Source organism: Serinus canaria, chromosome 1A, assembly GCF_022539315.1.
Source record: "Serinus canaria isolate serCan28SL12 chromosome 1A, serCan2020, whole genome shotgun sequence".
Taxonomy (NCBI): Eukaryota; Metazoa; Chordata; class Aves; order Passeriformes; family Fringillidae; genus Serinus; species Serinus canaria.
The window spans coordinates 31,379,094-31,618,363 of NC_066314.1; the positions used below are offsets into that span (position 1 = coordinate 31,379,094).

General features: G+C 37.9%; 2 protein-coding genes across 7 annotated transcripts; both read left to right on the forward strand.

The window, feature by feature from the left end:
• Positions 1-66,903: 66,903 nt before the first annotated feature.
• USP15 (ubiquitin specific peptidase 15) lies at positions 66,904-128,366 on the forward strand. Of its 4 annotated transcripts, XM_009095047.4 has the most exons (22): positions 66,904-67,053; positions 77,877-78,004; positions 81,023-81,153; positions 83,820-83,946; positions 88,994-89,139; positions 91,673-91,734; positions 101,834-101,917; positions 108,286-108,430; positions 117,070-117,243; positions 117,589-117,747; positions 118,418-118,642; positions 120,226-120,309; positions 120,400-120,494; positions 120,670-120,858; positions 121,659-121,774; positions 121,905-122,180; positions 122,479-122,549; positions 122,908-123,023; positions 124,891-125,040; positions 125,429-125,532; positions 126,092-126,180; positions 126,484-128,366. In XM_009095047.4, exons 1-22 carry the CDS (start codon positions 66,965-66,967, stop codon positions 126,667-126,669), a joined length of 2,946 nt encoding a protein of 981 aa, XP_009093295.1. In that variant the 5' UTR covers positions 66,904-66,964; the 3' UTR covers positions 126,670-128,366. The 4 variants fall into 4 exon arrangements, 3 of the variants coding, with proteins under 3 accessions (XP_009093295.1, XP_009093296.1, XP_050843995.1); XM_009095048.4 differs by lacking the exon at positions 101,834-101,917; XR_007780841.1 differs by lacking the exons at positions 125,429-125,532; positions 126,092-126,180; positions 126,484-128,366 and having other exon boundaries at positions 122,892-123,023; positions 124,891-124,923.
• Positions 128,367-138,625: 10,259 nt separating this feature from the next.
• Positions 138,626-205,191, forward strand: MON2 (MON2 homolog, regulator of endosome-to-Golgi trafficking). Of its 3 annotated transcripts, XM_009095050.4 has the most exons (35): positions 138,627-138,892; positions 151,767-151,830; positions 155,794-155,921; positions 156,691-156,822; positions 158,310-158,439; positions 159,000-159,097; positions 160,296-160,421; positions 161,176-161,370; positions 162,073-162,197; positions 162,602-162,741; positions 165,400-165,553; positions 168,043-168,272; positions 169,338-169,419; positions 170,135-170,316; positions 171,554-171,666; positions 172,814-172,918; positions 173,175-173,255; positions 173,342-173,415; positions 173,494-173,584; positions 174,791-174,892; positions 177,111-177,221; positions 177,888-178,063; positions 181,218-181,380; positions 181,878-182,171; positions 182,917-183,115; positions 184,441-185,069; positions 187,968-188,111; positions 188,635-188,652; positions 188,920-189,048; positions 190,972-191,162; positions 197,926-197,986; positions 199,236-199,359; positions 200,127-200,334; positions 201,591-201,673; positions 203,544-205,191. In XM_009095050.4, the coding sequence occupies exons 1-35, from the start codon at positions 138,782-138,784 to the stop codon at positions 203,705-203,707; spliced, it is 5,157 nt and encodes a 1,718-aa protein (XP_009093298.2). In that variant the 5' UTR covers positions 138,627-138,781; the 3' UTR covers positions 203,708-205,191. The 3 variants fall into 3 exon arrangements, with proteins under 3 accessions (XP_050843993.1, XP_009093298.2, XP_018775216.2); XM_050988036.1 differs by lacking the exon at positions 201,591-201,673 and having other exon boundaries at positions 138,626-138,892; positions 203,544-203,759; XM_018919671.3 differs by lacking the exon at positions 188,635-188,652.
• Positions 205,192-239,270: the final 34,079 nt, after the last annotated feature.

The following is a 239,270-nucleotide window of genomic DNA, read 5'->3' on the forward strand; positions in this document are numbered from 1 at the left end:
TGATGTGTCTGTGCCCGTGGCTGTGTCTGTGCCACAGCACAGTCCTCTGAAGGGGCTGTGGTCCAAGAGCGAGTCCATGTTGGAGAACATACGCCTTGAAGCACCTGCGGCTGTGCATGATGACATGCTGGAGCACCTCAAAGTGTGGGGCCGTAGATAAGCCCATGACAGAGCAGGCACACCCCCTGGAGGGACTCCAGCTATGACTCAGTCATGTTGGAGCAGATTTATTTCTGAAGGGATTGTAGCCCTCAAACAAGGCCACACTGGAACAAGATGCACCTCAAAGTGGTTGTGGATAAGTCTGTGTAACAACAGGTATACCCCTGTGTCGACCCTGGCTCACAGACAGACTCTGGCTGATAATGGGGAAAATACTTTTACCTGTGTACTACACATGCACACACTGAGAGTTCAAATTACTTCATGAACCTCCTAGCCAGCTTCAATTTAAAATGTTCACCTAAAAACTTCATTTAGCCTCTGCAACTGCTTCAATCACTGAGAGTCTTTCACTGGCTTGGAGCTGGTCAAGCGAGAAAGCAAAGCAAGCAAGGAGTTTGCAAAAGCTTCTTTTCTTTTTTTTAAAGCCTTTTAATTTTGTGTGAGTAAAGGCAGTTGCATTTATATTCCTTGAAATAAATCTTATTTGACACAGTTATTCTGTCTGACTCTGCAAGGCAGACTGGGTTTTGGAGGGATAACAGCTGTGATCATTATAAAACTGTGAGAAAAATCAATGTTATATAAAAGGAATGGTTATTTTATATATGCATACAAACACTGCACACACACATATTATGAGACCTTATCCTCTGTTCACACAAACAAGGAAACAAACTGGTTACATTTGCTGAGGATGCCTTCTAACACCACTACTAGATTATTTTCTGGAGGTGGGGCTGAGAGAAAGCACCAACAGTTTAATCAGAGCTTGCCATTTTTTCTTATTAACATCAAGCCTGATAATGCAGTTTATGGAAGCCTATGGATAATTTAAAAGATCACTGTAATGCCAGTTATGCTAATGATTTTCCCTTTCTGATTTCAATAGATCGGGATATTTAATCTCGGTGTTTTGTTGAGTAATTCTGCCTTGCACAATACTGATTTTAGCTTAACATTATTTTCTCTTTTGCACTTTAAAAAACAAATTCTTCTAGGGAAATAATATCTGCCTCTGGTAGTATTGTACTAGATTTTCTTACTAAAATACCAAACCCCTCTACTTTAAATGTTTTTTAGTTTTCTTACAAAATTCCACTTTAAGTTGACTATGTATTACCTTCTGTCACAGCAGTTCTATGCAGAGAATATGAAATAAACATAAAGTAATGCCATAATTTTCAAGTCACTTGAGAAACAAAGTATGTCTACTCTTACACAGTCCTACTTTAGACTGAAAATATTTCAAAATCTCAGATTTTTACTTAGTACATTACAACGCATTTCAAAATCTCGGGTTGCATTTGACATTGCAGATTGACTTCATTATGTACAAACATCCTTCCTTGTTTGAAGATTTTCCAGTCAAACAGTTCTGGCTGCTTTTTGCATTTCATCTGTATTATTTCAAGCACTGAGGAAAGCTCTCTGTTGCACTGTGGCTTGCCATAGTTCTTAAGCATCTTGTTTTTACTCAGCCCTTGTGCACCAGCGGAACGGCTGCACGCTTTAAGAAATCACTTCTACAATTGCCAGTTTGCAGAAACTCCCTGCACAGCCTCATGCTGTCAGTGAGAAGGAACCACACACTGCTCTTTGGTGACCAGGGAATGTCACAATGTCATATTAACATTTTGCTCTGCCTGCCTCCCCAGCAGCCCCTGATGCTGCCCCCAGTCCAGGCAGGATGGTGGAGGGGGAGGGTGCCACCACATGTGCCAAGGAACATGTCAAGCGCCCTAATGGCTGGGTGGGCTTTTCTCTTTTAGCTGTTTTCTGGGGGGGTGAAAAAAAAAAAAAATCTAGTAAGGAGCTGGTAGTTAAAATGTTTCTCTCTCTTAACTGACACATTAGTTCTGTACATTGCCAAACAAAGGGAATTCTGACTAAATATTTGTCTCCCACTCTCTCCCTCTATGAAAAATTAACACGTACAGAATTTCTCTGATGAAGAACAGCATGTAAGGGGCTAGCGATGAAGGAGTAGTATGAAGTGACAAAACATTCATTAAGGATTTTAAAAAGAAGGATTTAAACACACTGCCAAAAGTTTTATTTAAACAGGCTTTTCCATCATGCCCCCACTATACAGAACAAAACAAGGCTGACACCAGAATAAATCTCAACTCTATAAAAAATTTACTGACAACAGAGACTACAAGAGAAGAGCTTGTTTACCCTCATCGTCCAGCTCCTGCCTTCCTGAAATATTCAACAACTTACAGCAGCATAAATCTGTGTAACACTTCCTGGAACTTCCCCATCCAGCTAACAGCTTTGGAGACACGGACACTACTGGCACTTCAAGGAAAGGTGGGCAATCCCTCGCTTGCTGCGCTAGAGAAACAACCCCCTCCCCCCATTCCACAGACCACCTAGAGAAGCAGAGCAGACAGAGGGGCAAGAGGAAGGCAGTATAACACAGATATATCATTTTAATTTTCTAGAACTGAGGCTAGTGGAAAAGAAGGGCAGGTCCACAGAGAAAGAGCAAGATCCACAGCACCACCTGAATGGGTGGGAGTGGTAGCAGTGCCATGTTACCTCAGGGACCACACTGAGGTGTTTCATTCCCAATGTGCCTTGCAGAGCCATGGCATGCAGGAGCCAGGGGAATCCCACTGCTTTTCTAACTGCTACAACCCAGATACTCTCGTGCTGATTCAACTACAGCCACAACCAAGGCTCCTCTGGGCTTCTATTCATAATAAAAGGATTTTTTCAATCAAGCAAGTAACTCAGTATTAATCTCATGCCTGAAAGTTTCAGATTCCAGTCTAAACTACCCAATGCCACCCTGCTGTTTGCCTTCCCCTTTTTGTTGGCATGAGGAACATTCTCTATAATAAAAGCTAGTGAAACTCTAAGAAAGATGCCCAACCCAAATACTGCAAGTTTCTGTGAACAAAGAGGCTGTACAAACACAGTCCAGGATTCTTTAGGCTCAATTAATCATATCCCAGGCCAGGATAGGTAACATGACTCAAGAGACCTTGAGAAAACATTTTAGCAAACAAGAGAATCAGGTAGAGAGGTTATCAACTGCCTTCTCCCCTTGCCTTTCCACCATAGAACACAGTATCTTCAAATCTAGTTTAAAAATTAATTTTATGCTCAGAAAATGCAAGAGAGAGTTGAAGCAGGCATCTTTTTATGACAAAGGAAAGTCATCCAGTGGAAAATATGCTATTGCTGAGCTACTGTTGACATGAGCCAAAAAAACCCAGAATTCATCATAGATTTGCTGGCATGTCTACCTCCACAATCCCTGGAGTCCTGTCCATGTGGTCCTATGACACCGGAGAGTGACACACAGGAGATTAAAATGGGCAGTGGAACAATAAACAGAATGGACAGTGTCTATCTGATGCCCAGCACAAAGTGGAAATATTGAATTACAGTAATGTGGCAGTGGGCACTGCCCACGCTCTGCTCAGCACTCTCACAGAGGACTGATGAAAGCAGCTCTCCCCAAGGGGTGATCTGCCAGATGATCTGAAGTGAACAGTGAAGTCCATGGTGGGAGAATATAAACATGGCAAAGGGGCCCAGCCTGAGACTGGCCTTCCATGCTGGAAACATGAGATGCAATTTGCAGACAGATCCCTTCAATGTCCTTGCCATCTCCCTGGGAAGGGATGCAAAGGATTCCCTATCCTTGAGTCAGGTGAGAGGCTACAGGGGTGGATTCTGTGAGAAGTTACCAGAAGTTTCTTCCATGTCCAGCAGAGGCAATCTTGGGCAGCTCCAAGATGGATGTGCCGCCAGCCAAGGCTGGGCCATTTAGAAATAGAGGCAATGCCTCTGTGACTATAGATTTAAGAGTTTTGAAAACAGGTTATTGAGCACACCCTTGTAGCCAGAGAAGAGTGGGATGAGAATACTTGGGATGAACAGCTCTGAGGACACCAAGGTCAGTGGAGAAGGAGGGGCAGGAGGTGTTCCGGGTGCTGGAGCTGAGATTTCTGTGCAGCCCACAGTGATGCATCCCCTGGAGGTCCATAGGGATGCAGAGATCCACCTGCAGCCTGTGGAGGACACCCACACCAGAGCAAGTGGATGCCTGAGAAGAAGCTGTGACCCCATGGGAGGCTGGAGCAGACTCCTGGCAGGGACTTGCAGATCTATGGAGAGAAGAGCCCACTCTAGAGCAGATTTCCTGGTAGGACTTTTGACTCCCTAGGTGGCCCATGCTGGAGCAGGCTGTGCTTGCAGGACTGATCCCCATGAAAAAGGGACCCTTACTGGAGCAGTTTAGGGAGGAGTGTAGCCCATTGCATGGACTCACATTGCAGCAGTTCATGGAGAGACCCCACAGTGAGGCAGGGGAACAATTCCTTTCCCTGGGCAATAGGAGAAACAACATGTAACAAACTGAACATAAACCCCATTCTCTGTCTCCCTATGCTGCTTGACCTAAGAAGGGAAGGGTGGGGAAAAGGTGTGTTTAAGGTTTTATTTTACTTCTCACTATCCTGCTCTGATATCGTTAGTAATAAATTCAATTGATATCTCCAATTTGAGCCTGTTTTGCCTGTGACTATATTTGGTGAGTGATCTCTCTGTGTCCTTATTTTGACTCGTGAGCCCTTTGTTATATTTTCTCTCCCCAGTCCAGCTGCAGAGGGGGGTGATAGAGAGGCTTTAGTCTTTGCTCTGGCATCCAGCCAGGGTGAACTCACTGCATCCCTCCACGTGTCTGCCTAGAAAAGGATGTTCTAGGCCACGCCAAAAATACCAGCATGGCATGTTTCCACACCACTGGCTTGATGGTTTGATCACTGCTCTGACTGTTCTGACAGGGTGAAAAAAAGAGGCTGAGAAAAAAAATGCCAGTTACATTTTATCTGGAGAATCATTTGACAAAAGTTTGATGGAACAGTGTGAAGCTTTCCCTGGTACTGGACTAGGAGATGCACTGAACTAGAAGGAGGCCAAAGGGCAGAAATCAGAAGGGCTGTAAGAGATTCAAGTGGAAATATCTTTTAGCAAGAGACCTTTCATAGTTTCTACCCATTCTTGTTCTTGAGTGTTTAAAGTACCTACCCAGAAACTAGGGTTAATTATTATCTCACCCTTAGTGTTGGACATGTCATTCCACAAACTTTTTTAAGCTTATGTTAAGAAAGATAACACTTCCAAACAGTGAGAAATTAACCTTCATTTTTTGCATTTCTGTTGAGCCTGGCTCTGACAGTAAGAACTGCATCCACAATGCAAGATTTAGAGAACCCTAGCAAGCACTGATATCTCCTCAGGCAATCAGAGGTGTTCAGCTCCCCAATCTATTGGCTTCTGCCTCCCACTTTGCTATAATGCCCCCAAAACCTCACTGTTTGACAGAGGAGGAGTGGTGCCAAGGCTGGTGGAGTCCAAGTCTTCTGCCCCAGGTGTCCCCACAAGTGGGAGAGAGCCAGGGCACAGCACAGGGACATGAGTGCTATCCTTGAGAGGATTTTGCAAGGACCAGAGAATCGAGTGCCTCACAGCTGGAGCAGTCACAGCATCTCTCTGCCAGGAAATGAAACACATTTTAAATGATGCATCAAAAGATCCCCTGGCAAATGCTCAGTTTTTTAACCAAGTTCATTCACTCCTCAGAATTGAAGAAATGTTAAACATTTTCCAGGATTTTAGTCCTTTAGGAAGGGACTAGCACCTTATGTTGAATTAGGACCAAAGACTTACACCTGAGATGTACTTTTCTCAAGACAAGACTTGGATAATCTACTGGACAAAGTGCACATTTGCATCCAGAAGGCTCTATTAGTTTTAATGGGTTTGGTCAAATTTTGGACATAAACAGGTTAACAAGAATATAGGAAAAAGATGCTGCAAAATTCAGAGACGTGTCCTTGAATGCCTTATTCTCTCCTGCCTTTAATTTTTTTTTTTTGCCTTTTTCTCCTGCTAAGAGACCCAAACCAGAGTGTTAAAGGGGAAGATTTCAAAGTCTGTAAGTGTTATTAGATGAGGAGCCAAAACATATCATATGGAAACTGCAATTGAAGAGGAAAAGATTTCTATCATTAAAGACCCCGGTCTTGCCAAAAGCAAATGTAGATGAATGCAGACTGACAAGCCCTGAAACAAAGAACCAAACTGGCAGACTATCAGCTAAAAGAAAGATTCTGCAGCATAAAAAGAGATTGGAAGTTATTACAGAAAAATCCTTTAAAGCCTTTAGCCAAGTATCCCATTGTAGTAAAGAAAGTAAACAAGAAGTTAGGTGGTATTGCTAAAGGAATATAAATCAAGGCTGTTGAGATTACTATAAAGATACAGTAGCTAAACTTGCAGAGGAAATACATAGTACACTTTCAGTGTACATGCACTAGAGGAAAATACAACCTCCTTTTTGACAGGTTGAGCAAAAGAGCTATGAAACGCTAGCAGTAAATGCAAGGCTTGAATCAAGCTAGTACTCAGAGGAAGTATCTGTGGTCCTTCCATCAGTCAATCTCATTTTTTAAATGAAGGATTATTTCAATCATTATTAATAGTTTTAATTTAAATTCAGGAGATGCAAACCTTACCACCACCATCAGAGAGTGATAAAGCAGAAATCTGATATTGAGGATACCCAAGAACTCTGCACGAGTGTGTTACTGCTTCTGTAGGACAGACTGGCTACAAGTGAGGTTTCCCTTCCACAAAATGGCATATTCTGTAACAATTGCTGTCCTTCTTGACATTTTTCTCCATCATTTGCCAACAAGTACTGAAAAATAAAAGATGATTTCCTTCTCTTCAGTTACAATGTGCTTTCCAGCCTTATCTAATGAGAGCATCCAGAAAGTCACTAAAATTGCTGGATTTTCTCTTCTTGCCTTTGTTAGACTCCCTACAGGTCACTGAAGGTCTAATTAACTATTACCAGAACTGGGATATATGACTGGGATATATCTCCTAAAAATAATATTGCTGATATGCAAGTTACCCTGTTGCCTATTTTACTGGAAACAGCAATGGAACCCCCTTCTCTCATAAGGGAGAGAGTCCCTTTCCCCTACCCCTGGCAATGATGTGAGTGGGATGGTATTGAATAACAATATGGTCCCAGCCATGCCCACATGGCTTCAAAAAATTAACCCTGTCTTTGGCCAAAACAAGAACACTGACTTAATTTAGAAGGGGAAAAGAAAGAGATAATTGTCCAAGTGGGTTTTTTAATTGTGTTTTGTTTGGGGTCTTTTGGCAATACAATGAAAGTAACTGTAGTCCTGAAAGCCTTTCCACAGAACTGGGTAGGAGCATTTTTATGACAAATGAGACTATATACTATATTATATTAGCTGTTATTTTGATTAAAATTTACCTGTTTATGTTTCTTATCAGAGATGCAAAATTAAAGAATAAAAAAAATCAATCCAAAAGTCATTCAGTTAAAGAAATTTAAACAAATACATATTCATAGCTACGGGCTTCGATGAAGCACTCCTCCCCAAACACAATCTACTTCTGATACCACTGGTAGAAGAAAATCTCTACTAGTGGATTCCCTCACTGAAAAAGAAACTTCTTCACCAGTTTCCAAATGCTCATACAAGAAAACTGTAACAGAACACACACAGCAGCTAATTTCAGAAGTTGGCAAAACACAGAAGAAAAAAATAATCTAGTTTTCATTTTTCCTCTCAAATGTTTTTAAACAGCATCATGAAGCTAACTGAAACAAAAAGGAAAATGAAATCCAAGGGAAAAAGAAGGAGCAGCATCCATTCAATGGAAGACTGTACATGAAAGAAAATGCAAGAAGAAATATAAGAAATTATGATGATGACAGTTTAAAAGCCCAGTAGTTTTCATGTTCTTTTTAAAATATTTATGACATGAAATACATTTCTTTGTTAAAGGTTGGTTGGCAACCTTGCCTGATGCAACATCTCTGTTTTGGACTTTGCTATCTGCAGGCCATCTTAGCCTGGTAATCACTCCGAGTTCGATATCAAATTTCTTCTGCCAGGCCTTCCAGTGGGATAAGAGCTGGAGTGGTGCCTACCTGCTGGGAACCCAGTCATTTAAATCACTGTTTGCTTTGCTTGTAACACATGAGGTGATGTTGCCTCCCTGAGCATCCTGGGGGCCGTTCTGCAGAGCAGAGCTGGCTGTGGAGCAGGGGAAGGCGGCAGTGTCCCCTCAGCAGAGCTGGCGTGACACAGCCAAGCGCCAGGGGCTTGCCTGCCTGCCCTGGTGGCAGATGCTCACTGCAGAGAGCATCTTCAAGGCAGCACCATGTGCCAGAAAGGGAGAAAGACCAACTGCCTACTGCGGATGGCTGCTCCCCAGCCTGCTGCCAGGCACCCGGGACAGCCAGGCTTAGGTTTTGTCAACATGCTACACCTTCAAGTCTAATAAGAACAGAATCAGTGAGAAACCAGCACCAGGAGGTCCCCCTTATCCATACAGCACTGAATTCTGTGCTTGAGTCTCCCCGAGGATTAGTGTGAACTGCTGGGAACTGGGGAGGACTCTGGGAAAGCTCAGCATGACTGAAAAATATGCACTTCACTGCCACTTTTCTGTATAGAAAGCTTCTAAATACATGAACTAATATGAACTCTGGGGCAGGTACCTGATTTTGTTGCGGATTCATACAATTCTGAAGAAAACAGGGGTTGATCTAAGACTGCAGCAGCTTAGCACTGCCACAGCAACAACACAAGAACAGTGTAAATGTCAGTCACAGCACCGAGATCCTGCAATACATCTGCCTGTGATTCAAACAGGAAATCAGCAGATTCTCAAACAAAATCTGCCATGAAAATGCAATTTAAACTCCAAATCAGCTGAAGTATTAAATACTTTCCCTCAAAAAAAATTTAAGAAAAAAAGGCTGTAAGGAAGTGTCAAAGCCATTATAAAAAAAAAACACAAAATATTTCTCCATTTTTATTTTATGTCGAGTTTTCAAATGAAAGGAGCAGCCTGCTTTGCTGTGTTCAGAGCTGCTTCCTTATCCAGAGTTAGGTGAGTAGCACCTTTCACACCACAGCAAGATAAAAGAGCTCATGCAGGCTTTCTTGGTACTTCACAGAACAAAGCATCCTAAGAACACAAACAATTAGCAGCTGCTAATTCTTGTTATCTTTTTCTTTAAGAAATAAGATGCATAATAATTGGCTAAACGATTGAATGTATCTCACATTACTCCCTCCCTGGATTTTTAAGAAGAAGATGTGTAAGCACATGAGTATCACTGCCTCACTCAGGCTAAAATTCGTGTCTTCTCATGTTCCTGATCATACAGGTATCTTCCCCTTCCTTCTCAGTATTTCCCGAAAAAACACTCTTTTGTCAAGCAGATACATATTTAATGAAAATCAAATCCTTAACGGAGAAAAGACGTAAAATACCACGGAAAACTATGAAAGAAACTGAAGACATTCCCCAATTTCCCATGTGCTGTCAGCACACTCATTGAGGTTACTCACTTACAAAGACTTGCATTATTTAAACAAGCCTACAAGCTATAGGGTGGGAAAAAAATCCTAAATGATGGTTAACCCCTAAACGGTATTCCTGGGGCCATCTGCCCTTCACTCAGAAGCCACCACTGGCACCCTCCCACATGACTAACAGCCATTAAAAGTCCTTTTGCCTTCAGCATCCCCTGGCACAAAGCAAATACTTAATCTCATATAACAATACCATCTAGTGGTAAAATATATTCATTGCACTGGGAATCTCGTATTTTCCTACAGCACCCTGGACAGACACAAAAGCAGAAAACGTCTCTGTACACAAATAACTGTGCCCAGCACCAAAACAAATTAATAACTATTCATTTTATCTAAACATATTCTTAGCTTTAAGCACATTGCTCTGTGTAGAGCAGATGAGGTTGTACTCCTCCAAAGGATATTAATTTATCTACACCATAAACCATCACCTAAGGAGCAAAGACACCAAACCAGGCCAGCAGTCATTGCTAGGCACAGCACTACCTGTCACAAGTGTGCTGGCCACATGTGTGGAACAACACACGTCTGTCCACAGCTCCTCTATCACATGTAACCATACAAGAAATAGAAATTTCTCCTGTTCTGAGCAGAGTAAATAGAGAAAAGAAGTGCTTGCTCCTTTCTACATAAAGACAGAAATTGTATTCAGCTGTCATCCTGAACCAGCTTCCCCTGTATGACTCCACTTATCCGTGATAAGAGAGTGAAAACTGAACATAAAGGCAAATTGTTACATTCAGTTGAAAATCTTTAGGAGAATGTCAATGGTTTGAGAGAGCAGAAAAAAAGCTGGAGTGAGTCAGCAAGGCAGAAAGATGACTAATGGGAAACAGCAACAACTTGTTTTGCAAAACAATAAACACTAGTTATATTGATGCTGTAGAGCTAAAAAGCTATTGGACACGAAACAAAATTATTCAAAGACAGAATCCTGGACTAATTCAATGGGACAATTTGCTCTACTTCAGAGGGCTTTGTGGGAACATTAGCACATTGTAAACAGCACATTAACAAAGAGGGCATATTTGTGAAGGGCAGATTTAGTCAATATTCAACCTGCAGGAATAATTTAGCTCATAAAGCAGTGTCATGCACAAGTCTGGTGGTGTCATCGTATTGCAAAAGTTCCACACGTTCTTGGTGATGTCTCATGGGCAGCTCCCTGCAGCACTGACTCCTTCCTCACAGCACACCCAACAAACCCCATCTCTCTGCTCGACCAGCTAACCCACTCTTCTGTAGCACTCTTCTTCTTGTTGGACACAGCTGTGGCCTATTAATGGCAGGCCTGTTCCTAATCTTTGGTGATCAGTACAGCTGCAACTCCTCAGGTGTGAGACTACCTTCTGCACCATCTTTATGTTCTTACATTCTATCCCTCCACACTCTGCTTGTTAGCAGCTTGACTTCTTGAATGTTTCTCTGTCAAAAAGGAGCAAAAGCCCAAAAGCCAAAGCACCCTCATACCCAGGGAAAAAAAACAAACATTAAACTTGCACCCTATCAACTTACATAGAGATTCATTTGTGGGAAGCTACAAAGTTCTGCTTTTACTGAAGCAGAAGACATTACAAAAACCACTTTATTGTTTGAAATACGTTCTTATAAAATCAAGTCAATTGCTTTCACAAAATGTGATGGTCTAGAAATCTTCTACAGCCTTTAACTGCAGCTGTTGTTTTCCTGCAATATATTCAGCCAAGAATCTTGAAAACTATTTAAATGCTTGTCCCCTTAATTATCTAATTCAGCAAGACTAATAATGTAACTATCACCCCATGAAAAACTGATGCTCTTCAGAACCTCCTTTAAGCAGCCTTTCACTTAATGAAAAGATCAGCAGAAAAAGCAGATTTCCAAACATGAAACATTTATTAGCCAGCAATAACAACTTCCTATTAAAATTAGCAAGAACAGTGAAACCAACAGCTACTCAGAATGTTATTAAGAGTTAGGATGTTAACAAGAGAATATAGTGACAAGCTCTTACAAACAACAAATGATGGCTAATACTATGTTTTAAGAGATTCTGAACAGGAATGTCATTGGGATCATACTATTTCTTCCAATGTATGTTACTGCCACCCTCAAATTTACAATTACATTATCACAAGCTTCAACTGATAATTTTAGATGTTAGTTATCAGCTCTAATACGTTTTGGATTTTTAAATCCTTTCATAAAGCTCTTCTTATGGACAACTAAAATTAATTTGAAATTCATTCTTTGCAGAATCAATATTTGGTTGGTATCTGTAATTTATTAAGACTGTTTACATAGGGCAAACATTAGTTTCACTGCTAAATTTGAGGCAGGAATTTGCACTCTATGCATTCTATTCTCCAAGGTTTCAAAAATGGAGTGAATTAGGATCTCAAGCTAGGATACTTGCTGGAACAAGATTTCTGAAGCTGCATACCTGCTCTGCTCAGTCCACCTGCACTCTGCTTGTCATACCAAAAATCCATAGCCAGGTCTCTACAGACCTTTAATCTGTCAGTAATGACTTTGGACTAACATAATTTCATTCAATGAAATAAAAATCTAAAAGCAGTGCTTCAGAACTAAATTATACCACTGAATAAAATTAGTTTTCATTTTTCACTTTCATAGAAAAGTTTTGTTTATAAATTATTTTTTATAACTTGCTGTTACTTGCATTTAAATGAATCACTTATGAAATAAATTTTTTTACACAGAACATCAGACTGTCATAATTGTTATAATCATATTATAAAAAAACTTCTTGCATATTGTAGAACCACTAATAGTAGCAGTTATGGAAAGCAGTTTTCCATCATTTCCACCTTCATGATTCTTAAGACAAAAAATTTCAAGGCGTTGATTATCAAACAGCATACAAAAACAAATATTGAACAGGAAAATATTAATATCTTTGCAGATTTATTACAGAATTATAAATAAAATTTCATTTAATTCCTTAATATCTTCCTGTCTTAAAAACTGATTAACTTCCTAAAATGTTTTAGTAGTTCAAGAGATATGATTGAAAATACTCATTATACAATTGCCAAGGTTCCCTGGTGTCTGCTGAAAGGGCAGCATGGCAGGACAGAAGCAGTGAAGTTCAGTGAAAATGTCAGGAAGAACTTGGTGCTAGAGGTGGCCCTGTGCGTGGGCCAGGCAGGGTGATGCTTGCCAGCATCTGCTGTTCACTGACAGGGCAGAGCTTCCTGGGGTGGGATAATGGCTGTGCTCACCATGCAACAGTGAGGTGCAAGACTCTGGCAAGTAAGAAACAGAGAACTGCAGAGTTCTAGCCTGGGACCTGTCCTGCTCAATGCTTTCATCTCTAGCTCAGAGGAGTGCACGCTCATCTAGTTTTCAGATTACCAGCTCAGAGAGAGGGGCCAGCTGATATGCTAGAAGGCAGAGCTGTCTTCCAGAGGGGTGAAGACAGGCTAGAGAAATGTGCTGAAAAGAACTGTGAGCAATTCAGCAAGGAGAAAAGCCAAGTCCTGCCCTGAAAGAGGAAGCCCTCCCTGCTGCAGCCCGGGATGGGGAGGGATAAACTGGGAAGAAGTTCTGCAGGAACTGCCCTGGTGGGCAGCTGAGCATGGGCCAGATCTGTGCCCTAGCCAGAGGCTAGGAGCGTCTTGGGCTGTATTAGCAGGGCCACAGCCAGAAGATCAAGAGAAGAAGTCATCCTCCCTTAACCCCCTGCTCAGCATTCACTAGACTTCATCTAACTGTGCCCAGTACTTGAAAGGCATGAACAAACTGGAGGGAGTTCAGCAGAGAGCGCCCATGATGCCTGAGGCTAAAGCACTCTCCCTACAATGAGACTGAGAGAGCCAGGGCTTGCTTAACCTAAAAAAATTTGGGTATATTTAACAGCAGCCTGCCAGTGCCTACAGGGTGATTAACAGGAAGATGGAGCCAAGATCTTCATGGGATGAAGACAGAAGACAATGGATGTAACCTGAAACAAAAGGTTCAGAATGGATTTAAGGATAAAAATTTCCCCCTTAAGGGCAGTTGGGCAGGGGAGCAGGCTGCTCAGAGAGCCTGGGCAGCACTTTCTCTTGGATGTTTTCAAGACAATACTAGATAAGCCTCTGTACAATTCAGTCTGACTTCAGATCTGACCACATTTTGAGCAGAAGTGGACTTCGAGGTCCTTTCTCCTGAATTACCCCGTGATCTTATGGCCCTCACACTAAGTGATAACCTATCTCTTTCTTATCTTTCTATAGGATGCAGCATACATGCTGGTAAATTAACCAGAAGCAAATAGCTTCCATGAGTTTGAAAGCAGAGTGATGTCTACCCATTTTAAAATTAGCACTAATAAATACAAATAAGGTTTTACTGTCAATGTTCACATACTTCCATTTTAGTAATTTATGCATTGCCAAATATTCCTTACGAAGTTTTGCTGCTGTTTTGAAAACAATCTTGCAGGTAATGGACTATTCTCTTTTCAGCTCTACAGTAATAATAACCCTCAAAACCATCTGGATATTTCAGAGTTGGAGGATTCATTGACCACAAAGAAACTGATGTCCTTTTCTGCTGACATTAGTTATTTTCTCAGCTAAGAGAAGAGGAAAAATGTGCATGGAAATTTGCACTACCAAGGTGCACATCTGTTCCACTCCAAGATCAGACCAAAACTACTCTTTAATTATTTACACAAAGATTAGTCACTGCAGATTTTACTTCATTAATCATCTTGGGCTTTTCCTTATAATGACATTTATTGGCAACCAAAAATTTCAAGAATTCTTGGAACACATGTTAGCATTACATGCCCCACTACACATCTTATATATGAGCAATTAAGAAATTGCTTCTACATAAACTGCAGTAAGCTTTATGGCAATCTTCACTAATTCCTGGAGAAAAAAATTCACTCATCCTGGAAAACTCAAATCTTATTCTCACTCTCTGGAGCACTCTGACATTTTAACACAGGCCACAATCACCATCAGAATCACAACCTGGAAATAAATTTAACCAAGTAAATGTTATAATGTTCAACTCAACATTCAGCATACTTGCTCTGTTACCTTTGAAATCTGGTGTCTAAGCCTATAGACTGAAGATAGTTTTCTGTGCAACATTTATCCCCATAACAAATGCAATGAATAGAATTATGTTTGGACACAAAATATGTAAGTACAAATATAATCCAGCTAAAAGTACTTTTATGTGAACCATATGTATTCTGGGAACACAGTTCAAACCTCATCTTCTTCCATTTCTCTCATCATGGTACACTGTTTAAATGTGAGGTCCTCTCACATTCCTGAACAGGTTATATGTACAAGAGAGCCATTGATGCTTCAGTTCAAGTACACAGGACTGCTCTGATGCTGCCATGAGGAGGTCCCATATGAGAAAGTGATTTTTTATAATATTTCTCTCAGTCTTTCTTAAGTTGCTAGCGAGGTCCATTAACCTAATCATAGGATCTGAGAGATCGTCTACTTCAATTCTCTTTTTGCTGAAATTCTCACCCAATCCTTGTCCTTAGTGAAAGAGTATCCAATCTCTCTCCCTTGTTCTACCCTGTGCCCTTGAAGCATCCCTGTAACAGTCATTTCAGCAGTTCAGAGCACAAGATAGACACTGCCGTGGAGATGAACAGGGAATGAGGTCAGCTTCTTTTTATGGGTTGCAGAAATCAAATGGAAACACCAGTGGCTCTGTTAAGACCATCAAATATGAATTTCCATGTCCCATCAGAAGAAGATGGCCTGCTGTATTTCATCCTGTACAAAAGATCCACACAATACTTGAAATAAAGCTTACAAACTGCTACATGTGACAAACCTTTTCTTTTTACAGAATTAAAAGAAATACTTGCTAGGTAGAAAGTGTAAAAAAAATAAATAAAACCAAAACCAAAGTAAAACAAAAAGTAAAACAAAAACAAGCCCCAAACGCCTGGTGAAATATCAAGTTCTAACAAGAAAGATCTGAAATACAAAGCTGCAACCATAACTTCTATTCTCTGCTTGCAACTTGTACATCTTATAAGGATACAAAGAGATGTTTCAATTGGACGAAAGCTCAAAAAATACAGAGTTTATTTTATGATTTAATACAAAATTAGGTTGATTCCAAAATAGAATTACAGAAAAACACTGAATCCACAGTTATATTGTTTGGAGTTCTTCTGCAGAAGTTTGGCTATTTGGTTCAGATTTCCTCTTATATGTGCAAAAGAAAAATGAAAGACAGAGCATACCCTTAGAGAGAGAGAAGTGATCTTTATGGTAGAGTGGCACAAACCTGACACAAAAAATCCTCTTCAAATCTTAAGACATTCTCGGCATAACCCTTTAAGGGAAAGATTTGTTTTTGAAGACTAACAAGGATAAGGTACAGCTCATCTGCAGGATGTCTCAAAGCACCTAAGGTGGATGCTCTGAACTGCACATGTTCTGGATGTGTCTGATGGTGCTTATTGACATAGGAAAAGCCATGGGAGGACTATGATAACTGTCCAGAGCAAAAGAATAGTATTAATTTTTTTTTAAGACAAGAGTGATTTTGGATTTCTGAAGCAGTCTGTAACAATTCATTGTCTGCTGCACTGACATTCTCACTATGGTTCTGAGTAACTTCAATACACCACTGAAGTTTTGTTCCTCTCAAGGAGCATTTTAGAAGCACAACATATTTAGAGGTGTTTCAGCACACAGCAGCTTAGATCTGCCACACCCTTCTCTGTGGAAAGCTCACTCAGACCCAGCTTTATTATTAGACACTGCCTTAGAAAAATGAGCAGCTTTTCTGGGAAACAGGCACAGGACCAAATCACAAAATCACTAAAGTTACTAAATGTTATTAGGATTATATTTCAGAGTAAGGATTTGTTTTCCTCATGTGCTTAGCTACCCTCTATCTCTCCTTTCCCTAGCTTAGCTGAAATTAAAATGGGGTTTCTTGTTCAAGATGAGAGCTGCTCATGGAGGAGGAAAGGAACCAAGGACCAGAGGAAAGGAACCAAGGACCAAGACTCTCCTCTGCAGCCTTGCAGGGCTCAGCACTGCCTAATCCTTTTGCACTTGGACATGATACTATGTGTGAGGATTATTTAGGGAGAATTTGCCGTCAGGAGAAATATTAAATACACAAACTGCTTATTTCCTTCAAAGATATTCTTTTGCTATGAATACCACACAAAGACTGCTCACAGTATTATTAGAAGCCTTAAAATTTGGAGTGAGATAGTTCAACACAGCAGTGCCTCTTTTCTGCCTGCTTTTGGTGCTTCAGGGTGCACTGAGGGACACTGTCACCCAGGTTCCTCTGAACCTACAATAAACAAACACCAGCAGAAGCATGCCCATCACATCAGCTTGGGCTTCCTGAGTCTGCACACAAGCTGAAACCATGACTCAGTGACAGGGACAATCTCACTGCTCCCTCTGAAGTGTCACACAGGCACAGCCTGTAATACTTTCACAAGTTAACCCAGAAAAAGGGTGTAGAAACATCACCAAAGGTGAGCAAAATGGGAGTCTTAGCACAGAGGAAAGCAAGCAAAAGCCAGGAAGGCTGGCAAGATGCAGAGAGTCCAAGTGGCAATACATACAAATGAATTTAGGGACAAATTCTTTATTCTCCCCATGACCTCCACATAAGTCCCCCTGACACTACAGAAAACTGTGGAGGCTGGCCTCAGCCTGTACTCCATCTGACAGATTATCAAATAAATGCAAAATCTTGCCTTTTCCTCTTCATGAATTTGCCATGCCAGATCAAAGAAGGGGGAATTTGGGACCAGTGCAGGACTGATGCAGCTGGCAGAATTGTTTATTTGAGAGGCTAAATTCAACCTTCGCTTGGTCGAATAACTTAATTGTGCTTACTGGGAGTCTGCTTTTTAAAAGGTTCAATTCTTTCTGCTGCCAAGAATCAGAGTTTGCTTTCAGCATGAAATTATCTCAGGGGAAGGCTTTTCTGAGCCAAACCAGTCCAAAAATATTCTTAATTGCTTTCCATGCTCTTGTGAAACATGAGATTATGCAGGAAATCCACATTCTAAACCAGAAAAAATTAGGAGAGAGAAAGGTGAAAAAAACAACCTGACAGAGAAAAATAAATATCTTAACCACATACCCTAAATAACAAAATGCCACTTCAGATGTTAAGGGTTTTTAACAATCACTGTATCCACCATGGAAAACTACAGTCAGTTACATTAACAATGGAACACAGACTATGCAGACCTATTTTAAATAAGAATACTATTTGAAAGCTCTTTGACTGGTCTATACAGACGTGTACTGTATTTTATTTGTAAGCTGTCTCATAAATTTAACTGAACTCATAAGAAAGAGAGAGCCTTTTGGAATAAATAAATTTTCCTTTGTCTTGATTTGCTTTTACTAATATGTGAGAAGTTTCAGGAAAGATGAGGTTATCTTTCATGCTAGAATAGCAATGCTGACACAACAATATCATAACTATCTTTGGAAAACATTAGTCTACAGATAGTTTTCATCTATTGTACTGAACACAAACATATTTCTTCAGGGCTTGGCAGTAATGCCTCAATATGAAGGTAGACAAAAGGAGCAGTGGAATACAGCTTCTGTAATCAACAGCTTTATACTCTTCAAAATGTCTAGGATTATGTCAGGAAAATTCAGAGAATTTCTCAAGTTTAGATAACAAGGAACTAGAAAGCTTTGAAGACAGATTAGTTAGAAACAGAATGCCTATAAGTATTATGAATCATTTACTATAGATATGGGTGCAGATGGGTCAAATAGATATCACTCTAAATCATATAGGATGTGACAAGTTTTGTCTCTTCTGTGATCCTTCTGTCAGCTCGAATAATTTGCAGAGGAATATATCTGGTTTCCTCTCTCATCTACAGAGGAATCTCATTCTGTCATTCAGTAAATATAAGTATCCAAGTGGAAGCCTTTTCTAAATCTATTCACAAATACACTCATGAGTATGTCTGAAAATAATTGTACAGGAATCTCTAAGCACTGAGGTGACTTAAACACTTAAAAAAAGGTATAATTTAGAAGAGTTCCCTGATCATCTTCTCTGTAAACAGAACACAAGAGCAATCCATAATTAGCGGCAGCTCATCTTAAAGCCAGAGAATGTCAATATACTAAGAAAATTAGGAGTCTGACATAAAATTTTTCAGACTCAAAGCAGACTTAGGTGAGACACTTGCTAAAACAGGCAGATGACAGGAACGTGCAACACAGGTTGGCCAATGCACACCATATGAAATACTCCGCCTACAGCCGTGTTTAAAATTAGCATGCCACTCACCAAAAATAATAACAGTTTTTCAGTACATTGTGCCATTTCATATTAAGTTGGAATAAGCTGGGCTGAAGCAATGCACATAGAAAAGTAAAAGATCTGTCAATTCTGCATAAAATACATGACATCTACAGGACTCATAAGCTTCCATGGTAAGGTGTGTCTGCTTGGAAGTGATTTAGAGATATTTGACCAAATCTTCAATCTCATTAAATAACTTATTATTAAATTTCTTCTAGATTAGACATATCTTCTCAGCAGCTGCATATTTTCAAATTCAGATGATGCAACACCCTATAAGAAAGTTACATATCCAACATCTATCAGCACTGGGCCTGTCTGACTTCAGTAAGTGTTTCCACAATGGTCTCAGGCACATGGTGGGATTCTTGGGGTGTCCTTCACAAAGCCAGGAGTTGGGCTTGATCATCCTGATGGGGTCCTTCCAACTCAACATGATCTGTGAGGACTGTCAGCCTGATGCAGGCTGACAGATGCAGCACTGTCTGAAACACTAACGAAAATACATTACACAAAGTCATTTTAGCACATCTGAAATTATTTTAAAAATAATTCTTCCCCAATGGTGCTGTTTCTAATGGAATCACAGATACTACTGATCACAGATAAAAATAATACTACTACTTTCATAAGATTTTCAGAACACTTCTTAACCCAAAACAATGTTAACAAAAATCTAGATTATACAAAGTGATTTGATTTGCTAAATCTGGCTTATTTGAATTAGGGGTACTTTTAATAGAACTCCAAATATCACAGCTGAACTATTCACATTACTCTTACTGTATGAGTAACTTCAAAGAATTTAGAAGGTAACACTGATTGGTTGATAGGTGTGCAGCATGGGACAGTGTCATGACATATATTCACATTCAGTAACTGTTGAATGGAACATTGATGGAAATGCTGCAGTGTGCACTGTAAGGTACTGCATATTACAAATCCATCTGCAGAGTGAATGAAAAAGAACAAGGAGAGCAGTTCCCCAAACCTCTTTTTTCACCCCTCAGTTCTTTGGGAAGACAACTCATATAGAAAGTAGCACCAGGGTATACAAGCTAGATCCCAAGCAACTGCATCACTATCAGCAAGTACAAAAAAATTATTTTTTCAAGATTTTCACATATGTGGGAAAAGAACCCCACTGTATTCACTTAAGTTAGTATAAAAAGTCCAGGCCCCACCTAATTTACCTTCAGCAGATCTGTACAAACATTGGAGTTTGCAGCTGAGGCAATAAAGAGGGGGGGAAATAGAATAAAACAGAAAATTGGTTTCTCTTCAGCAAACAAGAACTACAAAAATTCTATTTAAAAATTTTAAGTTTTGTCTGACTCAAAACGGCATTTTTACGGTTTTGGTGTCACACTTTTCCATCATTTTATAATTCAGGTTACTTCAAAATAAAAATGTCATTTTAAAGTAAAATTCAAGTAATTTCATTTCTATAACATTGTGTAGGCTTGAATACATGGATGTTTTCCTTAAAACCTATAAACATTTTTATGTTTTCAAAAATCCCTTTTTATCCCCAACCAAATCTGCTTCCCAGAGTGCAACCCATTTCACATTTCAGCCTCTCCTTACCACATCACTGAACCTGTATATCATGTAAAAATATATCTCAGAATATGCAAAATAAAAAGGTTACCCTTTGTAAATGACAATCTCCAATTGTTGATGCTATATTATTTCATACTGTTGTTCAGTGATCTTTTCTATCATTCCCTTTCCAAAGGACTGTGTGTAAAGGCTGTGGAAGAAGAGATGTAAACAATACACAACAGTATTTTTCTCTTTTGCAATAATTATACAGAGAGGAAGTCAAAACAAGTTTAGTGATTAATGAAAAATTAGCAAAATGCTCAGATGTGAGAACTCTTGTGATGACATCTATAGAGGAAACTCAGTGGTAATCTTGCATTTGACAAACCAAAACCTGGGAGAAAACTGGACAAAACTCTCAGCCTAATGCAGCTCTGAAGGGAACTCACAGTTGGCAGATTGAGATGGGAACAAGTTGTTTCACCCCAGTAAGACTGTCATAGTAGGCATAAATAAAAAATGCATATAGGCACACTTTGATCCTCTGGTCACTGCTGAGGTATCAATTTCCAAAGTCCCTTGGAAGATTTCCATAAGAGCTGTATGGCTAATCCCAGAGACAACAATAAAAATCTCATGCATCCATTTAAAGTATTTAAAGACTGCTTACTTTTGAGTCTCATTAGGCATAATGAAATCTTAGATCTGTACTTAGATAAACTATATGCAATGCAAAAGTAAGAGCTCTTGACACAATGAAAAAAAGAAAAAAAAAAACAAAACTTACCCCAAAGTTTAAAACCCTACTCACTAAAAGTAAACATTTTGAAAAGTTGGTGCCACCCATGTTTGACTGAGCAGAACAGAAGCTTAAGTGTAAACTTGTAAGGCCTTTTTTTTGAGACTGATAACCTTTTATTATCTAAATTCTCTGTTAAAATTAGGATTCTTCCTTGTATTTTCAAGTGAGACTTCTATCTTTTTTTTTTCCCCACCATTGTCACTGATTTCTAGTTTCAGCTGGTTTTCATCTCAATTACAGAACCATGAAAAATACATAAGTGCAAAGTCTTGAAAATATTGTAAATAAAATTAATCACATTTACAGTTAAGAAACAGCAAGGTTTTGTTAGTCTAAATGAGCATCTTAAATTGTGATTAAAATTCACCATTTTATATAAACATTTGCTATGATTATTTTAAAATAATTCAAAATTAACTTCTAGTAGAAGAGAAAATCATCAACTGAAAAGCCAGTACAGTGGTATAATGCTTTTTATTTTAGTATTTTCCCAAATGGCAAGCTTACAACCCCTTTAATAAGAGTTCCTACAGAATTCAAATATTTTCTGAGGACTTTTACCTTACTTCATGATTCACAGACATAAGAGAGTCCTTTCCCCTACCAGAGGGCAGTCTACTCTTCACAGGTGTGTCTCACTCTGAAAATACGGTCTGCTTGCTCATGAGAACAGTTGTACAGGATGAGACTGAAAGTACATCTCCTCCCAGAAACAGTTTCTAACAGTCATCAAAAGCAGGAGCCTTGGAAGACGTTTATACAGAGCTTGTAAGAGGGTAAATATGAAGTGATCATTTCCCCATGCTCACTTCTAGCAATTTGCATCTCAGTTAATTCTTAAGCCAGAGATGGCATTTTTTTCTTTTTTGTAAGAACTTTGTGGAATTTTCTTCATGGAAGTGACCATTCCTGGAGTCAAGTACACTTTTAGAGCCCACAACAATCTGCAGCAAGCAGTTCTGCACCTCCACCACAAAGCATGCCAAGAACACCCTCTGCCTCTCTCCAAGACCCATCATTGTTCTCCTCTTTCTCCTCCATCCATACATACTTCAGTATTTCTTTCACACTCTTCCATCACTCTGTGCAACCTAGGGCACTTCAAAATTTCCCAATCCCTAGCTGATCACTCCTGCATTTACAACAGCTGACCTACTACAAAGCTTGACCCCTCCAAACATTATGAATTACATATGTCCCTTGCTTGTCACACTCATCTTGAGACCAAGAAAATTGCAGGGCTCTTCCCAAGAGGGGCCTCCATCTTTTTAATTAATATTCTTGTTTTTTAGTTTTGATATGTGAGGAAACAGCAGGTCACAGTACCACCTTATTTGGGTTGAATATTGACAGCCTGGTGCACCTCTTGTCTTACTGGTTTCCTAGATAGTTAAGACCCAAGCTCAGATAAAAAGCGATCAATAGCACCACCTTGAATTAAAATCTGTTATCAATTACACTCACAAAAATCTAAAGAATCCTGGAAGCATATTCCCTTTGTTGTAACATATTCCCTTTAACCCACATTGCTAAGCATACGAGAAAAAACACTTAGGAGTCGTGACATTATTTTCAATTATCAGAGTGTGAGTGAGATCCCCAGCTAAGAGAACATGCTCTGCCAAGTGCCTGAAGAAAACCATAACCTCCACACAGCATCACCTTGGAAGGCACAGGATCTGTTGAGAGCCTGAAGGAATAATTAACTAGAGATGGTCACAACACTGCAGACAGATGGCAAGGAACTAGCCAGGGATGATACAAGTTCTCCTACAATCCCTTTTGACAATACTATGCAGCCTCCCATTCCAGAGTAACTGCTCACACTGAACCCAAAACTAAGTACTTTCCACAACCAGAAGTCCACCTTAGTCACCATACTGTTCTCTCAAAACTCTAGATTGAATTCCAAAACAAATTTCTGACTTTGGACAAAAACTCAAAGGAAAATGTTTCTATTCAGTTCCCTATCAGAATAATTTTCCAAAAGCATGAAAATTAAGTAGAGTTGATACTCCGTGGTAGCAGTTAATTTCTTTTTCCACTTTCAACTTTCATTGGAAATCTCAATTTATATCACAGAGGAATCTGTATCCTACCAGAGAAGGTAGGAGAAAAAAGACAAATGGACAATTTGTCTTTTATTGTTTGAAAAATACTCTCAAGAATGTGTCCCTACACAATGGAAACAAGATTGCATTAGAAGTCCTGACTACAGGTAATTCCTTCACCCAGATATCTTCTGGTATGCACTGAATGAGATACACAAAATGCCCATCCAAATCATATGCTCATCCAAGAAAAATAGCTTTGTTTACTGTCCATTTACAAAGACTTTTTTTTTTTTCAGAATAATGCAAGTATACAGAGAAAGCTGTTTATATGAGGTTTTGTCAAGATCCCTGCTAACTCTAAAAATATTAAGGAAAATTTTTATTTGAAAATAAAAACAGGTATAAACAACATTGGCCCAGCTTTGTATCTGTACAAAGATCTCCAAGTTTTGTCACTTCTGCAAGCAGCACATTCAGAAATACTTTTACTGAGGTTTTGAACCCTGAGTATTCAAACATAGGTCGGAGGTCTTTTAGACTATCCCAAGTTTCCAGAAAGCAGTTTTTAAATCTGAGCTGTAAAAAGCATAAATCTCTGCAGAGATTACTGTTTTCCCTGAGACATTCCAGGATGTTTCCTAGCCTTTTTCAGCAGCTTAACAGCCATATGTATTTCTGCTCATTCACTGACACAAGCCACTGTCCTAAAAGAGGTCTCAGCACCCGGTTTGGTGCAAATTGAGCCCACCTTCTGCTGGAGCATCAAGAATTCTCATGCAATAACAAGTGTAGCAAGTATACATTCTCAAACATTTTTACCAAAGCTGGTAGAGATAGAGACATTGTTTGCTGGGCTCCTTTGACAATGCTATTATTTGACTTCTCAGCAGGTCTTGTGGGTGATAACATCTCAAACCTGACTTCAGTCTCCCTTACACATTAAACAAACATTAGCCTTCTCACAGTTATAATCTTGTTATAAACTGTGTGAAAACTTCTATAAAGTTATGCTGCTAGAAAGCAGCCTAACTTATCTGCAGTTTCCAGGAGAAAACCTTCTTGTATAACGCACCAGGACAGATCCTGGTTCAAAAATAAAAGGATACAATGTCTTACGTAAATCTGGGGGTTGAGTGAGGAAAGGCCAGTGACCTGGAGGTCATAAATATTCTGGCTATGCTCACTCCATATGATCTGAAGTTCAACTATAAATAGCCTTCAAATTGCTACACACTTCAAGAATGTTGAGTAACCCAGCTTTCGCTTTGTAATGCGAGGGCAAAAGTCTAATAAAGCCACAGAAGGGCAGAGGAGAAGAGCTGCAGAAGCCATGTAGACATCTGCTGAAAGGGTCCTGGCTGTGAATTTCCATAGAGAGAACCAGCTGGCTTTAACACAGACAAAGAAATGAGAAAGTACAAGGCCAGCCAGAACAAGGTCAGCTCTGTGTGGGGAGCAAGCAAAGCAGGTAACACTGACGTGAGTGATCTATGGGAGGGAGAAAGGAACAGCCACACACACCTCTGCCTCCACACATCTAATTCCCAACAAGTTCTACAGCCAGTTATGACTTCAGACTTTTCTTTTTACATATCAGTAAAAGTTTTGCTTATTTATATGCTTGGGACCATGAGTACTGAAAACAGAAGCTGGGTCATCTGCCACCCCTTTCCAGCCAATTTATTATAAATTTTATTGTCTTCGGAATACATTTCCAAGCAAAAACTACTGATGTGCTGGACTCTACCTGTAGCCTTCTGGTTCCCTCTTTTGAAAATTTTTGTGTTCCTTCCAGCTGCTGGCACTGCCTACACAAACCATCAGTCCTGGGCATCCCAGGTAGCAGCAGCTGAATTTGGACACAACCAGCAGCCCTTGCTGTGCCCATGACAGAGCTGCTTCTGTCGTGCTGCCCTTGCAACAGCTCTCGCTGAATTCTCAACGTGGCAGTGAAAAGGACTTTGAAATCTGTTTGGTTTCATGCACAAATACCATCCATCACTTTGGAAATCACTTTTCCCACACCTTAAAATTACAGTTTTGGATAGAGACTGAATTGTAAATAAATATCCTAAGAACACTCAAGAGAGAAGCTGTCTTTTCCCCCTTCCATGACATTAGAGAGATGAGCCACAGTAATAAGCAAGAAAAAAATCTAATCAACATTAGCTTCTTATTGATCATTCGTATTAGCATGCTACTTTTCTTCTGACAGTAACATTTAGGAGTCCTCAAAACAGCCAAAACAAAAAAAAGCCCAAAAAACACGCAAAAAACCCCCACCCCACTGTATCTTACTTCTCCTTCAAGAACATTATGTAAAAAAAAATCTCAATTTCAATAATCTCCCTAGTAATCACAGTCCATTTATTTTGAAAATAAAACTTTTTTTTTAAGGAACATTCTTCAATGACAATCAAAGAAAATCAGATTATGAAATCTGTATTTGATCCATTTTGCACAGGCATGGTTCAGAAAACATCTGTGCTTAGGCCACAGATCCTTACATATACCACTTCCTCTCAGAAGTCCAGATGAGGAAAATTCATTGATCTAAGATTTTGTGGATTTAAAGTTTTTGAAGGGCAGCCAAAATTTTCACATTATTTTTCTGCTCTTTCCAGAAGTTGAGGTCTTGCTTCTTTTTCCTAAAATACTTAAATGTATTTACATTGTAAACAACATTATGCTGACAAGTGAGAAAGGTCAAAAGAAGAAAGGCATCCTTAACATTTTCACAGAATCACAGAATCACAAGGTTTGGAGAAACCTTCAAGGTCATCAAGTCCAACCCAGCCCTAACACTTCAACTAAACCATGGCATTGAGTGCCACATCCAGTCTTTTTTTAAACACATCCAAGGATGGTGACTCCACCTCCCCAGACAGAAAATTCCAGTACTTTATCATTCTTTCCATAAAACACTTTTCCTAATATCCAACCTGTATTTCCCTCCACGCATCTTGAGACTGTGTCCTCTGGTTCTGTCACTTGCTGTCTGGAGAAAGAGACCAACCCCCAGCTGACTACAGCCACCATCAGGGAGTTGTAGAGAATGATAAGGTCACCTGAGTCTCATTTTCTCCAGGCTGAACACCCCCAGCTCCCTCAGCCATTCCTCACAGGGTTTGTGTTCCCAGCCCCTCTCCAGCCTTGTTGCCTCCTCTGGATGTGCTCAAGCATCTCAATGTCCTTCCCAAACTGAGGGGCCAGAACTGAGCACAGCATTCAAGGTGTGACCTCACCAGTGCTGAGTACAGGGGAAGGATGACCTCCCTGCTCCTGCTGGCCACACTATCCCTGATACAGGCCAGCATGCCCTTGGCCTTCTCAGCCACCAGGGCACACTGCTGGCTCATGTTCAGCTGGCTGTCAACCAGCACCCCCAGGTCCCTCTCTGCCCGGGCACTCTCACCATCCCAGCCCATAGCATTGCAGGGGGGTATTGTGGCCAAAATGCAGGACTCAGCACTTGGATTTATTAAACTGCACCTTACTGGACTCTGCCCATCCATCCAACCATTCCAGGTCTCTCTGCAGAGCCCTCCTACCTTCCAACAGATCAACACACAATCCCAGCTTAGTGTCATCTGCAAATTTACTAATGAAAGACTCCACACCCTCATCCATGTCATCAATAAAGATATTGAGCAGAACTGGTCCCAGCACAGACCTCTGGGACACCACTGGTGAGTGGCCACCTGCCGCACTGCTGCGTCGAGTGCACTTTACTCCCCTGAGGGCGGGGGGGGAAGGCGGCCGCGGCTAGCTGGGAGCACAGCAGCAGCTAGCAGCGGGGGGCACTACCCGGATGCATCAGGGACGTCTGGGCAGCGCCTTCGACAGGGCAGAAATATCGAGAGGAGCGGCAAAAGCGGAGAAGCTTGAGAGAAAAGAGGGTCTTAACTCGCCTGGTGCAATCCAGAGATTTACTGTCTCATTGTCTCCAGGGGATCCAGGTGGGAAAAGGTAGAGGACAATGAGTAACGGCAGTATATAAAGGTGGTGTAACACAGGTACAAGAACCAATGGGGGAAACTGAGGAGGGGAATTGAATATAACTGACATGGACAAGAACTAATGATATAAAAGTCAGGGAGGGGCTCGGAGCACCGGCCCAATCACCCTCCGAGGAAGAGAGAAGTTTCTGGAAGGATGGAGGGGGTTTCAGGAGATGAACAGGGCTCTGGAGGAGGGGAAAATGTAACAAGTGGGGTGGCTGCTAAGGGAACGGGGGTGGAGACAAGGGCTTGGCAGCCTTCCCAGAACAGGGGGGAACGAACTCAGGGAAAGGGGGAAACCAGGGCTGAACCATCAACATAGGCTTAGGGATGGAAAAGGGGGAGAACATTATAAGATGGGGAGAACAACAGCAACAGGGAAAACAATACAAATGGAAACTGAACCCACACCACAACAGCCACCAGCTGTATGCAGCACCATTTACCAGCACTCTCTGGGCCCGGCCATCCAGCCCGTTCCTAGCCCAGCAAAGAGTGCTCCCGTCCAAGCCAGGGGCTGCCAGCTTTTCCAGGAGTGTGCTTTGGGAGACAGTGTCAAAGGCCTTGCTGAAATCCAGGTACACAACATTCACAGCCTTGCCTGCATCCACCAGACGGGTGACCTGGTCGTTAAAGAAGACCAGGCTGGTTAAACACGACCTACCCCTCCTTCTGGCTGACACACAATATAAACTGTTTCATTGCCCTACCTAGTATTACAGTCAGGCTAACTGGCCTATAATTACCAGGATTTTGTTTTGTATTTCAAGTTAACCACAGAGAGCAGATTTTTTTCTAAAAATAAATCTTGAGATTTGTACTGAAAAACAATGTGGGTTCATTATGTTTGCTGGGTTTTTTAAATGTAGTCACATTCCTCTATTTGGCCCTCTTTGAAGATGCACTAGTTCAATTGCTTGGCCCATATCTTACTATAAAACAGTTTCTGATAATATGAGGATGACCTTTCTCCACAGAACTGCCATGTCACAAACACCGTCCCTCCCTAAGCCCTTTGAGGGACATATTATTGGCTACATAAAGGTTCTGAAAGCAGTTATTCTGCTTCAGGCAGAGCACAAGAATTGCACGTCATGCTGGTCCACTCATCAGTGTTAGGTGTTTACTAAGACTTCAAAGCCTTTTTCCAAGAGTTGGCTACCTCCAAGCAGATTCCAAATGTTGTCTCCCATGGAGTATGTTTTTCTTCAACTTTAATTAGTACCATGTCAAAGAACACATTTCATACCCAACTTCTTGGTTTCCAGAGAAATTTCAGTCCTCCAACCAACTGAAGGGTTGAAAATCAATACCTTCAGTACAGACCTATAAAAAATACAAAGCCTGATTTGTAAATCATCTTCCTACAGGATGAGGGGTTCCAATTTGCACAGGTCATCACTGGCACTCAATAATGCTCTACTGCACCTTCTTTGAGAACCACAGTATATACCCCCAAAAGAAGACAGTAAATTTCCAATATACAGAGGCAGCAAAAACACAGCAAGGTGATAAGATCAAACAGAATGTGTAAAAGGTACAGATTCAGGTAAAGAAAACATTTCTAAAGGGAGATACTTTTTCCTTTAAAATTAAAGCAGGTCAATACAAATTGTCCAGGTCACCATAGATAACTGCGTGACTTTGCAAGTTCTCATTTTCCGTAACTTTGAAAATTGCTCTCCAAACTATAATGTCAAAATACAGCATTTTCAATAATTACAAGCAAGGTCACAAAAGCATTCCTCTGTAGAATTTTTAAAAATTCAACACATATGAAGGATGGATCAAAATCTGTCAGACCTGAACCACAGAAAAATCCCAAAGTTTGATGATCTGGTTCCAAGACTGGGCAAATTTTTGCTATATCCAGGAAGGGGCATGGCTAGAACCCAGAAATTACTTCATACCACCTCACATAATTTTTGGGAGGGAGTGGGGGAACGGGCAGGGAAGTGCTACCTTCAGGGTTGGCACAAAGGGAGCAGCCAGGTGTTGCTTATTGTCAGGGGATTTCTGTGTGAATTGTTCATTGCTTGTACAACTCAACCCCACCTTCCCCCACCCTGCTTCCATTAGCATTGCTGCTGTTGCTGCTTGTTTTCTTATCTCACTGCTGTTTCCAGTAAATATTCTTCTCTAAACCCATAATCTTCCCATTTTGTGCCCCCAGTTCTCCTCTCCATCCCATTACTGGAGCAGGAGAGAGAAGCAAATGAGCAGCACATGGTTTGGAGAGTCCTAGTGGGAACTAAACTGGGGAGTACCATTCCTAAAGTAAGACATTTGATCAGCTGAGTTTTTTTCTGTTTGCAGGCCAAGTTCAGAAACATTCATGAACCAATAAAAAACACCTGCAGAAAACTCAGATTTGGTCCTCAGGGTAACATGCAGTTATCCTGATAGCCTTGTCTCCCATGAGCAGGAAAAGTGATTCAGACTCTGCTTGGATTAGCAAAGGTGAATATTGTTTCAAGGTTGTTTCACTAGGGATTGAAACAGTGAATGTCACAACTCAAAATGCATTGAATTTCAGTCCTTGCACTTAAGAGCCACATCTCTTAATCTCAAAGCTGTAGCAGCCCTCTCAAGCATCAGAAGTCCACAGCAATTCTAACCTTGTAGCTGACACAACAGCATCCCCCGGCTAACTAAGCTTTCTAACTAATGCACAAAGGCAAAGGACCTTCTTGTCACCTGTGCTGCATAATAGCTACTGTCACTGAACTAAATAAGCTGAACTAGAAATGCTGAGCCATCCTCTGTGCAATCAGGATGCAGTTCTTACAACAATTTGTTTAGTGGTCAAGACCTAAAAATGTTTTAAAGCACATTTGGTTAGAAGCCAAAAACTTCAATTGAATGAAATGGGAAACAAAGTAATTATACACATTACTAGCAATCAGCAAATTTCTCTCTCTTGGGAATGTTTTGCACAAGTCTTTGGGAAAAAAAAAATCACTGCAGGTATCCTTACAGTAAAGGGGTACAAAAATATTATTTAGGCAAAGATTGTTTAAAGATGGCTATTAGCTTCTCTGAGTAGACTGCTTGATTACAAACCTTATTAATGTTCATCTCTTTCCAGGATTTCATGACAGTCTTTAAAGCAAGCTGTATGTCCATAAAATTTTCAAATTTTGACCTGCTCAGTGTAGAGAAGAATTTCCTACTCATCTGAGACAGGACCCTCCTCGGCAGATAGATTAGCAAGTAATTTAAATTTGATTTAACTAAGGAACTTGATTATAATACAGTATTGTTTTTTCAGCATATGGCCTGAATTGTATGCACATAATCATTTTACATGTGCAAATGACAGTAAGTTATGCAGGCTGTCTCACAATTTGCACATGCAATCTTTATTTGTGCTCACAGAAAGTTCCCACATGGAGCTGCAGAACTGCAAATTATAACTGAGGTCAATGGAAGCTCTAAGAACTTCATGTCCCTAACATAAAGTACCATGGGCAGGCATCAGCTGAAACTGCTGGACCTGCTGTCCAAAAAGTGCTTTGACTGGGGATAATTTGGTTTATTGGCTCTGAGAAAGACACCTGCATCACCCAAAGTAAAATCTGAGTAAAGTCTCTTCATGTTGAAGTTTTATTCCCATGAACTCTAAGCAGTGCTGCTGAGGTAGCCCAGCAGGTCGGATGGACACTACAAAAAAACAAGTGAGCTTTCCAGAAAGCAGACTTCCTGGTCTACATTTAGAGTAAAAGTAGGATGAAAGTCAAGATTTTAGTGAGTTTTTCTGATGGTCTCTTCTGTGCTGCTGTGAAAAGGAAATAAAATTGTATGTAGAATTAAGTAATGGTAGAAAAAATTCTTCTGGGAAATGATGCTGATGTACTTATTTGGGGAAACTTGTAAGGAAATGAAAGGTGAAAGTATTCAGAAGAACTTGCAAGGTTCTGTTATCTCCCACCTATTTTATTATAGGAATGGAGACTGATTTTAAGTACATGTACATAGCGAGCAAAATAAAACCTGCCCAAAACCAACCATGGTAAAGATGATAATTTAATGTAAATAGTGACCCAAACTTAATAATGCAATCTGCTTATTATGGAGAAAGAACTTACTGACTCTTGACATGTATTCATTATAAACACAATATATACATATCCTCATTAATGTGGGTCCTACAAAAGCCACCATGCAAATAGCCTAAAAATAGGCCAACCCTCAGATATTTTGTTTTAAAGCTGTTCTCACAGAGCTCATGGGAATTATAGCCATATGCAGGCTCATGACTCAGTCAAAACCTGGTCCAATGTGTAATGGTGCTTTGAACCAGGGCTGAACAAAGTTCATCCCTCATTCATTTTTACCTAAATAACACTCACCATCAGTTCAGCTGCACAAAATGCTGATGCTAATTCTTTCTATTATAGACAGGCCCTGGGGTTTTAAACTGCTTCTATGTGTATCTATCCACTCTAACATTTTAAGACAGATTAGGTCCTTGGTGTTGAAGCTTGCAATTACAGTTGTCATACAATACCACAGATAATGTATCACAATTTTTTCATTTGTATAAGCATTCTAAAGGAAAATTTTAAAAAACTTTTTTTCGAAGGGATGGCTGCTGAGTACATAAGAAAGATAATGTTTATTCACTGAGAGAATTCTAATCCTCAAATTCCTTCAGGAGCTTAAAACTTTACCTACCATAAAACATTTTATGACTGTATTACAAGTAGCATGAGAAACATTTTTTTTCCAAATGTTACATATTTGGTTATTTGCATAATTTCTTGCAATTAAATGGTAAAAAATGGCAAAATGGTATTTAGGATATTTCCAGCCATAATTAACATTTTCTCCTGTTTGCAATTAATTAGAAAGTCAGAAAACTGCATTACTAAATACTGCTTGGACATTTCATCTCTAATTAGTCAGATATTGATGTTTTGTTAATAGAAGTGTCCTGCAAAAAAATACTTCAAAAATACAGCTATTGGAGGAATCAAGGGAGGTTCTTTATAAGAGCCGTGAAGACTCTCAGCAAATAAAAATTCAGTCAAAAATTACTTTGCATTTACTGAGAAAAAAGTAATTCTGGGGAAGACAAAAAAAGGGCAACATGGGGAGAGAGGGTACATGGCCTAATCATGTCATTATTGGGGCCCAAGCATTTTATTTACTAAGTGAATTCAAATATTGCTGTCTGCAGAAGAATCACTTTACCACAAAAATGATTAGCAAAAGTATTCTGTATAAAATTCTCTGTAATTCTGTAGTGTAGAGTTTAAGAATTTAATAAGTAGCAAAGCAGGTGTGTTTCTTAAATTACTCACTCCCATTAGACAAAGGAAGGAGAGTTGCTTTGTTTTATGATGGTTGTTTTTTCCAGTTCCATAGATTGCTGCTGGCCACTGCCAATGAGCAGAGTGGGAGTTTGGGGACTGATGCCAGTAGACCTATATTCTACAAAGAGCCAAAACTAGAGGAGCTTAATTAATCATTGTCAAGTTGCTCATTAGAGAACCAAAACCCCAGAAGAAACCCTTACAACATCCTCAGGATTTTGATAAAACACTAGTAGATGTCAGAAATTATATACTTCCCACTCCTTGAAGGCCAGGACACAAGGACCACTGCCTCAGCTACGACAATGTTACAACTTAGAGCTGCACACTTAATGGCAGGCAGATGCAGTGAGGACTAAGGATTGAAAGATGCTCTTGCAAGCATCAGTCTTGCAATTGAACCAAAGCAAAGGACAGAAAAATGGGGGGTTTTATCATTGTTCAGCACCACAGTCCTGAAACTTCACGCTAAGTCACAAAAACAAAAACAAACACACAAAAACAAGCAAGCAAGAGCACTGTCACAAAAACACTTCACACAGAGTATGCCTCTTTCAGGACTTTGCATTTGGTTTATTGCTCTGAAACTCAGTAAGTACATTTCTACACACATTCAGTTCATCCTTGTGGAAAGTTCTTCTCTCATTTCCCTGTTGCATCACAGTCCAATAAATGCTTGTTCTGAAATTAACTATCCTTCTGGGTGATGGTCTCAGCAACAAAACCTGATCTGAGAAATAAAATTTAGTTAATGTCATGCTCCTTATAAACTAGAAGGAAAGCTGGAAGCACCCTTTCCAGACCTATGTTTAAAAGCTGATTATTTCTTTCTTATTAACACATATATTATATGTAGATGTGTAACATATTATATATTATTTTTTATTATTAAAAATCTCTGATTATTTATTTCTCTTATAGTTATCAGAAACATTAAATCTAGCTTAAAGAGTTTGATTAACAGGCTCATAACTTGTTATATATTTCAGACTTCAGATTAATATTTCAAGGGGGAGCAGAGGATTTTTTTATACATTAGGATTTTGTATTAGACTACATCATTAAATGACAGACAAAAAAAAAAGAAAAGTTTTAACAGAAATTGCCTCCAACATTAATTAGTTTTGTTATTATTGTATATGATGCTACTATTCTTTCTGTTATCTATCAGTAACAGAGGTACTGATATGATCAGGATTATGGCACCTACATTTAGGCATTGAAATGTAAGTACTCAGTTCAGTTAACTAAATCATAGCTTTGAAAAGACCTCCCAGAGCAAGTCCAACCTTTTCCTGATCACCCCCTTGTCCACTAAACCACAGCACTAAGTGGCATGTCCAGTCATTTCTTGAACACCTCCAGAGGTGGTGATTTCACCACCTTACTGGGCAGCCTGTTCAAATGCTTAACCATCCTTTCCATGAACAAATTTTTCCTGATGTCCAACCTCCCCTGGCACAGCTTAAGGCTCTGTCCTCTTGTCCTGTCACAAGTTGCCTGTAAGAAGCAGCTGGCCCCCACCAAAGTACAGACTCCTGTCAGGTTGTTGTAAAGAGTGATAAGGTCTCCCCTGAACCTCCTCATCTCCAGCTGAAACACCCCCAGTTCCCTCAGCTATTCCTCATACAACTTGTGCTCCAGACCTTCACCACTTTCACTGCCCATCACACCAACATACTTCTTGTTATGAGAGGCCCAGAACTGAGCACAGTCCTCAAAGTGCAGCTCCACCAGTGATGAGTACAGAGGTAAATATAATGTTTGACATGTCATTGATGTGGTACACTGCTATAGAGTCCATTGAAATATCTTAAATATTTTGCCACATTTAAAATGTTCACTACAAACAGTTTAAATGCTACCTTTAAGGCAAGTTATTCAACTTAACCAACTTGCTGTGATTTGAAGTACTATTTAGTTGATCCACAGTAGATAGGCATTTTAAAACAAGCAGAATCACTTTCCAGGTGTATTGATAAGCAACAGGATTTGAGTGCCCGAACATAACCCTCTAGAGCCACCTGAGATGTCCAAGAGAAGGGATCAGCAGATGTGATGCAAGCCATTTTGCAGCTGATTCACATAGGGTTCTGCAACCATCTGAAGCAGCACTTGGAGGCCAGACAAGATGATTTAGAGAGTTTTAAATTATATTATATACCTGATCTGACCTGGATCTCCCTTGACTAGGGAGATAAAGCACCCACCTCCCATTGAAATTGGAGGCCTATTTTAGGTGCCAGTCTCAAACTGAATCCTGCCTTTAATGCCCTTTTTGGTAGGTTGTGACCAAATTTCCAACACCTAAAGCCAAGCAGCACTGGACTCTTCTTTAAACTTCACAAAGCAGTAACAAGGCGGCATACATAGTGTTTTACTTTTTTTGCAGAACATTGAAGTCTCTAAAGAAGGTGTTTCTTTTACCATTAATATAAGATACTGTCATTTCAAATGTAGCTTTGCAAAGGTTCATTATCTGACAACTAAATAAATCACAATTAAAGGTTTATTTACTTTTAATCTTGTGTAGCTTGTGGGTTTTGGGGGTCTTTGAAAAAGAAAGGGAGATGTCTAAAAGGTGTTCTTTTCAGGTCATGTATGCTGGCTCAGGAATTTTATTTGATGATGCACCATTATTACTCTTCTCCAAATACCAGGAGGTTTAATACATTTTTGAGCAGAGGCTTCAAGATTAAAAAGAATAACTTCAAAAAATAAAATTACTACCATATGTTTGAACAGGCAAAGAAACATAATACTATGAGACCTGTGAGATTGCTACATCTAGCTGTATCATTCCAAGTCACAAAATTTAATTGCTGGGAAAAGATATTCAAGCCAATCTAGTAACACAAAGGGGTGGTAAAACACAGTTGTAGCTGTTAGTTCCAGCTTCTGGACATAATAATATCAGTGAAAAGGTAAATTCCAACCACAACTTTTATTAGTGCTGAAAATGCAGAGAGGTGGCTTCACCTTCACCCTTTCAGTCAAAATCAGCCACCCAAAGAGCTTTTGTTATATGAGATTCTCAGAGTGAATTTCAGAGTATCTGCAATGGTTATGTGAAGGGCTTGACTCTCTTTTCTCTGACAGATCTAGGCCATCTGAGCAGGTTTTAAACCTCCTTCGTCACCTCTGAGACTGAAATTAAAAAGGAGGTATGCAGTACTCAGTCTGAAATCTTTATAGTATTGTAGGCTAGCAGAGAAGCTGAACACATGAAGCTAACCATGAAGGGATATGATGCTATTTTAAAAACCAGTTTTAATGATTGCAGTGTCTGCTGCTGAAGTCCTTTAGCCTTTTCTGAAAGAGCTACTGTGTTACACAGATCCCTGAGCAACTGCAGAAGTCAAACCAACTCAGGGTACCAAATGGAAGAGGTAATCTGAAGCATAAAATAGAAAGAACAGACTGTATTTTGAAATCCACTTTATATTTGCTATATTTGACTTTGGATTTAAAATGTTTCTGCCTGTTTTATTGAACCCTGACCACAAATCAGTTAGACTCACCAAGGAAGCCTGGTGTTGAAAGTCAGTGGAATGGCAAAATGTTAGCTATGCTTAGAGACAGATAAAGGACTAGAGGCTTGAAAGCTCTCAAAGGTATGAGGAAGTGCCCTCAAATGGCAAAGAAACTGAAAAAATTAGACCTAGTTCAGGAACCATTACAAGTTCACTGCATATTATACTGGAAAATTAAAACTCTCACAGAAAATTACTACTATAACTTATTACTCTGATAAAAACAAAACCAAGGAGTTGTGCTCCTTTATTTCATCACTACTTAATGTAATTAGCATTCATTCACTGGAGTGAGGGGTATTTAACTTAGAGATCAAATTTTTGTAGAAGAATGTATTTATAGGTAAATAAAAGTTTCTAATTGTTAGATATTGCTACTAATCAAATACACTATTTTATTCAATAACAATTCTTTAAAAAAAGAAAAAAATTTTAAAAAGTAGTAGAACAATAAATTCAGGTTATTTTTTCAAAGGAAGGGTTTCTTGGGCAGAAGCCTAAGTTAAAAAGTGTTTAAATTAAAAAAAGAAAGGACATGGACATTCTCCTGTTCCCCAATTATGGTTTTGTTTTCTTCAATGCTAGAAAGCATTTACAATAGTTAAAAATGAAAAGGCCTTACAAGCCAGGCTTCCATAGAAAGTCATAGGCAGACATTCTTTTCTGCAATGCATGGTTAGACATTTCTGGGAAACTCTAATGAAATGTCTTCCAAAAAGATGAAAAGAGCATAAAACAAAAATAGAACAGAAGGCAGAGGTCAGGTACAGTTTCTTTCCTCCAAAGTGGAAACAACTACTCAGTGCCTGGACAAATTTGCATTTGTCCTGTAACCGTGCTGTGTGAAACACTGCCTGCCACTAACCAGCAGAAAGAATTTGACAAAGTATTCATCAAAGCACAAAAAAGTACTTCTCTTACATTCTCAGTTCCTTCTTTTGTTAGACTGTAGTCCCACTTGTTCTCTGACTCTGGCCATTACTGAAATACCTTAACAGAGAAACTTTTCTTCTCCTTCACAAAAGAGATCTAATGGATAAAATCTGAAAGTCTTTGCTAAGATCAGACTCACTGAAGAACCTCAGCAACAGCTGATAAAAACAAAACAGATAAATTGTTTGTCCACTATTCTATTTTCCTTTCCAGTAGGCTCCAATCACTCATTTCATGACAATGAAATGTTAAAGGATTCTCCTGATCTGAGGGGAAAGGAGAAACTAAAGTAAATGATGATTTTCAAACACTACTATGATTTTCAATAATTTCTACCACAAACAATCATATTGTGGAATCCAACTTATCATTATATAGACAGTTTCATCATCCATTTCCCTCTGCCTCCAAAACTACCTGTAGTCCAATACCTAAAAACATTAGAGTAGGTCTGATTCACTCTTTGGCAAAGCCGAATGTAAAAAATGTTAATTAGCCAACAAAGAACAACCCCAAAAGTGGAAGAACAGAGAAATATGTACCTTTAAATCTTTCCTCCAATGTCACTTTGCTATTATGATCATCACTGTGGGTCTGAACTCCACAGCCCACTCCTGATCTAGGAATACATTGTATATACAGCAAAACCATGTATGTTTTATGGTTTTAGTTGATAATGTAGACTGTCACAATAGCTACTGACCATCATATTGGGTCAATACATAATGTTTTAAGGATTGTTATGCTTACAGGGTTGTAAATGTATTTTACATCCAAAGGCAAGTACCAGCTGAAAATAAAAAGAAGAAGAATTATATCTATGGAGGGACAATAATTTAAAGCCATAATGGCTTGGCCAGTAAATAGATAAATATTTTATTTTCAGGTGTTAAATAAAAGTTATACAGATCTTCTGGTCAAGACCAGAATACATACAGAAATTAGAAGAACCAGACAGCTATACATTTTCTCTCCAGGAAGGCCCTGAATTACCAACAATTGCTTAGGACACTAAAGAGACACAGAGACTGAAATCTGCTGCTCATAGAATAGCTGTGGACAAAGCAGGAAATCATAGCTTCTTACTTTTTCCCATAAAACAGTAAAGCTTAGGAAGGATTTGGTACATGCAGACTATTTTATCTCTTTGTTTAATGGGTAGGAAGTTTGGGAGACTAAAAAATCTTTTGCTTTAAAAATCTGGCTTTGAATCACCTGAATCATTCACTAGTGAGAAATATTTTATCATTTCAGCTGACAGAACTAGGCCTGTCGTGATACCATGATAAGAAACCAGAAAAGATTGCAACTGAACTGAAGCACTGCTAAACCAAAAAGTTCCAGAGAAATGAGGGGAACAAAAGCTATCTGCTTGACTAATTACTCACCTGTACATTTAGCTATTTTCTTAAACAGGGGTGCAGAGGTGCATAAGGCACAGGTAAATTGTGACCTTACAGTATCCAAGACAGAAGGGAATACACAATTTATCTTGCAGCTACAAAGGTTACAAGGATTCTACAAATTACCAGAACTTCTCAGCATATTTTCAACTGTATGTATCTTGTATTCATTTTGAATCTGCATTTAACATGTACAGATTCAGAGAAAGGAAGTTTTCTCACAGGAACATTTTCACTATTATTCCCACAAAGTAACTGTGGGAATGATGTATGAGCTCTGATATGCCACCATGAAGGGAGTCTATCAGAGACTGTTTTACAACAGCTGGGACATTTCTACCAACTTCCATGGCAGAGTCATGGATAAGTTTTCCTTCCATTAATCATTTTCATATTTTGTTTAAGTGGAACCCAAAGCAGTAAAAAACAAAAAAAAAAATAGCATTTGTGGAAAGATTATTAGGATTTACCACAAGTTGATCCTTTGGCAGGCCGCATATACATTTAGTTTGTGTCTATTAACTAGGTAAAATCAACCACAATGGCAAAGCCAGGATGTTATAGCCTGCATTAGTACATATTATTAGATTTAATAAACACACAGATGTAAGGGAACCTTACATGTGAGTCATAAGTGTTGAACTCATTCCTTCATTGTAACTGAATCAGCTGCAATTTTTGCCAGCTTGTTATTAGACAACAACTTAATTTGAAGAATTGTCCTAACAGAATATTATCCTTACCAAAAGAATATATGAGAACAACACACCAGTTCAAAAATTTCCAAATCTTTGCAATACATAAGGAATATTATTTGTGTTTGTGCTCAGGTTTACTCAAAGCATTCTCATGGGTTAACAAAGTGTATAAACTATTTTTTTTTCATTTAGACAAAGCAAAAACCAACTACTCAGCCAGCCATGTATCCACCTTCATTTTATGTTTTATTAAAATAGCATATGCTGTAGCCTTGTCTATGTTATTGATGACACCATGGTGGCTATTGGACTGATATAGTGGTCTCCAGGAGTTTCCAAATATAAATGAATCCTAATGAGATAATCCCTAGTGCATGTAGATGGAGGAATGCTATCTAAATAATGCCACTTCTGTTGCAGAATTGGTTTCAAATTAATTGTTTCTTTCGAAAGCTATAATTATCAGGAGGAAAGCAGTTAGTCAGAAAAAATGAAGTTAAAAAGTGCATAATGTCTAATAGCTCATTAAATAGAAAATACATTGTAAATCTGGGAATCAGAATGACTTGCAGTTAACTGTGAGATGATGGGTCATGCACATGAAAAGAGACTTTTCTGGCAGGAAAGCAATTTGGTAATGCTGACTGCAGTCTGCATTTACTTGACATTCGGAAAGATCATATGACACCAATGCAGATGAGGTGAACAGTGAAGAGAAAAGGAAGGGCAAGGAGAACCAGAGGAGAAAAAGTTAGGTTATGAGCAGCTGAGACATGATGAGGAAGGAGAGAATATGAGTGTCATTATTGAGTGTTCAATTTTTCAAGTTGAAAATGTTGGAAATGGGAACAAGGCGTCATATTAAAGAGATCTGGATTATTCAAGCAGCTATAGCAATAGCTGAGTCAACATTTTTCTTACAGAGAGGTTTTATGAAGAGTTTATTTGATGAATAATTAGCAATTTTTAACTTTTTCTTCCAATGAAAGAACATACGGAGTGTGTATTTACTCAGTGTCTAATATATCTTCATAATGATGCAACAAAACAAAGCAAGTCCAAAGACTATATGAAATACTTAAGAATAATTAAGGCGGTAAAAAAATCCTCAAACCTAAAGAATTATACCACAGCCTCAAAAGGGAGAGAAGCTCAGGACAGCTGATTTAGGCTTAAACTTCCTCCTAGTACATTTTCCATAAGCAGTCACCCCAACAATTACACAAGGGGATGCAGACATGAGCAGAATGGGAGAAGGCAGCTATGCACTTGTATGTGCACAAACAGGTCTATGCCACGCCAGCCTGCACAAACAGGAGGGCTAAAGCTGCCTAAAACCTCACAGAGTCATCTAAAGGCCCAAGGTCATGGACAAAGAGCTGCAAGCTGTGGGCTCAGAATCACATCTGATGCAAAAGCAGTGTACCAGGGGAAGAAAGTTACCCAGAGTTACATTCTTTTATCAGTTGTTAGGCTTTGGTCACAAGCTGATCTATGTGGTAAAACAAAATCTGGAATAGAATCACCAAAAGTACTTCTATCAGTGCACTGGTTTTAGCTGTGGTAGAGTTACCTTTCTTAGTAGCAGCTCATTATCTTTCAGATTTGTGACCTGGCCATGGATAAGGCCACAACCCAGCAGGTACACCCCTGAAGGGGCTGTGCTCCAAGGATAAGGCCACACCAGAGCAGTGGAGCACACCTGAGAGTGACCACAGCTGTGGATGAGTCCCCACTGCAGCAGATGTACCCCTGAACAGGCTGTGGTCCATGGACAGAGCCATGCTGCAGCAGTGGCAATCAGAGAAGTCCACTGCAATGTAAAACCCTATGGCCTGGTCCACTGCAATAGATTCACATTTAAATTGCCATAAGCCATTATTTGAGTTGCATGTGACAGTAAGTACTACAGCAAGGACCACCCAAACCAGTTGAGGACAAGCCTTAGAAAACCAGTGCAAGTGCAACCTGAGCTGGCTTTTGTGCCCAGCAACTCCACAAAACAACCACCTCTCCTCTCCTGAGTGACCTCCATAACAAACAGAATCCAAGTCAAGGACTAGATGAACTCAATTGGCATTTTATGGACATTATACACTGGTGGGCCACAGACTAAAAGAATAATACCTGCATATATTAGAGAGTGAGAAGGGAAAAGGAGCGGTTAATGAGAGGATATTGGACAACATGGGACTGAAGTGTGGTGCAAATTGTAAGAATAAGTGGTAGAGATTGTACTGGGTTTGGCTGGAATAGAGTTAATATTCTTATAGTAGCTTTTATGTTCCTGTGTTTTAGATTTGTGACCAAAACAGTGTTGATAAAATAGATGTGTTTAGTTACTGCTACACAGTGCTTAAACAGCATCGAGGCCTTTTTTCTCTTCCTCACATTGCTCCACCAGTGAAAAGATTGGAGGTGCAGGACTGCTGACCCCAAATAGCCAGAGTGATATTTCCTATCATATGAGGTCATGCTCAAAGCCTCAGGAAGGGAAGAAGCAGGAATTGGCATACATTGCACAAGTCACCGCTCCATGTGACAGAGCCCCGCTGTCCTGGAGATGGCTGCACCCCTGCCTGCTGAACTGATTCCTTGTTTTGCTTTGCTGGTGTGTGCAGCTTTTGCTTTACCTATTAAACTGTCTTAACCACAAGTTTTCTCACTGTTACTGTTCCAATTCTCTTCCCCATCTCACTGTGAGGGAGTGAGCAAGTGGCTGAGTGGGCTGAGCCGCCTACTGGGGCTAAACCAGAACAATCACAATGGCAATGTTTATAACCAGAATAATAAAATATCATTGCCATAAAGGAAAAATGAATCTGCATTAGGGAAAAAACTCCAACATTTCCTAAATCAGAAGCTCAACCAGGATTCACCACCTCTTCTTTATTTGAACATCTGTTGCACAAAAACCAGCATAGTGCCTTCCTTATGAAGGTTTGGACACTTTGGCAGTAATGCATTTTAAATATTACCTTAATTCCAATGCAAGGTTTATCCCTCGTGAATCTAGACTGAACAGAAAAGAAGCAGCATCATAATAATGAGAAATGTCAGCATACTGGCTGATAATACCATATCTAAATTTATGGTATGTTATGTTTGCATATAAATACAATATTTCTTGTGTCTTGATTCCAGTAGGCCCATAGAACTGAACTTATCTCTCTGTATTTGCTGCTGTTACCAGATCTTAAGGTGAAACTTCCCATCTTGTTTAATAATAGCTTATTTGTTGCAATGCATGGGTTGAGATTTGTTTTACCCTAAATTCACAGGTACAGGTAATGGAGTCTGAAGAGAGTATATACCCCAGTGAGGGTATTCTTCTCTTTTCATGGTGCTGAAACAGATCCTTTTTTCTGCAATTAGGCTCTAAACATGACCTAATTTCCTGCACAAATACCAGAGCCTGATATGCTTAGTCAGAAAGTGATATTTTACTTTGGTGCCACACCAGCAACACCACATTTGAAAATTTACATTATTGTAAAAGTAGCCTCTAACTTTATAATGCAGAGTACCCATACCCCTGTAGAATCTTTCTGAAATATACTTGCTGTTATATAGTCTCTCTTCTGAATATAATGGGATTGAAGCTTCATAAAAGGTGTAGGAGTGGTAAACCACTGAAATAAAGCTCAAGTCTTAAATTTATACCCATAATACAGACACAAACATAGTTATCAAAACATCACTCCACCTACACACCATCAGCACAGATCAGTCTAAGCAGATAGAAATATTTATTCTGGCTCACTTCAGAAAAGTCTTAAATCACATAATTAATCTGATTGATCCCATTGAAGCCACACCAGCTGAAATGTCTCACATGATCGGACCTCAAGTTTTGCCTCTCTGCACACAGCAGGAATAAATCCTAATTTTTCCCAGTGATGACTTCTGGGACTTGAACTAAGACTACTAATTCATCTTAGATAAACCATGAGACAAGCTTTACTTTCATGCCTTACTGGAAAAGATCCACATTTCGAACAGTTTACAACATACAAATAGCACAGAGAGGCATTAGCTTTCCTCAGAGCCATCAAGCTGTTCTGTGTGACTTTGCAGGGTCATTAAATGCAGTAACACAATACCCAGTGACAAAATAGCATTGAGCCTAGAACCTGAGAGGCCAAGCAGGTATCTTAAATGGGAACAAACACTGAAAGTCTCAACTTAGAGGGGATCTAGAGTACATGGTTTGGATGCAGTGCTCACAGCTCTCCCAAATGCACAGTCACGAGGCCAAAGGCAGCACCTATCCTAAGACTGCACCTCAGAGGCTTTGGTACAAGTTCTCTCATACACAGTTTCACATGGTGAGGGGTAAGGCAGGGACAACCTGTAACCAGGAAGATTGTTCTGTATAAAGATGCTCAGATGAGCATGAAAATCCACTGGGGGACCCAAGGGCTGAGCCACGCTCTCTACCCTGTCCATGACACAACCTGTCAGACAGAGATGAGGGAGAACACCCGCTACATAACTGACTGCTTTGTGGCAGGATGGATCAGAGGCCACAGCTCTGCCTTATCAATATGTGATGCAGAAAATGCAGTGAGGGAGTAGAAGAAATCCAATATGAGAGTATCACTGCAAATGTGAGAGACTAGTCAGGTCTGTGCTCCTGTCTCTAAAAGAGCTGGTGTGAGACTGCATGTTACTGACAGATTTATTTTAGAAATGTTTTATATCCTGCTTTTAAAAGTGAAAAAACCAAAAGCAGTACACTAAGCAATTGCAGTTTGGTTCTTGTAAGTAAAATAAATATGCAGTACTGCAATACTGCCTCCTTGCATTTCAAGAAGAAATTGCTTTATTGAATCAAGACGGTGGTCCATCTAGTCCAGTACCTCATCTTCAAATACTGGACATCAATATAGCCACAGAGGAGACAAGAAATATTCCACAGAGAGAGAGGCCAGCATACAACCAATACTAAAAATTTATCTATTTTAAAAGTGTTTGATATTTACTGACTCATTTATTAATATTTTGCTATTTATACAACCAGCTAGGTTTGTTGAACTGTGTTTATTATTTACTTGTGAATTTTGCCAATGTAAAGCACCTTCTGCCACATTAGCTTTGATTTGTAATATAGGCATAGAAGATTATCAAACACCCTGGAGTCAAAAAAAGCTATGTGTGCTTTCAGCTGAGTGCTACCCTGTACCATGGCTTTCCCCTTGGCATTGTTAAAGGGATGCTCACAGCTGAGGCGGCTGTACACAACGCTGTCCTGGTGCCAAGAGACCTGTGTTCAAGTTTCCTATTACAAGATCAGCAAGATGTGAAGAGAGGCAACTAGAAAATGCAAGCTATGAACATAGCACAGATTAGGAGGTTTGATAAACTTCAAAGATGAGGGGGAAAAGCATTTTCTAACTTTTTACACATGCAATTATAGAAATGATTCTTCCACTCCACAAAGCATATAGGAGCTTCCCCTATAAGCGTTTAGTTAAGGACTAAAGATCAAATCCATACAAAGCATTTTCCAGTGCTACTTCAAGCAACAGCTTGAAGTGCATTCTATAGATCACTGTACCAATGTATTCAGACAGAAGAAAAAGCTAAGAAAGCTTTTTTAAGTGATCTCATCCCATTTTATCTAACTATGTATTTTCATGCCATACCTGGTTATGTTAACTACTTTAACTAGTAAAGCATAAGGTCCTTGCTTTCTCTTTTCTATCTCCAAAGTGTTTTTCAAAACACACAACATGAAAGAAGCTATATGAAGATTTCTTGGATTTTTTATCTTAAAAACATAACTGTTCTGCCCTAGTAGTGTGAAAAGGTATATTAGTTGGCCATTATTATTTTGTTATCTCTTTTGATAAATAACTCACTACATATGGCAAACAAGAGTGGCTGGCTTGGGTACATAAAGGACAAAGCATAAGCCCCACTATCTTCCCAAGTTCTACAAGAGCAAAAGGAGATAGCTCTGTAGCTGTCACCAGGAAAAATGAACAACATTACTGCTGATGTTTCCACATTCATTCCACATTCATGCCTGGTGAATGTTATATATCTGAACTTAGTCATGAAGAGAATAGTTTAGAAGTAAATATTAACAGTTTATAAAACCAAATCAATGAGCCAAATTTCCTGTTGAAATAGCCCTAAGAGTGAACTTCTGTTTTTAAAATATATTTCAAATGTGAAAGTGTGAGCTTACAATGGACTCTGTTAAGCTGAGTATACTATGTAATTGTTTTATCATGCCAAAAAAAATAAGAAAACAAAACACAAGCCAAATCCTTCTCAGTAGTACACTCTTAAATTCAGTGATGTAAGGATAATGGAGCAAATACTCCAGCTGGTTTAAAATGTCAGAGCTGCAACTACTCCAAGGGAGCAATGAAAGCCTACATCAGTTGGGGATAACCCTCAACACAAAAATGGTCAAGAACAGGGACAGGTCAGTATTCAGTTCTGCTGGCATAGGACCCTTCTGTTGCACTCATCTTATACAAATTTTGCTTCAATGCCTTCAAAATTCAGCATTTCAAAAGGTAAATGAAAAATATATTTTCCAATAAAAAGCTTTTTCTACCTCAATTACTTGGACATGCAACAGAAAAATGATGAAAGACATTTAAATGAGATATTTAAATACAGACTGGAAATATGAAACTGAACATTAATTAATTAGATTGTAGGGTCTTCTGTTGCTTTAGCCTCTGTATTACCATGCAGTCTTTGTTTACTGCCATTTATCTTCTTTGTTTGATGACATTTGACTAATAAATACATTGATGAATTGCATCTGTAAATGCCATCCATACATCACAAAAATAGGATGTACTCAGTGCTTCTGGCACACTGAAGCTAAAGGATTTTATTTGAACTTTCAGTACTTAACGAAGGAAATATTACTGCTCTGCTGGATAAATTTCCTGATTTTTATTTTAATTTTCAGTGAGCAAACAGCTGCAGAATAATGTGACTTAATGAAGCATTTCTAATAAAATCCTGCAGAAGATAAAACAGAGGCATAGAACTGCTTGCTCACTGATAGTTGTATCATTCAGAATAATTTTTCAAGATGGTGATCACATTTCTGTGTAGATGAGTATTAGGTATTGTGATTTCCTGTCTTCCAAGTCAGTGATTTCCTTTAGTGAGATAACTAGTTAGCACTGTTGCATTACTTATTTATAGTAAACAAAACATACAACATAATAAATGTAACATCTTTCTAGTACATTATTTAGGCTTTACACTGGTTGGTAAGTAGCAACACGGACAGCAATAGAGTTTGGTGTGAAGATGCTCAGATCTCAAAAACATCATGCTTATATTTTGCTTACCAAAAACCTACTCCCTGCATTTGTAAAATGTCCTTTATCAAGTCTGTCATCACTTGTGATGAAATCATGAAACTTCTTGGCTGCTACATTTTTCTCTGCCCTAACAACTCAGTATAAAGTATTATTTGCTTTATGTAAATCTAGATAGGGCTCAATGAAACATCACTTTGCAACCTGCCAGTAAAACAGTCTCCAATATCCATCTGTACACACATCTATTTACTTTCATTCAGAACAAGTTTTTCAGGTATTCCCCACCAGAATAATCAAGTTCACCACAGGCAGCTACACATAAAGCTGAGATCCCTCAGATCATGAAACAGGTAAAAAAGTTACCTCGTGTGTCCAGTATAAAGGTACTGGCAGCTTAGTCATCATTCTCTGATTAAAACAGCAAGACAGAATCAAGATTTTATCTCAGTCACCCACTACCATCAGTGTATCTAAAGTTAATACCACATTTTTGAGGGACCTTCTATGTACAAAAAAAATATGCAGAACCCGTGAGTAGTCAATCTGACTTGCTCTGTAGTCAATCTGACTTGCTCTATCAACTGAGCAAATTTCCACTGAAATTATGGTTCTGAGGCAGTTTACATTTATAAGATTAACTACTGTAAATTGGGACTATGTGAAACAAAACCCGCATGGTTTTCAGTACTGCCTCAGCAGCCTCAGCTCCCTGAAATAAAATATTAACAGTGAAATGTATAAGAATTATTTTACTACTGTTAATTATACACTCACAAAACAATTTAGGCATCAGTATGAGATGACAGCCCAATTAATCTGAAAAAGTATAATGAAACTTGCAACCTTTGCCACCTCTGATAAAAATATCTTAGTATGCTCTTTTCCAACTTCAGCTAAGCTATCCTCTTAGCATCACTGATCTATGTTTCCATAGTGTGTACCCAACACTACAGGAAAGAATCTTAATTTCTCAATTTGACTTAAATTAGCCCACAAAGTAGCTTTAAAGTGTTAAACATATAGTAGGCTAAATGCTACAGTCTGAAACTAGTTGGTAAGACAGAGAAACCAGAAAACAATTATCATTTAGTCAATAGTAATTTAAATGTATCCACTGTGGTGCAAAGACCCTATGACCTGGAATCCTTTATGGGGTTTTCGGGGAAAGGAGTTGAGTATGTTTATTATTTAAATTGACAGTTCTACAGGAGTCAAAGCAAGGTTCTTTAAATACTGAGCCAGTGTCTACTGAGGGGGAGGGTGGTAGAACTGAAGTACTTAAAAAAAAAAAACAACCTGATAAGCTCCAAGCAAAAGCTGGAAAGAGAGAACTGTAGCTACACATATAATTTAAAATGCTTTAAACAATCATTTTAACTCCCGTAGGAATGAAACATACAGAAGAGCCATGCGTGGCAACCCCTAACAGGGCAGTGCAAGCTCTTGCTCTTATTCTTTGCATTGATAACCTGGTGTCCGATCCTACAGCTCCAGATGAATAAAGCAAGTTATTTTAAAACTTTCTCTGCAAAAGCAACGTGGATAGACACGGTATGTTTCATGCTGTATATGCACAACTTGAAGAACACTACACATAGAAAGAAACGGAGCCACGAACCTTCCCTTTATCACATTTTTTTGCTTGTTTGTTTTGTTTCTAAAGGACGCATAAAGCAACTACCCGCTCTTCCAGCCGTTCTCTCGAAGGCGGCTGATAAAGCGTCCGGGCACAGTAACCCCCAAGTGCCCGAAGGTCCTGCGAGTTAGGGACACCCGTTCCATAAAAGTTGAAAACCAGGTGGGTTCCCCTGCTCCCCCCCGCCTCCCTCTCGGCTCTATTGAACTGTTCTTTGAAGTAAAATCAAAGAAAATTAAAAGGGAAAACAAAAGCCTTGAGAATCGCCCGGCGAAAGGCTGTAGCCGGCTGCTCCAGGTGCCCAGCAGAAGGACGGCAAAGCAGCTCTTCTTCACATCAGGCTTCGTCCAACTTTAGGGCAGCGGGAGGGCGCAGCCCGCGGCAGCCGCCCCGCACACCTCACACCTGGCCCCGCCGCGGCTGCTTGCGCCCGCCGCCCACGGGGTCTCCGCCAGACGCGAAGGGTATCACCGGCGGCCCCACCAGCGTCCAGACAGACACACAGACAGACACACGACCCTGGAGCGCTCCGCTCACCTACCTGCAGTCCCGATTCTTGCTAGAAATGCCTAGCGATCGGCCGCCTCCCGTCCGGGGGGAGCTCCAGCCTTACCGCCCGGGCATCGCCGGCACACGCCCCGCGCCCCGCCAGCGCTCGGGGGCATGGAGCGGCGCCGTACCGCGCTCCGCTCGGCTCCCCTCGGCTCGGCCGGGCTGGGGCAGAAGCCGCCCGCCGGGCCCGGCTCTCTCACCCCGCCTCTCTGGGAATACACCAGGAATCCGGCTAAGAGATGCTAGAGGAAGGGTGAAGCAACTGGGAATGGAGAGAAGACTTGGAGTGTTTCTTGTGCACGATTTCAGAGTATTAAAAAAAGGAAAAAATAGAGAGGACGAAGTATGGTTGAGCTATTGGAAAAGCGGAGATGAGTAAGTCCTGCAGCCCAGTACGGGTCCGGCCCCTACGCCAGCTGCGCGTGGTCCCGATTCAGCTCTGTCGGCAGAGGAAGGAGGAGAAGCCGGCGCGTCCTGCAGCAGTCCCTCCGTTAGAGCATCTCTGATTGGTGTGCCTTCCACACACAGCACGACTTCCCCCTCCTGCTGCCTCCTTCTCTCTCTCTTGGGAAAAGTAATTGGAGAGCGAGAGCTTCACCTTCAGCAGCAGCAGCCTCCTGCGCCCAGCCTGCGCGCACCGCACCGCACCGCACCGCACCGCGGAAGGGCGCGGAGACGCCCCGGGCGCCCGGACAGACAGAGGCAGTTCCAAGCGCGCCCTCCCCGGCGGGGGGGGGAGGGAGGAGGTGGAGGGAGGTGGGGAGAGGGAGAGACGCCCTTCTCCTCCCCCGTATTTATCCGGCCACTCGCGGCTCTCCTCCCCAGCCCTTAGGAGAGAGCAGGTCCCGGTGGCCGCCGTTCTGTCTGACTGAGCAGCGGGGCTCAGCCGGCAGCGCCCGCCGCCCCCGCACACTGGGGCTTCGGCCGCCTCCCTCAGCCGCCCGCTCCGCCGCGCAGCTCTCCCTCTCTTCTCCTCTCCTCTCCTCTCCGCTCCGAGCGGCGGGGCGGGGGTGCGAAGTTTACGCCCAGGCGCGTGTGGCCGGGGAGATCCCCGCGGACCTTCGGCGGCCCCGCCGCGCTCTCCCGGGTCCCCTCTGCCCCTGCGGTGGGAGGCCGGGGCACCGGGCGGGGAGGGAGCAGCCGGGCCGGGCCGGGCAGGGCAGGGCAGGGCAGCTTCCCCGGGGAAGGGGGGCCGCGGCTGCCGGAGCAGGGGCAGGAGGGACGCCGCGGCGCCGGCAGCAGCCAAAAACTGGACTGTGTCTCCCTCCAGAGGGAGAAGGGAGACACGCACGGCAGCTCCGGCGGCGGGAGAGCCGAGGGCTTGGCCGGGCCCCTCTTCCCTGAGCGGTGGGGTGGCGAGCTTGCCCCGTGTACCTGCGCTCGAGAGGTAGTGAGTAAAGGTAGTACGGGTCAGGTGCTAAAGACCTTTTGATTCTCTTGAGACAACTTTAAAGACGGCTGGCGGGTCGTGGTCTTCTGCCACGACTATTGATTAATGAGGGGAAATGTTGCTGAGCAAGGATAATTAAAAGCAGAGTATTGTAGTTTATTTTGCTCTGTTCTGTGCCATTCAAAAGGTGGTGCAGAGAAGTGGAGAGGAGAGAGCTAAAAAAGGTGAGAAAGAAACCTTGTTTGTTACAGTGATATCAGAGTCAAGTTCTCCGTTTTGTCCTGTAATTCTGGTCCACTCCTAGATTGAATGAGGATGAATGCATGCAGCATTGAGAAGTACTGATACACCTGATCAGTACAAGCTAATTTAATGGCCAGTTTTCAGAAAAGAACCTTTTTCTCAGTCCTTAACTGTTACCACATCTTACCTGATGTTCATAATCAACTGTCAGAAACAGAGGAGGGAAGAAAAACAGATCTCTTCTTGTTATTGTCCATGCTAGAGTTCTTCCATGCAAGCAAGCATCTGTAGAATGTTTGAATTTTTTTTCCAAAGCACACCTAAAGATCCATACAGTCCAAAAAAAAAAAGAAAACAAAACCAAAAAGGGGGGGGGGGGGCAAAATGAAGACTTAATGTGGACTACTCTGCATGCAGTGATGCAGCTGTAGGATGGAATACAAAGAGGCTGGTATTGAAAGGGCAAGTTAAAAGTAGCCTGGTATGTGACTGTCACAAGCGCCGTTGCAGAAAGCACTGCAGTACACACACATGCCGGATGCTGACTGCGGCTGAATTAAAAGGCTGCTGGTTGTAAAGACAAATATGGTCTTGTCTCGTTCGTTGGAAGCTGATACAATAACTTCAGAATTTCATTTGGTAACCATGTTTCTAGATTTGCAGAAACAAAAATAAAAATAATAATAAAAAAATAATTTAGAGGGAACTGGAAAAAACCAAGATTGTGCTGCTATTGGCACCACAATTTCAGGGAAAGAGATAGATCCAGACTCAAGCTGATCCACAGGGGTTGGATGCTCCTGCCCCATCAATTCAGGGGTCCTGAATACATAGTGGAAAGGGTAATCTTTTCAGCTCCCAGCCTCAGTGTAGGACCATAGGTATTGCTACTCCATTAAAAGCAGTGAAAGCGCACCAAAAATACAACTAGAGCAATTAAATGCAACTGCAGCAGCTGTGCAGTGTAGATGTGACAAACACCCTGTTGCTATAGGAGCACATATGTCCATTTTACCTGCATGTACCATTACACTCAAGTTGACTGCATGTTTACAACCAGAGGATACTTGGTAGTTTCATGTTGGTGTCCTGCTGTTGCAGAGAACTGGTAAATACATCTGAAGACACAGAACTCTTATCACCATGTTGAAACAAACAAGTCCTAGGCAAACAACCAAAGAAAAAGTAGCAGACAAAGCAGCAAATAAGCTGACCTGAATTTTGTCAGTGAAAATATTGAAAAATGTAGTCTTTGTTTATGTTATGATGCTGCTGCACATGAGCAGTTCCCAATCTCTTCGTATAGCATCTGAAAATCTGAGCAAATCTGCAGTACTCACATGCAGCTTGTGTGACACCATGCATGTGAAAGCATGTCCTGAAAGACATGCTTTCAGAAAGCTTCTCTGCTTGCTTTCACAGTGTGGTCAACCCTCCTGGGAAGAACTGAAACGATCTGTTGCACCTATAGAGTGCAGCTGGTTTTACAGATGCTCACTTGGTAAGTCTGACTCATGTCCAAAGGAGCCTTTGTAGATGCTGCACATGCACGACATGATAACTTTACCATATTCTGGAAACACCAGATTGGCAGCCTTTGTCTTACACAGCCTGTATTTATATCTTTCTGATTGAAAAATCCCCAGCTGAATGCTGTGGCCTTAGAGAACAATGTAGTTATGAACAACAATTATTACATGAATGTTCTCTCTTTATTCCTTCAGCTAGTTTCATTTTTGAGTTAGTGTCACTGTTTCTTAGTTTTTATCAATTTAGCTATTTTCCACATGCTAAAAGACAAGCATAAAACACAAAAAGGGGCACTGGCATTTCCAACAGGTATAGTATTTGATACACCTTCAGCATTTCCATTTCAAGGTGAATAGCACAGCCTAAAAATCAGGAAAGTAAAAACTTGTTTCTGACTAGTCATGTGTGGATCTGGTGCGTTTATCTTTTAAACACTAATTTTACTCAGAAGCGTGCATGTTCTGAGCTGCTAAATAGAAAAAATGAAAAATTTATATTTTGATAGCCACATGTAGATTAGTCTCTAAGAATTGACACCAATTTCAGTACTGTCAGTACTGTTAATTATATAGTTTTGCTCCTTTATCTTTCTGAAGAGACTCCTCCCCTCCCACCACTCACCATGCTACTAATCTAAACTAGCTAAAAGTGCCAGTTTTGGCACTGCTTTTCATTTCAGCAGTTAGGTTCTTGGTTTCTCATTTTATACATAAAGATTAGGATCTTGGTTGGGTTTTCCAACTATATTAATATCGAGTTTCACACACTAAAATAAGCAGCAGCTCAGACCACAGCACTCACCAGGAATACCTCAGTGTAAGGAGATATCTAGTGATGTAGATCCTGATGTACAGCAGTATCCTACAGCATTCCTTTATTGACATCCCATAAAGCTGGGGAAGAGGAAGCAAAGATCTCAAATGTCAGCTGCTGTAAACTATTTGTGGTTATCATCCTGACACTGTGTGAGCTGAGGCGGTTCAACAGTGCCTACAAGTCCTCTTTACAATGTGTGTACAGATACACAAACACACAATCATGTTTTTATCACAGGTGAGAATCTGGTCCAGCAAATTTAAGTTCTTTATAAACTCTGCAACATTCCAGATGTTCACATACAAAAATAAAAGTAATTGACTCCTGAAAAGCTGATGGAAATGAAAAGGTGATGGAGCAAAGTTATTCTGGGGTTCCTTAATAAGTCTCCCACAGGCATTTACTAAAATCATGCTGGGTATTGCATTTTGAAGAAAAAGAGGTTTTTAACTAGCATGCTGGAATGACCATTGATCTTTCATAGCTTTCACATAAAATGGAAAAACTGACTGCAAAACAATAACAGAAAGTAACCCAGGTTTTTTTTACAACATTTAAGTTATACAGATAAACGTTATGGTTTGGGGTTTTTTTACCCTTTAAAACCATTTTTCTAAGATATAAATCACATGTATGCTTGTGCATGCTAACATCAATGCTGCTTACAGAGTAATGACATCTTCCAGGATGGGGAAAAACAAAAACAATAACAATAAAAACCAAAACAAAAAGGAAAGAAAAACAACCCACAGATACATGTATATTCAAGGTAATTTTAGGAGTGAGACTTCGTTGCTTTCGTTCAAGAGGAGAGAAGACTGGGAATCAGAGAGAAAATTGGTTGAAAGGGATTTCTGGAAGTCTGGTTTGGCTGAAGATCCCAATCTCAGTCATGCATGGGCTGACTTCAGAGTTAAATCAGGTTGCTAATGGCTGTGTCCAGTGGTTTCAGATACCTCCAAGGAGGAATTGTGCCTACCATTCTCTTTGTCCCTTTTCAAGCCTTTGACCTCCCTTACTGGAAACATTTTCCTCCCTTACATCCAAACAAATTTCTCTGATTTTTCTCTTTCTGCCTTTTGTGTCAGTTGCCTCAACCCTTTGCTATGTACTTCCAAGAAGCCTCTGGTTCCATTTTCCCTGTAACCATCCATATGCAGTTGAGTACAGCAGTTATTTCTCCCCTTTTCCTTCTTTAAAGGGCCTGAGCAAACACAGCTACCAGTCTTCTCATATGTCACTCCTTCACCACTGCTAGGACACCTGTTCATCTTGTTCACCAGCATTTCCAGCCATTTTTCTGCAAAAATGTCTGCTAGATAGTGCTAGAAGCTTGTACTGTTGGATGGGGTTATTCTGTCCCAGGTGCTGGACTTGCATTTGTCTTTCAACATCATGAGGTTTATTCTCCAGCCTGTTTTCAGCCTCCTGAGCAGCAGCCTTGCCCTCCAGTATATTGACAGCTCCCAGCATCTTGGTAACACCTGCTGGCAGAGTTTGCCAGCAGGTTGTTGGTGAGACTGTCAGCAGTTCAGCTCCAGTACTGAACTTGGGGAAATGCCATTATTGACCAGCTACTGCTCTTTCAGCCTGGCAGTTCCACCAATCTGCACCCATTTTTAAAACTACCCATCCAGCCTAGGTCTGCCCAGTTTGGCTATAAGGACGTTGTGGTACACCATGTCAAAAGCCTAACTAGTCAGGATAAACACCCACTGCTCTTCCCCAGACAGACAGCTATTTCATTGTAGAAGGCATGTTGGTCAGGCAGAATTTGCCTCTCCTAAATCCATACTGGCTATTCCTAATCACCTCCTTGCTCTTCCTGCATGTGGAAATTACTTCCAGGAGAATTTTCTCTATAAACTTCCTGCAAAGTAACCTGTAGTTCCCCACATCTTCCTTCTCGACTTATTGAAATTGGACATATTTACTATTTTTCCAATTATTTGGGATCTTCTCTTGTCACCATGATCATTTGCAGATGTTAGAGAGTGGTCTCATAATGACATCAGCCCGCTCCCTCAGGGCATTTGGACACACCTGGTCCCACAGTATGTCCACTTTGCTTAGATGGTCCCTACTGATTGTCTTCAATCAGGGGTGGCTTTACTCCCCCAAACTCACAAAGGAACCCTCAGATGAATGCTGTTTGTCTGATTTACCCCATGGAATATCATATGATCAGTTCTTATGCTATTTCATCAAAAAGAATAAAATCCCCCAGACTCTGAGAACTGTAGATATTTTGAAATATAAAGATACTTCTTCCTTATACTTTGTAAAGCACCTAAGCTCCCTAAAGGGGAAAGATTTGAAAACCTGCTCTCCTCATTTCTCATTTGTAACCTCCTGACAAGTCACTGCTGAGCTTTTTAGATCTTTTATCATCATAAGGCACCTTACTTTCTCTATGCATTTGAGACCCTATGCTGCCAGGCATAGCTTCTGAATCTTGCTCTTGGTGAAGCACGTTCAAAAATGTTAGGTGTTGCAGTATTTTGTGCCACCAGAAGAATTCAGATCAAAAGTAGAACAATATTTGGCCTCTTCAACTTTTGCATTTAGTCTTAAATTTTCTTTTTAGCCAATTATTGACTTGGCTATATTACATATTTCATAAGTAACAGGTCTGAGCTTTTTTACATCAAAACGAGGAGTCCATGGTCCAAATACTTGGGGGTGCCTATGGGGCTTTATGGCACAGCAAAGTTGCAAATGAAAAGAATATTAAGTGTTGTACCATCTTCTTATTTGAGACAGAGTAAGTATTATTTACACTCAAACTATTCCAGAGGGCAATATCAGCCATTTTCCCTTCTTTTTTCTTTAAGAAATACCCACAAGTTTTCTTCTAAAACATCCCTCCACCTGCATATGTGGGACTGGAAACAGGAAATAGAAACAATCACTAAATCAGGCATCCAGAGAAAGAAAAATAAACAGGCAAACAAATAAAACCAGGACCAAAAGTGTTCACATACATCTGGCCTAAATTTGGGTTACTATGTTACAGAGGTCATTAGCACATACATTTTTCTTAATCTGATACTATGTGAGAGTTCCTATTTTCCTGTGTATCAAAAAGCACCAACTCTTGCAGTTATGCTACAAAGATCTCCGAAATTAATCAGTGTTTTATCCTTGGTTATAAGTAGATTTTGTTACAATTTTACATTAAAGATTTCATTATAGACAAAATAGGAAACAAAGCAGACCTTCTTACCCAATGATTTTTAAAATTCAATTTTCAAATAAATATAATTATTTTCAAAAACATGTATTGAATATATTTTCATCAAGGAGAACTTGTGAAAACGAGAGGTAAGGCAGACCAATAGTAGTAAGTAGGTAAGTAAGATCAATGTGATTTAACAAAACAAATCATACTTATTTTTGTCTGAAACTTCTTTACCAAGGGCAACATGTGTTGGCAGACTTGTAAACTCATCTACAAAAGGATTAGGCTTCACTGTAAACATTCATGGTGCCATTTATTATCTCATGATGCAGAACTTTTTAATCTGGGCAGTGTTGTTTTAAAAACAGGCATCACACTTTCTAGTAGAAAAAGGTGTCAAAACTTACTAGCCCAGTAACTCAGTTCCTTCCAGGCTGGAGATAAACTAAGGCATTGTCAGATTGTTTGCTGAAAAACAAGGGTCACCCTGATTATTTTTCCCCTGTCTAATAGTTACAGTATCACCCATATTTCAGAAAGTAAGTTTAGTGAAAAGTAAAGTATGTTGAATAATTAAATAGGAATAAGTTGTAGTGTTCCCCAGTATTTCTTTCTGATTTTAAATCTTTCTTCCTCTAAGCTTTAATCATCTATATTTTAATAAAGGAAGGGGGGGGGAATCGCACTCAGGCTTGTGTATGTGCATTAAAAATCTTACAAGATGGCCTAAAGGTTGTTGAAGACTTTGCATTTTATGATGTTTTAATAGTAAGACAAAAAGATGTATTTTTATATCATCTTTCTGCATACTGAGTACAGGCAAAGTAGAGCTCTTCAAGAGTCAAGAGCAGAAGTAGTATTATTTAGAATATTACCATATTTATTCCAAAACAGCCTTGATCTGAGGGGGGGGGAAGTGGGCAGCGGAGAACAGGATGGGACCAAAATATGAATAGAATGCGATCACTGTTAAATGTTCAGAATTGCAGATTTCAATATATTTTCAAATGCATGAGCAAAAGGAAACACTTCCCTTTTTTTGAGAGAGAGAGAACTAAAGAGCATTTCTGCTTGGCTGAAGACAACTATCAATTCAGCATGAAAAAAAAAGCCTCTGATTAATACAGAATCAAATAAACCCAGTCCATATATATAAAAGATTACATTATCTGTTTAGAGTTGCTATACCTTTCAATCAGGTTACAAATGTGGAGTTAATGGATTATATAGTTAATAGTCTGAATATAAGTAATTTCTCTTGTGTAAATATGGCAGAAAATTATATATACCTAGAGAGAATTATGGCCCCTTAGATCTTAGGATGTGCAGGACTAGGAGGTCAGGCTGACTGAGCTTTGCCTTCTGTCTCAAGCCTTTCCTCCTTCATCACACACAAGGCAGGAAAAGCTAAAGGATGTGTGCCTTTGAATTTTCTGCTTTTATGGCTCTCATTGACAGATTCCTTTGAAGAAAGTAGTAGACAGCTGTTTCAGAGCTTGGACTGCATGAGGGCAGAGCACTGTGATGGCCGTGGTGGTGCTCAGAAGTCTTCCTGTGTGCCTCTCTCCAATGTTAAAATTCCACCTTCACCTGACCAAAGTGAAATTAGTTTCTTGTTACCCATGCTGAACAGTCCCTTGTGGATGGACATAAATGACACCACCTGACTCCTGTACATGCATGCCCTGCCTGGCATTCATCATCCTGCCAAAACATTTACCCTGAGGACTGAGTGCCTCTCTTCTGGCCAAGCTGCAGAACTCCACCACCTGCCAGATTGTCTCACATAGCAAGTCAGTTCAAATTTCCATTTCTTTCTCACCCACAGGACATGGTAAACATAGCATGAGTATCTTGGATTGATCTTGGATGTGTGTAATTCTCATTTTCCAAAACACAGCCCAAATATAATGTAAGGATGATAAGCAGTGAGGGAGTCCTAGATCCTTGGGCATATATATCTTGTATGGTCATGAGAATAATTTTGACATTTTCATTCTGACCAATGATTAATCATGTATAGTTTTCTTAAAAAACATGTTTTCAGACCAGTCATTTCTGTATGCACTGTGGTCCTGAAATTCAGTATTCACAATGAACATAATTAGCATTTTTACTTATGGTTGGGGGACACAGATCCATAGTAGCTGCAGTGTCAGGCAGATGTGCTGACACTTGGCATCTGGAAGCAAGCTCAGTGCTTAGAGCTTGGTGAGGAAACATTTGCTTATCCAAGCAGTTCAGAGGTACTCAGATGTCTGCTCTACACAGAAGGGATAGCCCAAGATGCAGAGATGCAGCTACTAGCATGATAAACCCACGATATAAATCTTCCTTGTTTTCCTCCCACTTTAAGCTTCATGGCATATCTGTTGCTCCTGACAGCCACCAGAGTTACCTCCTTATCCATAAGTGCCCTGGTTTTCACTGCCATCAAACGCCCACAAATGTCAGAGAAGCCCACAGAGTTCTGTGGGAGGGATTTCTGAAAAACTCAGAGCAATCATTGCAATGGAGAGGTTTTGCCAGCAGATGTCAGAAGGCAGAACGTAGATAACACACCACCTCACCAAATCCTCAAAGGGACACTTCAGTCCTTTTATGCTTCCCTTGCCTGCCTTCTCCGCTCCTTCTCTCCTGGCACATACATGCACAACCTTACAGAAAGAACACTGGCTTTTTTTGTTTTTTGTTTTTTTTTGTTTTCATTGGAGCCCTACACAGATACAGAAGATTCAATACCCTGTTAAGCTTCACGTCACATACGCAAGCAAAAAAGTTGTCTAAAATTTGAAGTTGCTAAACAAGCTGAATGATAACAAGCTCTGTGAGCTCTGGAACTAATGAAGTCTTGTTTTTTATGGATTTTATCTCACGGTTTATTGAAGCTTTTCCTATGCTAAACTTCAAATCTTTGCTTTTTTGTGTAATGGTGATCCCAAGGGGCAGATTTTCAGAGAGATGCTGAAACATCTTTCTGTGGCTTTTTTAGTTTCCTCCCAGGCATCCTTTCCTAATGGAATTGAATAAATTTAAGGCTACTACCCATCTCTCAAATTTTGTTGAAATCACATGGGGCTCCAAAATGCACAAGGCTTTCGTCTATAGGAAACCTAGCAAAAGGAAATGTAAGGACAGCTTAATCTATTAGAGACTCAGATTAATGAGGCCATTTATTTCATAGTATAACTCTGCTAGAATTACTTAAACACCTGAAATTTCACTGGCAATTTAAATGTTCTATTAAGTATTCTGATGATTCCTCATTTTCCTACCAGATTATGAATTTATGGAATATACATAAATGTGTCTGACTGACCATCAATCTTTGCTTTAAAACCCTGTTCCTGTGACCACACGTTAGTAGTGTGGTCACAGGTCTCCCTTGTTTCTCTCTTTTTTCCAGAACAGAGAGTAGGTAGCATGAAATGCCATCCTCTACATCATTCCCACATCCCTCCAGCACATCCAAGCAGGCATCATTGATAACAGTGAGGGAGCAGATTTGCCTTCTACTGGTGTCCTGTGACTTCCAGCTGAAGTTATTTTGAGTTTCTATAATGACCTCAGTGAAAATAAATGCTTGGCACTTTTCTCCTAATGCAGGTTTGTGCTTCTTCCAGCTCCTTTGATTATATGTGGCTTTACTATGCCAAATTAATGAGCTTTGTTTTATTAATCTATGATATTTTTCAGCTTTGATTAGTTTAGCTCTTAATATGCACGTAAAATTAGTTTGATATTATTAGCTATTGTTTAAATTAACACTCTCAAATTAATATATTTGTTTAGTGAAGCTGGTTTTTGTTGCATTATAATGGTTACTTCCTGACCTGAGATTATAGAGCATCATAAACTTATAGCATCAGATTTTTAAAATGAAATAGAATTTTTATGAAACACGAGTAGTCATGTGGACTCATCTATGTTCATCTATAATAATGATCCCTTTTGAGCTACTTTTACAGAAATGGGTGAGTTCTGTGAAAATTCAGGATGTAGCTAAACACACTTTGACAAGACTGAAAAGTTAAATTTTATCATTTTCATATTTAAAATATCATCCTCAGCAGACAGTTAAGAGCTGTTTCAGTGTCTGGTAGCACAACTGTACAATTACTAATGCAGTTGGGGTAGTCACAGCAAGTAAAATTTCTTAATGGTACATATGGAAATTGCACATATAGGAAAGTGCAAGCCAATTTACTCTTAGTGTAACCAAGTTTGAGAATGATGATGACAATTTCTCAAAACCAAAGTCCATACACCTTATTAATTTTCCAAAGTTAGTTTTTGGTGTGTTGGCAGTGCTTTTTGGTGACTTTAAAAGTCATGTAATATCAACACAGTACTAGCCTATACAAGCCTTCTCTTCACCCCTCTCCACGCTGTCACAGCTTATGCTTACTCAGCTCACCTCCACTCTGACATCCCTCTCCCAGTTCAAGTTCTGTCTGTGATGGTCAGCTTGTTCTTCATTTTTGTACTCCTCTTCTGTATTATCAAGGGCAACACATACTCTCATTACACCTTTTTAGGCCATTGAGTCCATTTATGAAGACATCTGAATCAACAGAACCACTGACAGAATATATGAAATTTTAATGTCATAGTTTTACCATGAGACAATATTTTTAAAGTACTTACACTAGTCTTCAAATGCACATCCTGCTTATTCTAAAGTAAACTCAAACCAGCTTACTTGAATTGTCTTTAGAGTGCAAAAGCAGCTTTCCCCCGTGCCCTCAAAGAGGCCCTCAAAGAGACAAAGAGATGGACAAGAAATGATGGAAAGAGGCTTTCCAGCACAAACCAAAACTAAAGACTCTTGGGCTGTCACAGATCAGGAGGGAAGAACAAATGCTCAATAAAAATGGTTTTGCTCCAAGGAGTGTAATAAGTTAGGCTATCTTGTCCAGTCCAAACTGAAAGTACACAAGTACAGTGGTTTTCTAGTGTATGGAAATCCAGAAATTCAGATGTTTTCTTGAATAAAAGCAACACTGAGTTATGCCAAACAAATTACTGTAATAGGCTGTTGGATCCAGCTGAGTCTAACTGAAGTTTGTGTGTGTGTCCTGGGCAGATCATGGAGGATCATATTCCAGTATTCCTGCTTAAATCAATAAAATGTGCAAATGGCTGTGGAGATGGAAATTTACCATTTTCTCAGAAAAAAATAATGTCATATAGGATCTGACCAAAAGAACCAGGATGAAGAAGTGTGGATGACAAAAGGTTGAACACACTGAGTTTAAAGAAACCACAACCTCATCCTCAGTTTACGTGCTCCTAGCCTCAAGCACCTCTTCACAGCAGATATTTTCCTGTATATTCACCCCAAATAGAAAGGGTGAGAAGAGTTTCTGTGAGGCCTACAAGGATAATGCACTGAAAATGACATCTCAAGAGGTAAAAATATATGCAGCAAAACTTTGCCATAGTGGTCTCTCTCCTATCACACTGGTGGGTCCTGTGGTCTGCGAGAACAGCACACCTTCCTTGTGCACAGCCAGCCCCTTCAGCAGCAACTCAAGAATTTTTCAATTTCTAAAACTTCTCTGTGTCTGAGATATTTTGATCAAAATATTTATTTCTAAGACAAAATGTTTTATTTTTTGTTTTACAAATGCACTGACACTCTACTTTGAAAATTGTTTGCTTTACAAGATTTTGTGAATATATTTTCAGGTTACAATAAGTCTAACCAGATTCCATAGTAACAGTAATGTTTTATATTAGAGGAGATTTAGGAAAGAAAAGCAGAAACCACATATCTAAAATGTACAGCATTAAAATATACCTCTATGTAATTTTGTGTGCCATGTATTTAAAAGATACACCTTTAATGAGATATTTCCTTAATGGCTGTCATTCCTACATGTACATGTTTGTGCATGTAAAATGTGAAGTTGTTCTAATGCATTTGGCATATTGCTGCATTTTCTTCTGGATTTCAGTGATACTTACTTATTTATTTATTCATAGTTTAGATAGCCAAACAGTAAAAATATGCTGAAACAATTTTACTTGTGCCAACAACATTTAGTTCTGCAACTTGTCTGTTGGCTGTATTAGGTCCTGCTACAAATCTCACCATTATCTCTTTCCACTTAAGCACCAATTATTTTCCTTCAATAGCAGTCTATTTTTAGCACACAATGTGCAAATCTCACAAAACCTAACTTCTACATTGTGTTTAGATTTCACGTACCTCCAACACCTAGTGCTTAAAGCCTATATTATGAATCATCCTTTTAAAACCATGGCTTTTGAATTACATTGTTGATATGCTTTGGGCACAATTAATGCACTTAATTTTATCTCTTGCCTTCAAAACCAAACAGCTCATTTTGGAATCACACAGGAGAAAATTTGGATTCATTCTGATCTACAAATCAAATACAGGAATTCATAACAGTTTTGACATATCAGACAACCATGGCTAAGACCATCATACCTTTGAAATTAGTTTCTATGTTTAAAATTCCTAAAGGAAGAACATTTTTGAAGACACATACAAATGCTAACTAATTCAGCAATCTAAAATAGGATAGGGTTTTGTGTAGAAAAAAAGCACTGAATTAAGGAAAAGGAAAGTAATTTTATCTTGTGGAATGTGGGTAATTACTGCTTACATTAATATCTGATCAGATCATTAAAAAGCTTATTTTCAGACATTCTTATTTCAAGTCCTAGGCCATTAGAATTTAAGATATACTTAAGTGTGTGTTAAACACATGATTAATCAATAGGAATAGAATTTATTAACTACATTTGTTAATGTAAAAAATAATTTAAATATTTCAATATAAATATTTGAGTATTTCTATATAAATATTCTAAATATGTTCTATTTAGAATATATTTCTTTTAATTCTTTCATATGTTATTCAAAGTCATTCCTCAGAAAATTAAAAACAAAAAGGAACGCTCTCCAATATTTAAAAAATTCAAAACTGGAGAAAATGGAAGACACTGGCTTTTCTTCCATTGTCATTAAATTAGGAATACACCTGGGACACCCTTTGTTAATCTCACTGAACTTTTTTTATCATCATTCCCCTATATTTAAATCTATCATCTTTCTGACTTAATCTGTCCAGGATGCCTGATCCTAGACTTATTATATGAAGGGGAGAAGGTAAAAAAAAACCTGTGCATTTATACACATTAAAAAACTATCCATTCCTTTTTCAAGAGCCTTTTTCTCTCATATGAAAGATAATTTTGGTAATACTAATTACTAAAATTGTAGAAAAAATGTAACAGTCTGATTAAATCGACTGAATAGAAAACCAACACATTTTTAAACGTTGGCTTTTTTTCTTATCCCAGCAAAAGTGTTTTATGGCAATAATAGCTAGTAAAGTCAATTCCATCTAGCTGAAACAAGAGTATAACATGGCTATGTTCAGCCTCTCTGGATGAGGTAGGTGAGGCACAGACTGGATTAGGAAGAGGATTCAAATCTACAGTGCAGCCATGGTTTTATGTCTGAGACAGAAATGGGTATCTTAATTACACATTATTTCTCTGTCTCTCAGTCTGTAAATTTTATCCTGCATTTTCCTTCTCTCTTTTAAAAAATGTTTATTCTTACCTGCTTCTGTCCATCATTCAACACATGCTTTCTTGGGTTCCCCCAATTTTGTTACCTACTGAATTTTTGTTCCTGTATCTTCCCCTCATGTTTACCTTACAGAAGCCCTTCTTTGTCTTGTTTAACTTTAGTCTACAGTTATTTCTGCTTTCTTGGGTGTCTTACTGAACTGTTTAAAAGAGACTTGAAACTCCATCACTGTTTAAAAATTACCAACTTCCATACAGTTAAAAAAAAAAAAAAAAAAAAAAGGGAACAAAACCAGCAGTGGTGGCACTAGTAATTGACTTTTTGCTCCACTTTGAATTCACAAAAAACATATTCAGCTAATTGAATCAGCTCTATGAGGGTTTCCATCAGATTTCTCAAACAAAAGTGAAATTATCTATGTTTTCCTAACAGTATGCGTAAAGACTACATAGAAAATGCACTCGTCATATCCATTCTAGCATGTCAAACTCTGTGTCTGATGGAACTTCAAACTGAAAAGGAAACTCATGCAGCCACCAGAGGCTGTAACCACAGACCACTGGGGCAGGGAATCTGAAGCCCTCTTTTCCCCCTCCACAAATTCCCAAATGTGTTGTAGGTGGTTGTCCCGGTTCCACCCAGGACAGGGTTCATTGCACGGCAGCTGGGAGAGGGCATGCCCAGGACCTGGGGCTTGTCCTGTGCCACCTCACGCCCTTGCCAGTGGTGGGGGAAGGGGAGCCTCCTCCTGGGACAAGGAGAACCTTCTGGCCAGCTCTGGGAGGCAGAGGGAGCAGTGGTGTGGCACGGATGCTGAGCTGGAGGGAGTGGTAGCGGTGGTGTGGCTGTGGCCAGTTGGAGCTCACGGGTGAGCAGTTTTGCATGTGAATCACTCTCTCTTTTGAACACTTTTGTTATTAACACTGTTGCTGTTACTGTCCATTTTCTTAGCTCATTGCTGTTTCCAGTAAATTGTTCTTATCTCGGCCATGATCTTCACCATTTGGGCTTCCAATTCTTCTCTCCAGCCATGCTGAAGGACAGACGGGGGCGTGGAAGGGACAGCAAGCAAGCAGCATGTGGTTTGGAGTCTCAGAGGGAGCACTAAATTTGGAAGTACCACTCTTAAACCATGGCAGCAGTCTTGAAAGAAAATAAAAAGTGGTGTAGTGAATAACTCTGTATTACCTGTGAGTGAGACTTGCAGCTGTCTGTTATTTTTACAGAACTTATTGTGTATAGAAATATTGAGATGCAGAGCTTCTCACATCCCCAAAAAGCAAGCCATATTTTAAGATTTGTTAGCCAAGTCCCCTAATTGGCTTGAAAACAAGAACTGAGAGCTTAAAGTTTATGTTGTACTGGGAATCAATAGAAACATCAGTTTACACAGTTTGTTATCTGCAGCCCACTTGCTGAATCTGTGCTGCTCTACACTGTATTAATTGCATCCTTTTTAAGATCAACAAAAAACATGTTTACAAAAATTATTCCATTAGCAATGAAGTCAGGCAAGGTGGAAGGCCCACAGATAGCTGAAAGGTGTGCCACTTCAGCTAGCTTTACAGTATCTTGCATTCACTTATTTCACTAGCAGTAAGATTTAAATCTGTATTATAAATGCCTGGGTTTTATTAGAGAAGGGAGGTCATTCATCACTACCTCCAGTGCTGTTTCTGTTTACAGATTTAAAATGTAAAGATTCTCAGGCACTGTCTAGAACTTGGGAATAATTCCTTGCCCACTGATAAAGCTTGGAAAAAAACCCCATATTTAACACTAACATGCATTTTCCAAGAATGTGAGTGAAGTTTCGGATACCATTCCATTATGAAATACAATTGTTTCATGTGAAGCACTGGTAGTCCTCAAAAGAGTCTTACTCTTGTCTATCCTTGGCAATTCTTAAAGTTCTGCTTCAAATGGCACATTGTATGCTTTGCTGTCTCTATTTGTAGCACCTAATACCTGTCTAGTACCCGTTTCTGTACCACAAATCATTGAACTCAGGAATAGGAGATCTTTCAGTGAGTGACTGCAGTTATGCAACACAAAGCACAGAGGCATGGGTGGCTCCAGGTGAACCTTCTGGCAAAGAAAGCTGTTGATGGTCCTGCTACAGCCTGATGAACAATGAATGCAGTTTTCCAGCACCGTGGATTGAGAAAGATTTTCCCCAAAATTTCCATGAAAATATAATTTCTGTATAGATTCAATTTTGGAACAGAGATAACTTTCAGCGTGTAAAACACTATTCTTATCTGTTAAGCCCTGGTTTGTGTGGGGTGGGAACTTGTCAAGGTTCTTTCTAAACTTGGAGATTCTAACCAAGAAATTTATTCCTGAGGTGGCTGAAAACCTTCTTCTTGTTGTTCAGTTAAGTTTTCTCTCATTAAATGTAGCCATTAGATCCATCTAGCTCTCCCTAACATTTATATTTTACTTCCTTACCCCTCCTCCTGGAATTTCACATTCCAGCTCCTAGAGAAGCCATGAATGTCATCACCAGTCACTCTGAGCTCCTGGAAGTTCTTACATATTCAATATGATTTTCATATTATAATTTTGCCTTTATTTCAATGTCATCATCCTCACTGATAATCCTGACAAAATACTTACTTAGCTTTGTACTACCATGTCTGCATAACAGCCTTCCTTCTATTTTTTTTTCTTTTTTGCAGCATATATATCTAAATAGCACTTTTTAGTGCTGTTTGAAACAGCTACATGCTAGTAGATTCTAAGTGCTAATTAGCTAATAATGCCTTATAATACTTAATTGGCAGCCTAAGATACACCGCTGGTGTTAGTCACACAGTGGGGCTGGGTGGAATGACTTGGGCACGGGAAGGGGCCAAGGTAAACAATTGCAGGCACTTCCCTTGCACCAGCTAGATTTACAACAAACTCTTGTTTTCAAGTGTTTGCAACCAGCACCCCAGCCCTAAATTCCCACACCATTTTGATTCTTTGAAATCTCTATACAAACGTGAAGACAGCGAGAAACCTGCTTATGTAATGTAATATGTGGCCCGGTTTTTTGGGGGATTTTTTGTCTGTGTGTGTGAAACGCCAAGCAACAGGTTGCACTGTTTGTACAAGGTTCAGGCAAGAGCGACTGAAACAAAGACAACAAATCACCCGCTCGTTTCTGCCAAGGTCTGGAAAAGCTAATGCGAGTCACACAGGCTATTGGAACCCGCAACAGTATTCGCACGGTATCATCATAGGAATTATGGTGATCCAAACCACCCATCGGGCAGCGAGGGCTCTAATTTCGCAGGCGCTCCAATCAAGGCAGGGGAAATGCCGCCGGCCCGTCCCCCCGGCTGGGGGAGGAACGGGACCGAGGACCGGACGGCAGACAAGACCTCCCGGCCGCAAGGGGGCGCTGCCCCGCCCGGGCCCGCTCCGGCCCCCGCCCCGCGGCTTCTGGGAAGGGCGGGGCCGCGGCCGCCCCCTGCAGGCGTCACTCCCAGCATGCAGCGCGGCGCGCTCCTGCCCCTGCTGCCGCTGCCGGGCGGAGAAGATGGCGGAGGGAGGCGCGGCGGATCTGGAGACCCAGCGCACGGACGTCGCGGCGCTGCTCAAAACCGCCCTCCGCAAGGGCGACACCTGGTGAGGAAGGAGCGGGGGGGCTCGGGCGGACCGGTGCGGGCGGCGTCCTCCGCTCCCAGGGCCGCTTGGCTGCCGGAGGGACCGACCTCCTTCCCCTCGCCCCCCCCCCCCACCCGCTCCCGGGGGCGGCTCGACGTCTCTCCCGCTGCCGCGAAAGTGGAGGCGGGTGACAAGGGCAGGGAGGCAGTGCTGTACCACGCGCTTCCCGCCGCTCGGTTCCCGCAGCTCCTGCCAGGCGGGGAGCGGCCGCCTGGGTGCGGCGGGGCCTCGGCCGGGCCCGGGCTGCGGGGAGGCACCGAGGTCAGCGCCCTGAGGGGAGGGCAGGGAGGGAGCGGCGCGGCTGCTGGGGCGCGCTGCCGGGTGGCAGCCCCGGATGGCGGGCCCGGGGCCCGCACGGGACTTGTTTTGGCTGCGCGACGAGTCTTGAGGTGGGGGAGAAGAGCTCTGCTAGCAGGCGTTTCTTCCATTATCCAGGCTGAAATGGCCCCGGCGTCACCTTCACGTTATCAGAAATGGTATCTGTACTCTGGCCTAGGTGCCCTGATACTCGTCCGTGGCTGTGACAAGCCTTGAGCTTAAATTTTATTCTGACTGTAAACGTGTTCGTTTCCTAAGAAAGAGTCCCTGAAAGTGTGAACGGACCTTTATGATACCTTTTCAAAGATGAACACTTGAAAAATATGTTTTTTCTGGTTAGTCGTAAAATATTCTGTAGTATGTCATACAAATTGTCAACAGAATAAAATTCCACGGTTAAATAAGCACCTCTTTTTGGCATGTATTTGGTAATTGAGCTTTTATAGTTGTAGTTCGGTGAGGCTAGGAAATGGGACCTTTTTTTAGGAGGGGAGAAAATAAGGAACAGGCACTTTTTCCACTACTCAACCTCTTCATCTCTTCCTGTGTGAAACTGTCACCCAAAGACAAAGGCTGAAGCATTAACTTACTGAAAATTAACTATGAATACACAGAAGTAGAACTAGCCCACCTCATTTCAGCTGTCATCACTCACTGTTCCAGTTCTATAAAAGACTATATTTAACAGTGTTGATACTGCAGCATGTGTCAGAAGCATACATTCTGATGCATTATTCAAATACTGCTGAGTATATGTTCGGTTTTGCCATACAAACAGACTGCTCTTGAAACTGGAAAAGTGTAAGAAACTAGAAAAAGGAAATGAATTCACATGGTAGTGTTGAAAATGACCAGCAGTAGTAAAGGCGTGCTCAGGCTTGATGTCTTTCACGATTTTTTTTTTATGGTGTTGGGTAATTCCGGGTTACTAAAACAATGTTTCAAGCAGTTAATATTGTTCAAAGTGATAGTACTTTTATGACTAGTTGACAGCATGACCGAAACAGTAAGTTTACTGTGCTGTTTACTTTTTTTAGTACGTTCGATATTTTAATACAGAAGAATCAGTTATGTGGGAAAGGCTTCTAAATGTTCTGTGAAAATATATCTAGCTGTGATTGACACTGATATAAGTCAAGTGTTTTAAAACTGAATAAGCTACAGCAAAGTCCCATTAAGTTTTACTTGTGAACTGTTAAATCGAGCTACATAAAGGTGTATGCTTGTGCATTCATAGGATTTATATTTTGACTGTGCAGCTATCTTCACAAATTAAACGGTACGTTTAGTCCAAATGCTTTTGTAGAGGTATTTTGTAAATGGCTTTTTGATCTTTTGGGACATCACTAAGTAAACAATGCTTAAGGTGCTGTAAGCCATGATTCAAAATTGCATTGATTCACTAGTAAATATGGCTGAAAAAAATTTCAGGAGGGCCACATCAGCCTGTTCTGTTTGAGCTTTAAAACACTCAAATGCAGTCTTTTTAAAAATACTGGCATGTACGTCGAAAGTCTTTTACATGCTCTTCAGAATTTAGGATGGAGAGATCGATAAGCTACATATGGAACGTATAAAGCTTTGGGGGTTTTCTCAAAAAGCAACTGAAGAATAGGGCAAAGAGAGGCAAATCTTAGCAGCATCTATGAAGTGGCTGATAAATTTCTTCATTAGTTCTTCATGTACACTGCAGAGAGAAACAAATAACATTGACTTGAAATGCAATATTTTTAGAGTTAGGTATTGGAAGAATAATTGCTAGAACTGGAAACCGGTTGAACAGGTGGTTTAGGAAGCTGTAGAGTTTGTTCCATTAGATGTTTTTGAGGGTAGTTTGGGAATAGTATGCATGAAGCTGTATTGCTTCAGTGGACAAACAAGGTTAGTGTCTTCTAACTGCTTCAGCTGCAGGGACAAGATTTTGGGCTAGTTTGTCCCAGTGGTCTTTTTTGCATTCTTTATGGCCAGTTAATAAATTATTAAACTCAGAGATTGAGGATTCTTTCATCTCTCCATTTATCCTGTTTTTCCAAACATATGTTAAAAATTAGATTTTTCCAAGAATGAACTTCCTTTGTTTATCAGTTCTTTTGAGTAATGTTGTTTACATTTGTTAGTAAAGTCAGTATAAAAACTACACTTATGTTCCACAGAACTTGAATTAATATAAGTTTTACTTGCAGTATTGTCCAAAGGATCTTCAGGTTCTGTGGTTCTTTTCTCTTTAGGAAAAGAAAAAATGCTGCATTTCATTGTATGTCTCACAGTTTTAGCATCTGATAGAATTACATCTCAGTATTTTGAAATTCTACTGGTGCTAGACAAGTGAGGAGAATTTATTTTATGAGGAGATTTTACCCCCTCATTTAGAATGACAAAAATTATTGGTTGTTACAGCTGCAGGCAAATCTGAACTCACTCAGTGTCTTCTACTCTCAAATTGAAGAGCTGTTGATGTTCTTCAGATTTTTAGGTGCAGTATAATTTGTGTGACCAACTGGTCTTGATGTCATTTGGTGTCTTTGTAGCTGCAGTGATATTCTTGAGAACCTTGCCAAGTTTTTCTGTTTTTACTGTATCGCGGAAGTACTGTTTTCAGTAGTGAAAGTTTTGTCATAGAGCGGAAGACCATCAGTTTGTCTGTGATTTCTTTGTAATTTCTTCCCCATGTTAAAGTGTGATTTCTTGGTTTTACCTTTAAAACCACCTTCTGGCCCTTACTTCCCTGTAGTTTGTGTTCTTTTGTGGCTTAGTCAGAAATGTTGTCATAGTAGCTCGAATATGACATTACAAACGCTTTTACACTCCTGCACATGTTTTCCCTCCATGGTCTAGGGTATCTAACCACATTTCTCACCTTAGGTATCACCTGCCAATGAATGTTTTATTTAAAGTGCATAATAGTGACTTAAAAATAGCTAACAGCTCAGCAATCCGTTTTACCACTTTTTCTCTGTCTGCCTTCCAGAGTTTCCCTACTGTCCTGTCATCTATTGCTTGCCATAATTTGTGAGCTAATGAGAATACAGAAGTTACTTGGATAAGAATTAGGCAGTTACAGTGGACAAAAACTATCACACGGAGTTTATTTAGTGGGTAAGGGAACAAATGCAATCATTAGATGATTGAATAGGGAATACTTAGTAGCAGTACAAATCTGTACTGTATACAGAATATATTAGTGAAACCATTCTACTTCCAGTTCTGGTGTGCACATGTGACAGAAAGTGTTCATTTGGAATGAGTTCAGACATCTCAAAATCTAATAAGGAAAGCAGAAGCCCTGTCTTTCAGAGAAGAGATTGGAGAACCTTTGTCTGTTTTGCTAGAATTTTGAGTCGTGAAATAATTACGTAAGAGGAAGATGTCTTCTATGATAAGGATTTTTAGACAAGCAGATAAAGATTTAAGACACTCTGTAAACTGAAGCTAGTCAGGTTTAGGCCAGAAGGAAGAGGTTGATTTTCAGCCCTGTTAGCCAACGAATTTTGGTGTCAGTCATCACTTCACAAGAGTGATGAGATAGATTCTTAATCTCTTCTTGGTTTTTTTAAGACTTGCAAATTAGTAAAACCATGGAATTATAGTATTTTTAGTTTTCAGATGTGTCTGATACACATAACTTCTGAAGTTCTGCTGAGTCTAAGTAGAGTACTGTTGTTATCCATGCAGTACATTTCTTGGATGGTGAAAAAAAATATAATTTTCTTAACCTGTGGGCATTTCATTGCCTTTCCAGTTGTAATACTTGGTCACGGAAGAGAGTAAGTAAAAATGAAGAGGGGTAAAAATCCTTCCCAGTGAGTGATCAGTAGATATGATGAGTTCAACCTTAAGCGATTTTTTTTCCTCCAGAAGTGAATTTCTCCACCAAACATAAAAGCATTTTAATTCTGGCTGCAGTGAAAACTCAGGAATCTTGATGAACAGGGCTATATCTGTAGCCATGCTTAATAATCCTGTGCCCATCATTGATGATAGCCTTGATGCTGAAGTGCTTAGCTTTAATAGTGTTTTACACTGTGGACTTCAAAGAGTGTGCTGAGTTTGAATGGACCCACAAAGATCATCAAGTCCAACTCAGCCCTGCACAGGACATCCCTGAGAGTCAGGCCATGTACCTTTTTCTCAGTACTGTCCTCTCAGTATTTTCCACATTTCATCATCCATCATTGCGTTGTACATGAGCAGAACCTAGATTGAATGTTAATGGAAGATTTTACTTGATTTCACTGAGGGCATGATGAGATGTTATGGACCTGTACTTCAATAATATTTTGAATTATATTCTAAATTATTTTGATAACTTCATAAAATGAGAAACAAGGAACACTATGTTAGTGTTCCAAGATAGATTAGGAGTTGGATGGGTTTTTATTTTCTAATGAGATTTAAGTTGCTGATTTTGACTTTTAAACTTTGTGGTTGAAGTTTGGTGTTAGGTTTCTCTCACTGCATTAGGAGTGATGCTGCATGTGACCAGTAGTTTACAAGGATTTTATTTTTTCTGGACAATACTTAGAGTGGAGATGAGTAGATGTATTTTTCTTCTGTTAATTGATTAGGTGAGGCGAAAGCATGTTAAAATCATGTTTGTTCCAGGCTTTTGCCTGAAAATTGATTTGTTAGATTATTTTTTAATGAAAAGTCTTTACTTAAATGGAAAATTTCTAAGGGTATACAAAACACTTGTATGGTTCTTAATAAAATATTCACACTGAAATTTTAACATAAAATTGCGCTCCACTAATTTTGGCTGAATCGTACGTTTTGGTTGGCCTCTTGGTTAAGGAAGCCTCTTCGCCTACGGATGAAGAATGCGCGGCTTAGACTACTGTAGCACATGATGGCAGTGGAGCATATCGTGAGCTGTAGTGAGAATTTGATTCGCTGATTTGAAATCTTGGTGCATTTTGTTGAGCTAATTACTTATTTCTGAAGAGGAATCTGGAATACTTGGACAGATTTCTTAAAAATTGGAGGTAAACTATACAGTTTTTGTCTTTGATGACTGCACTTTTTTCTTGTGGATTTACCTATATTTTGAATAAAAGGATGGTATGGTTTGTGTGATAGAGTAGAATAATTATCACCATTTTGAACTTGAAGAACTTATTAATTTTGAAAGAAAATTGAATTTGAAGGCATCTCTTGAGTGTATTTGGTCAAGCAATTTTTGTCACCTTAATCAAAGTAGAAAGACAGGTACAAATTCTGTCTTATATTCTTGTTTTTATAGTTGCAGTTGTTGCAAGAACAAAAATCAGATGCTGTGCCTTTAAGCAGGAGTCCTAATTTGCTTTCTGCAAAGTAGTTGTTCCACTTTGTCCTCTGTATTGCTTAATCTGTACTCATGCACAGTGAGCAGAGTAAAAAAAAAAATCCTCACCTGTCTCTCTGGACAATTTGCACAGTTTTACTGTTAAAAGTGAAATAGCTTCTGTTTAGAAGGTATGATGTCCCAGCAGTACACAGTGCAAAATGAGTGTCTCTCTGTGAAATGTCTTTATTGCATATCAAAGTTTTCTGGTTTGAATTTGAATTCAAAAAGCTGAAGTATCAGTCAATATAAATAAATCTAGGTTACATGTTTTTTAATTCTGTCTGTATGTAATGGTCCTAAGAATTCAGAAGCTTTTGACAGCAGTGGGAAATACCGAGATCTTAGTCATACTGCTCAGATATTTTTCTATAAGCTTGGATGTTGAGGTAAAGAATGAATGCTGTTGTACTTGTGTGATGTTTCTATTATGTTAATAAGGTTTATTAAGTCAAAATATGCAGTAAATCACAGGTGAACTTGAATTACATTAGAAGTTTCAAACCATGGCAGACTTTTAGAAATGAGTTAGTACGTTTCCTGGTAGTACTTTCTTTTGTTCAGTGAGCAATGTCCATGTAGTAATGCAGCTGTGAAATTTTAAAACTTCCATAAACTTAAAATTGATTTTTATTATTTGTTGAGTTTTTATTTAAGAAATAAAAGTTTATTTCAAGTGTTGTAATAGCTTCAGATTTTTGTACTTGTAAGTTAATGTGCAAAGGCTGTAAGTATTTTGGGCTGCCTTGAGTCTACAGTTGATCATTTGGTCATACATAAGGATATGGTCTTTTCTGGTAAATTTAATTGGGTGACCCAGTTTTATTGGATTTGCATGGTAAATGTTGGTAGCAGGGTTGCTATGGGGGGGAGACTTTTAGGAGAAGCTGCCAGAAGCTTCCCAGGTGTCTTACAGAGCCAGTGCCAGCCAGCTCCAGATGGACTGACCACTGGCCAAGGCCAAATATCCCAAATTGAAGGGGACCCATAAGGGACTTTAAATCCAACTTCCTGCTCTTTGCAGGACTGCCTAAAGCTAAACCATATGGCTCAGAGTGTCTTCCAGGTGATCCTTGAACTGACCAGCTTGGTGTTGTGACCACTTCCCTAGGGAGCCTGTTCCAGTGACCAGCCACCCTCTCAGGTTTTTCATGATGTGGAGTATGAACTTTCCCTGTTGCAGCTTCACTCCTTTTCCTCATGCTTTATTCCACTATCTGGCATTCCAGAGGACTCTAGAGTATAAATTGTCTCTTGTATATGATAATCCACTTCAGACAGGCAAGAAACATTTTATAGAAGAGAGCAGATATATCTTATAAAGCAATCTGGAGCTCTACTCAGAAGTAAGTACTGCATAATGAAGCAGGCCAGACTTGAACTGAGAACATATTCACATGTTCTGTAGTTATTGATTCTACTTGCACAAAGAAAATTTTGAGTATATATAATACAACCAAGAAAAAACTCCTAAAGCTAAATAACCTGTACATATACTTCCAGTATTGTTAATACCGAAAATTCAATATTTGATTGTAATTTTTGGCAGATGGTATGCGCATGTTTTTGCTTACTTTTAGGTAAAGGTTTGGGTCTATTCCAGTGTTCTGTGTTATCGACCAGTTGACTCTAAGTGACTTGGTTGTACTATTTTCTTCAAACAATTACTGATTTATTTGAAATACCTCTAAGTGTCAGGTATCTGCTCTTTTAGAGGTAACCAGTTCATTTGGCTGCGCAATTGTCTTAGTTTTTAAGGTTTGCCTCCCAAAGCAGAATATCTAGAAATTTGAGACTGTTCCTGACTTCAATCTTTATTCAAATCCTCCAGATATCTTTTACCTCAGAAGATGGGTTGGTTATCCTGCTCACTAGCTAAACTGATGACATGCCAAAGAGCAAAATTTGTGTTTCCTGAAATCTTGATTCCATCAGATAGCAAACATTTCTTAATCATAATTCTAAAAAACAGATAGGCTATATTGATGGGGAGTTCTGGAGTAGCCTTCTTGGTCAGGTCCACAGTTCAAAAAAACAACTGTAGCATTAGACTCGTTTGGAACTCCTTCCTGCATTAGGTAATAGCAACAAAAATAAAGGCAAAACATTGTACCAAGCTTAATATACATATATTTTGGTCTGTATTTTAGTAATGCATGGTATTCTATTTTTGCATCTGGGACAACACACATTACAGGGTAGTGTATCTGGTCCAAGTGCATACCCCAAATTTTAATATTTTTTCTTTTAAAAGGGATCAAATATCATTTAACAAATGAGGATTTAGCAGATGGAGTTCTGATTACTTGAGCTTCCTCTTAAATAACTAGAAGTCCCTCATAGGTAATACTTAGTTTTCAGGTGGTTGATTGTGTCATGGATATTTTAACGCTGATGACAAGATTTCCAATGGTTTGCCTTCTCTTGTGAAGATGAGTAGTCTTGTTGATCTTGATGAGAATGCTATATTGAATGCATTTTTGGAGTCAAAAGCTGTAAATTATAAATCTCTGATTATTACTTTTCCCATTAATGCTAAGAAGTCTGGATTTTAGCTACAGAAGTGCTTTAGCAGGTTGATTAATTTGCCTTAAACTGAGCATGGTGTAATTGTGCTCCTTATTTTTTCCCCTTCCCCGGCATAATCTTTAGTGTGGCATATCCTTCTTGCATAAAATGAGGATAGTGTATGGCATTTAAATGTAAATTTCTGGTTTCCCTAATTTTACTGGAAAAGCAGTATCTCATGTCTTGATTAAGAGCAAGTTTTTTAATGAGGTGTTCTGGTTTTGGCCAGGATACTGTTAATTTTTCCACTGTGAGGGAATGGAGCCTGGAGCCCAGCCTTGGGCATGTCCAGGTTATTATGCTCTACCTCTCCCAGGGGTGGGAGTCAAGGCCTCCTGCTTGGGAGAAAAGAGGTGTGGCTTCAGGATGAGAAAAGGCGTGGTAGGAGGGGGAAGCCCATCCACCACTGTTCATTGTCTTCATTGTCCCCCAGGATGAGCATTTTGTGTGTAAATCACCCTCTTTTTACAATTCTGTTATTAATGTTGTTGCTGTTACTGTTTCTTTTTCTTATCTCATTTCTGTTTCCAGTAAATTGTTATTTTCTCAGCCTATAATCTCTGCTTTTTGTGGGGTGAGAGAAGGGGAACAGTTTATGGTTTTGGTTTTTTTAATTCAGAGTGCTAAAACCAAGATTCTTAAACCAGGATAGAAGAGATTACAGCTACTGTGACTGTGTTCAAGAGTAACTCAAAATAGCTTTTCTTACCTGTACCACATTTCTTTTGAAGCAAATTTAGCAGAAGGTTCATTAAAGCACCTAATGTGTATAAAATGTAGATACACATGTAACATGCACGCACATGCCTATAGCCAGTAATTTGCTGTAAGAATCCACATCTATCATGTCTGCAAGCATTTTTCGAAATATCTACGTGCAAACTTTTTTTTCTTGGCAAAATAAATTTACTAAACTTTTCCATGTAATGCATGTTACCTCTGCTTTGTGGTAAAGGAACTTGACTGTGCTATTTAGTCCTTATCATACTTACATATTTGCGTGATTTATAAGTGTCCTTTCAGCTTTCTTTGTACAAGAACTATTAAGCTCTTATTTGAGCCTGAAAAGATTGCTAAATGCAAAATTCCTAAACGTGAAGGGAAATGATGAAAGATTCTTTGCACTTCGTGTTAGGAAACAGCAATGTTACAACATCTCTGTGAAGAAGGACCCTAAAGAGATACTGCACAGCAAATTTTGGTTGATGGCTAAATTATTTTGGATATGGAAGAAGAAAGCTGATGAAGTGTTGAAATAGATAATGTTGAATATTTAAAATCTAGAACAGTGGACCCCAAGCTTTCTCACACTGTTAAATTTTAGTATCAAAAATTTATATTAATCACTCTGTTACTGGGGTGTGATAAGACATTTAACACAAAACATTTGAAAAGTAAAATGATTCTCCAGGAGCAGTAATTTTTTAAGCATTAATTAAAGGCAGTTTGCCTGTATGATAGTTTCTCTTCTGTGTAAAATTATATCTTTGCTTCTTAAGACATAGTTCAGTCAAATTTGGGTCAAGAAAGTAGAGGCCAATGGGACAAGGCTAGAAGGTTTGGTGGTGTCTGCATTCATAACCACACACAGTTACAGCTCTTATGGAATAGAGCTGGATGGCACAGCAGAAGAGAAAGGGGAGAATGCTGTTGGCCTTAAGTACGTTCATGAGAATGAAAACTTAATGTATAAAGGCAAGGGCATGTCAGATTACTCCAATTCGGTTTCGTCCTACCATAGTAGCAAAAGATTTGGAACAGACAAGGCAGCAGATTATGACTACTTCTAGGAAGGGGAAATAATGCATATGGTATCCTAAAAAATAAATACAAATCTGAGCATCACTGATAAAATTTGGTATCTTGATCTTAAAGAAGTTCTGGACAAAGAAGTATAAAATGTAGGTATCACTGGACTTTGTAGAAGCCAGATTGTGACAACAGTTTAATCTGGATAAAAATACTGTAGAGCTGAGATTTGAGATATAATCTCTTTATATGAAGTGTGATGTTGGTTCTTATTTGTAGGAGGAACATCTAGTCCTCTGTCAAAAGCAGACCATTTGCTGTTTGTGTTGATGTTAACTCAGAGGAAGAAAACATACTTTCTGGTTCTTGACAAGGCAGAGTCCTGAAGTTTTTTTAAGTTGCACTTGAATGTTCTAAATAAAACTCCATCAGCAGACAATTCTTTACTGAAAGTTCTCTCTTACTTTTTTAAAGGGCTGTCTAATTATAGATATTTAACTTGAATCTCCTGAATTTGAAAATCAAGAACAGGAATTATAGGTGACAATCGTTCATGCTAAAAAGGGAAGTGGTTTTTTTTCAACTTGTCATTTTTCAGCCTCTGATACGGGTTTTTGGAGTCTTGCAAAACTGTTCCTGGCACTGTTAGTGTGATCTTTAATTGACCCCAGTTAAAGTTCTCACTGGTAGCAGATGCTGATAATAGTTAGCAGAACAGAGAGAAAAGCATTGTCATTTCCAAGCCTGATGAATGCTGGTGCTTTATCATGAATGAGGTAGGAAGTAGTAGAATGCCAGTAATTAATATGTATGTCTTCTTCCTTTTAAGGTATCTAGTGGATAGTCGCTGGTTCAAACAGTGGAAAAAATATGTTGGTTTTGACAGCTGGGACAAATACCAGATGGGAGATCAGAATGTTTACCCTGGTCCTATTGATAACTCTGGACTTCTCAAAGGTAACTGCCTCTCACTGTGAAATAAGCCTATAGTACATTAAGCATGAAATTGTCACAGGTAGTTCATCTTTTGAAGTTGGCGGTGTAAATGAACCCCAGCATAACATAAAAGGAAAAATTTTGGTTTCTTTTCTGACCATGACACGGGAAGTGGAATTGATTTCCCTAATAAATCACAATTTTATAAATACAATTATTGGAACTTCTTTGTAATGGTAACTAAATATGTAATAATGTAGAAATTTGTGGTTTATGGTGAGATTTTAAGCTGTTTTGAGAACTGAAAATTAGTCAAGTTGACAAAAAGGTGGCTTGAATTCGTTATGATTTCCCTTTTTTTTGGTAGCTTAACCAAATTGGTTAATTTAAAATAAGATTTTGGAGTTGAACTCTAAAACTTACTTCTGTAAATAAGCCCTAAACCCTTACTTTCATTCTGGAACAATTGAAGAAGTGCTGTTACTCAGTTCAGTGACTTAAGTTGTGTGAAATGATAGAGGAATGATTTCCTGTTTTCTTTATGGCCTTGTAAGGATGTTGAACTCTGTCACTGCTGTGATTACTCAGATTTGACTGACTTCTGCTGAACTGTAGCCAAATTTGTGAACACAGGTCTCAAAATACTTTTCCACATATTTTAATCTTCACATCAAATTCTGTATTTAATATCCATTAAAGATGTTAACATTTAATCTAGCAAATACAAAATTGAGCAGGTAGTTGGTTTTCTTCTTTGCAGTTACAGGTAATGTAATAATACTGCTTGTTTTATTGACACATAGAGTAATACCAGTTTTGCCAACTTCACAGGATTTATGATGAGCTCTTGGCTTTCTTAATTCAAAACTTCTGTAATTAGTATCTCATTATTTTATAAATTGAATGTTACAGATGATTGCGCCTTTCATAAAACTTGTTGTACCATATTCTACTAATTGTCAGTGTGAATGAGTATGTCTTACACTGACCAGTGCCTTTGTAGAAGGTGCTGTATTGTCATATACATCTATATGTTCTCTTCCATCCAGAAACTTTAAAGTGTTTTTGCTCCAGGTGAGTGTTATGTTTTGTTTTCTGAAATGTGAGGATTTAGATGTTTTGTACGTTCTTGTAGTAAATCTTGCCCTGAGGCAGGAATGTTCAGGTGATACATCTCAGCTGACATCAGATGTAGCAATATCTTTTTTATCCTCAGTGTGGTAGCATCAGTTTGTTCTCTGTTTTGTGTCTTCTCCTTCAAAAGCAGGTGATTTCTAGTTGTGCCAAACACTGTTAGTTCATCTGTACCATTTATAACTTAGTCTACATACCTGTTCAGCTTAAAATTACTGTTGTTATGAAGTCTAATTTAGGGTTAGCGGTCCAAATTAGAAATCATGCTCGCCATTTTCCTAAAAGCTTCTGAAAACCTGTATTTTGTTGTTTTGACACTACCAGTGCCCTTTCAAAATAAACAACATTGGGGTTGTGAACTAACGTTTTGCTCATTCATGGTTCTAAACTATGGCTTCACATTGGCAGTGATTCCATGCATCCAGTTACCCTGCAACATCTACTGTTCCTGTGTAAAGGTAGTTTTAAAATTAAGGGCATTAATACCCAGCAAATAATAGCTTTATCTTTCACCCACTGCAAAGCAACAATCGTCTATACCTGGTTTTCTGTGTAGCATAAACTGACCCTGAAAATGCTTGGATTTAAATCTTGTCTTTGGCACATAGTATGCTCTCATTGCTGTCATGCTGCTCTCCTCAAAAATGTGCATCTGATATAAAGAATAAAATCATCTAAAATGGGCATGCTTTCTCAGATATTCTGCAGTGTAATGCAGTGATAAGAAAAACTGTAATTGAATTCACGAAAGACTGATTCCAGGAAACTGAAGCAGTATGTTGTGCTTATATTACTTAAATGCTTCTCCCTTGTTTACAGAACATTTGGATGAAGTGAGAGCAATGAAAAGTAACAGGTAGAGATTTCAGTTAATCTCAACATGTGCAAAAAAGATCAAATATGATGTAATGCACGTGTCATGTTGAAAAGAAGAGATACATCGTCAAAGCGGGCACGGGGAAGTAGGTATTTAGAGTAGCCGATTGTTCATCATAGAACACAGTGTTGTATGTGAGGGACTTGTCAGAATCAGGGTCTCTGTTTGATGGTTCTAAAAAAATTGTACTAGAAGAAAGGTTGATCTTTTTATAAGGAGATAATAGAATCCAAATTACACCTTCTCACCATATAAGTGCAGAAATACCGTGTGAATCTTGTGAAGAATTAACGTAGACCTGAAGAAGTGCTTGTGGATTTCTCCCATCACTGCTCCCAGCTACAATGTGATGATTCCAGACAGAAAGACAGCTGCCCTAAATGTTTGAAGCTCACAGTGGCTCACATCTGGAATCACCTCTTAGACCTAAAAGATGGCTGCTAGTAATAAGATTGAATGAAAACTAAAAGCATGCTTCTTGTCTTAAGAGATTCCAAGTTGTGCTTCACTCAAATGCAGGATCTCCCCTTGTCTGCAAAGAATTTTGTAGTGGCTGTTAACAGAGCACGTAGAATCCTTGAAATAGGAGGTTGTACTATGCTACTTTCCTAGTCTGACTTTGGGTGAATTATATCAAACTTTGTCTTGTATCCTCAGTTAACTACTCATTCTCAGTTTCAGCTATGGAAGTATCCATGATGTGGGAATATGTGTGAAGTGAGTGGGAGAAATGAATTGGTTTCTCTGAAAGCTAGAATGGTGTTACGGTAACAAACTAGGTGCTTATAATTGTATGGGAATATAAAGTTGTCACTCATACAGTAAAGAATACCACCTCTAATAGGTGTGCTAAGCATAAACTGGGTAGTTTGCCTACATGGTTTCAGAACACCTGCTTTGAACACCATAATACTGGTAACGTTATTGTAACTCAGAATATTTTGTCTGCTGTTTATGTGAAAAACGTTACATTAAAAACTCAAGTACAGAATTACAGTGTTCAAGTGAAAATAATCTTTCTCTTATAGATGGTGATTCTCAGTCTCTCAAGGAACATCTCATTGATGAGCTGGACTACATCCTTTTGCCAACTGAAGGCTGGAATAGGCTAGTGAGCTGGTACACACTGATGGAAGGTCAAGAGCCAATTGCACGCAAGGTACTCTTTAACTAACTGCTGGGATTAGTGTGATTCAGATGTACTCCTGCAAATATGCAGGAGTTGCACAGGAATTTATTAGCAGACTTTTAAGTCCTGGCCTATGATAATCATATAAAGAACTCCTGCTGTAGTTGTTTATTGATATGTAATTTTTATTCAAATTTTTGAAGCTTAAATGTGTAATATTGAGGCATTGGGATGCAAAGGACATAATACTTTCTTTTTCTGGAAGCAAGTTCTCTTAATAAATACCTCAAGAAGAATTTGCTTTAGAATCTTGTATGGGTATTAATGCAAATGATTTTGTAATTAGGTAAATACCTCTAAAATTGTATTGACTATGTTAGGGAAAAGTCTAGCGCTAATAATGTTAACATTGGTGGAGTAACTGGTAATTTCTTTCTGATAAACACTCTGCTCAGCTTGCTAAGGGAGTTATTTCTTTAAGCAAAAAGCGTACCTCAGTGCAAGTAGTAGGCCATAGTACGGTGGATAGTGTGGCCCTCCATCAATGTGAGATACTGAAAAATTAACATCTTTAAATTTTTTTTGTTTGCTCCAAGCTCATAACACCCTTATTATTAAATGTGAGAGGACATTTCACCAGTTTATGGATCACACAATCTTTTTTTGTTTGTGTTATTTCTTAAGATTTTCAAAATAGTGATTACTGTTGCATCCTCACTGAACTGAATTACTTAGTTTTTAAAATATATTTTGGTATTTTTATCCTTTTTATATTGGCTACTGGGGTGAATTTTTTTCAGTTACAGGGATCTTTATTTTAAGTATTTCTCAATTTCTGAAAAAATATTAGGCTTAAAATTTAATTTTACGATGTCTGGTGTAATACAACTTTTGTTTCCTTCTTATGACATAAGTATAGTCTAACTGTGTGCATGCTGGCTGCTTACTTGAAGTCTACGCTTGAAATAAACGGTAGATAGAACTGTAGAAGAAGTTCTGGGTCTTCAAAATTAATTTGGTCAGTTAGAGAAGTTTGTAAAAGGGTTTTATAATATTTTGTCTAATATGATAAAATAGTTGTTTGGTAGTTTTTGGTTTTGTTTTAAAGAGGCATCCCTGAAAGGTCTGTCATTTTGTCTAGTTCTGTTAGAGCTGAAATCCATTAAAATAACTCTTGTTCTTTAAAGATATATCTGTTATCAACTTGGTATTATTTCTTCTGAGGATGGATTTCAGTAAACTGCATACTCTTCCATCTCGTGGTTAAGTAAAAAGTCTGTAATTTTTTCAGTTTGGAAGGAAAATGGAAGGAGAGAGCAGTGAAATCAGAGTACCTTCCATTCCACTTAGAAGTAGCTAACTGGAAAAATCCATGGAGTATAATGAGTGGCCAGGTAAACTGGCATAGCTTTGTTATTTTCTGCCAGTATGAACAGCAGTTATCCTCTGAGAAGCATGTTCCAGTTCAGCATTTTTGTTTCTGATGCTTTTGTCATTCATCATTATTTTTCCTGTCTGCCATTATGAGATGCTTTTTTTTTTTCCATAAACGGGGTATTATACTTTATTTCATCCCCTTTGTTACATCAGCTGTTTTTGACATGTGGATCCAAATTTTAAATTAATAGAATTTTGTATTCGATCTACATCAAATAAGGCTATAACTTCTTGTAATAGGGTGTACTACCACTAGAGTGTCAGTTTTTATTCTTACAAATGTGTTAGGCACACTGCATAGTTTTGTTTACTGCCACTATTTTGTTTTGACTCTAGTAGCTGAAAACTATTAAGCTGTTCAAATTAAGGTGCCTTTTTGTTTAAATGCCGTGATTGACAGTCACTAAAGCTAAGGCAAGAAATGAAATAATTCACTAATTTCTTCTTTTTTTTCCTGTGGCACATACATGTAAGTTATGTTTGTTCAGCAGATAGCAGATCTCTCCTAGCAATTAGCTGGTGGCTTTATTTTAACCGTATTTGTCAGATGTATCACATATCAGGCTGATGGTTATTTTTGGAGCAGTCTACATGACTATGCAGTTACACTTTGGAAGATCAAAAGGAAAAACATTTAAGAGGTGACCCTGAATATTATTTTCTACATTTTACTTTTACTAAAAAATAAATCCGGTATATTTAATTCTTCCGTAATCTGTGTTTAAAAAATGATTATAGAATAAACAACTGTAATGAGTAGGTAAAATTTCAAATGAATGTATTGATTATTGGAATGTAAGTGGAAGATTTGTCGGTTTTGTTTAAAAATGTGATAGCCAGATTTTATTAGTTTGTATTATATTTTTGATAAGTACTCTTTAACTGTGAAAACTAGTTCTTGATGTTCTGAGGAAGTAATATGCAATGAATGTATTTGGAAATAAAAGTACCTTTTGGGTGTTTTTACCTTTTGGTCGCATATGTTTGGATCAAGGTTGGATATTTGTGATTTCCACTTTTTACATTTTGAAAGTCATTGTGTTATACACAGGTAAGGCAATCATCATCATGGGAAAAATACTTAGTAGTTTACTGTATTTCTAAAAAGTAAAGGAGAATTTTAGTTCTCATTTTTTGCATTTATTAAGTGTCTTATATTACATGAACTTCAGTTTCTTGAAGAGTTCTCAAAAATATCTTGAAGCGTGTGTATATGGAAACATACTCAGGCTGATATGTGATCCCATTCTGTTTTTCAGGTCGTTGAACAGGGTATGTTTGTAAAGCACTGCAAAGTAGAAGTATATCTAACAGAATTAAAACTGTGTGAAAATGGAAATATGAACAATGTTGTCACACGAAGATTTAGTAAAGCTGATACAATAGGTATGCACAACTATTTTCTAAAAATATGTGATTGGTACTTGTATGTGGTAGCAAGTTCTGAATAAATGTCTAGATGAAGTGATAGATGGCTATTTTGGCCATTAAAAACAATGGGAGTAGTTTTGTTTAGGTCAAAGTTAGAAGTTAACAAATTGGAATATTGAGGGGGTTTAATACTCTAGCAACAGTAACCATATAATTGTGTGTTTTATTATCTAAGAATCTGTATTAACTTTAGGTTTGAGCTTTTAAGAAAGTGAATAGTGTGATGATGTTTTTTGGATTTCAAAATACTTTTTCTTGGCTTTTGATGTGTAAGAAGTGTATTTTTTATCTGTTTTATTAAACAACATTCTAATCATATATATGAAGAGAACGATATATTACAAAACACAAGAAAGAATTTAATTAATAAATTAATGCCTAAAGATGACCTACAAAGGCAGTATTCTTCATGTTGTGAGGTGGCAGACGAGGCACAATCTTTTACAGTAATTGAATCCTCTGTTAAAACTTAAAGGTAACCTTTAAGTTACCTTTATTTGTATTTATTTTGACTGCTCGTTGAGCATTCTGTCATTGTTTGAAACAGTATTTTGATAAGATATTTGACTTTGAAAATAAGAATCAGAACATTTTCAAAGATACTGCTTCTGGTGTATTAGTGCATGTGTATCTGAGATAAGAGTCTTTTCAATTGTTTGTATTTGTGCAGTTTTTTACTTCATGCAAAATTGTACTTTATGTCCTTGGCACTGTATGTCCAGCCATCATTTTGTTTACATTTGTTGACAGCAGTGTATGTTTTTTAGCTTTTGCTTCTCTTCACATTGAGTAGTGACTTATATTTACGAGATTTAATTCTTTGCAGATTAGAATTGCAATCTTCTTTGCTTGCTTTAGCAGTAGTTATTTTACGTTGTTAAATTTCAGTATTTTAAGTTAGAAAAAGAATCACCTCTTGTATCAGAATAAAAACTTTAAAATTCTGAAAATTCTTCTCAAAACAAGATTTTTTGTTAATTTATCTTTTTGAGATCTGATTTAACTTGGGAATTTATACTTTGTTATTTTCTGAGGAAACCAGAAACTTGGAAAAAGCAATTTAACATTGTCCTTCCCTTAGGACCAAATGCAAGCTATTTAGCAGCTCTACTGAATTTAATTGTATCTTTGAAATTATAGGTAATGGATGAATTTTCTTTCTGTAATCAGAATCAGGCCATTTTGGAATGACTGTTACTTGAGGGTATATTAATTTTTTCTTAACAAAGAAAATTAAAATTATTAATAATTTGTTGTAAAGGGTAATGAGAAGCAGTTAGAGTTCACTGGCAATCCTTTCCAGACACTGGCCTTGTTTGCTGTCCTGAAATTTCCATGATATACTCCTGGAAGCCTTTAAAAACATGCCCTTCCTGAAGCTGAAGCTTCTTGTGCCGAGTACAAAGCAGAGCCATCCTAGCCAAGGCATCCAGAAGTTTGTACCTTAGAAGAAGAACTAGAAAAATTCAACCCAGTTTAAGAGTTAAGTAGTAACTGATCCCTCTTATCCATTACTAAGATTGTGATTTTTTTCCCCCCATGCTTCTTACCTCAAGTATATTTAGGGTAGTTCTGAAATTCATCAAGTACACAGCAGAAATGCTTAATATATCAATAAATAATATGCAAGAGGGATCTTTGAGAATCTTGATTATTTTTCACTCTTCCTTGTATATTCCAGTAAGGGATGTATTTTTATTATAGTTGCAGAAGGCTTGTAGTACAAAAAAGTCAGTAAAGCCCCACAAAACGGAGTAGACACAGGATAATATGGTCTTTTCAATAAATTATATTTTTTCTATCCACCATCATTGATTATATTATTTACTGCACTCAAAAAATAAGTACAAGACTTCCTTAATTCAAAAAACCAGAGAAATATCCTAAGTATAATAAAATACTCACCTATCAGTCTTCAGATATGTGTTATTCCTGAAATACCTTTCCTTTTCCACTCAAATAGAAGCTAAGCTGAGCTGTGTCGATAAATTAGTACGAAGTCAAGGGCAGACCTAATAATGCCAGTCATTCCCTTGCAGTGGTACTAGTCATGGGTGACATGTTCTGTGGACCTTCTTGGGAACCTCCTGTGACTGAGGACCCTTGCCTTGGAGACTGTATAGTGACTTGAGGACTAACTCTTGGGGGAGAGGGGATTCTAAAAGGAAAATGAGTTAGACCGTAGATGTAGTTGAGGCAGCTTTCCAGCTGAGATGCTGATCCCAGAGAGCATCAGGACTTCCAAGTCAAAACAAGTTAATGATCCATTCAGGAATTTTAATCACGTGAAAGTATGATAGAACTAAGTAATCAGCCTAATATTTAAGAGTTCTGTGAAACACAAAATGTCAGAATGACTGTAGCCTCAGTTATGGACAAATAGGAGTCAGATTGTGTCTACAATGCCATGAAACAATTCTGAAACTGAGTTGATGAACTTCACAGAAGATTATACTAGTGGCTCTGCATCTAATGGACTTTAGCTAGTAAATTGTCATAGCAAATGGCATTGATTTATCTCTCCCTTTAATCTGCTGCAGAACACAAGAATGTAATGCTTGCCACCCTTGAGGACTGTTTATTCTGGAATTGGTGACTAGCCTTTTCCTTCTTTATGAAGGAGGGATTACTGTGCCCTACTTCAGACTGACATCTTAACATTGACTTAACATCCAAGAGTTTCCTGTAGCCAGCATTTGTGATTGCACTAGCTTTAGGAGCCAGGATGTATTTGTATTAGGATTCACTGAACTTTTTCAGCATCTCATCAAGACTGTTCCAGGTAGTCTTTCAAAATAGTACTTCAAGCATGCAGTTGTTTTTATGAATAAGCTGTATGATTTGTATAGGTTATGATCTATATGGGAGCTGTAACTTTCAACTCTCTAATTGAACTGTCTCGAATGGTGGGTATACAGCTGATGGAGTGAGAGGCATCTCTAAATCTCTTCCTGTCCCTTTTAGACATCATGCTAGTACTGATCATGTCATACATTGGATGTATATAACTAAAACTCCTCAGGGAAGTGTTGGAGTCACCATCTCTGGAAGCGTTTCAGAACTGACTGCGTGTGACACTTAGTGCTGTGATTAGTTGATATGCTGGTGTTTGGTGAAAGGTTGGACTCATCTTGAATGTCGTTTCCAACTTGAATGAATCTATGATTGTACGTAGAGTGTAGGGGAGAACTCCATACACAATGTGATTCAGACGGTATCTGTTTGACAAGTTTGCATTTATGCTGGGGCAGGCACTTCCACTTTACCTCATTAGCCAGCACTCCAGTAATAGTTGGTGGGGATGGAAGAACTATAAAGTGAGCATTGGTTATATGTTCATGGAAGTACATAAAAGAATCGCGTTTTAACAGTCTCAGAATTGGCATAGTAGTCAAGTGGAACATGCTCTTCCCAGAGTCTTGGACATAATGTATAGTCATCCAATGGGATTCATTCTTCCTGTCTTGTAATAGTTCTGTTAGCAAAGCTGGAACTTAACAAATGTTAGCTTAGTGCTTGTGAAGAAAACAACCTGCAATGCTCAGATAATTAATTGCCATATTATTAATAGAATGAAAAATTATATTTTGTAATTTTTTTAGTGAAAGCCATTGAAAAATCTAGATTTTCTACCTTTTTTACAGGATTGTTGCTGACTAGTTTTATTCTTATGGTCAGATATAATTATTTGAATTCATTGGTTGAGAACTGATTCCGACAGTACATGATTTTTTTTTTTCAAACCAAACAAATCAAATCAGTCTGGTGCTTTGTTGGTATCACCTACCTTGCCTATATATCATCTCTGTTACAAAAACAGATGACAATTTCAAAAACAGTCTAACAATTTCAGACTAAAATGTTTGATAACTAGTATAGAAACAAGCTGTATTCAGTTGCCTACAATATCTACAAATATTATATCGGCCCATAGTCATACATTTTACTAGCCAGTGTCTGGACTTCTGCAAGGTACTTTTAAGTTTTGGGTGTCAGTTTGGCTTTTCCTGTTTAACCTAGTGGAAGAGAAAAAAATCTTGAGTAAAAGGTAGCAAGAGAAGCTGACACACTAGTGTTTTGACCGTAGACTTTGGAGGAATGTCTTTCAAAGAGCTTACAGGACCCATTTTTTATAAGTGTGCTTTCAGTGATCATCAGGGATAACGTGTATGTTTTTTGGCTCCTGTTTTGTGTTCTGTGTTAGCTGTTATGATACATGGGCCTTTGTTAATCTACCATTTAAAAAAAGCAGCTAAGTGGGCTTGCTATGATACAGCACTGTATATATTAGTTTAAAAACCCAACTCTTTAGTAAACTCTACTTTTGTGTAAGGACAATACTGTTAATTAAAAACTTCCCTTAAATTTCAGTTGTAGATAAGCTATGCTACCTTAAAATTATGAACACTGGTTATATTTCTGTTCGGTAGAGTAGGAACTGGTAAACCTTTCTTCTTTCAATCTTTCAGGGATATAGAATCTTTCACCTTCCTTTTAGAATAAATTTATGTGCTTCAGTTTTACAGAGCAGTCTTTTCTGTGGACATGTGAATTAAACTTTAAATGTATATTATATGCTGTGGTTAGTGCTAATTGCACTTGGATATGGGTAGAAGCTTAAAACCAAAAAAGGGTTGATTTAGGGAACAGAATGACTTACTGCACTTGATTTTGCTCTCACTCTCACTTCTGATAATTTGCTACCTCCCCACACTCTTCTATTAGCACACTCAGAAATTAGTAGATGGCTCCTGTCATCTGTTACTTATCAGCTTCTCTTTATTTGGTCTGCCTTGCTAAGGGATTCAGTCCTCTGTTTCCATTTTAAAGGCAAGCTAACTAGCAACTTCCTGCTTGTCCTACAAAATGATGTAGTTGCATGGTAATTTATACAATTTCATTCAGATTTTGAATATGAGCAGATGAATTCTGATGCTTTATTTGACCGTATACTGTTTGTGTATTGAAATGTTAAATTTGTGTTCTTTCCTTCACAAAACAGACACAATTGAAAAGGAGATAAGAAAAATCTTCAATATTCCAGGTGAAAAAGAGACCAGATTGTGGAACAAGTACATGAGTAATACTTTTGAACCTTTGAATAAACCAGACAGTACCATACAAGATGCTGGTTTATACCAGGGACAGGTACAGTGAAATATTATTTCTTTTCTTGAATACATTTATCTTTTTACTCATGAAAATGTAGTTGTAGCCAATGATTTTTGCTTTTTTAAAATGAAAATCACTTTCTAATAGATTATGTTAGGGATAGAGGGTTTTGTGAACAAATATGTTGAAATTAAAGTAGTCTTTGTGTGTATTTTCAGGATTAAAGACTAAAAAGAGAGGTGAAAGAGAGGTTTTAACTCTCCTGATGAATTAAATTTTTTAATATATGCCTAAATTTTAAATTTTATGTTTACTAAATTTTATGAAATTGCTGACATGAATTTGATAAAATCTGAAGTAAATAATTATTTCTAGGACCTTGGATATGTTCCTATAATGAAACCCAAAATTTGAAGAACTTTTTGGGTATTCTAAAAGAATAATGTCTTCTACTCAGATTCCACTGTCTAGATTTCACAAATAAAATTACAAAAAATGAAAATACTTTGGTAAGAACAACAGAGACAGAGGTTTGTAAACCTGCTATAACATGAGACAATGTAATCACTAAAGAATCATCACTTTTCAGAGGAATTCCTCACGAAATAACTTTTTTACCTTTCCAGATGAATGTAAAGAAAAAGCATTGAATGTTAAACTACAAAATATAAATGTAAACAGATTGTGCAATTGCATTGATTGAACAACTTTTTAGATTATTACACTGATTCTTTAGTCTTCAAATAGAGTTGAATGTTTTATCAACAGCTGTAGTTCATGCAGTCACGCTACAAATGCAGATGGATGAAATCTGATGGCAGTAACTTTAGGCGAGATTATATTAAAGTATTTCCTTTGCTTTGAAATATCTGACTATTACCTACTTACTTGCAGTAATTAGGCTGTGTTTCAGTTTTTTTAATGGCATGGCAGGTAGGTAATCAGTGCACTAAACTTGCTGCTTGAGCTATTGTGTCCTGTAGCTTCATGCTGCATGCTCTTAAACCCTCACACAGGTAATTTTAACAGTGCAGAAGTCCTACTGGAAGAGCCCACATCTCCCATAAAAAAATCACATTAAAGATATAACTTGCAAATTATCCCTATCCCAGTGAAACATTAACTATGAAGCATTCATGGTCTAATAAAGTCATGACAAGATCTCCAGGTGACATCTGTACTTTGAGCAAAACAAATGCTGTTTAAAACAGAGTTTAACCGTGGTTTCTGAAAATGCTAAATGTCGTGGTAGGCCATATGTGTTTGGTCAGTTTCACTTGCTGACACACACATGGTTATTTTTCTTGCTGAGTGTCCTAATCTAATATTAGTTATTCTGACTATTACTGTCTGTCAGACCTAATAGTTATAATAGTGTACACAATTAGGTAAAGTAATGCTTTGAATTTATCAGTTGATTTCTGAAGCACACCTTTAGAGATTCCATTGAACTCTTCGGTCTAAATCTGTTTTCTATTTAGTAAGCTCTGAGTAAGTCAAGGAAGTATGGCAGAATCAGTCTTTTGGCATCAATGACCAAGGATAGCAGATTACTGTGTTCCTGATAGAAAGCTGGTCATGATGGAAGGCTTGTTTTCAAACTCATGCTCAAGTGTGTTCAGATTGAAAATGTGATTACATTTTCAAGTGGCTTATGCACAAGGTTTTGAACATTAGTACTTACCTGAATTTATGTCATGGTGTAGATGCATACAGGCACAGCATGGCAGTTAAACAGTGACCTGAAAGATCAGTGTACTGTTGTGCAAAATTAGTTGCATTGGAAGTGTGGAGTTGGATTCAGTTTAAGCATTGGAGTCTAGTTGCCATTTCAAAGGATCCAGATTTCTCAGCTGTCAATCCAGAAAAATGCATGAGCTGTTTGTAGGTCTTATGTCATATCTGCCAGCATAGGGGAGCTATCTCAAATACCCAAAGGAGTTTCAAATGACACCTGATGCCTGTGTTTGGGACTGAGTGTTCTGTACTCCTTTCCATACCAATAACAAATAGAATGAAATTATTTTCATTAGCCAGCTGTCCTGTTGAAAAAATAATATTAGATAAATGCTTTGTTAAAATATACAGGAGTAACCATATAGGTGTGGTTTTAAGCCTATTGAGACAGAAAATAGTTTTGTTTGGGCCTTTTGTTTTTTTTCTTTTATCCATTTGTGTGAGGCAAAATTTCTTCAGGAATTATCCCTTCCTTAACAGGGCTGTTGTATAGACATGTGATTTCTGTAGATTCACAGATGCTGCTTAAACATTACAGGTCATCTTCTGACCTCTTTGAGAGATAAGTGGCTCACCATCCATGGATTGTAGAGGAATAGAGCTATTAAGTGACTTGCCCAAATTAAGATGGTGGGTGAAAAAAGTTGAGAGGAAGGAGCATTGTAATAGATGGAATACAGAGTGTAATGGAATATTATTGAATCTCAGTGAATACTAACTTAAATATCAGTCTTTTCTTGATCACATATCGGCAAATCCATTAAAAAGATGGAACAGAAAGCAATCTACTGATATCTTTATTTCAGTTTTCTTACTACACTTTTTGTGGTAGGTCCTGGTGATAGAACAGAAGAATGAGGATGGAACATGGCCAAGAGGTCCTTCAACTCCTAAGTAAGTTATGAATTTGTCATGTGATTAGTTTGCATATTATTTTGCTTTATGAAAAAAAATTTTTAAAAGTGGCATTTTGTTTTGAAAATCAGCCTGCAGATATTTAATTGAAAGTACACCTGAATATATTTGCTGTGTCATGCATTGTGCAACATAGCATAATAATGGTGAATTCCTACATATACATTGCTTAACTTTGTTGATTTCAAACAATGACATACATGATCCTCCTTGAAAATGGAAAAAAAAATCCATAGTAGAAAGCTGTAAAACTCAGCATATTTTATTTAGATTTCTGTCTCAAAGCACAGTGTATCTGTTAGGTCAACACAGATTTTATCAGTATTTTTCTTACATGTAAATATTTTCATGGACAGCTTGTTCCTTTTGTCTCCAGAGCATAATATTTACCCAACAAGTTTATTTGAATTGCAGCCTACATTACTGTCATGTGGCTTTTATTCTTCGTTGGGCTGTCATCAGTTAATGCAGAATGATGTTGGTTTTGTTTTCTCTTTTTCCTACTGCTCTTATGAAACAGCGCCTTGATAATGGCAGGTGAATAGAAAGACTTGTGTATTTTTCTTCATTTAACTATTTTTAATGTTATTTTCAGTATCTAAGTAATTTTCTCTTGATTTTGAAGAACAGTTGGAACCATTTAATTAATATGATGTCAGGCTTACAAATAGTTAACTGTGTTTCTTGCCTTTGTTGGCTGGTTCTTGATCATATCTTTCACTAAAAAGTTTAAGTTCTTTTAAGTTCTCTTTATTCCTTTTGAGATTATGTATGTGTGTAGTTAAAAGTCACTGTTCTAAAGCATTTTTATAGTATCATTGCTTATCATTTGAAGGACAGTTTTTCTTCATCTTTGGTGTTTTATCTCCAGCAGTTATGTTTGGAACACTATTTTCTATTAAGCTATTTGATAAAGTCTGAGTTCAATTTAAGATTAGTATGAACAGTATAATCTTGCTTATCAAGATGTTGTAACACAAGGCTTTAAGGAATGTGTAGCAATAGAAAGAATGGGATGCTAAGAACTTGAAGTTTAATCTGTGACCTCAATAAACATCTAGTAGAAATTTAAATTCTTAGTCAAATTTTAGATGCATCTTTGAAAAATTAAAAGAACTTACATAACTCAATGTCATGGATTATTTTGGAAGTTTTTGGTTGGAAGATATTCTGGTGATGGTATCTGTTTTTCTTCTGCCAAACTTCTTTTCCATTTTATTGAAAACATTCAGGAGAAGTATATAAATTAAAGACTATCTCCTGAAAAATGTCTGATCTGGGGACAAGTGAAATGCTAATTCAGAGTGCTGGTGTCAGAGAATGCTGTAAGTAAACCAGCAATTGAGGATGAATAGTATTACTGTGAGATTAGGTATGGTTTTGAGATCTGGCAGCTATCAGAAAGTTGGGAATTTGATATTCAAATACACTGTAATAATGGAAAGTTTGCAAAATTTAGTGAATTCAAATAGCAGCTTCAAAAAAGCCAGGACAGGTAATAGGACAGGTTTTTACATCTGTTTAAAACTTCATGAACAACCTAACAAATGTTTAAAGGGATAGAAATATTAAACTCACTTTGGAGTTTTCTGTGTGAGGTCCATTAGGAGTATTAAATTGTCAACACAAATAGCATATATCCACATACCTGCCTCAATGTCAATGGTCACACAGTGGCTCAGTGCTGAAGTTACCTCTTTGTAGTGCTTCTTTTTGAAGAGCACAAACTATAAACAAATTCTGACATCAAGGTATAAAAGGCCATATTTAGAAATGTCAAAATATAGGATATTGGAAAGCATGAAGGATGATAAAGCTTAAAAAGGCAGGATCATTTCAGAACATGAGCTAAGCTTTTCTACAGATTCACAGAATAGTTGATGTTAGAAGGCATCTCAGCAGTTTCTCTGGTCCAACTCACTTTCTCAAAGACAGAACACCTAGAGCAGGTTGTTTGGGACTTTTTCCAGATAGGTTCTGAGCATGTCCAAGGATGGAGGAGGCTCTACTGCCTTCCTGGAAAATCTGTTACACTGTTTGGTAACTCCTATTTTGAAAGAAAGTCCTTATATTTATAAAGAATTGCTAATGCTACAGCTTTATACCTATTGCCTCTTCTTTCAGCGGACATGACTGAGGAAGGTCTTCCTCCATCTTCTTCATTCCCTCACACTGGTTATTTATACGTGTTGATAAAATTCTTTTGGAACCTTCTGTTCTCCAGGTCCCATCTTTCAGCCTTTCCATAGAGGTCAGATGCTGCAATCCTTGATCACTTTTGTGGTGTCTCACTTGACTTGGTCAAGGATATCTCTCTCTCTCTGGTATTGAGGAGCCCAGCACTTCAGGTGTCTGTAGCCAGTTCTGAGTGGAGTAGAAGGATCACCTCCCTTGACATACTGACAGTGCTTTTCCCAGTGTAGCACGCTGGGCCAAGGTGGTTGGCCCAAGGACACACTGCTGGCTCACGTGCAGCTTTTTGTCCAGCAGGGCCCCAGGTGGTTCCCTTGCAAGCTGCTTTCCATTTGTCACCTGCCCACACACCCACTTCTTCCTAGTGTATTGGTTCCTGGCATTGTTGCTCCCCAGGTGCAGGCCTTTGCATTCCTCTTGACTGGACTTCAGGAGGTTCCTGTTTGCTCATTTTTCCAGCCTTTTGAGGTCTGTCAGAATGACAGCATAATCTTTATTGTGATGACTGAAAAGGAGAAACAGTAAGATGGAGAGATGTTCTGCACATTTTCTCTACCTCTTTCTCGCAGAAGCATAACAGCAATTTTTATATTGCTTCTTTTGGCAGTTTTTCTGTATTCCTCCTACTACAGATGATGATTGCTGTCAGTTTTTCATGAGAAGTGTGTTAAATGTGTGAGCATCTTTCCTTCTGCAAGAAAAGAATGTACTTACTTTGAAAGTGGCCGGGTTGGGACCTCAGTACAGGAAGAAACAATTTTGAAAATGATAATTCTGTTTTTCTTCAGAATATAATGAATTCGTATGAGAAAAAAAGATTGAATATCATCATAATTGTCTCTTCTTCTGAAATTAGAAAAGAGTTATTCTGAGATCCTTTTCATGTAGGAGCAGAGACCATGCTATACTACTTAAGTTCTGCACTGTGTTCAAGCTTGCCAGTTGTTTTATGTGTACTGTTCTTCTAACTTCTGAATTTACTTAATTTTGGAAGTAATTGCAATATCCACTGTAAAAACCCTGCATAATGTAATGGTATTTGCTATCATGTCATATTTTAATGCTGCTTAAAATGTTTGTGAGTCTTGGGTTTTTTAGTCTGAAAGTATCTGAATGTGGTGTTCTTCAAATGTTCTGAATGTGAACATTCTTCAAATGTTCACAGGGTTAGTCAGGTTTAGGAATTGCTGGATTTTTTGCTTTCCAAGAGGTTGTTTATATCAGCTGCTGGGATGTTTTTTGCTCTGGGAGGTTCACTTCTGTGAAACTCTCTGTTTATTCTGGAATGTCTTAAACATCACCTGCTCCCAAAAGAGGTATTGCTCATCAGTAATGATCTTTTTTGGAGAAAATTTTGTTATACTAACATGTCTGACAGTAGCTGTCTCTTAGTGTCAGACACATGACAAATTTATACAAACGTACAGATCCCACTTGTTTTTGTAGTTTAGTTGCTGCTGATCCCAGTATTTAATGAAGATTTGAGATCTCTGTGCAGACTTCTTTTAATCTGTGTCCTTATATGGGAAATTATTCCACATGCAGAAAAAACAGCTAATCCTGTTTGAATGGTTTATTATTGTCAAGATGCTGGTTTAAACTAAAAAATGAATATAATTTTTAAAAAATCCTAAATTGTAGTTCAAATTACTTGAAGAACAGTACTACAAAATCTAGTTACTTATATTCAGGAAAAACTGTACATCACTTAAAACCTTTCAGCCAATCTGTGCTTTTAAAACTTAAAAGCAGGAGAAGTGAGGAACTCAAGTTTTGTTATTCCACAGGTTACCAACTGAATAGCCAGGACAGGGTTTCTCTTCATTTTCTGTTAAGAAGTTGTTACCTGTTTATATGCAAATATAAAGCAAGTTTGGGAAGCATACAAAAAGCCCTAAACTAGTAGTTTATTTCCTTCTAATCTTATAAAATTGTTGTAGCGGGGTTTTTTTAGAAAACTTAAAAACAAGTTTTAAACCTACTGATACATCCTATTCTTTAAAAGTGCTTTCTATATAGTAAAAAACTAAGAATTTTTAATTACCTGTCAATCTATATCTCTGTGTGTGTTTTAAAAGTATTGGATTTCATTCTGATACTTATTTCATTTTGATATCACTGTGGAATAAGTCATCCTAATCTAATAGCTGGCTACTTAGTATAATTTACTGTTGGCCTGCTGTTAACTTTAAAACAATTCTCACATGTGAAAGGGAATATATTGTTGGTAGCATTTTTTGACCCACAGAAAGGTGAGATTGCACACATTCATAGCTTAGTTCTTTTTCTCCTTGTAATAATAATTGTTTCCTTACAATTTTTTTCTGATTTTTTTTCTGGTTCAAACTATAGACCTTTTTATCTCGGAAAAGCATTAAAGGCCCTTTGTCAGTTCTTTTCTTTTACTGGGTTGGACCCCATAATGTTTGTTAAGAGGAGGGAACAAGAGGATAAAAGATGTTTATAAGTCCTTTTTAAAATAATGTAATGCCCATTTATCCAAGTTTTTAGGAAAATATATCCATGAATTTTCAAAGGAAAAAGTGTGTTTGGGTTTTTTCCCTGAGCAGTTATGCAGACAGATGTGCCTATCTACTGACTTTTCTGTAAGAAAGAATTGTGGTGAGATATAGAGCTAACTGGGGACTTACTGTCATGTCTTAAATTGTATGAGCAAGAGCTGTCAGCTTGTTTGTCAGCCAAGAGGCCGGACTGCCATTTGCTGATAAATAGTAATTGAGATAACCACGTGTCTGAGCTCCTGAGGATAAACACCAAACATTGGTGATGTTAAACAGACATTTTCAAGTTAGTTTAACAAACATGTTCATTAATACAAATAAATGGAGGTTTGAAAAACTCTTAACAAATGCATGTCCTTAATGTTAATTTTTTTGAGTGATGAATGTTAAAATATCAACCTTTTTTACTGCAAATTCCCCAAAGAAGTGTGATTAGCTGAATTAGTTAGGGTTTGTAAGAAGAGACTAGTTTAACTAAAGCTTGCTACAAAATTGTATGCTAGCCCAGTCAGAGGTACAGCTTTAAGGAGGAGCATCCTTGGTAGTGGAAGGACCTCTTGAGAAAGTATCACCTAGTTCCCCTACTCAACGCATGGGAAGCTGTAGCAGATTGCCTAGGACTATATCCAGGTGTATTCCTTGTTTAGATGGAATTTTATTTACTTTGTTTTATACCCATAGACTTTGGTCCTTTTAGTGGGCACCACTGAGAAGGTTCTTGCTTCATCTTCTTCATTCCCTCCCATTTGATATTTATATAAGTGGTAAGATCGTTCTGGAGCCTTCTCTTCTTCAGGCTGAATGGTCTCAGCTCTCTCAGCTTCTTCACATAAGTCAAGTGCTGCACCTTTGTGGTGTCTCATGAGTCTTGCTCCAGAATATCCCTGTCTTTCTGGTACTAGGGAGCCCAGAAGTGAACCCAGCACTCCAGTAGCCAGTGTCAGTAGCCAGTTCTGAGTGGAGGAGAAGGATCACCTCCCTTGACATACTGACAGTGCTTTTCCCAGCGTAGCACACGGGGCCAAGGTAGTCGGCCCAAGGACACACTGTCTCATGTGTAGCTTTTTGTCCAGCAGGGTCCCAGATGGTTCCCTGCCAAGCTGCTTTCCATTTGTCACCTGCCCCTCCAGGGGTAGGACTGAATGGTTTTCAGTCCATCTCACTGTCCACCTACGAAACCCATGTTTGTTCTGCTTTTCCATGAGGGTGTTGCAGGAGACACTGTCCAAAGACTTAAGGAAGTTGAGATAAACCACACCCATTGCTTCCCCCTCATGTGCCAAGATAGCCTTCTATGAAGAGATTACTATCAGGCTGGTTAAGCAAGGTATCTACTACTGCTTTCATTGAGACACTTTCTCTTCACATCTGCCTTGGATCAGAAGCTCCTTGTTCATCCAGTCAGGGCTCCTGCTGCCTTTGCTTAGCTTTTTACTTCTCTGGATGGAGCATTATTGGGCGTAGGGAACTTAATGATCTTAGGGGTCTTTTCCAGTGTAAATGATTCTGTCACTATCATCCAGCTCTCTTGGGGGCCCCTCTTCTCTCCAGGCTGTATCCCATGGCACTTGTCCAAGCAGATCCCTATAAAGTCTAAAGTCTGCTCTGCTGTAATCCAGGGCTGTGTTCCTGTTTTCTGCCATGCTCTCCCTCAGGATCTCAAATTTCACCCTCTTAAGGTCATTTTGGCCAAGGCCCCACCCTTCACATTCCCAGCTAGTTCTTCCTCCTTGGTTTTAAGTGTCAGATACAGTTGAGAAGCTCTCCTTATTACCTCCTCAGTCGCCTGGATCAGATAGTTGTCCTCATTGCATCCCAGAACCTTCCTGCATTTTTTTGTGCCCTGTCATGTTGTCCTACCAGCAGGTCCCCTGTAAGGCCTAGGGCCTGTGAATGGCTTATTCAAAACTCTTATCTGCCTTGCTTTATCCTGATCCAGTCAGTCTGGGTGCCCCCAGAGCAGAAAAGTTTGTTCTAGCTGCAGTTGCTTTTGCTGATGTCCATATTTATCTCCTTGCTGTTGGTCCCTAGGGGAGTTCTAGTGCAGTTTAACCATTGTTAATGAAGTATGTGGGCAAGTATCTAATGTGAGTTATCATTTATTTTGGCATACTACAGTAATGTGGCTTTTATTAATCTATCTTTTGCTGTTAAAATGCTAAATTATAATAAATAATTTGGGGGGGGGGGTTGTTTGTCACATCATTAAAAAGTTACTTTTCAGAATTACCTGTTAGTTTCTGCTGCTGTTGTAGCTATGTAGAGAATTTAGTTTACTCTTCTGCATTTGAGAAGCAAGCCATTTACTGATTTAGTAGACCTTAACTGGTTTCCTCTGGTTTCTTGTAGGTTTTATATACAGCAATTATACATTGAGTTTTAAAATCCAAAACTATATTGCATTTGAATTTGGTTTAAATTATATAAAAGCTTAAAATTTGTTTTGAGAAGTTCAATTTCAGTTCAAAATTATTCAAATCAAATAACTTATTCTAAAATAAATACATGTATGAATGTTATAAATAAATACTGTTCTGGATTTAAATGGGATTAAACTGACTTCAGTTTGGTATCTTTTGTGGACAGTCCGTATTTTACTTCTCTGAAGACAGTATTCAATGAGAAGGATTTAGATTGATAAAGGAAATTACAGGAAAGCTTTGTGAATGTTGATCAGAATACATGAAAAATTAACTAACATGTTCTTCATATGATGATACATAAAATGGTTTAGGTTGGAAGGGACCTTAAAAGCTGATCTGATTTCTTCTCCCTGCCACCGGCAGGGGCACCTTCAAATGGACTGAGTTGCACAGAGCCCCATCCAACCTGACCTCAAACACTTACAGGGATGGGCCATCCAGTTTCTCTGCCTGTTACAATGCCTTACCACCTTCACTAAGAAAAATTTCTTCCTAATGTCTAATCCAAACCTACTCTCTTTCAGTCTTTCAGTTTAAAGTCACTCCCTCTTAGTCCAATGACCACATGCCCTTGTTAAAAGTCCCTCTCCAGTTCTTGTAGCCCACTTTAGGAACTGAAAGGCTGCTCGAAAGTTTCCCCAGAGCCTTCTCTTCTCAACCAGCCCAGGCTGAACAGCCCCAGTTCTCTCAATCTGTCCTCATTGGAGAAGTGCTCCAGACCTCTGATCATCTTGTGGCCCTGCCCTGGACTCAGTTCAACAAGTTCATGTCTTTATGTTGTGGTCCCAGAGATGAGCACTGCATTCATTCCATGAGGTGTCACCCTCGCCCTGCTGGCCCCACTGCTTTTGAGGTAGCCCAGGATATAGTTTGCTTTCTGTGCTGTGAGCTCACATTGCTGGGTTGTGTTGGGCTTCTCATCCACCAGCACACCCAGTTATTTCTCTTTAGGGCTGCTCTCGATTCATTCTTGGCACAGCCTGTACTGGTGGTTGGGATTGCCCTGACCCAAATGCAGGACCTTGCATTTGTCATTGTCAAACTTATGAAATTTGCATTAGCACATCTCTCAAGCCGGGTCCCTCTGGTTGGCATTCCCTCCAGCATGCCAGCCACACAACACAGCTTGGTGTCAAAAGCAAGCTTGGTAAGAGTGCACTAATCCCTCTGTCCATGTCACTGCTAAGCAGCACTGATGCCGTACTGATTTGTGAGGAGCACCACTGATTTCCACTTGGACACTGAGTCATTGAGCACAACTCCTTGAGTGCAACCACCCAGCTAGTTCTGTGTGCATCAAGTAGTCCACTGTCAGATCTTTGTCTCTCCAGCTTAGAGACAGTGTCTAATGCTTTGCAGAAGTCCAGACTGAGGATATCAGTCTTCCCTCATTCACCTATTTGGTTTTAGAAGGTCAGCAAATTTGTCTGACAATATTTGCCCTTAGTTGAGAGCACATTGGCTGTCACTGATCACCTCCTCAGTCTTCCTGGTTGGATGGCCCATAGCAGATCCCCACTATAATCTTGTCTGTTCTTGCCCACCCTTTATTCCCTACGTATAAGGGATCATGGATCCGTAAGAGGTGCTTCCAAGAGGTTTCTCTGCCTGTCCTTCTGAAAGAGTCTGTATCTTTTCATTTCAACACTCCAGGAATGTTATTCATCCCACCATTTATTTGCCAGTGATGGCAATAGGATCATTCCCCTCACAGGCATATGCGCATCTCCAGCTCCTCTTGTGTTTTGCCCATTCTTGTGCATTTGCATGGAGGCATTTAAGCAGGATCTTCAACAAAGCTGAGGTGCTGGCTGCAGTGGCTGGAATTCTTATGTGCTGTACTTCAGGTTCATTACTCCTGACCTCCAAACCCTTTCCAGGCTATGGGCAGCAACTCTTGCTAGCTCTGGCATCAAATTGGTGTGAGTGGTGTGGATTGAGGTTCCCTTTCCCTTGCAACTTTTCTTTTGGAAAAGGTTTATTAACAGAAAGTTGAAAATAAATGTGAAAATATACTTGGGAAAATTCCCAGTGTAAAAATGTTTCTTTCCTTATGGAGTTCAGTTCTTGAAAGGTGCTTAAAAAGTCCTGAGCATGCAGAAATTCTTCTTTTAATATAGCGATGTGTACTTCAAAGCTTTTCAATGACAGCCAGAACTCCAATTCAGTTGGAGTTACATGGGGCCCACAAAATCAGGAAGTTATATGAACTTCTTTGAGTATTCTGTCTTCCTTGGGCACCTGTAAGATTTGCTCAAGAAAAATACACTGCAAGATAGTTGTAAATATTGTATTTGTTATATTCAGAAGTCTTTGTGATGAAAATAATCACTATTCTTTTATTTTAAAGTAGTCCTAAACCACGGAGATAAATGATAATGCTTCTATTTTTGGCAAAAAAAAAAAAGGATTTTAAGAATCCAGTGTTGTGCCTAATATCCTGAAATTTTCTAACAATATTACTGAGACAGTTTTAACTAAATGGTTCCATGCTGCTGTTAAATTAATGTGAAGTATTTATCTTGATCATTTTCGTATCTCACCTCAACATCCATTTCGTTTGAAATGAAAAATGAATAAAATTCCCACATTGGAAACTTCACATTTTAAGTTTTAGAACATCAGAATATCTACAGTTGTACTTTAAGCTAAAAACAATTTTTTTTTTGCACAGTGGCCAGTGCTTTCTTTTGGTTTTTAATAGCTCTGTTTCTTCAACGAGTTATGGAAGTTCTAAGTACTGTGAAACATTTCAGGTGTTAAAAGGCAGTTTAGTCTCTGAGGGCTGCATGTCCTGGGTATTTTTAGTGCTTTGCCCACTTTTAAAAAAGTATTTCTTTTCCATGCTTGTTTATCTGCTTCATTCATTTGTTATCTTTCTTTCACAGCTTTTAATATCTCAGCATTTTTGTCTAATTTATCATTTTCATATTTTTAAAGGTCCCCAGGTGCATCCAATTTTTCAACTTTACCAAAGATCTCTCCATCTCTATCAAATAATTATAACAACATGAACAACAGAAAGTAAGCAATATACCTTAAAACATTATTTAATTAATTACCCCAATGTAATATAAACAAAGTTCAGTGTTTTATAACTCCTACCTTAAGGATTTTGAATTGCTTTGCAATATTTGGCTTGTGAATTGTTATTGGTTACTATTTAATAGTGTAGGTAAGGCTGACACCAAGAAATAAAACAACATTACAAATGTTTGTAACTCTTACTCTTCAGCAGGGAAGACACTAAACAGAATTTCAGCTGTTGTAAGGAAAGGTATAGACTTCATTTAGAGTTTATAATTCTGAAAATACATTGTTGCTATTTTTTTCCTGCCTGAATTTAAATGGACAGCAAGAAAGGTATGAAGTACTTATCCTTATGGCGATCGGCTTTTCCCTCATTTGTTTCTCCTAAGGTATCAGAGCAGACTATGTGCCATTACACTTTGATATCAAATCATGACAGCTGAATTGTGTTAGCTGTAATGTAGCCAGGACCTTAACTTCTCTTTCTTAGTGCTAGAAGTTTGAGAGATCAGGCTATGTGCTTGACTATTGTAGTGAACAAAGGCTTATTAAGAGACTTGTCACTTTTGCTTGCTTTCTTCTTTATATTCCAAATTAGAAGGTTTTTCAAATAAATAATGTGATAAAACTCTAAAAGAAGAGCTTTCCTATTGCATTGGCCAACTTTTTATGTAATTTTGTTGTTGTTGTTACTGTACACAACTGTGAAAAAAGTTGGTGAATATAGAAAAACATGGAATTATTTCACTTTAACAGATAATGGAGCATCTTTCAAATGCTTGAAACCAGAGAGCATTCATCTTTAATGCAAGCTGGGGGAAGCTGAAGAACCTTACTCTTACAATTCATTCACATTTTTAGTATTTTTCTAAACGTGCATTTTGTGATCACATTTGAAGATGTTAAAAATAAAAAGGTGACATAAATATTAAATATACTATATCTTCCAGTTAAATACTGCATTTATCAGAAGTGATTTTTCCTAAGGGGTGAAGTGTCACTTGTGCTTCTACTAATTGTGAGTAGCCCCAACCCTCACTGTTGAAAGTTGAAATCTGTGTAATTAACTGCAGTCTATTGTACTGTGTGACTGTGAAGTAAATAAGAAGAGTATTGTATGTATGATTGTGAAAAGTTACTTGATCAGAGCTGAGCCTCCAGCTGAGAACTAATTTCTTCTTCTCTTAGTGTTTAAGCAAAAGGCAGTGGTATTGCCAAACACGACACTTAACAGTGACTTTTTTTTGGGGAGCTGTGATTTTAAATCAAGCCATCAAGGCTTTCTTATTTTTTTTTTTTTTATGTTACCTTCTTGCTGGAGGTATAGTTACTTTTAGGAGGCACTTATGAAACTTGTTGCCAGCTATTGCAGCTTTTAAAGATAGTTTGTTCACATGATTTACCTGATTTTAATTTTATTTCTTGGTTTATTTTGGAGCTAAAATGTGATTTGGAGTTTGGAGGTGTGTGTTTGTTTGTTGTTATTTTACAAGTTATAATTTTCAATAGAAATACGTTTTTAAAAGGAAGTCATATAGGTTTCAAATTTGGTAAGGAATTGGTCCTTTTAAGTGATTTAACTATAACTTAAGCATTTGTTAATCAGTCAATAGGTACAGGTACTCTGTAGTATTATGAAATACCAGTCATTTTTCTTTTGTATATCAAAACACAGTACATCTGGATGTTATGTGAGACAGCTATTCAGTGCAGAAGTATATGCTTTTCCTTACAATGCAGTAATGCAAATATGATGGCTTTAAAATATTTTTTAAATCACAAATTAATAATTTAATACAAGTTGTAATACAGATGAATCTTTAGCAGCACTTATCTCAGAGTCTATGTTAAGTGATGAAGTCATATCCATTATGTACTTTGTACTTTAAAGTACATACTTTTGCATTAAGAATTTTTGGCTTCAAATAGTAAATGGAAATATACATCTCTGTATTTAATTCTGTTATGTAATTGTGCATTCAGAATGTTCCACTCTTCTTGCAAATATTTCCTTGTCTAAGAAAGTACTTATTTTTCATTAATTAATACTATCTTTGTTATTTTCTTAGTTAACTACCTAATGTCAGCTTTGTCTGGAATTTATTTTCATGCTTATGCTTCTGCCTTATTTATATTATAATATATTGCATGTTTTCCTTTAGCACATTAATGAAATTATACATTTGTAGCTTTCTAGGATCTGTGGCATCTCCATATGGGCATGAGATGCTGTGACTCTAAAGGAGATGCCAGCATTTGTTTTGAAGATAATTTTAGCTGACAAATATGATTTATAAGGCAGAAAAATCAAACAACAGGTTGTGTGTATTAATGGTCCTAAATACTAGTCATTGCAAGCCTGCTCCTGCAATGACTAGAGCTCACTTATAGAGTACAAATTTTGTTAAAAACCTGAAAGTTTCATGGGTTTTTTGTATGGTACACATTTCTGTAATATTTTTCTAATCCAGGAGGTATTCTGTGTAAGAGTAAGCCTCAGATTGGTAGATACTTGATTTTGTGTTGAAGTAGTTATACATTAGATGTCAGAAACAGCTTGTGCAAATTTTATTCAGTCTGAAGCCTGCATTTCTGTAAATATGAGTTTGCCTTTGATGGAATGGAAGATTCCAGATAATTGATCATAGATGTTCTTTTGCCTTTACTGGTGATCTTTTTGAAAGAATAACACAGGAGGATTAGCATAATATTAAGGGTTAGGTGTTAGGGGATTCAGAAGAGCAGGGAGAGACACACATCTTTTAGGTCTTACTGGAATTTATGTTTATTGCTGTTAATAAAGCAATACATATCATATACAGTGCTTCTTAAATTACGTGGGATAGAGATTAAAAACACCTGAACAGGGATTTTGCTTGGGGAATTAAGTGAGAAGTTGTTCTGTTTCCTTCATTTGTAACCATTGCTTTAGGCTCCTAAAATGACTTGTTCTCATCATTTAGTAGTGTCAGTTTGTCAAGACGAATAGCTGGCAGCTTTTTTCAAATGCTTGTTCTAAGAAGTGTAAGTGTTAATTACATTACCTTACCTCTACAAACAGTTTCTTCATGTTCTACCTGACACATAAACAAATATTATGACAAAGGCAATTTAAATATATTATAATGTTATCTTTTCCTTTCCAGACAATGATAATGAGTAAAAAATAAAGATTGTAATCTTTATGCAGTGACATGGGCCTCCTGCTGCTTCAGATATCTCTAAAATCTGATGAAATCTGATAATAAGTTTCTTAAAGGGGCTGGTCACAAAAATACATTGTCAGTGCATTAAAATGGTTGAAATATTACAGAGCTCAGTAAGTCTTCCAAACTTTTAATTTTCTGGGCTCATTATTTCAACTCGAATTCCTTTATGTATGTACCTGTTGGTACATGGCATTCCACTGTCAATTACGTCATTTCCAAATCCAGTGATGTTTTTTCCAGTCTTCTCTGTTCAAAATCCATGCTTCATAGAGCTCTAACTGTACAGTGAGTGCTCTGGGTTCATCATCACTATTTGAAAGCTGCTTTAATGTCTAAAGGCACATGCAGAACGTACAAACAAGTAATTTCAGATCTAGCATGTGCAGTTCAAAATTTATTAATCTACAGATAATAAAATCTCATTTGGAAACCTCCTTTTACCATTTTTGCCATTTCAAGAACTCTGTTCAAGGGTCTGAAGATGGTTTCATGTTTTCAAATCTTGCCTTACTTTTGTGAAGCTATTTTTTCTAAGAACTATTAGTGTTTTCTTTCTGTTACTGCTTTTACTTGACTTGCTTATCTTCCTACTAGCCCTCTGCTTTTCCCTGCATTGTTCCTTCATTAAAGGTGGGAAAGTTTTGCAGGAAAAGCAGCTGGAGGCTTGGGGACATGCAGATACCACAAGTTACTTTTTCTAGGATATTTCTGTTTGAATTAAATTAATGTAGACTTTACTTGCATCTTTACTTGCTTTCCATTGTTAGCTACTTATTATTGACCGTTAATAATAATTTCTTTTCCATCCAGCTCAAAAGCATAAAAGGTAAAGCAACAATGTAATTTATATAAAAATAATTCTTCCACAACAAAACAGTTTGCAGATGAATGGAGGTGTAAACAGACATCTCCTAGTATCCTGCAAACAGTAAGGCAGTGTTTTGTAGGATATGTTTTGATTAAATATCATAGAACCATGAAATAAAAATATATTGAGAGACCTGACTCACAGGATGAGTGGTAGCCTTCATCTCTAAACCCCTCAAATATATTTCTGTGGGCCAGTACAGAAGATAAGAGTTCCGAAATGTCTTTCCCTTTTGAGAACTAAACTGACAGTTTGTCCCTTAGAGTAAATACACACTGCATCTATCTGCACTGCAATTATATTCAACTAAACTATTGTCATGGTACTCAGCTAATTTGAGAAAATCTTTCACATGAGTAAGCTACAGGCACAAAATACCATTTGCATTTCCTTAGCTTTCTAGTGTCCCTCCTAAGTTGTCAATTTGTGAAGGAGGGAAAGCTGCAGAGAAAGAAATAAAAAATGAAAATCCCCAGAAGAGTTAAATTCAATTTTTTCATTATTCCTACATCTAAATTTCAGAGAGATTTCTTTTTTGTTAAGCATGTGAAAAATGTAACCTGTAAATCAGGTCAGGACAGCAGTAGGAAGGAAGCAAAGCTGAAAGTAGAAGCTTATTGTGTACCCTGTGCATGTGCATTTCTGTTACTACTGTGCACTGTTGGATGGGTTATATTGTGGGGGTTGCATTAGCACCAGTGGCAAGCTTGTGGTTTTGATTCCTGGGGGAACTAAGGCTTACCAGCCTAAGGGAGTTGGAGTTCACTGCAGTAACTGGGCTGCAACTGGGAGATTAAAGGTAATTTTCCTGGGGATCTCTCATACGTGAGTGAACACTAACTTGATAGGGTTTTTTCATCAAGAATGACCAGTGAACACAATACCTCTTAGCTAGTTTGGGGGCAAGCCAGAGAGCAGAGAAAATGCATATGTATAGAAACAGGAAGGACTGATGGGAAAGTCAGCTATTAAAAAGAAATGAGCAGATGTAAAAGTGTGATAATAGCAACTTTATGGACAGCTATCAACTACACAAATTTCTAAGACCATTGAAAGAGTGAGAAATCTTCATCCCCTTCTGTTTGAAATTTTTGATAACTTAATTAAAAAGCAATAGTTATTTTTGAAAATTGAGTAATTGTGCACTGAGGAGACAGCTGGAATTCAGTAAAGAGCATGGTAGTGTTCAGGAGTAATGGCTGGAGTGTAACCTTTAGGCAGTTGCATCCTCAGACTTTTGCAATTAGAAGTCTCAGACTTTTGCAATTAGAAGTCTCAGTTTTTTATCAGGATTGATTCTTTGCACTGCATATTTTTCCTTCATTCTTAGCATCTGACTTTCAAATTTTTGTTCATGTTCTAGTGATGCTTAGTAGCTGCAGAAATACTCCTGAACTTTAGCCAAAGCTGCTGTCACACAGATTTCATTGTGATCAATGCCTGAAATGGTTAAAGTGGTTGTGATTGCTTGGTTTTTTCTAACATATTGCAAAACATTCTCTTTCAAGATTTCTTTGCCCTTCTAGTGTTCTCATATTCTCACTTTACTGTTCTGAGTGTTAGTTTATATTTGATATTTTTGTAATTCATCTGGAAATGAAATATCCAGATGAAATACAAATAAATGTCATCATAATTTTACCTATTTCATTTAAATATCATCATCATTTTACCTATTTCAGTCTTCTACAGTTCCTTCTATCTGCAAACAAATACAGCATAGATTAATACTGAAGTTGTTGCAAGGCATTTTGCGCATTCCTTTACCTCTCAAGGCTTTTCTGCATTTGCTTGCTGGATTGTGCTGTCCTAGCAGGGAAGCTATAAATAGACTGTCTGATGCAGTGAGGCAGCTATGCCACAGTGGCCTTGGAAATCTCAGCTTTCACCTGTAACTCTGCATTCCCATTCCCACCGACCTCACTCTTGCAGTAGCAGTATGCAAAAGGAACGTAAATGATTGATTGCTGCTGGTGGTGTCTAAAGTCTGAGTGTTTTAAATATGATAGAGCAATGAAGAACAGAGTAAGCTGTGAAGCTGCTCCTATAAAAAAGGGGTAGGGATGTAATAATTGCAGTTACTGCAGTACATTTGATTTTGGTTGTTTGCACAGGTGACTTTTAAATTGACATTAATGCTATTACATTAAAGTGTTTTAAATCTTTACTTGTTCGCAAAAGTTAGTTTAACATTTTTAATCATTTAAGTCTATAAAGTACTTGTATGCTTTAAAGTGCTATAGATTACATGTTTACATTGTGAAAGATGTCTTGTTTTCTTACAGTGTGAAAAATTCAAACTATTGTCTCCCATCATATACTGCTTATAAGAATTATGATTATTCAGAGCCAGGAAGACACAATGAGCAGCCAGGCCTGTGTGGCCTGAGTAACTTGGGGAATACATGTTTCATGAATTCAGCAATTCAGGTATGTACTTTAAAATAAAATCAGCTAGCATTTTTACTTGAAAATAGTGTCTTGTTTTATTTTGTCATTTTCAAAACTGATATTAAGAGATCTGATAAGCAGATAAGCAGGGTAAGATTAAAAGTGAAGAAATAATACATCTTTATTGGTATACTTTAAAAATTGATTTACATAGCTGCATTCACAATGATCAATGTCAGAAAAAGGTTTGACCAGTGTTCTACATTAGTGAACTGTTGAAGTGGGATTCTTTGCTTTTTGTAGTAATTGCCATTCATAGATGTTACAAAAACTGCCTTTTCCTTTTGAAATGCACTTGGGTACCAATTGCAGTACTGAAAAATGTGTCAAAAAGTAGATGACTGATAGATTACTTGGCCTTTATTTCTGACTCATTATGTACTTTCAATGCACAGGTTAACATTCAGGAACCTTGGAAAATATTTTCCTTTGACCTTTCCTCTCAGAATAGCTATTTCATGGATGAGATATTTTACAGGAATGTCTTAGCTTGTTCTTTGCTATGAATGCAAGAGAAGTACTAGTATATCTACTATTGCCTTACCTATATGAAGAAACCTTAGTGTTCTGATTTTAAATGGAAGCTGCAGTTATTGAACAATTAACAGTCAGAATTACGAGTTTTGTTTGGTTATGTTTAGTTCTCGAATTCGCCTTTTGTAATTGGAGCAATCTCCTGTCACAAAACTGTTCTGTGCTTTTAAGTTCTTGTTCACATATTTTCCTGCTGAGTATGAAAATATTAGATGTTAACCAAGCATGCTGCAGAGTTTTCTTCCTTTCCTCCTTGGTCATTACAAGAGTTCTTGGCTTATGTTTGTGATTTCTTTGGGTAAAATTAAAGAAAATCCAAAAGTTGCAGTCGTCATTTAGCCTCTTGGAGTAAAAAAGGAATTCCTAGTACATTTGTATGAAGTTGTTGAAATTTGTTCAAAAGAAAAAATGTTCCAGAGTGTCATAGTGTGTGTAGATACTTCTGTCCCTTCTTTGTGATGACAATCAGTGAATCATTTGGTCTTACTTTTCTATAGCTTCCTGTTAGGTAGTTGCAGAGAGCCAAAAGCTCTCCCCTTAGTCTTGTCCTCTTTGGACTGTACTACTGCATACAGCTCTGCCTTTCCTTGTGTATTGTTGTTCAACCCCTTGACCCGTTGGTGTCCTTTCTCTGCTCTTTCTTACACTGGGGAGCCCTAAAGCAGACAGTGCTCCTGCAGCAGTCTCACAAGTTCCAAATGGAGGGGAAGAGTTGCTCCCCTTTGCCTTTGACTGCAGTTGCTAATACAGCCCAGTTTGCAGCTGGATACCTTCCCATGAGGATGAACGGCAGGATCACATTTCCACAGAAAAGGACTGCTGGGTCATATAATGCAAAACTGCTTTCTAGCCTGTCAACCCCCACCTGTTAGTGGTATATAGGGTAATTTCATGCTTGTTCCATACTTATTGATATAAGGCATCCATAAAATCAAACTTCTTTCTAAAAATGTTTCCATGAAGATACTTGAAGAGCAGTTGAAGAGTGCAGAAATTAAATATTTTTTAGCATGCTACACAAAAGATGGCTAAACTGAAAGGGGGAAGGACATGCATTTTTTTTTAGTCCATTCTAACTAAAAATGCTACACATAACCTCTCATGATTACTGAATTGCGTCATTATGCTGTTGGAAAGAAAAGCATGTGGTTTTGTCTAGTGCGTCAACCATATTTAGGTTTTAGGTTTGAATTCAAAGAATATTCTTGCTAAGGTTTTTTTATTATTCTACCTTGTTCATCAAGCTATACTGATTAAATTACTCATTCAAACCTTAATTGAACTGGTATATGTGATTTGCATGCATGTAATTCAAAAGTAATCTTTAAGTTAGAACTTGAAGCATGGATTGTTGCCTTTAGGAGTCTTGTGCAACATAACAAACTTGTTACACGTCACATCATTATCCCATTGTGTTAAACCGATTTCATTCTGAGGCCTGCATTAGAAATTATATCAGCTTTGACTTCATTGCTTTTCAGTTACATCTAGAGAATTAAGTTTTCAAGTAATTCTGAGAAACTGGAGTGTAAATTAATAAATACAGGTTTGCTGATTACCAAGATAGTCCTCTAGGTAAGAAAATGAGGTGTTTATTGAGCAGTGTAAATTTGAAGGTGAACACACCTGGAAGGTGTGTTTTTTCAAATGTATTATTTAGTGGCTTTCTTAGCAAGGAGGTGTATCAGTTCATCCTACTTTATGTCTCAAAGAAAGTACTATTCAGAGTTTAATGTCATTTAAGAAATCCATGTAATAAGTGCATTTTACTGAAAGTATGTGTTCTTAATGCACTGAGGTGTCACAGGCTGCAGTCTTCCTCTTGCCACCACTTTCACCTTTCTCAGTTACACAGAAAGCATGCATTTCACTTTGCCAAATTGCTATTAATTTCACGTTTTATCAAAGTAACATTGGATTATTCTGGCTGTAACGTCTATAGCCAGAGCAATCTGAGAATGTTTTGATCTCTCTTAGTCTCGGAAGCAACGAAAAGATTGGCTCAAATAGTATGTGAATGGCAAAATCAGGAATTCTGCTTGGGAATATTGGCTGCTCTAGGCATTTACCTGAGTGATGGAGTACACCTTCAGCAAGATGAGAGATAACACAAATCTGCAATGAGGAATTGCTATACCAGATGGCTGTGCTGCCATTTGGAGGGACCTCAGTGGGCTGGAAACTCATGAAGTTCAATCACAGGAAATGCAGAGCCCTGTGCCTGGGGGGAACAACCCCAGGAACCAGTACACACTGCAGCAGGGGGTCAGTGACTGGGTGGAAGGCAGCTTGGCTGAGAAGCACCCAGGATCCTGCTGGACAAAAAGCAGTGTGTTCCTGTGGCCAAGGCAGACAATAGCATCCTGGGCTGCACAAAGAAGAGTATTGCCAGTAGGCTGAAAGAGGTGATCCTTTCCTTCCACTCAGCACTGGAGAGACAGCCCCCAAGTTCTGAGTTCACTTCTGGGCTCCCCAGAGTTGAGGGAGCAAGTCTGGTGAGAGACCACACAGGTGATCAGGGATTGCAGCTTCTGACCTGTGTGGAGAGCCAGAGATCTGGGGCTGTTCAGCCTGGAGAAGAGAAGACTCCGGAGTGCTTTTACCATTTTTTGGAAGTACCTGGTGGAGAAAAGTAAAGAAAACTAAGCTGAACTCTCCTCAGTGGTGCCCACTGATAGAAAAAGGGGCAATGGGCACAAACTGAAGCATATGCAATTCCTAAATATAGGAAATTTTGTTCTAGAATGGGGTTTATCAAACAGTAGAATATGATTCTCAGGGAAACTGTGAAGCCTCCATCCTTGAAGGTGCTTATAAAACCTAACTGAACGAAGCCCCAGGAAACCTGCTGTAGGTGACTGGTCTTTGAGCAAGTGGGTTGGACCAGAGAATCTGCAGAGATACCTTCTAATCTCCACTATTCTGTGATTCTGGTCACCTGCTTCATCTTACGTATCCTCCTAAAGTGTATTCCTTCACAATTGTGCTAACACAGGGCTGGTTTTCAGAATAAATCTGTTTTCTTTAAACAAAATAGTTTACTGTAGAGTACTGGACTGAAATAGTTTCAATTCCATTAATATAGCAAAAGCTCTGCTTCCATCCCTTCCATTCCATTTGTGCTGGGTGTGATCACTGTAGCTTCCTTCAGCTGAAGCAGAGTTTGGTTGATCCATTTTCCAGCTGATTGCCAGATCAGCAATCTTCTCTCAGATCTCTGTGCTTTCCAGGGAACATTGAGGCCCTTTAGTGTTGACAGGGGAGCCATTTCTGCGTCAGAAACCACTGCATTTCTCACACATTTCTCTTTGGTCTTGTCTCATGTACAGTGAAGAAAGTTTGCATCAGAGCTGTTATCAATGCTCTTTGACAAAGAGGGACAATTCCTTCACACAGCTTTGTCTCCTGAGTTTCACAAATTTGTGTGAAGGTTCTTGCCCTGTAAACATACTAGGTAGAAATGTGAAAATCCTGGCAATGTCTTAAATTTTGTTGCAAGTTCTTTAGTAGTTCTTAAATCTATAGATTAGGCTTACCCCTTTATCCTTCTAAGTGATTATTGTGTAGACCTTTGCCCTTTCAAGTAGGGGTTTTCAGTGTTAAGAAGCTCAGGACAACTGGAGGACAGATGATGAAGAGATAGGTAAGATCCTCTATGGGATTACAGACAGCTGCAAGCTGAATGAGAGTAAGGCCAAAAGGGTTAAAATACCACTGTATCGCTCCCAAGGTCTGTTCTCTTACCACTGTTCCTTAATTTAAAAAAAGCAATAATTTGGTATTCTTATTTTGGTTGTATAGGAACTTTTGTATAGGTTTTGTTTCAGATTCCTTTGAAGGCAGTATTCCACGTATTAATTTTATTTCAGTGTAAATACCTAAGGCTTGATTGTTTTCTAATTAGGTCTAAATGTCTGCTTTTGCAGATCTGAGCATGAAATAAAACAGGAAAGACAAAAGGGAGTGTGTAGATTTTATGAAATAGATAATATTATGAATACTTGAACCCATATTAAAAACAGTATTTGGCAAGCAGATGTTTCATTCACATTCACTTAGCTACATAGCTTTATTCTAAGCTGAAAATTGATTAGAAAAAATGAGTTTCATTAAGCATTGCTGTGCTGCCACCTGTGGATGTTTCCCAAGTATTACTTTCCTGTTTCAATGGGATATTACAAATCAGAACTCTTTGGAAATGTTTGGGGGTTTTTATTTTTTTCTTTTACAGTGAAAATGTGAGAAATCCAAAATTTTCATTTTGTGATTAAAAAATATGAGAAGAAAAAAATAAATATTTTCACTAAAAGCATTCATTTTTTCCTAGATTTTTATTTTGATTTTTTTTTCCATCACCTGACTTCTGAACAAGCTTTGAAATGGGTATTTCAGAAGTTTTTTTTCTTCAGAAGGCTGAATAATATTCCTCTGAAGTTACTTATGGCTGTGAGTTTATCTAGACAAAAATAGCATATTTCACCAATACCTGAAATTACTAAGTTTTTATTGTTCTGTTTTAGTTGCCATAGGCATGTGGAGTTTGAATTAAGGAGCACATTAACTAAGGGCTTTTTGCCATGTTTGATAGCGTACAGACAAAAGTAGGATAGACACAAGTAGGTGTAAAGTAAATCACTTTTTCTCCTATGCCTTGGATCTTCTTTTCAGTCTGGCAGCTCTTAGTCTTTTATTAGAAAGCTGAAATACAAAATTTCAATGTCACTTGCATTAAATTCCTAATAAGTAGCACCTGAAGCTGAAGAACCAAGGACACTTAGAGGAATGTTCAATTTTCAGTATGTCAGTTCATGATCCTGCAGTCTCCTTCTCATTTCCCCAGTTCACTGGCATGATAGGTAATGATGTTTTCTTTATTTTCGAAGTTTATTTTTATCATTATTTTTGTGCAGTATTCCATATGGGATGTGAAGAAATGTTTCCTTGTTCCATTAGGATTATAGAATGATTTGTGGAACTTGAGGTTTCTGGTGCAACCTCCTGCTCAAAGGAAGGTTGGCTCTAAGGTCAGAGCAGGTTGCCCAGGGCTTTATCCAGGTGGATCTTGAAAACCTCCCAAGAAGGTAGAGCCTCTTAGTTTCACTACTTGACTGTTCTTAGAGTGAAAACTTCTTTCCTTATATTCTTAACCTCTCATATTTCCACTGATGCCTGTTTTTTTGTTTCTTCCTAGTATATGCCACTGTGAAGAGCCTGGTTCCATCTTCCCCTTAACTTCCTTATAAGTACTAGAGGGCTGCTTTTGAGCCTCCCTCAAACATTGTCTTCTGCAGCCTGAACAAGCCTTGATGCTTCAGTCTTTTCTCACAGGGCAACTGCTTCTAGGTCACTGACAGTCTTGGCAGCCCTCTTCATTCTTTTTTATTTTTTTTCTTGCTATCAGTTAGGTCTGTGCTGACTCTTATATCAGAATTAGTCCATACTTAAACTACAGAGATTTAGAAGAGTATGACTTGACTATTTTTATTATAATATTTCCCCTTTCAATGAAGGTTTCATAGGACAGGTAGACTTGGAAGTATTATTATGGGCTGGTATTGTACACAGTATTCCAGTGAGGCTACGGCATTGAGAGGTGTATATATATATATATGTGCATGTGTACATAACACCAAAAATAATGATTTCATTTTAATTTTCCTGTGCATCTTAATAACTTTTTTCCATGTTATTAATATGTAAAATGGAAGTATGATTTCAGTGTTAACCTTTGTCATGCTTAAGATTAACCTTCTCTCCTGTGGTTTCTGTGTTGGAGTTTCTGCCTTCTGTTCTATACCTCCCATGATCTTTTCAAATGACCAGTTCAGGTTCAGAGAACTTTACAGAAATTTTGTTGGTTAAAGAAAACTTGTAGAGACAGTAGTACCTGAAATAAAGTGGCGTTCTGTTACCTCTTTAGTTCACAAACAGTTTTCCATAGTTTTACTGTATTTGTTTGCCTATTTTTGCTGCTATTATTCCTCACCTTTTGGTATACTTTTAGTTTACTTATTGTCTGTGTTTTAAAACAAACAGAAAACCCCAAATCACTAGGTTGAACAGGACACACAAATCTGGTAACTTTACTATCCAGTAGATTGTCTTGGTTTTAATAGACACTTTCCATAAGGCTTCCTTGATAACCTACAACATATGACATGAGAAAATAAGAATGTAGGATTCCCTTCAAATTGGCTTCTGGATGTTTTTTTTTCTCTGACTTTAATCATGATCTTAAATAATTCTCTATTGTCAGCCTTTTCAAAGAGTAAACATGTTTGTAATCATTTAGCTTTGTCAGTTACATTGAAATGATCAGTGCATATATGGCCAACTTTATTAGGTCCTCTAGAAGCTATTTTTTTTAAAATTTTGGTATCTGGTATTTTAGAAAAATATGTCAGCTCTGTACCTGAAAACTTGCTGTGTTGAGATAGACATTTGTGTATTCCAGTGCTACCATCAGTGTCATCTTACATTTAACAATCTAGACATTGTTAAAGGAAAAAGGGAAGTTATCGTAGTAATCTTCCTGACTTGTACTACAAATATTAATTAATATTCTGAGAAAGTGACAAAATGAGTTTATCAGGTGAAAACTAGAAATTGGTGAATTATTTTTTTAATGGACTCCAAATTATCAGGACATTGTATAATGCTTGACTAACAGAAAGACCTGTAGAAAAATATACTATTTTTGCATTATTTAGTTCCTTGTGTTGGACATTCCTCACACTAAACTGAACAGTTGAACTGATTTCATCTCCTAAACCAGCCCAAAAATAATCCAGAAGACAACACATCTGCGAGGTAGGAGGAGTTGGGATCACCACTACTGGAAGTAAAAGCTCTTTGCCATATAGCAAGAGAAAAATGAGATTTCTTCAACCCTGAGTGTCCAAAAGTGTCTGTAATACCAGGAATTTTTTTTTGCAGTGTTGACAGATCCTGAAAGCTTTAGGTGAGGAGGAAGAGAAAGGAAGGAGTTTGATATAGGCATGAAACTCAGCTCTCTACAGCATGTGACTGGTTTTGCTTTGTAATATTGCACAGGTATGATAGGCAGACATAGGAATAACTTTTTTTTTGCCCTGCTCAATAAAGTTGCAATTCTTCCAGTCTAATTCTTGTCTCTTACGCAGTAGCATAAGTGGAGATCTTCCCCTTGTTTACAGAGAGGCAGATGAGACTGGTGAAATACTTGACCTTTCCTCAGATCTTTTAATAAAGGAAAGAATGCAGAAAAGCTTACAATATTTAATGAACAAACTCTTAAAAATATATAAGGCATAGCGTGGGGATTATTCCCTAATGGAAATGTTTGTCACAAAAATTGAAAGTGAAATTGTAAATCATACTGCAGTGATTATGTCCTGCTGTCTCCCAATGCTGAGAGAAGAGACAAACTGGTACTGTTTGTCTGTAAATCTGAAACAAGGTCCTTGCTTTCCTTGGGCTAATTTCAGCTCTAAAAAGCATCGCAAGATTTAAAAGAACATAGCAAGGGCTATGATTCAAAGTGTAGTCCCTGTAGCATAGATTGCTGCTTCCAACAGCATCCATATGCAGATATTAACAAAGAGAAGGAAAAGGCCAAGCATCCTCACCTTCCCTCGCCTGCTAAAATAAAAGAAATATTTTTTCAGATGTTACTCTGAATATGTTATAATTTGAAGTAATAAGCCCTGTTGCCTCTCTCTTCCAAATACGTTTGCACACTCCACTTTGCACTCTCCGGCAACAAGTTTCATAAACCATTCATGTCTCAACAAACACCTTGTTTTGTTTGTGTTAAATCTTGATGCAAATCATGTTGTCATGCTGTGGGTTGTTTGGACTACTCTGTTTTATAATTTTTGAGGTAAAGTTCCTGACAGAAATTATCTGCGCATAACTTGTAATGACAGCTGTAGTCTTGGTTTAAAGCCATTATTTGTTTCTGGAAAAGATTGTTTAGGGTTTTTTCTCTTTTCCTTCCAGGCACTAGACATTGCAATTCATGGCTGCTTTAACAAAATTAAAATATTCTTTGTTTAGAACTGATTCAAATCACTGTTCTAAAAAGTCTGTATTCTTTTTTGCAGTGTCTGAGCAACACACCTCCTCTTACAGAGTACTTCCTCAATGATAAATACCAGGAAGAGCTGAATTTTGACAATCCTTTAGGAATGCGAGGTGAAATAGCAAAATCTTATGCTGAGCTTATCAAGCAAATGTGGTCAGGAAAATACAGCTATGTTACCCCAAGAGCATTTAAGGTCAGTAAGGAAATTACATGGAATGTACATGTCAGTTTTGGTTTTGTACTTTTATGTGTATAAAACTTGGCAAAATATGCAAAAAAAAAAAAAAATTTAAATGCTGTCTATCAGTATGCAGTTCATTCATTTATCTGGTAAAACACTTGGATGTACATTTCAGTAGGTGTCACCTGTCCTTGTGCTTTGGTCTTTGAGAATTAGTTTTGACTTCCTGTCTCCATTGAAAAGCTTACCTTTTATAACTACAAGTTTTACCTTTTCAATATGCTGCTATAGGATCTCAGAAGTATCTACTCTTTCTGACAGTTAAGGTATCAGGAGTTTTGTGTTTATTTTTTTTAGACACAAGTGGGACGATTTGCACCACAATTTTCTGGTTATCAGCAACAAGATTGTCAAGAGCTACTGGCTTTTCTCTTGGATGGTTTACATGAGGATTTGAATAGAATTAGGAAAAAGCCTTATATTCAATTAAAGGATGCAGATGGGAGACCAGACAAGGTAGGGGTTTTGGACCTGATCATCTTCATTATAGTCAAAATTGTATGCTGTAAGATACTTCTACATGGTTATGCTTTGGAAGGTTGGGAAACTGATTATGTGGGGCTTTTTCTGGAAGTCATTTCAGAAAACAGGACAAAACTTTAAAATTGGCATCTTGAGAAACTGTGTATTTTTCTATTCATTTTTAAGATAATGAGGGGGGATGGGAGGATGGTAAGCCTTCATTAAGATCATCTTTCTTGTTCAATTCAATGTTAAGTTCCGTTGAAAAAACAATTCCCATTCTGTTGTTCTTTTATTTTTATATCTACAGCATGCAGCATTCTGTCTCTCTCCAGTACTCTTACTTAGGGAAACTCTTCTTTTGTTATGAGTATGAGTTAATTCAGATGGAAATTTTAGCTTTATCTGCTTTTTGTCTTCCCCCAAGCTACTTGAAAGTCACTCTCAGACTGTGTAATACCACTGACAGAATCTCTGTCCTAGGAAAAGCATACATCTTTTAACCTGCAAACCTGATAGTAGTAACATTCCTTACAGGTCCTTTGAAGTTACATTTCTGTGTTTAGGTGGTTACTGAAAATGTTCTGTCAAAGACTTTTACTAATAATTCTCACTATTCATTTCCTACTACTTTGTCATAACCCAGATCGTGCTTTGTTTACAGGTGGTTGCTGAAGAAGCCTGGGAAAACCATTTAAAGAGAAATGATTCCATCATTGTAGATATATTTCATGGCCTTTTTAAATCTACCCTAGTTTGTCCTGAATGTGCTAAGATATCTGTAACCTTTGATCCCTTTTGTTACTTGACACTTCCATTACCCATGAAAAAGGAACGCACTTTGGAAGTTTATTTAGTTAGAATGGATCCACTTGCAAAGCCTATGCAGGTAAGCAGCTTAATTTACACACAAACACTTTGATTCATGAGGCATTAACAAGGAACCCAAGTTTCTTTACACTTTAATTTATAAAAAAATCCAACAAGCTTTATTTTTCTGGTATGTGTTCTGAAGTCTCACTTAGGAAAGTGGGGAAGACTATACATACCTGAGGAAGACTGTACATACCTTGTATAGTTTCAAGAAAGAATTGGTAATTTCTTTATAGTTGTGTTAATAGGGCTTCTTAATCTTTAAAATGTATACTGACATAATTTTTTGAGAGCTACTCTGATGAATTTTTATGTTTATGAAAATATTTGTACTTAATCTGTAAATTTATATTTCTTGGTTTCTTAATTACAAAAGGTAAATATTTGTAATAAGTGGTGCAAAAAACCCCCATGACTAAATATATTGGGTAATCTCAAATGTGTTCTCACATCATAATGAGTCAAAACATTTCAGATGAGATGTCTTTGTGAAGTGTATCCCTTTTGCCGGTTTTTAGGAAGGGGATGATATTACACACCTTAGAATGTCATGAAAAATATACATAAGGTTATCATAACCAAGTAATGATTAAATGGTTCTAGCTGTACCTTATACAGTGAATGAGGATAGGTGAAAAAAATACAACACGGGCAGTTATGCAGGTATTCAAAAAGGCTCTGACACCTGAAATCAGTACCATAAGAAGGAAAGTGGGAGAAAAGAGTGTTCTCAAAGGCAATGAGAGTTGAGTTCCTCAATGAGTTGAGGAATTTGAAGGTGAAGGGAGGTGTATTAACTGATGGGAGATGAGCCTGCTAGAAGTTTAATTGTGAAAATAGGGGACGCACAGGGGACAAAAAGTAGTTGAAAACTTCTGAAGCAGTTGAACGTGACTCATTAGGTGAGATGGTTGTGCTGGAATTAATAGTTTGGGAAGAACACCAGTTCAGTAAAGTTTTTGTGAGTTGAAATGATTATAAAACTTAAGGATATAGCATGCAGTTAATTACAGAGTTAATAATACCTTATTTCTAATTAATCCTGTCTTTATTATGCAAATAACAGGTAAGAGTTTTGTGTGGAGTTTTATTACAAACTTCAGGAGTACTGCATAACGGAAGCCACAGAGAGGTTTTCTTTGACTTAAATCAAGTTCTCTCTCTGCATGTGAAACGAGAATCTGTTGCCTGCCATTGCTTTTTTCCTAGTAATACTTTGTAAACAACTTGGGTTGTATTCCAGATTGAATAATCTTTTCAATAACATGTATACTATTTAAATGCTTAAATTAGAAGGTACTGTTGAAATGCAAATCTTAATCTGTTAGTACTGTTAGTCGTCTCACTGAAAAAGTAAAACATTAAAATAGTATTGTATAAACTAATAAATTGAGTAGTCAGTGTATGTGTATTTGTAAAGTTGTGCGTATAACTACTACATTTTATGTAGCTTTTGGAATTTGTTAGTTGATCTACATACTTTACAAATTTCAAAAATATGAAAGAAATACGTGAAATATGCTGGACATGTGTTGTTTGGACTTTTTTCCTCATGTATATTTGTTCTCTTAAGAAATTTAAATTTTATTTTCCTTTTAGTACAAAGTAGTTGTTCCCAAAATTGGAAATATATTGGATCTTTGCACAGCATTGTCAGCTTTGTCTGGTGTTGCTGCAGATAAGGTAAGAGTGATCTCTTAAATAATGCACAACAAATAGCATTTTAATGTGTATTAACCTGGTTTAACAGTGTATACTCCATTTTCTTTTCAGATGATTGTTACTGATATATACAATCACAGGTTCCACAGGATATTTGGCATGGATGAAAATCTAAGTAGTATTATGGAACGTGATGACATTTATGTGTAAGTGTAGATAACGCACTTCATGTCTCTTTGCAGTTTGTTTAGGTATTTGCAAAAGATTAAAACCTAGACACCAGATAAAGATCAGACTGGGAGAGGATATTTTTTTCTTTTTCCCCTTTGTAGCCCTTTCCATGACCATTTTTCTTTGTATTTCTGATTGTTTTTCTTCTAGATTTGAAATTGCTATCAATAGAACAGAAGATACGGAACAAGTCATAATTCCTGTTTGTTTAAGGGAAAAGTGCAGGCACACTAGCTACAGCCATAGTGGTTCTTTACTATTTGGTCAACCTTTTCTCATAGCAGTGCCTAGAAACAATACTGAAGATAAACTCTATAACCTGCTGCTGCTAAGGATGTGGTAAGTTTATAGTTAAAAGAAAAATTAGTTTGTTAAGAATAATGCTAATAGTTGGAGTCAGTAGGCATGTACTTTCATGTGCATTTCTATCATACTCATTAGATTTGAGTACTTGTATTTGCTTTCTGTTGAATATTGAATATAAAATTTTAGCCACTAATGTGGACTTTAATTTGATTTTTTTGTTAGTATGACCTCATCCAAAAACTATTTGAGAAGACAAATAGTTTGACAAATAGTAGAGAGTCAGTCTGTATTGTTAAATAATTCTCTTGTATGCTTAGCTGTTTGTTAGGTCTTGGTAAAGTGGAAATGTTTTCCAGTTATTATGCTATGGTTATACTTCCTGTAGCTACTGTTCAAGTTCATGCACTAATTTTTATTGTAAAAGTACATGCTAGACACTTTCTGAAACTAGTCTAGAATTAGTGTCATTATATAGAAGAAATTAAAATCATATAACCTCTGATTTAAATGTATGCTTCTTTCTCTGTAATATGGTTAATGAGCAGTTTAAAAAAATGAATACTGGACAAACAGAGAGTGAGACTAAGAATCAAGTTGTCTCAGACCAAGTAGCTGCCAAAAATATACAGTCACATATGAGCATGTTTTCCTATGCGCTTGTAACACTAGACATGTTCGGCAATAAAAATGATAATCTGAGTAAATCAGAAGGGAATGCAGAAATACAATACAGTAGCAATGACTTGTGATAACAGTTTAATTACCAGTTTGAATAATGAACATTATTTACCAATCCATTGTTTCTAACTGTTGCTTTCACTTGTTACATTTAGCCGATATGTAAAAACATGTACTGAAAGTGAAGACACTGAAGGTTCCCTGCATTGCTGTAAGGACCATGGTATCAATGGTAATGGCCCAAATGGAATACATGAAGAAGGATCTCCAAGTAAGACTGGAATATCTACTCTTGTATTAGTAGTGGGTGTTGAATTTGAAATGGAAGTTAACTGTCTAGTGTTTTTCAATTACTGTCATTCTGTCTCATTTCTTCCTCTTTATTCTTCGAATTGCTTAAGGTGAAATGGAAACAGATGAGCAAGATGATGAATCCAGCCAGGATCAGGAACTTCCCTCAGAGAATGAAAACAGCCAATCAGAAGACTCAGTTGGGGGTGACAATGACTCTGAAAATGGATTGTGTACTGAGGATACTTGCAAAGGTCAACCACTCACGGGACACAAAAAGCGATTGTTTACATTCCAGTTCAATAATTTAGGCAATGCTGACATAAACTACATCAAAGATGATACCAGGCATATTAGATTTGATGATAGGCAACCTAGGCTTGATGGTAAGTCACAGCGAACAGAGTGGGCAGTATTTGGTTCTGAGACTCTTTTCTGACTCTCATGTTTCATTTTCTTTGTGTGCTGTTTGATATATTTTTCTTTTAAATAGTAAATTCTGTATAAATAACTAAATTTTTATTGCAGTTGACTTTTCGAAATAGAGAATTTTTATGTGCTTCAAGTTTTTGTAGTTCATTATACCATTGTTTAATTTATTTGGAAGAGTGTTTGCCCAAAGTTAATACAGTTTCATGTAAAGCAGGAAATAATAGTAAGAGAAAACATTTTTTTTAATCTTAGAAAGATCTTTCCTTGCTTTGGATTGGGATCCTGAATTGAAGAAGCGATACTTTGATGATAGTGCAGCAGAGGTAAGCTGTTTATGTTGCTCCCTTTCCCAGCACAAATAAAAACTAAACATAAAAAATGCAACTTAACTAGTGTGACATACAAGATTGTAAGTCTGCACAAGAAGAGCAACTATATCTTTTTTCATGTTATTCTTAGTAAATATGTTGTCATAAATAAACTTCATATATACATCCATGTAATTAGCAAATCTGAGGCTTATGAAGTAAATCTGAAGCTGTGGAAACTTTTTACTTCAATGGTTTCCGATCAGTTTTTCCATATATAGGAGCTTTGTAGTTACTGTTTATAGTAAGACGACATCACTAAAATGAGTTTTGTTTCATTTGTTCTCTTAACTCAAGAAATACTTCTCTTTAGGATTTTGAAAAACATGAAAGTGTGGAATATAAGCCTCCCAAAAAGCCTTTTGTGAAATTAAAAGACTGCATTGAGCTGTTCACAACAAAGGAAAAACTAGGTGCTGAAGACCCATGGTAAGCACAAAAAATTAAAATTACGTTCTATGGTCTATTTCTCAAAATTAATCAAAACCACACTTGAACATAGAGATCAGTAGCTGATTTATTAATGGTATTTTGAATCTTGTTATTTTAAACATATTTGAAAATTCTTAAAATGCTTTTTGTTTTCATCCATTACTTAACCAAAATTTTTAACATGTACAGAAGGTTATATTTGCAATGAAGACATTCAGTGCATTCACAATTAGGAGGAAGGGTTGATACTTAAGGTGCTGTAGTCTGTGAACTTTGATGGACAGCGAATGAATAATACTGTGACAAATTCAATGTAGTGGGTTTAATCAAATACTCCTTTCTGAGGTGAGAGGTTGGTGCATGCTGTAGTTTTTATACGCAAATACATAACTTGCCTTGCATTGATATATTAAATAGGGATGTGCATAAACAGCAGGTTTATGGGATGAGGGATGTCTGTAGTCAGTAATCCCCTCAAATTCATATTCTAGCCATTAGGTTTTTGGCAGAGACTTTTATGCTATTCATGGTTCTTCCAAATTATAATTTGGAATCACATCTGAATATTATTACAGCATGTTCCCATAAGATCCTTTTTTTTCCCGGAGTTTTCTAAGATAATCTTTTATCAACACCTTTAAGCTGAGAATTAAGTTTGAAAAGAGTCTGCTAATTTTTCTTCTGTGGATACCCTAAAATTTTGGAGCTCTCCAAACATTGTCACCAGAGTTTCTCCCATGTTTGTACAGGGTAGGGGGCTAACTTACAAAATCTCTTCTTTTTTTTCTGGTTTTGCTAGATTATACAATACTGGATAGACTGAGATACCATGTAACTTGGCTATGGTGTGAAGCATTTCATTTTGGCAGCACATTTTAAGCAGAGTATTTTAACTACTAAATACAACTGCAGAAGTCAAGCAGCTGCTGCTAGATGCGTCTCACCAGAGGTCATTAATCACATTTCTCTTTATTTGTTAGGTCATCACAAGTCTAATGTAAAAGAGTTAATCATCCTTAGTCCAGCACTGTTTTTATTCTACATATTCTAAGCCAACTGGGAAAACAGATTTTCAATTCCAGCCTGCCCTTACAGTTCTCCTAATTTTTTAGGAGAAAAAATTATCTGATGTTGTTATTTAAAGACCCTTGTGCAGTCTTTTCATTAGGGTTCATCTACTTTCCTTTTTTTTTTTCTCCCATAGATTTTTACTTGTTAGATGCCAAAGTGTAGAATATACATAGACTACTTCACAGAAGAGTTTCTTCCATTCATTCTTACTTGTCTTCCTCCCTAAGCATTAGTTGCTGAACAATTGCAGTATGCATTGCAGGGAACAGAAATTTCTAAGTCACAGCCTGTTCAATACTTGCCTACTAAGAAGGGAAGTTTCTAGTAGTGAGTTTTTTTCAGGTTCCAGGAATCACTGTAATCTGGTTTTAGATGGTAGATGGGATAAGGTCATGGATGAATGAATTTGGAAATCGAAACCTGAAAGAATCACAGTTGTTATTTTTAAGAGATTTTTAAAAATTATTTGTTTTTTAACACTTTATCTCTTTTTGTATAAAATACAAGAATGCTGTGTTTTAACTAAGGATACAGGGATCTGATCAGGGACGTAGGAGATGAGAATCCAATATTGGGGGATGCTGCTTCTGTGTTAATGATGTTGAGCTTCACTGGGATCACACTTTGCATATTGTAAACTGGAAGGGATATCTATGGCATTAGTAACACAACATGAAGAGTGTGTGGTTTTTGCTCATTCAATTCTTCCCATGAATGTGACTTTCTCTTTGGTAATGTATTTTAATGTTCATATGGACTACAATTACTTAAAATTAATATTTTTTTCTTTTAGGTATTGTCCAAACTGTAAAGAACATCAGCAAGCTACCAAGAAGTTAGACTTGTGGTCACTGCCCCCAGTACTGGTAGTTCATCTGAAGCGCTTTTCCTACAGCAGATACATGAGGGACAAGTTGGATACGTTGGTAGATTTTCCAATAAAGTAAGAAATTTAAATATTTTCATGCTAGAAGTATAAAATCGTGACTGAGGCATGTGTTTAATTCAGCAATTCCATAAAATGGCTTTGTTCTCAGCTTCCATGAGAAGATCCAGTAAACTAATGACAGAATGCTTCTGGGTTAAAAGTATAAACTTAGCAAAATAATTCTAATGTTAAAAATGTGGGAAATTGCTTGTTCCTGTTCCGTTTCTCACAGAGTGAAAGAGATATACACTGGCAGAGTAGTCTGGTGTATTTTTCTAGGACATATGAAGTAAAGGGCTCTGAGACACCAAACTGTGGTTAAAAAAGCTGTTAACATAACTGAATTTTGGTTGGGTTTTGTTGTTTGTTTTATTTTATTTTGTTTTGTTTTGTTTTTTAACAGTGACTTGGACATGTCGGAGTTCCTTATTAATCCCAATGCGGGGCCTTGCCGCTACAACTTGATTGCTGTCTCCAACCACTATGGAGGAATGGGAGGAGGGCACTGTAAGTTGATTACAAGTGTCATCATTCTAGATGTCAGCTTTTTTCCGTGTTGATTTTGATTGAAGTACTGATCACTTTGAATCAATGGTGCTTTTCCATGGTTGAGGGACAATTTTTTTCCTTTACCTTGAAATGCTTTCACAAGTATTTCAACACAAAAATCTGTATGCAATGAACTTTCAAGGTAATTGTAGGTTCTTTTATACTTCTAGCTATGTATATTGTGAAAAGAGGAAACATAAGAGCTGCTGTACTCTTACAACTGATTTTGTCTTGCTTGTCTGTAGTTGTATTCATTGTGCTTCTCCTTGAAAGCAGAGAGAAAAAATGACTGAGGGATTGTATTTTGACTGTCCTTTACAGCATACACTGACTTTAGAAGGGAAATGTTAGTGATTAAACTCTCTTTGCTAAAAATAAAGTGTTGGAGATGTTTAATAGTGATATTGAGGTTTAGTTAGTTAAATATGAAGTGTTAGACAGTAACACACTCTAGTAACCGATTGTATTACATCTATGAAAATACAAAGTCCTCAGACATTTTACTTTTTTGTTCTAGATACTGCTTTTGCAAAAAATAAGGATGATGGAAAATGGTACTACTTTGATGACAGTAGTGTGTCCACTGCAAGTGAGGACCAGATAGTGGCAAGTATTTTTTATGTTTCCAAATTTGGGACTGTTGATGTTTTTGTGTCAGGGCAGGAAAAATGAAGAGTAAACCATGAAACCTGTATTAAATTTGTAGGCAGTAGTTTGTGTTCTCTCAAAGGACAGTACAAACCAAAAATGCTTTGCTACAACATGCAAAAATAACTGTAACATAAACAGTCTGTATTTCTTTGTAATTTTACCTTGTATACTTGGAAGCAAAGAAAAAGAGTTAGTAAACTGGATTGTAAATGTTCTGTTGGATGCCTCATGAATATAATGTACTGCTCTCTTTTACAGTCCAAAGCAGCGTATGTGCTGTTCTACCAGAGACAGGACACAATCAGTGGAACTGGCTTTTTCCCACTTGACCGGGAAACTAAACAAGGTGCTTCAGCTGCCACAGGCATCCCACTAGAAAGTGATGAAGACAGCAATGAAAATGATAATGATATAGAAAATGAAAATTGTATGCACACTAACTGATGGGAAGAACTAGAAGCCATAAAAGAGACTCTCTTACTGGGGATACGGATTGAAAGAGTGAAAATGCCCACCAAATTAAGAATAAAAATCTGAGATTGGGAGTTTCAGATAATAGAATGTAAATCTTTATTACATTTTAACATGTGCAGTACTTGAAGTGAAACAATAAAAACTTAAACAGAAATTGTCTCTAATGCATTTACAGTCTCATATTCACAAGGTATATATAGGAAATCACAAATAAACCCCTTTTAAGTTTTCTGCTGCTGTTCTGATGGTTTATGTTTTCTTTTGTTTTGGATGTGAATTAATAACTAAAATATTAAATCTGTGGACTTCTGACATTTACTTTCCTAGTACTGCAAGAATACTACTGCCAAGTCTAGTTTCTGGATGAATATATACATGTTCCTTAGGCTGCCAACAGAGTACAAGTAAAAATGTCATAAATACCTAAAGTAGTTTTCTTAAAACAGCAAGTTTTTGTTTCTCCCTATTTTTTTTTTTTTTAATTTGGTCAGAATAGAAGGAATAGCTTGAAAAAGGTGTTTTAACCTTTTGTGACATAGTGCAACATCCAGAATATTACGTTTATCTTACTTCTGCTGTGGAACAGGTTCTGGATTTCATGCTTCATTAACAGAAAGGGTTTTCAATTAAATGTAAGTATCCATTGTTGCTTGTTGGAATCTACTCTGCAGACATAACTCCTGTTATCTTGCTTCTAAGACATGCATAATTTTTTATCTGGTAACAGTCCAAAATTTAAATTGTGCTTTAAGTTCTCTCTCCCCAGTTTTTGTAGTTTGACAGCTTGCAAACTACTCTGTATTAAGGTCAGAGTTAATAGTATTCTGTATCCATAGTAATGACTGTGTATCAGGCTTAGTTGAGAATTTTTTCAATATGACCTGCCTTTAAATTGTTAATTGACAAAATCACTTTAAAGGTAGGCCTGGTAATTTTCTTCGTGTGTTCCAGATGGAATTCACCATAGCCTTACAGTGTATATGAAAAGGTAATTCATAAGAGAATTGGCATTTGCATGTTCAAGTCAGAACCTGTACAGTATATAAGGCATACAAACTCCAAGTTGGATTTCAGTTAACTGTGTTCAGGGGTCCAGGATGCCAAAATAAGTGTGACCGTTTGAAATATTTTTTGATTTGCTGCTTTCCCTTTGAACTAGTTGGAAGAATGTATAGTTGATTTGCATACAATACTGCCTTTGAGAGGGGCTCTTAAATGTGGGGGCACATGTCACATATCTACTACCTGGAGAATTCTTTGTGTCCCACTGTTTAAAATTAAAAAAAAGAAGCAAAAAGTATGATGTTCTTCACTTGAACTAATCAAATACAATAGGTTATAAATTGTGTATTGTAAATAAAAGTTCACTCTGTGAGTGCACATTTTGGTAAATTATTTATTTATGTTAGCATTAAAAAGTTTAAAAAATTGCATTTGACCAGGATATAAATGAGATATGTTGGACATGGCTTTGCTTTATACCTTGATATTAAACTGGTGTTTCATCCTGGTATTTTAAAGCTGCTTTGAGGTTTTTTTTTTTAATGTAAACTAACCTCCTGCATGACAGAGGTTAAAATTTTGTCTGCACTTGAGTTCACTTGGGTTTACATTTGAAATGCGCATGTTTATTTATACAGATTTCAATAAAGCTATTCAAGGCCTTATTTAGTGTTCCATTTTGTTACAAATTCTTTTCCCACGGTGTTTGTGTCATGGGTAGTCTTTGAGACTTATATTCTCAGTTACAAACTGGTTATGTAATGACCAACACAGGACAAGATGATTAGTATTTCAAGTAGATAGTATATAAAATGGTTTCTCTCTTGTCATTGGCCCTAAACCTTTATAAAACTGTAAAAACAATAATGTCATAGTGTTTTTTGTTTGTGAAAGTAATACTGGAACAATAATCAAATGCAACTATACTAATTGTGAGATGGCTGGGAAATGAGAGAATATATTTAAGATTAGACAAACTTACGGGGTTGGTGGGGGGGAAATGAGACAAGCTTTTGGAAGCAGTCCTAGAGAGGTGTTCAGCTCTTTGATGACACATACAAAGAGTCCCCCTATATTCATGCTCCCATTTTTTCCATATCTTGTGAGCCTAAAACTTGTTTGGAAAAACCACACAGAGCAAAGGATCTGATTTGATTTACCAAAGTACTTTAGGAGTTTGTAGATTGGAGCTTTAATATCTGATAACAGTCCTAATGTACTTCATTCTCTCTTTGAAAATGCAAATAAACACACACATGTGGAATGCTATATTTAAAGGAATGTATAATAATTGGAAAATCCAACTAGAATTTAAAAGGTTATTGATCAAAGTAACATTTAATCAGGAAAAAAAGTACATCGACTGATTTTTTTTTTTATTGTTAATTTGGCTTCCAAGATAACAAACATACAGTTTGTATAATCAGCTTCCTAATCAGAGATAAAAATCAGTAATATCTTTATTCGAGTGTGTTGAAGGTTTCTGGGAATTCAGTCATTTTATAAAACACGTATTCCAGTGTAGACATGCTTTAAAGTACAGAAAGTGTATTATTCTTTACAGTGTTTATCAAAAGTTATTCTCAACTCCACATTTACATGGAGAAGAGGACCCTAACACCTGTTAAGAATCCTGTCAGATAAAAATCTACCATGCTTTTTTTCATCAAAAAGTTTGCTGTCAGTAAGTATCAGCATAAACGCTAAAATTACAAGATTCACTTGACTTTGTTAATATGACGGTCACAGAAACAAAACAGAGTAGGAAGCCGGAGATGGCTTGCAATTCCCACTTACTCCATGGATTTTGTGACAGCAGTATGTAATTTAAAGCCAGGCTGGGAGGGAAGGAGAGATTGATGAAGGAACGCTGCCCAGGACCTCATGTATTAGTTGGCTTCAGACAGTGTTCTGCATGTTTTGGTGTAGATAGCTCTATGCTTCATCCACCGAAATTAAAGTCCCACCTGCCTTCCTGGCACACTGAGGTGAAGTTTGCAGCTTACTTTAGAGCTGATGAGATGAGAAAACTGTCAGATGTTCCACAGGTAGATGATGTGGAAACATCTGCAGCATCTGCAGCTACTTGCTATGGGAAGGCCACAACCCCTTCTAGGTTTCCCAAGAAGTTAGCCACGTGTTATGGAGTGTAGTGTATTTTTTCAAGAGATTTGAAATCTTTAGAGGGAAATCTGTACAGCATGCAAAGAAATTAATTGGCAAACCCACTAGATTTTTTTTTTAAATTTATGCTGCTTTCTTTATGTCAGAGTTGTAGTTGCAGGGTATGGTTTTTCATTGTTTCTAAGTACTAGTTACTTTGACAGAATCACCATAAACGTAGTGGAACAATAGGAAAACTATATCTGATAGAATAAGCATATTCTTAGTCTGCAGGCAAATTGATCTCTTTAGATTTTTTTAGTTCTCTTTCCCTGGGGGGTAAACATTGTGAAAACAGTTCCAGTCCTCTAGTTCCAAGATTGCATGCTTTACTGGCATCATGTTTTCCTGAGGCAAGCAGAGAGACCTGTCATACTGAAATTCCTTTTTGTAATTACATGGAAAGCCAGAATAGTCTAAATGTGACAAATTTATTTAGGGGATGAACTGAGGTGCTATATGCCAGGTAGTGTTAATAGTCATCCTGGGCCAAATTATGCAACAGTTAATACAGGACTCTCTATTGATAAAGAATTCAGCTCAGTCTCTATGGTTTAATAAAACATAAATGTTGTTATTTGTCAGGGTAGTAACTGAAAAAGACAGTTGATATTACAGATGTACCTGAATTATTATAGTACTTGGCACTTACTTGTCACTTCAGGTATCACAATACTCTCATCAAAACATGAATGTTACACAGTATCATCCAACACAAAGTTTAGGAAATGACCAACAACCTCAAAAGAATTTCCATTAGGAAGTCATTGTGGAATAGAGATGTTGTTGAAGAAGTTGGTGGCACGTGGTCTTAATGTTTTTATTCAGTGTGCGAAATATTCCAATTATATCTACAGCATGTGGAAAGCAGTAAATACCCCTAATATCCTCTGTAGCCCCAGTGAACAAGCAATTCAGCACTGAAACAGCACAAGAACTAGTCCTTGGATACATAAACAGAAATGAGAAATTGGCTCAATCTTTCTGGGTCTCCTGTAAGGAGCCTGTGAAAATACACTATTTGAGTTCCTACCTTTTCAAAGTTTGGATTGTAACCTGGGACACATTATAGAAAAACAGTTACAACCCCAGAGTAAATACATTTGCACTAATGATGGGGAGAAGAAGAGTTACTTTTTCAGAAACCCTACTCCTAGGTGCCTCAATTTGCATGCAACAACTTATGAGGGGGGACTTTATGCAGGGAGTCATGGAGTGTAGGGAAACATTCAAAGAACTAGTGATTCAAAACTGGAACAGGACAATCTGAAAACAGAGGTAAGTGTGGGAGTCTTTATGCAATTTTTTTTAAAGGAGAAGGAAGACACTGGCAGAACAACCAGCAGAGGCAAGTGTTCTGTTGACTCTGGGCTACATGCCTTCCCTGGGCTACAGAGGGAGCCAGCTGAGAGGTGCAAGGTCCCTTCCCCTTCTGGCAGGAAACTTAAGTCTGAGTTATCTGAGCCACCTGCCCCAGCTTTGAGATCTTTGAATCCATAAACAGCCTGTTCTTTTGAGAGGAATGTTCCTCCCTCTTTAGACCTAACTGTACCCATTAAAAATCGCTTAGAAGTTTTGAGTGGAAGCCTGCATACATACGTATTTGCTCTGAGCCCACCATGGTTTGAGAGAAGGCCTTTACTCACTAGTGTTATAATTCATTAACAGGGAATAAAACCCATGCTCTTGTTCAGCACAGTGAATGGCATGACTTTTCTTCCCTTCTTTCACCATGGCTTCCAACTTAAACACATGAAGCCACTCCAAACCCTCTGTTAGACTGTCCTGGTTCTGGCCAAGGACATGAGGGATAAAGCCTGGAGCCATGTGTGCATAGCCAAGCCATTGTGCATTCCATATTATCTTACATCATGGCCAGGGGCAGGGAGAGGGCTCTTGTTTGACAGGACAGGGCAGGAATTCGTTTTCCAGGGAGAAGTGGGGTAACAATTGTCCTGACTAGAGGGTTTCTCTACCATTGTTTTCCATTGTTTTGGGCTTGGGGGGAAACAAAGCATGAGGAGGGGTGGAGGGACAATTTTTTGTCTTGGAGCTGTGCAGCACCAGGTTGGATAGCTCAGTTATACATTTTTTGTATGTGAACCACCCACCTTTTAAATACTTTTGTTATTAATAGTGTTGCTGATATTGTTAATTTTCTTATCTCATTGCTGTTTCCAGTAAGCTGTTCTTAGCTCAGGATCTCACTCTTTTTTTCTCTCACTAGAGAGGTGAGGAAGATGAGCGCCTGTGTGGGGCTTAGTTTTCAGCTGGGGTTAAATCATGAAAAGGCTTTTATCATTTCCTCCAAGTAACACTTTCCCCCCATTACAGCCTATACCAAAACATACATCTCCCTTTTCCTTCTTTCTTTTCCATTCTGGAGGAGCATCCTTGCCTCTCCAGGACAATTTCTGTTAAAACACAGTGACCCATTCAGACATGCCCCTGTTGAAAAATTAGTAATTCCTTAAAAATGAAAATAAAACCTACATATGGTGCAATTGGTAAGAGGTCTGCAACCAGCTCTGGAGGCATAAAGGCATTTTCCACAACACAATGAATGATGTCTGGAAAGACTTCAGATGAGCTGTGCTTGTTTTCAACATCTGTCAACGTTCTAAAATACATATTATGCTCTGGGTATTGTATAAATGTGTCTTTTGCCTGAGAAGAAAGTCTGCCAACACAAGGGACAGTAATTACTGATTCTGTATCATCTATATCTATTAAAAGCAAATACAAATAACATATTGATTTTAGGTATAGGAAATAATGTCTTAGCAGATGTCTTCAGAAAATTTAACCGTAGCTATTAACATAATATTTTTGAGATAAGGCAGCGCAGATTAAAAGATAAATCAAAGAAGGCTGTGGTACTACTTAATATGGGAAGTATTATTCTATCCTCTATGTAATCTTTGAAATTCTGTTTGGTATATATCACAGTCAGTTGGAAATTGTAATTTAGGAAGCTCATTTATATGATGCACATTATTTCTGTAATATCAGAGAGGAAGAAATAGTGCAGAACTGTGAATGTATGTAAAAACAATGAATCACACAAAGACAAGCCTAAAGTATGTACAAGCCTATTCTGCGTGAATAGAAAAAAGAAATGTAATGAGAAAGTAGCTGTAGGATACTACTAAGGAGGTGGTAAAGGATTTCAAAAAGGAGCAGTGTCCTATGGTTAAAAAGAGCAACTACTGCAAAAGTCATTAACAGGCAACCAGAAATTAAAATCTTTGATAGTGGTGGTTTGTCTTGCAGAGATACAACAAAAATAAATTTGGTTTCTAGCAATGGATTTAACTTCATAGTGAAAGATAATGGTAAACCAGTAGAAACAGTCTAGAGGTGATTCCAACACATTATAAGGATCGGGAACTGAGTTCCTAATAATTTTTAGGAACTAGTTTACAAAGGAAGGTTTGAAATGTCCTGAAGGGGGAAAAAATGATTCACAGAATCAATGAGATTGGAAAAGACAGCACCATATAAACTAGATCATGGCATTAAATGCCATGTCCAGTCTTTCCCTAAACACCTCCAGGGACAGGGACTGCGTCACCTCTCTGGGCAGCCCATTCCAATGTCTAATCACCCTTTCTTGTGAAGAAATTCTTCCTGATGTCAAACCTAAACCTCCCCTGGCACAACTTAAGACTATGTCCTCTTATCCTGTCACAAGCTGCCTGGGAGAAGAGGCTGACCCCCACCTGGCTAAAACCTCCTTTCAGGTAGTTGTAGACAGTGAGTGACGCCTGAGCCTCCTCCAGGCTAAAGAACCCCAGCTCCCTCAGCTGCTCATCACAGGACAATGAAGTGTCAATTTCTTTGACATTCTACCGTTGGTAAGGCTGGTTCTGGCTTTCTGTGATCTTGCCTCCAACAAACTAAGACATTCAAGCCCACCAGACATTTGTATCACCCATGACAAAGTGTGGCTAAGTGGGTCAGGAGTAGAGCCATTTGGTAAAGAATCTATCAATACTTAGTACATGTTAACTTCTAATTTTATAATTCTATTGTTTATCAAATGTTCTTAGATCATGGCATGGTTTAGTTATGACTCCAGCAGGGAAGCAAGGCCCTTAGAAATAAACAGCCATAGGAATCTATTGATGATCATGCTGTCAAAGGGAAATAAGGTTTTGGACTGGCTGAACAAGTTTTACATCCCACTTAATGATCTGTTTAATTGCTGCAGGGCTTGGCTCTCAGGTGGAACAGTGAGTATTCAGACCTGGAATTTCCTATGCTCTAGCCAGCAGGTAGCCAAGAGCACATCCATGTGTGAGGAGACAGAATGTTAAGGTGGTAAGGATGGTCAGTGTTGGGTTTTTCTATGTAAGTCAAGTAGCATCTCCACCTCTGTTTCTCTTTTTTTCTACACTTGACAAAAAAAAAAGTATAATGAATGGGCTGCATTACACATCATGCAGGAAAGTCACAGATGAACAGATATTATTTCTGTTATTTGTGTAAGGTAATGAAAAACAAATTCAGTTTAAAGCACAGAGTAATGTTTCTTTCCCAGGCCAGCCACATACTTTCCGTGTGAACTGGAAAGTACAAAGGGCATGGGAGATGCTGATAGTATTTTGTGATTACCACGTCTCTATTGGTCTGTTGTTACCTTGCCAGCTATAACACAGCAATAAATTAATTCAAGCGTTGGACAGCAGTTCTTTCTCACAAAAGGTGTTACCAGGTTCAGCTGATTCAATTACCAGCACACGAAAGGCCAATTAAAAAAAAACAACAACAAAATAAACTCCCACTGCTTTGAGAATCTGTTTGGACAAGATTCAATCAGGAGAATTTGGAAAAGCAGCTTTGCTGGCTGGTTACATGAGAGTCTTGGAAGCATCTAAACCTCTGGTCAAGAGATTTGTGTGTAGGCCCTGGAGTTGCGCACTCAACAGGAAATCACTGCCGATTACCTAGTACACATCACAGGTCTGACACTTTGGGCATTGCTGCTTAACACTGCTGTAAGTGACCCTAAACAAAACGTGACATAATTACCAATGGTTTGCTAACGGCAAAGAGGATGAACCCAGAGAGCAGCTGGAATTGCTTTTTTAGTTGACCAAATGAAATAAAATGTGTATTAACTGTAAGCATACAAAAAAATGGGTACTAACATGTAAACATATGCTCACATCTATGCAGAAAGGAACACAGGCTAAATTAATGAGGAGTTTGCACTGGGAAACACACTGTTCAGTTTGCTGGTAGATCTAACTTCCTTGCACAGCCACAGCCTAAAGGAACAAGGACTTCATTTCTATTCTGTAAAAAAAACCCTGAAGAATACCATATACTAGGGGGAAGTTTATTACTTCTTTTAACCCATTTGTGTCACAACAAGTACTCTCTTGGCCCACTTCTTTGGTCTTAACTTAAGGAGCTACTGAAGTGTTCACATAGTAAAGAGCTTCTTTGTGCTTATACAGACCAATACAATGCATAGTTTTTAAAAAAGGCTAGAGGACATATTTGGTATTAATCCATCTCTCACTGTCTTTTAATTTAAAATTTAACTTTGTCTTTTGATGTCAGTATCTATGGTCAATCTGAGACAAAATTTTCTCCATGGTGATTCTTAACTCTGCAGGACAAAAAATCACCAGAGACGTCTGCAAACACCTTCACTTTTCCACACAATTGTTTTTTCATCTCCTGAAGTTAGTTTAGTACTGTCACTACTTACAGAAGTATACAGGAAGGTTGGTAAAGTGAACTCAGAGTGAACTCCCAGCTCTTCCCATAACGATGAAACCAATTCATTGCCACAGTGAATGAAATCTGATAGTTTTGCCTCTGTACAGCATGATGACAGAACCCTGTTCTCATATACAAAGCCTGCATCTGCATACATCTACCAGGATAGGCTATAACTAGGACTAAACACCTGAAATTAATACAGTTGAATGCTATCCCATGTTTAATCCAATTAAAAGGACTGATGTGCATCATTTGGAATGAACAGGAGGTAACTTAATGAGTCACAATAGGTCTCATGAGCATTTTTGTTGCTAATTAGGGCCATAAAGCTACAGGGAATTATTTCAATCACCCACTGCCCATCACAAAATAACATATAATTTAATAACAGAGCAAACCACGTCATAATAATTGCAGTGCAACACAAAGTTAGCTTAAAAGCTCAGAGATGTGCCTGAGAAGAAGGCAAATGTACTATTCCTGATTAAGTCAGCCTAACAGCTAACTAGCATTCTTAACTTGCTGGTCAAAAATGTGCCCTCAGAAATGTCCACAAATGCTGCGCCACCTTCTGAATCAAAAGTGACTTGAATTGTAACCAGGGTATCGAAGTGCACAAAAGACTGGCAAGCATTTCTGCTGAGGGTTAGGACTGCATGCAAGAGAATATATTGCAATGAAATGCAACTGCAGAAGTCAGATTCACGATCAAATCAGTGTCACTTAAAAGGATCCTGGCTAGTTTAAACAGTTTAACTGCACTGATTTAGATTAACTGATAAATCTCTGCATTTACAAAAGGCATATATCAAAATGATAAGAAAGATGACCTTGTTGTTTAAGAGACATGTCTGAGATTCAGGCACATGTTCCCAATTCTGGTATTCAGCAGATCCCAAAGAGTTTTCAATTCTACAACTAAAAGAATTCTACAAACTGTAAGATTAATTTCCAAATTCATTAACAATGTGGCAGTATTTGGCTGGCAATGCTGAGCAGACTGAGTGTCTAAGCTGGTAGTTGAAAAGATATGTATGATCAATGTAAGTGATATCAAATGTGCAAACAAGCAGACAAGTAGATTCAGGGAATAGCAACGTGTCCATGGCTTACTATACAGTAAATCTGTGGAAAAATCTAAACAACAATCATTAAAGCTTACCTAAGAAATACATGTGCATAGCCAATAATTAATTAATTAATTCTCCCAGCTAATCATTCATGTTTCTTATTAAGGTATTTGGACTGGTGTGTGAATTGCATGAGGCCTGAAGCCCAGAGCAGATGCACTAAGATGGGAAAATCCTTAGGAAAATGCTTTTTGGTTAAGCACATAAATTGTTCTACTGAAGACAATAGTCTTGTTCTTTTGTTGCTGGTTTGTTTTTAAGTAAGCATAGAAAAATTGAAGCTTTTACGAATAAACAAACCAATGCACTTTGAAAATATAACAATGTTATAGAATCATGTTTGCTTTTACTGGACACAGGGGTGAAACCCTAACTAATTTTTACTTGTCTAAAGGCACATAAAGCTTGACTATCTAATTCAATGCAGCAGCATTACACACAGTTTTAAAAACTCACATCCATGTATCCAGTTCTGCCATGCTAACAGCCATTATATTGAAAACAACACAAAAATAAAGATCTTAAAATAACAAATTACTTAGAAAACAAGTCTGCACTCTTTGCTTCAGAAAGCAACCCTAAAGATTTATGTACACAGGTACAGTCAATGCTGTGCCAGTGGGAGCCTGTTTACTATATCATTTGCAATGGTTCTCCCAGTAAATTATCTCAACATACAAGTAGGAATGCTCAAATTTATGAAATCGTTTTACTTTTTCATTACGAGACAAAAACCTCAAAATATTAGAACATTGTCCGAGTAAGACTGAACACTTTCAGGAAAGTCTGAAGAAAAGCTGTTACTTAAAATTTTTTATATTGAATGGCAGTTAAAATTTGTCCTTTATTTGGCCTCTTCTTAATTTTCCATTCAAGTCTCCCAGGTTGGACCAAAATCTCTGTGAAATGTTAATTGTTATGGTGAATGATGAATGGTATCCTCCAGAACGAAGCCCCCAGGCAACCATAAGGCCTAAGCTCTCCTGCATTACAAGCAAAAGATACTGAAGAGTGTGTGCTAGTTGTTCAGGAGTCAGCTTTAGAAATGGGTTAAAAATTACTGGTATGGAATTCTAAGGGACACTGCTGGTGGCATGGAAGGTACCTGGGACCCAACCATTTCTCGTTTTTTCCCTGCGTGTATTTATCTTAAAGCCTCTCAATGAAAGGTTCACCCTCGCTTCGCTTAGAGGAGAGCACGGCGCGCTGCGTACGCACACGGGCCAAGGAGGGCACAAAGCATCACTCTTGCTGAAGAACCACAGAATAATGGGCAAGGCTGGAAGGGACCACTTTGGGTCACTTCGTCCAATCTCCGTGCTCAGGCGGGGTCACCCCAGAACACATGGCATAGGATTGTATCCAGACGGTTCTTGAATCTCTCAGCGAGGGAGACTCCGCAAACTCTCCGGGCAATCTCTTTCAGTGCACACTCGCTCGCATTGGAAAGAAAGCAAGAACTTCAGGATTCAAAAGAAAAACAGTATACCTCGCTTTCTGCTTTTTTCAATCAAACGTTCCTGACAGACGGACTTGGCCAGAGGGGACCGACCCCTACAGCCCTGCAGCCGCTCGGGCTGGTGGCTGCTGAAGCCCAAAGAGCTTCGCCACCTCCTTCCTCAGTGACCCTTCGCGAACGCCGCAGTTTGTCCCCTCCCCACGGCAGCTCCCCCCGCCTCGGCCCATGTCCCAGCGCCTCGCCTGCCCCTTCAAGCCGACCCAGTGACACTGCGGGGAAAGGACCCCGAGGAAAGAGCCCTGCTCCCCGGGCCGCGCCCGGCCCAACCCGGCAGGACGGGTCCGGGTGCGCCTCCCTCCGTCCCTCCCTCCCTGCCGGCGGCCGCCGCTCTCCCCGCCCCCGGCCGTGTGTGCGGAAGCTGCCGGCGCCCGGGATTGTGGGAGCGGGGGGGACGCGGTGCGGGGAGGGGACGCGGCCGGGGCCGGAGGGTTCCGGTGCGGGGCGCAGACGTGTCGGCCGGGGCCGCGGTGCGACCGGCGCTGCCTCTGCCCGCTCGGAACAGCGCCCGGCCCGGGGCCGGCCCGGCGGCGCCATGGCCGGGACCAGCAGCCCCGAAGCCGTGAAGAAGCTGCTGGAAAACATGCAGGGAGACCTGCGGGCCTTGAGCCTGGAGTGCCGGAAAAAATTCCCCCCCGTCAAGGAGGTGAGTGGTGCTGAGCCGAATCAAGCCGGGCCATGCTGGGCTGAGCCGGGCTGTGGACGCCGTTCCGGAGGGGCCTCTATGGCCCCGGGGCCGGGCCGGAGCGGAGCTGCCGGCGAGCCCGTGCTCCGGTACCCAGCCCGGTGCCGTTCCCGGTGAGCTGCGACCTCCACGGCCGCGGGCTGTGCATAGCCGTGGCTGTGCCCAGGTGTGGCTGTGCCTGTCGCGTGTTCTCTGGCTGTTGTTGTCAGTGCGCTGCCGAGGCGGGGGCCGTGGGCCGGGCTGTGCCCCTCGGGACGCGGGGCTGGCGGACAGACCGTCTGTTGACGGGCGAAGCGGGGGCGGCCCCTCGGCGCCTTCGGGGGGAAGACACAAAGTTCGGCTTGGCTGTCTCGGCACCACAGAGCGAGCGAAAGTCGCCGGAGGCGAGCTCGGCGCTGGGGCTTGGCCGCCCCGAGCGAGCGGGGAGCCCGCCGGGCCGGCTGAGGCCGAGGAGGGCCGCGCTCAGCCCCGGCCGGCCCTGCGGCTGCGGTGGGAGCCAGCGGCCCCGCAGGTCTCCCCTCGGGTCTGTGCCTTGCCCCTCTCTCGAAGGCTGTGCTGCCCGGGCCGGCGTGCCTTGTTCCTCACCACTGCACACCCGTGACTGCCGGTGCGAGCTCTGACGGTCTCTCCTCATCGCTGCATGCGTCGTTTTGGGGTTGTGTGGCTTTCCAGCGGTGTGGGAACGACCGAGGAAGCTTGGGAGACACAGAAGTTTGGGTTACTTTTTTCTTCTCTCTACTTAAGAAACCCTTTAATATACTCATTACAGTAGGGCTGTGTATTTTGCTTTTGAAACCTGAGTTTATGCTGTGCAGCCTGAGACGTCAGTAATCTCGGTGAGCAGGATTATTTTAATTGAAGAAGAATCCAAATTTTTTTTTGCTAACTGAAAATATACTTTTTAACCATATGTTTTTCCCTTGTTTTTATACAGTCAGTTTGACTTTTTCCCTATCAGCAGTTTGCTGCTTGCCGTTTAAAAAGTTTTTCTATGAACTAGCGGGAGGAAAAATCCTAAACAATTAAGATGCAGACCCAGAAGCATATAAGAAAGGCATTGCATGTGTTATGTGACTTAAGTTCCAATTAAGTGATATCATATTTAATGTTGTACGAAGTAATATACACTTTAACATCTGAATTGAAGCTAATGACTGCTTGTTTTGGTAGACATGAAGTGACACACTGTAGCAGAGCATGTTGTGTACTATTTTAGTTTGCAGAGGAAAGCTAGTGTGTTTGTGAAATTTTCTGTCGTCACAGAAAAACGAGAGAAGGAAAAAGTTGTGATCAGTCCAGACGAATTGTGTGGTCACATGTAAATAAGAAAAAGCTGTAGTCAGTAGAACAGAAATTTCTGTGTGTTTGGAGGGAGATGGGAGTGCTGCTTGCACTCCCTTCTGTGTATGACTGTGTGACTCTTGTTTAGTCTCTGAACAAGTTTCCCCACTGTGTTAATATTTATTTTCCTTGAGATCTACAAAGGAGTTGGGCAGTGTCATTCATAAGCTAGTATTTTTAGTAATGCTTCATTAAGTTTGCCATGGCTGAATATTGCAGTAACTACTGCATGTACTTCATACTTGTTTAGCACGTTTATCATATTCTTGTGTAAGCTCAACCTTTGTGTTGTTTGCTTTAAATTCACAGCAATTTGTATAGCTTTCTTCATTAAAAGCACTAAACAAACTTTTCCACAATTATTTGGGATTTGGATAGGTTTATTGGAATAGTACTGGAAGATGTTAAGATTTTTATAAGGAGGTGGGACTTTCTGCTGGGAGTTGTGTGCTCTTACAGAAACTCTGAGATGAAAGCAGTCTTACAGTAGGATGTATGATAAAGTTGCAGGAAATGATCTTACTTCCTCACTTCTGGAAGCCCTTTTTTTGTTCTAGTTTTAAAGAAAATGGTTGTCCTCTTTTTTTGTCAAATCTCAGCTGCTTAAAGAGATATTTTAATTGCATACTTTTGGTCTAATTGTGATTAGATTTGATTAGAATGAACAGAGGAATGGCATATTCTTCTTACTGGCTTGAGACAGCACCAGTTTTTTAAACCATGTTTAAAAAACTGGCTTTTAAAAACAAATTCATACTACTTACGAGCTCACTTTTTAACACTCAGTGTAACTAAACTCTCCCACATGAACTGTAATTTATGAGTTTGTATTGCAGTTGGTGTGTATGCTTTCACATCACTTAATGAGCTTACTGCACTGGGATAAAACTATTGTTAAACTCCTAGTCCCAAATTAATAGTTATGAGATGTATATCATAGTTGTTAGATTTGATTGGTACTTTATAAAGGTAAACTGCTTCTCATAATCTTTCTAGTGTCTGACATAGTCAAAGATTTTGCTCACAGTTGTTATCTTCAGCCACTTCTAAAATGGATTCTCTGTTCTGGTTTTCTTGTTTTGTTTTTATATTAATAGTATTAAAATTGTACAAAGTGAATTTAGCTGATATGTTTGCTGTGATAAAAATACTAATGTACTTCTCAGCTCTTCTTGTTGCTCAGATGACTAACCTCAATAAATTCTTTAACCAATACTGTAAGGATTTAGACCAGTTGTATGATCAGAAAAATAGAGCCTGTTTTATTAAAAGGGGTTTAGTTTTCACTCTTTAAACACCTTTCTAAGGCATATGTTATTACAGAATTATGCAGTATCTCTTAGGTTCAGAGACACCAAAACAATATTAAATGATTCTTTGAGCAGGCATGTATATGATGCAGCTGAAGAAGTTTACTGGAGTTTTTTTTTTTGGAGGAGGGTGAGGGTGGGGTTTGTATGCAGAAGAGAAGGGGACAACCAACCAAGGGATGTAGATCTTATCCTCAGAAAGTGAGTTCTTAATGAAACCTTATTGAAAATGGAACTTGAACTCTTTGATGTTTTGAGGACTTTAATTTAATTTTTTCTGTTACTCTGAGTCTGTAAGGTTTTCTCAGTAGGTTGCGTTTATGTGAAAATTGTGTAGTTGTAAGACCAGTAACTCACAGCTGTGGAGTCTGAGGTTTTTGCTGACTTCCATAACCTGTTAAAAAACGTTGAAATTAGTGAGTTACTCCCAGTGTTAAACTTGGGACACAAATATGGCCAACTTCCTTCCCCTTAGAGCTTTTAACTGAGAAATAACAGGATGTTGACTCCATAGTATCCGTATGTTGTCTGTGCTCTATGTTAACAAATAATACCCAAGTACGATTTTCCTAGGTTATGCCATTTAAGGCTTTAAAAATAGGACCTGCAGAAAGAACCTGAAATTGTATTGCTGACAATGTTTGGGGTTTAAATAACTTAACAGACTTATTTTTCTTAAGGGTATGAGGAATACCAGTTCTTATTACAGTTGAAGCCATTTCTCTTTGTTGCTAGATGTTTTTTATGTTTGATACTTCCTCAGATCAGCACTGACTACAGAAGTGTACTAGGCATGAATGCTGTACACTGTGACCAAGAAGTGATATGGTGATCATGTCTCTGATATGCCAAATCTGTTTATACTGGCAGACATGCAAATAATGACATTGCTGAAAAATGTGTTTGTATTTTCATGATGTGTTTCTGTTGCCTAATTAGAAAAGTAGATGCCAGCCATGGATGGGATAGAAGCTCTAAGGGAAGTATAAATAAAACACTGTATTTTGAAGTTTGAAATTACAGAGGATGAAACAGTCTTTGGTACAGGCATCAGTCCTGTTGATGTTACCTCAAATAATCTGGTGTTTCTCCTAGAAAACAATACTACTTGGTCATTAACACGTAATTTTTAATACAGTGGGCTCTGAGGTTTGCTCTGTACTAGAGAGTATTGCAATGCTGCCTATGCTGCACTGAATTGCATACTGCACACACAGAGCCTTATAAACTGTTTTGACCTGCTAGTGACTGGAGTTTTGGTATTGTGTGGTGCATTTGTGGAAAGCTGGTGGTGCTCTCCTCAGTGGACTGAAGAATTTTCTCTTATCACTGATTTGAAAATGGTTTAGTGTCCTCAATAGGTTTACCTGCTGTTTCTTATTACAGAATGAAAATACTGCTCAGCAAACTGCATCTGATGTGGTTAGATAATTCCACTGCATTAAAAACTTAGAAATACAAGGGGGAAATACTTATGATTGGCAGAAGTAATGGAGTTAAAATGAGAAATAAGTATACCCAAAAGTTTCTTGCAGCCTGAATTCCAGTTGTATGTAAGTCTTTGTTGTTTACACAGTTGCAATCAAGCAGTCACAGCTTGATTGTAGGCTTGTAGTCTCTGTGTTGTCTCAGGTTTTTTCTTTCCTTTTAAACCTCAGTAAAAGCAAAGTGAGTTTAGAAAAATACCACCAAAAAATAACTCTTATCCAGCTCCCTGCACAGCTTCAGGCACATCTGTTCTGGTAGGAGAGGGGAAAGCAAAGGGCTGGCAGTGTTGGGGCAGACAGGGACTACTGCATCATCCCTTGGGAGGATCAGCTTGGCCTGGGCCAGGGCATGCCCTTTTCTTGGCAGTTGTGTAATGGGTTGCAGGTGCCTGTATGTTTTAGGGTGTTTGTTGCTGTAATAGGGCTGGAAAAGAAGCTGTATTTGACTTGCCTCTACTGGAAGAGCATCACAGAATTAGCTTTGAATATTTTGGTCAGTAGAAGTGCTCTCTTGAGTCTCTTAGAAGAAAGCTTTTGGTAGCCTCACTGCGCTGTTTCTTTACCCGATCCTTGTTTGAATGAGCAGCATTGCTTTTACTTAGCTCCTTAGTGAGTTGTGCACCTTTGGCACATAGACATCTTTTTGAAACTGTATTGTAATTTGTTGTATCTAGGAAAAAGAATAGAATCCAATTTTGCAATCTTATTTTTTCTTCTTTTATAAGTAACTCTTCTTGCAGGCAAGTAACCTTACAAAGCTCATAGGGCAAAAGTTAAAAAGGTAGGATTTGAGTGACTTCTGGACAAAGCAAACTTTAAATTATTTAATTACAGTATATGTGGTGTGGACTAGCCTGAGGCAAGAGATAAGATTTGCCCTTACTGAGAAGCTGTGTGTTGTGTTGTGTGAAGACATGCATTATGCTACATTTCTTCCTTTGGAGTCCAGTCTTGTTTGCATTGATTGGCATACATGACAGTTCAGTCCCCTGGGTTAAATCATTCTTGTTTAGGAATTATATGCCAAACACATTTTAAAGCTAATGTAATTGGGAAGCTTGTCCTTTTTAGAGAACCTCTGATGTCGTTGGGTAGCTGTGTGAAACTAAACATGAGGATGTATTGTTAAAGGTAAACACTCATTAAAAAGATAAAGATCAGTTAATTTAGTATATAATGTCAAAGTGATCATTAGGACTCCTAATGCAACTGGAAGGAACAGCTAAAATGTGTGAATATTTGTTAGCTGTTTGTTCTGTAATGGTAATAATATTTCAGAAATTTTGTTGAATATAGTGCAGTGGACATATTGCAGAAGGCTAAGAAAGAAAATTACATACTGAGCTATCTTGTGATATGAGCATCTGAGTCACTTGATGTACTTCTAGCATTGAATAGTTTCTGAGTGCTCTGCATTCATGCTACTTAGTGGTAAAAGGATGAGCCAAATGAACCTAGGAAAGAAGACATAGACCATTTTCTGTAGGAGTAACCAAGTTTTGGGGTTTCCTGCTTTATTTTTTGAATAAAATGGTTTAAGTAATTCTGACACTATAGCCCACAGGGAATTCAACTTACACTGGACTTTCCATGTTGCTTTATTTTCAGGTCTTCACAACACTAAAAGGGTGAAAACTAGAGGGTTTTTTTTGTTTGTTGTTTTTTATAATGGGTATTCACTTGACTAATATTTTAAGGGTTCTTTTGAAATAGAGAAACAATGCTCTGTAAAATGTATGTAGTCATACTTAGGCAGCTTGCACTGAAGCATGTGTTTTGTGCGTGTGACTGGAGATTACTTTGTAGCATTCTTGAGTTGCCGGCCCATAGCTGAGCTGGTAACTTGAAACCAGTAATCCCTAATATCTCTTTTAGTTTCTTTTATAATTTCTGATCTTTACCATTTGCTGTGTCTGCTAGCTTCATGTTTGGAGTTCATTAATTTTGCAGTGGTTTTTATTTAATATTGACCTTTAGGCAGTAGTATATTTTCAAAATTATGTTTTTAAAAGTAAATTCTTACATTTATAGGGCAAAACATCTATTCAGATGTGTTCTAAGCTTCATGGTCCATTGTAGATCATAAGTTTCATGTGATCATTTTAGTCTATGAATAGAAATGTCAGGTGTTCTGAAGTGATTCACATAAGGCACACAGGTCAAGTTTCTTCATCATGTAATGCCTTGAAATTTAATGAATCAATAAAATTATTAAAAGTTTCAATATATCAGTCTGTCTTTCTGCTTTCCAAGTTACACTTTTCAATGCAGGATAAAGTTGCCTGATGTGTCTGAGCTTCACTGTTTATGCAGAACACCTACACACTAGGTGTTCTGCATTGCCTCTTGAGATACAATAATGTTTCTTCCTTGGCTTCCAGCCTCTGGTCCAGAAGAGCTTGGGTTTTCTGCTGTCTGCGTGTAGTTGTCTTGGATACAGAGGCCTAAGCTTTGACCTCTGCATTGAGCCCCTGCTAGTGGGTCAGCTGAATTAGCTTAAGGAGAGGCTTTAAGAATTAAGGGGCATTCAGGAGAGCCAATCTCCATTGTAATGGGAGTCTAAATATTTAAATTTGTGCATATTAATCTCTGATTTAATTACCATCTGCCTCCCATGGCTTCTTGAATATTATACAGGAAACTTGTAGCAGAAGTTGGAAATCCTTGGCGACTCCAGTTCTGAACTAGTGCCTAAACATCAACTGTTGATTCTCTTTACCAGGTGTCTGGCAAATGGACATTGCTGACTGAATATAGTACTTGTGGCAAATCCTCAAAAGTTGCCTGGTCCCATCTGTTGTGCTCAACAAACTGAAGGCAACTTTAGTTTGAACTTCAAATGTATGTCTCCTAAAGCTCTGAAACAGGATGTTGTTTTATTTTTAACACAGAATGATAATTGCTGTGTCAAAAGTATGTAACTACATATCAAGTGCAGTGCTCTGTTTCAGTGGTTTAAAATCAATTATGTGGTACTTGAACTGATCACTCAGAATCCTCTTCATGCTGGACACAGGCTCTCTCAGAATACCCTTATGCTACATAGGTATCTAATGTATTATACACATTTGATATATACATGTATATAATGTATTATATACATTAGATACCTGTGTAGTGTAAGGATATCCTGAGAGATATTATGTATAATATACATACTATTGAGGTTTCCGTATAATTTATATAGAATACGGTACAACATATGAGGTACATCCTTGTTCCCTCTGTTGAAGAGAGAAGAAGAACTTAAAAATTTGTTGCTGAGTGGCCTGTGTTTCTTCTCTTTCAGATGTTAGCTTTTTTTGGCTTTCTGTCTACATTAGTGCTGTTTGGTAATGAGTTGTTTTATGTTATGCCTTGTGATTTGATCTGTTAATTTATATGCGATGCTCTTTCCAGCTGAGGTGTAGTATTTTGACTGTCAAATGAAAACTTGTGGTAGTGAGTATTTGTATTTGAATGTCTTTATGTTCACATCAAGTGAGTCAGCTCCAGAGACAGCAGCTCTGTAGCACGTCAGATAACTCTGGCAATTCTCCTGGCATTAGTGATGGTTAAACTTAGGATTCTGAATGGGCTACTGGTACTGCAAACGGACAATTTCAGGAGATTAATGGGCCAGAGGAGTAGTCATTCCTGTCAAGTTTGAAGGAGCACTCTGAGTATGAGAGCAACTAATATAGTTGCACTAAAGCTGGAAATGAACAAGGTTGTGTGTTTTTGAAAAACAAAAAAGACGACTACAATATCCTAAATCTTCAGCTGGAGAAGAAAGTGTCTGATAAAATCTGTTAAAGCTTCTTTTTTCTAATTTATGATAATTTTGTAACAAAGTGCTAAATTGTTCAGTGTAATAAAACCCTGTGAGTGCACAGCAATATCGGATCAAGACTGGCATTTTGCCAGTTTAAATTACATGTAAAATGAGTATATATAAAAGAGAAGGGTCAAACTAGGGGTTGTACTCACGGGGAGGAAGATAAAAATACAGGAGGCAAGTACATTGCTTTTTCACACAAATGTGGTACACTTGAGTGCTTTCATGAGACTGATTTAGTGAGGAGTTTTTAGTGTGTTCTTTTTAAGTAATAGTTTAGCAGTACAGTAATGGTCCAGAATGTGCTTTTGTGTGCAAGCCAGACTAACAATGAAGTGAAAGTCTACATTAGAGGACCTGTTATCTAAACTGTTGAATATAGGGTTAGTGTTCCAGTTGGAAAGACAGACAGTCATGGATAAAAAAAATTGCTCTTTTTATTTCATGTAATAGATATGGAAGTCACTATAGATAACATATTACTCTCGTCCAGTCTTAATAAAAGGTTGGTAAACAATGTAATGTAAATACCAATAAAAATCATTCTTTCTGACTGCTTTTCTTTTGAGAATAGAGAAATCAATAACTTGTGTGGTAAGGACTTCAAATGTTAAGACAATTTTAGTGTCTCTGGAGATAGCAATTTGATCTACTGTACAATGAAAACACAAATGGTCATTCAAAAGCACTAGCAGTGAAAACTCTTGGTTTTATCAACTTTTGGTAACAATGCTATCACATTTAGAAATTCATACAAAAAGATTCTTGATGTTAGATCAGTCCTTAGTAGAAATTAGCACATGCTTGGTTGTTGCATTAAATAACCTTATGGGAATATATATTTTTTTTGGTTAATAAAGTCAAAAAGGTGTTGACTTTTGTTCCTAATTGTTAGATACAAATTCCTTTGAAGATCAGCATTCTTTTAAAACTTTTTTAAAAAATCATTTGAAACTTTTAAAGAAACAATTGCTATGGCAAAGACAACAATTGCTTTTTCTCAGTTTAGATTCAAATTTTGTGTTGTTTTTCCCTTAGGAAAAGTTGTTAACTATATATATTATTTTTCAGTAAAAGAAGGGTAACACTATCATGTTTACCCCAGAGTAATGACAAATCCTTAGAGGTTACTGCAGAGCACCTGATGTACTGTCAGATCGTGTCCCATCTGACGCCTCTGGTCCCTTACTTGCCTGTCTGTATGCATTGCAATAGAGGTTCAAAATGTCCAAGAGAGTTCAATGTTCAAGCATATGCCATGCCACTGTTCTTTGTTCTGCCTAGACAAGTCCTGTTCTTGGGCTGCTGGGTTATGTTATGATGATCATTTTAGGTAATGTAGATTGCCTACTGCAGCTGGATTTAAGAGCTTCCACAATGTCCCAGAAGACAGATTTGAAGAACTGGTGCTTTCTAGATCCACTTATCACTCATGGTGTGGATGGCTTGCCTTTATGTCATGTTGAATTCACGTAGAATTGAATATCCCAGTTATCCTAATAACTTCATATGTGATTTATGAGTTATAGATCTTTACGTATATGTGGAAAAATTTAGCTCAGGAATGTTACCTGGATGTTGGTAAATGTTGGTTCTGCTTGAGTATTTGTTAAATCTTTCCTTCCTGATTGCCTGAGCAGATTACCTGCCTCTGATACCCAATAAGTGCTTTAGATCCTAAACAAAGTCAAAGTTCCCAAAAATTGGGAAGATGCTCACAGCATATCTAATGACAGGAAGGTTGAATTTTTTCCCTGTTTCAGCTGAAGACTGAGAAATCCATTAGGAGAGTAAGAGTTTTGGATCAGAAACTCTCCTGAAGCTGTGTTTGGAAGTCTCTATGCATCTCCACATCATGGTCTCTCATATTCAGAGAACCTCTGTCTGTAAGGCAGCTGTGAATTTTGTTGTCAGATTGCACATTCAGAGAGGAACTTTGAGGCCAGGAGACAGATGTTATGCACAGACTTCTTTTCTTCTTTTACTTGAAATCACACTGTCCTGATTTTTTTTAACTTTTTTTTTTTTTTTTTTTTGGTACATAGATTGTCTATTTGTCTTTGATTTCTGTGAAGGGTGATTTCCACGTAATCAGCAAATACTTGGTAATTTCCACAGAAGCAGAAAGATGATGGGGCAAGTGTTTGAGTGTTGAGGGTCTTGAATTTTACTGTGGGGTTGTTGACTGTTTGATTAAAACTAGGTCAGAGTACTGGAAGTGATTGACTTGAATACGTGCTATCACTGAGAGTCAATTTCTCTTCTTTGTCAATATTTCACCTTCCCAGACTGGATGCTTCAGTTGCTTCAGGAGACACATGAACCAAAACTCAGTAATGGCAGGTGTGTGTTTGAGACACTTTATATCAGTTCATTTCACAGTTATTAAAGCAGCAGAATTGGAAATCTATTTGGCTGAAGGTTTTAAATATATTTAAGCTTTGTTATGTTTCAGGAATTACATGTATTTTCTTCTTTTCAAAATAAAGAGAGAGCTGACTTGCTTGTTAGACTACTATGAGTTGTGGTGCTAAGGGAAGCTGGTAATGTTACAGCTAAAATTGGTGATTGATTTAAAAACATTGTGTCTTTTATTTATGTGAGAGTAAATTATCATATTTGTACCCATAAATACATACACTGTAATGCTGTCTCTCTCCTTGATTAGTGCTTTATAGGATCCTGTTCTCATGTGACATTGTCCTGCAAACTGCTATAATAATTGATGTAAATTTGTAAACTTAAAAGCTATGAATATATCTTTTAATTTGCCACTTAAACTGATGCAATCCCATCACACTTTTGCATTCATGTATACAGATTAGAACTGTTTATAGTTATCATGTTTTCTGTTGGCTATTTGTGATCAACTGAGGTATTTTTTATAGTGTTAATATGTTGTTATTTACAAATACAATAGAGTATTTGTCTTTTGTAGGGTGCATGTGGTGTAATTAATTTTTAATTGTAAACATTTTAAACTAGGATTCAGAATAGAAACCATAGCATAATGCAGATGATCATACAAATTTCTGTATCTCATGGAAAAGAATGCTTATATTCAGTAGTTGTTTTGTTTTACTTTTTTTTTTTTAATATATATTATTTTATATAAAACCAGCATGGAAACAACTGAGAGCCCTTTATTGGAAAATTTTTGTGCAAAGTGCATGGTGTTTGTGAATGCCACTAAAATGAGCAGGCTTAATGTTTTTTGGAATCAGAATGAGTTTCTCACTCCTGGCAAGACAGAAATCAATTGCCATTAGTAATTGTGATTAGTTTTAATTTAAAGATGATTGAAGTTGGACTGTGACAAATCCTTCATATTAATTAATAGGAACAAAGTGTTGTGACAAGAACTTCAACACATTAGGTTAATATAATTAAAATAGTAAGAGCTGCATTTGGCATGCCTTATTTTAGTTATGCAAAATATATATGTTCATGTTGCTTTGTGTTCATTTGAGCATATTGTATTGATAATCAGATACTGTGAATATTATTGACTTCATTTTTAAAGTAGAAAATTGTGTTCAGAAAAATTTAAATAAATCTCCAGGATTTTAAGGCAGTGTTTAGTCTTCCCAGATTGTTTTGGGAAATAAAATTTTTGAGAAAAACAACCAAACAAAAACCCCTCAGCTTTGCATTTCTCATTTAGCTATTTTGCGAAATATGTATGTCAATTCTTAATTTAAATATTTAATTGTGAATTTATACAGACACCTTAACCTGACTTTCTGTGAAACCTTGTTGGAATAATCTGATGGAGACAGAATATTATCATTTGGTAAAACTTCATGTACTATTATTTTCATATTTCTGATGACACAGTTTCTTTGCTTCTCTAATCTCTTTTATGTGGTGACAGCACACATCTTTAAATAGTAGTATCAGAGGAAAAGTAGTAATGTGTAGTGTGGAAAGCTCACAGAAATACAAAGCTGAAATAAAAGAGGAAGTGTGCTTTCAAATTTGCAGAACAGTATTTTCCAGCAATTTGCATCCACTCGTTTGGGAAAACCTGTTGCATTTATTTTGATTTATTTAATTCTTTTCAGAGGCTTATAGTGCGTTAATGAAATCAAAAAAACGGAAAGGCACAATGTATAATATATCTTTTGTGTTTTGTACACAAAGCTTTCAGAAGTCATAGTCTTGAAATGCAAAGCTTCAGTGTTATGTTTCCAATTTGGCTTGATTTCCATTAGAGAGCGTGACTTGAGTGATTCCTGCAGGGAGGTGTTTGTGTTCCCTTGGGGCCGTGTGTGATGCCTTGGCTGGGCTGGGCTGGGCAGCCCTGGTTGTCACCCGGCCGCAGCCCTGCCCCTGCTGAAAGAGGGGGCGAGGGAGAGGATGATGCTGCTGTTCTGCCAAGTCATACTTGTGGGGAAAGGGGAGGAGCTGGTGCTGTGCTCTGTATGGCATGCTGGGAAAAACAGACAGTATTGTTAGAAAGTCACCATTGCGGCATTGCCCTGGGGCCATTTGTGTAGGACATTTGGGAACCAAAATCCAGGGGGAAGATGGGTTTCATTTTTATACTTGTAGTTTGAAACTGTCTAGAGACTATGTAACAGTGTTTATTCTTACTAGTGGGTTTTTTTTTTTTTTTGCATTCATAAGACTGGAAAGTAATACAATGAGAATAATGATTTCTAGAAATTCTGAATATAACCCTTCCTGTGGAATTCTAGAAATGAATTCCAGCAACTACAAAAATTTCACTTCTGCATTAGCTCTGCTGGCGGAAACCACTGCAAATGCATTTCTTTATCTGAGACTTCACCCTTTTATTTATCTACAATTTTTTTTATTTCTTTGCAGATATTGATGGATAATATAGCATCTAAACTACTTGTTTTCTTTTCTTCCAGGCTGCTGAATCAGGAATAATAAAAGTGAAAACAATAGCTGCACGAAACACAGATATTTTGGCAGGTAATTATTTGCTGTGCAATAGGAAGAATAAAGCTGAGTTACAGATCAAAATGTTAAAAAGATGTCTTGGGTATGTCTAATAATGCTACACGTCTTTTAGTGTGTGCTGTATTGTTGATGCTTTACTTTTGGGCACCTAGCAAAATTCCAGTAGCATAGAAATTTTTTAACACTACTTGTTACTTGTTAGTGCTATTAGGATGCTGAGGAAGGGCTCAGTTTTCAGTTGATGCTCTACAAAAGTAATCATCCACTTAGAAAAGTAACATGAAGTACTTAGGCCCTACATTCTCAGTGTTTTAGATGTTGTGACTGAGTGCTCCTGTGGAGTTCTGTGTGATCCACATTTATGTATTAGTCCAGCCTTTGGGGACTTGTAACTGGTAGGCAAAAATCCATCTTTGTCTGAGACAAGGTCATTCAATTTAAGATGTTCCAATGCCTTGAGGGACGGGACATATCTTGTGAGCTGCAGCTTTCTAAGTGCTTAAAACAAGATCTCCTGGCTGTCTTCAGCTTTATAAAGTTGGCTTCTTGCCAGTTGCTGGTAAAGCCCTTGGCCAGATTTGAATGTCCCTGTATCAATACTTGAGTGTCTACCCCAGATGTAGTCAAAATCTTTGAAATGCTAGATTGTTTGGCAAGTCCGGTGAAATAGCAGCAAAACCATATCTACTTTTGAGGTATGTAAATCTGATATTGTTAAGGAGGCATTTTCTAGGATTATTTGAATTAACAGACCCACTCCTCAGTATTTCACTTTAATGCCTCTTTTTTATTTGTTTATTTTCTTTGTTTTTACTGCTGTCATGTATGCTGACATAAGTGGGAAAAGTATGCCAGGTAATGTCAGCTATATCAAAATACACAAATGAAAAAGGGAAAGCAGTAGTTAGCCATTTTGGAAGCTGTCAACATATTACTGCATAAAGAAGTTTGTGTTTTAGAAAGCTAGTTTCTAATCCTGCAAAGTTCTCTGTTTTTTAGTTTTCAAAGGGAAGAGATAGGAAAGATCATTAAATTTAGTCATGGATGGGTAGTCTTTGCTTTCATCTTTTTTAGGGAACATTTTTTCTTAGTTGGTAAAATTTTTTAAATAATTTTTTCTTGGAAAGTTTAAACTGGAATATACTTAGTATGTATTTCTTTCAAAAAACCTGCACAGGTTTGTTGTTAAAAGGTTTGCGAAACCAGCAGGTCCTAAAAGTTATTTTGATTACTTAATCTTTGCTAATAGGATAATTACTTTTTCTTCCTCTGTTCCTCAGTTTTGTACTGGGAAAATGTTCTTTGCCTGCAACTTATCAAAACATTCCACAGTTAAAGCATAATGTCACAAACAGACTCAATTCTTTATGAACTCTTGTATTTTTTGAGGTATCAATTATCAGCTAATCTTATACAGAAGGTAGTGTCAAGAGATATTTAAAATCTTCTGAAGAAAAATTATGTATATCGCTTTATAATAATAAAGCTGCAAAATGCTACAATGTAGTTGTGAAATCTTTTTGATACTTTTTGACTGCAAGATGATTTAGGACATCTACAAGACATTCTAGTAATACAAATAAATATTTTGATTGGGATATGACTTTTAAATGTTTTGATGTAAACTGTCATTTCACTAACATAGATAACAACAAATGTATCAGATTGTTTTGAATAAGCTGATCCGGTGCTTTCTTGAAGCGTTTCAGTGTGTAGGATTATAATTTTTAGGAAAACAGATGCAGGCTTAAAATCCTTATTAAAATCTTAAAATCTTTGTTATTTTAGGTGGGATATGTTTAACCTGCCAGAACTTTGAGGTCATTGATCTAACTTCTCTCTTTCTCTTTGAAAAGTTAAGTTGAGCTGTTTCAAAGTCTTCATTCTTGGCAGTGTGTACATACTTTGTTATTTATTTATAAGAATTTGAGAAATTCCAGAGGAGGAGAAAGCCTTAAATCACAGCAGATAAATGTGAGAAATTATTTCCTTGTGGCTTTGAGATGTGCAAAAACTTATGGTTTAGGAGTTCTTCTAAAAAATCAGAATTATAAACTTGCTGATGAAATGAACAGGTAAGTTATACTTTCCAAAAACTTCTCATTTGTTATGGTTCAATAAGGTAGATTTATTTTTTAATATATTCTGGCATAAATTGGCAGCAAAATGGAGTCAGAACTGGCAAAAATAAATTTATTGTGCATTTTAAGACTGAGACTAATAAGCCACAGAATCATGTGATCATAGAATATTCTGATTTGGAAGGGGGTCATCAGAGTTTAGCTCCAGACCTTCTGAACAAGAAAGCCCCAAAAATCACCCTATGTGCCTGGTTGCTATAAAACCAGATAGGTACCAAAGTAGATCTACAAAACATTAATTTTTCAGATTCATTAACTAAAAATACTTGTATACATTCTGTTGTGAGATTGTTACTTTTAATGGATAATAGACGAAAGTATTGTAAAAGGCTAAATTTGTTCTTTGTCCTGTTATTTATTAATTCATGCCATTTTAACCATTCAGAACTTTTTCTTGAGTCTCATGTTAAGGATAAATGTTTTGTGTAATCTTTTTGCTTGCCTTTTTCTGCTTGATGGTTAGAATTTAGTGGCAGTTCAGAAATGTCAACTGGACATAGGGCCTGCACTGGCTCTGAAGAGGTTGATGAAACTGAACTGTGTGTTGATATCACCCTATCAGAACTATTTTCTTATAGGAAGTTGGCATCCATAATTTATAATAGCCTATCCTATTTTAGAAATTTCTGAGTCAGTTAGTGTTTCAGTTGGAAAATATCACTAAAGTTGTTTTTTTTGTAGTTTTAATTTGTTTCATTTTTTTTCCAAATTAGTTGTAGTGATGCTTAGTAGTATAGATAATGTTTTCATTTTTATGTGAGAATATATTTTTTGTTTGTGGTAACTACTGTCCTCTGAATAGAGTGTGAAACTTTTCATGAATACATTTCTTCTACTACACATAGACTAAAATGCAGTGTATGACATTCAGTGTAAGAACAGACATTGAACTTTCAACTGTGAGGAAATTTTTAGTATCTAAGTGGTGATGAGCAGCTAAAATCTTAGAAGTTTTCATTAATCAGCAAACACACCTGCAAATGGAAAACCACTTATCAGTCAGAGCCATGCTTTCCTTTCATATTTTAAGTATTTTCATATTTTAAGTTTTATTATGTCAGATTTCTTAAATTACTTTTATGGGAAAAAAAACTGTTTTATATGCCAGTGTAGAATGTTGTATTCATTATGAAGCTTTTTCTCCTTAACAAAAAAAACCAAAAGAAAACACAAAAATAAACCCCCAAACCAAACCAAAAAAAAAAAAAAAAAAGGGAGAGAGAAGTTTATGGAAATGGGTTTTCTCCTGGCAAAACTCAATTTTAAGAAGCTACCCTTTGTCACTAAAACCGCGTTTGACAAATTCACAGCCAGCTGAACATACCCAGGATACAAACAGTCTAGTCTCTCTCTCTTCCTGTTTTGTCGGTGGCAGTTTGCTCTTCCCCTTCCTGCCCTGTGCTTTGGGATGTCACTCTGTGCCAGGCTGGGTTGCTCCTGCATTAGGTGCTGAGGTGAAGCAAAGCAGGAGGACCGTGCTACTAGTCTGAACCTGGTTCCTGTGGCAAGGCCAGGGAAAGCCCTGGAGTTGGTGAGACCTTACACCTTCTTGCTAACCACATGGACTCTTAAGTCCACTGGATGTTTTGGATTTGGAAAGTCACTTGCGTGTGTAAGGGAGAAGGTGCTTGGAATTTGAGCCTTGGCCAGGGTAGTGAAAGTGAGCTGTGTCAGCCTAGTGTCTGTCTACCCTTGGCTTTTCCCTGTGGTCCACGTGTAAATCCCAAATTTCCAAGACTAGAGATTGCTTTCGTTAATAGGTGTGATTAAGAATTTTTACATTGTATTTTTTAAAGTATTAAACATTGACTGCTTCAATTTTTCTCTTTGAAAGCATTGAAAGAGAACAGTTCAGAGGTGGTTCAGCCTTTTCTGATGGGTTGTGGAACAAAAGAACCAAAGATCACTCAGCTGTGTCTTGCAGCCATACAGAGGCTCATGTCTCATGAAGTTGTTTCAGAGGTAAGATCGATCTTTATACAAAACCAGAAATATTTCAGAGTGAAAAATATAGGCCTCAAATGAAAGGTGAATGAGTTGGTTTAGGAGGCTCTTTATATTAAAATGAGCGTAGTCCACAAAATATTTTATTTACATCTATTTTAAAAGTAATTTAAAAGAAAAGGTGAGGCAATGTTAGTAATCTCTAGAAGGAAATTAATGAAAATTGAAACCAGCTCATTTAGTTCACATTCTTACACTGCAGTAACTGAACATGTAATGAACCTTGTGCATCCACAAAGTATACTCTGTGCAATAACATTATTGTGCTTTTGTTACATTTTATTTTTAACAATAAGGTAAAATGTATGCACGTCTTCTGCAGCAGTAAATGTCATGATAATGTGTTAGGAAGCTGATGAAAATAATGCTGTTAAAATACACCTTCAGTTGTGCTTGCATAATGTAAAATTACACTGTTTTCTCTCTGAGTGAATTCTGAGGGTAAAATATATTTTTACTGTGTCTTCCATATTTCCAAGTAAAAAATTTAGTACAGGCTTTGATTTGTACTGCATATTAAGACATTTTTGTTCTCAATTCTTTAAAAGTACTTTGGGAAACTTAAGACAATGGAATTGGCTTTATATTCTCAATTTGGTCCTACGGTATAGACAAAGAGGCACATTCAGTTGTGATGTGCCTTTATGACAGTGATATTCTTACATAATTACACAATATACCAGTACATAACTATTGTAATAGGTGACAAAAAAATATTTCTTTCTAGGCTGCAGCCGGAAACATTATCAATATGCTTTGGCAGTTGATGGAGAACAGTCTTGAAGAACTTAAATTGCTCCAGACAGTTCTTGTACTTTTAACAACCAATACGGTTGTACATGATGAAGCACTGTCCAAGGTAAGAATTTGTTGGTGTCAGCTATTGAATTTGAAATATCTAAGCAGAAAGATGGGGAAATTTCACATATGAAGCACATGAAAACTATGCACCAGGAGGGGACTTTTTTGATTCTATTGTGTCCCTATTGTCTTTATGGTTAGACTCTGAAAACAGGATTTCTTTTGGCTTCCTTTTCCATGTGTTTTATAATTCCTTCACAATAATGTATTTTGGACTTCATAGGAACTTGAAATAAAAACACTGAGCTAATGCCTGTCCTTCTCATGTGTTAAATTTATTGTTCTCATGTGTTAAATTTATTTTGAATTGGAATCAGAGCACATAGCATAGTGTACACTCTCACAGAGAAAAAGTTAAAAGAAGCTGCTTTCCACCCTACCTTAAATCTCTTTTGAAAACAGTCCAGTTATTGCTCTTTTTTAATAACTTTGGGTTGTAGTTTTAAACATGAAACATGTTAGATACTATGTTTCAACTAAAACGAAAGAGGCCCGAGTCCATTTTTATTTAACTTATAAGATGCTTCTCTTTCAAGAAGCAACATTGTTTACCATCTGTGAATTGTGAAACTCTACTTTGTAAGTTTGTCTTCTAGATTACATTGTACAAAATTTGTTTCAGCCAGACATTTTTTGCATTTTCATGTTTCAGTCAAGTTGCTGTAAGATTTTAAACTAACGTGGCGATACCATCAGAGTGGAGTCCACAAATCATAGACATGAAAAAGAGGCAAAATAAAATTCTGAATCTTGTATAGCTCTTGTATGGCTCACAGCATGTAGTACTATGGTGGGGTGTGGTTGAGGTTCTTGAAAGTGCCAGAACAGTATATGGACAGAAGAACTAGAAACACAGGTTCCACTACATATAGAGATGTTAATTTTCAAAATTCATTATAAAACAGGGAAGTATTAAACTATGAGTTAGTGGTAATAACAAAATCCAGTGGGGAAAAATATTCAGGTCATTGCCAGCACAATGACACATTGAAATGCATGTCTTAGGAATAATAGCAGTCAAGGCAACATGATTGTGAAAGTATTGTGACTCAATGTAGGAGGGGAATGACATTTTAGCTTTGGAGTTGAGTGACCTTTCTGTAATTAACCTTACAATCCTAATGTTCTTTTGACATAATATTCATACAGTTGTTCTATGTGATGATTACTGTGTATTCTCTATATGATGACTGCAATTTTATTGCTACATTGTAATGTGTTCAGTTAAATACTGCTCTTTGATTGACTTTGGGGAGGATTACTAAAGAGTTTTTTGGCTAGGGTAATCCATAAAACGTATTCTGGTCCTTCAAATTTAATTTTTTTTCTTTCTTTCTTTCTTTTTTTTTTTTTTTTGGACTACCTTTTGACAAACTGTAGCAGAAAGCATTCCTTAATCCATCAATCTTCTTGACTCTTAGCTAAAAGACAAAATATATTGTTGTAATGTGATGTTTTTTCTGGTTTTTTTTTTTTTCCTTTCAGGCTATTGTACTTTGCTTTCGATTGCACTTCACAAAAGATAATATCACAAATAACACTGCAGCAGCTACAGTGCGGCAGGTGGTAACTGTTGTGTTTGAGAGAGTGGTTGCTGAAGATGAACGATACAAAGGTGGGCATGCTGCTTACTCAGCTTGCTTTTATTTACCTGCTTTTTTGACAAGTATCAGATGTTTCTCTTTCAGATAACAAAGTAGTAAAATTTCTATAGATGCTATAAAAAAGTCACAGACATCATTAATTTTAAATGTCTTTTATACACTTATTTGTATTTAAAGGAGATGAAATCTTTCACTGATTCGTCAGTCCAATTCAGTGCAGCAATATATAAAACCAAGTTGTGGTTTTTTTTCCAAGCTGTGAGAACTGGTCTTCAGGTTTGTACTGTAAAGGGATTTGAAGTGAGGGCATCATTTGTAGTGCAGGTACCATAGATTACTGAGTGGGAAAAATATAGCAGTAGTAGTTTTGAAGAGAGCATTGGAAAGCAGTGCTTGGTATTGATGCTCTTTGGTACTCAACCTTATGTTTGTTTCTATAGACATGATAAGTTGGAGAAGAATTACCTGGCTGTTCTCATAGAATATTCATGTAAGAACACTTAATGTGTACTTGGTTTTTAACAGCTCCTTTGTTCACAGAACTTTGTTGGTTTTTTTTTTTTTTGCACAGATGCTGTTGACCAGCCAGCTGCAGTTCAAGGGAATAGTAATAGAAGATCTGTCAGTACGCTGAAGCCATGTGCTAAGGATGCATATATGCTTTTTCAGGTAGTTGGGGAGCATATATTTATGTATTTGCAGTTAAGATTGGGTACTTCTACATCTCTTTAAAACATTTCAAGAATTTGCTGTTGACATACTGACAATGACCTTAGCCAGAGCCTTGGGCTTTCCTATGCTGTTTATTCTAATTGGTGATGATATGCTCTATCACAGGGGAATGATGGGAAAATGATTCCAAGTGGCCTTGGAAAATGTTCTACTATAAATCTTAAATAATATCTAAGCATACATGTCTGCCTTAAATTCAAGATTCTTATTTCTCTGAGCCTGTGGTGGGTTTGCCCTGGCTGGACTCTCAAGTGCCCACCAAGCTGCTCTACCACTCCCTGTCCCAGCTGGATGGGCAGAGAAAATAAGATGGAAAACAATTCATAGGTTGAGATAAGGTAGTTTACTAAAGCAAAAGTTTGCATGTGTATGAGCAAAGGGCATCAGCAGGCAATGTTCAGCCACTTCCTAGGAAGCAGAGCTTCAGAATGCATGGTGGCTGCTCCCAAAGGCAGACATTGTAACAATGCCTCCCTTCCTCTCCCATTTCTTAGGTTCTATAACTGAGGTATGGAATATCTCTTTAGTTAATTTGGGATGACATTTTTTGTGTCTCCTCACAGGATCTTGCTCAGCCCCTTGCTGGCAGTGGGGGGAAGTCTTTAGAGACAGAGCTGAGGCTGTGCCATTGCTGTTCAGACGTAGCCAAAGCAGTGGTGTGTTATCAACACCTTTCGAGCTACCAGTGCAAAGCTCAGCACTGTAAGGGCTGCTGTGGGGAAAACTGACTCCCTCTCAGCCAGACCCAGTACAGAGCAAAATGCTGCAATTGTAGTTCAGTCCTGTTTTTTGTGGTTGGTATTGGACATTAAAGTCAAGTGTGTAGTGAAAAGGAGTAGTCGCATTCATCACACCAATAAAAATCTTCTTGACTTAGCAAAGTCACTGGTCTTGGGATATTTTTGAGGGTAGGAATGACCACACATGCTGCAAGGATACCAGCAAAGTTTGAAATGTCTTTTCTATGCTTTATAATTTATGTTATAAAGGTATTTTAAAAAAAATTATGTTGAAATCAGAAAATTGGCCGCAGAAGAGGAGAATGTGTAGGTTTCATTATGAACTCAGGAGACTTTCTTGGTACGAGACTGTACAGAGAACGGAGAATGTCAGTGTTACTGTGTTTCTTTCTAAGGATCTTTGTCAGTTAGTTAATGCTGATGCTCCCTACTGGCTCGTGGGTATGACAGAAATGACGCGGACGTTTGGCCTTGAACTTCTTGAGTCGGTCCTCAATGACTTTCCACAAGTGTTTTTACAAGTGAGTAGTCCTTGGAAAACAGGAAGACTTTTAGTCACATAGGTAGTAAAATCTACACTTAATTAAATCTTCTTTAATTTAACAAGAATATTGTTTTCTTGAAGGACTTGTAGCTTTTACATATTGGGGGGGGGAGGGTTAGTGGAAAAACTCCCTGTGCTTTTTGAATGCTTTTCTATTCCCAAACACTTTATTTATGCTTATGTTTTATTTATGTTTATGCATTTTGTAGAGCTGCTTGTTTTACTCTGTTTCACTTTTGGTTTTGCTGTTTATATCTCCTCCAAAAATGCATTTTCTTATCTTGCCTGATTTATGACAGCTCTGTAACTAAATTTGTGGAATTGTTATTTCTACAAAAACACTACCCTCACCCCACTTGTAAATTGCATCTATCTACTGCATATAAATGCACCATGATCCTGCAGTAATGTGTTTTGCTAGTTGACAATTGGTAAATTAAAGAAATTTATCTATTTGTAAGTGATATCTTAGCAGCCTTTTTCAACCTGCAAAATACAAGAAGGACGCATGGCCATTGGTGAACCTGTCCATTGTAATTTCATGGGTTTTGGTAGCTTTACAATGGTGTCTGCAGTTCTGCCTTTTCTTTTCCTGATTGTAATTTATACCAAGATTGGCCTGATTTCAGACTGCTTGATCATAACTACAGATGTAAATAAGATGCATAATCAGAGCTACTGGTAGCAATTAAGGAATATTTGCATATAACTTTTTCTGTTTTCTTTTTCAGCATCAGGAATTCAGTTTTCTACTTAAAGAAAGGGTATGCCCTCTTGTTATAAAGCTCTTCTCCCCAAATATCAAATTCAGGCAAGGTTCCACCACCTCATCTTCCCCAGCACCAGTGGAAAAACCATACTTTCCCATCTGTATGCGTTTGCTGCGAGTAGTTTCTGTTTTGATTAAACAGTTTTACAGTTTGCTGGTAAGAATATGTTCAAATTTTCTTAATACAATTCTGTTTTTCTATGTGTATGCCAGTGCTGCGATCAGTAGTAGTATTGATTAGTTCTTGGGAATTGTTGATGTCTACTGAGGGAAGAAAAGGCTAAATACTCTTTTCCTCTTACGTTTATTCATGTTTACATGTATTCTAAATGTCCAGTTTTGTTAAACATGGACTTGTATGAATTTCATAGTAGATTAGCTGTTGTCTTTACTTAACTGCCTTTCAAGTTCTGGGAACCTTTTGATCTTCTATTGTTTGCCTCACTTTAGATAATGATGATTACTGTGCTTTGTTAATTCTTTCTAAGAGGCTTTTGACTTGAATTGCTAAAGCTGTTGACAGAATGTGGATAAAAACACATGTTCAGCTGTTCTCATGTCCCGAGTTTTGGGTATTAGCTAAAAAAGATATTTTTTCATTTGTCTACTGTAGCAAATATATGACCTTTATTGCAATGTCTGTGAGGAATTTAACTCCTACAGTACAATTGCACGTGTGATTTTAGCTTGTCAAAAATGTTATGTTTTTATACAGTTCTGAGTAAATACTCATTCCAGAGACTTTTTAGATTCTATACAAAACTTGCTGTGATAAGACTCCTGAGATGGAAGTGTTTTTGAGAAAATATTTTGTAGGAGGCTTTTTATTTTATTAATTATAATAAATTATATATTTTAGGTAACAGAATGTGAAATCTTTCTGTCATTGCTGGTTAAGTTTCTGGATGCAGACAAACCGCAGTGGCTACGAGCTGTTGCAGTAGAATCTATTCACAGGCTTTGTGTGCAGCCTCAGCTATTAAGGTATTAAATATATTGGCTTTTGCTTTTACATAAAGTTTAAGATATATTTTTATTATTTTTCTCTAATGGAAAATGCTTCCTAAAACATTGCAAAGAAATTTATAAACATTGTATAGAAATTTAAATGCAATAACCTCTTCATGATAATTTTGTGTAATGCATTACATTACAATGCTTATTATCCAGCAAGGGCTGAATTATAGTTACTTAAATATGTCTGTGTCTTAGCAGTATCAAAGGAACATTTACCTAAAATGAAATGTTATTGTTTCCCTAAATATTTGCTGTTAAAATGTGCTTTTAGTCTTCAGTTTGGAGTGTGTATGGAGGTGCAGTTGCTGTTTAAAGTATTCTTTTAGTCACTGATTTGTTAAATACTTTCTGTTTTATAAAATGCCTTCTAGGTCTTTTTGTCAGTCATATGATATGAAGCAACATTCCACTAAAGTTTTCCGTGATATTGTGAATGCACTGGGGTCCTTTATCCAGTCTCTATTTCTTGTACCAAGCACGGGGAACACATCAGCAACACCAAACCAAACTGGTAAGTCTTTATTATCCCATCACTTTATTTTCCCATCATTTTCTTGTAATAATGAATTCTGTTTTAATTCAGCTCTGGTACAGCTCTGTACTCCTGTGTTTATTTTGGTGAAAAGCTAGCTTGAGATGAACTAGTGTTCTCAGCTCTGGTACAGCAGGGGATTTTAGCTTCTCAGGGGGTATTGTGGGGAAGGCATAGACCACAGTCAGCAGAGCAGTGCTCCTGCCTTGGTTCCTGTTTCTGCAGTGACCAAGCTCCTTGTTTCACGACTTTTCAGAGGGAGATTCTGAAGGAGTTATGTCTGATTTCTGACTACAAAAAATGTGTCTGGTTTGTCTCCTTGTGTGGGGATGTCATTTATGGCAGCACGCAATTTAAGTAGTGTGTGTGTTTGTGGGAGGCAATCACTAATTCTTCTGGATGTGCAAGGCCGAAACTGGAGTGAGGGAGCCAAGGGGCAGCATGAAAGATGTATATTTTACAAATGATCTCTGTCTTTTTGTAAGCTGTGATCATACACATGTTGTAAAGACTTGATTATGTTTTCTTGCAGTCAGGGTTTTGGCATTTCACTTGATATATTTGTGTTTTAATAAGAAGAAATTATTGTCCTGTTAATGCCTTTGCAGGTGTTTATGTCCCAAGTTAAGGCTCTCTGCTTCTTCCTGTAGTTTTGGAAGCAGTCCTTACCAACCAACAACATTAAAAAATTTCATAAGGGTGTCTTTTGATATGCCTTCCTAAAAGAGATAAAAGGCAGATAATAAGTGTAATTATTGTTTATCATATTTACTATTAAATTAAGAAACATGACAAAGTTTGAGTTTAGACTCACACCTTTCACTGTTCACTCATGAAATTGGAATAGTGTGCTGGAGTTAGCAGTGATAGCATGAGAAAATTTGTGTCAGTGTCTTATTGTTCAGTAGCTGTCTATACAGCTGCTGGTAGAACATTTCTATTAGTATTATTTCTAGGTTAGCTTAATTATCTTAAAGTAAATCAGAAGATTGTTTTTCACCGCTTAACATGCACATATGAGAAGGCATTCTGTAATACTCATTCTGAAAACCTAAATTTTGCCTCAAGTGAAACAGCACTGCAGTAGGGTCATGCCTCTAATGCCTTTTGCTATTTCTCTGGGTAATTATTTCAGTTTGTTTTCTCTTTTCTTTTTCACTTCTTCTTTCTGTCTGAGTGCTACTCATGTCATTTCTCATTCATTTCTTTTTCTACCTTTATTCCTCCTGTGGCCTTATTTGACATGCAAAGAGCAGATCAATGCAATGTAGTTCTCAAACTGAGTCTTCTGGTTATAACAGCAGTCCTCTCATAACAGGCTGTGTTTTGGAATTGTAGAATGACTTGTGTTGGAAGAGACTTTCAAGGTGATCTAGTTCCAGCCCCCTGGCCATGGGCAGGGACACCTTCCAGCAGACTAGGTTGCTCAAAGCCTTATCCAACCTGGCTTTGGTCATTTACACTCCTTATACACTTGATTTTTGAGCTTCAGTCTTGCAACAGGCTACCTATTTCATAGGAGTTGAAAGCTGCATCTGCTAAAGTTCTGTGTCACTTTTACTGTACTGGGCAATGTTTACCACCTACTTTAATGAGATTAATAAAAAAATAGTTGCATATGTCTGACTACACAGTGGAATGATAGAAAATGACAGTGGTGTAACTGTGTCAGTGGCAGTGTTTGGTTAACCATGTGTTTAGCAGCATGATTTTTTTGTTTGTCTGTTAAGTGTTACTGTGTTAAAGTGTATACATAAGCCTCTGTGTATTCAAATTGCCTAAGTTAGGAGTTTATTGCCTAAATTAGTAGCTTACTCTCCACATATTAAAAGTGAGCACACCAAAATGGCAGTTACACTGTGAGTCGCCGTCTTGGGGACTCTTCTCTCTCTCCCCATTGTCTCTTCAGAGAGAATATGGACTAGTGGGACCTATTCTTAGTAAGTAGAGATGTCCTTCTCTATGGAGGAAGTGTATATATACAGACTTCCTTGTTCTTTTAGCTACTTTTTTTTGGCTTCCTCAGTTGGAACCAAAATTTGTCCCTTCCTAGCTGTTGGTTGTCATATTGTCGCCTCTTCCCTGATGGGGTTTGTTTTGTTCTACTTTAGCATGGAACAGATTCAAATGTTGCCATTCTCTTTGCATGGAACAGATTCAAATGTTGCCATTCTCTTTGATTTTCTTCTTGTGGTTTTTGCATTTCTGAAATCTTGGAAGTTTGTTACTGAAATAATTAAACTTTCTAGCTACTGAGTTCTTGATACAACTGTGTAAATAATCCTTAACTTTCAAGTATCTATCTGACTCTTCACTAAACATACATTGTTTCATCAAGACTGTGTAAGTTTGATTCATTCACAGAATGTTATTATTGTTGCTGTACCTTTCACAAAAACATTACATTCTGACTGGACATTAGGCAGTTGGCATCAATGAACTGCACAAAAGATTACATTTTAGACAGCAGAGGGAGCTCAGAAATAGTTTTTTATGTTATTGTTGATTTTTGTTATTGAGGTAGGTGTCTTCAGATTAATCCTGGTGTCTCAAAAATTAAATGTAGAAAAGGAAAAGGATGTTTGTTGATAACAAATGCAAGATTGGTTGATCTTATCACTTTGTTTTTGTGAACAGGAAGCAATGCATCAGGGAATACTGGCTCAGTACAAACGAACCCAGGAGTGCTTGGAATGGGTGGAGGTGCAACTGTATTACCTGCCTTTGAGTACAGAGGCACTTGGATACCCATCCTGAATGTAACAGTACAAGGCAGTGCTAAAGCTACATAGTGAGTACCTCTAGCTTTTTAAAATGTATGTAAGAAGTATTTTTAATTTTGAATTTGATGGTGTAAGAACTTTTTTTACTAGTGAATATTGAGGGTTTTGTTTCACTGGTGTTGAAGTCTATTAGGATTTTTTTCTTTGTTGGTGCCATGAGGTGTTCTGGTTGTTTTGCTGGTTTTTTTCTGGATGCCTTGGATTTTAATTGGAATGGTTCCAATATCAGTTGGATTTTGTTTTCCTACCATATTACCTGTATTAACTCTTCACTTTTAGGCTTTGCTGTAGTATAGAACAATTTTGGAAAACCTGTTGCTGCATTTTGTAATGGCAAACATAAAGGACATTACGCAAACAGGACATCAGTGGGAATGAAAAATAGCTTTCTCACACCAGCTTTACTGTATTTACAGTTTTTATTGAGCAGGATATTGTGGTAGATACTGGTCTGGTTGTCATTTCAAACAATATATTGACCTATATACCAAAGCTGGATTCTGAATGCTCCTTAGAATGGTAAATTATTTTGTTATGACTTTGTACAATGGAGATGGTGTTCTCAGTTTAAAGCTGTAAATACTATGTTAGTTTTTAAATAGTGCAATTTTTTTTTTCATGTCACTCATGGTCATTGAGGGGCAAGTGCTTCCAAACCTGAAGTTATTTGCACCATAAAATTTTGGCATACTGAAATTCAGTGAAATCTGCAAATAGCCTGGATCTCAATATTTTTAGGGTAGGAACTCCTTTATCTGCCTTTAAGATGCAGAAGAAAAAAACAATCATCCTCAGATATCAATAGTTAATGTGTATGTGTTGACTTTTTATTCCAGCAGTGGACATAAATGTTGTTTTAGTTTCCCTGCCTGTTTTCAGGGAACACAAATTTTTAATTTTGGTCAGCTACTACAACTTCCGCTTGTCTTCCATTTCTTTTTCCTTGCTATCTATTCTTAACTGGATCAAGAACCTTGCAGCCGCCATTATAGTCTCCTGTTTTGCTCTAAACTTGCTTGTGTTTTACTCAAGTGACTCTATGATTTTCTCTGCATAATTTTTGCATTTTTTCTCTTGTATAAGATTACAGAGTTGTCACAAGCATTTCACAGCAGTTTTTTTCTCCTGTCTTGTACTTTTATCTGTAGTCCCTGTATGTAAGGAGATGACTTGCTGCAATGTGTCACATTCTAGCACCAATTCTCTTCTTCTGCCATTAGATTTTCAAACAATGGCCACATCTCATACTTTTACACAAGTTTCTCCACCCACCACTATGTCTTTTCTTCCCCTTTACTTCAAAAACTAAATGTTTTTGAGAGGAATAGACAAACTATTCAAGACTTTTCACAACCATTGCTATGTAACAATAACAACTCATATAATTTATTCGGTAGTTAGCATTTTCTATTTTCAAAACTAAAAGGATGTGACCTCTACCTCACAAATATATTGTAACTATGAAACCCACTAATAATTTTATTTAGACATGTATATATATTCACTCCTACTTGTATATAGAGAATGAATTGCTAACCATTTGATTTAGCTGTAGTTCCTGCTCCCTCAGATATGAGGCAGCTATCTTCAGGAAATCAGAGGTAATAACTGAAGTGTGACATGTTTCAGAGAACGAAAAATCTTTGTGCAGACAGGAGTGGTGACACTAGAGTATAAAAGTATCTTTGGTATATTTTAGCTGGAATACATAGCTTTTTAAAAAGTAGTTTGTAGAGTAAAAAATGATTAAATAGTGATTGTTGGGGTAGCAGGTAGTTTTTGTAACAGACTATCTCTACTTGTATAGATAATGCTGTGTCAGCTACAATTTCTTTTGGATTTGTAACTCAGCAGTTCTTTATGTGCTTTTAAAGAAAAAGATGGAGAAAAGTGGCAATGAGACTGCTGTTCCAGCACAGTGATGTTTTAATTGCATGCTTTTCAGCAGTGAATCATGTAGACATGTCCTCTTTATACAAATAACTTCCATTGTTTACATGTGCATGTAGGTGATGAGTATTTGGCCGTGTAATACCTTGCCATGGACAGGCTTTTCTAGTCACATGGACTCAAAGATAATGTCTGGTTTGTCCTCAAATTGTTATAACTATGTTCACGCTGTCATGATTTCCTGATTGTATTTCCTCTGTTGTTCCTAGATACTTGTATTCTTCTGCATAAGTTCTGTTGCAGTGGCTTTAAGTCAAATAATAATACAAGTAGAGTTATTAATGATGCTTGCTTATATGTGTTAGTGTATTTTTAGAAATATATTTTGCAGATCTGTTCTCAGGGTTTGTACCCTTTTGGTTGCTGTTTTATTGAGTCATTTATTTACTCTTTTATTTAATGACTTAAAGGTTTTTCTTGAGTTTCAACAAATCTTGAAGGATTTGGGGCCTGTTTGTATTTAGCATTCATTTGGAATCTTGTTTTTTATTATTGTTTTTAAAAGCAGTGGTATTGCTACACACTTGTCATGTTTTCAATTTTTTAGTTTGGAGATGCTGGACAAAGTTGAGCCACCTACAATTCCTGAGGGCTATGCGATGTCAGTGGCATTTCACTGTTTGCTGGATCTTGTTCGTGGTATCACTACCATGATCGAAGGAGAGTTGGGAGAGGCAGAAACTGTCATTCACACCACAACAGAGGCAACTCCATTACCAGCACAGTCTTCAGAGCAAGATTTGCAGTCTGTTTCTGACCAATCAGAGAAAGAACTAGGTATTTGAAATGCAAACACTGTCTGAAACACAACAGTTTTACGGAAAGCAGATTTTAAAATTTCATGCTTTTTGCTTGCATTGTTTCTTATTTATATATAAAAACTTTCAATGAAGTGTGATTTATTTTTTTTTAATGGAACAGCAATTCCATTTAAGAAAATACTTAGTGTTAAGCCAAAAGCAGAACACTGAGATCTAACATCACAAGAGACAACCTGACTGACAGAAATGGAGTTATGACCACGTTGAAAGAAAAATATATTTTAGTAACAAGATAAAAGGAATGTTTTAATGGAGAATTTTTTAGTAAGACTGCATTATATAGAGAAGGACTTCTTTAAAAGCAGAACTACTGTGAAGTTAGGATTGTCTTTGTGGAACATATGATGAGTCTGTACAGGGGGTCTGTATGTACAGAAAGACTTGTGTTTGAGCAGTGAGTTTGGCTCATGCCCCGGGAAGCCAAGGCAGTAAAGCTGAAGTTTGAGCCCAGGCACCAGGGGTGCCGATAGGATGGGGAGGGCAGAGAGCTCCCTGCCTCGGGAACAGGGCACTCTCCGTGGTGGAGAGAGGGAGGGCTGCAAATGGGCTGGGCAGCTCCCGCTTGCTGGGCCAGGATCTTTTCCCCTATTAAATGAAAGAAACAATTATGGAAAATTTCAGATACCACGGGAGAGTATTTTTACTTCGCTGCAAAATTTCAGTGAGTTTTTTATCGCATATTTTTGCACTTCTGAATGTTTATCTTTATAGACAAAGATCAAAAATGGTTACATATACCATGGTAAGTTGGATTTTGGTTGGGGTTTTTTATGCTATTTAGAAAAAGCATTGCATGGTGATTTTTTTTTTTACCTCAGAAATGTTACTTTAAATGCAAACTGTTTAAATAATACTGGTGTAAGTGTGTTTCTGTATGTATGTATATATCTGGCTGTGTAAACATGCATACAAAAACACACTTCAAAAATACCATAGTAAGCATTTTGTTTGTGATACAATTGATAGTATTAAGGGAACCACTGTGTTTCTGCTATAAAAAAGTTTATATATTTCTTTTAAGTTAGCAGAGCTGTCTGGGAAGAAATGGTGAATGCTTGTTGGTGTGGTCTTCTGGCTGCTTTATCCCTTCTACTTGATGCAAGGTATCTGGTCTTTCATTTCTCTTGATTTTGCTAAGTTGATATTCCAAGCTATATTTTGGACTGACTTTTGATACTAGTCAGATTGACAATTGTGAGCATAAGTGCTGTTCATGGCATCTGAGCAGTCAGGTTTGTGGCTTAGACTGAGTGAGTAAGGTTTGTGGCTCAGACCAAGTGCCGCAGAAGTCTCCAGAAGTCCAACATCAGCCTTTAATGTATTTCAATACAGAACAATTAACTGCATTTTCAAAGGGTTGCATTTAAACTATTTAAATTATCTTTATTTCTTTTTACTTTGCTTGCATGTTTCAACATATTGAAGTGATTCCAGGTCCTGATTACTGCAAGTAAGAGAGACTAAGTAATGTCTTGGTACTTGTTAGTACTATCTAATCTTTAAAGTGGAAAAGCTTTTTACTAGGAAATGACTGTGGTAAATTAATTGACTCCTTCAAAGAGCCTTTTGTAATCAAACATCATTTTCTGAAATTAGTTTAAAATATCTTCTCATAGAATCGTTACCAAGTCGCTGAGAAGTAAAGTTCAATTTTGTAGGAAGTGGTTCTGAAGAATTTTGTTGATTGGTTATGCTTGTTCTTCAATATTTATACTGTTAATAGGTTTAAAGCATGTGTTCTTACAGCTTTCAGTTTTGGTTAGCTGCCTGCTTCTGTGCTCTGTATTAATTCTTGCTGAACAATGTGTACTCTTTCAGCACTGATGAAGCTGCCACTGAAAATATTCTAAAAGCTGAATTGACCATGGCTGCACTTTGTGGAAGACTGGGTCTTGTAACATCAAGGGATGCCTTTATCACTGCCATTTGCAAAGGATCCTTGCCTCCTCACTATGCCCTTACTGTATTAAACAGCACAACTGCAGCTCTGTCCAGCAAATGTAAATATATACATTTTTCTTAATTTTGTTTCTTCATATTGTCCTCTAAATCAAATTTTTTTTGGGTTGTGGTTCCAAAGACATGCAGCTGTAGTATTTGGCTATATTAAAGTAGGTTAGAATTGTCAGACAGCACCTAGATCACCTGCTTTCCAGAACTGGTTAGTGTTGCAGCATTTGCTTACTATCATTCTGATCAACCTAAAATTTCCTGAAAGATTCACATATGTCATAAGTTCAAATTCTGAGATCTGTCTACCATTGTAAAGATCTGCTAGGATATGTAATTAAGGCATTCAAAACCTGAAAAGGTCTCTGGGCAACTTGGATTCTAAAGCTTTGGCTAGAACATCCTGCATTTGTCATGTACTATAGTCTTATCTCCAATTGTCTAGTGATGGTAATACTCATGCATAAGTGGAAGATCCAAGTTCTGGGCTCGCTACAGCCTACAAAAAGCTGAATTGATGTGTCCCACATCTTGAGAGAATGTTGAAATTCATAATACGTGCTATTTTAGGATGTACTCCGTTTCTAACTTTCAAAGTGAATTACTACTTACTAAGAAAATCAGCTACCTGAAAAATATATAGATGCATCTAACATTAGAGCTCTTAATAGAAAACAAAAATATTAGGAACAAGGACCAGCACCTTTGCTTCAGTCCAGTGTACCAGCTAAATGTATTATTAGATTGTAAGTCTGTTAAGAAGTACCTATGACTGAACTACACAGATATCTATAAAAAACAAATCAGGGAACTTCAGTTATTTTGTATAGGTTGCTCTTCTTTTTACAATTGAGTTATAAAATTGGTGTCTTGGAGTCCCATATTGGAAAAATATCATTATACAGCATTGATGACACCATCATTTTCTAAGTGCACTGGTATAATTTACATTTACACATTTACACACAATTGCTATCAAAAACTGAGTTGAGACAGTCTAATGCTTGTATCTTAAGCATAAATATTTAAGTCTTGCTGTAAAATATATAAATTTATCACAAGCAATGTCTAATAGTTAGAAACAGGGAGTAATTGCTAGATCTTTAACTTTCTAGTGCAATCTGTAATCTAAATATAACCAAAGGTCTCAAAGTGAGGTACGTTAAAGCTAACACTGTAAAAAATTTTCTGTGGAGTCTGTTTGCCAGAAGGTAGTTCTTACTACAAGTAAATACTGGATATTAAATTTAGGTGGTTTCTTTCCTTCTCTTTTCAATTTTCCTCCAGCATATTCCATTCAGGGACAGAATGTTCAAATGATTAGTCCCTCAAGTGAGTCTCACCAGCAAGTTGTAGCAGTAGGGCAACCCTTAGCTCTTCAGCCACAGGGAACAGTTATGGTAAGTACAACTTGTAAGTGATCTTACTTTGCTTAACTACTTCTTCCTGCATCTCAGTGTGTCTCAAAACCAGGCTACAGATGCACAGCATTCTTACAAATAATGGTGAGCTGATCTATTGTCCTAAGGCTTTAATTTGGAACAGCCCTGGACAGTAAAGTTAGCTGATTGCAAAGAGTTCTTATTCTTGTTTTTTTTCTGACTCCTAGCTCAGAAGTTCTTATCCATTCCATTTAGAAAACTCTAGAACTCTGCTGTGTTGTGTGCCTGTGTATGAAGGTTCATTTAAGATAGACTGATTTTTGTGGAGATAATGCAATTAAGCTGGAGAACTTGAACTTGTGTCTGTTAATAATGTGAAACTGGGAGGAGAGGGCAATGATCACATCATAGAATCATAGGATGGTTTGGGATGGAAAGGATATTAAAGATCATCTCATTCCAACCCACTTGCCGTGTGCAGGGACACCTTCCGCTAGACCAGTTTGCTCAGAGTCACATTCAACCTGGCCTTAAATACTGCCAGGGATGGGGCATTGACTACTTCCCTGGGCATCCTGTTCCAGTGCCTCACTAGCCTCAATGTAAAGATTTCTTTCTAGTAATACTGAAACCTGTTCTCTTTCAATTTGAACCCATTCTCTCTTGTCCTGTCACGACATGCTCTTGTAAATAGTCTTGCCCTGTTTTTCCTGAAGTTCCTTTCAGGAACTGCAATTAGATCATTCCTAAGCCTTTACGAAGGCTGAACAATCTGATTCTCTTCTCCAGGCTGAACAATCCTGATTCTCCCAGCCTTTCCTCATAGGAGGGGTGTTGCACCCCTCTGAACATCTTGGTGGACCTCCATCAGATCAATGTCCTTTCAGTGCTGGGGACCGCACAGCTGGATGCAGCACTCAAGTACTCATATTCAGCTTCCCCAAGATAAGCCTGGGAGAAGGAGGAGAGATACTGAACTACTTCTCTAAAAGTATTTCAGTAGTGAGAGATACTGAACTACTTCTCTAAAAAAATGTATTTCAGTAGTGCAAACAAAATGTAAATTTAAAGCACTTCAGTAAAAATTGGAAGTTTGCTAGAAACACTATCATTATGGATGATAAAAATTGGATGGCTGGTTGGTTGGTTTTGTTTTTTTTTGTAGCTGACATCAAAAAATATCCAGTGTATGAGGACATTACTCAACCTAGCTCACTTCCATGGTGCTGTTCTTGGTACATCGTGGCAACTTGTCCTGGCTACCCTTCAGGTAATATTTCCCTCACAGGAAATATTTATGCTTTGGTGTTATGCCTTGGTGTTTTGCTATAATTTTGTTTTTCAATTGCTCAGTGAGCAATATAAGAAGCTTTGAGTCTTCTCATGGTGCACTGTGAATTGCCTTGAATAAGTACTGTAGCATTTCTCATTTCTCTTGAGGTCTATTTGGCTGGAAGGTTGGTGGCTAGCTTGAGTACAGTGCTAATTTCTTCTCTGCCTGAAAAAGATCCTTTTGTATTTTTCAGCATCTTGTGTGGATTTTGGGACTGAAGCCTAGTGTTGGGGGTGCACTAAAACCTGGAAGAGCTGTGGAAGGGCCAAGCACGGTAAGCATGACTGTTTGTTTTCAGTTAATGATTATATAGTATTTTATGTTACAGTCTGTAAGACATATTTCTGTCTTTAATTCAAGGTTCTGACTACAGCAGTTATGACTGATCTGCCATCTATATCCAGCATGATTTCAAAGCTTTTTGAAAACTCACAGTAAGAAACCTTATCTTGTAATTAAAATAATATGTGTATTTCAAACTTGGCAGTGTTTTGATAGCAGTTATTTTTCAGGTACCTTGACGATGTGTCTTTACATCACTTAATAAATGCCCTTTGCTCCTTGTCTCTGGAAGCCATGGATATGGCCTATGGAAACAATAAGGTATAGAAAGAATTGTTTATTTTCTTTTAGATGTTTTTATGAAACAGGCAGAAGGCTTGTACATTTATTCTTTAATTAACTATTTCTAATACTAAAACCAGTGATGCCTTTGATGCTCTAGATTAAAAAATAAAATATGAACCAGAGAGTGTCTTGTTTTTAATGGTTCTTACAGTTACTGGATTCTCTGAACATCCTCATTGTGTTCCTGTGCTTTTTAAGGAGTGTCATGTGTTTCCATTAATGAGGTTGTGGGTGGGTGAAACTTTTATAAGCCCTTGTAATTTCAGAGGTTAAGGATGCTGAGTAGCACAGTATGTTCTCTGAGATGCTCATTTTCATTTCAATTTTCTCTTACTTCAGAGAAAGCCTAACAATCAGGTATTTAAAAACCTGCTGAGTCATATTTACTTGGGGAAACCATAGTTAGTAATCATGTCAGCTTCAGTGAACAACCTTTAGCCCAGAAAGGTTGAAGACCTTTCTGTGATTGGGTAAGATTGAATATATATTCTCCTAGTCATAATCTTATCCCAGAGGAGAGTTTCTGAAAGTTTGTCCTTAATCTGTTACAGTAGAGATAATTAAGGCAGAGAATATGTTTTATAATATTTTGCTATTACACCAACAAAGAATTAATTTAATAAGCAAATTGTGTTAAAAAGAAGTTGAAAATTTGAGTAAGAAATCAGCAGGAATGGGAAGAGATAATGATTTCAGTGCAACAGTCATTTTGACTATATATTGATTTAAAAAAAAGTAAAATTGAACGAAGCTTATCACACATATTTGCAGATACATTTGATGAATGGGACATGTATCATATTCCTGCAGAGAATTTATGGACCAAATGAAAGATAAAGAATTAGGGTATTAAGAAATGAAATATTCCAGATTTTTCACATATAATTGAAGTTGAAGCGTTGCAGTGGGGAGAAGCTGTTTTGCTAGGTGGATGTGTTAGGAAGCCGCTTGCAGGGAGGGCTCTGCAAAGTCGCGTTCGTGCGGGACCGTCGGTGCTCTGGTTCTCGTCAGCCTGCTGCCCCCGCGTGGCCGCTCTGCGGCACTGCGCTTGCCGCGGGAGCTCCCCAACCTCCGCGGCCTGCGGAGCGAGCGGCGCCTCGGCTTAGAAATTATCCCTTAGCAAAACCTCTCGCCTTATCGCAGCTACCTCAGAGTCATGTGCTCCAATTCCATTTTATTAAGGAACCATCACTTTTTGCTGTTGCTAAATTACTGGAAACGGGACTCGTTAACATGCGCAGGATTGAGATTCTTTGGAGACCTCTGACCGGTCATCTTCTGGAGGTAACTAATGGCTTTCATCACTTGTACTAAAATTTAATTTGTATTAATGAAAATCTCGTGGAAATACATTGTTAATGTTTAATTTTAAAAGATTGTCTAAATCATAATTATATATTTTGCTTTAGGCACTTTATTGTCGCATGTTGAATGCATTATAGTTTGGATTTTAAAGTGAATTTATTATATTTAAATTACAATATTTTAGTATCTCTGGGTAGCTTTGTCTTTATGGTGCTGTCAGTCTTCATATGTTTTTGAGACAGCAGTGTTTAAAAAGATCAAGTAATTATATTTCATATATTTGTTCTAAATAAGGTAGCGCAAATTTACTGTTTGACACAGTACAAATATTTAGGATGATTCTGAGATAGAATCTTCCTCGAATTGAAGAGGAAGATTTATTAAGAAAGGGTTGATTTATTAAGGAGATTTATTAAGAAAGGGTTGTTTGTTTGTTTCATATTTAAGCTAACTTCTGAATGCTTTCTTTAAGAGAATACTGTTCAAGTATAAAAGTGTCACAATCTGGTTGCAATTTTTTTAGCATTTTAACTTCAACATGAAAAATATACTTTATGAAGGGAAAAAACCCTTACATTTTGAATTGAAAACTAAAACCAGATGATTGAATATAACTCTAGTTTTAATTCTCCACACAAGTATATAGGAGAATAAAATGTAAGTACTGGGTTTGTTTTAGAGTAGGTAAAGGAGAAGGCTTTTCTTCCTCATAATTCAGAATGTATCAGATGCTTCCTTAGCACCAGTGCATTGTTTCAACCAGTATCAAGGATTGGCCATATCTTTTTATAAAAACCACATTTTGCTTTACCTAGGAGAAAAAAATTAGTTACATCTGGGTTTAAATACTTAAAGCACAGGCATCTCTTTTTCTTGTTTATTTTTTGCCCTACAAAACAATAAGGTTCATCATCCACATCTTGAAACTGCTTTCATCTAGGGAGCAGTCTGTTTCAGTCTGTTACCCATGCAGTGCAGATAATCTGCCACTGTTTTGTAGGAAATACAGAGTCTTTCATTTTCTTTCAAAGTGTACTGCCTTATTTCCTTTTAAACCTAAGTTGTTGAGGGACAATAAGGAAGGAAGAAACATCAGCTATGATTCAATTAAACACAGCCTGAGGGAATAGCTTGTTCCCTGGTTCTGGAACTGGTCATCTGGACAGAATCAGAGCATGAAGTACTTCAAATTCTCTCTTTCTATTTTATATAAAATTTAAAAAATGTAATTAAATCAGGAGAATGGCTATTTCTTGTCCACATTTTTAAACGTTAAGCTATCTCTTTTACATTGTTCACCTTTTAGGTTTGTCTAGTGGTTGATAGGAGAATGGTCCACCAGTAAAAGGCATCAGCCTTCTTTATGATACTGCCTTGGACTTGGCTCTGAGTTTTCATGCCATCAGAGCTCAGGCTGGAAGGGGGGGTGGGAATAGTTATGGAGTGATCAATGAAACTGTACACTTCCCATATTAGTGTGAGGGTAGTGTATTAGATACAGCACAGTTCATACAAGCTCTCTAAGAAATTAATATGCACAATGTTTGTAATTTTTGTATTCTAAAAGAGCAATTAGAAAAGTTGTTTGGTTTAGAAAATTTAGAATCAAAGAGAAATGAAGGTATGCATTTGAAATTCGAGTTTAAAGATGCTCAGTATTGTGAGCATCTTTAAAACAATGGAGCGTGAAGTTTATTTTGTCTTCAATATGTAGTTACTTTTTGTATTTGAGAGTATAGGAGACTCTTTCTTCATTGGCTGCTGTCATGTTCCTCACTTGATTATGTTAAGCAGTGTGTGAAACTTTCAATTTTGTAGTTCTAGGTTAAGTTACCTGAGAATATTAGATATTTATTGAAGGGTTGTTTGGTGTTTTTTAATCAATCATTATCAGAATTAGCAGTTAGTTTATTCTTTTTGGAAAATTTATTTACTTGTTTTATATATGTAATTTTCATTATGTTTCCTTCTATGTCTTTCACTGCTTCCTATTGCTTCCTTATTCAGAAGGTATGTCTATCCAAAAGATAAAGTTCTTTTTTTACTCTGAAGCCAAATCTCACCATTTAGAGATTTATTGTATTATTCTTATGCTATTTTATGTACATTCTAATATAATTAATATACCAGTTTTTAATGTATTATATATTTTGGTTAAATAAAAATTACTTTCAACAAAACATTGGTGTGTTTTCAGGTCTGTCAGCATCCCAACTCCAGAATGAGAGAATGGGGAGCAGAAGCTTTAACTTCTCTCATTAAAGCAGGACTGACATTCAGACATGATCCTCCATTATCTCAAAACCAGGTAAAGTAAGTTTAAAAGCAGATGCTTTCCTCCTTCATTCTTAAAGCAACTTTGCTGTTGAGTATATGAAGTCTGTAGCTGTAACACTCATATGTGTAACTATTGTGAACCACCACATGCATTCTAATGAACTATCCTCTTTCATTTTTCAAATATCTAACGAAGAGTGATGCTTGCATTTTATGTCCCTTTCTTAGAACAAATTATGTTCCCATGAGTGCAAAACAATTACAAAATGTTTAGTAGTATATATGTGATTGATTCTGTGTCAGGTAGAAAATGTGTTGCCCAACCTTTTAAATTACAGCTGTTCAACTCATGATTAATAAAATATTTTTACTGATAGTCATTGGATATTTTTTCCATGGTCTCTTGAGGAGGAAGCTGAGTGTAGCCCTGCTGAGTGAGCATAAAGTTGCATGACGCTTTTTCTGCAACTGTAGTAGCATCTGTAGCTGCTTCCTGAGGAGCCTGGAGAACAGGAGCCAGGAAGGTAGATTTTCTGCAGAGACCCTTTATGGTCTGAATTTAAGCATTTAGTGAGTGAGCTACTGAGTTAATTCAATGAATCTCTAATTTGTACTGTATGTTGTCACTCATACATAAAAATACGTAAGAATCAGTTAAATGTTAGCATCCTTAATATGCTTTACTGTTTACTTTTAGAGACTGCAGTTGCTTTTATTGAATCCACTAAAGGAGCTGTCAAACATTAGTCACCCTGATATCAGGATCAAGCAGTTGGAGTGTGTGCTACAGATTTTACAAAGTCAGGGTGACAGCTTAGGACCTGGTTGGCCATTGGTGCTTGGAGTCATGGGGGCAATCCAAAGTGATCAAGGGTAAGTGGTGGAAATAAAATTTTAAACCCATGTAAGATTAGAACAGTAGAAAAAATTTTGCTTATATTTTTGTACTTCAATAATCATAGTTTCATTTTAATTTTTGGCTTGTGAAAAATTTTATTCAACAAAAATACACTTTTTAATTCTTCCTGAAGCTCACTTTATTTTACTGAAGTAATCTTCCAAAAGACCAGAATATTATTCCACTCTGCATTCTTCAGCATGCAGTATACACTCAGTGTGCCATTTCATTTGATCTTAACCATCTGGTGGACACATCTTTGATGCTTGCCAGCACTTCTGTGTGAATCAGCTCTTGCTCGGTTTATCTATTCTTTCTTTTTCTTCTTAAATCTTCTAGTAGTCTCTAGTGTGTGTTTTCTTTTGATAGCTCTCTCTTTTACTTTAAGTTTTCCTTCCTAAGTGGTTGCTGGTAGCAGAAGGATGGAAGATTATTTACTGTCTGTGGGCAAATCCCTTGACTTAGACAATTGACTCTCTTGCCAGCAGAGGTGGACTTGTTCTCTGCCCACAAGGGAAAGTGAGAGATGAAGTTGCAATGAGTATTTTTGAAATGAGCAATGAATTGAACTTTGTTAAGCACCAAGAATTATACCCACACACACAAACCATATTTATTGTTTTTTTAGGTGCTACTCAAGACTAGCAGCAGGATAGGTCATCATATAACTCTAGTGTCAGTAGAATTCTCTTTGGCATAGCTCTCCTTTTGTCTCACCTTAGCTTTAGTCTTCTGGTCATATAAAAACCTAAAGCCCTTTCAAATGCTTGAAGGATTTTGCTCTTGGACCAGTATTGTTTGCACTGTCAGTAGTACCTACCAAAATTCCCAAGGATTTTGCCATTCTTGGTTGCGAGCATCCTCTTTTTTGTAATTAAGCTTCAATTGGTAGTTGTTGTTTTCACACTTGGTGCAATGTGTTCCTGCATGCCTTTTGATTTTTACTGTTGTTAATGATGGATGAGAACCACCACAAATTCCTTCTTAAGACAGTCTTCAGATCCCATTAAATCTCAAACCCATATCTCACTGGCTGATATCTCAAGATGTTACTAACATCTTGTGTTATATCTTAGTCTCCTCCACAAAGCATATGGAATAATCTACTTCAACTACATGGCACTGTTTGTCCCCATCATATTAAACAGAGTAGGAAAAACAAAAAGCATGCCTCCTTTTCCTTGAGAAAGAATTTCTTACCTAAGTTACAGCCGTGAGTATAAGGTGCAGATGCTATTCTTGTACTTTAAATATTAACTTACTGACCACAAGACTTTATTCGCAAGTGTCTTCCCTCTGATCAGTGATCATCCTGGATTCCAGGACAGAAGTCCATTTACCTTCCTGGAGAACTGCTTTTCAGGCTTTTATAAATACAGAAAATGCTGTTTTGATAACCAAAACCCATACTTTGGTCAGTTCTGGATTGTACAGAAGGTCATCCGGCTGAACAAAAGGAGGCCTATCTTTGAAGACTTTTTCGGTGGAAAGCCTCTGTTTATTTTAAGCTTAGATAAAGCCCTACACAATCTTAAGATTTCTCAGTGAGCTTATGTTTCTTCTATTTGTAGTTACCTTTTTGTGGTCACCTGAACACCAAGGACAGTTCCACAATTTGAAGAGGTGTATCACTGTTACTACTTACGTGAGGGACTTTAAATCCTTTCTTCAACACATAGCAGTGTGGGACCTTAATTTGGAAAAACTGTTCTGAATTTGTTCTTGTAGCCTGGCATTTGAAGTTTAGGAGGACAGGTTACTTCTCATTAGCTCAGTACTTCAGAGTGAGTAGTGGAACTATAAGAGAAAAGAGAAGGAGGCAGGAAATCAAAGTAGAGTCCTTGAAGGTCACATGCCTCTGAAACTGTGTACTGGAGGGGGAACTGCAGCAGTTTGGGGTCTGTTTCACTTTATAGACTCCTCTAATGAGTATGGGAAAAATTTTTGTGTGAGTCTATCCCCCATTAGTATAACAATGATAGATGCTTTGATCTTACATGGTAGGATGAATGTTTCTCTGCAGTATTCATCATATTAGAGAATTATTAGTTAAACCATTATTACCCCTGTGAAATTTCTTGTATATTCCTCTGGTTTCTCTATCATGTTGGCTGTTACAATACAGTGGAAATGACCCACCTCTGACTTTGATTCTCGATTAATAAAAAAAATCATTTGTAATTCTGGAATAGGTAAGTGACATGTCTATAGTTTGAAATTTTTTCCCAGGATGTATATCCTGAAGGACACCAAGTTTCTGTATTACAAAGCTTTGAAGTTATTTCTGTTGTACATTAAACATTGAAAAAACCCCACAGAGAAATTTAAATGCAGCTTCCCTATTTTGTGTTACCTACACTCCACCTTTCTTTTTGATTCCTTCATTTTGTCACTCACTGAACAAGATTTTAGTTCTATATGGCCTTGCTACTTCTGAGAACTCCTTCTTGCAAACCTTTTCTGTACTATATTTTTATGTTTGTATTCAGAATCTAATTCGGAGGCAAAGTAATTATTAAGGATCTATTTAAGGGTAGATTTTGTCTGATATAATGTAGTATTGAAGCAAGTAAGACTGCGATTATATTAGTGCGCACCTTTCCTAATAAATAAAAATAAATTTCACCCACCTGTTTGGCATACTTGAAGTAATTTGTAACTGCTGATATGAGAAACTCTTCAGAACAGCTTGCTCTTTGGAAGATTATCATGCTTGAATGAAGTTTGGTTTGGTTTTGTTTTTTGTTTTTTTTTTACAATGTGGCTTTTTTCTAATGTTCTGGCTAACACATTTGAACTAACAAGCCTTAGAACTCTAAAACAGAGAAATGGACTTCACTATGTAAAATTAGCTAAGGACCACTGGAAAGTCTAAACTTCCAGCTCCACTAGGTATTTAACATGACTAAAATACTTCATCAGAATTTTAAGCTTCAACTTAAAATTATATCTCAAAAAAAACATATAAAGTGTTGCAAATTCTTCTCAAAAACATTAATTTCATTTTTTTCTTTTTGTATTTAATAATGCTATCTCCTGAGGTATTGTATTCAAAATGTCTCCATGCTATTTAAGAAATGTGAAATGAGTGTGTGTGTGTGTGCTTTGTTTTCATTTTGTTTTTTTAAGAGAGTCCTTAATACGGACTGCGTTCCAGTGTCTTCAGCTGGTTGTGACCGACTTCCTTCCTACAATGCCATGTACTTGTCTGCAGATAGTTGTTGAAGTTGCAGGAAGCTTTGGACTTCACAATCAAGAGCTAAATATTAGCTTAACTTCAATTGGTTTGCTGGTGAGTTTTGTATTAACCTACAGGGATGCTGCTTCTGGCTTTCATTTTTGCTTTTCTTTTTTAATGAAGACTGATCTGTAGCCAGTTATACAAATGAAAACCACAACGTAGCTTTTTGGGTTCTTACTGAACTTCCTTGCTGTCATTTGGAATCATAGGTAAATTGAGTGAGCACATCTTACCTTTAATCTCCATGATTCCTGCCTTACTAAAAGAAATAGTATTGCATTGTAAGCATGTTCACCATTTTTTTACAAAAAATGTATTAAAATGATGAGTTCATTCTTCATAACAGGAACCTAAAAGCTGAGAAAGAAGAGTAATTTTTGGACCTTGCAAAATTTATGTGCTGATCTTATTTCACCAGTGTAGGAAAATTAATATCTTGATGTACTTTGCAAAATACTTTGTGAAAATAAGAGACAATTTATTTCATGAACAGTAAAGCATTACCCTATTTTTATTGTACAACACCATATGTCTTATTTATTTTGTAGTGGAATATTTCAGATTATTTTTTCCAAAGAGGTGAAATAATTGAAAAGGAGCTAAACAAAGAAGAAGCAGTGTTGCAGAAACAGGCAGAAGAAAAGGGGGTGTTGCTGAACAGACCTTTCCATCCTGCATCACCATTTGACTGCCTTTGGTTATGCCTGTATGCCAAACTCGGAGAGCTGTGTGTGGATCCCCGACCTGCAGTGAGAAAGAGTGCTGGGCAGACATTGTTTTCTACTATTGGTGCTCATGGAACTTTACTGCAGCATTCAACATGGCACACAGTAATATGGAAGGTATGATGTGTAAGCTTCCTCTGAAGGTTTTGTAAGAGCATTTACATTTTATTAATCATTAACCATTTACCATTTAATAACCACTATCACTTAGAAAATTTATGAAGACTTCTAAAAGATAACATAAGGTGGCAGAAATCTAATCTCTTGGGTTTTGGGAATGTTTTTTACACTTTGTCTTCTCTGGCCTTTAAAGCCTCTTCTAAAATACAGTTTTAATATCCTAATAATTTATTTTTTACTCAGGAGTTTGATAAAAAGATGGTGTCCTTCCTACAAGAAGGACTTATCTTTTGTGTGAAAATGGAGATGTTTGAGGGTCATGTGACTGGGCTGATCTGGTATTAGATGGAGCCTTGCTTTGCATTCTGTTTTGGATCTGTCAAAATGCAGTGTTCTAAGTCGCGGTCCTGTTTGTTGTGCTTTATGGAAACTTTGGGCTGTATTTGAGCCTGCCTGTTGTACCTGTGAAGTGTCTGAGATCCACTGGTTTTAGTGTTCTCTTGGTGCTGACACTGTTCTTGGTGGGTTTGAGTGTCCTATTTCCAGCCTTTCTCAAGTGGCCATCAGTTGACTGATTGTTAATCTTGACTGCTGTGGAGACTATTTAGAACAAGGGAATTTTCAGGGTGACATAGCGACAGAAAGGATAATGAAAGAATTACTGGTTTTTGTTGGTTTACTATGAATGCAGCCATGTTATTTGAAAAGTTGCATTTTTCCTCTTTTTTTCTGGCTATTACAGGTTTTATTTCACCTGTTGGATAGGGTTCGAGAGTCTTCTACCACAGCTGACAAAGAGAAGATTGAATCAGGAGGAGGCAACATTCTCATTCATCATTCAAGGGATACAGCTGAGAAACAGTGGGCTGAGACATGGGTATTAACACTGGCTGGAGTTGCTAGGATATTTAACACTAGGAGATACTTACTGCAGCCTCTAGGTAAAATTTATAGATATTAAAAGACACAATTATAAACTTTCTGCTTTTTTATGTTCTTTTCAGTTAATGTACTGGGCAAGATGCTTAATCATAGCTCAAAAATGGTTTTTGTTGTGTCACCTCAAATGTTATGAAAATTATGGAGTTATTAATTCATGCTTCGTAGAGCCAAAAATTGTAACTACAGATTTCTTCTTCTGTATCACAGTACCTGAGAAAATCTCAGTAGTCACAATTCAGTGCCAGATGTGGGTGCTAAATAGCTTCAAATTATAGTAGACTGATAACAATAATACTTCGTCTATTCTTTGTTCTTGTGAGAACATGCTTTTCCTTTTATCTGTCTAAGGGAATGCAACACTTGCCTGGAACTCTTCTGTGGTATCAGTGTGTCAAATTTAACAGTACTCTGAGAACATAAAGAGAACTTACCTGTAAAGTCAGTGGAGTATTGAACATTTTCATTGTTCAGCTGTATGTAGTAATATTTTACAATAGCTTGGTAATTTCTACAAGGAAAAAGTGCAAAAGGAATAGAGAATGTACAGCTTATAAAGAAAAGTTCTCATTAGATTATTCTACCTTCAGTATCCTATAGTATGCAATTAATGTATATTAACTGGATATAAGTTGTATTTCATTTTGGTCATTTGTGATACAGGTATCAACATATTAAAAGCTAGTAAGTGTATCAGTCATTTGCAGAAATGTGGTAGAATTTAGGCTATAATAAACTTGAGTTAAAACTGAATAAAAAATTAGAACTACTTTAATTATTCAAATGCTGTAATTAGTAATATAGAAAATTGAACGTTAAGGCTAAATTTAATGAAAAACTCAAATGCCTCAAATGAAATCTTTCCACAGTACAATTATCACAGTATTTTAAAATCAATTCTTTATAAATGCATTGCATGAGTAATTCCGTTAATTTGACCCTTAATTCCTTGTGTGGGTTTAACCCTTCTTGAAATCAGCAGGCATCTGGTATGTTTAAGAATAAATCTGGTTTACTATACTGAATGAATAAAATGTGTTTTACTGGTATGGGATGTGGTATGTGACTTTTTGCTAGCAAATTCAGCATGAACATAGGTATATTGTTTCATTCTTCATATTTATGTTTCTCTGTCACATTGATTTTTCAGCTTATGGTTGAACTGATATAAAAGTCATTCAAGTGGCCACCTAATCTCTTGAAATTTCTGTGTATTAGACTAACAAGTACATGAGCAGCCTTTTAGAGAGGCAGGGTGGGTGGGAATGGGAATAGGAAGCAAGTTCCAAAATGATTTTTTTTCTGTCCTCTCTCTTTTTTTAAATAGGAGACTTTTCCCAAGCCTGGGATGTTCTTCTTGATCACATCCAGTCAGCAGCACTTAGCAAAAACAATGAAGTTTCCTTGGCTGCTCTGAAAAGCTTCCAGGAAATCCTACAAATTGTTTCTCCTGTTCGAGACTCTGAGAAGCCTGAGACACCACCTGCCATCAATGTTTCTGTACCTCTGGTGGTAGGGACAACTACTGCCACTAGTCTTGGCAGATCATTCATGAGAACTGACTCCATAGGAGAAAGAATAGGAAGATATAATGGATCTGAACCTCCTGTAATAACAGATGAGATTGAAGATTTGAATCTTTGGTGGGCAGCCTGGAACAGCTGGTATAGGATTGGATCAGAAAGTACAAGGCCTCCAATTACTTGTGATAAATTGACTTTCATTCCCAGCCAGCCTTTTCTTACAGCTTTAATTCAAATATTCCCAGCTCTTTACCAACACATCAAAACTGGTTTCAGCATGGATGATCTCCAAAAGCTCGGTGTCATTTTGCATGGTGCTGTTTCAGTTCCAATCAGCTCAGATGCTTCCCCTTTCATCCTTCCATCTTACACTGAAGCAGTTCTGACAAGTTTACAGGAAGCAGTGCTTACAGCTTTAGATGTTTTACAAAAGGTAATCATGCAACTTCTAATGTGTGAAAGGTAAACTACAGTGTGTGCTACTTCTGCTCTATAGAACTGTAATGGGGTGATTTAAACGTGATTTTAAAAATTACATATAATTGCACAGTATGCTGTATTTTAACAATCAGATCTCCATTCCTGCTGCAAAATAGATGCTCTGCATTGAAAGGAATGGTGTAATCCTTATGAAATGTGCTTTTGCTTGATTGCAGAAGTAGCTTAAGTGTTGTGCTGTGTTTGTAGCCATTCATGTGTCCATCTAATATTGAAGTACTGTTGATACTGAAGGTCTGGAGATGGAGGAACAGTCCCACAAACAGTGTTCCATATGATGTCCAGGTGCTGCCATGAACAGCTTAGAAAGAACTGTGATTATGAGAATTTAACAGTTTACACCAAGCATAAATTATAGAAGGTTCTCTGCCAGATTACCTACATTCTGGACTCTTAATAATCAGTTATTTAAGGAAAATGCTGCATCTCTGCTTAAGAAATTCTTACTATAGAACTCGTGCTCAAAGAGCCCCTTCATGCAAGTAAATCTGTAAAAAGTAAATGAAAATAGTACTGCTTGCTTCTTTTTGCAGTTGTAAAATATCTCCTTGCAAAATTCAGTGCTTTTTCACAAAACTTATTTATTCAAAAGAAGCAGAGTTGATAATGAATTAAATAATGCATTTATATTAAGCACTACTTTTAAAAAAACACCCACCCACCCACCCCCAAAAAAAAAAAAAAAGCTCCACGAACTTACTTGGGAAATGCCAGAATTAAAATATCCACATGACCTGACTTCATTCCCTTTGGGCTTTCATGTTAGGACTACTTTGCTTAACTGTGTGGCCATATATCCCCCCTGCTGCTGTCAGGATCCTGCCCCATTTAGCTCATGGAACACATGGTGGCTGCCAAATAAGCAGCAATTCAGTGTCTTATTTTCTCTTTTGCTTAGTGTGAGCTGATTAATCTCAAACATGTGCAGCCAAGGTAGAATAATTACCTTGCAGCCATTCCTTTAGCTGATGGTTTTAACAAATATTCATTAATGTATTTTGAAAACAGAGGTATAAGAATAGCAGAATAAAAAGAATAAAAAGGCTTGGGTTGGAAGGAACCTTAAAGATCATCTAGCTCCAACTACCCCTGCCATGGAAATGCTATGGAGTGAATTATTTTGTTTAAATTTCATTTCAGTTTGCTTGGATAGGAGTTGGTATTTAATCTCAGTTTTGTATGTGGGTGTATTAATAACATGAAGTTTTAAAGGCAGTCATGTCTACATTTTCATCCTTTTCCAGTCACCTTGACTCTTTTTTATTTTCCCTTTTCCAGCAGGTCAGTCTAACTCAAATCTTGTTTTTCCCATTTGATCAGTTCATTTATTTATCTCAGATTTTTCTGGTTTTTAGTCTTCTTATCCAGATGATGTTAGTTTCCAAAGGCTGCAGGCATTAGGGCTTTTCAAACAAGGGGTTACCAAAATTTTTAACATGAGGAAAAACTGCACATTATTATACTCTTGTTCTTGTCAAGATGTTTTAGCTGAAGTTTTCTAAACAATAACAAAAGCAATAACTCTACATGAGAAAGTGAGACATCTCCCCTTCCCCACTCCCAGTTTCAATGGGTTACCATGGCAGTTACAAGCTTTTGCAAATACATACTTCCATAAGATGGTACCTCAAACCTCCTATCCCACCAATAGCTATGTTACTAACACAACAGCACTGAAGTTCCTAAAAACCTTAAAGTATTTTTGGACATCAGTAAGTTCTGTGAAGTTGTGTGATTGCTCCTCTTGACTATATAAACACAGTGCAGTTCACATGGCAAGGCAGCCAGCCAGTGCTGATGTGAAGCAAAGGCCATGAATCAGATGGTTTTGCTTTAGGCAAGAGTACCTTCTTCCTCTCTTGAAATCAATTGATAGTCTCAGGAGTACACACAGAAAGCATTAGAGAAGACTATGTAAATATTTGCAATCTTTGAAACAAAACATTTCTCTGTGTTTGCATGTAGGATCAGGTTCTTTGCTGATACAGGAAGACTTGGGTCAGTTCTGATTTTCTCTGAAGTTGTGGAACATCTTTGCAGTTTGAATAGCATGAAAAAAACCTAACATTTTTCAGACTGAACCCTGACTAGTTTAATAAATATATTTTATAGTGTGATTCCACTAACAAAGGACACCATTGCAACTCAAGAACATGGGAATGGAAGGGAGCTTTGCATCTCTTTTCAAGCTTCCATATATTGAGCCCATTTTACACCCTTTGGTTTGTTCTTTTTATTTCTCATTAGAACTCATCTTCTAGTATTTTACTGCTGTAGTATAGGGGGGTTTGAGGTTTTTTGGTAGTGTAAGTATGTAAGTAGACTGTTCCTGAAATGTTTTCCATTTTAAAGAAAGATTATGAGTTTTAGCTATGCCAAACCATATAATTCTCATTTTATTTCTATTCCTCTCTATAAGACACTCTTTTAACTACTTTTTGAAGCTTTCTATCATTTACTTCTGAGATTTAAATATTTATTGAAGTAGAACTTAAAGAAGATGTGGTTGAGATCTATATACAAGACTTAAAAGACTTTATGTTACTGACAAGTCAAAACAGAATTTGTGAGGAAAAGTTATCTATTATTGGATGAGATAGCTGTATTTACTGAACTATATATGCCCAGGTATCTTGCAACTTTATTTACTTCATTAGAGTAACAAAATGTAATTTCCTTTAACTTCTGGTACTATACACGATCTTTCATACAGCATGACTCCTGCATAGTCTTATATGGGGAGTTTTCTGTAGGAGTTCCTTGTACTAATAAAGGTGTTCGAGCAAAAACTCAAGAAATATATATTTAACTTCTTTATGTTCTTTTGATAAAGGCTATATGTGTGGGCTCAGAAGGTATGCAGATAATGTATCCTGCAATCTTTGACCAACTACTGGCCTTTGTAGAGTTTTCCTGCAAGCCTCCACAGTATGGACAGTTGGAAACAAAGCACATTGCAAATGCAAAGTATAATCAGGTAATTGATTAGAATTCTCACTCGTTTCACTTGGCTGGTTAATCCAATTCAGCTTCAGATATAGGTTGTCCAGCAAGATGCATTTGTTCAGTCTGTAAAAATTTAACTGCATGTTGCGTAATAAGGTTTTTTACATGCTTTTGTTATCTTCTTTTACTCCCTTTGCATTTTTCTTTGCTTTTATACTTCATATTCCTTCATGTAGGAAAGGTCTGGCTTGGACACCAGACAAATGTGTCTGAATTTGTACATGAATTAAGCTAAAATAATTTGTCCTACAAGAGATACTAAATTTAACAAAGAGGCATGATAATTTTGAATGGAGAAAATTCTCTCAAGCTGCAGATTTTTAAATTGCACGTGCTGTAAAGAAACGGAACGTGTTCAATAATTCTTTTTATCTGTGTACACTGCTGTTCACTAAGCATGAGCATCTGATTCAGTGTAATCAAAGAGGTAACTATTATGTATGTATTAATTCTTCTTATTCTGTTTGTCCTGCAACACAATGGAATCACACTAGATACAACTATTTGCACCGGTGAGTTAAATTTCCTTAAAGATTGTCCTAATGTAGTTGTCTTGCTTAGACTGCAACATTTCTCCTACTTAAATGTACTTTACTTCAATGTAGAGTACATTTTTGATAGCCAGACTATGTTGTATTTGCAGTTTTGTGGCCTGGACCATATTCTTAGGAAACCTTGCATGCATTAAACTGAGAATTCAGTGCAAAACATACACTTTCTGTTCCTTAATGAATATGTTTTCATGCCTAATTTAGTAATTTACTAATTCCTTTTCCTAGGCGGAATGGGTGGCATTGAATTACGTACCATTTGCAGAGAGATCATTGGAAGTTGTGGTGGACTTATACCAAAAGACAGCTTGCCACAAAGCTGTGGTAACAGAGAAGGTTCTTCAGAACATTATTAAGGTAAAAGTTTGACCTGCTTGTGCTCTGAATTTAATGAGTTTATATTGAAAATCATGAGTTTTATTTTCAGCTAGTGTCGACAAACACTTCCTGGGAATCTTCAAGCTGTAGTAAACAGATTGATATTTTGTGAAGATGAGCAGCAGGGAATAATTTCTTTTGAAGCTGAAAGGCTATTTACTAGTCTATTTGTACTCTTCTTAGCTGGGTAATGTCAGCATCAGTATTTCAGTGTTATGATAAAAATTAACAAATGTGTTAGGCCCCAAAATGTTCATCTTTGAAAGTGATATGCACCTGAGTGTGGTAAGTAGGTGCCTTAGTAAATATGGCATTGAAGGCCAAAGCCCAGTTTCTGTAGACTGGCATAAAAATTTCAGGGGTGTATGGTCTGTTATTTTTGAATTGCTTTTAATGACTTCATGTGTCAATGCAGCTCTGAAATGTTACCTATTATACCTTATAATACATAATAAATGTAGCTAATATACCTTTAAAGTGAAATTGTCAAATGCTTCAATTTTTTTGACCATTCAATTTCAGCAAAAAATTTTAATAAATAATAGAAGTAATATTTTCCAAAAGTCTGGAAAATAAGAATGTGTCTGACCTGGCTTGTTTGCAATGACTTTGCTGACATCAGATTTTCCTGTACAGAAATTTAGAAACCTGAATGTGTTTAAAACAGGTGATATTATTTGAAATCTGTTATGAATGAAATAGTTGTATTTCAAAGTTAATACAGTTGTTTTCCACTTCTGTTTTAATGGGATTGGTGAAACGGATAGAAATACCACTTTTTTGTAACATTTGCAGTTGATAACAATAGGATTTATTGTGATATATAAAAATGCTTTAAAATTTATTTTTCATGTTTCTAAAGCCCATTTTGATTTTGGAATTAGATTTGACACATATGACCAAAAGCAGCAGAAAAAAAAGTTCTGTTTATCTCTAGAGTTAGATTCTAGCTGTCATAATTTTTTGCCATAGAGAGTTAATTATAATTGACTCCCTTATGAGAGTCAGAGTGAGTCTTTCCTCCTTTTGCTTTCCTCAAATCAGAGACTGCACTAAAGGCATGGGAGGCATACGTACTGTACCTGAATTTAGTCATTATGTATTTGAAAAGTCAAGTAAATAATTGGTTTTCCAAGAAAACCAAAAACTTACTCTCAGGTTCTAAAGTTTGACTAACTATACTAAAAAGAATGCATATATTTGTAAATAGTTCATATGCCTAATGTTTAAAAATTTATTAATGACTTTGTTTTATAGATACTGAAGATGACTTTCTATCTAAAAGACTTAAAATTTGCTGTGCTTTCATCTGCTTTACATTTGAGTTCTATCGTAGCCTTTGTCTTAGAATTTCACTAGCTGTTCTTACTTTCAAATTTCATGTGGTTTAATAGTCAATAATGACCAGATTTCTTCAGTGTTTATGTTCCAGTGTTTAAAGTTCAACTTTACTAGGAAAAATTTAAATGCAATGAGGCTTTTTCTTTACTGTGGAAGCACTTGGGATGGCTTTATAGGGACTGAATTCTCCAGAATACACTTGTGGTAACAGGCTGCCTGCAGTCTCTTACGTGTTAGGAAATCCCATTTGTCAGACTTAGCAGAAATGGTGGATGGCAATACAGAAAAAGAAAATTAGTATGTAATTTCATAGTATAAATGATAATGGATCAATTCTGACTTCTAACCTTGTAGTTGGATACAGACCTTTGCTTTAGCCAGCTGATATATGAGAAATCATCTTCAGAATTGCATTTGTAAAAGGCCATCTCATATACTAGCAGAAAAGGTAGGGATTGTGTATTGTCATCTATGACAGTGTCCTCCAAGATCTCGTGCAGAAACTTGCTGTAATCTTAGATTTGAGCAACTATAAATTTTGTTTTGACTTTCATTTTGCAGACACTTAGAATACCTCTTAGCCTGAAGTACTCGTGTCCTTCTGAAAGCACATGGAAGCTAGCTGTGTCCTCTCTTCTCAAAGTCCTCTCCATTGGACTGCCTGTTGCAAGGCAGCATGCATCTTCTGGAAAATTTGACAGTATGTGGCCAGAGCTAGCAAATACTTTTGAAGACTTTTTATTCACAAAAAGGTAAACACAACTTCCTTTTTTTTATTTTTAAAGTAAAATATTCATAAGTAATTTGTTCATTATATGTGTTAGTAGAGCTATTTGATATATGAATATTATTTTAATAAATGATGGAGAAGAAGTAACCAATCTGCCTACTTCAAAAAGCTCTACTTTTAGAAAGTAGTACAAAAAGCTTCAATCAAAAGGTGAAGTGTAAGAGCAAGAAAGAGCTCAGCTGAACTCTCAATATACGGCATAGTCTTTCTGAACAGGACAGGGAGCTCTGTATGGACTCCCAAGGATGTTTATTCTAGATTTGATAAAGAGTTGCTGATATGTACACAATTTGTTCCTTTCTTCACTTTGAACAGAGTTGCAACAGGTATTTTTTCTAATTAACAGCCTTAACTATATGTATTTGTCCTGAGTTCCATCGTGAAATACTCCACTTACTGTGAATTTTTGAAAATTATTTAGTACACTGCTGTTCATGTAGAAGCCCACAGTTATGTTGTATGTGTTTCTACCTAAGATAAATTGACTACACCTTAATAATTAACCACACTTTATTTAGCTACACTTTTCAAAAAGTATCATAAATAGTCATATTTAGGACTATAAAGATGGATAGATTCCTCTCAAGAATGAAACACATTCTCAGTCTAGAATGGGCAGGCTGAGAAAGTCCAGAAGTGGAAAATAGTAATGATTGGAGACAGTTTAATCATTGAATCGTAGAATGGTTTGAGTTGGAAAGACTTTTAAAGATCATCTAGTTCCAAACAGCCTGCAATGGGCAGGACACCCTCCACAAGACCAGGCTGCTCAGATCTCCATCCAGCCTGGCTTTGGATCTGTTTGTTCAAACAAAAGACTACAACATTAGCAAAACATTGTAAATTTTCAGAATATCATAAAAGCTTGTTTCAGAGAAGAATTTTGTTGTCCCTTGGCAATGGGTAAAAACTTGTTTCAGTACAGCAAGATTTTCTAGGTTAGATACTAAGGGAACCTTTACTCTAAGGAAGGTTAGGTATTTTAGATAATTGCTTCGGAGTGGTATGGAATTTCCATCTTCTGTAAACACCTGTAGGCAAGCATCTTTTAGGAGTAGTTTAAGTATATCTAATAGTGTTTTAGAATAAAGAACAAGGTGGAACATGAAAAATATAATTCCCTGATTTTCAGTAACAAATCTTTCTTTTTAACAGAAAATAGTAATGTTCTTCAGTGCCTTACACTAATATGCTGTGTGTTTAGTTTTGAAACACACAAAAGTTAGCAACCAAACACAGTTGTATTTACTAATGACGGATAAATACCAGCTTGCCCAAAACAAACAAGCAAACAAAAAAAAAATAAATACCAATGAAAATTTATTTTAGAGACATATCCGCTAGTGGAAATGTGTAATAATGAGTGGGTTTGGAATATCATCAATAGAATTACATGGCAATCAGGTGAAAGACCTTCCTATTGTTTTTGCATTTACTTGAAAGAAAATTCTATTAAGTAGGAGGACCTTAAAATAGAAAAGGTCATCCATGATGGCATAGAAGGCACTTCAATCATCCAAGTTTTTATTTTATACTTCACTGCTTCTTTAATGTAAAATAATCTTTGCAGTATCTTGCTTGGTTTTCTTTCAACTGCAGTTAGTGTTCTTGCTTCAATTCTGAGACAAGCAGTCCACATCAGTTAACACCCTATAATCTATATCATTGTTGGGTGTACAGAATTCAAATGAAGTTTTTCAGGTTATTGTAGAAAAATGTATGTTCACTTAAAAGTTGCTTTGGAAATCCATATTACTATTCATTGTAATTTAATTATTCCTAAATATTTGCAATGCAAATTAAACATTTCTGTTTTGCATATTCTTAGCTGAACAAGACTAGTACTGGTACCGCTTCCTGGTATTAATTGTTCATAAATTCAGGGAAGCGAAGTTATCCAAGCTCTTTAGTGTAATTCAGGATAATCCACTGTCATCTGCATGACTTTTTGGCCAAATCTGTTTGTCTATAACAAATATGTTTTATTTACAGTGAGCAATTTATACTTTACTTGAATATTATTTCAAACGTAAAAGTTTCATCTTAGTATGTTACTTGCTAGAAGCTATTACTCTTTATGTTAATTCTAATACCTTTTGTCATTTGTCATGTATGAACAAATACTCTCTGGAGTTAGAAGAAAAAATAGAACTTGTGGGAATATTTATGGTGCCTTTTGATGTCTGTCTTAAGTCCAGTTTTGCCTCTTTAGCAACCAGAGTGTATACTATAATTTAACATACAAAATGTGTTTTAGAGAAAATTTTTTCATCCTAATTAAAGGTGTCTTTAGAAAAGTGTAGGAAACTTTTTTTTCACTTAGAAACTTTAAAATTTAAATTAATTTAAAGCACTAAAAATAGGCTGGTATATTGTAGAACCACATGGCTACAGCAAGATAATTTGACCTGTTAGTGTAATTAATGGCCACTCATTACGCTTTCCAGGCTTGTTGTGAGTAGATTAATTTTGCTTATGTAGTTGTATTTTGTGTGGCTATAGAATGTCTGAGGTTGGGTTTTTTTTACCTCCCTAATGCTCATCTTTTTCTAAATAGCAGTTTGCCTTCCAAGTGTATGGTTGTCCTACATACAGTTAGAGCCTTGTCCCTTGGTATCTTTAGGATAGATAGATAGACTTTCTGTTCTGTCAGCCTGAGTCTTGTGCTCCTAAAAAGCCTTAAAGCTGAAAAGGGAATACATCTTCCTTATGCCACTAGTCAGGACAATTAGTAATAGCAGTCACTTCTCATTTTCTTCATCCTCCTCGTTCTCCTCCTCCCCATATTACCACTTAAGCATATCTCTCTCGCTGTGACGCAAGGAGGGCTCTAGAGCTAGCTGTGGAAGTTCCCCACATTGAGGTAATGCTCTTCTGATTTCCTTTGCTAAAATCTTTCTGCACTCTGTGCAAGATGCTATGAGACTCCCCTTGGCAAGTAAGGCAACCTGTCCTTTTCGATTTGAAATTTGCTAAATTGTGTCTTCTAGTGGTTTATAATTGCAGTTTACTTAGTCTCTTAAGTTTGTAGTTGTTCCACTTATAAGGAAGTTGAATTCAGAATTTTCAAATTTAGTGTATTCTTTCAATTTTTTTTTTGTAATTCTAACATAAAACATATGCTAGTCATAATGGTGCCTTATTCCAGGGTAATTTGAGAGAATCTATTCACTGTTTTGAAAATAACATCTAAAATTATTGCTGAGTTGACATGCATGTCATCCCTCAGGTTGCAGGGGAAGGCAGTGAGACTGTACTTACCAACTATCCATATTACTCCTTTATTTAAGGACAGCCAGGTGGTTTTGATTTGTTTCCTGATTTATTTATATTAACAATGAGCTGTGTTTTTTAAAATTCTGGAACTACTTGGATTTTTGTCCATAACACCAAATCAATTAACCAAGCCACAGCTGAGAAGAGGAGAGTGGTTTTAGTTAGATTTGTGACTGGCAAACTTGAATTGGTTTTAGTAACCCTGCTGAACTTGTCCAAGTGGCTTCACTGCAGCTGTAAGTCAGGTCATCTCCAGTGGCTTTCCAACTTGCAAATGTGTCACACAGGACAGGGAGGTTATTAAGTTAGGTGCAGGAGTGTACAAATCTTACTAAGGCCAGCATGGATTGAAGAAGTTCTGAAGCACAAAGAATTTGGGAAATACAGTTCAGTTGACACCCCCCCCCACAACAGGCTGACAGCAAGACAGAGTAACCCCATTACTGCATTAGCTGAATTTTTAGCATTCTCTACCATGTCATCCCTTGTAACAGGAATAGTTAGATATATACAGTTAGACCTGAATATGGTTAGAACTGAAAATCCACTTTCTTATGCTGGCATTCTGTAATTTTTCCTAAGCTCTTTGTTTGAATGAAACTGGAATGTTCTGTCACAAAACCCCCTTCCTTTTCTTCCTTCAGTCTTGATACATTGTCATACTCCACACTTTCCACTACTAAATGTTCTGTGCTGTTGTCTGTCCAAGCTACAAGCAAAGCTAGGTAAATGGCTTCCTTTTGTACCTCCTCTTTAAACCTTTATTCTCCAAGCCTGACTTAGCACTGCTGTGATGGTTCTAAATATGAAACATCTGCATCTCTGTAAGACTCACAAAAGGCTTAATGCAGTCAGTCTTCCTAGCAACACTGCATAACAGATTTGATTCCTTTAGCTTTCATTAAAATATGCCAGTGCACATTGCCTTATTTTTGTAGGCATGTTCTCCAAGTTTCTACCTGTCTGAGCATTGGGTAGAAAAATGAAATTATTTCACTGATGTTCTAAATTTTTAATGAATATTTCAAACATTTTTCTAATCTAACTCATAACTCTTCTAGTCACTGTGGTCCTAGAAATCGTATGTGTAGGTAGCCTAATATTGCTTCTGGCATTGAAACTGAGTTGGCATTGATTAGACAAGAGGCCACTGTAGTTTGAACCCTTAAACTAAAGCTCTGTGAATAGCTGTATTTTAAAATAGTGTTCCACCTCTGTCTTTTGGCTAGGAACAGAATTTCAAGCCAGCTATGGGACTAAATGAGGGGATACTCAATGATGTTTAAAAAGTACAAAGCACAGCAGAAATTGTCTCTGCAGCTTTGTACAACAAAATTTCAAATATAGCCAGGAGAGCCCAGGTAAATGAAAAAGGAATAGGTTGCTGTCAGAGCATTAGTGCCATCCAAGACAGAAGTTTCAGCTTTAAAAAAAAAAAAAATTATAAATTTATAGCAAACTACAGCTGAGGTGACTCAATAATCTTGATTGTTGTCATAAATCAAGATGACATTTAAAATTAATACATTTGGTATAACTTAATTTACACAAAATTGTCTTCCAGTAAGAAGCTGGTGTGTTTATTATTTCATATTGTTCTTCTTTCCCAGAGGCTTTCATAGAAGCATGTCAAGCCATTATATACAATAAAATTCACCAAATATGTGTGTGTGTATATATATAATTTATTAGAGCAGAAGTCTATGCTCCCACGAGGGAATTAAATCAATACTTTCCCAAAAGATGCTTCTGTGCAGAGTGCTGTGCACAGCAGGGCTCCAGGTGCTTGTTAGGTCTTTGCTCTTGGCTCTGAAGCCCTCTGTGTTAAGTGGGGAGGGGCTGGGGGCTCTCTACTGAGGAAAGTTGCTGCATCACACTCTTATCTTTCCTGGCTCCTGACCCTCCAGTATGGTTTGGGCATGTTGTGCCAGAACAGCAAAGCATTTAGCCCCTAGATAGATCCACATAGACAAAAACCTATTTACTTGGGAATAATTTGCTACATGAACAAAAATATACCATAATCTTTAGTAGGTAAGGTAGGTCAGGTATGGATGACTGGGCAGAAAAGCTTGAACACCTCTTTAGGTAAACCTCAGCTCAGAAACTGAGTCATAAATTAGAAAGTGTCAGACTGAAATCTTCCCATGTATTTCAACATGACCTGCATTTTAATGCATCATAATAGTTTAAAATATTATCAAAAGGTTTTGCATACTTAACAACTCTTTGTTTTAGAAGATACTGATTGAACAGCTACTTAATATTTTATTTTATTCTATGTTTTCAACATAAAATTCCAAACTTCCTGACTCCCTAATACACAACCCAGTAATAAATACAATAGTTTAATATTTTATTCTTTTATTCATACATGTAACACATGTCCATTTCATAGATAAATGTCCGTTTCATCTAGACTTTATCTGCATAAAGTCTCTTTGAGGAGCAGAGATGGACATCTCCATTTCATCTAGACATTTATCTGCATAAAGTCTCTTTGAGGAGCAGAGATATATTTATTTTTCAAGCAGAAACATTGGTACATACGTAAAACATTCCTAATTGTCAAAACTGAAAATTAGCTGTAGATGTGAAGAGTGATCTTCAGTGTGTTATGCAAAGGATTCAGAAGATGGGGAAAAAAAGCCTGTCTTAGAAAAAGCTTCCTCATCTTTGTCAGCAACATACTGGAGCACTGGAAGAAAAAAATCACGCAAAACATGTCTGTCAGCAAAACTAATCAGATTTGAATGAGATTTCAAAACCTTCAAGGTTTTTAAACTTTCATTAAAATTGGCAATGGGACACAGGAGGCCAATCTTGTCCTTATGAGGACAAGATTGGCACAGGTCCACAGTCCTACCCTGGGTAGCTGCCTTGCCTGTGAGCCTGTGCTTAGCTCTGAACTACCCATCACAGAGTCTGTTGAATCACTTCTGGACATTTCATCTGAAAATAAATTCATATATATATATATATATATATATACATATATATACATATCTATATCTATATCTATCTATATATATATATATAATGGAAGAACTGCAAAAAGTTCTAAATTTCTACAAAACTATTGTTTATAAAATGGGTTTTTCTTCTAATACAATTCATTAAGAATGAGAACAAATACATCATTTCAGTTAGCGGGGAAAAGGACATGATAATATCCCATTAATGAAAAATGTTTCATTAATGTAGAAGAAAATGTAAAATTAAAAAAAAAAATAAGATGTACCATTGAACTCAAAAGTATTTTTCTGGCATAGTGAGTGAAAAGACTAGGTTGCTCAAAGCCCCCATCCAGCCTTACCTTGTGATCATTAGTCATTACCATATAGTAGTACCAACTTGATGCATGTAATAACTGTAAATGTAATGCACTATCCCATACATATCTCCTCATGTTGTAAATTTGAAGTATAACGCAGTATGTTTATTTTTAGTACACCTCCTGATAATCTCTCAATTCAAGAATTTCAGAAGAATGAGAGTATTGATGTTGAGGTAAGGAGCTAAAACAAATAATACTGTTAAAATTAACAAGTTAGTGACATTCACTAGTTGCATTTTGTTCTGAAATAATTTCTTTAAAAGTTACTCTTTCATTACTTTTTCTGTGATACTGTTTTCATTTTTGAAAACAAGACCGGAAATTCATAGGTCCAGAATTCAGCTGCTTCGGGGTGATGCAAAAAGTAGGAAGTGGGATGCTGCCAAAAACTATTTCTTGTCATCTCAGCTTCAAAACAGTATAGATTGGCTAAACCAGAATGCATTTCTGACTCTAACTCATTATATATCCCTATTTATTATGTTATTGCTGAACATTTACACTGGTAATTGTAGACCACAGGGAAAGCTGACAATTAAACCTAAAATGAATGCCTTCTGTGTTGAGGGGGCGGTCAGCAGAAAGTAATTTTTTCTTAGACATTGTTACCCTTAAAGATGTGTTCTCTATACAGAGAAGCTTTGGCATAAATGAAGAAATTATGTGTAGTTTGTGCAGCACAGAGATCGCTGTATGTTTGGTTGTATAAGGCTGCAGAAAATTAGGAGAAGATGATACCTGAAGTAAGGAAGGACTTCTTTCCTTTCACTCCAGGACAAGAAAATGTGGCAGAACAGAGATTAGGGTACAAAGCAAAAGATGTTGCAAAGAAAACATGGCAGTATCTGTGGTTTATCACCCAACATCTTTGCAGAGGTGGGGCTGGAACACAAAAATATCTGGATGAAAAGTGAGAGCGGTTCTGCTTGCAGTGAGCAGAACTCTCAAATCCAATGCATTAATTTATGGAGATTTAAGCCTATTTTGTTCCTGAATGGGAGCATCAAGACAAGGATAAAGAGCATTTCTGTTAATGTGTACTGCCTTAAGCTCATTTAGATAATTAACACACTTGTTCTGCTTTGCAGATATCACATTGTCAGGGATGTGTATGTGTGTTAATGTCATAGAGAGGAAATTGAAGTGGGGTTTTTCTAAACCATAAATTCAACTTGAAGAATATACGTCAAATGTCATTTGAAATCTGATGAGAAACTCTGGCAGAAGTGGCAGGGAAAGGTTTTTATTTCAAGTTTAATGTCCCATGCAAGACCACACTTTAGGGCATATCTGCTAATTTTAAATGCTAGCAATACAAGATTTTGTGAAGTCTAATTAGGCCTTTCTCTCTTATTAAATGTTTCTTCATACTAGATTTACAGTATTTAGAAAACCTGTATAAATATATGTAATTTATTTTAGGTGGTGCAGCTTATCAGCACAGAGATACTGCCATATGCTAATTTTATTCCTAAGGAATTTGTTGGTCAGATAATGACTATGCTCAATAAAGGCTCAATACATTCTCAGTCATCCTCCTTTACAGGTATGGTATCTGAATGACAAAAATTACAGTGTTTAAATCTACGAGAAAATAATTAAAATGTTGAGTGTGCTTATTATGATAAAGACTTGAAGTTTCCTGGCACATATTCAGTACAGACTGTTTGATATCCAACTTTTAAAATAAATTATATTTTGTGGAAGTTGCCAAGCTTTCCTTGCAATTTTTAAAAAATTACTTCCTTACTGCTTGGGCTGTATCATATTGAACTTGTGCTACTTTCTACATCGTTTATTTTCCTTTGTGCCAGTTCTAATAATAATTTCCAACAATTGTAAGACAGACACCCCGTTCTTAAAACCTAAATGACCTTAGTGTAACTATATGGTGTACCTGTCTCTGGTGTAAAGCCAGAGACCTGCTCTGCCTTTAAGAAAAAACATTTGTAGGGGTTTTTGGAAAGATGAAAAAAATGAACATAAGCTGTTACATTGAACAGTTCCAAATAGGAATATTTATGATGTAGGACTGTTAGCTAGTTTTAGATGATTTCATGTATTTTATAATTAAAGCAATGTCAGGTATATGATATGTTACTGAGAATGTGTCATAATTCATCTCTTATGTTCACAACTATTGTGATTTTTGCACAGTCATTTTTTCTTAGAAATTATTCTTAATATTTGTTCTTATCACTGTTAATATTTTTTAATACTAGACTGATAACCTTTTCTCAGCATATAATAAGTGGATTGAAATGCAGCATCATGCACACTGCACAATTGAAATGCATCATTTTACTTTGACAGAAGCCGAAATAGATATTCGAATGAGAGAAGAGTTTTCTAAGGTGTGTTTTGAAACACTGCTCCAGTTTTCATTCAGTAATAAAGTCACAACTCCTCAAGAAGGCTACATCTCTAGAATGGCACTTTCTGTGCTCTTGAAAAGGTCACAGGATGTATTGCATCGCTACATAGAAGACGAGCGATTGAGTGGCAAATGTCCTCTTCCACGGTATGTACCTTGTCTTTAGAAAATAAAGGTATTACCAGGACTTTATGCAAAGAGGTTTGCATTCAAAATATCACTTAGTCATGAAAAAATGAGGGGAGTAGAAGAGAATGAAATTTAAAAGGCAGGAAAATGTTTAGGAGAAGATATTTCAAAGAAAATGCTGGTACCCAATTTTTTTTTAAAAAAACTTTAAGTAACAACAGTCATATTCTGTGCTGTTAAAACAGTTTTCATTTACTGAAATATTTCTGATATTTCTAGCATTATATTTCTGAAATCTGATTTCCTTTTATTCCCATTAGAGTTATGTGTAGTGTCTAAATTGAAAGGTGAGTAGAAGCTCCTCAAAAATAAAACATCCAAACAGCAATATTGTGAATCATTACTCAGTAATTGTTCTTGAAATGGAAAAATTAGATCAGAAAACTAAGAAATTCTTTAAAATGGGAACTTACTTGAAATTTACTTCACTTCTGAAGGTTTTTGATTATGAATGTGGAAATTGATTATCTTTGTTAGCCTTATCATGTACTTTGATATAAGTGTATTGGTTTCTCTGGGTCTGATGGCACTTGAGACAGTAGTCCATGTTCAGACTCAGGTGTTTATTATTTCTTGTCAGTGAAACAGTCTCACAACCATGAGTTCAGCAGCTTTTCATTAGCAAGGCACAAAATGGCTAACAGTCTCTTGTTACAAGGTCTTTTAAGACTAAACTATCTAATTAAGAACTGACACCTAGATTATTTTCCCTTTTAACCCAATAACTGATCCCTGGAAGCCCACAATGCAGAACTTTTCTGTCCAATTACACCCAAACCCAAGAAGAAGGTAAAAACAACAACCTGTCTCCACCCTAAAACCTCCATCTTGCTTCATATTTATTTCTATATTCTAAAATCCCAGACTTTTCCACAAGTTTTCTACCCTGTGATATTACACACTTCTAAGCAACTACACACCCATAATCCCAGTACTGTCAATCAATTTTGGAAGCCTTCTTCACAGCCTCAGGTCAAATGCAGTGTTCTCTGGTGGGTCTGTGCCTTTAAGCACAGAAAGTTTAAAATTCTCAGCATCCAGGATTCCAACAAGTGTTTTCAGATTGAGATTTGCATGGTGTTACTGTTTTCAGTATCAAAGTTAAAGCTATCCTAGATGAGACAACAGCAATGATAGTGGGAAACTTTTTCTATAAAACTTACATTCTTGAAACAAAAACGAGTAGTTGACTATTTGCATTTTTTCATTTGTAGGCAGCAAGTAACAGAAATCATATTTGTTTTAAAAGCTGTCAGTACTCTCATAGACTCACTTAAAAAGACACAACCTGAAAATGGTAAGTTATTGTTAAATAACATCATGCCAAACAAGGTAACATTATATCTGCTCCAAGGATCTATTTATAATTGCTTTTAGTAGTGTTCACAGAAATTTGAAAGTGTAATCTGTAAGAGTCAGTATTCTGTAATTCTCTGTATATGTAGGTGACAGGTAGATGGCAAGAAACCCCACAAAGTTTTTCTAATTTGACTAAAAGTATAAGGACATAAAAATATATGTTTAATAAAAGAGAAAACTTCAATTTATGGTGTCCGTTATTAGATAAAGCTTAGTGTCTTCTGAAAACAAAGAAAAAACCCTGTTCCATAAAATATTAATAGCATTCTTAAAAATATGAAGCCTGGCTAGGCTTTTCCTTCTCAGGATACCTTTTTAGGTTGTTATGGATCATGTTCATATGGGTGCACTCTGCAGTTAAAGGGGTGTACAAGTTAAATGCATGGACAGGCTGTTAGATACTTACACTCATAGTCTTGCTTTCCCTTTCTTCCTGTAGTATTATTTTCTGTTTCCTGGACTGAGCTTAGGTCATTGATGCCTGAGTAAAATGATGACAGATTTATTTAAAGGGCTGAATCAAATTAAAGACTTTAACTTCATTTATAATTACCTATCCTTTTCCTCCTATACACTGCCCCTCTGGTATGTGTGGAGAGTTCTTGCCAGGAAACTTAATCATGAGTCTTGGTTAAGTCCATTGTATTGGACTCTGAAATTCTGACAGAACTGTGAATACAACATTTCCCTCTACCTCCCCTGCTTTTGATACTAGGAGGAACAGAAAAAACCCCAACCTTTTAATCCTGAAACAAACACACAAACAAACCAGCCTTTCCAGAAAAAGACAGGCAGGTGTGTTTCTGGAAAGAGGTAGTGCCTCATTTGCATCATCACTGAGCAGCCAGAATTATGATGATGTGTTTTCCACGGTTTCATGGCCAAAGTGTGCAGGTAGAACTATGCCAGGATGCATAAAGCCTTTTGGCTAACACCAAGCCTAACTGCAGTGGTACTCTGGTGGGTCTTCCTCTTAGAGGAGCAGAGAAGCTGACTCAGCTGGACTGTTCCCCACGTCGCTCTTCCTGCAATGAAAGACATTCTTCCCCTGGTCCATATGCAGTAGTGCTTGCCAATCCTCCCCCACACTTTCTTGGAGAACTACTGGACAAATTGCAGAATCATTTCACTCCCACTTCTTCTACCTTTTAATAATTTTATTAATTTAAGATCATTTTTAATGTCTGAAGCCAGGGGTTTGTTCTCTTTTGAGAGCTAAAACAGAAATAACCAAGGAAGTGACATTATAATAAGAATCACACTATACAGTTTAATTTTACTTGGTGGACAAACAAAACTTTACCAAGGATATTTTTTGTCTTTGTCCAGTGTTTTTACCTTTGCTTTCTGTAGCACTTGTAATCTGAAATGGTCTGAAGTCAATAGAAAGTCTTATTGCTGACAATTTTCCAAAAGTGAAATGTGCATCTAATTCAATTTTCTGTCAATAGCTGAGAAAAGCAGGCAGAAAACTCGTGTATTGCAGATTGAAGTATTATCAGTTAAATTTGTCAGTTCTTCATCCCAAAGACACAGTGAATGACTCATATGTAGAAACACAGGTGTGTAGCACTACTTTAAGGTTATTATCCCATATGGCCTCTGGCTGCAGCTGAAAAAACAAATGGTTCTCCTGCAGAAATCCTGGCCCATATCTGGGTGCCCTCCCTGGATGCCGTAGTATAGCATTAAGTAACTATGTTTAGGACACTGTGAATCTGCCATTACTTAGAGGTGTTGGAAAAAATCTCTTGTCAGTATTTGGACAGTGGTAAGTGATTCTGGTTCTGTTCTTTTCTTCCCTGCAGTTGATTCTAGCACATGGGCACAAGTTATTGCCTTGTACCCGACTTTAGTAGAATGTATCACCTGCTCATCCTCAGAAGTGTGCTCTGCTTTGAAGGAGGCACTGGTTCCCTTTAAGGACTTCATGCATCCACCAGCAGCCAAGGTACAGAATGGAGAGTCTTGACCCCATAAAACTTCTTTTTTTATTCATGAAGGGAATATCCAAAAATGTTTGCTCCTGGGTGAAGTTTCTCTGAGGAAATCTCTTGTGACTAGTACTTTGGCAACCAGTGCTGACTGCCTCTTAACTGTACTAACAAGAGCTCAGTAAGTCGTGAATACAGGCTTTATCTCAAAGGTTCCAGAGTGAGTAGCAGTGCAAACCTTTAATAAATTTAATTGACTAGTTGGAATCATTTATAATCTAATGTACTTGCTACAGTATCTTGAAGTGGTGATTGAAAAGTGGGCTTATGTACAGCTTGTTGTGTATGTGTTAATGATGTAATTAAAAATATTTCAATTCAGTCAGATTTATTAGGCTGGTGTTTTGCACCCTTTTTTGAAGTACGAATTGTACTAAAATTTTATGCAAGATGGTACTGTAACATTCCATATATCTGTAACCAGCCTTTGTAAACAAAGGGAACTGATATACTTGTGTGTATAATAAATGGTACAGTTATGTATAAAATAGTTGCATTTATTATTTAAATTCTTTAAAAATATTGATAATGTCAAATGCTTGAAAATGTATTTATTATGAATAAGTTGTATGCTTGCATTTTTACTTACAGTTTGCCTTCTAAATTGCCAGATATGCTCATTCATATCTGATCATGTTAGTTTTTGCTTAATTGAATGTATCTTCTTTGTGGCCATTGGACATCTGCAAAGGGTCATATAACAAAAGATTGAAGCAAGCAGTCACAGTCTGCTGATCTCAAACTTCAGAGTAGTTGACCTGAAATAAGTTTGAATATGCACAAATCCACTGTAGCACTTCAACACTACCATACCTCACTTCATAATAAATTTGTTTCAAGATTTTTCTTCTACTTAACTCTATCCATTTTTGCAGTTGCAGCCTTGCTTTAAAAAGAAAACAAACATATTTGAGGGTTGTTAGCCTTTTTGGACCTTAGCAAGTATCAGAATCTTTGAATCATGACCCAGGAAAGGCAAATTCAAATATCTAAAATATTTGGCTGTGATATTTTGTTCAATAATTTTAAGTGTTTTGTTTTTTAATGTCTTTTCAACCCAAACAAATTGTTCTAATCTTTTAATTATAAACTGTGTCTGATAAAAACCATGAGAAGTGTATTTTTGAAGACAGATACTCAGTTAGAAATGCAGTAAAATTTGTCATTAAATAAATGTGAATTTGTTTCATTTTAACATAATACACAGTTGAAGCAAACCACTTTTAATAGCATTGTTTTTAAAGTTTGTGATCTAGCATTTAAACTCTTATTTAATGAATTGTGATTTCAATAATGTTTCACCTGTATTCACATTTTTAATCTGTGATGTGAAAGCACAAAGGCCAAATGTGGGGGGAAAAAAAAAAGGACAGGTGCCTTTCTATGGATTTCAGAGCTTACCTTTAGGGTTTTATTTCTTCAAGTCTTTTGTAGATATTAAAAAATTGTCATGCATAAGAAATCTGTTTGCTTTGCACTTTCCTCGCTCAAGGAACACTGATTGGTACATGTGAGTAAGTGTAAAAGCTGTAGAAGCTTCAAGCTGAAGGTGTGATGAACTGGTCAGGGTTACCCTGCATTAATAATGTTCTCCAGGCAGTTCTTTGGACAGCTTGCTCCCACAAGTCTCCAGTTTATGGTCCTTTTTAAAAGCTTTCTGTTTCAAAGTATGGGAAATATTAAAGAGGCTTCAAGACCTTGCAGATTTCTGTGTGACCAAAGTTGCATGGGAAATAATTGTCAAACCTAAATAGTTTTAAGAAAATACACAGTTTACATTAAGGAAACAAATGTTTCTTGTTAATAGAATTTATGTCAAAATATCTTCTCTGGAGGAGCAGTTCCAGTATACTGCAGAACTGGATCTTACATAAAAGTAGCAACATCATCCATACTCTGAAAGTGAAAACCTGACAACTGCTCTCCTAATTAGTAGAAGATAAGTCGAGGTCATTAAAGAAACAAACTGTAGGACAGGAAAGAAGGGAATTAATTTGTTTTAGAATATATAGGTGTGCAGTCCAAGCTATGGGTGAATTTGTTTCTAATTAGTTTTGAATGGATTTTTCAGTGATAATACAGATGCATTTGTCCATTGAGGCCAATCTTCATCTTTATCTGTAATTCAAAAAGGGACGCATGAGTCTTTCTTGACTCTAGACCTTAGACTACTTTACACCTATGAATATTAATCTTCAAAAGATTTTGAAATAAACTACCAATCATCTAACTTACCATCCTCTCCTCCTAATTACAAAATTAATAATATCTGTGCTATATGAGACATGTTTTGGACATGCAGTCTGAGGTTGACTGTATCACTCCTTTTTTGTATTTTGTATAAATAGTTTGAAAACTAAAAACAAAGCTCCTTAGCTTAGAAAATGTTTTCATTCACTAATTTTGTCTGTGAACAAAAATTATTCCCTTTACTGTGCCTTCTTGTACAACACTCAAATATTTCTTCCGACTTGAAATATCAATTTCTTTCTCCTATTTGTACTTTTTGCTAAGCATTCTTAGGGCTTCTTTGAGGCAAGCAGAATTTTTCAATATTTAAATTTCACATTTTTACATGTTTCTAGCAAGATAAATCTTCTTCCAGAAGAAATTGAATTAATTTAACATTACCTGTTGAGTAGACCCATGTCCAAGTTCATTTTAAGTCTGTAGGGTTGCTTAGTCATGGCAATTAAAACTTGTGGACATTTTCAGGATGGGGTCTGAAAAGTGCTACTGCTGACTGTCTAGAAAAGTGCTACAGCTGACTGAATAGCAATGTGTCAGCTGGAAGCTAGAAAATAATTAATTGCTTATTAAATGTAACCACAATCTTCACCTTTTTCCTTCTTGTTCAAAACTTTAAAAAAGATGTGGATGGGAATCCAAAGAGAAAATGATATATTATTAACATGTTCATATCAAGACTTTGGATTACTTGGGAAAACTTCTGTGTCTCAGTGCTATGACCACTGCTTTAATGTACATGAGGATTTAAAATTGCATAGTAACTGGTTATGAAAAAGAACAGACGTCTCAAGCTGGGAAGTTCTTACAGAAAGTCTTATTCCCAGAAGTAACCTACAGTAGTTATTTGCTTATCATCAGAGATGGTTATCTCACTGGACATCTGTTTTGTTCCCTTGTTACATGAGCCTGCTTCTCCACCTGCTTTATTGCTGAACTGTGGCATGTTACTGGACGTTAAACCACATGAAACACATGGTCACTGTTAGTTATTTACACAAGTAAATAAGAATATGCCTGTGAAACTTCAGTAGTTTATCACTGTACTCTGCAGATGGAGTTCTTTTTTTACCCAGGTTGAGTTGTTTCTTCTTGCCAAAAAGCAAATCTTCTCATAGCTGGCCTTGAACTCTTAAGGCAAGATACTTTTAGTGAGTCTAATGCCTTTCTTTTCCTTACAATGGCAAACACAAGTACTAGTCATCAGTGTATTTTGCAGAAACTAATTTAGAAGCTCAAGACACAAGTGTTCTTGGGGGGAGGAAGGAGGAAAGCACATTTTCTACTCATCTGTTTCTGTATAGCTCAATTCAGTGTCTCTTCACTAGCTGTTCACCTCACGTTTGCAGCTAGCTACTCATTTTCTGTATGCAATTTGTATGTTGAAATTATTGGTTTGTTATGGTGATGGCTAATCACAAACATCAGAAATCTACTGCCAGTCTGTTGCTTGTGCAATTGATATAGGCAACAAAGATTGAAGAAGCTTGCCTAGAAAAAGGGAAACAAGAGAGAAAATGGTTACATGTTGTCAAATTGACTGGGCCTGAAGTTCTTCCTGGTATTTAAAGAACTAATCTGAGTAACTTCAGCATTTTTAGGATCATCTCTGTGGTGTCCTTGTGTCTGTCAGAGAGTAACATGCTAAAAACTCATCCTTCTTTTTCTAAGCTCCTTATTTAAGAATTTATGTCTTGATTATGAAACAACTGGTCAAAAGGATAAGATTTACCTGTGTGTTTACTTTACTAACTACAGGATTTCACTAGCAAGAGATGAGACTATTCATTGCTTGAATTTACTTCATTATCTATGTTTAGAGGAACTCTCAGATAAGCTTATTTTTTACCATCAGTTTGATAAGCTTTTTTATCTCCATGTTAGCACATTTATTTCCACTGGTGATCCAGATGCCTGCCTTAAGAACTGCATAAATAATCTCATTTGTCAGCAGTGTAGTTCTCTTTTCACCTAAAATATATTCCTTATGGAAAAAAATAGTTAAGTACAGCTACCATATTTTTCTTCAATCAAAAATATTGTGATGTTGAAACATACTCGAAGGCATTGGCCCCTTTGTCTGTTTTGTTTTCAGAAGAGATTATCAATAATTAAATAAGAAGGGAAAGCCCTTGGAAGTCAGGTATCTGGCACCTTCACAGTTTTATTACTGAAGACCCTGATCTTCAAAACTGGAGTCATTCCTGCTGCTCTCTGTGCACAAAATATCTGCCTTAGACTTGACACGAGTCTCCAGTGGTATCTCCGAAGCTGAAGCTGCTTGAAGACTGCAGAAGTTCATCAGGCTGTGGTGGCTGGAAACTTGAAGCTTGATATCACTCAGTCTGATGTTTTTAATGTTGAACAATTAAAGTTGCCAGGGAATTGCTTACGTTTCTGGCTTCCTTGCCAGAAGGCTCACACTTCTGTCCCACATCACATCAAAGACCAGTGACTGGTTGTGGGGGGTGGGGCTGAGAGGCTCCATAGAAAAATGGCAGCCAAAACTGGATTGCCACCAATTCAGAGAGAGCACAGAGAGCAGTCTGGTTTTGATCAACCTCTGTCATGAGAAAACATGGAAGAGGACAGGAATATTAAGTGCATAGTGCTGCTGGGATGTGCATGTACAAAGAACTGGTTTCTGGAATACATCACAACTCTTACTTGCAGATCTACTTACTAAACATCTGTTCATGCCTCTGGGCTTGCTGAAGCATTATATGGTACTACCTTACCACTAAAACGAACTCCAGAGTCTACACAAAATACTGCCCTAGAACAAATGAGGAAAGATAAATGTTTATCTTCAAACAGACTTATTTAAATTAAATATTTTCTCTCAAAATACAAAATTAATCATGTCTGTTACAGCTGTATGCACTATACTGTTAAAATTTTAAGCAGTTTTGTTGCCATAGTCTCAAAGAGAATGCACTGAACTGATGGAGTAGCACAAGCCTCTTCCTCTTTATAGAGTGGGAAGCAAATTTTTGAAGTACTGAACTTCAGTCTAATAATAGTAGCTCTTTTTTGCAGTTTAATATCACTTTAACCAATTCAATTCAAAAACTAGGTCAAACTTGGAAATGGGTTAGGAATTGAAAAAAATTCTGCCTTTTTTTTTTTCTTCTTCCACACACAGGATAGACCTGTGAAAGTAAAATCTTCTCTCTCTAAAAAATGAAGGCAGTGGCAACCAAAAACCATTTGTTCTGTGGTCTTTGTTAATAAAATGTATTTCATGGATGTATTCAATACTTTTAAAAGAGATCAATCTAAGAATTATTTTGAATGCCATTTTTCATACTGTACTTAGAATCCAAATAGAGCTCTTGTCAAACTAATGAAGTATTGAATTATCAAAAAATATACTCAGATGTTTTCAAATAAAATGTAACCATTTAGCGTCTAACAAGCAATATAATCTTAGCTATATAAAATTAATTCCCTAATTTTAAAAAGTTATCAGACTTAGTGGAGGTATATTTAACTGCAAACAAACATTTAAATAATTGCTAATGAAATAACAATATTTTAGAGGAGATGAATGTAGATGCAAAATCAGGCTTTAAGTGTAGTTTCTTGTTTATTTAAGTCATTATTAAATAGAAGTTACTTTTGATAGAAATCATTCCTCCTGTTATAAACTTAGGAGAGGCAGTTTGGAATGTCTTCTTTGAGATGCACAAGATTGATTTCTCTTCTGAGATTTAGGTAACTAAAATTTTGAGGTCTACCACAAGATTAACTAACTTGGCTTTCATTTGCAGTCAGGGAAGACAAAATAGGCAGGCGTGGCAGTAGAGTCATTCCATCCTAAAAGGTCATCTAAGCTGCTATGTGGAAGTGACAGTTCTTGCTGCCAGAGCATAGGACAACTTCCTTAGGCTTAGGCATCTGGTGTTTCATGGTGTTTTTTAGTTTACTTTAGACATCTCAAAATGGAGAAGATGAGAGAGTCACAGTAAAAGCAGTTGACTTTGCTGTTGCAATGTGTTGATGGTGCTACAGTTTTTCTGAGTTCCCCTAAGAGCATCTTCTTTGTGGCTTTTATTTGTTTGTTTGTTTGCCTTTTGTGTTTTTGCTTATCCTTCGTAAGGGCTTGCTCTGAGGCTTACCTGTTTTTTTCCCTGGGTGAGGATAATGTTTAAATATTTATCTGTTGTACCCTGTGTCTGCAAGGGAAAACATGCTGTGACTTCCTTGTAGTCATGGCATTAGTCTAAATAATTACATGAAGAGTTAAGAGATCTGCAGTTACTGTTAGTGTACAAAGCTGAGCTCTTTTTGAGCCTTAAATTCTCCCTGTTACTGATCCATCTTGGTTTTCCATGGTTTTCCAATTTGGATGAGTACATGATGTTACTGTCTTCGTAAACTCAGTAAACAGAACTAACCATTTCCATTGCTGCTACACTTTTGTACACTTGTCAGATAACTTTTCTGATTGTTTTAAATATTACATTTAACTGCTGCTTTTTTCACAAGTGTTTCAGATCAGCAAGGTTACAGTTACTTCTGATACCATCCACTTGAGTGCCTGAATTCTTATTTTTGGCATTTGAATTTCTCATTTCTTAGGAAAATGAGAAAATACTTGGCAGTAAACATGAGTTCTCTCGAAAGTCCCTGCACATTTACACTCTTGGTAAACAAAACTTGAATTACTGAAAGTGACTAGGGTTCCCATCCTCGAAATCTTTCAGAGCTCTGTATTATGGCATGAAGCAGCAAGGTGGGTGTTCCAACAAACATTAAGGATTGAAAGCTTGCAGATTGGTGCAGCCTTGCATATTTCCTAACCTATTAGATAATTTTTCATTGCTTTCCAGGATCTACTGCAATAGATCTTGGACTTTTACTTTTTAGATAAATGCAAGTCAAAAAACACGTGTAGGTCTTCTGATTTGCCATATAATAAGCTGTGATGTATGCTGAGTATCTGCCAGTAGTTTGTACTGATATCCAATTACAATTTTAGATATTTCTGTTTAGACATGATAAATATTTCAATTATTTAACATACCCAACTCCAAAAAATCCCAATATTCTACAGTTATCTCCCCTTCTTACAATGACTTTATCCAAATGATGTGGTTTGAATTTACATTTTACTTTTGCCCAGAAGTGCTGATTTTCTTCAAATAGAAATTGCCCACTCCTTATCTAAGAAACTTTCTAAATATTCTCATGATATTAAGATGAATTTCAGTCTGTTAATTAACAAATATAAAAGATACCTTAATTCAGGAAAATAAGTCATTGAGATGTGAAATACTAATAGTCTTGTGTAAAAGTTGCTTTACATTATAGTTGAGGTGGCTTTAGAATAGAAGGGAGCACATTAAAGAAAAAAGGTAAAAATTAACCCAGAATTAAATAAAAACTTTAATATTCTAAGTTTGCAGGATTTTTTCCACTGCTAATATATTTTGTAATATACTTTAAAATATATCTGATTATTTAAATGGAAAAATAGTATGAAATATCTACCTTTTTGCTTTTTCTTTTTAATAAACACTTAAATGTCCCAATTTTAAATTGTATTTCTTTTTCAGAACTGAGTTTTTATGTGTACACCAACTTAACTGAGTAGGAATGGAGAATACATTTCCTTAGCACATCCATATTTGTAATGTTTTGCCTCTCCTTAGCTGACCTCAAAAAATACAACAGTTAAGTCTCGCTGTCTCTGTGAGAAATACGGATTTACAGAGGAAAACAGGAATTGAGAGAAAGCAGCCTGGGGGAGATCACAGTCCCTTTCAGAACCTCAAGTAAAGGACTCAGAGTTACTGGATGCTTCTGTTTTCTCAGCTGTAGATTGTTCTTTAACGTGCCACGTGCTATCAAAACCACATGAACTTCAGCATCACCTCATCGTACACAATCTCTTAGCATGTTTTCTCCAACAGAATGTCATTGGTTTAAATGTGTTTAAACAAGTGATCAGTGATCTGATTGTGCCTGATGCTTCATGTGTGTAGCAGCTTCAAAAAGGGGGAATTACCTAATAGTAATGTATTTTATCTTTGTCTCTAAGGTGGCAGTGTTTTGGCTCCTTTCCAGTGCGACTTTCTCAACTGCAAATTTGTTGCAAGTTGTCATAAAAGGCATTGCATTTCCTTCTTAACCCATATTGTAGATAGATTTTTTCATTAGAAACTTCAAGACTACTGTCCGTATTCCTATTTCCATATTCTGCACCACTGATGTTAATACTGTTTTTGTAAACACAATAACCCATTTTAATTTTTAAACTGTTCCAGTCTAATCCCTCTGGTGTGCCGGTAGCTGTTTTTTCAATAGATTTGTTCAAAGATGTGTTGGTGCGAAGGACAGAAGAACAATAAGAACGCTAGTATTTATAACTTTCGTGAATCTGTAATGAGGTTCACAGTGGGTTTCTTTGGGGTCAGTTTCTGTGGAATATTCGTCATGAAGTCTGTTTACATTTAGAAAGAAAAAAGCTTCCAAATTAAAAGTCCAGAGCCAAGGAAGGTACTGTGAGTACCCTGAAAGCCCGGGCCCGCTGTGCCTCTCGGGCTGAGGAGGCCAAAATCCCCGCCCCGAAGCGGCCCGCGCCGTGACAGCCCGGTGGCACGTCTGCTGCCCCGGCCGGCCTGCGCCCTCCGTGGGCCCGCTTTGGAGAGCGGGAGATCCGGCCGTGCCCGGGGCCCCGGGAGAGCGCAGCGCCCTCCTCTGTGAGCGGCGGCCCGCGCCGCCCGCGCCATCTTGGGCACTCGTCGGGGGCAGCGCTCCCCCTCCCTCCGCAAGATGGCGGCGGCCGGGTGAGTGACATGCCCGGTCACGTGGCGCGGATCGCCCCGCGCTCCCCCCGCGCCGCGCGGTCTCTATGGCTCAGCCGGACACACGGGCGGCGGCGGCGAGGGACGGGCGGGCGGACGGAGCCGCGGCGCCCGCACGGCTCCTCCTTTGTCTGCGGCCTCGGCAAGGCGAGCGCTTTCCCCTTCCCGGCCCTCCGGCGCCCTCGCCAGAGGGCTCGGCTTCCTCCTTCCCGCCGGCGGAGGCGACGGGGGCTCCCCGCTGGGGCGGTCGGGGCGGGGGTCCTTCTGCGGCCCCTTCGCCCCGGTCGGCGACACGGCGCGTCCTCGGGCGAGCGGGGCTGGGTCCGGAGCGCCCCGGTCCATCGCCGTTCCTCCGGCGAGCGGGCGGGCAGGCCCGGCGGGGGTGGCGGGAGGTCAGGGCGGGCTGGCGGCCGCCTCTCCGCCCCGCACCCCGTTTCTCGGCGGGCTGCCCGGGGCCGGCGGGCGGCCGCGCTGCCGGGAGGGGCGGCGGGCAGGTCCCGTGCCGCCGCCGTTCCCGCAGGGGGGCGAGGAGGGCGGCTGAAGGTGGGGGGATAGGGGTTTGTCTTTCGACTGTGTTTCTCTCCCCCCTTTCTGCCCCCCCGGCTCCTCGCCTTTTTTCCTTCCCTCCCTCTTTCCCCTCCCCGCCCCATCTGTTACAGGCTTGCGGAACTGTGGCTGTTTGAAATTAAACGTGATCTTTACTGTACCAGCTGGGGTCTGTAATGTATCTGATAAATGAAGCTCTTCCCGTCGGTTTCAGGTCATGCAAGGAAAAGGGCAAATCTGGGGAGGGAGCTGGGCGGGGTTTCCCTTTGCTTTTCACAGTCAGGCGAAAGGAGTCTGGTTGATGTCTGCAGCAGATAAAGGAGACGAGGATCATCAAAAGACCTCAGAACCCTTTTATCTTTCTTCTGTTTTCCCCTCTAATTTCATTTGTCGCTGCTGTGTTGTCTGCCTGCTTGTTTCCCCCTTCAGAAGGGGTCGGGAGCACCAGGGCCCTGGCTGAGGTAGTAGTTTGTGCTGTTGGTCGGGTTGTGACATTGCCCGCTGTGGAGATAACTGCGCAAGCTACTGCCTTGCTAGTGCTGGTGATGATCAGCTGCAGATGAAGACAATGACAATGGGAATCCCCTTTGTATTCCCGGGATTGCATGCTGCTGAGGTGGCAACAATTCCTTCTCCTCCTAGTTCTGCGGGAGGAATCTAGCCTTGGCCACCGAGACAAGTAGTGGGTTCGACCCCATCAGTAGGATGCTCCTTCTTTCGCAGAGCTGGACGAAAAATCACTAGTTTCATGCTGTTCGGAGGGTACCTGAATTTGAGCTGAAGAGCAAGTGCCTGCATTTCTTCTCATGCTTAGACCTTATTATTCACCTGGCGTCCTTGAAAGAGGTGGATTTTCTGTTTTGTGAAGATGGAGATCAGTGCCAGACTTGTATTTTGTGTGTTCTGAATATGCAAAACTTGCATGTGTGCTATTAAGTGCTTTTGTGTGAATGGTAAAATATCTTAAGTATTTCTCTAACAAAAGCAAAAATATGTAATTACCACTTTATATAGATAAGAGAGTGTTTTTACAGTATAGTTGACCAATTGTACTGCTTGGTGCTCACAATTTTAGGTGAACTTCTGAGATATCTTTGCTGTATATTCTAACTTATTGTGAAAAGCAAAGTCATGAATTTGCTGTTGTGAATTAATTTAAATCACTGGTATATTTATAGTGATGGCTAAGGGTATCTTTTGGATACAAATTTTAGTGTGTTGATTGCTTGTTACAATGGCTTAAACTTGTAATATATTAAAAACTTTACAATAAATATGCATAACTGTCTCATGTTTTTAAAAACGAATTAATTTTTCAGTCAGAATTTTTGTAAGATTTGACTATGAGTCTGTTAACTTTATAGTGAAAATTAAAGCTGTAGCTAAACACTTGAAATTAAGTCAGTGCTTTAGTAGCACTGCTGGTTCATAGTTCTAATGTATTTTTAATATTGAGAAGAAACTTGCAGATATTTAACTCAGCCTCTCTCTTTGAATTGTTTGAACTCATTATGTGTTTAGAAGACATGCAGAGGTTGCTCTTGCACCTCTGCTGAATGTAAAGTGTCTTGCAGAACACAGAAGAAAAGTTTAATCTGATGATGCTTCATTTTGACCCTGTGCACTGCATAATTCTGGTAATTCAACCTTTGTAATGAACTAAACTTTTCAAAAGCTAGGTATTCTCATGCTCACTAATAAACCAACACATTAAGTGTTGTTACTAATAGCTTTTCTCTGAAGTAAAATAGCAGTCCTAGCTGTTGACTGTTTCCAAATTTAAAACGCCCTTGGGTTTTTTTCCTAACTTAGTTGAAGGGTCGAAAAGGATGCTGTAGCTGCCTGCTTTTCACATCCTAACAAACAGCACATACTAAGCAGAGCTTTTCTGATCTGGAAGTTAGGATGGTATTTTCACCGTCTACCTTTAGGCATCTTATTTTAACTGGCTAATCCACCAGTCCCTTTCTCTTCAGTGGAAAAGGCTGAGAAATATCCCTGATACAAACCATGCTGACAAGTGCCTTAGTGTTATTTGATCTGCATTAGCCTTTCACAGAGTTTGTCTCTCTATGTTGATTGTAAAGGAGGTGAAGGTGCTTCAGCTAATCTAAGTGCCTGTAGGTGGGTTGTGAGAAATTGTCCTCCCTATTGCTTTGCCTTATGCTCAGGCAACTTGGGTAGGACGGATCTTGGCTCCTGTTGTAGCTTTTTGGGTTTGAGGGGAAGAGTCAATGAGAGAAAATATGCTTGACCATGCTGCCATTAAGCACTTAGTTGTTTTATCTGTTGTGTAAAGTATCTCCCTTAAGCTTCCCTTGCTACCTGAAGGGTAGTGTTTTGTACTGTGGATGGCTTAAGGACAATGTTGAGAACCTGTACTAAAATGAGACAATGCTACTGAAATAATGCTGGCAGGGGTTTACTGAGATGCTGTGGAATGCATGAGGGGTTTGTCCCCATGTCCACGTGGGTCTTGGTTGTGTATTACTCAGTAGGTTTTAGGTAAGTACATGTGAATTGTTTCTTTGAGGAGTTGCATACAAGATGCTTAGCTTTGCTTTAGGGCTATCCATACATTTCTTGGTTGAGGGCACTACTCGATGTAGCATTCAAAATACAGAAGTTAATCCAGTCAGGTTTCATCCTTAGTTTTGTGCTAGTCTCAGCCACTGTTTAACTGTCCACCTTCCCTAGTGTATGATGAAGGTTGTAACATAAAGCTTTGAGGCAAAAAGATTAATTCTTGGTGGAATGGAGAGCCTTACCTTAGAGATGTAAAAGTCAAGGCTCTGAAAATACTGTGAAAACCCGAAATGGCAGGAGTAGCTCATATCTTGTAAATTTAGTAATTCTTTATTGTGATTTGATGAATTAGTTTGGAGAGAAAAATTTCATTATGCCAATTAAAAAGCAGTACTGCTGGCACATTATTGTCATGGCATCGTCTCTTTCTGAGACTTTTGCCCCTTTGTTCTTCAGAGATTTCACTCAGTCAAACTTTTTGTGTGAATTTTTTATAGAAACATTAAAATAGGCACATAGCTGAGTTGATGGAATTTCTCTGCGAAGTTATTTAGTTTATAGTGTCCCTATTGTGTATTGTTTGCTGTACTGGGTGAGAAAGTGCTGCAAACTACACACTGTTTGTGTGTAGCTTTTCTGAGCTTTTCTTTTGACTCATGGAATAATAAAAATGCAGAGATTCACGGCATAGTTGATAAAGCTTTGGATGTTCTTATTCCCTGGTTTGATGTCTTTTTGTGCTATTGTCTTACCTATTTTGTGAAGAGCAGTCACCAGCTGCTCACCCCTCCAGCTACTGTCTGTCAATTCTGCTTCTAAAGATACTGGCATGCATCAACCTAAAATCTTAGATCCAACATAGTTGCTTCCCTGCAGGGTGCAGTTGCCCTCTCTGTCACCAAGGAGAGTGCTGTGTTCCCATGCTGGCAAAATTGGTATTTGAGAACTTGTCTTCAATGGGGGTTGGCTTGGGCCTTTTACTTTATTAAAAGTAAAAGGTCCTGGACCATGCACATAATGACTGAGACCTCCTGCTTTACACTGGGCAGCAGCTTGAGACAGTAAGAGGAAATGCCAGTTTCTGGAGAATTACACCTCTAAATACATAAGCACTTAAAATGCTTCAGTGCATTAGATAAATTATGTGTGGCTTTTCATTTGATACTTCCCCATAAGAATGGGTACTAAATTAACATAGGGAAATATTTACTCTAGTAATCACAAATGAAAGTGGACCACATTCTTTGTGTTTAAATAGTTTATGTGCATCTTGCATCTTACACTATCCTGTGCTGAAGTGTTAGTGAAATCTGAGAAATTAGTTGTAGAACATTGCTTCTGGAGGAGTTTTTATATCTACACATACATACATACATATATATATACACGTGTGTGTGTGTATATATATATATATATATATATATCCACACATGGTATATGCCTCTTGAGAGATTCTGTAGCAGAAATGGAAGTGTCACTCAAAATAAGTGTGAATGTGTGGGAAACTGGTCTTACATATGCGTTACATTTCTCTAGAATGTCTTGAATATTAGTCTTCTAATACATTTTGGGTCTATATTTACAAATGTATACATTTATTTTTAAGAAAGTAGTCAACCTTTTCATCTGAGAAGAGTCTTTTAGCCTCTCAGCTACATTAATATATAGGCTTTGTGAACTTCTGTCCAAAATGAGTATGTCCTACCACTGAAGGTGTTAGACATGAGGAGAAATATTACAGCAAAAGTTACCTGCACTGGGGATCTACTGGAATCCCTGAAGTGAAAGCCTTGCATTTAATGGAAAGGGGAAGGAGTGTTTCCTTGGACATGGAAAGTGCTACATCACAGTGAAAGCTGCCATGTTTGCTGTGAGAAGCAAGCCGGAAGACTGAAAGTGAGCTTCTCTTTCTTTTCCTTGTCCAAGACTTTACCAGCAGAAATGTCTCTCTTATCTGGGTTTAGTTTCTCTTACCGAGTTTGGTTATTTCTGCTGTTATTCTGTTCCTTTGTACCTGAAGTTCTTGCTCTTGCTTTACCAGTTTGTCTAGCCTGCTTATCTCTGTAGCCCAAGCAAAACTGCCAGCATTGTCTTGGTAGTAGTATTTGAAGTTTGCCTGCCTATTTCAGGCTTCTAAAAGCCTAAAATAGGCAGGCAAACTTGTAGCCACTGCAAACCTTGGTGAAGGTTTGCAGTGGCTACAACAAAGAACTGTGTTGATGCATGAGATTAACTACATCCAGAACTTAGTGATGCCAATGTGTCAGTATACATATGGCAAGGAAATCCAGTCTTGCACATTCTTTCATAAATGCTGGAAGTCTCTTCATCTAGGCCAGCTAAGAAAATAGCATCCATGACACTTGGTTATCAGATCCCTTCCTGATCCCTGATCACTTTATCCCTGTTTTCTACATTCTCCACAGTAACTTCAACTCTTTTCAGCCACTTGAAAGAAGGTTGATGTTTTAAAATAAAATTATGTACTTCTGACTTCACAGAAAATAGGTTTAAATGTCTTGTTAAATTAGTGTGATATAGCCAAAGTCCTCCTTTCACATGAGGAGAATTTGGAATATGCCTCATCTCATTCTGAAGGATGCTTTGCCATCCATTTCACCCTTTGCAAGAAGATTTTGTCTTAAAATTAACCAGACTTGTCCCACGAAAATGAGAAAGAATTGGTATGAAAATGCTGGCATTGAACAGGCAAGGTCCTGTTTATCCTGTCTTCTCTGTGGAGGTTTGTGTATATTGGAAGAGAAGAGGGATAGTTTTGCTGTTAACTTTTGAAGTACCACATTAAAAGGAGCTCTCCAAGTGATATCCCAGTGACCTCGTATTACCTGAAGTGTATGTTCCTAGAAAGAACATTACTGTGGTGCCAAGGCTTTTGACCAGAAAGGCAAGAGCATCTGTTGTGTGCCACCTGCAAAGAGAAATAGGAGGTGTGAAGGCAAGTTAAAAAAAAAAAGGCAACAGATTTTCAGCTGCTTTGAAATCTACTTTATTTTAAAATCTGGTTTCTAGTTTATCTGGTAAAAATCACTGTGGTTTGTGTGTGTGTGGTTTTTGCTGAGGTGTTATGTTTCAGTCTGAAGCTTAGTTTTCAGTCTAAAAACTTCTCAGTCTAAAAACTTTTCTTGTTCACCCCCAGAGTTTCTGCACCATGTTCTTAAAGGTGAGATTGGTCCAATTAAGTTTCCAGAATGAAGCTTGTGCAAGATTAAAATAAACCTAAAAATACTAAATTTTAATTACTACAAGCTTTGCTCATGATAGTGAATTACATTTCAGTATTTGAAATATGAAGTGGTGCCTTTTTTCCTTAGTAAGTGTAAGTGAAAGCTGTAGCAGTCTTGTCCAGAAAAATAACCCGACATGCATTGTGGTTTTATGCATTGTGGTTTTGTACATTGTGTGGACATTTAGGTTGGGTATCAGTAAAAGGTTTGTCACCCAGAGGGTAGTTGGGCACTGGAACAGACTCCCCAGGGAAGTGGTCACAGCACCAGCCTGAGGGAGTTCAACAAACATTTGGACAAGGCTCTCAGGCACACGGTGTGATTCTTGGGGTGTCCTGTGTAGGCCCAGGAGTTTGACTCAGTGATCCTAAAAGGCTCCTTCCATCTCAGGATTTCCTATGATTCTATGAGCCTTGCTGCACCCAGTTCTGGTCAGTTGGTGGAGTTGACAGTTACTTTAGAATGGGTAAATCTGATGCCTGAATCTGCTACTGGGATGATGATGCAAAAACCTACTGCATGATGTTTTCTCTACAGTTCTCAGACTAAGTAGAAAATAAATCACTTCCTTACCTCCACTTACCTACCTGATTACTTCATTAGGAGCCAGTGTCTACCCAGACAGTGGCCTGTACTGAATATGAGGTATCTGTGCTTTCTGAGGTCTTCTTTCCCAAGGTGATAATTGTAAGTGCTATCAGGATGCACACATGCATTGTCACAGTCCAGATTTGTCTTGTGATGCTCTATGTCATGTAATCCTATCTGATTTATGCAGTGATTTCATTCGTGCTGAAATTTGGCAGCCTAGAGATAGAGTGGGGTGGTGAAATAGTCATTTGAGCTAGGCCCATTGCTGGTGCCATCAGTGTCATGGTGGCCTTTCATGCTGCAAAACCTGCATATGGACTCAAGAAATGCTTCTGTCAGCAAGGATGCAGTATGTTACTCTTGTGTTATCTCATGTAGGTTTGGCTAGAATGCCTAGAGGAAGGTAGATTTGAACTGGTATCAAGTGAGAGCCAGCAGTTAAGTGTTTATAGGGGTGACAGTCTTCCAGCTAAGAGGCCATTATTTTCCAGGTCCCTCAGGTGTCTTCCCTCTCTTGTGACTGACTTTTCCATTACTCCCCAGCCTCATGAAAGTCTTTCTTCTTTCCAGCACCTGAAGGATTGCTTTCTCATCATGTTAGTCCCTGATGTCATACATGATCTGTCATGCATCCTGTACCCAGCTGCTGCCTTTGCTATATTAGTACATGGTTATAGGCTAGAGTAGAAAAGAAAATAGGGAAGGGTGGCAGAGGAAGCAAGTGCTTAAGTTTACCAATCCTTTTTAACAGTTGGAAAGTAAAAATGGTCTAATAACACAAGTGCAGAACTTAAAGAAAGTAGATAAATAGTAGTGATGCTAATCAAACACAAAATTATCAGTGCCAAGTCTAGTGGGAGCAGAGATGCCTAAATATTTATGCAATAAGTTCTCCCCTCCCTTTCCCAGTCTTGTACTGCCTATGGCCCTGTTGTTGTAGCAGCATGATGGTCGAGTTCTTAGGATATCTTATGGATCCTGACAACCTCCAGCAGCCACCACATGATGCAGCTAGCTGAATCTGGAGGTGGTGTGTGAACAGTTCAGGTGCCATTAGGACTTTGGTGTCAGACAGCCTTAATGCAGGTGGCTCAGCTGGTCATGATGATCATGTGTAATGCTGCCCAGATGGCTGTGGTCAGCTCATGCCAAGGATGGACTTGGCATTAGCCCAGAAAATATTTTATGGTAATTCTGAGGTCTTTGTGGTACCCCCCACAGCCTCCTACTGGCTGGAGTGGCAGGAGGGGTTGCAGGCAGCTGTGGAGCAGCATGAGCCATCGTCAACACCCAGCAGAGACTGAACTGCTGGAGCTGAGCTGTGCACAGGGCTGCTTCCCAAGGCCCGTCTACTCTGGCACTCTTAGTCTGGCACAGCTTACTCAAGGCTAAAATTTGCACTTCTCTATTTGGATGCCAGTATTGTTCATTCCAGTTACCAATGATCAGGAAGGCAAAATTCCATCCATAATGACAGCTGCAGATGACAGAGTGATTGATGGGACAGTACACGTTGAGCATTTACTGTTACAAAGCAATCCCAATTGCTTCTTTAGTCACAGTCCAACATATTTAACACTGTCAACCATGCAGTACCATATACACTAGCAAAAAAAGTAGGCTACATCTGCAGGATGTGTTGTATAGAGACCTAAAAGTATTTTAAGGTAACAGATGGCAACTCTCGGTCTGTTATATAAAATTATTTGTAAACGTCAGGAAAAAGATAAAAATAGAATTAATTCAGTCAAAAATTCCTGCAGGTTTAAAGAACATATTGAGATTATATCTGATGGATAATAGGAGTGTTTGACAGGAAAATTATTGCAGTGGACCCAGTGTTTTGAAATTAGGCCTAAATGGTAGAAGAGGAGGGCTTCCCCTCTCTTCATCTCCTTTCGAATTCGTTGATTGGGTAAAAAGAGTGCAGCTTTTACCTTCAAAGTCAACACCAGTGTGGGTCACCACACTTCAAGGTTAAATCATGATATTTGAAATCCCAAAGTTCTCAGACTAAGCCAAGGTAGCAAGGACTAAGGTGATTTTACCATCTTTACTGACTGAGCTAGTCCCAACCATTATTCAAAATACCAAAGACTTCACTCATTTTGCCCCTTTGCGCATTTGTTTCTCCCTCTTTTCTAGTCTTCTGATTTTTTTCCTTTATGCTAATCAAGTTTCATTTAATTAGCCAAAAACTTGCCTTCTGCAACCTTGAGATGAGGTAGAAAGCAGTGTCTGATATTACAATAAGTTTTGGTAAGCTTTAAGTGACTGAAAGACACTTTTCATTAGTAGTGGCTGGTATGGAAGAACATTGTAAGACCAAATGGCGCTTTCTTACTTTTTTAGTATTCAGGTTTTTTTCCTGCCTCTCTCTCTAGTTGTGTTTGTACATCCCTTTTGGCTTCATGCTGTGAGTCTCTAAGCTATTTCAATTTGGTTTCCCATCCCTAAAAATACCACGAACACTATTACCAACATTTTGGTTTGTCAAGACTGTGAAAACAGGAGTGTTATTTCTGTTCTATATTTTGTATATCTAACATAATGGGAAAAGGATACAACTGAAGATTTAGGTTACCCTTCAAATACTTTAACTGGGTAGGACTAGTACTGCCTCCCCCACATTCTTTATAAAGTGCTTGCATATTTCTATTATGGTTGTCTGCAGTGGAAGTAAGCAGGATGGAAGTGCTGAGTGCATAACTTTGACACTTCATACAAGGCAAGGCAGCATTCTGTTAAGTCCTTTGCACTGATTTTGGCACTGTAAAAGGACCAAGGCAGTCACCACCAGGATTGTATCTCATTAAGCAAAGATTTAGGAAAGAGGCTGTCATAGTCCTCTTGAAGTGGACGTACATAACACTGTGTTGCTGTACAGAAAGAAAGATATTAAGCTGAACAAAGTGATCTTCCCGGTATGCAACACTTGATTATTGTATATTGATAAACTGATCATCTTAATTCAGAAAGAAAATGGCTCTATTGGAGAGAATTCAAAAAATTAAGTGGGGGGAAAACTGTCAAGATACATGCAATAGATGCAGTCAGCAGATCAAATAACTGGATGGAAAGTAATATAGCACTTACATATATGCCAAGGACTGTGGGCAGCTTTTAATAATATATAGAGTCACAGAAGATGCAGCTGTATCTTGTGGCATTATATATATATATATATTCTACAATTTGAATTGTACAAGTCATTAAACCTTTGAACAGTTGACTGGGAAAAGTGGTGGAATTGAAGCATGCTGTAACTCTTAACAACTGTGTCTTTAATCAACACACACTGACCTATGTTTGATTTTTGACATTTGAGAAAGTTACATGGCTGTTGTATGGACCAAGTGATAACAGTGGTACTGCCAAAACATTACCTGGGACTGTCTGCAGCATCAGACTCCATACCTGCTTAATGGATAAGCTTTTCAATCATTTCAAAGTTTGATCTTTAAAACAGTCAGCTCCTTCTACCTTGGCAGTCTGGGCCCTGGACTTCTTTTTTAGGAGATAGTAGTCCTGCCATCCTTACTGTACTTAAAGTCCTCAGCTCCATTGAGTCCAAAAGAGACAATGCCTATGGTAATGGTCCTTCTCTTCTTCCTGTAGTATAAAAATCTGCAGAATGCCGATGGCTATTATTAATTGAATATTCAAGGTCAGTGATTTTCTTTCTCTTTTCCTCCTGGGGGGATTGGAGGGGTGGGAAGTTATATGTGGAGTGTGAACAGACTCAGGAAGTGTTATGCTGTCACCTGAAAGGAAAAGGGCTAATCGGAAAATCTCCACATGTCACAGTCTGCACTGCTGATCTGAATGTAGGAGGAAGCTTCTTGTTGACAATTTTTTTAGTTTGGTTGGTTGTTTGTTATTTGGGGTTTTTTGGTTGTTTTTTTTGGTGGGGAGGGGTCTTTAGCAATCAGTGGCAAATACCTAGTAAATACTTTCAGGTGTTACAATTTAAACATGCTGCTTATAAATGGAGAATTTCTATGCTACAAGCTTGCCAGTGGGACTGTGTTGGCAAGCAGGTTACAGTCATTTTCGTGTCTTGGTGTGGCTGTAACAGAATATTTCCTTTGCTTTCACTGGAGCTTCTCTTCCTTTCCTGTCATCATTGGCTCCAGTTGTGAATAGACATTGCTTTTCTTGGGGTGCTTATTCAAGTACAGCTGCAAAAAGCCCCCTCAAACAAACTCTGCTTCAGGAATGTTTGTCTTCTCAAACACTTTCATTTTCTTTGGTCTCCTGCTAATTCAAGCAGGTTTTGTTTTCCATATTATTAAATATGGATCTTCATTCAGCAGTGTTTTTTGCTGTAGGAGACAACAGGGGAGTTGATGGATCCCCTGCTGGTATGGTCAGTATTCCTTTGAAGTAATACAGGTCCTGTGCTCTATTTATGGAAGCATCTGAGCAGTTGTTGCAGCAAGAAACTATCACTTAATGTGAGCCATTAGATCAATCTACATTATGGTCTGCTTGTCAATGAAAAAAATCAGAAAAGCTGTGATGAAAGGTAATTTCCTTAGATTCTTCCTTCTTTATACAGGAATGATACATTTAATTTTAAGTGTCTGTGTTTGTGCCAACAGTTTTTTTTTCTTTAGCTAGTGCTGAGAAATTGCTCTTCCTCTCCAAGGACACTGCTATGTGTTCTGCTACAGGATAACCAGTTAAACCTAATCTCAGCCTTTTTCAATACTTGAAAGGAGCCATTTACAGAATTTTTCAGGAAACAGATTGAGATTTTTTTCAGCTGCCCAAAGTGAACTTGAGGAAGCAGTGAGAGAACAGGGACTCAAACACAGTGCTACAGAGATGGGTCTGGAGGTTTGGAAGTAGTCTGAAGCTATGCCAAAAATGACTAACCTTTCCTGTGAAACCTGGATGTACTCATATGAGAGTCTGCAGCCACCTGCTGGGGTATTGTCACCTAAACCCCAGACTGGCACATTCGCTGCATTGTTAGGCAGTATTCCGAAACCTGATATTGAACCTGACCCAGAACATGATTTCCTGTTTGTAGTTCAGGTGTGTTGCTGTGTAATACAACTTGTTCAGCTGCCTTTGTATTACTAGTGAGAGCCTGCGAAGCTCAGCTTGTCTTAAAAGCTACATGAAAAAGGTGAAGGAGCAAACAATCTTCTCTGTCTCACTGTCATGCTGAGGTTATCAGAAATGCCTGTTCATGGTATATCTGCAAAAGAAAAGAAGGAACTGCTTGAAAAGTAACACATGTATTTATATTTTCTCCCACTCTCAGTAAGTGAGAGTGGGAGAAAATATACTACTCTAACCTGAATTTGGCAAACTGCAGGATGGGTGAATTATTGTATTTATGTCAATATTTGCAAATGATGGAAAGAAACTGGAGTACTTACTCTCTTTGGCTTGATAGTGACTGCTTCTTCATAAGAACATGCTTTTTAATCAAGAATTATATAAACAAGCAGGTCCTTAAGAGCTGCACAAATTTAAGATGAAAGTATGATCATTTTCTCCAGCAATAACTACACTTCTTTATTGAGTTTCCATTTTGGCTGGGTTTTTTTTTTCTGCATTAAAAATAAACTTCCATTCTCCCTCAAGTGATTTAGCAGTTTGGAAAAAAGGACACATCTTTACATACACATGGAAAATAATTTTCTTAAAATGAATTCATCTATTGAGGCACTTCTTCACACCTTTGCCTGACAGACCTTATTTTCCTTTTTTAAAGAAATTATTTTGACCATTCCCATGTGACCATTTTCATTAGGTTTTCCCAAAAAACCACTGTACTAGAGAGAATCCTAGGCCTGTGACTGAAATCAAACCAGTTTCAAGCATAAACCAATGACCTCATTTGTCTTGCATAAAATTTATGGTGTTTATTTTTGTTGGAACAGTATATAGCCTTACCGTGTAATGAATATAAAATGTATCTTCTGATTCAACGTTCTTATAATTTAACCCCTTCTTCCTTTTCTGAATTTGTTTACTTCTTCATATTAGAAGACTTCACATCCACTGATGTTTTGTTTATTAATGGTGACTTCTTTTGTTAAGATGAGCCCAGGCAGTGCCACAGGCTGGGGGCAGTGTGGCTGGAAAGCAGCTCACTGGAAAGGGACCTTGGGATGGCAGTCAACAGCACCTGAACATGAACCAACTTGTGCCCAGGTCTGACTGAGTCACCATCCCTGGAGCTGTTCAAGAAATGGCTGGACATGGCCCTTAGTGCTATGGTTTAGTTGACAGGGTGGTGATCTGTCAAAGGTTGGACATGATGATGTTATAGGTCTCTTCCAACCTAGATTCTGTGACTTTTATCAACATGGTAATGAGTCTATAGTGACTAGACTTTCACTCTTTTATGTTTCAAATAATGCTGGTAAAAATCTCATTTTCCTTACACCAACCCCCAATTATTGATGACTACATAGAGAGGTGTGTTGTAGGAATGGGTTCTACTAGAATCCCCATGTCACTTGAAACAGAAGGGTAAAATAAATCCATAGCCACGTGCTTCTTTGTTGTTCTTCCTTACTCAAAAGCTTGTTCTGCTTTATAATGTAATTTCACTTGCTTTTTTACCAATTGCTTTGCTATGGCTGAACACTTTTAACCTGACTTTTTAAGAAAATAAGGTTTATGTGATTGTGCTAATATTTGCTAATCTTTCCTTATGAACCTTGAATTCATTGGCCTATTTCATCCAGATTTGACCAACAGGAAGAAAAACTTGAAATGTTAAGTTTCTGAAAAAATTATGCCTTTAGCTAAACAACTTCGTAAGGAAGAGAGCCTGCTAGTGGAGGCTGTAAGAGCTCAGTCTCATCAGTTACATTAAAATCCACATGAGGAAATCATCCCATAGGCCCAACTCCAGAGTAAATGGCAGTGTAAACACAGGAAGCTCTAGAACTTTGTTAAACTAGTGGCATACATACATGAATCATTCTGGGTCCCAGTTTTAAAGGGCTACTGATCATCCCCAGCTAAGTATCTATAGAAAGTGTGCTAAAACTAGCATAGGGTTTCTCAGCAGTGGCACAGGATCAACATATATACAAACAGTCTCTTTTAAAAATAAAAATTCTGCTGTTAGGAGAAAAGAGAATGTATTGAGAACAAGACTGTTTCATGGCAGTTCTTTTATGAAGTGCAATTTTTAAGAACATAGGGTAATTACTTTGAAGTTATGACTTTGCAAATCTTTTTCTTCTGAGTAATTTCTTGAAAGCCTTCTTGTCTGCCTTGCCCATCAGTGCAGATGACAGAAGGTGATGCAACACCAGCCACAAGAAATTACTGTGAATGCAATGATGGTAGCAGTAGTAACAGTAGAGATGAAACATATTTCCACTAAAGGCTGAATCTAAGTTAAATAACTCTGTCAGTATTTACCACTGATGATAATGAGCAATTCAGTTCCTTTCCATAGGAAAGCAGCTGAAAGCAGGAAATACAGCATTCAGCATTTTTCTGTTACACAAATCCATTCCATTTCCTTCTTCTCATCTACAAGACTGTTTTTATGCATAACTCACACGTGTATTCTGTACCACTTTTACACCTGTCAGTAATAGCTGTAATCCAACAGACAGTTCTCTGAATGTGAGGTGGAGTCAGCACCTTTAACCTAAAGATAAGCAAGGCTGATCATACATCTTTGATCTCACAAACCCTCACTTGCTAATCCCCAGCCAGTGGTGTACTGCAGTGTCATGCATTTGCACACAAGCAACTGATGATTTATGTTCTCTCTAGCAGAACTCCTGGCGACCCCTCCTCTCATAGGTCTATGGATGGCCACAAAATTGCCACTGTGGGAGCAAAATGGAGCTTTACAGAGGATTTTCCTTATGGTCCTGGAGCTTTAAAACTCTACTTGGAGGCTTTCTCTTACCTCTGAATTTATACGCAATATGCTGTACACCTGACTGATAAGTAATAGCTTTTTGTTTTTGAAGACCAAATCAGGATGGAAGTTTCTGGGCCTGATCCTTTCTCAAGTGATGTTAAAGCTTTTGCAAAGATAAACAACAAACCCCCACCCCACCGCTGTCTTAATTCAGTTCCATGAGCTCCTTTCCAGCAATTTTCTCAGCATGGAAGGGAATATGAGCACAATGTTCACTTCAGCTGCCCGAGTTAGCTCTAGTCCTTTGTACGCAGAGCAGCATAACCCCAACCTGCTGTCCCAGGCTGATTGGTTTGGGTTCTGTGGCTCCTCTGCTGCCAGTCTCTGCCTGCTGTGGTGGTGGCTGGTGTCTCACAGTGGCATTTGCCTGTGCCTGTGTCCCTGCAGTGCTGGGTGGGCTCATGCCAGGCCCGTGTCCCACAGGGGAGGGTGCCACCGAGCGCGCACGCCGCTTCCTCGCTCCAAACGCTCCCTCGTGCCTGTGCTCCTCCACACGGCACGGCACGCAGTGCAGTGCTTTTAGCTCATTATTTTAATTCTCACATGTAGGCTATGCATTTCTGTGGGCAGAGTACTTGGCTGTAAGGTGTGCGGTGTTTTGACCGGACGATTGCAGAGAGGTGCCCCTGAAATCCGTTCTGTTTATGCTGTGCACTCCTTAGGCAGAACCAGGCTTTTCCTGGTCATGCTGCATAATCCAAGCCCAGCAAACCCCCAAGCAGTGTCCTTTCTTAACCTGTGGGGACTTGCAAGAGACTTGCAGCACCAGTTTTTGTGGTGTTTTGTATGAAACTATATAAGAGCAGCTTTAATCACAGCCTTGGGCAGTCAGTGATTTCCTTCTAGTGTTTTCCAAGAGAAGTCTGCTTCTGGTCTTTGTTGTTGGGATCATAAGCAGGAGTGGGAGTGGGTTGATCCAGAGCTGGGGAGGTCAAGTAGCATCAAAGGAAGGGAATGTCTCTTTCCGTGTCTTAATGGTAAACACATTGGCACTTGAGCACATTTGTCTCCAGATCACTTTTGCCGTAATTAAAGACACCTTTTCATGAAAACAGCTCTTAAAAGTTCAAAGGAGCGAAGTAGGACAATTTGTAAAAGAGCACCTTGCAGGGCTCATCAGTTCTTAGCATTTTTTCCAAAGGTTCTGTCCTCTCACATTGACTGTCTCCTGTTAAGCAGAAATATTTTTGTGAATGTGGTAAATGAGATTTTTTTCTTAACCAAAAAAACCAACAACCCAAGTGAATCTGTATATTCTAGATTCTAGTCCCATGCTGCTAGTGCTTCAGCAGTAAACAAGTCACATCATAGTTTCGATCCTGAGATGACAATTAAGCCTTCCTTAAGAATATTAAACAAGAGAAATCTGAGATGAACAGTACTCCAGAATATCATGTGGACTCTAGCCCCTAAGAGAAAATGTCTTTTAGGTTGTTGTTTTTGGGATGAAGAATAATTGTGCTTTTAAACTAACCTGTAACATTCATTTACATTTTTGTGCCATTGTGTCAAGGGTTGGAATAAGTCTGTGGTAAATTAAGGGATAGGAAAAAAAAAAGACAAATCATTTGCTAAGAAGCAGTCATTTCTTCCAAAGTGCTTGTGACATCTCTCCTGTTGAGAATGGTTATTTGTAATTTTCCAGAAGCAAATTTGAACTCATCCAGAATGGGATTTAAGTGGGAAGAAATACATAGCATTATTTTGGGATGAACAAAGATGCAGGTCAGTACTCTGAAGGTTCATTTTATTTTTTAGAAGAATTTTGTCATGGGTAAAAACAGTGTGAGGAAACATTTTACTGTGCTGCTCATTGATTAATTTTTTCCCTGTAGATTTGAATTTAGGCAAAGTAATGCTGCACATAATTTATAAAATTCTCCTGAAATATTTATAGTGTGCTATAGGGAACAATACAAGATTGATGGAAACACAAGATTGGAAGAAGATGCTCAAGCTGACATAAAACTTTCTGTATTCTTCAAACATGGGCTTCAGCTTTGTTTTATTTGTATGGAATTTGAGGGTTGGTTTTATGGGTACCATTGGTCCCTCAAACATTTTAGTGAGATTTATAGCTGTTTGTGCAAATATTCTTAATCTCTTGACAATGTCTATAAGATTTTTGTGGAAGATTTACATAGATCATAATTTATTCTATTGTCCTAGTCTTTTCACTTCTTAAAATTGCTGTTACTATTTTATATTTTGAAGGTCTGAAATATTGTTTTCTGTTTTTTCCCCTGTTGTATGGAGATTAGGTGGACTGTCATAGCTTCAGGTCAGAAACCGTGTCACTGGGACAGTAAAATGACTATAAGCATTTATCCCCCATAGATGAAATCCCAAACTGCAGCATTTCTGTCCCTCACCTTGGAAAGACAATTACTGAGATCTTTGTAGATGGGCTTTAAAGCTGGGCATAATCCAGTGGTGAGTGAAATGCAGAGCCATACAAATCAGTGACATTTAACCCCGCCACACATCAGTCCAGGTGGCAAGAGAAATTGGTAAGAATTGTTTCCAGCCCATTTTCCAGGTTAGTGCTCCTAATCACACACCTCCTGTGTGATCTCTGTGCAGGTGCACACACTTGTGCAAAGACACCTTATTCTGTATTCAAATTTCTAGTTCAGGTAAACTTTTAAAGCACTTGAATTTCTTTTCATGCTCCTCTTAGAAACAGTTGTTATTTCTGGAGAGAGAGTAGTCACCTTTGCCTTTCATCCTTTCTCCTCTTATTTGTATGAAGAAATTCTGTCACTCAGTTGTGACATTTCAGTAGTGGATGCTACACCCATTTTAACTGAAAGCATATTCTTCTGAAATAAAACCTAGATGTATTTACTTGTCAACAGATACGCTCTATAACTTCCATAAAGAGGACTGAATTATAAAAATAGTAAAATATGTGAAGCGTTTTAGGCGTTTCTGAAATCTACCCTTAAAAAGAGCAAGAGCCAGCAATCCCTTGTGCCAACCTCTTTTATCTCTTGCAAAGCTATTTCTCATTTACTGTTATGCTTAACAATTCTATTTCACAGTGTGCTTTAGATTCCCAACAACAGAAGAAAAAACAACTTGCAAATCCAAGACCAGGCGTCTGTTTCTGCACAGTTCTAAACGAAGCCTTACCATTTCTTAACTAATGAGAATCTTTTCCATGTGGAATAAATCCTTCGTTCTTAGCAGCATTAGTAATGCTCTTAAAAAAAAAGAAGTCTTTAAAATGGTTCAGTTGCTAACTGCCTTTGACTTTCTCAATAAGACATTGAAACAGACCTTCTGCTCTAAATTAATAAAGCCAGTCACAGCCACACAAAGCCCAGAATGACCGATCATTCTTCTGGTGTCCTCACTATCTTTACTGAGGTCAGATAAATCACTTTCGAGCTGTTAAATCAATGATCATAAATTAGGGCTGTGTTTTTACAGCACCTTGTGGGAAATTCTCTTGGTTAAATTAATCTAACAGCTGCAGCAATGAGCACCTCCCACAAGATCATGTCAAAAGTTCTCCCCCCATACACCACCTTTCTCTAAAAAGGGGAAAAAGGACTGAATTATTTGTTTTTACCTAGAACACAAAATGGAATCCCTCCATCTATCCCTGCTAATTCGTGTTTCAATTGTACCCAGCTGTTTAAATTGCACTGTGCAGAGATTGCCTTGATCCCCAGGTGCTGGTACTCCATCTGTGCTGTTCTGAGAGACTATTTACAGCCGAGGTTAGGCCAGTGATTGCTGGGATGGAAAACTCATTTCTCAGCCTGGCTTTTATTTACACTCTTATTAAAGATCCTTTCAGTCATGTTGGAATGGCAGCTAGTGGCTGCAGTAAGCGCTTGGCATTGAGCCAAGCAGCAAAATTACCATGTCGATGAAAGATAGCCTGCTTCCATTTTAACCTTTCACTGTTCCCCCTTTCCATCTATATTTGCATGAAGAAGAATGATTATTGAAAGAGATAGGGGGACAAAGGGATGAGAGAATCCTTGTCAACTAAGCTTTTCAAGGGATAAACCAATGGTTTGTGACCGATTTTGAAAAATCTTTACTGCCTTATTAATTTCCTACTCCTTTCTCTTAATTGCTATTAGAGTTTATTTTCACATGAAGCAACAGAGCTGCTCATGCTCTGCTCACATCCTTCCCCCACTGCTACCCCTGTGAACATGACCCTGGGTATGTCTGCAATGTTGAGGTTTCTACTTCATCCACAATGCAGGTCACACAGAGCCACAGCAACACCCTCAAAGCATTTTTCTCCTACAAATATGCCTCCTGGAAATGAATCACCTCCTTGGGAGCAAGCAGCTCATTGCACACAGTGTGTTATGTTACTGGGGAGGGCAAGGGGAGAGTGTCTTGGGAAAGCTGGCAGGCAGTCATCACACTGTGGCCCTAGATGCATTTAAAAAACCAAAAAACAATAACTATTTCTCCAGAAATCTCAGCACATTTGTTTTTAAGAGCAACACCGAACTGGTGAAAAGCAACACAATCCACCTCAGCTGTAGCAAGACAGCAAGCAATATTGTTGAGTGCCAACTATAGCCCAGTACAACAAGGAGGAGACCCCCAAAACCTTGAGTCTCTCTACCAAGATCTGTTTGTGAGGCAGCCCATGATCTGAAATGCAGAAGCTGTGCTAGTTCTTGACTGCAGGTAAAACCAGGCTTTGTCTCTTTGCCTTTTTCCAGAGCAGAAAGAGAGACAAGTCCTTTTATTTTCAATTTTTCTGAGTGGAAGAGCAGTGAATCTGCTGAGAGGTTTACAAGGATTGGTGTTCATGCTCTTGAGCCTTGTTCTGGGTGGTGTGCAAATAGAAGCATTCATCTCCTAGCAGAAAAGGAAAAGGAGGAAAAGGAGGAAAGGAGAAGGAGAAGGAGAAGGAGAAGGAGAAGGAGAAGGAGAAAGGAAAAGGAAAAGGAAAAGGAAAGGAAAAGGAAAAGGAAAAGGAAAAGGAAAAGGAAAAGGAAAAGGAAAAGGAAAAGGAAAAGGAAAAGGAAAAGGAAAAGGAAAAGGAAAAGGAAAGAAGGCTATATCCTGAGGGATTTATCCCTTTACTTAGGTGTTCAAGTCATCTGTTGTTTAGCCATTGCTTAAGCTTGTAGATCCTCATGAGGTGTAGGCTCAACTCATCACCAGGTTAGGCTCACTCTAGCAGGATACATTAAGACAAAATTTCATGCCTTGGTTTTACAAAAGCTGTACAAAATACAATAAATTACCAGGAGCCTGCTGCTTGTCTGGTGCAGGTGCTTCACTGGCCCAAGCTGTCTGACAGCCATTGTCTGCTGCATTCCCAGTAGGTGTGAGGAGATGCAGCTTTTCAGTACAAGGTAGCTGTGGAATCCTCCAAAGAACGAACAAAACTGAGTTGTTCAATTTTTAAAGCTCAATTTTGTCTCCATTGAGTATGAGATGCCTGGAGAAATGGGTGTCTTATTAGTTGCTGCTTAAAGTTAGTTATTAATTTTTCCTATATTTCCATATACATATATGTACAGATATGTGTGTGTATGTGTATAACTACATATATATATATATATATATATATAATTATGTATGTTCAATTTTTATATTGTAAAAAAGCTTATTTATTAGAACTCAGTCTGTGGCATATAGCTCAGGACTCCAGGTTTGTTGGGTGTTTTTTTCCCATTTTCTAATTGACTGAGTCTAAGTCCCCAGCTACCAGCTTTCTTAATGAAGCCAGCACCAGGGAAACCTTGCAGGAGCAGTAGCAGAAAAGAATGACTGGGACATTTTATATAACAATAATTTTTTTCTTCTTCTTCTTTTTTCTTTTTTCTTTTGGCACTAAACAAACATTCCCTAAAACACCCTTCTTAAAAAATGTAACCACAGTAGGATTTACCGTCTCAGCATTGTGTTTTATATTTTCCCCATTCACAGAATACTTATATGTCTGGACATGAAACTGAGTTTGAAAGTTGTGTTTTGATTCTTGTCTGGTTCATTTAAACTGCTTCTATGCCAGTGCTCAAGCAGAGAAGGAGTAAAAATGATGCTCCAGAGCTTTTAACATATTCTAAATTCCCAGATGTAAAATTCAATTGCATGAGTCCTGGCAAAAAACAAGCTCTAAATAGGGGGAGCAAAGTCCCAAAAAAGTAAATTTATTTTTTTAATTGGGAGCAGAGTGAACACAATCCTCAGAAAATACAGCATAAGAATTTTGTATTAGGAGCTTGTTCATGGAGTACCTTGATCTCAGCTAGATGAGATGCAGTTGACATTTGGCAGACAAAGCTCTAGGGAAAGCTGGCGGATGTTAAGAAATAAGACATTTGGTGCAATTAACTGTGGTACCAACCCAGGAATTAAAGTAAACAGGCACAACATGGGGACAAGAAGATTTTTCCTAATTAAGGCCTTAACAGCTCATGGCTTCAGGAATCCCGTTCTCTTTGTACATTCCTTGGCAATTCCCTCTTTAAATAACTGGTTTGTCTGCTTCCAGGTCCTGGATAACTGCAAATGGCTTTGGCTTCTCCCTGTCTCCTCTTGCCTGTCCCAGAATGTGCTGTGATACTGCACTGTGAGCAGCTGCCTCAGCCCACATCTGCCACAAAGGGCTGCAGGATTAAAAATTAAACTAATACACATTTAAGAGATCTAGATGAGCAGAGTCAGTCTAAATTCTGAACAGACTGAAATGACTGCAGGGCTGTCAGCTGCTTTTACATCCTTGATCTTTATTGAATATTATACTGGGCAGAGAAATGGTCTCTGTTTAGGAACAATTTGTGCTATTTCATAAGGTGACTGCCTAGTCATTTGTCTTCCACAGTAACTCTCATGGGAAAGCAGGATCTTTCCTTGTAGTTTTACTCATGGATATCTTGCAGACTGTCCATATTCTAAAGTCTTACCCTTTTAAAGCAAAAATAGCAGAATTTCAGGTTCCTTTGCTTAGTCCCCAGAAATTTGTAGCAATTACAGAAATGCACAATGACTATCATATGAGAAGCTAAATGCTTTATCTGAGTTTGTGTGACAGCCTTTGGATTTTCCAGACAGCCCTTAATTTGCCAAGGAGGAGTAGTTTTCCTGAATAACTGAGCCAAAGAACTGGGGTAACAATGGTCAAAAAGTTGAGCCTTCTAAAACCAACTTAAAGACCATTAAAGTTTCCCCTTTCAAACTGGAGAATTAAAATGTTACAGGCATGTAAGTTTTATTTTAGAGGTAAAGAGCAATGTTAGAATAATGAAGAAACCATTTCCCCTTCTATGAGTCTTCCCTTTAGGCACCAGCATTCCTGCATTGCTGGTGATGCTCTCGCTGTCAGCACCTGCAGGAAGCAAGGGGTGGGAGGAGGTGGATGGCCAGGGACTCAGTGGCTCATCTCAAACAGCAGTGAACTACTCCAAAATGTTTTAAATCTGAGAGGGGCATAGTAAGGAGAGGAAAGGAAGGAAAAATACCACCCCATAGCATGAAGAAGCCTAGAAGATGCTCTGTTGATGTCCAGTCTGTTGGGAAAGTCCTTGAATTACCACAGACGAGCAGAAGCAACAGACTTGTAAATCCAGGGATGACTGAGAAGCTCACAGAAAGCACCAAAGCGTTACAGCTGGTTGTGTGCCTTCTTGACAGAGGAACACTGTGAGGGATTGATTCCTGTTGCTTAAGGGAATAAATGCTTGTGGTCAAGATGAGGGATACTTTGACTCTAAAGAGGCTGAGAAATTATGCACTAAAACACCTAAGAACATAATTCTAGTATTGGGTGGCCTCAAATTCATGAATGTTCAGAGATCTATCTACACATCTAAATAATCAGTCTTAAATTAGCTACAGTAAAGATCGAATTATTTCTTCTGCTGCAGCTACCTCCCTCTCCCCTTAACATTTTGTGACAGAGTGTCGTGGACTATTGCTACAGCTTCAGATTTATGATTAACTATTCTTAAATTATTAAGAGTCTCTAACTAATATGTCTTTATCTACCTGTAGACACATTTTGTCTACCTTCATCAAACTCCTTTGTAACAAGCTCACCCTCAAAGCACCATTTCCCCTGAAATGATTTTAACATCCCCATTAAATTATTTTAGCATCCTTTGTTTTGCAACCTTTTTAAAGCAACCTCCATCCTTCCTCCTAACAAGAACAGGATGTGAAAAAACCTTGATTGATATAATCAAAATTATAGGAAACCAGGAAAAGCATGAGAGAAACTCTGGAATCAGTAAAAGCACTGTGTAAAAGCATAAAGAAGTAAACTTTCTCTGAAAGTACATTGCTCTACCAAGATGCATTAAGAAGAAACTGGTTTTACAGAAACTGTACAAAATACAATAAATTACTGGGATTGTTCCCTTATGCCACTTTAGTTACCTGGGCACATTCAGTAGAATACATGAATGGATTGTTTGGCAAAGCACTGACTTATTGCCTACATGAATTACAGAAACTGATGTCCAAATTTTAAGAGTTGTATGAATCACCTAAAAAAAATTAAAATAAGAAGCCTTACTTAATCTACAAGTTTATAGAATTTATAGCATAGGAAATGCAAAGGGATAATGTGGAATAGGGTCCTTTAGGTTCAGTTGTGTGCAAGTTTCCTGTCACTGCATGCTACCAGCACTTATTATTCAGCTGACACCAGCAAGCCAGGCGAAGCTGTGCTGAAGTTTTATTTGCACAGCAATTTTAAACTTGACACTGAGGTCGGACTGCAGTAATAAACTGCAGGATTTAAGGGAAGAGTAGTGAAGCAAGAGTGAAAGAAAGTAACACATTGCCTCTCTCTGCACTCTCCACTGTGCTCAGTGGATACAACGGGCACCTGCAGCACTTTAAAAACCACAGTAGCACTAGAACAGATGTTTTCAGCGCTCTTCTACTGAGCACGAGGTGAAATAGGAAGCAGGAGAAACACTTGTGCTACAGTGCAATATTTAAAAAAATAATGAGTAGGTACGTGCCCAGCTCCCATTCTCTTGCTGGCCACCCATTGCAAAGGCTGTGCTGGCACAGGGCAAGGCCAGTGTCAGTTCCTGCATCTCCAGCACCTGCAAAAGCACCTTGGGTTACTAAATAACTGTGAGAGCTTGCTTCAGTGTAATCCGTGAATTCACTGACTGGAACATAAACTCAGAGTAAAGTTTAGGACAGTGATTCCTAAGGAACTGAGGATGAGGGAAAACTTACTCCAACTATGTTGTTATTTCCAAAATTACATCCAATGCCTCAGAGAGCTGGTACTGGATCACTTTGCACAGCTCTTCACTGAGTCAGAACATGGCAACTGGCAGTCTGAGTGATGAATCGTGATCTGATGGCAGCACAAAGCTCTCACAGCGACCCTACAGCTGAACTCTTCCAGATCAACCCATCCACTAATCCACCTCAAAGGAGTTTACTTCACTAACTCAAGAGTCAGACCTTTTGTCAGTGAGTCATCAACTCCCTTGTAAAGCAGTGTGCTACTTGTCCTCATTGCACAATTAGAAATACACATAGAGAGACTCAGGGAATGTTCATGACAAAGGCAAAATAAAAATGACTACACATCTAGGTGGATTATATAATATATAATTTAAAATTTTATTTTAAAACTTTGCACATACACTTCTTCAGTATCCTCCTCTTTTGTTCATTGCACTGAAAAGTTTCAAAAAACACAAAATATATCCCTTTACTAAACATTTTTTGTTCTTAGGTTACAAAAAGATTAACATTTCACAGTCACAAAGCAGAAGTACATTGGTCCAAAACATCTTCCTCCAGCAGGTAATCCTTTCTTCAGGACATATAAACCCTAGACAGTTGTACAGATCTCAAGATATTAAGATGAAGTGCCCATTGAAGGAAAGGTAAATGTGGCCAGTAAAAAAAAAAAAAAATCAAAATTAGACACCTATGAAAGAACATCAACAGCAATGGATTAAAAAAAAAGAAGAAAACAAAATGAGCATGGAGGTAGAGAAGGGCATCCTCTTTCAAGTACATCACAGGTAGAAATAAAGCAGCACAGTCACAGCATCATTTAGTCACTCTCTGACAGCCACATCACTGATTCTTCATCTAGGACACATGGAGGAAAACTACTTACATAACTAAAATGTCTGAGAGGAACAACAGTTTCACACAGTTTGCCACTCATGTTTGATAGAAAAATGCTGAAAGTATTAGTACATACAATGTAAAATGAAAGGAAAACACCAAGGCTGGAAGAAACACAGCAGATTTGCTCAAAGCATGTAGTGTTCTTTAAAAACCTAGCAGAAGTTCAGAGCCAAAATCTGCCCAAACATCAAGAGCAGTTCTTCAGAAACATCCTGGAGGGACAGAGCCGACAGTACCTCACAAAACTTCTTGTCATATTTCTACACGGAAGTAACTGCAAATGGAAATCCACTATTAACAGCAGATTCTGACCACTTTTCATTTAGTCTGTTAGCCCTGTTGTTTCTTAGAATTTATTTAAAAAGTCTCCAGTGAGGCCACTGAACAGCAGCTTTCTCAGACAATACACTTTCGTGTTCATGAAGGAAGCATTATTGTCTTCATGCACCAAAAGATGGTTGCGTGTTACATAATCTGGTGTAAATTAAATTTCTAACCACCTTCTTAATAAAATTAAAGAAAGAAAATTTTATCCTGTAGTGCAAGAGAAAAACATCTGAAATGGCTGTCCTACTTTCTGCAACAGTATTTCTGGGAGAATGGTAAAAGCTTCTTGGTTTTGAGTTTCTAGAACTAGAACTGAACTTGGCAGCAGAAGACATTGCTACACTGCAGCTAACTGGAACTCCTTTACTGGCACCTTTCCTTGCCATTATCCAAGGAAGGACAAGAATTTGCCCAACTTCCTAAGCAGTGCCTATGCACAGGCAAGGCAGAGCACTGTGTGCAATAGCAATATGAATGCAGATGTAACTCAGACTGAGGTTCCTTGCTGCTGAGCAGTTTTGGATACTGAGGGAACTTGACTGGCAAAAAGCCAGAGCACTGCTGGCATCAGGCAGTAACTAAGGTGACATGCCAGGGTCTAAAATTTGGACTTGGTGCCTAACTTGCTCCAGTTTGAGGACACAAGCTGTCTGCTCCTAGCTTAGGAGCTTCACTGAGCCCTAGAGCAGCTGCAAGTCTGAACATGGCAGTACCCATCCTGCATCTGGTAAGTGGCATTGTGCACCAGGAATCCTCCCTGCCATCAGTCTTTTCTAATGCTGTGTAATGCAAAGTAATTCAGCCTTTAAAGGGAATTGAAAGTGCTTTTAATTATTCTTGCTTCTCACATAATACCTCCCCAGTAAGTGACTTCTGCCTGCTGTTTCTGTGAGCCTTAGGTGTTTATATGTATTAATACCATGCCTTGAAGCAGAGCACCAGACCCCAGCTCAGGTATGCAAGAACCTCCTACTGAAAGCAGGTAAAAGTGAAAGCCCAGGTACTAATGCATGGATCAGAGATGTGCCAGACACTCCAGGGAGGCAAGCACCTAAATGGATAACAGGTACTTTCCAAAACAGCAAAACAAAAAGCGCCACAGCATCGTTTCAGTCAAATACATCTGAGTATAACACCTTTTACTAAAGTTCTCAGAATCATTAATTGATACTAATTTTGATACTGTATTTCTGCCCTTTCTGGGAGAGGGGCTGACAAT

What these genes read in the sequence shown, in the direction of transcription:
- MON2 (XM_009095050.4), top strand. Translation starts at nt 138,782, where the DNA reads ATGGCCGGGACCAGCAGCCCCGAAGCCGTGAAGAAGCTGCTGGAAAAC. An exon ending in CTCATGAAGTTGTTTCAGAG is followed by an intron (nt 155,922 to 156,690) that starts GTAAGATCGATC and finishes ATTTCTTTCTAG; the next exon opens with GCTGCAGCCGGAAACATTAT. An exon ending in AAGCTTTTTGAAAACTCACA is followed by an intron (nt 173,416 to 173,493) that starts GTAAGAAACCTT and finishes GTTATTTTTCAG; the next exon opens with GTACCTTGACGATGTGTCTT.
- USP15 (XM_009095047.4), top strand. Translation starts at nt 66,965, where the DNA reads ATGGCGGAGGGAGGCGCGGCGGATCTGGAGACCCAGCGCACGGACGTC. An exon ending in TTGGTAGATTTTCCAATAAA is followed by an intron (nt 125,041 to 125,428) that starts GTAAGAAATTTA and finishes GTTTTTTAACAG; the next exon opens with TGACTTGGACATGTCGGAGT. An exon ending in AGGAATGGGAGGAGGGCACT is followed by an intron (nt 125,533 to 126,091) that starts GTAAGTTGATTA and finishes TTTTTGTTCTAG; the next exon opens with ATACTGCTTTTGCAAAAAAT.